The 288,358-nt window shown below is 43.7% G+C and overlaps 9 protein-coding genes across 14 annotated transcripts; 3 read left to right on the top strand and 6 right to left on the bottom strand.

The window, feature by feature from the left end:
- Positions 1-14,084: 14,084 nt before the first annotated feature.
- On the top strand, positions 14,085-15,023 carry LOC121457357 (olfactory receptor 1030-like). Its single transcript, XM_041666031.1, has one exon. It carries the CDS (start codon positions 14,085-14,087, stop codon positions 15,021-15,023), a length of 939 nt encoding a protein of 312 aa, XP_041521965.1.
- A 45,585-nt stretch (positions 15,024-60,608) lies between these two features.
- Positions 60,609-61,559, bottom strand: LOC121458031 (olfactory receptor 10A3-like). Its single transcript, XM_041667148.1, has one exon. It carries the CDS (start codon positions 61,551-61,553, stop codon positions 60,609-60,611), a length of 945 nt encoding a protein of 314 aa, XP_041523082.1. The 5' UTR covers positions 61,554-61,559.
- A 6,612-nt stretch (positions 61,560-68,171) lies between these two features.
- LOC121458074 (olfactory receptor 10A3-like) lies at positions 68,172-69,131 on the bottom strand. Its single transcript, XM_041667199.1, has one exon. It carries the CDS (start codon positions 69,114-69,116, stop codon positions 68,172-68,174), a length of 945 nt encoding a protein of 314 aa, XP_041523133.1. The 5' UTR covers positions 69,117-69,131.
- Positions 69,132-79,753: 10,622 nt separating this feature from the next.
- Positions 79,754-80,755, bottom strand: LOC121458041 (olfactory receptor 10A3). The gene has a single exon (XM_041667159.1). The coding sequence runs from the start codon at positions 80,753-80,755 to the stop codon at positions 79,754-79,756; it is 1,002 nt and encodes a 333-aa protein (XP_041523093.1).
- A 13,922-nt stretch (positions 80,756-94,677) lies between these two features.
- LOC121458053 (olfactory receptor 10A3-like) lies at positions 94,678-95,652 on the bottom strand. Its single transcript, XM_041667170.1, has one exon. The coding sequence runs from the start codon at positions 95,620-95,622 to the stop codon at positions 94,678-94,680; it is 945 nt and encodes a 314-aa protein (XP_041523104.1). The 5' UTR covers positions 95,623-95,652.
- Positions 95,653-118,182: 22,530 nt separating this feature from the next.
- Positions 118,183-126,226, bottom strand: Nlrp10 (NLR family pyrin domain containing 10). The gene is given in 4 exon segments (XM_041666824.1): positions 118,183-118,655; positions 118,658-120,322; positions 122,074-122,374; positions 125,977-126,226. Coding segments are annotated over 3 exon segments (2,025 nt in total). The 5' UTR covers positions 122,351-122,374; positions 125,977-126,226; the 3' UTR covers positions 118,183-118,572.
- Positions 126,227-128,110: 1,884 nt separating this feature from the next.
- Positions 128,111-137,112, top strand: Eif3f (eukaryotic translation initiation factor 3 subunit F). Its single transcript, XM_041666504.1, has 8 exons — positions 128,111-128,515; positions 133,576-133,646; positions 133,865-133,944; positions 134,265-134,402; positions 135,649-135,740; positions 136,120-136,256; positions 136,365-136,478; positions 136,884-137,112. The coding sequence occupies exons 1-8, from the start codon at positions 128,137-128,139 to the stop codon at positions 136,959-136,961; spliced, it is 1,089 nt and encodes a 362-aa protein (XP_041522438.1). The 5' UTR covers positions 128,111-128,136; the 3' UTR covers positions 136,962-137,112.
- A 7,653-nt stretch (positions 137,113-144,765) lies between these two features.
- On the top strand, positions 144,766-227,167 carry Tub (TUB bipartite transcription factor). Of its 5 annotated transcripts, none has more exons than XM_041667258.1 (12): positions 144,766-144,944; positions 213,023-213,074; positions 213,433-213,595; positions 216,114-216,257; positions 217,468-217,635; positions 218,680-218,798; positions 219,600-219,797; positions 220,068-220,180; positions 220,837-220,954; positions 222,356-222,454; positions 222,655-222,826; positions 223,129-227,167. In XM_041667258.1, the coding sequence occupies exons 1-12, from the start codon at positions 144,784-144,786 to the stop codon at positions 223,260-223,262; spliced, it is 1,641 nt and encodes a 546-aa protein (XP_041523192.1). In that variant the 5' UTR covers positions 144,766-144,783; the 3' UTR covers positions 223,263-227,167. The 5 variants fall into 5 exon arrangements, with proteins under 5 accessions (XP_041523192.1, XP_041523194.1, XP_041523195.1 ...); XM_041667259.1 differs by lacking the exon at positions 144,766-144,944 and adding an exon at positions 205,672-206,030; XM_041667260.1 differs by lacking the exon at positions 216,114-216,257.
- On the bottom strand, positions 227,159-279,519 carry Ric3 (RIC3 acetylcholine receptor chaperone). Of its 2 annotated transcripts, none has more exons than XM_041667263.1 (6): positions 279,346-279,519; positions 253,727-253,953; positions 252,684-252,756; positions 250,561-250,654; positions 242,991-243,139; positions 227,159-231,459 (listed from the first exon to the last, which is right to left on the bottom strand). In XM_041667263.1, the coding sequence occupies exons 1-6, from the start codon at positions 279,467-279,469 to the stop codon at positions 231,020-231,022; spliced, it is 1,107 nt and encodes a 368-aa protein (XP_041523197.1). In that variant the 5' UTR covers positions 279,470-279,519; the 3' UTR covers positions 227,159-231,019. The 2 variants fall into 2 exon arrangements, with proteins under 2 accessions (XP_041523197.1, XP_041523198.1); XM_041667264.1 differs by having other exon boundaries at positions 242,991-243,136.
- Positions 279,520-288,358: the final 8,839 nt, after the last annotated feature.

Here is a 288,358-nt window from a genome sequence, read left to right as displayed (position 1 = left end):
TTTATGTTTTGTTTTGTCAAGTTGACAAAGATAGAGGAACTCTTAATTGAGAAAATGCTTCCCTACAGTCATTCTGTAGAAAGTCTATGAGGCATTTTCTTGACTTACGATAGATGTGGGAAAATACAGCTCACTGTGGGTGGTGCTAGCCTTGGGCAGGTAGTTTTGAATGACAGAAGAAAAATGGCTGAGCAAGCATGGGGAGCAAGACAGTAAGCAAAGCTCCTCCACAGTTTTTGCTTCAGTTCCTGTCCTGACTTCCTCCCTTTGCTGATGGAGTATGACCTGAGAGTTCTAAGTGAAATAGACCCTTTCCTTCCCAAGCTGCCCTCAACCATGATGTCCCATCAAAGCAATGGAAACCCTAACTAAGACAATTCATCTCTCAGGAACCTAAGTAAACAGAGATATGAAGAACACAAGTCCATGGTGGCACTGATTTTTTCACTCCTTAAAGAGGCTCCTGCTAAAATGGAAAGTCCAGAGTTGTCAATTAAAAATATCATTGACACTGAAACAGAACTATTTTCCATTTTAAAAACTATTTTATTCTTTGATATTGTCCCTTTTTCCTTTTATTGGAACTGGATTCTTTTTCTTACAGAATATATCCTAATTACAGTTTCCCTTCCCTCTACTCTCCCAAGACCTCCCCACTTCTCCTCCCCCTCCAGACCCACTCCCTTTTCTGTCTCATTAGAGAATAAGCAGGCTTCTTTTGGAGAGTATTGCTAGCCTAATTTTTATTTCTTTTTTTATACTTTAAATTTTTTGAGGTTATAATATAATTACAGCATTTGTGTCTTCCCTTGTCTCCCTCCAAATCTTTCTATGTACCCTTCTCTCTCCTTCAAATCTACGGCCTCTTCTTTCATTAATTGTTATTGCATGCATATATGTTTAAGTACATATATATTTCTAAATATAGCCCACTCTGTCCATGTAATGCTGCTGCTGCGCTGTGTGTGTGTGTGTGTGTGTGTGTGTGTGTGTGTGTGTGTGTGTATTCCTGGACTAACAATTTATGCGTTCTTCCTGGACAGGACCACCTCTCCCACTCCCAGCTTTCCTCAGTAATTTTTGTATAGGTCTGAGACCTTCTGGGCTTTTCTCTACCCATGTTTGCATATCCATTGTGGTATCATTGTTCTTCCCACCTTCTAGGCAGTCATGTTGGTGAGACTTCCTGGGTGTGCCTTCTGATATTACTAGAATATACCATCTTATAGCAAATTTCCTAATCTCCTATAAGCATAGAGAATAAGCAGGCTTCTAAGGGATAATAATAAAATATATAAAATAAGATCAAACAAAAACAACACATCAGAAGAGGGTTGGAATTCATGGCTCTCTTTTTCTATATCTTCTATGTTTCTGGTGCCTTCTCTTGGACTCTTTTCCTTTTTTTGTCCTCTTCTGATGTGTTGTTTTTGTTTGATATGAAACAATAAACCAAAGCAATCATGCATATTGAAAGTACCTAAATGGAGACAGAAAACATATCTATAATAAAATAAAAATAAGATTTAAAAAAAGAAAAGCCCTGACTAGCTTTATGAGACAATAGCCAACAAAGATGCCTTTGAGTTCATTTTCTTTTTTTATTACTTTATAAATAATACCAATCAAAATTTCCACTTCCTCCCCTCCTCCCACTTCCCTCCTGCTCCCCCACACAGCCTCCCCTCTATGCCCCCTCCAGTCCTAAGAGAGAGCAAGGCACCCTGCCCTGTGGGAAGTCCAAGGCCCTCCCCCCTACATCCAGGCTTAAAAAGGTATGCATCCAAATAGAATAGGATCCCAAAAAGAGTTGTTTGGGGGTTTCCATGGGACACCTATGGACAAAAGCTCAATTAGAGGTAACCTAATACTAGAAGATCATTTGGTGACAAATGATGGTCAGCTGGGGCTCTGTATCCCCCATTAATTGATGATTTTATTTCGATTACTGTATTCAGTTTCCATACTACACCTCAAACGGCCCTTAATTTTAGCTGTCTTTCCTTGTATTTCCTTCCTTGTCCCTCTCTTCCCTTCCTCTCCTGATTTGATCCTCCCATCTCAGGTCCCCCTTTCCATATTTATTCTATTTCCCTCTCCTCCTAGGGAGATCTATCTGTCCCTGTGCCCCAGCTAGTCCCTTAAACTACACCTAACCACAGATTGCATCTTGGTTACCATCGACTCAATAGCTAACATCCACATGTAAGTGAGTACATACTGCAGTGGTCTTGTTGAGTCTGAGTTACCTCACTCAGGATTATTTTTTCTAGCTTCATCAATTTACCTGCAAATTTCATAATTTCCCTTTTTAACAGATGAGTAATAGCTGAGTGTATTTGTACCACATTGTCTTTAACCACTAATCTGTTGAAGAACATCTGGATGGTTTTCAGCTTCTGACTATTATTAACAAAGCAGCAATGAGCATGGTTGAGCAAGTGTCTCTAAGGTAGAATGAAGTGTTCATTGCATATAAGCCCAATATAATATATCTTGATCATATTCATCTCCTCACTCCTTCCCCAACTTCTCCTAGATCCACCCTCTATAGCACTATACCCTCTTTTTTTTTCCATGACCTCTTTTTAACACTACTTTTATTCACTATAGCACTACATACAAAAACTTCAGTAAGACATTGAAGTGAGTTGTATTTAGGTACATTAAGTGAAAACTCAAATATTGAAACAGCCATTCTCTGAAAGATGCAACATTGTCATTTCAGAGTAACAGAAATATCATTTTCTCTACATCTTCAAAAGACATAAGTATAAAGCTCATCTTGGAAAATAACTATGAATTTTACTTCTATCCATTTCAAGGAAGCCTATAACCTCTAATGAGTGAAAGAGTCACTAGGGTAGACTTAGAAATGAGCTGACTTCAGAGGTGAGAAACTTCCACAAAGATGCACACAAACAGGAACTAAAATTGGATAATGCTTCTTGGTGATCTTAATGGATAATAAATAATAAAGTGTGCAAGTCAGTCAATAGTTGTTTCATGTATTTCGATGTCCCAGAGCAGATGATGTATGTTTTCATGGATGAGTTAAAAGCCACCATTAAGACCTTCACTGACACTGATGTTCTCTCGTTGTGGTCTAAATATGTTTGTTGTCTGTGTCACAGGTTTCTTTACGTTTCTCTCCTCACTAGACTGATGACTCCAAATAGTGAAGTAGGACCAGACTAGTGAGTCCCACCTTCACTGTCACCAATATCCAGATTTGTCCCAGTTACATATCATGTGTACCAACCAAGTATGGTGAGTTCCCTAAACCCTACATACACATACACATACACACACACACACACACACACACACACACACACACACGATTCCCAGACATAGTTGGATATATGGATATCCTTGGGCTGATTGCTGATTGCAAGCTGTGCTGAGTTATATCTGGGAGTGTGAGGATGGCATGGGTGGCTAGGGTCTTAGGCACTCAATAAGTTAGGCCAGCATACAGGTTGTCCAACCTAGGCTACCCCTAGGTTGTTGGGGATAGCCTGGGCATTGAGGTACTAAGAACTCACAAGGCTGAGCCAACTATGCCTGAGTATTGAGAAGGGCATTGGCCGGCTAGCATCCAAGAAACTCACTAGACTGAACCAGAGCAAAGAATGTATGACTTTCCAGGGATAAACCTGAAGTTTAGGTATAGAAGATGCAGGCTAAAGTCAGGCAGACTCGCTAGACTGGGATGGTGTGTATAATGTGTGAGCAATACTAAGCTCAGAGAGGAGGTATCTTAGTTAGGGTTACTGTTGCTGTGATGAAACACCATAACCAAAGCAACTTGCGAAGAAAGGAGTTGCTCGACTCATGCTTCCACTTCACAGTTCATCATCAAAGGAAGTTCAAACAGGAACTCAAGCAGAGCAGAAACATGGATGTAGTTTTCTATGTTACTTCTTGGGGGTGCTAATAATCTTATGAGGGCCCAAAGAAAATTCAAGATTATGGTCAAGTCCTAACTGGAGTATTCTGTAGACTTGACCATCTCTGCCAGCAGCCTTGAAGCTGTTCTGGATGCAGAACTCAGAAGAAACTGCAACAGAGGAGCTCTGAAACGTTGAATCATCTGGGCCATCCATTCCCATTGGAAATTTTTCAAGGGTCTTTCTCAATCAAACCTTATTTTTCTTAACCCAGAACGAATCTACAGCCTCTCATTTCCTGTGAAAATAAAAGAAAAACCTCTTCTTCAAAGTAATATATCTTTTGACTAAAATTTTGAAGTTAAGGAATTTTCAAATATATAAATTGAAATAATCCAGCAGCATTTATAATCAAATGTCTTTTAGCAACTGTTGCTCCTCCCTCAGCAGTCAAACAATTCAAAGACAACACAATAACCTATAGTATCCAGATTCTCTGTGTATTTTCCATCTCTATGTGGCTTTTATTTTTTTAATTCTATCTCTTTTATTTTTATTTTTATTTTTTGGTTTTTTGAAACAGGGTTCTCTGTATCTTTGGCTGTCCTGGAACTCACTCTGTAGACCAGGCTGGCCTTGACCTCATAGAGATCTGCCTGTCTCTGCCTCCCAAGTGCTGGGATTAAAGAAATGTGCCATCACACCTAACTACTCTATTTCTTTTTTTAAGGATTTTCTCTATCCTTTTTCCTTTCTCTTCCAAGCCTATGTATATTTTAAATACACTGTAAGCCACTTAGAGTTTCTTTTGTCTGAAATTATCTCTATCTTTTTCTGACCACATGAGTCTTTAATCTGCTAAGCAATGTAGCTAGGATTAAAGCAGCAGCTTTGCGGACTGGCTCTGCCTATTCCTTGGCTTCCTGAGAGTATAACTTCAGGGCATAAGTATTGGTGGGAGCCATGTTTACTTCCACAATTCTGCAGAGTTTCTCGGCCCATGCCACCACCAACACGCATGCTGCTGGCTCCTCATAAACACTGTTTAAGTGTTTGTTCGCAGAACCTCTTAGAAGAGTTGCCATATGGTTTTTGCTGCTAACTCTAAGTCAGGAAGCAAACAGAGGCTACTGGAGTAAAGACAGTTACCAAGAAACTGTGTTTGACTCTTTCTCATCTGTCTAGAATCCTTTTTTATAAAGCTTTCTTGGTCTTTATGTGGAAATTCTTACAAGACAGAAGTTTCTGCCCCAACCCCGGCCCACAGCCATTCAGTTCCAAAGAAACACACAGAGGCTTATATTAATTATAAACTGTGCCAGTTGTGGTGGCGCACGCCGGTAGGATTTGCTGAAGGAGGCAGAGGCAGGAGGATCACGAGTTCGAGGGCTGCCTGGGCTACACATTTGGGAGGGAAATGGGAGGCGGTGGTGGGGAAGAGACAGAAATCCTTAATAAATAAATAAATTAAAAAATATATAAACTGCTTGGCCTATTACCTCAGGCTTATTATTAACTAGCTCTTATAACTTAAATTAAGCCATCATTCTTATCTATGTTTAGCCACATTGCTTGGTACTTTTTCCTCACTAAGGCATTCTCATCTTGCTTCCACTGCATCTGGCTTGTGACTGACTCTCTGCCTTTTCTCTTCCCAGAATTCTCTTAGTCTGGTCACCTCATCTATACTTTCTGCCTGGCTACTAGTCAATCAGTGTTTTATTAAACCAATATGAGTGACAAATCTTTAAAAATGTACAAGAATTTTTTTTTTTACAATTCCACAGCAATAGTCTATACTGTAGGTAGAGTTGAGAAAAGTCAGGTTCACTCCTGAGAACAGCACACTGATTTGTGGGAATAAGTGTGTGTGTGTGTGTGTGTGTGTGTGTGTGTGAGAGAGAGAGAGAGAGAGAGAGAGAGAGAGAGAGAGAAACTTACACATCTGAAGCTTCATTAATTTTAGAAAAATAAAATGGAACTATACCAAAGGAAAATAAAAGAATTAGGCCTTAAATTCATAGTGCCTGTATTTAGAACTGAGAACGAAGCATAGAATTGAAGACAAAACTCCAGAGGGCTCATAGGTGAGATGTTATCTCTACCCTTCTCTTCCAGAAGTCAGGCTGCTAAAGATATATATTTGTCACCCCTTGGTATCCATTTGGTTTATTTTATGATCCCCCATGGATACCAAAAACCAGGATGCTTATGTACCTTATATAAAACCATGTAGTATTTGTGTACAATCTATAGATACCCTTCTGTGTACTTTAAATCAGTTCTGTACTACTCATAATACCTAATGCAATATAAATATTATATAAATTATTGTTTAGAGAATAATAAGAAAAAGTCTATATTTGAGCACAACAAGTACAAGTGTTATTTAAATTCATTAAGATGGGAGAATTAGCTCAATGGTGGAGTGCTTTCCTACCATGTACAAGGCCACGGGTTCAATATCCAATACTAACAAAAAATCAGTTTATAGTTGATTAAATCCATGGGTGCAAAATTAAAAATAAAGAAAATGAACTCCAGATGTACACACACACACACACACACACACACACACACACACACACGGGGGGGGGGAAGAGAGGGAAAGAGAGGGAGAGAAGTTATAAGCTTTAAAAAAATAATTTTCTACCTTTGGGTGCCTGAACTACATGACTCTTTTAAATTAAACAAATCTTACATTATTACATTTCTAAACTCTCTGCTGAGTCTTTATGGATATCAACTGAATCTTTAGCTTACCCTACCCCAGAAAGGTACATATAATTAGATTTCATTCGTAAATCAGTGTTAGGCTTGAGATAAGTTCACCCACATTCTGAGCAAATGTGAGAAATCTGGAAGATTCTAGAAGTGATAGAGACCAGATTTCTAGCAAACAGATTCAGATTCACCATAATGAAACCAGAATACTATGAATGAGACAAGAAAGTATGTTTTTATGTTGTATGTGAGTGTTTTATATGCACATATGTATGTATTGCAGCACGACGTTCAGTGTCCAGAAGAGGACACTGGACTCCACTGGAGTAGACTTACACGTTGTTCTGAGACATCATGTAGATGTTGGGAATTGAAACTTGGTCCTCTGAAGAGTAACAGTGTGCTTAAAAGCTGAATCATCTCCCTATTTCAATAAAGAAATTATTGTTAACCTCACCTTTTAAAAATTCTTTGTAGAATTACCTCCTGACTAAAAATACATCAAAATACTTGCTTTCTTATTTTATAGCAAAATACTCATGCCTGAAAACAAGTTGCAACAGCCCTTCTGCTTCTCCAGGGCAAACACAGTAACTAGGAAGCCCAGCAACTCATCCCTTTGCAAGAACCGTCAGATTCGTATGAGTTCATGATGGTAGCATAATACAGCCTGGCACATCAGTGGTCTCCACCACAAGCCTCGGGATGGCTCTGGAGAATGTTCTTTCTCAATGAGGAACCATAGTTACATATGAGAACCATGTATGCATGTTCCTTTAGTACAACGCCTTCCGAAAACTAAAACTAAAATTCACAATCAGTGAATGCTTAAAAACACCTTCCCTTTCTTTAGAATAGCCCAGTGCCTGCTGAGACTGAAAGGTGCTAGCTGCTAACATTGTTAGAATTTTTCTATTAAAATTATTTATGTAAATTTGTTCTTTGATAATTTCATATGTGTATACAACACATTCTGACCACTCTTTTTAATCTCCCCCAATTTTTCCAATTTCCTATAAAGCCCTTTCTCCTGCACTGATTCCTTTTTGTTTTATTTTGTGACCCAATGGGTTTAACCAGAGCTACCTGTGTGATGTGGTTTTTAGTATAATTCTATTCCTTAATAATTACTCCCTAATTTGATTCAGTGAGAAAAGCATAATAATAAAAGAAGAGATTGCTTTTCTCCTATATTATCTCTTATGATAAATATGAAAACCAAGACTGTTTTTCCTTTGTAGCCAAAAGTGTCTAGGGTATGCATCTGTCTTAATTACATAACATTTTCCTAATCTTAACGACCGCTCCACAAAGCATTCGCTGAACCTCATGCAGCTGCAACTCCAAGGACGCCTACTTCGGACGTCCTCGCGAGAGTAAGAAGACTTCATCTTAACATTACACCAAAGGCTCTGGACTTGGGAGTCATCCTGAGAGCAAGCACCCATATATGGCAACCTGAGTCATCATTAGCTACTAGAATGATTCAGGGATTTTCATTCCCAAAGGTGATTTAGTCGTATGCAAAATACATCATAGAAACTTTCCCTTGAGACGTAGGAAGCACCAGAACAACAGGAGACAATGGACTCACTGCACTTTATAAACCTCCCAGCCTCTTGAGTGTGGAATACAGACACCTAGGATCAGAAGCAGACAGACATGAAGAGGTCTGTTTGTCCGGCTGAAAATACACTCAGTGGACACTTCCAGGGCATTGGGAATCCTAACTGTCTACCGGGTGCTTGGTAAGTTGTACTTACTGCTAAAACTGATGTAGTAGAAGCCATGAAGCAGCCAAGGAAAGGGCATTGTTGGTGCTGGGACTGGAGGGAGACCAGTGCTTTGTTCCTGCCGGAAATGGAGTAGGAAGAAAATGGGCTCTTATTCACTACCTCACTTGCTCTTTTGATTAGCGCATTATTTTAGGAGACCATGGCAGGGATCTGACAAACTCAATAAGGTTCCCAAATCACATCCCAAAATTTCACACAAGCAAAAATTTCCTCAGAAGAGAAAATTTAGCTTTCATAGATTTCCAAAGTATTTCACCTGCCCCTCCCTCCCCAGAGGCTAAGAATATCTCCTGAATTAATCAACATAGCTGTCTTATTTGGTCATACATAATGAATTATCATAAGGAATAAAACAACATTCCAAATAACCAGATGTTGTTTATTCGTATAAATACAATAGTTAAATCTGAACAAACTTTTAGAAAGTGTCATTGAGCCATCATTGCACGCTTAAAATATTATCAAAGGAATCTAACTTTACAAGAAAAACTTGCCAGAATAAATAAATACTTGGAAACACTAATAGAGAAACTGTATCCTTTGGGCAAAAGAAGACGGAATCATTAGCCAACCTGGCTTTAAATCCTGGTCCTACCACTTTATAAACGTGGCACACTACTAAAGATTGCTACATCAGTTTATTTGTTGGGAAACTGGAAATGATAACAAGTTTGTACTAAACAGAATGATATAAGTTGCACCTGGGGCAGTAAGATAGCTAAATGGGTAACAGTGCTTGCCAACAAGCCTGCCAACCTAAGTTCAGTCTAATTTATGGGAGTCATAGGGTAGAAATAACCAGCCATAGCCAGTTGTCCTCTGACCTCCACACATGTGCCATAGTAAGCGTGTGTGAATATGCACACACACACATACAACACAGACACATAATTTAAAATATTTAATTAAAAATAAATATGAATCTTAATGGAGCAAACCTTTTCAACTCACCACTAGCTTTTATCAAGTTTGAGATTTAATTAAATCTCATTAACATTTTCTTTTTAAAGGAAACTACAAATATTCTCCTAGATAAAAATTAAAAATCAAATATTTACTATTAGAGATTGGTTTTTTCATTCCTAAAATTTGTAATTTAAACATAAAAACTGATACCATCAGTAATTCTAAAACTTAAAGATTAATTCCAGTAGAAGTTTGTAGGAATGGAGAATGATATTTCAATATGATAGATGATTGATAAATACTTAGCTAATAAGCCATTTTAACACTTCAGCTTAACATTCATTAACCATGCTTGTGAAACTTTACCGGCAAGCAGTATATCATGTCCATAGCAGTTAATAGTAAATATCTTTGATCAAGCAAGAGCTGTTAAATAAAGCTGTGGTCTGCACACTAGCTCTCAGGATCTCCTGGGAGTGCTAAACCCCCCTACGTCTGTTTGGAGTAGGCGCTGCCCTAATTTGGACCCCAGTGGGAAGACTTGATCAACTCCAAAAATAAATCCAAATAGATTTTTGCTACTGCACAGAATTCTCAACAAGCATTTAACCAGCAACAGCAAGATAGTTTAAGTGTGATACCTGAAGATCCCAAGGTTAATTTGATCTTGAATCAAGCTAAAATTGAGAGCATTGTGACCACACATAGACAGCCCACATCTACCATAAGCCAGGGATATCAAGAATGCCTGTGTTTAAGGGCTCTCCACTATTCCCTGATAGGAACCAGCCTGAAGATCTTGAGACAACTTTTTCCTCTGCTGACTCTTCTAGTTAGTTTTTAAAAATAAAACCAACCCTGAAATCCTTGTTTTCACCATTTCTCTCTCCTTGTGTGATTTCGACCATCACATCTCAACCCATCACCCAAAGCTAAGTGACTCCCATACCATCATCATATTGACTATATCTTCCTACATTCCTTCACACTGCATTCAACATTCTTTCCTCTGAATTCACTGCTAGTGCAGACTCTGTGTCTACTAAAATTATCCACAACTACATGATTAAGCAGTACACTGAGATATCTGTTTCCTTCTTTCATCGCTCAATTGCATCTTCTATTTTTGAATTAAATGGTGTTAATGTTGGTGAGTTTGTGTAGACAAGTGTGTGTGCGCACGCGCACGTGTGTGTGTGTGTGTGTGTGTGTGTGTGTGTACATGTGCTTGTGTTTCAATATATTAGATCTCCTCACAAAACACTAGGGCTCCATGTAGTTTTCTGTCAATACCTCAGTTAATTTTAAAAACTGCCTACTACCCACAGGTTATAAACCAAACTCTCTAAAATGGGATATTATGACTAGAATGATGGCTCGGAGATTAAGAGAGCACACTACTCTTGCGGATAGCCAGAATTCAGTCCCAGGACCCATTCAAGTAGCTCACAACCACATGTAACTCCAGTTGCAGGAGGACCCAAAACCTCTGGTCTCTGCAGGCACCTAAACTCGTGTTCACATATCCACACAGTGATAAATTTAAAATAAATAATTGGATATTTTAAAATGGGATCATCAGGCTTTCAATTATCTAGCTAAGGCATGCAATTTTAGCCATATTTCCAATCTCCTACCCCAGACAGTGCTGAGATCCAAATGTAACAGAACACTGCCCTATCCTTGCTTTTAGAGTTATTTTCGTGCACGTTACTCTGCACCGCATCCTATGATATGAAACCCATGCTATTTATTCCTTATAGACTACCCTCTTAGCAACAGGACTCTTGCATGACTCCAAGAATGCTCCTAGGATCTTCCAGATAACTCTTTTTGGTGTGAGCAATGCTACTAGTGTTGTCACGACAGGCCTTATAGAGAGCTAAGGGTTATTGGGTGTGGAAAGAGTCTTATTCGTCAACTGTGCAGCTACATGTGGGAACTGAATGCAAGTTCTATGGAAACTCTACATATAACCCAGTACTCCAATCATCTCAAAAACTCTGTTTTCTAGGGGGGTATAAAGGTATAGTTGCATAAGAGAAATAATAGAACAGATTTTATAATTTGCTTATTGCTTTTTAACTTTCAGATGTTTTCTTACATGAAGCTATATGGGCCTGCATTTGTTATGCTTGCCCTAACCCTGTAAAAGACAAAGGCCAGCTTGCTTTCAAGGTGTCCTCTTAGCCACATGTCTTTGCAGTTGTTTAATGTGTAGTCTCTCTTACCTCAGCAGTTCTGTGTCTGTTATCTCCGCTGTCTACAGTATCGTGGAGTCTTCTCTGTCATTCTGAATCACTCTTGAAGAGGATGGAAATGGCCACAATTGTCACCATAGCTTAGCATCACTGTGGAAGTACAAGCCTTTACAAGTAGACATGGGAAAGAAAGGAGAGACAGTCCACAGAAAGATAGGGGAAAACCACATCTGGTTCATAGTATGTAAATGTGTATTTGAAAAACCCAAAAGAATCAACTAAAATTGGTTTGTAAATGATATGTTAAAGAAGATACCTATAAAATTAATTCACAACATTCAATAGCTTTCCTATATGTAAACAAGACTTTAACATGCCACAGAATGAAAGATAATATTTCATTTACAATCGTGATGAAAAAGACAAAATGCCTAAGAATAGACTTTAAAGAAATGTATACAATATGTATTTGGAAAGTTTGACCTATTATCAAAATCTTTGATGAGTATAATATATAGGCTACTTACAGAAAGAAGATCCTCTTGTAAATATGTCTGTTCTCCCCAAATTAACATGTCCATTCAGTCAAAGGAATCTGAGTGCAAACAAGACTTTGTAACTGATAAAAATCATGCTAACATTGTTTTAGCATGAGCAAGCCAGAAAGCGTGCTACTAGACATGAAAATTAACTCTATTAGATTTTTTATTTGGTCTTAGCTTTAGAAGATATTGGGAAAAAAACATTAGAAACTGATGCAACACTGAAAGGGTGTTTGGTATGCCATAGGCTTGAACTTCAAACCAACAGAATCAGCAGAAAAATGACTTAGCCATTCAGTTGTATTAGAATCCTTGACCAGCCACTTAGAGAAATAAAGAGAGGAGTTAATTTACCAAAATTTAATTCCAAGCATATCAAAGATTGTAAAGTAAAAAATAAAATCTGATAAATACATAGAATAAAACAAGAGATAAATTTTGTGATATTAAATTTAGAAGTGTTTATAAACCATGTCACAAAAATCAGAATTTAAAAAGGAAAAAATTAGCATAAAACTACTGTTTAGCACAAAGAAAAAATAATGTAGCAACTTTAAAGTACAAGCAGAAAACTGAAAACTAGTTATAATATATACGTAAATATCAAAGAGTTTAATTAATTTGTTAGCTACCATCAAAAGATAGATAGAACCTGTAAATTGCACCTTCACCCGAGCACTGAGCATGTACATAACCCTAAGTGGAGCCCAGAAGCATATATTTACTGAATTGAGTGGAAAATGTTTCCAAAAAGAGGGAACTAATAAGCCACAACATAGCTATGAAAAGGAATGGCATAATTGCTGAGTTTATGAAGAGGCAAAGCATAAAACTGGGATCTCATTTATACACAAAGAGATGAATCTGTGTTCGTATTCACACATAAACATCATTAAGCAGTTATATTAACAATAGAGCAGAAATCAGGCTGGTTTTTTGCTTGCTTACTTTTCTGTTTGTTTGTTTCATTTATTTACTCTGCTATGAAGAGTACACCAATGTTTCAATGCTATGTTGTGTTAATATTCAGCCTGATGTCTGGGATAATTCAGAATCCCCTCTTTAAAAGCTGTTGATCCTCCCTCCATATACAACACTCTGCCAGAAGGCAGGATGATGTAAGACATAAGTCTCTTTATGGCACTGTCAGACATTTTCTTGATTGATGATTAATGTGGAGGCCCCAGCCCACTCTGGGTGGTGCCATCCCTAGGCTGGTGATCCTGGACGGTATAAGAAAGCAAACTGAGCAAGCCATGGAGGGCAAGTCCATGACTAATACTATTCCATGACCTCTGCATAAGTTCCTGCCTTGAGTGACTGTCCTTACTTCTCTTGGCAATGAATTGCAGGCTGTAAGATGAGATAAACTCTTTCCTCCCCAAGTTGTTTTGGTCATAGTGTTTTATCATAGCAAGAGAAATCCTAATGAAGGAAATCACTGTCCACACTGAATTGAAACTAATTATTTACATACATGTTTCTCCTACCAGCCTGTGAGCACCCTCTCAGCAGACATACTTTTCTTCATCTTCATGTCCACTTCATTTTCCATAGTGTCTGGCACAACAAAGATGGGCAGTGGTCAGTTGACCCATGGGTAAGAATCAATAAGGAGTGATCCATTTCCACCTTCCACACTCAGTCTCTCCCACAGGTGTCCGAAGTACTCAGTGAACCTCTACCCGTCCGTAGGTCATTCTTCTTTGTGAGCCCTTCCGCAGACCCACAAAAGCAAGAGCGGCGTAGTACTCACTCTCCATCCCAGAATCAGATGCGCTGTCTGGCCCTAGGTGGAGTCCAGAATTAAACTGAAAGCATCCCCACTGTAAACTTGAAAATACAGCCGAGGAAACTCATACTGTGGTTCTTAAAAGAAGCAAACTCCAACCCTTTGGGTATTTATGAAATGGCAGATTTTTAACATCTGGTGCTAGGATGGAGACACAAGGAGATTGTGTTTTTATGTATCTGATCATTTTAAGTCATATTTCTTCTCTTCACACCAGGTAGAAGAACAAAATGGCAAGAGGTAATCGCACCACCGTGACAGAATTTGTCCTCATGGGATTCACAGATCGCCCTGAGCTTCAGCTTCCCCTCTTTGTGGTGTTCCTGGTGATTTATCTCATCACCCTGGTGGGGAATGTTGGTATGATCCTGCTCATCAAGGCAGATTCGCGGCTTCACACGCCCATGTACTATTTCCTCGGTCACCTGGCTTTCATTGATCTCTGTTATTCGTCTTCCATTGGGCCCAAAATGCTGCAAAATTTATTGGTGAAGAAAAAAACCATCTCCTTTTCAGGCTGTTTTGCTCAGCTGTACTTCTCCGGTGCCTTTTCCACTACTGAATGCTTCCTCTTGGCTACCATGGCCTATGACCGCTACATGGCCATCTGCAACCCCCTGATCTACACAGCCATCATGACACAGAGGGTCTGCAAGGAGCTGGTGGTAGGAGTCTACACCTACGGTTTCCTGAACTCTGTTATACAGACAGTACTGACTTTCCAGCTGTCTTTCTGCAACTCCAACGTGATCCACCACTTCTACTGTGCCGACCCCCCTCTCCTCGCACTCTCCTGCTCTAACACCCACAACAAAGAGAAGCAGCTCCTGATCTTCTCGGCAGTGAATCTTACTGGATCCCTCATGACGGTCCTCGTCTCCTACATCTGCATCCTGGTCTCTATCATAAAAATCCAGTCTTCCCAGGGCAGGTGTAAAGCCTTCTCCACCTGTGCCTCCCACCTCACCGTGGTCACCATCTTCTACGGGACGTTGTTCTTCATGTACCTGCAGCAACCAAAAACAGGGAATTCATGGAGGTATAGCAAAGTGATCTCTGTGTTTTATAGCCTTGTAATACCCATGCTTAACCCCCTCATCTACAGCCTGAGAAATGCAGAGGTAAAGAATACCCTGAGAAGAATGATAGAGGGCAAAGCTTCACACTGAGCAGGGTACTACGATGCCGCACTGTGGGCAGCAGTACACACCAAGCTGATGGAAATGGAACATCTCAACTGCTGCCCAGTTAGGAAGGAGCTAATCCAATTGAGGATTTTCATGGCCCAAAGTAAAGAACCACCTCATGGACATGAGTAATATTTAATCCAAGCAATTGTCATGAACTAATTACAATTTATTTGTTTGCTAGAAAAAATATGTAATTATGTGTATCCTTCATGTGTTAATGAAGTGGCTGACTATCGTTTCATAACAATTTGAGCTCCACAGTCATGAAAATCCTCAAAGCCCATATTCTGAGCAGAGTTGTGCATTAGCGATGATGGATATAAACTGCCCTCATGAGCATCTTGTTACTAAGCATTTTCCAGTTTGATGCAGTCTGTATCAGAGCAAGCTAATTGTTACTCAAAAAGTACTCTTTCACAATAAACTTCTATAGGCCGTGGTTAGATTACAAAGAACGTCTCAGAAAAATCTTACTAACCCAAATGTAGTTGTAATCTTCTGGGCTTTAAATAAACAATATAAATATCAGTGTGGTACTAAGGAAAGGAAAAATGGGATTCAGCTTTATATGGAATGTGCTTAAGAAAAGAAATCTAGTTAGAGGAGATAATTTCTTTTCTCTAGTTAGAGGAGATAAGGGTGGGCATCGGGGGACTTTTAAAGATATTAAAAGTAGTCATTATTTAACAAGCAAGGTTTAATTTTTCTTATCTTTGGAAAGTATATCTACAGTGGCTTTCTCTTTCCTTTTGTCACAATTTCTTTCTAGATTTCTTTCTTTCTTTGGGAATTAGTGTATATGAAAAAGGAGAAAAGAAAAGCTTCCTGAGGAAACTGCATTATGACATGCATGTTTCTGAGAAAATAATTTTATTAATTTAGAAAAATATGATAGTTTTATAACATTTTATGTATTCTTTGTTTCCACAGATTTGAAATTCCACTTTCTTACAGCTAAGTTGTGTAAACTTTTGGTGTGTCTAGGGGTAGGTGAAAAAACATATTTTGTCTTTTCTTAGGCAAGAAAATGATTGTTCTAAGTTTAACTCTAATACTTGTTTCTGATAATTCTTAAGACACATGGATCTGTCACAAACCTGTAGATGGTCCCCTAAGCTGTTTTCAACGATGATTATGATTTGAAACAGTTAAAAATAACTCACCAATTAGTTATGAGTAATTTTTTAAATCCATCAAAAAACAAAGGGGCCTAGTTGTGCCCAAATTAACCACCCAGATAATAATGTGTATGTGATCTCTGTTGCACTTGTACTTGTGCTTGAGTAATTTAGAAAATAGAATTAATTATTTTAAATTGCTTTTCTTTAATTCAGAAGTCTATCTGAAGAATTGAATTACACGTTGCATTGCTAAGTGTAGACAAAGTGTTGACTAGTTACAAAAAAAATACTAGCATGATAACAGAAAGCAAGGAAAACGGGCAAGGTATAAATAAACAGACATGAGAGGCAGCACAGAGGCCGACAAGGAGAGAGAAAGGCTCACCTGGTGGTTCTAAAGTGGGATGGGAGCCAGGGTGGAAGGCCAGGAGCTCCTGGAAGAGAGGCGGCAGGCAATCATTACTTTTCACCCTCACACCTACCACACTCGTGGCTAGTAGCTACAGCTGAACTGTTTTGTTCTTATTCCTAACTCTAAAAAGATCCATGATTGAGAACTGAGATGGAAGAGGAGGTTCCTGGAGTTCGGTCAGGAAGACTGGTCTTCAATATCCCCAGTAAGACTAATGTCAAAAAGACATTAAGACACAAGAGTTCACAACACAGCTTGGCCACAGAGCGGCCAGCACTTGAGAAGCTGAAGATGAGATGATGGTCCAGGTGCTGCTTGTAGCAATGGACCATGACACACAAGGGGCCTTTGCTGAACAGAGACCTGACTTGTTGAGATAAAGATGAACAGGTACCAATGCTGGGTGGAAACTTGTATTTTCAATCAAAAGCTGCATTTATTTCCTAACATATTTTTCCTGCTATATTCAAATCAGTTTAACCTACAAAAAAAGAAGTGTTTATCATGTTTTAGTACATGCCTCTCAGAAAATTAATTATACACTACTTTTCAAAGTGATATTCTGTATTAACAAATTCTCATAAAACTGAAGACAGATCATGAAACCTCCCCAGACTGTGCTAAGCCCTAAGAAAATGTCTTCTGAAGATAGAAATGCGACCAAAGTAACGGAAATCACCTGGATTTAAAAGTGTAATATTTCCTTGAAAGTGAAAATAAAAATGTTCTCATATATATAAACAAAACAGAAGTTTATTTTTTCCCATGGGAATTCTCAAATGGTTTTTATTTGTCACGTTTTACCACACAAGCGTCTTTCCCCGACTGCTCTAATCTGTCACCAAGGGGTTACATCTGCTCGCGCAAATATAAATGCTTGCTCCTTTAAGCACAAATCACTAGACTTTTCAGTTAGGATAGATTTTCCTTACTTATCAACACTTATTTCTCCATTGAGTTTCCATGCCTGGAAATATGTAGAAATTATTTCTTTTAAGTCAAGCACCGAAGAGAAACACAAGAATACCAACAACTCCTCTTTTCCGCATCCCATCACATGAGTTGATCCGAGGAAATTCTAACACTCTTACGCCTTCAGGTTCTCTGCTCCTGTTATCAGCTGGACCCTGGATGCACATCTCCTGCAGAGCGAGGAAAGACTAGCTCAGTGCTGACAAGGGCTCTGCCTGCAATTAGCAGTGCATCCACCAGAGATAGGGAGCCAAGGAGCTCAGAACTTAGGGAGTTCAGGCTCCTGGGAAAGGGACAGACTTAGCCTGCTCTTCCATTTAGGTTGCTATAAACATGTGACCATTTTATGAATAATCAGAATTTCTGTCTCACATAAGATAGGTCAAATTGGAGAAAGGATTTATATAATGCGTGAGTATGTTTTATGCCTCGGAAGCAGCTCTAGTCCCCCCCCAAAAAAAAACAAACCTCTATGATCTGAAAAAATAAAATTTTGTTCATACAAGCTTCCATTCCACGGTTGAATGTGTGGCCCACTGGCCCTGGACACCTGTCGGCCTGCAGTTTCCACTCCTCACTGCAGGGATGTACTGGGTGTTGTGACTCAGCCAAGCTCAGGCGGTTTACAGACCTCAGACAAACCTAAGCTCAGGATGTTTTATGACCTCAAGTGTCTCAGCTTTGGAGAGGAACTGGAAGAGCCAGTCCATCTTCTAATCCCCAGGGAAGCCCTTCACTCTGCTCTTAGTGTCTTTTCTCTTGTCTCTATCATTCTGTTTTGAGAGTTATTATGATAAAAAAATAATATTTTATTCATCATTTTCCCTGCCAAAACTAGCAACTAGCTTTCTGTGGGAACCCTTCAGATGTGGAGTTTAAATGGATGGAAATAGAAAACACTATCCTGAGTGAGGTAAGCCAGACCCAAAAAGAGGAACATGGGATGTACTCACTCATATTTGGTTTCTAGCCATAAATAAAGGACATTGAGCCAATAATTCGTGATCCTAGAGAAGCTAAATAAGAAGGTGAACCCAAAGAAAAACATATAGTCATCCTCCTGAATATTAACCTTCATCAGGCGATGAACGGAGACAGAGACAGAGTCCCACATTGGAGCACCAGACAGAAATCTCAAGGTCCAAATCAGGAGCAGAAGGAAAGAGAGCACAGCATGGAACTCAGGACGGCGAGGGGTGCACCCACACACTGAGACAATGGGGATGTTCTATTGGGAACTCACCAAGGCCAGCTGGCCTGAGTCTGAAAAATCATGGGATAAAACCGGACTCGCTGAACATAGCAGACAATGAGGACTACTGAGAACTCAAGAACAATGGCACTGGGTTTTGATCCTACTGCACGTACTGGTTTGGGGGAGCCTAGGCAGTTTGGATGCTCACCTTACTAGACCTGTATGGAGGTGGGTGGTCCTTGGACTTCCCACACGTCAGGGAACCCTGATTGCTCTTTGGGCTGATGAGGGAGGGGGACTTGATTGGGGAAGGGGGAGGGAAATGGGAGGCGGTGGCGGGGAGGAGGCAGAAATCTTTAATAAATAAATTAATTAATTAAAAAAACGAACATCAGTTATAATAATGCATCAATTAGGAAATTGGTTAAAGATATTTGTGTGAAGAAACAGTCGTTTATATGGAGAAAGGTTGAAGTTCGCTTTTTTAAATGTGAGGTTATCTTTCCTTCTTACATTTGATACAAGTCACAAATGGATCCAGAAATGACCACAGGCACAAGCTAGCCACCCTATCAGCTTTAGTCTAGGGGTACAGTTCTTTTCTCTGTTTAAATTAATTGTCCAAAGACTATCTGATAGGTTTTTTTGTTTCCTATGCATCTTTCTCTGTACGTTCAACCATTACATTGATCAACAAGAAGTCTATGTCTATATAACCTGATGTCTCGCTGATTCCTCAGAGTGCTACAATCCACATTTGAGAAGTGTGTGTAAGACTACATTAATAGATACTTGCAGGCCACACAAGCAAAATAAATTATTGTGGGCCTGAAAACCAGGCATGGCTGAGGAGAGTAATAGTTTTCTTAGCAAAGCCGCCTTCTAAAGCGCAGGCCTGTGGGAGGGGTGATGACGCGGTAAGAAGGGCCTGGGGCCAGAGGCTGCCTTAGATTCGCTCTCCACCAAGTCAGTCAAGCTGCTTGACCCCTCTGAGCCTAAGTAAGGTAAATAATAACTCACAGAGTTGTGGTAAGATTAAACTGGTACAGAGCGCTAAACTACATTCCAAGCACTAAACTAGAACAAAAATTTCATTTTAGGTAGTCAGATTGCAGGATTCTGATGCACCCTCAGGCTCTCTGATTCGAGGCTAATGCTCAGAAAAATCCCTTTCTGTAAAAAGTTCATACCTATCTGTATGACAAAGCATGGAAGTTGCATATGTCTTGACTAACGGACTTTATTTATTCTTGTGGGTCTCGGGAAAGAAGTGCAACCCATTATCTCCCCGAAGGAGCTCCTGTCCCAAAGTTCATAAGTCAGTGATTTCCAACACGGACCCTGTGCCCTAGAAACACCACTGTTTTCTGCACTCAATGAATAGATAATACCTTTTTACTGACCTTTCTTTGACCCTGAATCACTAAGACTCAACTTGTTCCCAGGGACAAAATCCTATAGTTCCAGAGTGGGCCGCTAGGCTCTGTGTGCCCTGTAGCTGTGGAGGGTCGTCTTCCCCTCCCCCATCTGTGACTGCTCTGAGCTGCTGGCTCCGCCCAAGCCTGTGAGAGAACAGTGAGAGGTGAGCCAGCGGTGGATCCAGGTATTTTGAAGGTCGGCAAGAGAGGGCATCTCACCTTCTCCTGCTTCTTTTCCACGATCTCCGCTGGGACGGGCAATAAGCTTGGAAGCACTGACAAGAGTCAATAATGCCTCTCCCTCCACCACCGCCTTTCCCTTCCCTCAGCCAGAATGAGCCCACATCTGATGCTCGGAGGTGGGTAACAGGAGCCTGGTGTGGGGCCCCCGAGGCTGGGAAAGAGAATAGGTAAGAAGGCAGGGAGAGGAGCGGGAGGATCTGATAGGCCCTGCTGACTCTGCACCAATGCACTGGCCGCGGCTTCACTCTCGCGTTGATGAGTCATACATGAAAACGCAGTTTTCCCTTTTAAATATAGAAGATGCCTAAGAAAAAAAATAGCTAAACTGCTAAATAGTGTCCCCTCCCCCCTTTCTCTTTTCTCCCTCATACACATCACCATATCAATGTGCTGCTGGAACCATGAACTCAAAGCTGTACTTCTTGATTCATTCATTTTACATGTATTTATTTGTGTGTGTTTGTGTGTGTGTGTGTGTGTGTGTGTGAGAGAGAGAGAGAGAGAGAGAGAGAGAGGAGAGAGAGAGAGAGAAAGGGGGGGACCACACATGTGGAGATCAGAGAGCAATGTGGAAGTCAGTTCTCTGCTTCCCCCATGTAGATTCTGAGGATTGAACTCAGATCAACAAACTTGGAGACAGTTGCTTTTATTGGTTGAACCATCTAGCTCCCCTTTAAAAAAAAAATCAAAAATTTAAAAGCTAAAGTGATGGAAATCGATAATTGATAATCACTTACTTTGCAGTCTGCTTTTTCTTCTCCATTTCCACGGAGCATACCTTCCCCAGTCACCTCTCTTTATATCTCTGGCATTTAAAACAGAGGACAAGATTACTCAGTTATTCACCTATACATTAATGTAGTCTTACATTAATCCTTTTCCCTTCCATTTCTATGGTGTTGTGGTAACTCTGTGCCTGGCCCTCCCTCACATCTCTGCTTTTAATCTCCGACAACAAAGATACATGGTAGAGTTACATCTGCACTAATAAATAATAATATCAGCATTTCAAATCAATTAAAGATGGATTTAACAGTTAACTAAGCAACAAATATTAACATAAATGTATACATATCTTATACTTCACATCCACATAAATCCAAGAGTGGTCATATCTTAATGTAATAACTGAAATCTCAAAGAGTCTGAGAAGAATATATGTGAATATTTTCTGGCCTATTTTAAGGGAAGCATTAAGGCCAGAAACTGCAAAGAAAACATGTGACAAATTTGATAAACTCAAAGTTTTAAGTGTCCGTTATAAACCCAGAAAAATATTCAGTGGAAAAATAACATACACTCAACAGAATTAATAGTCACAAAAGAGCTAACAATAGAAGCATAGAAATAAGATATGAGCATATAAGTGTACAAAAAAAAAGAGCGATGAGTGGCCTAAAATGTGCAAAACATGTGCCACACTATTAGTAATCAAATTGATACAATAATGAGACAAATTTTCATATTTTATTGGCAAAGATAGTAACAGTTATTACTTACCAGAGGGGTGATAGTACCAAAGCAGAAGAGACACCGTGGATAAGCTTTGGGAGTGTTCATTGGCATAAAATTTTCAAAGTTTAATTTGATAATGATCACTAAAGCTCTGCAGTTAAACGTCATTTGATTCAGTAATTTCCTTTGTAAGGGCTTCATTTCATGATAATACTCCAAGAAATTAACAAAATCTATGTGTTTAATAATGCAATAGTTTTTACCGCCTTTTTAAAAAATCATCAAGAATAAATATGAACCAATGAAGGACTGGTTAAATAAAATACTTTTATGACATAGCAGTATATAATGTCACAGATAAAATGATGCTACGGACATCTTATTTTCCTGAAAATGCTCAGAATACATGCGCAAAAATTTTCTACTCTGCTAATGATACCATTTTATTTTAATTACATATGTGAAATATTATAGATTTAATGGTAATATATAATAGTATCCCAGATGTTTTTAGGAATAAAACTAAGAAGTCAACCCCATAACAGTGTCAACAATGTTACCACACACTATCAACTCCAAGTTCTCTTCCCACTACCCAGTACCAGAGCTAGGGATATATAAACAGTGAATACTGTGGGAAGAGAAGGGGAAAAAAGACATCAGAGGACTGATTATAGTCTTGATATACCTCTCCTAGAAACCCAAAAGAAAGAAGGCAAAACAGAAGGATCCTAGACCTTTAAATACCCTCTTACCACGCTGAGAACAGGCATCGCTCGGTAACTTTTAACTGGAGGTGAAGTTCTACAAGATCTGTGAGGTGAGTTGTAGCCATGCCTTACCCAAGATGTGTTTGACATATTCCAAGAAGGCACCAAAGAAGCAATTTGAAGCAGTAAAGAGAAGTCCAGAATCAACGTGGGGTTAGGCTTGCTGTAGGTTCCTGGGCAAGTTCCTCACCTTTCCTCTGCCGGGAAGTCTGCTTATTCTCTGCATAAGGACTTGACTATCACATTCTCAGAAATGTCTTCCATGAGTCCCAGCCTCAAAACAAGAGAGAAGTAGAAGCCCAATGTTCTGACTGCTCTGATTGCAGAGATCCAGCTAGTACCCAGGAGTCCGCAGGTCTCTGCCCTTGTCTGAGACTGCTGCAAATAGATTTTTACTTTTTTGTTGTGCTTTAGACTTGCCTAGCATACAGAATACAGGAAGGAATTGCTCAAAGTATTTCTAGATATAAATGCAAGCAGTCTGGGCTTCTCTAAACAGTCTTAGGCTCTGTAGTTTGCGTGCTTGGGCTCTCCAGACCCTTCTGGGGCTGTGCTAAGCTCTCCTTACCCTCGGGTGTTATCTCCCTTAATCTTTACAGTAGTAAACATCATTATTACTAACTATACAACATGTGAGCAAATCGGAACTTTGACTAAAGTGACATATCCTAAACCAAGCACTGTGCAGCGGTGGAGAGGACAGATTCAGACCTAAGGAGAAGGAGGGATTGCCTCCCTGCCTTTCTTTACAGAGGTGAGAAGGAGGGATTGCCTCCCTGCCTTTCTTTACAGAGGTGAAGTCACTACATTTAAAAGTGCAGGTTCGTTTGAATTCTTCCCTTTCCCTCACTTTACGTATGGTACATACATACTCACATCAACAATACGCACATCTCAGCTACACTAAAATCCTAGTTTCAGTTAAATATTTAATACGACTAAAAGAAAGAACAGGAATTGCATTGGCCTGGGTAGCATGCTGCTAGAATGGAGGCTTGATACTTTGCAAGTCCTCAGTTTCCAGCTCTGTCTATGATGGGGGTGGAGGTCGCAAACCACTTACCTGCGCGGTGTGGTTGACTCCTGTGCGCATGAGGTCAGAACTGATTTCCTGTTGTTTTTATCATGAGAAAGCGTAGCTGACCTAGATGTCAGCTGCTCTTGGAGTTGTCACGGTACAGCCAAACCTGTCAAACACAGCCTGCCTGTGCACCTGGAACCTGTCAAACACAGCCTGCCTGTGCACCTGGAACCTGTCAAACACAGCCTGCCTGTGCACCTGGAAGCCTGGCTTCCTTTTATCCAGCTGTTCTCGGCCATAAAAAGTATACAAAGGAACTAAAGAAAGCTCCTCCATATATTTCTGCAGCCTTCCTAGATTTTTCTCAAAAGAACATACACTAAGGCATTTTAGGATAAATGGTAACTTGCTTCCCCTGTGTGGAATAATTTGCTTCAGAGTGGATGTCTGAACCCTATAGTTCCTTTATTTCCATCTCGATATTCTAAAGCCACAGGATCGAGTTACTGCCATGGTTTAAAAGGCATTAGAGTGGACCCAATTTTTTTGACAATTTAAATCCCATCTGAATCTCTCAGTTTTACAGAGAAAACTAAGTTTTGAGATGTGATATATGAGGTCCTAATAAGTGCTTAAATTATAAAATATAAATAAAAAATAGAGAAGAAAGGCCTCTCAGGCTTCCAAACCTGTGTGTGCTTAGTAGAGGAGCTGTAAATGCCATAAAATCCCCATCACATCGTCAGGATCTAGAAGGAATGTTTTCATCAGAACCCCTTCATAGCATCATGCTAAATTCTCAATTAATATACCTTTAAAAGTTTGGCACACTCAAGCACATTATAGGAAAATATTCATTTAACGGGTCAAGTTCAACTAAACTGCCAGATGTCTTACATATGCTGGTGTATTTGTCTCATTTTGTTAAGTTTTGCTAAAGTTGAATGCAATACCTGAGAGTTACTCTTAACGTTTTTAGAAACCAGAGACGTTCGTGCTGAAAGTCACTTACTCTTGTGTCCTTGCTACCTCGAATGTCTGTTACCAGGTATGCCCCATGCTGCAAATGAGGGGAGTTTGTTGAGTCTGCGTTTTAAATAACTTGAGAAAATGGGTTCTTGCGACCTTCCCCCGGGGTTTAATACTAATCCTGCTATTGAGAAAATTGGAAGGATATTATTAGGAAAGACACAGAACATGCAGCCCCTACAACACAGGAGCATTGCATGCACATGCAGTTCAGCCTTTCCTCTCCTGTGCAAACTCTGCATGATTCGCCCATTCTTTTTATTCTAACCAATAGTTTCATTTGCACATCTTTCTTAGTCCTAAATACAATGTCCTCCTGAAAATACAAACTCAGTAGAAAAAACACAAAAATAAGATGCTAAGTCAAGAGAAAAAGAAGTTACAGTGTCCTTCCCAGGCCTCCCCCGCTGTCCCCACAGCCTGTATTGACGACAGTTGTTTATGTGCTAAGTTTCTTGAGGGCATAAGGGCACCTTCATCCTGTGGATGCTCCACTTTGCCTATTTTTCTTGGTGTTGAGGTCTTTTTCTTCTCACATGCTATATCCCTGGTACACAGAGATGCCATCTTCAGAATCTGAGTATCATTCAGACCAGGTACACGTAAGCAGAGGAAGCAGGAAGATCACCAGAGGTGGCACTCAGTTTCACCTGGAATTTTTCATGGAAAAGGGAGCCTATGGGTCCAACCCAAACATGCAAACCCTCCCCATTGGCATGGTGAAGGGATACACCAAGATGGAAGAACCAGCTGCCGTTCAGCCTTACATCACTCCTGGAGAGCCTGACTGACTGAGTGGGTGGGCGTTTCAAGGTCATTTGAACTTAAACTTCTAATATTTCCTATTGTAACTGACACTTTGGAATGCCTGGACAACAGCTCTGAGATAAAGACTAGAACTGTCTCTGCACGGAAGACTGAAAACCAGATCGCTGGACAATGATGAACTCCCAGACTGGCTCCTTGAGCCACTATGTCCACTTCCCACAGTGTTCTCTTTTGCCCTTTCCATGGCTCCTAGTTAGATAATCAATAAATGTGGTTGAAATAGATTTCTGACTTTAAGAATCACAAAGAAGAATACACAAACCCTAATTTCCATGAGGGACAATGTGCTCACCTGTAGTTCCAGTTTCCCTCTAGCGTTTCTTCAGGTCCCTTGAACGTGACGAAAGCTCCATGCTTATGAATGAGTTCTAGTACATTTTAAAGTGACATTACTATTATGTTATTCTTTATTGACAGTTTGGGGAGAAAATCAGTTATAGATAAAAAAAATTATCTTCCCTCAGAAATGTGAAAGCATTATCCTATGATGTTCCAGAGACCACTGTCCCATTATTTTGGTTTCTTTGATTTTATTATTTTTAGCAGTGTGTGTGTGTGTGTGTGTGTGTGTGTGTGTGTGTGTGTGTGTAGGTCTGTGGCCATGAGTGTGATTCCTGTAGAGACTGTAAGAGGATATGGGATCACCTGAAGCTGGAATTACAAATGGTTGTGAGCCATCCAACTGAGGTCCTCTGCAAGAGTGGAGTGCTACTCCTAACCTTTGACCCATCCCTTCAGCACTGTTTCTTTGCTTTTGAGATGGGAGCTTACTTGTAGACCAGTATGACTTCAATCTCATGGTTATTCTGTGTCAACCTCCAGAGTGCTAGGATCACAGACATGAAGTAGTCCAGGAAATGCATGTTCTTTAAAGGAAGGGTTTTTTTTTTCTGTCTATAAACTCAAGATTTTTTTCTATCGTTTGTGTGCTGAAGTTCTATGATTTTATTGTAAAGTGATATATATATCCTACAAAGATATATTTGGTTTTCTTTTTAATCTGTAAAGACATTTGCCTAGTATTCTCTCGCCATAAGTTCATTTCTAGCATTTGTTTGAAATGACTCCCCTAGTAAACAACTTACAATTTTGCTTTTGGTGAAACTATAGAATATTTAACTTTAATAATGAAAATTATTCACATATGTTTTGATAATTATAGCATTTGGACAACATTATATTTTTCTGGCAGTATGTTTTTATTTCCATAATTTTATACTTTTCCTTTTCTTTTCCATTGTTTTACACTGGTGATCAAATTACAAGCACACACAATAAGTAAATAATAAATATCAGTAGCAAGGTGGCTCAGCTACCTGGTGATGCAAGGCAGATGAACTAAGTTTGACCCCTGACCTATATAAGAGTGGGAGGAGAGAACCAACTCCACAAAGTCGTCCTCTGACCTCCATCCACATACCGTAGCATGCATGCCCCTCCACATACATCATATTCTCTCTCTCTCTCTCTCTCTCTCTCTCTCTCTCTCTCTCTCTCTCACACACACACACACACACACAGTTACACACACAGACATTCCAAGGCTCAGAACATGTCTTAGTTACTATTCTATTGCTGTGAAAAGACACCATAACAAAGCAAATTTAAAAGAAAGCAAAGCATGTAATTTTGGTCTTGTTTACAGTTTCATAGGGTAAGTCCATGACCATCATGGTAGAAAATAAAACAAGCAGGCAGGTATGGCACTGGAACAATACCAAAGAGCTCACATCTAATCTACAAATTACAGACAGAAAGGTTGGGCCTGGCATGGACCTTTGAGACCTCAAAGTCCACCCCAATTGACACACTTCCTCCAACAAGGCCACATCTACTCTAACAAGGCCACACATCCTAATTCTTTCCAAAAAGTTCTACTGACTGGGGACAAAACGTTCAAATACATAAGCCTATGTTATCTGTTTTCCTTCAGTCCGCCAAAGCCACACGTTAGAGAATAAGAAGAGTGAAGCAAGTAAGAGCTGGAGGAAGAAGTGCTTGTGGAGTATGCCCTTCAAGGCTACCACACTCTTTTTTATTTTTAGTCTTTTATTATTTATTTATTAAAAATTTCCACCTCCTCCCATCCTCCCATTTCCCTCCCACTTCCCCAAGTCCCCCTCCCCCCACTCTCCAGTCCTAAGAGATGTCAGAGTGCCCTGCCCTGTGGGAAGTCCAAGCCCCCCCCCCACCTCCATGCAGGTCTAGGAAGGTGTGCAATCCAAACAGACTAGGCTCCCAAAAAAACAGTACATGCAGTAGAATCAAAATCCAGTGTCATTATCATTGGCTTCTCAGTCCGCCTTTATTCTCAGCCACATTCAGAGAGTCTGGTTTGATCAGATGCTCATTCAGTCCCAGTCCAGCTGGCCTTGGTGAGCTCCCAATAGTTCAGCCCCACCGTCTCCGTGGGTGGATGCACCCCTCACGGTCCTGACTTCCTTGCTCATGTTCTCCCTCCTTCTGCTCTTCATCTAGGCCCTGGGAGCTCAGTCCAGTGCTCTAATGTGGGTCTCTGTCTCTATCTCCATCCGTCACCAGATGAAGGTTCTATGGTAATATGCAAGATATTCATCAATGTGGCTATGGGAGAAGGCCGGTTCAGGCACCCTCTCCTCTGCTGCCCACGGAACTAGCTGGGGAAATCACCTTGGACACCTGGGAAGCTACCACACTCTTAACTTTTAGTATCTCTGATTATATGCACAAGACCTCTACAAGGCTGAGACTATCAACATCTTGTCATGGAGCAGGGGAAGACAAATGAGGACCCACACCTTCCGAAGAATTTATAAGCAGTCAGTGGTTAACAGGGAAGGGAGAAACATTTTCTTCATGGTATAACTACTAATAGATGCCTACACTCCTGTAAACAGACTCTTACCCATGTTACCCTAAAGTAACCTTAATAAAATTCATCGGTCATCATAAAATATAAGAAGAAAGAGGAAGGCTATCAACATGTGTAATGGGGGTCAATATGATCAAATGCAGTGTGTGTGTGTGTGTGTGTGTGTGTGTGTTTATGTGTGTTTCTCATTTCAATCCAGTCTTCTCTTAACATACAGCTGTTTCGAGAAGATGACTGATGTATGTAGAATCTCATCCAATGCTTTGTTAAGTCAGAGGACCTCTTGACCAATCAGAAAGACATTTTCAGTGATACTTTGTGTTTTAACAAATAAAGCTTGTCCGAAGATCAGAGTACAGAGCTAAACCACTAAAGACCAGGGAGTGATGGCACATACTTAAATCCCAGGACTCAAAAGACAGAGATAGAGGGATCTTTGTTAGTTCAAGGCCACCCAGGGCTACACAAGATTGAATCTGTCTAAAGGACAAACAGAGCCAGCACTCTGGAGCCAAACGTCTTTAATCCCAGCACCACAGAAGTGGAGACAGGAGTGATATGGCTGGGCAGAGAGAGGAATAGAAGGCAGAAGACAGTTGCTCATTGCAGTCTGAGGCAGGATCATCACTTGGGTCTGAGCAAGGTAGAGGTAAAAGGTCTTCTAGAGTCTGACTGCACTGCTTCTTTTCTCCTTAAGCTTTCAAGTCCTAATATCTGACTCTGGGTTTTTATTATTAAGACCAATTAGAATTCGTGCCACAGACATTCAGGAAGTTTCCCATATTACCTGAAGGGGAACACCAGGCTGTTATTATGTATTGCTAACCTGGAGGCCATGAATCCAATGAGACTTGAGGTGAAGGATTGAGGTAAAGGATTTGTCTTTGGAAGATGTCCTGATGTATCCCTGTAATATTGTGCTTAGGAGGCTGAGACAGGAGACCCCTGAGTTCCGAGACACTCTGGCCTACATCAAAGGTTTGTTTATTGAAGTGATATTTTGTTTGTGTTTTAACATATAAAGATTGCCTGAAGCTTAGAGTGCAGAGATAAACCACTAGAGACCAAGCAGTGGTGGCTCACACCTTTAATCCCAGGACCCTGGAGACAGAGCAAGAGGGATCTCTGTTAGTTCAAGGCCACCCTGGACTACACGAAATTGATCCAATCTAAAAGAGAAACAGAGCTCCACAAAGGTGATCTCAGCACTCAGGAGTTACACGCCTTTAATCCCAGCACTAGGGAGGTGGAGACAGGTGTGATGTGGCTGGGCAGGAGGAGACAGGAGCTCATTGCAGGCTGCGCAGCAGTCAGTCTGAAGATACAGTCTAGGCAGTCAGTCTGAGGAGGCAGTCTACGGGCAGGATCGCTCTTTTGTTCTGAGTACTGGCAAGGAAAAACTCTAGTGCCTGACCATTCTGCTTCTCTGATCCCTCAGCTTTCATCCTCTGATAGCTGACTCCGAGTTTTTATTATTAAGAACAGTTGGAATTTGTGCTACAGTTTGTTTGTTATTCTTTGTTTAGTTCCTTTGTACTTGTGGAAAGTAAAAGTTGTGGAAAAATAGATACATATGGTTTCCAAATCCCATGCACTATAGTGTAATCATGCAGATGTTTACTGCCTAGGTAATCATAGTATGTTTAAATACTATAGCGCGTCAGTCTCATAAATACTATTGGCCATGGGACATCTGGTTAGTTCAATCAGTGCAGCATGGGATTCTTAAATACCAGTATTCAAATCCAGGTTTCCAAACTGATTCCTACATGCTTAAGCAGTTACTATCAGATTCTGTTCTTCATCAAAAGAAATATGCTTTGGATATCTTTTACATTTGCTTATTTACTGGGGAGCCATGCATCCCATAGGAAGCATACGGGTCAGAGGACAACCCTAGAATAGAGTCTCTCCTTCCACCATGTGAATTACAACAATTGAACTTGAGTATGAGGCTTGACAGCAAGCATGTTTTCCCACTGAGCTATCAAGTGGCCCTGTTCTGCGTAATTTTTAATGAAAGTGTATATGAGAGCATATCTCTTCTCTATCATTTGAATCTTTGCTCATGAACACTTCCTAGAAAGTTATCTAAACTTCTTGGAACGACAATTTTTACCTCTTGGGATATTGTATAAGTTCACAGTCTGTCTCCACGTGAGTCTTTTCTCATGAATTTTCTGGAATGCAGGAAACAGTCAATTCTGCACAATTAAATTATTTCAGTGTGTAGATTTTCTTTCTTGTCGTTGTTGTCATTAGCTGTTTGTGGGGTTGTTTGTTATCGTGTTTGTTGTGCTAAGGACTGAACCTACAGCCCCAAGAGCTCTCTGCTGCTGAGCTCTGTACCAGTCCTCAGGATTTTCCTTAATCTCTAAGACAGGGTTGGGATTTCTCAGAAGATGACTGTCTCCTCGGAGCCACTCCTGAGTGTGCTGGGTCATGGGACTCTTGCTCCTCACCTTTCCTCACCTCTGTCTCTCGTTGCTTTTACTTCCTTGTTACTTTGTGCCGTATGGAAGAGTCTCATATGTTTGCATAGCCAGCACTTCTTATCCTTCATTTTCTTAAATACAAAAGAAATGTTTAATTTTTAGATTATTTTACTGACATTTTTCTATTTGTCTTTTACTTAGCAGGTTGTTTTTTCAGTTTTTTAGACTAAATGTCACATTTAGTTGGTGGAATTTTTATTTTCTTATAAAAAAATCAGCATCCATGTTACTTCATCTTTGATGGTGGACACAGAAATACTGTGTGAATCTGTTTCTGTTCTTGCAGCTCTCTTTAGTGGGTCATGCTAAATATTACTGTCCAATCCAGACTTCCTTTGAAAACCCCCGGAAATAGGAGAGCAAGCTATGAGGCAGGTAAGGCTCAATAATACTAATGGCAGCCACCATGTATTCAAAGTGTTCCAGGTAGAAGCATATGAGAAGAGAGGAAAGTTATGTTAGCTCCAAGAATATGTTTAAGAAATACACAAAACTCGAATTCCTCTTTCTCCATGCCTACTGCTGTTTTTCAAAATGAGATGTTACTACACATAGAATAGAATAATTCTACCATGAGTACAAAAGTCAAGCAAGTTGCATTTGAACTTTCCTGCCCTTACTAGTCCCTACTGGAGCAAAGACAGCCATATTAAATAAATAGGAAACAAACAAACACCTCTAACCAGAAGTGTCATCAGGAAAACCTCATGATTGTTAATGCCATTATTATTATACATATTTATTTCAAAACCTATAAAATTAAAAAGCCTTATACATTCCACTAGAAAATTTAGAAAACACAATTAAACATGGGCTGTTATAACCAGGTGTGGTGGATACCTGTAAGCCTGGCACTTGGGAAGCTGAGGCAGAAGAATTGCCATGAGTTCAAGGCTACATATGGAATAGCAGGCCAGCCAGAGACACCCAGAAAGACTCATTCTCAAAGGAGAAAAATACACATAGGAAGTTAAACTACGAGAAAATACCTAGCTAGAAAATAAAAAATGGTGGAACATATAAATAATCATAAAGACTTTGGTGTGTTTTATTATTCAATAAATAGGAAATTTACCAAAAATATTTAATGGCGGAAAACAGCATCTAAAAGCACGATGTTAGATATAGGAAAGTGATACAGGAGACACTGAACTTGAACACAGAGACAAAAGTCTCCAGTTTGTTTTGTGTCATTTGAATTCAGTAATTATTCAACAGCCCAATCCACACCAAATAAGATCAAATATGTATAAGAATGTTCATATAGCTAATTAATTAAGAACATAGAAATCACGATAATTTCAGAATTGAAATAGAATCATTCTCAAAGTGTAAGAAACAGGAAAGGCTACCACAGCTGTCAATCAGCTCAGTTCAGGTGAGGCCGTTTATTGCCTGGCATGAGAACAGTAGCTTTCTCAGTGTTTGGGGAGTTATAACAAGACATACAAAATTATTACTTTAAATATGAAAAGTAAACAAGCGTAAAGAGTCCTAAAATGACATCATTCAAGAAATAACAATCACTGGTATTTCTTGTACTTTCCTCAACTTAGTTATCAAATTGTTTCATTTATATTAATAAATACATTGATATTAAAACTAAAATATCCTAAAGCATTTGGATAAAATTTTAAAACTCTCATCCATATCATTTGCTCTATAGAAAAAGTTCTCCAAGTTTTATATTTCTAAAACTCTTCTATACTTTGTACATATATATGATATACAATTTAATATATTTCTTATATTATAACTAATGTAATCTATATATGTAGATTTATATAGTCATCATATATACATACATGCATACATTTTTCCGCCTTTTTATAAGTACATTTTTTATTAATTAAGAATTTCACATATCGGTACTGCATTTGCTTTATTCTCCCTCTCTCTTTCCTCCCTCCAACTTCTCCTTTACCACCCCTGATAGTTCTCAAATTCATGGCCTCCTATAATAATAATAATTAATATTTGCCACATACATATGAATTTCTAAGTACAACGGCTAAGTTCATTTAGTGTTGCCCATAACTATCTAGGGCTAAACTCCTGGGATTAGAGGACCTATCAATCAGGGAACTCACCCCTGGAGAAGACTTCTCCCTCTCTCAAAACCTTGTAACTCTTTATTGTGGGTGGAGCCTTGTGTAAGTTTCATATGCATATTGGCATGTCAGTTGGAGCTGTCATTTTTCAGGGCTTCTTTAGGCAGCCACACTGTTGCATTTCCTGGGTGCAGTCACCCATCATGTGTAGAAAACATCATCCCAAAGAACACTCTGGCTCTTAGAATCTTCTTGCCCCCTCTTCCAGATGTTCCCTGAGCCTCAGGATTTGGGCTTGTTACTTAGTGTTTTCTTTTTTCTGTGGGGATGCAGTAAACTTTATTGATGTGTTCAATACAGTAGGGCTCCCCAAGCCCCTCCCCTTCTTCTGTTAGTCTGGGATGGGAACTGAGGGGAGATGCTCCGTGTCAGGGGCTGAGTTGGGACAGGGACTCCTCAGCAGCTAAGGGCCTCTCTCTTGCCTTTGAGTTGTTGCTGGGCCTCAGCCTTCTCCGTGGCGGTGAAGACACCAGGAGACTCCACAACATACTCAGCACTACTATCTCATCTCACTCCTGAAAGACGGTGGTAGCCTGCCCATCGCGACAAGCTTCCAGTTCTCAGCCTCGACTGTGCTGTGGAACTTGCTATGGGTGGAGTCATACTGAAACATACTGTAGCTGAGGCCAATGAGGTCACTAATGGCAACAGTAGCCACTTTGCCAGAGTGGAAAGAAACCCTGGTAACCAGCTGCCCAGTACTGCCAATCCGTTCGTTCCAACCTTCACCACTGCCTCTCAGAGACAAGGTCGGCACAGCATGAGATGTGGCTGTCTCCTCTGGAACTGGGAGGAGCAAAGACATGACTTACCTTCTTCAGTTAAGTTGTTTGTATCTAAATTGATGATAAGACTAGGTTAGAGATAATGTTGCTGAGTCAGAAAAGATCCTTGCAAGTCTCTCCATCATTGAAGCTCTTCCTTAGACAAGTGAAAACATAGACCCAGAATACACCTTTGATTAAAGAAAGGAAAAAAGATGAAGCCAGCCTTTTCAGCATTCACCAATCAGGTCAGTCATAGCGTCTGTCCTGTCATATCCAGACATTTCATTGGAAGATAGAGTGAAATATAGAAATCATTTTCCATACTTCTAATTTGCTTGTTTCTGTGATGTCAAGGATCAAACCAAGAGCCTTGTGCATTCTATACAAGAAATCTACTATTAAAGCTGCTTTTGTGGCTTTCTTGTGCCTCTAAAAGAGAGTTTTTGACCCTAGTGCCCAAAAGGAAAATAGAGGGGAGAGAGAGAGAGAGAGAGAGAGAGAGAGAGAGAGAGAGAGGAGAAAGAGAGAGAGATCAGAGCATGAAGGGCCACACTGTTTGAACGTTCCCAGACGGCAGCCCTTCCATTGTAAATGCTGCAGCAGCAAATAGAAAATGATGGGACTGGGTGCTCGGACTGATATTGAGGTCTTTGATCCATTTGGACTTGAGTTTTGTGCATGGTGATAGATATGGGTCAATTTTAATTCTTCTACATGTTGACATCCAGTTGTGCCAGCACCATTTGTTGAAGATGCTTTCTTTCTTCCATTGTATACTTTTAGCTCCTTTATCGAAAATCAGGTGTTCATAGGTTTGTGGGTTAAAATCTGGGTCTTCTATACGATTCCATTGGTCGACTTCTCTGTTTTTATACCAATACCAAGCTGTTTTCAATACTGTAGCTCTGTAATAGAGTTTGAAGTCAGGGATGGTAATGCCTCCAGAAGTTCCTTTATTATATAAGACTGAACCTGATAGAAGAGAAATTGGGAGGTACCCTACAACAGATGGGCACAAGCAATCGCTTCCTAGGTATAACCCCAGCAGCACAGACCTTAAGGGCAACATTGAATAAATGGGACCTACTAAAACTGAGAAGCTTCTGTAAAGCAAAGGACACTGTCACTAAGACAAAAAGGCAACCCACTGACTGGGAGAAGATCTTCACCAACCCCGCAACAGACAAAGGTCTGATCTCCAAAATATATAAAGAACTCAAGAAACTAGACTTTAAAATGCTAATTAACCCAATTAAAAAATGAGGCACTGATCTGAGCAGAGAATTCTCAACAGAAGAAGTTCAAATGGCCAAAAGACACTTAAGGTCATGCTCAACCTCCTTAGCGATCAGGGAAATGCAAATCAAAACAACTTTGAGATATCATCTTACACCTGTCAGATTGGCTAAAATCAAAAACACCAATGATAGCCTCTGCTGGAGAGGTTGTGGAGGAAGAGGTTCCCTCATCCATTGCTGGTGGAAATGCAAATTTGTGCAACCACTTTGGAAAGCAGTGTTTCGGTTTCTCAGGAAATTCTGGATCAACCTACCCCTGGACCCAGCAATACTACTCTTGGGAATATACCCAAGAGATGCCCGACCATATGACAAGGGCATTTGTTCAACTATGTTCATAGCAGCATTATTTGTAATAGCCAGAACCTGGAAACAACCTAGATGTCCTTCAATAGAAGAATGGAAGAAGAAAGTGTGGAATATATACACATTAGAGTACTACACAGCGGTAAAAAAACAATGACTTCTCAAATTTTGCATGCAAATGGATGGAAATAGAAAATACTATCCTGAGTGAGGTAATCCAGACCCAAAAAGATGAACATGGGATGTACTCACTCATAATTGGTTTCTAGCCATAAATAAAGGTCAGTGAGTCTATAATTTGATATCCTAAAGAAGTTAAATAAGAAGGTGAACCCAAAGAAAAACATATAGCTACCCTCCTGGGTAGGGGAAGTAGACAAGATTGCCAGGCAAAAAATCGGGATCTTAAGGGTGGGGTGGGAGGGGGGTAAGGGGAGATGGGGAGAGAAAAGTGAGAAGGGTAGGATGGGGAGAACTTGAGGCAACGGGATGATTGGGATAAAGGAAGGTTGGATAGGGGAGCAGGGAAGCACATATCTTAATTAAGGGAGCCATCTTAGGGTTGGGAAGAGACTTGGACCTAGAGGGGCTTCCAGGTGCCCAAAGCGAGGTCCCCAGTTAGTTCCTGGGGCAGCTGAAGATAGGGAACCTGAAATGATCCTATCCTATAGCCATACTGATGAATATTTTGCAAATCACCATAGAACCTTCATCTGCGATGGATGGAGATAGAGACAGAGACCCACACTGGAGCACTGGACTGAGCTCCCAAAGTCCCAATGAGGAACAGAAGGAGGGAGAAGATGAGCAAGGAAGTCAGGACCACAAGGGGTGCACCCACCCACGGAGACAGTGGAGCTGATCTATTGGGAGCTCACCAAGGCCAGCTGGACTGTGACTGAAAAAGCAGGGGATAAAACCGGACTCTCTGAATATGGCGGACAATGAGGGCTGCTGAGAAGACAAGGACAATGGCACTGGGTTTTGACCCTACTTCATGTTCTGGCTTTGTGGGAGCCTAGCCAGTTTGGATGTTCACCTTCCTAGACATGGATGGAGAGGGGAAGACTTTGGACTTTCCACAGGGCAGGGAACCCTGACTGCTCTTCAGACTTGAGAGGGATGGGGAGAGGAGTGGGGGGAGAGGGAGAGAAGTGAGGGGACGGGGAGAAGAGTGGGGGGAAGGGGGAAGGAGTGGGAGGCTTGGAGGAGGCGGAAATTTTTTTTTCTCAATAAAAAAAAAAGAAAATGATGGGATTGGGATAAAACTGCAACTACTATGTCCAAGAGTGTGCTTAGTTTTGGTTTGTATTTTGTTTGCTTCTTTCTTGCTTTATTGCTTTCTTTCTTACTCTTCATCACCCCTGTTGGGGGGTGGTGCATGCAGTTTTCTGGAAACTGAACTCAGGGCTAGACCTTTCATATGTTAGACAAATACATTGCATTGAGCTATCTCTAACCCTAATTGCATACAATTCCACACTCAAGCATGCACTTGCTTAAAGAAGTTCCAAAAATACAATAGAGAAGAAAATTGTAAGCACCCCCTTGAACATTTCTACTGCCCACCAGAACACCTCTAACATTATCATCCTGATTTATTGATCTAAGGCCCCAACTATTATCTTTCAACTATGAAAAGCTAGAAAGGCAGTACACTTGCTTTATAATCCATTTTTGGCACAGAAAAGCCAAAATCTATCATCAATTTATCTCTCTTAAATATACCCAGGGTGCCATGTCACACTGAAAGGGCAAGGATGTGCTCAATGGTCAAGACCAGAACAGAAGTACATCAAGGTTTAACATGCTGCTTCATCCTATACAAAGGACATGATATAGATATTGTAAAATTCTTAAGAAGTAATGAGAACAGGATTATTAGTAATTATAATTATCTCACACCTCTGAATAACTCCACAGAAAACTAAAAACAAAGAATAATTTAAATCAAAAGCTATTTTCAACCTAAAAATTCATAATTATCCAAACGTCAGGTAAAATGCAGACATTTTCAAGCAATAAATACTTGGAAACTTCTAAACTTCTACTCTTCACACAACCTTTTTCAGAAAGCCATATTAAAATGCCCATTGAAATGAGACAGCAAACCACAATAGACAAAGGCAGAAGATACAGGAAACATGAATCTAATGGAGAGAACATTCCCAAGATGAATACAAAGAAGATTCTAAAATATATGGTGTAGCAAGCTTTCTTGGACCGCCAGTCCCCAAATAATTTCACAGAGACTTATTAACTATGAAAGCACTGCCTTAGTAGTTTAGGAAATTAACCCATTTCTGTTCATTTATGATCTGCCATATGACTTGTGGCTTTTACCTCTCCTCCTGCAAGCCCTGCCTCCTCTCCATCTCCTCTGGCATCTCCCCTGTGCCTAGATTTATTTCCTTTTCTTTTCTCTCTTCCTGGAAGTCCCACCTAACCTCTCCTTTCCTTCCTTTGGGCACTCGGCTCTTTATAAACCAATCAGAAAGCACCTTAGCACATCTTCACAGAGTACAAAGGGTTATTCCACAACAGTCAGGTCCATCTCAGACAACTGAGGATAGAAAGAGAAGAGAAGAAAACCCCTGGAGGAACTTCTCCAAAATGAGGAAGCTCATAGAATAGCTGGTGTGAATAATGTCTGGTGAGAATTTTTAGTCAGCTAGAAGAGAATCTGCAACTAGACTAGTAATGTCATTTCCTACAATTAACTGTGTGTGCATACATGCATATAGATGTCTATGTGCATATAAGTGTATGCATATATAGAAAGTTGCTCTGATAACTTGACTCAAGTGAAAAGCTATACATTTCAGTTATAATTACAAATTTTGCCATAAAGGTAAAATGTTGATTTTTACCTATAATAAAGGGTAGTAGTAGAAGTGTGGATTAATAGAAAATGAGTGTATGCATACAGTGGTAGGTGAGAGAGAAACACCAGTTCAAGCTCAACTTTAAAAGCTATAAAAAAAAAAAAAGCACCAGAATTTCCAACTAAAGAACCTGAACATGATCGTCCCTGGGGAAATAGAAAAGTTAGAAAAGTGAGACCAGACACACTGCTATTCAACTTTTTTTTCTGTATAATGATTTGTCGTTGAGAAAGGAAAGAAGAACAATACGCTCAGCTTTCCCATATTGCCAGTTTTTTTTGTTTTTTTTTATTTTTATTTTTTTTTATTGAGAAAAGGAAAAAAAAAGTATCCGCCTCCTCCCAGCCTCCCATTTCCCTCCCCCTCCTCCCACCTTTCTCCCCCTCCCCCAAACTCCTCTCCCCCTCCCTCTCCAGTCCAAAGAGCAGTCAGGGTTCCCTGCCCTGTGGAAAGTCCAAGGTCCGCCCCCCTCCGTCCATGTCTAGGAAGGTGAACAACCAAACTGGCTAGGCTCCCACAAAGCCAGAACATGAAGTAGGGTCAAAACCCCGTGCCATTGTCCTTGGCTTCTCATCAGTCCTCATTGTTCGCCATGTTCAGAGAGTCCGGTTTTATCCCATGCTTTTTCAGTCACAGCCCAACTGGCCTTGGTGAGCTCCCAATAGATCAGCCCCATTGTCTCAGTGGGTGGGTGCACCCCTCGTGGTCCTGACTTCCTTGCTCATCTTCTCCCTCCTTCCGCTCCTCATTGGGACCTTGGGAGCTCAGTCCAGTGCTCCAGTGTGGGTCTCTGTCTCTATCTCCATCAAATAATTTTTTCCTCTGACTGGTGGTGACAGCACTCAAGAGGTTGAGACAGGAGGATCATTTTGAGTTCCTGTCTCAAAGTACAACAAAAATATCTAAAATGTATAGTTTTAATTTTCTTTAACATACCATAGTTTTTCAGTGCTGGAGAGGTGGCTCAGATGTTAAAAATACTGGCTTCTCTTCCAGAGGACCCCAATTCAATTTTCAGCATACACATGGCAGCTCATAACTATCTGTAACTGCAGTTCCATGGATCTAATGCGCTCTTCTTGTGTGAAGACAAAACAACCATACACATCATCTTAGTTAGGGTTTCTATTGCTGTGATGAAACACCAACACCAAAGCAACTTGGGGAGGAAAGTGTTTATTTGACTTACACTTCTATATCACTGTCCGTCATCAAAAGAACCTGGAAGCATGAGCTGGTGTGGTGGCCATGAATGAGTGCTGATTACCGGTTTGCTCCCTGTGGTTTGCTCAGGCTGCTTTCTTATAGACCTAGGACTACCAGCCCAGAAATGGCACCACCTACAATGGATTGGGCCCTCCTCCACCAATCACCAATTGTGACAGTTTGAATGTAATTGTCTCCCATAAGCTCTTAGGGGGTGACACTATTAAGAGATATGGCTTTGTTGGAGTAGCTATGGCCATCTATGTAATATATGCATAAAGATATAAAAATAGAAAATATATGTTGATAAGGGGCTTATATTTATTCATAACAAAAACAATGCAAACAAAATCATAATGAGGTATTATTTTCACCATTCAAGTTAGCCAATATTTAAATTTTAGACTGGAAATCCATAGGAGCTGTAGATGGCAAAGGTAAGGGTGATATCAGACACAGGGATACAAATTTTCTGAAAGGTTATCTGGCAACCTTTATCAAAGTTAAAATATTATTTCTTTTCACACAAAAAAAATGAACTTCTTTTTCTGAGAAAATGATTCTACAATTGAAAGGATATTCATTTCGCTATTCCTTTAAACAATGGGGGAAAACTAAAAACCACTAATTGTTCATCAAAAGAAAGGTATATAACTAAATGAAGGGATATCATATACAGGAATATTTTCTGTGTTTGCATGAAAAGGTGTCCAAGGTTTTTTTTATTAAAGTATAAAGAAAGGATTGAGAGAAACACACATGAGAAAATTTATAAAAGCAGAAACCATGCATAAAATTTAATAATAGGGATGGTCACTACTTGTCTTGGTTGAGAGAAATATGGGTACTACCAACGTGTTTGCTACTAGTCTTCACATCATAGCTTTTAAAAATAATTTACAAACATTTCTCTGTTAACTTTACAAGATACAATTTTAAGCAGAAAAGGGGAAAATGGAATAATTCCCATTATTGCATTCAGAATACATCCTAATAGCAATGAGGAAATTAAAATAACATAGTGCAATGATACTGCATGAGTAAAAAATATAAATATATGCTTTATAATAAGTACATTTGGTTGTATTAGGGTTCTTTAAAGGAACAGAACTAATAAAATGAATATATGTGTATAAATACACACACATTTATATATGTATATAGAAAAGAGAGTTGTTAGAATGGCTTACAGGCTGTGCTCCAGTTAGTCCAACAATGGCTGTCTACTAATGAAAAGTTCAATAATCCATAGATGTTCAGTCTATGACCCTGGATGTCTCAGCTGGTCCTCAGTATATACCAGAAGCCAAAGAAAGCTCTAATATCAGTGAAGGAATGAATTTGTCATTGAGAGTTAGGCAAGCAGGTAAAAAGCAAAAACTTCCTTCTTCCATGTCCTTTATGTAGGCTGTCACCAGAAGGTGTGGCCCAAACTAATGGTGGATCTTCCCACCTCTGAACATCTGGATAAAAGGTATGTCTTCCCACTTCAAATGATTTAACTAAGAAAATTCCCTCATGGTAATAGGTATACACAGCTGTTTGGGTTTTAGTAGCCAAAATGACAGCAACGAACAGCCATCAAAAGTCCATTCCTTATCCACCCCAACTTTACACAATCAAATCTTCTTATGTCATGCTTAATTTCAAAATGAAAACAATAACCAGGTCATAATTACCTCTAACATGATATAACTATCACATGTACTACTACAAACACTATAAATTTTGAAATAGATGTGAATGTCCCTTGAGGGACATTTTTTTAGTGTCTCAAAACTTAAATGTGGAAATCAATGATATTCTCCAAATTGATGTTTGGTGTGGGAGGTCCTTTTTTCTATGTGTTGCTTTTATTGGTTAATGAATAAAGAAACTGGCTTGGCCTATAGCATAGGAGGAGGAAGGCAGAGTTAGAGAGAAGCCATGTCACCTTGGCGGAGACAGACACCAGAACCTTAGCCAGTAAGCCATAGCCACGTGGCAATACACAGATTAAGAGAAATGGGTTAAATTATAAGAGTTAGTCAATCAGAAGCTAGAGTTAATGGGCCAAGCAATGATTTAATTAATACAGTTTCTGTGTGCTTATTTCGGGGCTAAGTAGCTGGGAACCAACAAGTGGCCCTCCTCCTACAGATTGGCGCCCAACATGTACAGAGAGACATTTCATTGTATGGGCTGCTAAGGTATATTATAAAGGTATCTTGACTTCCAAATTTGAGTCTGAGGATATGTTGCTTTGGGAAAAAAAAGGTTCTTCTTTTGTTTCCACAGAGGATGAGAACCTGTGGATTCATTCCAGGCTGATTTGGTTTGATAGACCACGATCCCCCAAAAAGTTACCATGAACACCCCTCAAAAAACTACTTCACCCAATAAACAGCAGGAAAAAGTCTAAACAAAACTATGTCCATTTACCAAATATTGTTTGTAAATGATTCTTTACATTTAAAGGGGGATATGCTATAGAGATTTGCATTGGTATAGATCTTGGTTTATTGATGCAAATTTAAGATCAATCTGGTTATATGTATATTTCTGCTCTTGATTAAGGTATTGTGATTGTGTAGTTCCTTTAAACATGTAATGTATGATTAAGAAATATAAGTTAATAGATCTATAATAGTTAAGCTTGTAGTCATGTTAGTTTTTCTAGATGTCTGGAGATATATTTCAGTTACATAGGTATTCTTCAAAGCTTTCAGAGACCTTCAGAATATGGCATTTAAAATGTTTCAAAACTTAAGACTTTTCATGACAGTGAGACACATCTGCTCCTGGCAGCACCACGCTACTTCAAGAGGATGATGGGCACTGAAGAGGCTCCTTATGGAGTTGGTTGACCATTGGCAAGAAACTGCTCTTGCCTAGACTGCTTGATAAACTGGACATTAAGGACCCACAGAGAAATGACTGCTAAACTTGCCTAAAAATGAGACAATCCTTTGGGGTTCCTGCTTTATGAAAGAGTCTGCTAGACATTCTGCAGGACACAGAAAAATGTGACAAACTGCCAGTATAGACAGAACTACCTTTGAAATTTCTTGCTTTTGTGGAGAAGTCTGCTGGATACTATGGGCATATGGGCTGAAGATGGATGCTCCAATGATGCACAAGAACTTTGGGTGACTGTCCAGGTAGCAAGCTGTCTCTATGAATTCTAGAATTTTGAAAGTTGCTTGCAATGCACTTCCTGTTTACTTAAGTAATATTATATCCTTCTGGATTTTTGATGGAGTTAAAGAATAGATATAGTTTCTCTTAGTTATGATAAAAGATAAAGTAGATATAAAGATTGTAACTGTAATCCTTGCTTGATAACTTTTTTGTTATATGTAATTTTACGATGTTAAAGTTAAAGTTTTCCTTTTTGCTTAAACAGAAAAGGAGAAATGGTGTGGGAGGTCCTTCTGTCTATGTGTTGCTTTTATTGGTTTATGAATAAAGAAACTAGCTTGGCCTATATCATGGGAGGAGGATGACAGAATTAGATAGAAGTCATGTAGCCTTGCCAGAGACAGATGCCAGAACTTTAGCCAGTAAGCCTCAGCCACATGGCAATACACAGACTAATAGAAATTTGTTAAATTAATATATAAGAGTTAGTCAATAAGAAGCTAGAGCTAATAGGCCAAGCAGTGATTTAATTAATACAGTTTCTGTATGATTATTTCAGGGCTAAGTGGCTAGGAACCAACAAGAGGCCCTCCTCCTACAGATGTTCAACTGCCTGATAAAGAAATCAAGAAAAGAAAACACAAATATCTGCATAAACACATTCTTAAGAAAATAATGACAGAAACACTAATAGCAATTATATCCTAATTTCTGCAACTCATCACATGGCCTTTGCTGATATTCATAACTACCTTCCTCTACTACCTATTCTGTATTTCCTCCAGACTCAGCAAGCACTTCAGCAGGGGAAGTTATCCATCTGAATTAGGTTGTTGTAGTTTCCCATTCACTTTAATCTCAGGCCACAGTAGCACCAAGAGATGCCCTAAAGGATTTTCTCCACTCCAGACATAACCTTTCTTAGCTTCATGGTAGAGAAACAATCCAATCTATCCTTGGTAATCTGGACCAATCACACTTTCTAATGCTTTTTTTTTTCTTACCTTGCTGCCTCAAGGACATCAGAAGGCCAGGGAGACATCTGAGCTTCCATTTCATTGAAATGTTTGTTGTGTACACACAGAGAGAAATATATAGATATTTCAATAAATAGTGCAGTAAATGTTTTCTTAGAAAAGTCATATAGTACCAGATCACTGGTGAAAACTTAAATCATTAAAGCCAAGAAAATATTTTTGGTCATGGCTTCAAGGGAAGAATCAAGAAAGTAAAATTTATAGATTAAATACCAAAGTTAAAAAAAAATTCTGTATGCTAAGGAATGAAAAGTGTAAATGCACTCAAACACAGAAAATCCTCATAAAATATCAGTAAAACTATGATTATACCTTCATTGCCCAGTGTCATTCATACCCACGGTCCCCATCAGACCAGCTTAATGGCCAATTCGACTGCTTTGACTTTAAACCTCATCTTACACCTGGCTTCAGCTGTTTAGAATAGACATTGAGTGTGTGCTGCTTATTCTCCTGAACTCCAATAAAGCTTTCTTTGCCATTTTGGCCTCCAATAATCAACTCTACTCTATATCTCAGTGGTTTATGGGAAACACATGCACGTACATTCATACCACTCACACATGCATACACACAATGTCACCTAGGCTCTAAGTCTCTGCCTGCTGGTTGTATCCATCACACTTATGGTACCTACAGAAAATTAGAGGGAAGCAAAACCTAGGTCAAGGTAGGTGTTCTCTGGCTTCCTGCCTGTCCTTATTATTATTGTTCCATAATAATTGTAAATCATGTATTATCTTTTATTCCTCCCCCCTTCTGAAAGTTCTGTTGCCTACCAAGTACTAAGTTTTAGCAATTTCAATCATGTTTGAATATTTCTATATGACATTTGTTTGTCTGTTTTCAGTAACCAATCACCCAAACTATCCAGGTTCCAGCAACAACCAGACCTCTCTGTGATGGAAGCAGCCAAAGACAGCATCCTGGAATCAGCCAAGAAGAGCAGACAAACTGTATGTCAACAGCCAACAGAAGCTGGTCAAATGATTAAATGTATTGATTGGTGGACACTGTAATAAAACAGAAAGTAGATGAATGGATGAACGCTTCTGTGTGTGCATGTACTCAGCTTAAGGTACCACACTTGTAGAAATCAATCAAACATTAGACTACAGAGGAGAGGATAGTTCATTTCAGATGACAGATTGGTGCTTGCTGAGATGCCAGAGGTTTGTGTGGCCTCTAGAGCACAAAGGCTGACAGAAAACTTTATGAGGCATCCTTTGTTTCTGTGAGATGTTACTACAGGAGGAAACTCCACCCTGGGGTCCTATGCTGAACATTTACCTTCTGCCCAAAAGGATCAATTAAGGATGAAACCTGAGAAACATCCCAGGTAGAGAGCAAGCAAAAGAAAAACACCTCACTTTTTTGGTGGCACTTTCTTGGTGATCAGCCACAACAAGATGAAGCTGAATATCTCCTTCCCAGCTCTCAAAAATTAATTGAAGTAGACAATGAATGCAAGATTCCTACTTTCTATGAGAAACCATGGCCACAGAAGTAGCTGCTGGTGCTCTAGGTGAGGAACGGAAGGGTTGTGTGGTTGGAATCAGTGGTGGGAATGACAAACAAGGTTTTCTCATGAAGCGAGGTGTCTTGAGCCATGGTCTACCATGCTTTCTGTTGAGTAAGACACCAAGGAAAACTGCTGAGAAAGGAGAAAAGCCAGTCTGTTTGAGGATGCCCTGTATCTGCCCATTTGAATGCTATCAATCAACTTGGTTGCTGGGGTGGGAAGGAAAGAATAGTCCTGGACTGACAGAAACTACTGTGTCTCGGCAGTTGGAGCCCAGAAGACCTAGCAGAGTTGAAAGTTTTTCCAATCTCTTAAGTTGACGTCTGCCAATATGCTGTCAGAATGCCCTTAAATAGTAAAGCCAGAACCAAAATACCCAAGTTTCAGCACCATGTTACTCTCTGTGTTCTGCAACACCAATGCCAAGGAGATCCTCGGAAGAAACAATGCATTAAGAAAAACAAGGAGAAAGCTGCACAATATGCTGGATTTTGGTTTAAAAGATTGAAGGAAGCCAAAGAAAAATGACAGGAGAAGACTGCCTAAAGATGTTGCCAGTTCTCACCTCAAACTTCTCATTCTACATCTGGGTTCAATCAAAATGGTTTTAAAGAGCTTCTTAAAAACTCAAGCTGTGTATATACCATGCTTTCTGCTTGTACAGCACAGTTCAACATGGTGGAAGTTCATTCACTACCTCTGCAAGCTGTGCACATTGCCCCAGTTTAAAGCACACAGCAGGTCTATGTTGCCATTAAGCAACTTGCAGTGTGTTACTCACAAATCCCATTTAAATGCTTGAACTCCTGAAAGAGCCAGAGTTCATGCTTGTGCACAGCCCAGAAAGCCGGCATTTCAAAGTGGTGTGGCTTTTTTTTTTTTTTTTTGCTACTGCTGAATCAGGAAAACTTCTCTTTAAAGTGGTGTGGCATGCTGCCAGAAAACAGCAAGAAGTTGTGTTAAACTCTGTATTTTTATGTCTAGAATTTTTTATCAAACCCTCTAAGGTTTTAAGTGATTTTTAGTTGAACATATGGGCACCAATCTGGTGGAGGGAGGCCATTTGTTGGTTCCTGGCTGCTCTCTGCTTGTTTGTCCCACTGCCCAGAACTGTAATAATCACACAGAAACTGTAATAATTAAATCACTGCTTGGCCCATTAGATCTAGCTTCTTATTGGTTACCTCTTACATATTAATTTAAACCATTTCTATTAATCTGTGTATTGCCACATGACTGTAGTTTAACAGCTAGAGTTTTGGTGTTTGTCTCCAGCGAGGCTACATGACTTCTCTCTGACTCTGCCTTCTCTCTCCCAGCATTCAGCTTAGTTCTCCCTACCTAGCTCTGTTCCCCTGTAGCTCTGCTATAGGCCCAAAGCTGTTCACTTAACATTTTAAGAAGCACTCCTAGACAATAAAAATTACAGATACAAAATGATGACATATTCGGATGGAAAAAAACCTTTAAACGGGTCACACAATGTTGGGTAAATGTACACTGGCTTGGCAAAGAAAAGAAAAAGAATACATACAGTTATAAAAAAAGAAAAAGTCTTTAAAGAGATCGAGTATAGTCAATCATAGATTAAAAGGAGTAAAGAAAAATAAGCCACATAAAGATGGAAAATTCACAGAGCATTTCATTGTATGGGCTGCTAATCTAAATCAGCATGTATATTTTAAAGGTATCTTGACTTCAGAATTTTGGTCTAAGGATATGTTGCTTTAGAAAAAAAGGTTCTTTTATTTTCACAGAGAATGAGAACCTGTGGATTGCTTACAGACTGTTATGTTTTGGTGGACCAAGATCCCCTGAAAGGTTGCTGTAAAGACCCACAAAAATTACTTAGCCCAACTGCTGAGTGGAATGAATCTAGCACACAGGATACACCATGAAAGACCTGATTAAAAGCTCCCCCCAGTTATCAGAAAGTAGTCTAGAGAACTATACCTACATTCTCAAATATTGTTCATAAATGTTTGTTTAATTTAAAGGGGGATATGATATAGAGGTTTGTATTGGTATGAGTCTTGTTTAATTAATACAAACTTAAAGTCAATTATGAAAAAAATGGTTTTAAAGAGTAAAGAATAATCAGACCTTGAGAAATTAGAAAGACAACCTATTTTCAAACTTTCAAATGAGGAGGTGGCGGAGTATACACACACTTGCCCAAAAAGTAATATCCAAACTTGAAAAAGTAGAAATCACATAGAGTAGTTTTTTTTTTTACTGAAGTAAATTAAAATAACAGAAAATAGAAAGAAAGTGTCTTATCACTTGAAAATCAATATTTCTAAAAAATAGAAAATCAATTTCTTATGAATATCTTGACTTTATAATATAACCTCCTTTCATGACATAACTGGAAATGAATTAATGTCATCAAATAGGGCATATTGAATTGATCTGACTGAAGAGATAAATTAAAAATTTGTAGCCTTGATATTTATTTTTAAATGAAAATTATATGTGTAATTAAACATTTAATCAAAAGTGCAAAATCACCTGCAGTAACAATAGGGTATAACTAGATTAACACATAAAAATTATGAATTATTTCCAGGACAGGCTCCAGAAAAAAACACAGAGAAACCCTGTCTCGAAAAACCAAAAAAAAATGAATTATAAATTACAGAAAATACAAAAATTTAGTCTTTTTTCAAAAGATTTTGTGTGTGTGTATGTGTGTGTGTACACACACGTGCATGTAAAATATAGGCATTAGATACTGGATCCCCTGAAGCTGGAGTTACAAGTGGTTGTGAGCCATCTGACATGGGTGCTGAGAATTAAACCTCAGTCATCTGCAAGAGCAGTATGTGTTCTTAACCACAGAATCTTCTCTCCAGGTTCTCAGTGGACCCTTTCCTGTAATTCCCTTAGATTATACTAAGATCTGATGCATCTGGTTGTAATGTTTCTCTGGTGCCACACACCTATCAAGTTCTTTTCCTGGAGTTTCTTTCTTTTCATTATGGAGCCATTTGCTTTTTTCCAGGATTCTGATATCTACACTCCATGAATGTTCTACTCAAACTTTAGATGTTTATATAAATATCACTTTCTTATACATACCTTTCTTAACCTATCAATCCTTGGTCAGGATAGATTATACAGTTTAGATAGACGGATAGATAGATAGATAGATAGATAGATAGATAGATAGATAGATAGGAATACACACAGATGGTACTTAGGGTATATATGTACATAGATCCATTGGTTTGTGATATACCTTCCAACACTTATGCTGTCTTGCGTGCATCTTACAGGGTTATTTATGTTTTTGCTCTTTAACATAAAACCCATATAGGTAAGAACCATGTTGATTCTGGGACCCTTCTTTTAGGGTGTAACATGAAGTGACATCTTGGCATATGTTAGTTGACTGAAGATGAGAATGAGCCCTGGTGAGCATTGGCTGTGGAGTATGGTTAGTGCCCAGACTACAACAATTAAACAAGCACTGAGTTGGGGCACAAGGTGCTCAACCAAGTGCTCCCTCATAACAGGCACTCAGATATCCAGCTATTTTATTTCTGTGCTTTTGCATTTTTCTCTTTCTCTTACAGAATTTTCATATGTAAGCATTTCCTGCAACTGCCTGTTTTCTTCTGGATATAAGCTATTTACCCTTCAGATAGAACTGAAGCTGTTTGTCATTTGAAGTATATAGAAGATTGCCACCTGTCTGACAGACTCACCACTTTGCAAGGCTGGGCTTATCCTGCTGTGGATCTGAGGTCCACAGACGACAGCCCTGGGCAGAGAGGCCGCCTGTGGCCTGTGTGGATGTCAACATAGTAGAAACTTCTGACTTGACCACTCACTCATTCCTTACTCTATAAGTCCTCGGCATTTCTATTTAAAAAAAAAATAATATATGATGTGCTTGATTATAGATTTGTTTTGTTTTACTTTAGATTCACATGTTTATATTGGTCAAGTCTTAGAGCAAAATCTATTGCTTTTATTGAATTGAGGCTGATTAAGGTGTTAGACATTTCCACCTGGCTGAGACTATGGTAAATCTGGCCCACTTTTCCAGGCTTGACCAGTCTTTGTAAATATTACTGTGGCCAAAGAAACTCAGTGAAGAAGAACATCTGATTTAACATGGACCTTAATTACACCTCTTGCTCTTATTCTACACCCATGTGAGCCCCAGGGAGAAACTTAAGAGTGTGCCTTTGTTAAAAAGTCAGGCATCATTTTGAGTTAATTGCTCCCTCACCATAACTTAAAGATGATGTCTAAACCTTCAAGAATTAACTACGAGCTCCTAATTCCTGACACTATTTGCTTTTGGTAAGTTTCCCCAGAAGACTTGAACACTATTGCTAATTCTAGTAAGTGCTTTCACTATCTTGGTTGTGGAGTTGATATTTAACAAGTTCCAGAGGAACCAATTTCCTGCCTAAGGAAACTTCCTTACCAACTTCCCTAATTACTCCCAGATGCGCATTGCCCTGAGGAATGGCTGGAGCTAAGGAAAGTTGTTAATAGGCCACAGGTGTCATCTAAGTTTAGTTACCAAGGAAACAGATGTGCAGGAGCAGTACTCAACACCAGGAGACCAGGGGCCTCATACACATGAACTTCTAGTGTACCTATTCTCTTTCCCCTTTTTTCCTTTGGACAAATATGACCAGGGACACAGGCAAATCAAGATATATACCACCTCCCCTTAAACTCATTGAGAAGCTGTCTACAGTGAATTCTCTAAACCACTGTTCTCAAGCATGTTGGCCTTAGGATTCCATTATATTCTTATCATTTCTAAGAAACACAAAGAAGCTTTTCATGCAGATGATAGTAATTAATAATTGTTATGTTAAGAATTTAAATCAGAGTTTTTGTAAGTCATTTATTTAATTCTTGTGAAAATAGCAGCAACATAATTATTTGTTAATAGAAATAACCATTTTAGTGGAAATTAGTTATATTTTTAAAAGTTTAGCATGAGCCTAGGCAGTTTGGATGCTCACCTTACTAGACCTGGATAGAGGTGGGTGGTCCTTGGGCTTCCCACAGGTCAGGGAACCTTGATTGCTCTTAGAGCTGATGAGGGAGGGGGACTTGATCGGGGGAAGGGGAGGGAAATGGGAGGCGGTGGCGGGGAGGAGGCAGAAATCCTTAAATAAATAAATAAATAAATTTTAAAAAAAAAAAATAAAAGCTTAGCCTGGTGTTATTGTCACATTTCCATGAATTTATTTAATGGCTTAGTACATAACTAAATTCTCATCTCTACTTATGAATTCAATCTCTAATGACATAAGGTAGTATGTAGTTTCTGGGAAATTTTACTGTACATTCCTGAAAGAATACAATACATGAATCAGTTAATATTTTTATATATAAAAGTAATGTTGATATTATAGAATCCACAAAGAGACTCAGGGTCTTCAATGGTATCACCAAAACACAACAGTGATGAAGGCTAACCATTAAAAAAAATTAATCTTAATGAAACAAGAAATGGTGCCAATATTAACTAAGAGAAGGTTTGCAAATATTAAGATAAGAGTATCTGTGTTCCCCACAGTCCAGTTGAATAATGGGAGGAGTGAGAATATGAGCAAAAAGGTCAAGACCATGATGGGGATACCCACTGAAACAGTTTACCTGAACTAATGGGATCTCACCAACTCCAGCCAGACAGAAAAGGAACAAGCATGGGTTCAAACTAGTCCTTCTGAATGTGGTTGGCAGTTGTATGGCTGGGACATACTGAAGGTCCACTGGCAGTGGCACCAGTATTTATCCCAACTGCTTGTAATTGCTTTTTGGGAACCCATTCTCTGGGTGGATACCTTGCTCAGCACAGATATAGTAGGGAGGGCCTTGAACCTTCCCCAAAGCAATGTGCCTTACCCTCTCTGAAGAGTGGATGGGGGGGTGTGGTGGGGGAGTAAGTGGAAGGAATAGGAGGAGGGAAGGGAGTGGAAACTTGGACTGGTTTGTATAATGAAAAAATGATAGTTTGTTTTCTTTTAAAAAAAAATAAAAAAGAGTGCTGTGCTCTGAACTTCAAATGCCAACTGCCTTAAGGCTTCCTGGCTGACAAAGAGCTCCAGTCTGCTACAGAAACATATTGTAATGACATCAGGAATGGTCTGCCCTACTACTGACTAAAAATTAGAAAAACAGAAGTCAAATATGGTGGCATACACCTTTAATCCCAGACTTGGGAAGCAGAGCCAGGCAGAACTGTGAGTTCAAAGTCAACATGGTCTTACATACTGAGTTCCAGGCCTACATAGTAAGAACCCGTCTCAAAGAAGAAGAAGAAGATGAAGAAGAAGAAGAAGAAGAAGAAGAAGAAGAAGAAGAAGAAGAAGAGGAAAACAGAAATAACACATCTGGAGGGCTTAGAATCAGATCCGCTACTGCTTTATTTTGAAACAGTGGTTTAAATTAGCAAATATCAAAGTCCACAGAATATATTGGCAAAGAATTTAATATTAGGGAAAAATTAAGTCAAATTTGACACTGGTAATAACAGATTGAATTTTCACTTGTGGTAAGCATCTGTTTTCCCTTCCTTTTATTAGAAGAATTATGTTTGTTGTTTTCCAGAACCTTATGTTCAAACTGCATACATGGGCAGATGATCATGACACCAGAAAAAGTACATCAGGACATGAGATGCTCACAGTAATAAACTATGCCTCTGCCAGATGGTGTGAATATTAGTAGTATCTCATCTATGTAAGGAGATTCGTAAGGTACATAAGTTTGTGTGTGTGTGTGTGTGTGTGTGTGTGTGTGTTGTTAATGTAGATGTTGCAGAATATTTGTTTGTACCTTGAGGATCTGTCTTTATCAAGGCGCCTTCTGATTGGTTTAATAAAGAGCTGAATGGTCAATAGCTAGGCAAGAAGAAGTTAGGAGGGACTTCTGAAGACAGAGAGAATTCTGAAGACAGTGAAAAAAAGGCCAGAGTCATCAGCAAGACATAGAGAGGAGACAGGAGGTGCAATATGAAAGAGAGGTAATGCCACATGGCAGAATGTAGATTTAAAAATATGAAATAAGTTATAAGAGTGAGTAGAACAAGCCTAATCTAAGGCTGAATTTTCATAATTAATAATAAATCTCTGTGTCATTATTTGGGAGCTGGCTTGCAGGACAGAGAAAAATTTGTTACATATGACATTCATTGTAGAGGCCTGAATATCCAAACATAGGTCATGAGAAAGGTAAGAAAAGTTCTGGACAAAGTCAGATGTGAATTTCTAGCTCTACAGTCTCTCAAGCAGTCCAGTACTCAGTGTACAGAGATGCAGCTCCCAGAAGTTGCCTGTGGACTCGAACCAGTCGATTCCACGTGCCAGTGCCATGCACTAAGCAAAGTCCCACAGTAGTTGGTGTTGCTGTTTAAGGTTTGTCTCACAGTCAGAGAATGCTGCAGATGTGCAGAAAGTCAGGTACAGGCAGAGAAAATGTCTGAATAGGTAGAGTATGCTTTAAAATGTACTTAGATGCTAAAGAAAGAAAAGAAAATGGATATAGACAATAAATAGAAAAATAAATGTTTAAAGATAATAATGTCTTTAAAGAGAAAGTAAAGTAATATAAAGAATAAGCCACGTAAAGACAGTAAATACATAGGACATCTGGATCCTGTATAGTGCTTTGTTGACTTTGAATTTTTAAATGCTAATAAACAAAACAGTAGCTGCTAAGAGACATTGAATTATGGAAACTGCTCAATTAAGCCAATCTATCTATTTTTAAGGTATCTTAACTTCAGAATGGAAATCAGAAAATGTGTTGCACTGGGGGAGAAGTTATCCAATTTTTCCACAGGAAACAAAAACTATGAATTTCTTCAAAGTTAATGAAGATCAGTTTGATTAGGAGAAACCTAAAAAATCTTGGCTTCAGACATAAAGGAAAAAAACAAGTCTACAAGACAGGAGACACATATGCTGATCCCTCTACTATGGGAATAGCTTTGAAACTGGATGAAACATGATAAATCTTGTTGGCTACAGAATCCTTATGACATATTATTACATGTCATCCTTTTATATGAAATTGATAAAGATTTATATTACAATTTGGATATGAAGTCTGATGTGAACTTATAAAGTTGGAAGATGCCTTTTACCTGCTCAAACATAGAACAAAAAGTAATCTTTAGCTGGCTTGTGCACACCCCACATTCCGTATTTGTATTAGTTAATACAGATATATATATACATATATATGTATATATATATAATTTAAAAGTTTGTGTTTTCAGGAAAAAATGACCAGATACCGATAAAGACAAGGTGATCCACTCTCTCAGATGCCTCTTCACCATTTTCTCAAAATTCAGCACCCAGAACAACTTCAAAGCTCCTAGATGAGATGGTGTAACCTCACAGACTATCCAGCCAACACTTCAGATAAGCACTATACTTTCCCTTAACAAAGAGATTGAACAAAAAATAATACAGCTAGCTCTCCCAGGACTTAATCATTATCCCAGTGTTCTCATGGTCTCCTAAAGATGCTGTCACCACAAACAACAGGAATCAATCTAGAAAATATGATGTCCACATTCTCAAGAGATGGAGTAGAAGTGGAAGGTTTTTGGTCATTCAGTAGGTTATGGCTGTTTGTCATTGTTAAGGGGGTTGATTACAAGTTGTTAGTAGTCATGGTAAGGAAAGAAACTAAGCAAGAGATGTTAGATTCAAGGATCTCTTTCTAAAAAGAGAGGGGATCTAGAAATAATATGATAAAAGATTATTAAGCCTACTTTTAACTAAAAAGCAAGTATTAGTCTCAAATATTTTATGTTGGTATGGATTTTTGTTTATTGATAAATTTAAGGTTATTTTTGTTAGAACATTCTCTATATATGTTTCTTGCTGCAGTCGATAGGAATTATGCAATGAGATTTCAGATGGTCGAGCAGAAGGCTGACCCACCAGAATGAATGCATTCTGATGGAGATAAACCAAGTTCACAAGGTGCTGGGCCTACCACATTTTGTATAGCAGCTGATTCTTACAGTAGATCTCTTATGAAGCCATAAGCACTCTCTCGGTGCAAGATTCAGCAGACTATGGATTATTAGGCACAATTTTTCCCATGTGCTGGTATATTGGGTCATTCCCCAACTCTGTGGGTCCTCCAGTGGGAAATTTAGTCATGCAGTCAATAACCTTGGTTCCCACAGTCTAATCTCTGCTTTATTCACTGAGATACGTTAGAAGTCACCTACCTGTAGCTATCTTCTGTTTGGCAAGTCATGCAGTCAGAAAAGGAGTCTTTCATATAGATCACATTTGGGATCTTCAAAGATAAAAGAAATGTCCAAGATCAGAGAATGCCTTTGCTTTGCATGTGTGTACAAATTGGAAACTTTGCAGAACAAAGAGAGAGAACAGCAGGAGAAGAGTAAAGAAACTGATGCATACAAGTACGTAGTAGAGAGTTCATTTGCGCATTCAGATCCTTCTACATTTTGTGCTTGCTGTGAGTCCTCTCTGAACCCTGAGGGGACACTGAGGCTGGCACTCGGGGGTCCCCAATAATTCCTACTAATCTTGTTTAATATATTTTGCATATTGATACAAATTTAAGATTATTTTGTTATACTGGATATATGTTTCTGTTTCTGTTATGGTCTTGTACCTATGCAGTTCAGTTAAAACTGTAATGTGATGTTCTAGTCCTTGAAAGCTCTTTAGGATAATGAAGAAATGCAGGTTAGTAGGTAGTCATCTATAATAATCAAACTTATAATCGTGTTAGATATGTTTTCAAGGTAAAACAGAGATGTATTTTATATAGATAAGTGGTCATCAAACACTTCAGAGACATACAGAATATGGCATGTGGCTGTTCTTAGTAGACATTTTACCATCTGGAGTTTCTAAAATGCTGAGGTCTTCATTAAAGGTTAGACTTCATTCTCATAGGCTGGCTTATTTTCCTTTCAGGGATGACAACCTGGTCCTGTCACTTATTACTGGTTTCTCAGTTCTTCCTTTTAAATCTTAAAGAAAACCTGAATGCATGGCATGCACAATAACATTATATGGACAATATCAAGATCTGCCAGCATTTTATGAAGTATCCTAGTTCCCCTAGCTATAGCAGCCTAAGTGCCTAGATAGCCAAACACATTAAAAAATCTTCCTAGATGGTCTTCTATAAACAGGAGGCCCCAAGTCTCTCTTCTCAAAGTAAAATATTTTAAAAGAGTTAAAACCTTTATATTCTTACTCTTGTTATAAATGAAGTCTGCCAGTTTCTATGATTCATTCAAAAACTTTTCCTTATTGTTGAAAATTAATAGGTGCATTTTCCCTGTAATGTCTAGAGGACATGTCAAACCAACAAACATCCTGAACATCTGGCTCTTATAACCTTTCCAGCCATTCTTCCATGACTTTTCCTGAACCTGAGATGCAGAGGTTGCATTGCATCTGTACAGTTGGGGTTGGCCTCCACACAGCCAATTATTTTCTGCATTTTAGCCAATTGTGAATCTCTGTGTTATTAAATAAGGTCAGTAAAAAACAATACCAATTGACACACTAATGCCGGCAGGGGAAATTCTACATGGTTCCACCCCTAGGTGAAGAGCTATAAGTGGCTAGTGGCTGTTGAGAGAGAGAGATAATTGTTCTCTCCGAGGATAAGCACACACATAGGTGTCCAACCCAAAGTGGGCAACCATAGACACGTGCACATATAAGCCAAACTAAATGGGCTCAGTAGATGACATATTAATATGTGTGGGCACGTGTGTATGTGTATAGGTATATACATGTAGCGACAATTAAATAAAAGATGATGAAGTGACATAGGAGTGAGAGGAAGAGAGAGGAGGGTAGCAATAGTGCAATGATGTGGACGTAGTGCTCACATACAAAATTATCCAAAATAAAATAAAACCATCTAAGACATTTTTAAACTTTTGTATTGTCTCAGTACTTCGTTTGTTTTCAGTAATCCTAACCACCTTTATTTTCTATACCTTTTGTTGTATCTTTTCTGTATAAATTACACTTTTCAAGTCTCTTTAAACTGCTTTTTGCTCTTGATTCTCACTACAAACCTGTCTTAAAGTAACTACTAATAGCTATGGTATATGTTGAAAGGTGAGGATTAGGTGCACTGAAATTCCTCTGTCAGATTGTCTGGTCTTGCACCTCTAAAATCAGTCTCAGGTGTAGATAAAATGTAGCCAGGTTCTTTAGGGAGTGTAATATACAGAGAGGGCTTAGTTTCATCTGTAACCTTTCCACTGTCCACATTTCTATACATATGATCTTCTGAGTTTGCACAAGAACATCCTAATGGGAAAGAAGCTATCACAACGATGATTACTTCCGCCATTCTGAATACCTACTAAGATTAACACCTAAAGAGCATAAAATTTCTTCTAATGTAAGCGGAGACTACATGTTTGTTTGACACAGCTGTATTAATTAGGGCTCTCTAGAGTCTCAGAACTTATGAAATTTACTGGGATGACTTACAGGCTGCCATTCAGCCTGGTTGTGAATGGAAGGTCCAAGAATCTAGTAGCTGCTCAGTCCCACAAGACTGGGTGTCTCATCTGGTCTTCTGTATGCTGGAATCCCAAAAAAGTAGGCTTCAGTATCAGTGAACAAATGGATGTACTGACATGGGAAGGGCAAGCAGGCGAAGAATGAACCCTTCCTTCTTCCATTGCCCTTATACAGGCTTACAGAAGAAGGTGTGGTCCAGATTAAAGGCATGTGTCTTCCTGCCTCAAGGTCTGGATTAAAGGCATGTTGTCTTCTCACCTCAATATCCAGATCACAAGTGTGCCCTCATTTCTGAATTATAGTTAATTCCAGATATAGTCAAGTTGACAACCAAAAACAGCCATCACACCTGCCAAAATGTGTTGTGCCTAGAGTTTAATTCTCTGGACTTTCAATGAGTATGTAAAATCGTACAACAATTACATACTCAGACCACTAGGTGGCAGTAAGAATTCAATCCATCTTTTGCCAAACCAGATTGGATTGAAACTTTTTCAGTTTTGTTTGTTGTTGGGGATTGCTTATTCTTTAAACAAAGTCTCTAGTAGGAGTCTTGGCTGGCCTGGAACTCACAAATACCTTCCTGGAGCCAGCATCCCTCCCCAGATTTTGCCCTATAGTTTTGTCCCCCCAGAATTCAGATCACTATTCTGAGCCTGATTTATAAATCTCAGACGTCTTGCTTGACTGGTTTAACACAGGCATCTTAAGTGTTGCTCACTCAGAACTGAATTCCAACTCCCCACAAATAATCTTTTCAGCTAATGTTTCATAATTAGAGCTTCCACCTGTTGACCTGAAATATAATCTCGTCCCCAAAACTGCTTTCTCTCCTATCTGATCCCAACATACGATTCCTAACCAAGTTCAGTCAGTTTGATTTCTTATACATAGAAACGTTCTCATTTCTGTTACCTCCCCTACCCTCTTAGCCTGGGCCAGTATTGTTCTTGCCTGGGTGACAGACATTGCCTCCTCCTTACCTATTACCACCCTCTTCCTTCCTATCAGTTATCCAGCAGCCAGAATGACATTTCAGAAGTGCAAATATAGTCATGTCTCTCCTTGGCATGAAGCCTTCCATTATCCAACTGTAGCTACTAGGGGACAAGCAGAGACTCCTCAGGGTCCCTGAAACCTCATGTGTTCTCTTCTGCTCAGGTCTCCACCCCACTCTTCCCTCCCCGCACCTCCCCCCCCCCCCGTCCCTCACCCTTTTCAGATCTTCCTTCCTTGCAATGATTCACACTGAGACTTTTAAATGCTCCGTCCCTTCCTCCCAGATTGTTCTGCTGTCTATTGTCCCAGCTATCTTCCTAGCTTTTCGATCGGCCTTTAAGGCCCCCTGCAAAGGTTGAAAAGCTCACTTTCTCAATGTATCTTTCATTTTCTTGTTAATCCCTCTTCTGTCATATCCCTCCTACACCATGCCTTCCCAAAACAAGTCAGAGGATCAGAGACTTAGCTGTGAGAGTGTGTCTCTCCCCTAATAAAACCCAAACAGCCTGATAATACAGCTTTTGGGACATTTAGATGCCCTTATTCAAAATATTAATTACATCCAAAATTAGTAGAGTGGTCCGTGACAATTAAAGGGGACAACGATGACTCCAGAATTGGCTTTTCCTTAAATCCCTGTAGCCATGGTCGTAGAATTGAAAAGTATAAAATGAGGTGAACACAGCCCACAGGACTGATTAATCAGAGCCACCAGGGGCTCACAGAGACTGAAGCAGCAACCACGGAGCGTCCCTGGGTCTACTGCAGGTCCTCTGCATGCATGCCTAGCTTGGAAGTTTTGTTGAACTATCAATGGGAGCGGGGGATGTCTCTGACTCTTTTGCCTGCTCATGGGACCTATTTCCCACTGCTGAGTTGCCTCTTCCAGCCTTGATAAGAGCATAGATGCCTAGTCGCTGCATTTCACTATGCCAAGTTCAGTTGATACTACTGGGAAGCCTGCTTCTTTCCAAAGGGAAACAGAGAAGCAGTGGATCTCGGGGAGGAGGGAGGAGGAAGATGGGAGGAAGGGGGTGCTGCAGTTGGGATATAGTGCATAAGAGAAAATAAATAAATCAAATTTAAAAAAGGATGACACCAAATAGTTTACAGATTTAGATGCTTCTGCTGATCTTTTTACAGCGTCCTGGTCATCACTAAAGGTTGGAGGAGGAAAATAGACATACTCAAGTCAGAAGGTCACACTTAGCATCATGGGACTAGAATAGAGCCTTCTAGTCTTTCTGTGATATTCTGAGAAGAAAAAAAAATGACCACGAAAGATTAGAGAGCCAAGCAGACACAGAGACACAGCAAGCTGAAAGTGTATATTATCCATGGTGCAGTTCTGCAAAATATCAACAGACAGCAGACAGAGTTGAATTCTTATACACCATGGTCATGTATCCATGTTCATTGGCTTTGTCTAGTCTAATGCATATACATATTTGGGATGCCAAAATATCTCAAAATAGATTTTAAATACACACACGCTATTGGACCAAATATTCAAACTAGCTTCTAATGAGAAGAAAAAGAAACAATATGAACTCCATTCTAAGCATATGAATGTGATCAGATTGCACATCTATAGGTGTTTCACCTGCATAGCCGTCAGTGCACCACATGTGTGCAGTGGCCACAGAATCCCAGCAGATCCCCTAGAGCTGTATTTACAAACTGTTGTGAGCTACCATGTGGGTGCTAAGAATTGAAGCTAGGTCCTCTGGAAGAACAATCAATTCTTTTAACCGCTAAGACATCTCTCCAGACTCTTATTGCACATTTTTGTTGTTACTGTAGATATATATATGCATATTACATGCATTATATGCCTTTGATTATGAGGTACATGATATTTCTTATCATGTATACATTGTTTAATGACCATAACAATACAATCAGTATTTCTACTACCTTAGACATTTATTATTTTGGGTTAGAGGCTTTCAAAATCTTATCTATAACTAATTTTGAAGAATATAATAAGTTGTCAGCAATGATATTCTACTGTGCTGTTAAAATATACTTTTATGACATTCAAAGTCAGTGGCAAGCAACAGCTGTCGAATTGGACTTAAGACCCAATCAACAAGAAAGAAGTCATGACTGGTACCGGACACCTAGTCAACTCCCTGGGACTAGTGAGGTCATGGACCTTAGAAAAGAATCTACTTCTGAAACTTTGCTAGAGCAGCATAATTTCTTACTACATTCCAAAACTTACACAGACAGAAAAGGATAGTAAGCAACCCTCACCAAAGAAGACTCTCTTTAAGCAAATAAAAACCATCAAAGAAATGACTAGTCTGGCCCTCCCAAATAAATTGTTTTTAACTCATAGACTTTCATTCCAGAAACAACAAATGTAATCAATACATACATTTGTTATTTTCTTGATGTTCTGGGTGTCAGAGAGTCCCAGTGGGCCTTCTAATGCATTTATAATCTTTTTAAAATGTAATTCTGCAATAGTTATTCAAATGGACAAATCCTAGCCAGAATAGTAGCACAGAAATAGAGCAACTCCTTAACCAGAGTATGGCTATGAATTGAATTCCCAGAAATGGACAAACAAACAAGCAAACACAGAGACACATACCAGATCAAACTAGATGGAATGGTAAGTAATAGATGATAGATAGATGATAGGTAGATAGATAGATAGATGTCATACATAGAAAGACATCATCCATTCCATCAGATGCCCAAAAACAAAGAATTAAACATGAATATGTGAAATTAGATTTTATTGAAGCATCATCTCAATGACAACATGGTAAAAAAAACCTGAATATCTAAAATTCACAAACATCTGAAGAGTGTTACATCATGGTATAAAACGTATATATTTTGTAAAAATAAATGACTAAAGAAAGTATTAAGAGAGGGATCCCTTTTCCATGATTTGTTAATCTAAGGTAGAATTCCTTTTGGTGATTTCCAAATACTCAGGGCTTCTCAGCAACTCACATGGTATGTAAAACCACTTTTCTTTCCCATAATTTCACCATGGCCTTTTTCATCTCCTTGTTCCTCAGGCTGTAGATGAGTGGATTCAGCAGAGGGGTGAGCAGAGAGTAAGCCAATGACATCAATTTCTTGGTGTCTGGTGAGTACTTGGATTTGGGCTGCAAATAGGTCATGCAGGCCGTGCCATAGAAGAGGGTGACAGACGTGAGGTGAGAGGCACACGTGGAAAAGGCCTTCTGCCTCCCTGTAGAGGATGGCATCTTCAGGATGGCGAAAAGAATCCAAGTATAAGACAAGAGTATCAACAGGAAAGGGACCATGACAATCAAAATGGTGCCTGTGAAGGCATAGATTTCAAACAAGAATGTATCTGCACATGCAAGCTCCAGAACAGCTGGGGTTTCACATGATATATGATTAATTTTACTAGGACCACAAAAAGGGAAACTAAACACCCATGTGGTCTGCACAGTTGCTACCATGATCCCTGATATCCATGAGCATATCAGTAGTTTCATGAAGACCCTTTTGTTCATAATGACCGGGTAGGACAGAGGATGGCAGATTGCAGCAAACCGGTCATAAGCCATTGCCCCCAGGAGAAAACACTCAGTCCCACCAAAGAGAAGAATGAAATACATCTGTGCAAAACAGCCCCCAAAGGAAATGGTGGCTTTCTCGGAGGTGAGGACCACCAGCATTTCAGGCATAATGGCTGTGCTGAAGCTCGCTTCCACCACTGACAAGTTCTGCAGGAACCGGTACATGGGGATGTGCAAGCTCTGGTCCAGGAAGATGACAGTGACAATAATAGCATTTCCTGTCAGAGTCATCAAATAAATAACCAAGAAAGCTCTAAACAGGTGTGCTTGGAGCTCAGGAAGGTGAGAAAAGCCCAAGAGGATGAACTCAACCACAGAGCTGTCATTCTGCCTCCTCATTGCAGGAGTGGAGTCCTGTATTTTCTCAGGAACATAACATACAACAGATGAAGTCCCAGGCAGATAGCTCCCGCCTGTCTTGTCCTCAGCGTAGAGCATGAAAACCCAGGACCAGCATCACAGTTAGCAACCTGGAGGGTGACTAACCACTTCAGTTAATGAGTCCTTGAAATATAAATGAAGAAATTGATAATTCTTTCTAAGAAATATGGTCTGAAATATAAAATCGTGTATTGCAAGTTGTATATTGTGTGGTTTGAAAATTAAGCACCATTTTAAAGCTAATAGAAATGATTTCTGATGTCTATCCTAACTCTATACCATCATTGTAGGAATCACTTGCTTTATACAATAGTAGGTAAGTATAAAATTTAAGACCATAAAAAACAAAGTCAATAAATAAATATTTATGAACCTAACAAAAATTTCATAATAACCTAATAATTCAGTTATAGAAATGTTACATACCTTTTAATTACTTCATGGCCTCTTTTACTATTGCTATATATTACATTCATGTGTATTTGCATATACATATTATTCTTAAATACAACCTGCTCAGTCTGTATAATGTCGCATACATCTATGTTAGCTACATTTTGAAAATTCATTGCATTCAAGAATAACAGAATTGGATGTCATTGTTAAAAGTAAGAACATTGTATATGAACACATAGAGGAGGTTGTATTTTAAATATGTTTATATTGGGTGATACCTATAACTTGTTTCAAACTTACTAAATGCTGCATAGACTGGAACTAGCCACTTCTATTAGAATTTACACAGATGTGACATGCCTATCCTTGTGGCCATGATGGCTTAGGGAATAAAACCCACTTGCGGGTCATTGCAGAGCTTTGATTTGGGAGCTTACACTCTCCCATCTCTGTCTCTCTCTTCCCTTTCTCCATTCCCCCCAGTCCTAAAGTTCATGAAATCATTAATTACTCAACAATCTCTAACCAGCAACCAATTATTTTCTAGTCTCTGCATGGTCCCGAACACACTGGAGTACAGAAACCAATAAAAACTTCGCATGCTACAAGAGATAAGCATGACTTTTTAACAGGCTACTACTCCAACACGCTTCAGAACTCTGGCTCTCACCCCTTCTTTTCTTATTACAAAATGTTTTCCATATATAAAAATGTAACCCATCATAAGAACATAACTATGAAAGCCAAAAGTTTTGTTTGCTTCTTGGAGACATGCACAATGACTACAACAATCCTTGGCCTGTAAGACGTAGTAAGGCACAATAGGAGGGCTCACTCACAAAAACCTGTTGTTCATTCCAAAACAGAGTTGTAAAAGTTTAGAAAGTCCCTAATACAAAGAAATGAACACCTCAAGTAATAGAAATGCTAATTGTTTTTATCTGAGCATGTATACTTTATAAATAAATTGAGATGTAGCACTATAGTTCATAAAAATATGTAATTATTATGTGTTAACATACATAAAGAAAGAATAAGCATATATTTAAGTTCTAAACAAAAATAAAAATACTACCATGAGTGATAAAGAACAACTGAACAACTGATCTTTCAATACCTTAAAGATGCTAATGTCTTCGATAACTCAGACAGTAGTGCTACAGTGGGCACTTCATTCTGTAGGCTTTGGCCTCCATCTGAAAAGGGTAAGCACTGGACTCAGTAATCAAGTGTTCTAATAAGAAATTCTAAGCTTTGGTTAGTGCACCAAAGTATTGGTTTTTGAAGTTCTGTCTGTTCTTCTCTCTGAAAAAGAAAACAAATGAAATTATCAAATACAAACCTAAAGAGTCAAATGATTTGGCTGTTCCTAATGATCACTGAGCAAGGAGGTGTCTCTTGCAGAAGGTGTCCAGCAGTCAGTGAGGAAAAAGTTGAAGAAAAAACATACAACACAAGCAGAGGCTGCTCTTCCTTGCCTTGTGGCTCCATCTCATTCCCATGCCCCAAAGCCACCTGTTAATAAATATGACTTAGGGCACTGCTTTTGTAAAGTTACATGGCAATTATGTGTCTTCATTATTTCTCTGTAAAGAACTTAAAATCGCAGCATGTGGATATTCTTCTGCTCTGGGATAACTAAACAGCCTTGAACTTGGTCCCTCGGGTGAGCAAGTTCAAGGGAAGAAGCTCAGAGCAACACTCCTCCTTGTGTCCACTGGGGCCAAACCTCTTTTACACAATAGAGTTCACCATAACATCTCCCTATAGAAATCAAAACAGAGGCAGAATGAACATTGTAAGCAGGAAAGTGGGGATGTATGGGATGAAAATGTGATGTAGAGATTTCATTAGGCAGTATACAGTCGATGAAATGACGGGAAACAACTTTAAAGCAAATGTGTCTAAGCCTGTGCAGTAGAAAGCATAGGCATTCCTGACCCAAGAATGGCTACATTTTCCAAAATGCAAATGCAAAATTTGAGGGAAAAAAATCCTTATAGTTGATCTCATGTGTAAAGAGGCTGGAGTCAGAAGCATAGACCAACTGACTCATAGTTGATCTCATGTGTAAAGAGGCTGGAGTCAGAAGCATAGACCAACTGACTTATAGTTGATCTCATGTGTAAAGAGGCTGGAGTCAGAAGCATAGACCAACTGACTTATAGTTGATCTCATGTGTAAAGAGGCTGGAGTCAGAAGCATAGACCAACTGACTTGGCTTTGAGAACCTCACTGAACAATGCTTCTTCTACTTTCTCTATAAAATAAAAGTAAGTCCCATGTTCTATATAATCAGTATTCAACAGGAATTATACCACATAACCTCAAGGAAAATATTTTCCCCCTCAGACCTCAATCCAAGTACCCTCCTGAATCACACTTGAATGGGACGACATGTCTAGGCATGCAGCGGTAGCATGCCTCAGGATGGTATGTGCTGCCACACACGAATTTTCATTTCCTTCACCAACATGCCTCACAAAGGCTTGTCTCATCCCATTATAATCTGTGTCACCATGTCATTGGTGATGTTCGCCACATATAAGCAATTTGTGAGAAGTCATCAAGATGCAGAATGATTTATGCCCTTTCTATGTGTATATAATAAATTTTAATGAAGAGTTGCCTAGGTTGAACGCATGTAATAGTGGATAAAAAGAAAACAGCAACAATATCAAGACCAAAATATTATTTAGCAGTAGTTCTGAAATGTACTATCTAATAATCTAAGTTATTTTGTTAGTTATAATATGTGCCTGTACATTTAGATTCGATTTCAAAGCCTATTTCCTGTCTAACCCCACTGCAGCTCTCTCTGGGAGAGAGTTAAGGAGTAGTCTGTAGTGTGACTTGACAGCTCTTGCTTGTTCCTGGCTTCTCAATGTTCTTTTCATATAAGCTGTGTTTTAACTAAATCACATGGTGAGAAACTTCTCACCACCCGTAAAACTTTATACAGGGCAGACGTTTTCTTTGGTCTGAAGATTGGTCTAGAGCAATGGCTCTCAACCTTCCCAATGCTGTGACCACCAACCGTAAAGTTACTTTTGTTGCTACTTCATAACTGTAATTTTGCTACTGCTGTGAATCGTAATATAAATATCTGATATATAGGATATTGGATATGCAACCCTGTGAAAGGATCATTTGACCCCACCCCCAAAGGGGTCATGACCCACAGGTTGAGAACCACTGGTCTAGAGCCTCCTTGGGGCAGGGGTGAGGGTTGCTTTTGGAAGTGTGCCAAAGGCTTCTTTCTAAAGAGGCCAGATTAGTTTAACTACCTATCTATCTATATCTATCTATATCTTATTTTCACTTTTAATGCAGTTTCTTTCAAGATTCTAAAGGTTAAGCCTCTCTTTCCTTTTAAGAGCCCATCATGTTTATGTCTCCATAGAGTGCACTGCTTCTTTCTGTCTAATACATGACTCCCTCTCCAAACCCCATCCCCCAGTCATGGCCCTGAGGCCTATTTATTCCAATAAACCTCATCCTACAGGGTTATGTGTTAGCTTCCTTTCCAGAGCAACAGCTCTAATGCTTCTTTCTATTTAACAGGTACCAGAGTTTAGAATCAGACTTTGACAAACCAAAAAACAGGCTCATCCATTCACCCTCAACAGGCCACTGTAAATAGTGAAAAGCAGAGAAAGAAAATTAATCCAGCATAGCTACATGGGCAAAAATAAAAATAAGTCAAATGATTTCTCAAGTCCACCACTGGAGTCTTTACTTGAAGTTCAAGAGAGAGCAAGAGGTGTGCAAACTCATCTGGGCTGGCCTGGATGTGACCCTGCCCATCATGATTATCTACATAGTCTATTCTGCAAAATAAATTTCCAAAGTGTAAGAAGTGATAGAAGTCCTATGAGACAAGTCTCCTTTCTGGCTACCACTACCCTTTTTATTCCCCCAGAATTTTGGGAAATTCCAGACTCCTGGAATCCTGTGTTTTGGTAGTCCTGACAACTAGAAAGATGAATGATATGTGTCATTTTAAAACAGTCTTAGCTTTTGCTGGGACAGTTACAAGCTCACGTTATATAAAATAGTGTCTTTCAGGCTGTGCCTTGCCTTGGCTCAAATAGCAGTTGACTCCATTTTGAGTGCAAGCAAGGCCCTCTTAGTCCATCTGTATGCAATGATGGGCTCCAAGTTGGCATTAGAAGAGGAAGCAAAACAGCTCATAGAGAATAACTATAAATAATAAAGTACTGCACAAAGCCATATCCTTCATCCAAGGCTCTGTATCCATGTTGTGCTAACTCTTCTTGGTGAGACATGAAGGAATTTCTACTCACCGTAGACAGGGAACTGACAATTAGCCAAGATAACAATTCTACCAAAGTCCAACTTAGTAAATCAATGAGTTTCTTAAGGTTTCTTACTGGTAAGGGGTTATTACAGGAGCAGGAATGACTCAAAGGCAGATGCAGCAGAATAGGAAACAACAATGGAAACTGAAATCCTAGAGATTCTTTGGACAGTGGTTTACAGGCAGCTAAAAGGTCGGAGAGTCTCCCTCAGCAAGTGCTCCTGTTTATATGAACCTTAGGGAAGGGATTGTGAATCATATAACCTCCTGAGACTGGTGAGTCGTTGACTTTCTGAGCCTTCTAAGTTTCCTTTATTAATGAACCCTTTCCAAGATGGAGTGTTTCAATTCACAGGAAATGTTGCAAACCTGCCCAGCCCATCTCTTCTGAATACAATTGATACAACAAGTGAGATCTCTTCTTGCTATTTAGGATGTTGCAAATTTTCATTTAACATCCCCTTGGCTGCTGAGTTGGAGATCAACTACCATTTGCTTGGAATGAAAAATAGTGAGCATTATAAAAAAATCATTATACAGGGATGAATGTTTTACAGATATGTCTTCTATGAAGACAGGAAAACAAACATAAAGGAACAAAGAATAAAAATGTTCCCACATAGGATGCTTAGGGGCCTAGGAAATGCTGTTATGAGACATTCAGACAAAGAAGGAATTCAACCAGGCACTAGGAGAAACCACGGAACTCTATCAGTGTATGGCAGGTCCCTAGGTAATGCTTAAGGGGTATGGCCAGGACTATATGTATTTCATAGCTTCTGTAGGGTGGGCAGCATTGTAATAATCTTATCTGTACTGATATTTTGTTTGTGATCTAACAAAGGAAGCTTGCCAGAAGATCAGAGTGTTAGCCATAGAGGCCAGGCATTGGCAGCACACACTTTTAATCCCAGCAAGTAGGAGGCAGTTGGATCTCTGTGAGTTCAAGGCCACCCTGCGCTACACAAGATTAAGGCGGTCTAAAAGAGAAACTGAGCCAGGTAGTGATTGCTTACACCTTTAATTCCTATATTTGGGAGTCACATGACTTTAATCCGATCACTAGGAAAGTGGAGACAGAAAGGGATATGGTTGGGCAGAGGAGAGTGGAATGGAAGTGGGGAGGAGACAGGAGGTCAGGCATTCAGTCTGAGTACTAGTAGAGACAGGTTACCCCATTGGGTCTGAGGATTTTGTAGAGGCGAGAACTAGTGACTACCTACCTTCACTTGAACTTGTGAAAGCAAGCTAGCCTTGAGTTCTAGAGCTTTCTGCCATGAATTTTCATGTGCCGGGTGGGCAACCTGACAATGATGGTTAAAATATATAACCACAGCAGGCCTCATCCTGTCTGCTGTCATTTCAAGAATCTGCCATAGAATAAATAGTAAGATCACGAAGCAGATGAACATTCAGAACTACATGTTTATTGAAGGACTGTCTTAATGGCAACAATCTACAATGACCTGTATCTATCAACAGTACAGAAATAAATCAATAAACTGCTTTATTGTGTGTTTTAGAAACATGTGCATCTTAAAACAATAGACTATAGGGTTAAAACAGAATACTTGATTATGTTTTTAAATATGATATGAACAATTTTAAAATAAATTCAAGGAATTTTTAAATGTTAAAAATGTTTTAGAAATAAAGAATTTAAAATTTTATATTAAATTTTCAGAATAGATTATAAAATATTGTATAAAACCAAAATTAAAAGGATTTAAAAGCATAAAAATAAAGAGTTATTTAAGAATGAAAGAATTGAACATAGTCTCACCAAGAAATGTGGTTTTCATTGTTTTAATTTATACACAATTATGGTATATCTGAATGTCACATGACTCCTCAGCAAATCAGGTTGTGTTGAAAACCACTTTTCTTTCCCACAATTTCACCACGGCCTTTTTCATCTCCTTGTTCCTCAGGCTGTAGATGAGTGGATTCAGCAGAGGGGTAAGCAGAGAGTAAGCCAATGACATCAGTTTCTTGGTGTCTGGTGAGTACTTGGATTTGGGCTGCAAATAGGTCATGCAGGCCGTGCCATAGAAGAAGGTGACAGACGTGAGGTGAGAGGCACACGTGGAAAAGGCCTTCTGCCTCCCTGTAGAGGATGGCATCTTCAGGATGGCGAAAAGAATTCGGATGTAAGACAAGAGAATCAACAGGAAGGGAGTCAAAATGATCAAAATGGTGCCTGTGAAGGCATAGATTTCAAAGAAGAAAATGTCTGCGCATGCAAGCTCCAGCACTGCTGGAGTTTCACAGGAGATGTGATTGATCTCATTGGAGCCACAGTAGGGGAAACTAAACACCCATGTGGTCTGCAGACTGGTCATCATGGTTCCTGAGAGCCATGAGCACATCACTAACTTCATAAAAACTCTTTTGTTCATAATGACCGGGTAGGACAGAGGATGGCAGATTGCAGCAAACCGGTCATAAGCCATTGCCCCCAGGAGAAAACACTCAGTCCCACCAAAGAGAAGAATGAAATACATCTGTGCAAAACAGCCCCCAAAGGAAATGGTGGCTTTCGTGGAGGTGAGGACCACCAGCATTTCAGGCATGACGGCAGTGCTGAATCCGGTTTCCACTGCTGACAAGTTCTGCAGGAACAGGTACATGGGAATATGCAGGCTCTGGTCCAGGAAGATGACAGACACAATGATGGCATTTCCCATCAACGTCACCAGATAAATAACCAAGAAAGCCCCAAACATCTGCCGCTGGAGCTCAGGGTAGTTGGAAAATCCCAAGAGGATGAACTCGGTCACAGAGCTGTCATTTCCCCCTCTCATGGCTCGAGTGGAGCCCTGGGCCGGTTCAGAATCACAGTTCCAGCTACAGCTTCCATTTACCTGAGGAATTCCGCCAGAGCGCCACAGAAGACCATCTTCTCTTCACACAATTATCCATTTCAATTCTAGAATGGCTAAACACTTAGATTAATAAACCCTTTCTACATAAAAGGGGAAAATAAAGATTCTGACTTAGAAATTTAGTCTTTAAATAACAAAATGCTGTCAAATTCCTTTGAAGGCTATATGCCCTATACTTTGAATTAAATCATAGCCCTAAAATAAACACAAATAATTTATAACTCTCTTTCTGATTCTCATCCTGTTATTAGAGATATATCTTTTACTTAACTATATTAAATATAAAACTTTAAAACATACAAGATAACATGTAGAAAAGATAGATTAATCATTCAGTTGTAACATTGTTATGCACACTTATTTGAAATACCCACTGCATTTGAAATTAGGGTAGTTTGACAGGTAATAGTCAACATCCCATAAAAACTCATAGAAGATTTGTATATTAAATTTATCTATATTAGGTGGCAATAACATACTTGAACAAGTTTCAAGCTTAGTTGTTCCAGCCTAGAATGGAAGTGGGCACCTCTCTTGGAATTTATCTAAGTGTGATTTTCTTTTAGGACTAAATGCTAGGGTACCTCCTTGTGACCTTGATAATCAAAGGAAAAGTCCATCTGGGGTCATTATGAAGCTTCCGTGTGAAAGCTTCCACTCTCTACTCCCCCTTATCTCTTGCCCCTCTCCCTGACTTCTTCTACATCAGGAAGTTCATGAAATCATTAAGTACTAACTCAGCAAGCCCTGATCAAGTAGCTGCCACTGTACAGTCACTGCTGCTCTGTTAGCTTCTACAGCTGAGAGTTAAAGGCACTGCGTAAAGCAGACTTCTGTCGTTACACGCATGGCACACAAAAGATATCTCTGGCACACACCAGGGCTTTATCTTTTATCTCTACCCCTATGTTTCCTCCAATTGCCAACTGACATAGTATTAGTATTTTCTATATACAAATCCTACCACACACAGGAGTACAACTGGAGAGTGAAGATTTTTGTTGGCTTCTTGCATATATGCCTGCAACAGTCCTGGATCATAAGAAATATTAAGACAGTATTTCTAGAATAAGAGAAATTAGGAAAAATTAAGCTCTAATTTTAAGAAAAAGGGTATCTAAAACAAAGGGGAAGCCAGTCATAACAGAGTGGGGGGAAATTGAGATGTAATAAGATATGGCTTGGGAAATTAAATGAGAGAACCCCTTTGTGTATAGATGGCAAGAAGAGATAACAATAATAGCCACAGGTTGTCATGGTAGAAGGACCATGAGGGTGAGGGGGAAAAAACAGAAGGATGAAGACTGATGTGCTCAACTCAGAAGGTCTTGGAATGGTGCCACAGGGTTGGAATTGAGCCTTCTGCTCTCTCTTGATGTTCTGAAACACACAGGAAGTTGACCAAGGGAGATGAGGTAGCCAGGATCACAGAGAGACACAGCCATCTAAAGATGTATAACATGACCTTCAGTGCAGATCTGTAGGACATTAGTAAAGAGTAGAAGGAACATTTGTTTATTCTTGAGTTGTAATGTGGTCATAAATTCAAGCCAATTGCCTGTATCAAAATCAAATACTTGTGCATATTTTGACTGTCAGAAAAAAAAAACTCCTAAAATTGGTGCTGTGGCTGGGGTGATAGCTCCATTGGCAATGAGCTTGCTCTGCAAGCCTGAAGACCTGAAGTTCAATCACTAGAATCCACACAAAAAGTGTGACTTGTGGCACACACTTCTAATCCCTATTCTGAGCAAGTAAGGACAGGAAGTTCCTTAGGGCTCACTGACAAACCAGAGGATTCTAATCAGCAGGCCCCAAGACTCAGTGTTAGGCCTTGTATCAAAAACCAAGCTCCTGAGAAACACAACTTTGAACTCTGGCTTCCACATTTATGCAAGCACTCACACACACACACACACACACACACACACACACACACATAACCACACCTCCTGCAACAGGTAATATAGCCTCTGAGAAATCAAAAATTCATGTGTACTCAGTTTTAAATATATAAAATGATTGGTTATAAATTTTTAAAAATACTGTTTTATTTTTTAAAACTTTTATTGAACAAACTAACAATTTACAACAGAATAAAACTGTCTTTAGTAGCATGGTAGGACAGCTGGAGTGGACAATTCATTGTGCATTTCAGTATAGCTAATAGAGCTAGTAAAGACTGGGAATGTCCCCGGCTAAAAGGAACAACAAATGTCTGAGATAACATAAACACCAATTGTTCTGATGTGATCATTACACACTGTACGCAAGTACTGACATGAGACTCTGTTCTTCAGATGTGTGTGAAATTACTATGAGAAAATGAAAAATACACTATTTAAAAAGGCAAAAGAAAAAGATCTGTCATGAGGGTTAAGACGAACTGGCCATAAATGCTTTCTCAACTATTAAAACCCTCTTACATTGTTCTAAACAACTCTAACAGGTAGTATTAGGCAGGCTCTCTTTTCTTTACGCTTCATCTTGTACATGCAGAAAGATAAGAGTTGGACTCACTGACCTAGTACATGAGTCCAGAACCTTCTAGGATTTGATAGTTAATGTATGTGAACCACTAATTTCTGAAATCATCCTCTTCTCTCCTCTCAAAAGAGAAACAACAAAAAAATTAGCAGGCATCAAACCAAAATGCCTCTTGATCCACATTACTCGGCCGCACCAATGGCGTCTGAGAGCAGCAGTATCTCTCTTCCACAGCATCTTCAGCCATCCGGGACAAGAATTGTGAAGGAAATCATCTAACAGGCGCACAACACAAGCAGAGGCTGTGTCTCTTACTTCTCGAGGATTTCACACTTCGTTATTAGTAGTTTTAACATGAATCGAAAGTCCCTCAGAATATGATTTAGTGACTCGGTGCTGCTTTGTAACATTACACAGCATGGAGTCATGGGCCTTGGTGAATCACTCCTTGAAGAACTTGGAATCATTGCACACAGATCTTCTCATATTTGATATTGTGTCTCAGGAGACTATAACTTGGCCTCTCGGGTGAGAAAGCTCAAGAGAACATGCTTAGCACTTACTCCTCGAATGTCCACAGGGAATAAGCAACTCTTAGATGAGAGATTTGACTTCACCATGACATCTCCCAATAGGAATTGATAATCAGAGGCTAAAAGAATACTGCAAAACACGGAAGAAGCGAGGAGTGGATGATAGCATGGCCTAGAGAGAGGGGGGATTTGGCTGAACAGAACGCATAGTCTATACAATAGTGGGAAGCAAGGCAGGTGGATTTAAGACTCTGGGTAGGAAGCCTGCAAATCCCCACAACCAGAACTTTCACCCATTCTAGAAGATAATGGAATCACTGAGATGCTTTATGAAAAAATACCATTGCAATTGATCTCAGGCATAAATTCTTGACTGAGTTGACTGGCTTCGAGCTGAACTCCTCTGCTTCTGTCACTTTCTCTATAAAAGGAAAATACCATTATAAACCTCATAGGGCATATATAAACAGGCATTCAGGACTCGGTCCACGCTGCCTAGAACAAAGGAAGACCATTCACTTCTCCCCAGGAGAGCAGAGAGGTGTTGCAAAGCCTGTAATTGGGGCCTTGTCAGAATTCAAGGGACTTATACCAAGGTTCTCCTTCTCTACTTCGCACCTCTGATTTGAGGGAGGAGTTTTATTTCCAAGAAAGCCTTCCCTTTCTACATCAATGAGACTGTGGATAACATTCAGAGATAAGGTCTCTCTGATCTGTGTCAAGTGTGAAATGGACCACTTGTCTTTCAGGATGAGGTTCTCATCCTAAGAATCCACTCCAAGGGCACACACACATTTCTACATCAATAACTGTAGTGGAATGACATGTCCAAGCATACATTAGTTACATAACTTGGGGACAGGAAGTAGAAGTAGCCAAACATAGACTTCCATCATTCCTACCCCTAGAATATCTGTTGAGAACAAGCTAATCTGCTCTAAGTTCCTCCATATTGTAGGAAACAGTGGATTCACAAACTGTGCTTGCTTTTATAGATCTTTATCTCTATGAATTCTGATCAAGAGTCTATTTTACAAGCAGTATTTGACTCCCTTTTGAGGATGGGGCATGACTATTCATCTGGGTTCATATGCAAATGGAACCATCTGTCCAGTACCAGCCACACAGCACAGACTGATAAATGACATTCCTGAGAGGAGAAAAGATGCCAATCTAAAAATTTATCTAGGGAAATTGATATTGCAGAACTATATGAGTATATTAGATCATATAAGGAAACCAGTCCCAATATATAGATATCAGAGATACAAGACCAAGAAATGGGCATAATCTGCTCACCTGAACTCCATAAGGAGAATGACAGTTAAACTGTGATGGGGATGGCCTCTTCTAACCTGTCATCTGATAGGACCCACTGACAGAGAACTCCCAAATGTCCCAGGGGTTTGTTCAGCTCAGCTTGTGCTGTGGCAAGAATCTATTCAGCTCCTGTATGTCCGTCTTCCTGTTTGCTCTTATGACCCATATCCACCCACCCACCCATTCCTCCTCATTCTGCTCTTCCCTTACCCCCTCTGTAGCTGAACTCAACTCCATAACTCCTCTCTTAAGCCTGTGACATTCATGATCTCTGCCACTTTCTGTATGCAGCTGTTCTGGTCCTTACCTTATCAACACAATCTCTACTTAATGTTTCTATCTACCTACTGCTGAAACCTCTTGAACTCTGCTATGGCCTCGTAACCCTTTGATGCCATTCTATAACCTACCTACATACAAATACATAAATATTTACTGTGTGGTATGTGATGTATGACATCTGTACATTCCAAAATCTTAGAAACTGTATGGGAGAACTAGTCCATGAAAACTGTACAAGGTCAAAACTCAGGAAAGAAAAACTAAAGTCATAGGAAACAAAGCACAAAGCTACGAATAGGATGTGAACACTTACTCTAATTTTATTTTTAAAAGACAATTAACACGTACACATAACAGTGTTTTCAGAACCCAGGAAATGTCAGAGGGTAAATTCGTGAATGAGCTTTGAAGGACTGTTCCTAGGAATGGCAGTGGAAATAATAGTGAAGAGACTTTCAAGAACTGGTTTGTATATTTTTAATGATTTCCAGCTATAATTTTTGTGGTAAATAAAAACAAGGTTTGTGAGCCAGAAAATGAAGTGTGTATGTTGTTAATGAAAAGGGCAGGAAGGAACCCAGCTGTAATTCTAGCATTCTAGAGTCAGAAGGATCCCAAGTCCTAAATCAGCCTCAGCTACACAATGAAAACCCATCTGAAAAATATACAACAAATAAAAGGGAAAGGGGGAGAAAGAGGAAAAGAGAGATCTGTCCCCCTGGAAATGTCAAAAACTGAATGAGAAACTAGAACTTAAACTTTATGTTTTAAAACCAGGGCATAATTTACAATATGGGAGAGAGTCCGTGAGATCAAAGAGAGTGGGTGGAGGGAGGTCAGAAGGGATGAATCATGGCCAACTGAGACCAAGACAAGAGCCTTGGTCTCCAATATGGGTTCTCAGAGTGTTGTCCCTCTGTCATCAGCATCAGAAACCAGAGGGCATTTCTAGACCTGTTGTGGGGCACTCACCCTTAATATATTTAGGTACGCAGGCAGATAGATAGATAGATAGATAGATAGATAGATAGATAGATAGATATAAAATTTACTAAAGGGTGCAATAGGGGAACAGACTCATGGATACAGAACAAGACAAAATCAGTTGCAGAACCCTTCCATTTAACCTAGGGAGCTGGGAACTGACAACACTCTGTTTCACATTGCCTGACACGGTCTTCACCACCCAAAAGGGCATGTGACCTTTCTCTTCCCTAATAAACTGTCACCACAGACAATATACCACACGCCAAGGCTGGTAAACTAAGGCTATTGGCGGAATGAGTTCCCACAACAATCTACCACATCCACACCTCCTGGGTGTGACACAGATACAGATGTCTTACTATTTGTCTAGACAACTCAAAAGGGTTAAGATGAGCTGCTCTCACCTTATAATATTGTGATGAAGGCACTGGAAAGACAGCAGGCACAAGGTCACTCTGACCTTTCTGTTGACCCTCAAATCAGGAGATGGAGTTCTCATGGGAAGGAAGAAGCATCCCTGTTCTCAAGCAGGAGATACTGGCACTATGAGGAGTCCACATGCCTCCTCTTAAACATCACTCATTCTGGAAGCTTCCACATAACCCATTGGCTTCTTCAGAACTCACCATCGCCAGTGCAAACCAGCATGTAAGTGACTGGCTGTGTTTCCTATTTCCTTCTTCTTACTCCTGAAATGCATCTTGAGTCAGCTTAACCCTCAGGTCTGGGAAGTCCCTGTGTGTATGCCAGCAGAGGCTTCTATTCCTACATCTCATGCATGCTAAACCACTACAGTGCCATGCCCTGAAGGACAAAAGCCACAGTCCTCTTGTTCCAGAAGGAAGAACTGCATGGGAAGATGGTAATAAAGCTTTCCCTGGGTCTGTTGTGACAGAAGAGAGAAAGTGGGTGTGGATGACCACAGAGCAATCAACTCTACTTAGCTTCAGAAAAGCCTGAATGAGGCTTTTTGTTCCTTGAGCTCCAGTGTTCCTACAGCAGGAGAGTAGAGGAGGGGGAAAACCCCATCTGCAGCCTGAAGATGTAATCTGTACCATAAAGCAGCAAGTTTCAAGCTTCAAAGTGCATTCATGTCACCTGAATGCCTGGTGAAATGCAGACTGGAATTGTGAAACCTGCCTAGCTCAATGCAATGGGAGTTTGTGGGGAGTGTTTCTGTATATCATGAGCTATTCCTGCAGACATGGAATATGTGGGGCCCTTTCTCCAAACAAACGCCACAGAGAAAAGTCAAAAGAAAAGAGTGAAGATGACCCAAGAGAATGCACATTGATGTAATTTGAACACTAGATGACGAAAAGAAAGGAAAAGTAAAGTATGTGTGAAGGGTATTTTTAAAAAGTTACAGGGAGCATATAAACCTATCACCAAAAATAGAGCTAAGTATATGTTTACGTGTGTGTGTGTGTGTGTGTGTACATACAAGCCTAAGCATGCAAGTGTGTCTATATGTGAATGTGTGCATGTGTGTGTGCACATGGTACCACTTTGCACATAATAGAGTCAAGAAACCACTTACCAGAATAAGTTCTTTTTTAGATCCTGGTGATCAAACTTGGTTTTCAAGTTTGGTGGTCAGTGCCGTTTATACCCTGAACACTCTTGCTCGCCCAAGAGCTAAGAATTATGAAAGTAGAATTTATCAAATAAAATCACAAAACCAAAAATTATAAATGTTCAAAGACTATTACAGAACAATAAATTCAGATAAGACAATAACTAATGGGGTTCAAATGAGATTAATTTTTAAAAATCAAAATACAGTGTCCAGAGTACAGAGTAGGAGCGTAGATGTGGAAAGACGGAGCCAGAGAGAGAACAGAACAATCAGGCAAAGTAAAATGAGAATCAAAAGAACTTAGCCAAGAGTGATGGAGACGAAGAAGGAAAGGTCAGAACCAGCGACTGGTCACATCTAAAACCAGCCAGGGCTACAGGACATCCCACAAGAAAAAGAAGAGAAAATATGGACTTCAGGGTAGAACGTTATTGTTCCTCTGTTTATAGCTCTGCCACAGATTTTTCCTTTTTGGTGGTGGATAATGAGTGAAGATACCTTTGGTACTAAAAGTGTAAAATGCCATGTTCAGTTAGCACTACAGCCTCAGAATGACTGTTCTAACTGTGTAAAACTTCACTGAATTCTATAAATGGTAGGTCTTGTGGATTTCACCAAGCAAAGTTTTAATTTGAAAATTCTTTATAATAAAGTTGCAATTATAAACTACAGACTTAAGGAACTAGGAAAAGAATCCAGTATCTACCTAGGAAAGGAAGCTATCAATGGATTGACACATGAGATGTCTGAGCAGTGTCTCTCATAGTATACAGAGGATGAAAGAGAGTGGTCAAGTGCTGAACAGTGCCCGGCACAAAGGGGTTCCTGACAGTTATCCATCTTTTTATTAAGCACACTGGGATGGCTGTACTGTGACTTTTTTTCTTTTTCATTTTCTTTTCCTTTATCAAGAGCAGTGTCTCCTTAGGTCTCTCATCACAATGTCCCCAACTCCTGAACTCCAGGAAACCTCCTTCTTCATCTAGAGGAAGCCTAGACCAACAGTTGACGAGCACTGTGCTAACCCACTAACACTGTCATTTTGTCTGTTCCTTGCAGTGTTGTTAAAGGCAGTAACATCTCCACCACAGTTACCATCATCATCATTCTACTGTTTTATATAGAACAACCTCAGTCTTTCTAAGGACAAGTAAAATTCCAAAAACATGAAGACATCAGAATCAGCATTGAAATTAGGGTTTTCTTATTTATATTTTCTTTTGTCTTGTTTTTACATTTTGTGTATTTGGTTGTATCTGTTTTGGGGTGTTTTGGAATCTGGGCATTTAATTTTGCAAAAGATTTAGTTTTGAAAGAGGAATTTGGTTTTTATGTAGTCCAGGCTAGCCTAAAACATATGGTTCGCCTATTTTGACTTCCACATGATAGGATTATAAACTTTCACAATGACCAGCTAGTCTTATTTTATCCTTTCCTTCAGTTTATTTTAGTGTACTTTTTTACATTTTTTTTTCAAATTAGAGATTTCAATTTAGTTCCTTTCCTAAAATCTACAACTTGTGTTTCTGTATTAGAAATCCAATAGTTATCATCCTCGCCCACTGGGGAAGGAAACTCACACTCACAAACACAAAGATGATCAGACAGTTTTCAGAGAAGGCAGGGATGAACAGATAGCACACTGGGACAAAGGGAAAGGGGGCATAAGGTCTGACTTGGTGGTCCTGATTACTCCCAGGCTGATAAAACAAATAAAATGGCAGATGCTTCAAGAGTTGTTTGTGCTTGCTGTAAGGCATCCTAGGGGACATCCCACAGGATCACCACAACCCAGCCCAGGATACAGCAAACAGAACCAGATTGGAATGAGTCAGTCAAGGAAGATTAATCATGGCAGGCCTCCAGCCTCTTCGGCTCCTTCACAACAGGTAATGTGTCTGAGAGAGCCTTTGTGATCGTGGTGTGTCATGGGAAATGTGGTTTTTAAGAGTGGAAGCCTTTCACCTCACTAGGAGATGACCTCAGGGCAGATACTGCAAAGCAGCCGGCCAGGAGCCCGAATGTAAATATGGCCATAACCTCTGGTGCTCAAGCAGGCTCTAGGGAGTGGAATCTGGATCCTGTGAACTGTCCTGGACATCAGTGCCGTCCTTGCTGCCCATCACTGTCCTTTCCAGTCAGATTCTCCTGCAGACAATCCTCTTCAGAACCAAGAAATGTGCTGCCCTGAACTTTCCCCTCTCTTTGACGCCCGGAACCGCATATCTACTCTTCTCGCATCGGCTGCCATCTCAACTCATTCACCTTTGAGAGACAGGCCACTTCGCAGCACATGTACTTTCCCATCTGCATGGTTAGTAGATTCTGCCTCACCAAACTAGAAACTGAGAGCATCAGAATAAGGGTGTAAAGGGCCCTGGTTGATATTTCTGCCATACAGGTACATACACTTGGCACTAAACTTCTCATTAATGGCACATTAGGCCTAATCTATCAGCTTCTGGGTCAAGCTGAGGCCTTGGTATGAGCATCTCTGTCCATGGAGCTTATCATCAGGGTCCTCCTCCACTTTGGTGAAGATATGACCTACAATACCCCTTTCCTTACCCTCAGGGGTGTGAGAGAGCTAGGACCAGGAAAGATTCTGGCAAGCATTGTATTTTATCTGGTAATTCTCTGGAATGCAGAGGAGGTTATAGCCATGTGTGATCAACAGGTCATCCAGCCTAGCATGGAAAATGTTCATATTGATGATATATAGGAATCCCATCAGGCTGTGGGAAACCGGACAGGATACCATGAAGCACAAACAACACGAACCAACACCAACACCATTTGTTTGAAAACAGCTAGGACCTCCAAATAGAATTCTTGCGAGACAAGCAAGGTCTCCCGCTATGTTCCATTAATGATCAAATGTAAAACCTGCTTCCTAGAAAACAGCCTGTGGCTATCACATCTACCATGGCATGCCCACAAGCCTGCATGTTCACAAATAATAAATAAATGCAACTTTAAAATTTTAACTATATAAGAACAGTATGATTCATTCCATCAGTCACTTTTTGAAGAATCTAGCACACAAAAATGAAATCACCAAGAATATGAACATAAAGAACTATATGTTTATTTGAGAATCTACTTAATAGTAACGCGCTAGCAATGATCTATATGTCAGTAATAGAGAAAGGATCAACAAACTGTTCATCATGTGTTACAGAAGCATATACTTCATAAAACAATCGACGACAGCACTAAAAGAGAAGGTTAATGTGGTATGCTTTCAAGTGTCGAGATATCAAGAAAGAAAATATTCTCTAACCAAAAAGGGTACTCTGTTTTCACCTTCTTCAAAATCCATATAGAGCTCAATAACATAATAGAAAAACACCGAGGTCCTCAACAAGTCAAGCTGTGTGTAAAGCCACTTTTCTTTGCCATAATTTCACCACGGCCCTTTTCATCTCCTTGTTCCTCAAGCTGTAGATGAGTGGATTCAGCAGAGGAGTGAGCAGTGTGTAAGCCAATGACATCAGCTTCTTGGTGTCTGGTGAGTACCTGGATTTGGGCTGTAGGTAAGTTATACTGGCCGTGCCATAGAAGAGGGTGACAGACGTGAGGTGAGAGGCACACGTGGAAAAGGCCTTCTGCCTCCCTGTGGTGGATGGCATCCTCAGGATGGCAAAGAGAATTCGGATGTAAGACAAGAGAATCAACAGGAAGGGGACCATGACAATCAAAATGGTGCCTGTGAAGGCATAGACTTCAAACAGGAACGTGTCTGCACATGCAAGCTCCAGGACTGGAGGAGTCTCGCAAAAGAGATGGTTAATTTCCCTGTGGCCACAGTAGGGAAAACTAAATACCCATGTGGTCTGCACAGTTGCTACCATGATCCCTGATATCCATGAGAATATCACTAGTTTCACGAAGACCCTTTTGTTCATAATGACCGGGTAGGACAGAGGATGGCAGATTGCAGCAAACCGGTCATAAGCCATTGCCCCCAGGAGAAAACACTCAGTCCCACCAAAGAGAAGAATGAAATACATCTGTGCAAAACAGCCCCCAAAGGAAATGGTGGCTTTCTCAGTTGTCAGGACCACCAGCATTTCGGGTGTGATGGCTGCACTGAAACTCATTTCTACCACAGATAAATTCTGCAAGAACAGGTACATGGGAATGTGCAGGCTCTGGTCCAGGAAGATGATGGCAATGATGAGGGCATTTCCTATCAGAGTCACCAGATAAATAACCAAGAAAGCCCCAAACATCTGCCGCTGGAGCTCAGGAAAGGCAGAAAAGCCCAAGAGGATGAACTCAGCCACAGAGCTGTCATTCTGCCCCCTTGTTGCAGGAGTGGAGCCCTGTATTGTTCTTAGGGGCATAAAATATAAGAAAGAAGTCATGATCTAAGCTCCAGCCAGCACTTGCACCAGGAATTTTGCCAGACGATAATAAAAGAGACCATCCCCACAAAAACACCCATTGTCATTTTGGATAGTAGCTACACACTTGCAATAATCAATCGTTCAAATACAAAAGGAGATACGAAGAATTCCAGGTGAAAAATATATTCTTAAATATATTAAAAATACTGTCAGTTTTCTATTGCAAGTGATACAATAGTGCAAAATGAAATATAATTTAAAGTAAACATAAATTACATGATTCTAGCTGTCCCCTCAATAGATATTATTTATTAAATATAGGTAAATATCAATTTAAAGGCCTCTAAAACTATAGCATAAAAAAGAAACTAGGTAGAGGGAAGCTAGCCACAAAAATGTTTATAACCTGATATATATATTTTAACATATATATGCTTATTGACAATATTTATTACATTCAAGTGAAAATTAAAGAGCTATTTTTTGACAGTTAAAAGCTCTTCAAAACATTTTATAGGAACACACAAAGGGAGTGTGTTTCAAATTTACCTTTATTAGGTAACACAAGTAATATTTAATTGGTTTCAGATCGCTACCCAACCTGAAGCTACTGGATCATATTAGAATGAACCCAAATGTGGCATTTTTAGGAAGAGATGCCCAAGTATCTTCCTTATGTCCCTAGTGGCTTTTTCTAAGCCCATTTGAAAGTCACTGTGGATTTGTGGTTTGAGAGGTTCTTCCCTCTCTCCAGTCCCCTACTCAGAAATCCATGAAAACTTTAATTGTTCTGAAAGTTCTGGTTAACTACCATTCCCTAGGTTCTGTATGGGTACAAATACATTAGAGTCCAGAGAGCAATGGAAGCTAAGTGTGCTGCATGAAACTGGCATGTGCCCTGACCAGTAGGCAACATCAAACGGTCCCTCCAAAAGCCCGTAACTCTCCCTTGTGCTTCTACCTCTATTTTACCCTGATAGTACCAGATGACATTCGTTTTTCATACAGAAAAACATAACCCTCTAGAGCAGGATAGAGAACGAGTATTTTGTTTGCTATGTGCACAATGCCTACAACAGCTCCTGGTTCATAAAGACTCCAATACAATATTGAGAATAAAGAACTTAGAAACATCTAGACTTTACCTATAATATACATTAAAGTGATGCCAGAACCTTTTACAATGGGAAAACATTTGAGAAGTTTTAAGGTTTGGAATGGGGGATGGGGGAGAGTAGCAACTCCAACTTCAAGACGCTGCGGTGGAAGATTCCCTAATTCAGAAAAAGGAAGATGCACGAAGACTGAGTTGCCCAGTTTAGAAGAGGTCCTGGATCATGCCGTAGGACTGGTGTATGTGTGATGTTCTGAGATCCAGAGCAAACTCGCCAGGAGAGATAAGGACGTCAGGAGAGCAGATAGACACAACCAGCAGCAGACATGCTGTGTTATCTTCATGACGATTGGAGAGCCTTAGCAAACAGTGAAAGCAAGTTCACTTACGCTTGATTTGGACCGTGTTCACAAATCCAAGCCAAACGCCTGAAGCAACCCCAGTGCTCACACATACTTGGCTTTGACGTCTCCCCAAATGGAAAAAATTGGACTCTGTTGACCTCAAAGTCCTTTCCAACAGCATAAACAGAACAATGTGTACTCAGGTCTAAACTGACGACATTGTAACATTGTACAGATTGAGCAGTTATATTTAGTGTATTTACACACATTTGCAAATGTGTATAACAGCAATTAAAAAAAAGGAGACCATGGGTTTTAAAGGGAAAAAAATATGGAGGGGAAAAGGAAAGAGAGAAATTTTGTGATCATATTATAATTTCAAAAAGTAAAAAAAAAAGTTTTAAATAGGAAACTTTTATAGTACTCAGTAAAAATACTTTATGGAATAAAATTATTTTTAATAACAGTAGGAAACCAATAACTGACAACAACTCACCATACATTCCAAAACAACGAGTAAAGATTTAAAATGTTCCCAGAGAAACGCAAAAATAAGTGCTATAGGGTTGAAGAGATGGCTCAGTGGTTAAGAGTACCAGCTGCTCTTACAGAGGACCTGAGTTTAGTTTCCAGCATCCACATCAAGTGGCTCACAGCCACCTATAACTCCAACTCCAGGGAATCAAATGCCTTCTTGCCCTCATGGGCACCTGCACTCACATGCACATGTACACACATACACATACACACACACACAGTTAAAAATAAATCTTTTTCTAAAAAGAGATAAATATCTGAGGCAACAGAAATGCCAACTGTCCTAAGCTAAGCCTTATAGATTGCATATTCTACAAAAATGGGACTCTGTACCTCATGAATGTGAGATTACTATGACAAATGAAAAACAAACATGCATACTAAAAACCAAATTTTCACAAAAAGAAAAAACCTATTATGACTGGGGGAAAATCATGAATGGTCACTCAATGATTAAAAGACCCTACTGTCTTAAATAACTCTGCAACAGGGAGTCTGAGGCGGGTGGTCCTTTCCTTGAACCTCAGCTTTCCACTGAGAAAAGTAAGGGTTGGCACTGACCAAATGACCCAGTCAGTGCTCACAGAGACTGAACCAACAACCAGGGAGCCCGCATGGGACTGACCTAGACACTCTACATAAATGTTACAGTTGTGTAACTTGGTCTTCTTAGGGCACTCCTGGCAGAAGGAATAGGAGCTGTCTTCAACTCCTACAGTCTTTGGGGACCCTACTCCACATACTGGATCACCCTGTCCAGCCTTAATAGTGAGGAAGTGCTTAGTCTTGCTGTAACTTGGGAAGCTGTGTTTTGTTGATACTCATGGGAGACCTGCCCTTTCCTAAATAGAAATGAAGGAGAAATGGATTGGGGGCGGGGGGGGGGGGAACAGAGGCGTTGGTGAGGGAGGGACTGGGAGGATGGCAGGGAGGGGGATAAATAGGTAGGTAGGTAGGTAGATAGATAGATAGATAGATAGATAGATAGATAATAGATTTTTTAAAAAGAAAAAGAAATGTCTAGGATTTGATAGTTAATGCATACAAAGTCCTTATTCCTGAAATCATTGTCTACTTACCTCTCAGAAAGAAACAAGAAGGCATGTACACTCATCAAAACAAAACTTTGCTGCTGATCTAAGCAACCCTTGAGCGGTGGGGTATCTCTTCCACAGCATCTCCAGTCATCAGTGGTAAGAACTGTGAAGGCACCCTCTTACAGGCACACAGCAGAAGCAGAGGCTGTGCTTACCCCATGACTGTCTCCATGATTTTTATACACTGTCAACAGTTTTAACACTGACCAAAACCCACTTATTCATAGCTTGTCTTAGTGATTCCGTGCTGACTTTACAGCATTAGACGGCACCAGCCATGTGCCTTAGAGAGCTGCTCCCTGAAGAACTTGGAATCAACCTCATATTCGGTATTATAACTCAAGGGGCAAGAACACTCTAGAGAAAAACTTGGAGCATCACTCCTTTGAATGTCCATGAGGAATAACCTCCCTTACACCAGAGATTTGACTTCCGGATAGTGCTCTCAGAAAGAGGCAACAGCTAAGGCTGAAGAACATTGTAAACAGGAAGAAGGGAGGGGTGGGTGAGAGTGCTGCCATCTAGAGGGGAGGGTTTGGGCAACAGTGGGAATCAGGCAGGCAAATTCAACACTCTGGGTAGAAAGCTTCCAGGCTCGCATGCCCAGAACTTTCCTTTTTTCTAGAAGGAAAATAGAATCATTAAAATTAAAAAAGGAACATCATTACAGTGGATCTCAGTCACAGAAATTCTTATCCTGAGACTGCAAAGGCTTGAAGAGTTTGCCTGACTTTGAGCTAACTTCTCTGTTTCACTCACTTTTCTCTGTATAAAGAAAAGAGTGTTATTAATTTCATAGAGCATATATGTAAATCAACAAATCAAGGGTTCAGAGTTTGCCTATACTACCAAAAACAGTGAGGGATCATTCACTCTGCCCAGGAGAGTGCAGGTTCCATAGGTCTACTAGTAAGGTCTTTACAGAATTCTACTGATACCCTCACCAAGGCTTCCTTCACTTTTCTACAGATTTCTAAGAGTAAGTTTCTCCTCCAAAATGTTCTTCCTTCCTGCAGCCATAGGCTGGAGATGACACTTAGGGGTGTATTCTCCCTGATCTATTTATGTCCAGTGTGAAGTGGACCACATGTCCTAAAGGAAAGGGGTTTTCATATTCAAAGTCCAATTCAGACCCCTTCCTAAACCACTCAGTAGGTAGGATGGCATGCCCAGGAATGCAGCATGCCTCCATGATTTTTAGAACTTTCATTATTCATACACCCAATTTTTCTGTAAGAACTTCTCTTCCCCAGTACATTCTGTATCTGAAGGTCATAGATCTATAGAATGGTGGTGTGTGCCCTTTCCACAAGTATGTTTTATCTCAGTGAAAATGAGCTAATTCCAGGAACATGATAAAACACAGACAGTGGGTAATAACATCAGTTGTTAACAAAACAAAAATATCATTGATATGACATAGTCAAGTGTGGAGAATTTATATATCTTCTTCAAGGATAGCAAATAAGCATCATGAAATAGATGCAGAGAGATTTAAATAATGACATTTAAATTAACACAGGGCAATAAAAATAACTGGGAAGTTGATATGGGAAGTCCTTCTGTATATGTGTTGCTTTTGTTGGTTAATGAATAAAGACACTTCCCTGGCCTGTGATAGGTCAGAAGGCAGAGGGAAAATAAACTGAATGCTGGAAGAAAGAAGGCAGAGTCACAAGAATCAAGCAGTCACTGCTGGGGACAGACATTCAGGAACCCTGCCTATAAGTCACAGCCACATGGCAATACACAGATTAATAGAAATGAGCTAACCAAAGATATAAGAGCTAGTTAGCAATACACATAAGTGATTGGCCGAGTACTGATTAAAATAATAAAGTTCTGTGTGATTATTTCAGGAATCTAGGCAACCAGGAAACAAACAAGCAGTCTCCACCAACAGGAAGTGAAAAGAACATATTGTAGATCCCTAACTATATATTGCTGTGGGACAATGGTCTGTATCCTGTCAATTATATTTTAAACAAATGCTGATTGGCCAGTACCCTTGCCAATATAGGCGGGACAACCAGGCAGGAAGTAGAAGCGGGGTGACAAGAACAGGAGAATTCTGGGAAGAAGAAAGCTTATTTGGCAGTCCTGATCCAGCCACAGAGCAAGTGAGATGTGACTGCCTCGCTGATAAAGGTACCAAGCCATGTGGCTAATATAGACAAGAATCATGGGCTAATATAAGTTATAAGAGTTAATAAGAAGCCTGAGCTAATGAGCCAATTAGTTTATAACTAATGTAAACCTGTGTGATTTCTTTGGGACTTAATGACTGTGGGAACTGGGCAGGACAAGGACTGGGTGGGAGGGAAAAACTCGGTCAACAATATATTTTCAGCTCAAAAATGTTTCTACAATATTTATAAAAATTGAAAGGAAATTCCAATAAATTTCAAAATCATAGAGATTATGTGAGAAACATGATTTAACTAAACCTGCACAAAGTCAAAAATCAAAAAGGCAAACTAAAAGTTTGGGAGCAAGGAAAACAAGCCAAATGCAGAGTTTAAAACCAATGGGGATGTTCTATTGGGATCTCACCAAGGCCAGCTGGCCTGGGTCTGAAAAAGCATGGGATAAATCCGGACTAGCTGAACATAGCGGACAATGAGGAATACTGAGAATTCAAGAACAATTGCAGTGGGTTTTTGATCCTACTGCACGTACTGGCTTTGTGGGAGCCTGGGCAGTTTGAATGCTCACCTTACGAGACCTCGATAGAGGTGGGCAGTCCTTGGGCTTCCCACAGGTCAGGGAACCCTGATTGCTCTTCGAGCAGATGGGGGGGGGGGACTTGATCGGGGGAGGGGGAGGGAAATGGGAAGCGGTTGTGGGGACGAGGCAGAAATCCTTAATAAATAAATAAATTTAAAAAATAAAAAAAAACCATCTTTGTTTCATGGAAATACTTTGTTACACACACTGTGTTTTCTGACTGCAGGAAGCATCAGCCAGAATAAACATCCATGAATGAACTTAGAATAACTGCTTTTAGGAATTACACTGGAAATGAGAGTGGGCAGAATTTTGAGACACAGTTGGTATTTATTTGATATATCTCCTGCTTAATTTCTTTTTTTTTAAGAATAAGTACATGAAAGGCTTTTTAAAAGCCAAAAAGTGAATTTCAGACTTATTTAAAGGGAAAGGAACCCTAGCATAAAAAAAAAAACAAATCTATTATCTCAGCACTTCTAGGACTGAGATAGTAGGATACCAAGTTCAAGACCAGCCAGGCCTACATGGTGAAACCTTATCTGAAAAAATGCCACCCTAGTCTATAACCTCATCTAAAAGACATAGACAAACAAAATGTCAAGGAGGAAATAGCATGTACTACTAGATACTGTCCAAAATAGTGAGAAGCAGGAATCTAAACTTCACTTTTAAAAATCCCAGTGCACAACCTACAATATAGGAGAGATCTGGTAAGGGGGAAGAAAGCGGTGAGGAGTAGAAGGGACACACCAAGGGTCGCTGAGACCAAGACAAGAGCCTTGGTCTCCAATATGGGTTCTCAGAGTGTTGTCCCTCTGTCATCAGCATCAGAAACCCAGAAGGCATTTCTAGACCCCACAACAATCTGCCACATCCCATCCTGGGTGTGACGCAAACACAGATGTCTTACTATTTGTCTAGACAACTCAAAAGGGTTAAGATGAGCTGTTCTCACCTTATAATATTGTGATGAAGGCACTGGAAAGACAGCAGGCACAGGGTCACTCTTACCTTTCTGTTGACCCTCAGATCAAAAGACGGAGTTCTCATGGGAAGGAAGCAGCATCCCTGTTCTCAAGCAGGAGACACTGGCACTATGAGGAGTTCACATGCATCCTCTTAAACATCACTCATTCTGGAAGCTTCCACATAACCCATTGGCTTCTTCAGAACTCACCATCGCCAGTCCAAACCAGCATGTAAGTGACTGGCTGTGTTTCCTATTTCCTTCTTCTTACTCCTGAAATCCATCTTGAGTCAGCTTAACCCTCAGGTCTGGGAAGTCCCTGTGTGTATGCCAGCAGAGGCTTCTATTCCTACATCTCATGCATGCTAAACCACTACAGTGCCATGCCCTGGAGGACAAAAGTCATGGTCCTCTTGTCCCAGCAAGAAGAACTGCATGGGAAGGTGGTGATCAAGCTTTCCCTGGGTCTGTTGTGACAGAAGAGAGAAAGTGGGTGTGGATGACCACAGAGCACTCTAATTAGCTTCATAAAAACCTGAATGATACCTTTTGTTCCATGGGTTCCGACAGCAGGAGAGCAAAGGAGGTGGAAAACCTCATCTTCAGCGTGAAGATGTAATCTGTATCATAGAGCAGCAAGTTTCAAGCTTCAAAATACACGAATGTCACCTGAATGCTTAGTGAAATGCAGACTGGAATCATGAAGTCTGCCTGGCTCATCACAGTGGGAGTTTATGTGGAGTGTTTCTGTATATCCTGAATTATTCCTGCTGACAGGGAACATGTGAGTCCCTTTCTTCAAACAAACACCACAGAAAAGCCAAGAGAAAAGATGGGAGGTGACCCAAAGAGATCATACACTTTAGTAACATTCTAGAATCAAACAGCCTAAAAGAGATGAGAACAGAATATCCAAGAAAGAAACATAAACTAATAATAAATTGTCACCAGAAAATAAAGCTACAAAATTTTTAAACTCACATAAACACTAATTTTATTGAAGAAAAGCTCAAAACAAAAACATGAATGCCAAAGGAGGAGTTTGTGGAACAACAGAAATAAGTAAAGCCTGATCTGCAGTGTTCACAGGAGATGGATGCAATAAAATCACAAGTCCATGTTGAACGCATAAAGAGAGTGGACACATGAGAAGAGAGTACTAGAGGGAAGACAAGATGAGCAAGCAAAATAAATGCATACAACTTAAAATAAACACAACTTAAAATGAACACAATTTAAAACGCTGTTAAAAAAAAAAAACTCAGCCAGGTGCAGAAAAGAGGGGAGACTACATAAGAACAAAGAGATCAGCCAGAGCTACATGAGACTCTGGACTGGGGGAGAAAAGAGCAGATAATGAAAAAGGAGTGAGCAAAAGATTCAATATGTGTGCAGCTGATGTACCTGTGAAATGAAAGAAATAAAAGATTCAGTATTGGAGTCTAAGTAGCATCTCTCCTGGAGTTCTTGGGAAGATGAGAGAGAAACAATGTCTAGCATAGAAGGATTTCAATCTGCGATGTTCTCTATCATTACATTGTGTTTTTCTGTTTTCTTTCTCTTCCCCCGTCCCCCACCCAGGCACAGTGGCTCAGAATATCCCCAACTCTGAGGCTCAAAGAAGGCTCCCTTTTTAGCTTCAGGAAGCCTAAACTAAGAGGTTAGAGCATCATGCTGACCCACTCGTACTATTATAGCTAAGTCTCATGGTTTCTCTAAAGACAGGTAAAGTTGCCATCATCAGCTCTCTGTCCTTCGGCAGCCTCTCAAATGCTCAAATAGCTAGGGACATGCTACCAGGGGCTTTTTGTTTTTACTGTCGGTTCTTGAACTTCTCACTAACCTGTGTCACAATGACATTTTACCCATATTTAATTAATACCGTTGAGTAGTGTGGGTATGAATAATGCAAATGAGTTCACAGTTAGAACACATGAAACTTCTATTATTTCCCATGTAAATGATACTGACAATCACACAATGGTAGAAGACGCTGTTTTATTTATGTGTATTTGGAGTCCAAAACCGCACTATGTGGCACTTTGTATCTGGCTGATAGAGCTTCAGCATGTCATTCCAAACGCACCATTCCTCTCTCCCAGCTTAATGAATCTAAACATCTAAACACAAAATATAATAAGCCTATGAATCAGTTCAAATGCAGCACTGAGATTCTTTTCCAGGAGAAAATTCACTACATAATTAGAAAGACATGGCTAGCAGAGGCGAATGAGATGGCTCAGTCGGTCAAGTGCTTACTATACAAGCGTGAGGACCTGAGTTTGGATCGCCAGCACGATTGTGAACAGGGACACATATCTATACTTCCAGTGCTGGGGAGGGAGGGAGGGAAGGAAGGAGGGAGGGAGGAAGGGAGGGAGGGAGGGAGGGAGGGAGGGAGGGGCTACTAGAGATCATTAGACACGTAGTCTAGCCAAATTGGTGAGCTCCAGGCTCCGACCCTGTCTCAAAATTAATCAATAAATAAGGTGGGGCTGAAGAGATGGTTCAACATCTGGAGAGATGCTCTTATCTAAGACTACATCCTTCCTCTTCAACATCTGGAGAGATGCTCTTATTTAAGACCACATGCTTCTTCTCCAGAGGACCTGATTTCTGTTCCTAACTCCTGTCATTGGGTATCTCACAAATCCCTGCAACTACAGTTCCAGGGGATCTGATGCCTCAGACTTCCTTGAGCTCCAGCACTATCTACACAAAGACACCACACACACACACACACACACAGAGAGAGAGAGAGAGAGAGAGAGAGAGAGAGAGAGAGAGAGCGCCATCATCTATCCAATGGAGTATGAGTAGAAGTTAAGTTTAGGGTTCAATGGTCATAGCATTTAACTTGGAAAAAAACAACATTTTACCCTTATTACCATCCATGGAGAAGAACTAAAAAACTAAATAAGCGCTAAAGAGCTCATGTGACTCATATTCAATAACCACAAATCTCATATTCTCTTTATATAACAAGGAAATGAGACCTAGGGCTGTAAACAGAAAATATTACAAATTTCACAACCTGTGGAGGTATTCAGTCTGAAAAGGCCGCGCAATAGGTAACCTGACCCAATGAACACAGAGAAGAGAAAGGACATTTTTTCACAGTAGATTAGAGGAACAATTCATTATTTGTGTGTGGGACATTTTGTCCTTCCAGTGAACATGTAAGTGGAATCCACAACAACAAGGCCAAGTGAGAATTTAGGAACTTCCCACATGGTTTTGACTACTAACATTTTATAAATATATGTAATAGCAAACATGGGAAGTTTACATATTTAATGAAAAGGTAGAAGTATAATCTCTCCAGCAGCTAGATTTTTAGACAGATTTAAAGGACCAGGCAAGAATTTCCTTCTACACCACAGGTCTTAAATCCAATCAGGAAGGGATTGTTTGCATCGATGACATTTGTGGACACTATTGCTGCATGAGCATATGTTGCGAGGTCAAGCATGATTATATCTCACAAGGTTCACAGCTGGGTAAAAATCTTGATTTTTATCCTCAGGCAACTTACGGAGCATCTTCTGGGACTGTAGATGCAAGCTAGAAAAAAGAAAGCTTTCCGATGACTAATGGCTTGATTTTCCCCTGTCTGCTGACCAAAGTATGTGGTGTCTTCAGCAAGAGCAGTTTCAACTCTTACTCTTTATCAGAGAAGCTTCTTTTCCAGTGAACAGTAGTTAATACAGAGACTCACAACTGACCAAAGTGCAGAAAGCATATGTCTGTAGGGTACTCATTCATAAGTGGGATCTTTATATGACATCCCCCAGAGTTTAGGGAACATCATAAAAGAGGAGGCAGAAAGACTGTAAGAGACAAGAGTCAGGAGGGCTAGAAAGATGCACTTAACTTCTGGACAGAGCAGAACCGCCACACTCAGGAGCTCACAGCAGCTGTGATTGTCTGTACGAGGTCAAGCCAGTCAGTATTCCTGCATGGATGAGGGAGGGGCACAAGAACCCCACTCAGACCTTAGCTAAGTAATTATTGACATTGATGGATGCTAAGGAAAGGAAGGGAGAGCCACTTTCTTCAGATGTAGAAATCTTATCAGCACATATGTCACCAGGATCAAGAAAGGATTCCTCCTCTTAGTTTTAAAGAGAAAATGGGGCTGTTAACTTCTTTTTATTAAAATAATATTTTTATTGATTCTTTGGGAATTTCACAGCATGCACCTTGATCACACTCACTTCCCAGTCCTTCCGTGTCTGTCTTCTTGTGACCTCCCACTCCCAAATTTTTAAATACAAAAATAATTTTTAAAAAAAAGAAGTCCAACTTGTGTTAGCACTATACTCACTGAAGTATGGTCAAACTGTCAACAGGCTGCGACTCAAATAGAACTGAGTCATTCCCCTCCTGCACCCCCACCAGAAGTCATCAGTTATGGAGAGCCACATTTCAGCATCCTCCTCATCATCTCTTCAATGTTTCCTGTTTCAGCTGTTACTTTTCTAGAAGGAGGCTGTTGGGTGGGGGTAGGAGGTGTCACAGAGGCTTCTACGTCCGGCTCTCCCAACTGTGCATCTTCATTAATCGGTATCACTGCAAAAACAGGTTGTTTTCTCTTTACAGTCAATTGGAGCACAGATAGTGTGCTTCCACATGGTTTCCAGTAACAGCACAGACCACCAACACGGCCCCAGCCGCAGTAGGATCATGGATCCAGACAATGCCCTCCAAGCCTGGACCACAGACACCAACATGGCCTTAGGTGATAACATAGGCCTCAGGCATCAACATAGACCCTGGCTGCAGTAGAATCATGGACCCAGACATGGCTCTCAGTGACAGAGAGGACCATTACCATTGCCTCAGGTGGAGGCAAGGGCCGCTCAAACCAGTGTGGCCTCCAGCAGCAGCATGGCCCAAGGACAACAACATGGGTTCAATCAGCAGTACAGACCTTGAATGTCCACATGGATCTCGGGATCTATTGCAGCCTAGGGCATCAGCATGGACCACCAAAACTAACATGACCCCCAACAGGGGTCTCAGGCCATGATAGTCCTCCAATGAGGTCCTATTCAGAAAGTGAATTTTTTCTCATCTTGGTCCTCCATCGCTGCCCAGAGCTAGGGCAATCCCACGGCTGGTCTGTGTGTTCAGGGGCTGAGTCCGCATCTGAGTAAATTCTAGGCTGCTGCACACTACCCCGCTGGCCCGACTGGGCAATAACATGTTTCACTGTCAGCCCCAGCCCTCTCTCCCAACTGTCACTACCGTGTCGTGTCCAGTTCCACCTTTATCCACAGTGCATGCACCTACCACTCCATTTTTCCATCTTTTCCAGCTCTCCATCACATAGTTGTTCATCAAAGTGACAGCTGCTGCTGCCCACCTGGAAAGGCAGGCAGCCTGGCTGGTTTCCACAGGGCAGCAGATATATAGAGATAGATAGATAGATAGATAGATAGATAGATAGATAGATAGATGATAGATAGATAGATAGATCCAAAAGTAACGCAATTTGTGATTATAATCTGAAGATGTGTGAATTCAAACAAGTTTGAGGACCCCAAAATAAATGAATTCTTTACTTTTTCTTAGAATAGATTTTCTCTCTAGAAAAACTGTTTCATGTAGTTGGTCTCCTGTTGCTCCAGATAGGAAGTGGTACTCAGTGGGGCTCAACATCAGCCTGAAATAAGCAGACACACATGAACAGCAATTCTGCTATGTTTCAAGCTTGGTTTGTGGTCCTGGGGATTAAACTCAGGGCCTAGTTCATGTTAGGCAAGCATTCTCTTGTTGAGTGACATCCTCTTCCTTTATATTCTCAAGATGAGTCTCACTGTGTTCTGGAACTCATGTACCCCAGGCTGATCTTAAACTCTGAAGTTTCCTAAATTAATTTTCCAAATACTAGAATTAAAAGCATAAGCCACTGGATCACCCTGGGAAGGGAAAATAGATTAGATCTCCTGGGTGGGGGGAGCAGGGGATGGGAACATGAGGGATCGAGATGGTTGAGTTGGGGGAGGAATGGAGAGGGAGAGTAATGAAAGAGATATCTTGATAGAGGGGCCATTACACTATTAGGGAGAAACATGGCGCCAGGAAAACTCCCAGGAATCCACAAAATGACCCCAGCTAAGACCCTCACCTGTAATCGGATTGGAGACTACCCTAACTGTCATCATAGAACCTTCATCCAGAAACTGACGGAGGCAGGTGCAGAGATCCACAGCCAAGCACTGGGCCAAGCTCTGGAAGTCCAGTTGAAGGGAGGGAGGAGGGATTATATGAGCAAAGGGGTCAAGTTCATGATGGGTAAACCCACAGAGACAGCTGACCTGAATGCCTGGGAGCTCATAGACTCTGGACCAACAGCTAGGGAGCCTGCATGGAAGCAACCTAGGTCATTTGCATGTGGGTGACAGTTTGTAGCATGATCTGTTTGTGGAAACCCTAGCAGTGGGAACAGGACCTGTCCCTGGTGCATGAACTGGCTTTTTGGAACCTATTTCCTCTGGTTGGATGCCTCGTTCAGCCTTGATGCAGTGGGGAAGGAGCTTGGTCCTGCCTCAACTTGATAAGCCATGTTTGGCTAACTCCCATGGAGGCCTTACCCTTCTTAACTGAGACAGAGAAGAAGTGGATGTGGATTAAAAGGGAGGTGAGAGGATGGAACAGGAGGAGAAGAGTGGGGGGAAACTGTGGTCGGTGTAAAATAAATTTAAAAAATAATTTTAAAAAAAGCATACACCACTTCAGCTGGCATCTATAACACCTGATAAAGCATGTAAATTCAAAATAATACATTTCCTCGGTCATCCGTGAGGAATCTATCACATAAAAATAAAATCAACAAGCACATGAACATAAGGAATTAGATGTTTACTAAAGCATCATCTTTTAATGGCAACAGTCTAGCAATGACCTGTATTCAACAACAGAAGGTGGATCAATAAATTGTGAGTCATGTGTTATGGATCATATAGCTCCTAAAAAAACAATTGACTACAGTATTAAAAGAGAAGGTTAATGTGATATGCCTTCAAGCATGGAGGAATCAAGAAAGGAAACATTATCTACTCAAAAAATGTACTCTGTTTTCAACACCTTCAAAATCCATATAGAGCTCAATAACATGATAGAAAAACACCGAGGTCCTCGACAAGTCAAGCTATGTGTAAAGCCACTTTTCTCTGCCATAATTTCACCACAGCCCTTTTCATCTCCTTGTTCCTCAGGCTGTAGATGAGTGGATTCAGCAGAGGGGTGAGCAGTGTGTAAACCAATGACATCAGCTTCTTGGTGTCTGGTGAGTACTTGGATTTGGGCTGTAGGTAAGTTATACTGGCCGTGCCATAGAAGAGGGTGACAGACGTGAGGTGAGAGGCACACGTGGAAAAGGCCTTCTGCCTCCCTGTAGAGGATGGCATCTTCAGGATGGCAAAGAGAATTCGGATGTAAGACAAGAGAATCAACAGGAAGGGGACCATGACAATCAAAATGGTGCCTGTGAAGGCATAGACTTCAAACAGGAACGTGTCAGCACATGCAAGCTCCAGCACTGGAGGAGTCTCACAGAAGAGATGGTTAATTTCCCTGTGGCCACAGTAGGGGAAACTAAACACCCATGTGGTCTGCAGAGTAGTCATCATGGTACCTGAGACCCATGAGAACACAGCCAGTTTCACGAAGACCCTTTTGTTCATAATGACCGGGTAGGACAGAGGATGGCAGATTGCAGCAAACCGGTCATAAGCCATTGCCCCCAGGAGAAAACACTCAGTCTCACCAAAGAGAAGAATGAAATACATCTGTGCAAAACAGCCCCCAAAGGAAATGGTGGCTTTCTCAGTTGTCAGGACCACTAGCATTTCAGGTGTGATGACTGTGCTAAAACAGAGGTCCACTAAAGATAAATTCTGTAGGAACAGGTACATGGGGATGTGCAGGCTCTGGTCCAGGAAGATGATGGTAATGATGATGGCATTTCCTATCAGAGTCACCAGATAAATAACCAAGAAAGCCCCAAACATCTGCCGCTGGAGCTCAGGGTAGTTAGAAAATCCTAGGAGGATGAACTCCACTTCAGAGCTGTGATTTTGCTTCCTCATCACAACAGTAAATCCCTGTGTTGATTTTAGGGACACAGGACATAAATGATGAAGTCACAGTGCAGGAGCTGAGTTCAGACTTGGACATCTTGGCAGAAGTTGTAAAGACATGCTCATTTTGACAGAGGTTCAGACTGGCAGTTTTAAAGAATGGTCAATAAGTTGTAACAATGAATCTTTAAAGAGCAAATGAACAAGTTACAAAACTTTGACTCAGAAATCATTTAGCAAATATAAAACAGTTGGTGAAATGATTCTGCTGGTAAGAGCCCTTGCCACACATCCCTGGAACCCTCATTTAAAAAGTTAATATAATAGCACTCATCTGTAATCCCAGTGCTCCTAAGACAAGATGGAAGGCAAAGCCAACTGAATAACTGTAAGCTTGCGGGTCAGTTAGCCTGGAGTGCACAGAGAAATAAAATTAACTCTCCTTAATATAGTGGAAAGAGGAAACCAGTTCCTAAAGGTCCCCTGACCTCCACAAGCTCACCGTGGCATGTGTACATCCATACTTACACACACACACTCACATAAAAATAATAATAAGTTTAATGCTAAAAATTAAATTAATAGAATAGTAAATAGTTCAGGGCAATATTTTGCTATGTAGCAAAAAAATTAATAAAATCCATTCTTAGAGCATGAGATTTGTGTTATTTAGAATCCACTCTCCATTACCTTGGTGCATCATGTCTGTGTTGTGTTTAATTGTATACTTGTATATTTATTGTAAATGAAGAGTTTCAAATTAGACAAATAGTAAGAAAAAAATACAGACAAATTAAAACTATAATAAATTAAAATGTAAATATATTGGCAAATCTTTATTATAAATACCAAAGTACAAAACATACCTTTGTTACTTTGTTAAGCATGAAAAATAAAACCACATATTCCTGAGCAAATATAACATGTTCCCAAAAAGTTGGTTTGTAGATACATTGACCTCAGATGAACATAAGTCAAATGGCTTCTAAAATATTAGTTTGGTTTCTGGTCCAGGTGTTCCTAATTATTGAAATTTTCCCCAATGAGAAACTTTAGAAGCCAATTTTCTACCGTTGATTCTCGCAACCAGAAAGTGACTTTTAGGATTGTAAAAAATACCATATAGGGTCATTCTGATTCTATAACTCACTAGCTCCCTTTGAAAGAAAGCACAGCTGTCCTTGGGGGTTTGGGTCAATCACACAATGGTTGAGCACCCACCTCAGAGTTATGTCTGCACCCTTCCAGATAAACCTGAGCCAGACAGTCCACACAGAAACATCCGGAGCCACGCTGCATTCCTTACCATCTCCAATCACCTGGTTTATCATTTTGCCAGACACTCACTACCAATGGAAATAATTCACATCTATTTGGGCTTTTATTCTTCCCTCTAGAATATAAACTGAAAGATGACAAGAGTTTTTTTCTAGACTTTGTGTTGTTCTCAGAACAGAAGAGGTAACCCCAGACATAATAGATAAAAGTGGCTAAATTGACATTTAATGAATCCATGGAGAAACAAGTATTTAAGAAAACCCAGACTCTACCCTCAATGGCTACTGTGTCTAAAGGGAAAATAATCAAAAAAAATGCAGAGGATGCATTTACAGTCTGACTTTCCTAGAAGCTTGAGGCTGCTGTGGGGTGCGAGCAACACTGGCTTAGGAATGGGTCTGTGCTCCTCCCTGCATGAGAATCCCTATCTGTATGGTCTGAAATGCCCCAGGCAGCCCTTCTGGCTCTCACTTAGGCCGTCATTCCAGTCAGACAGGTCTAAGCTGAGAGCAGTGGAACCACAGCAGTTAGGCAACAAACAAGCATGAAATTACTGATTCTCCACAGCCAGCCAATCTTCTGTACAGAGGTTTTCCTCCTTGCCCAACTCCCCTTGACAAGGCTCTCTAGATAAGGCTTAGCACGCTCCCTGCGCTACCTAGACAAACTCCCCCTGTTCCCAGCCTTCTCCTCAATGTCAGTACTCTTACATCCTTAGAACCAGAAACCCGCAAACCCTTCCCAGATCCCTGCTTCATTCAAGTTCCTCCGCTCCTTCTCATCCGTTTATAAAGCCCTGATGACTTCCCTTGTCTTACACCTTCTTCTACCATGTGTATTTTATACCTGCATCAAAACAACCCCATGCTTCCTCTCAAAGCCTCCAGACCTCCCCTGGTTCACAGAACAAAATGGTCATCTCTCTGGCAGTCATGTAAGGAAATCAGAGTGGTTTAAAAACAACTATTTTAGAGACATAAATGAGGGAATGCTCCTTCCACATGGAGGTAAGGGTGATTAGCCATCACTACATCATCACGGGATGTAAAGGGTGGAAGGGCCAGTGGGTAGAGAAAGAAAGCCTGGTGAGGAAAGCCTGCCACTCTGGTGACATCTGAGTACTAGAATAGAGGACTCTGGCCTTTCTATAAGGCTCTAGAAAAAAATAGAACTGTAGTATGGGATATGAAAAAGAAAAGCCAGAGGCCAGAATTGCACAACAAGCTAAAGACACATGGTAGCTGGGGTTCAAATCTTTGGGACATTAACAGAGAGTAAAACCTAGTTGATTTACTAAATATGACCATGATGGTGTACTAAAACCAAATACCTAGGGGTAGAGAGATGCCTCAGTGGGTAACTGGCTTGCTGTTCAAGCATGAGGACCTGAGTTTGGCCCCCCAGCAACCACTTGAAATAGCTGGGTCTATGTAGGGTACAATCTGTAACCCCCCGCACTGGTGCAGAGATAAGGAGAGACCGGCAGATCCCAAGGCTCACTGCTCAGTCAGTAGAGCTGAAATGACAAATTCAAAATTATGTGACTCTGTCCTAAAAATAAGGTAGCTATCTTGAGACAGTGGTGCATGACTTTAATCCCACCACTAGGAAGCAGAGGCCAGTGAGTCTCTGAATTCAAGCCCGACCTGGTCTGCTTAGTGAGCTCTAGGCCGTCAGGGCTACACAGTTAGTCCTGTCTCTAAGAAGAAAGTGAATAAGGTAGAGACCCATAAAAGAAGCTACCCAATGTCAACCTCCAAATACAACATACACGCACGCAAACAAGCACGAATGCACACCTTACCAACCGTCTGTACTAGCTGTAACAATGTTATTGATGTTAAAATGTTTATAAAATAAGAAAAGTGCTGTGGCCTGCCTGCACCAAGCGGGGTAGGCGCTTTGTCTGCAAGCTGCCCAACCAGCACGGAGGCCTGATCTTTCGGCGCCAGGAGACCCAGCATTGGGGTGAGTTTCTGGCCCACGGCGCCAGCCTGGGACGGGGAGCTCGGGGGTTTCTTGGCCCCCTGTCCTGCTTGGGCTCTCTGCTGCCTCTTTCTTCCTGGCCCACCCAGCTTCCTCCAGACCCTTCCCCACTTCGCCCCCACTGCCCTCTTTTGGCGCGTAGCATCGCCCAGCGCAGCCTATTTGGGCGCTGGGTCCGAGTACCCGGGGCTCCCGGGCGGGCAGCAGTTCCTTTGTTTCTGTGGCCTGCCTGCACCAAGCGGGGTAGGCGCTTTGTCTGCAAGCTGCCCAACCAGCACGGAGGCCTGATCTTTCGGCGCCAGGAGACCCAGCATTGGGGTGAGTTTCTGGCCCACGGCGCCAGCCTGGGACGGGGAGCTCGGGGGTCTCTTGGCCCCCTGTCCTGCTTGGGCTCTCTGCTGCCTCTTTCTTCCTGGCCCACCCAGCTTCCGTCCAGACCCCTCCCCACTTCGCCCCCACTGCCCTCTTTTGGCGCGTAGCATCGCCCAGCGCAGCCTATCTGGGCGCTGGGTCCGAGTACCCGGGGCTCCCGGGCGGGCAGCAGTTCCTTTGTTTCTGTGGCCTGCCTGCACCAAGCGGGGTAGGCGCTTTGTCTGCGGGCTGCCCAACCAGCACGGAGGCCTGATCTTTCGGCGCCAGGAGACCCAGCATTGGGGTGAGTTTCTGGCCCACGGCGCCAGCCTGGGACGGGGAGCTCGGGGGTCTATTGGCCCCCTGTCCTGCTTGGGCTCTCTGCTGCCTCTTTCTTCCTGGCCCACCCAGCTTCCGTCCAGACCCCTCCCCTCTTCGCCCCCACTGCCCTCTTTTGGCGCGTGGCATCGCCCAGCGCAGCCTATCTGGGCGCTGGGTCCGAGTACCCGGGGCTCCCGGGCGGGCAGCAGTTCCTTTGTTTCTGTGGCCTGCCTGCACCAAGCGGAGTAGGCGCTTTGTCTGCGGGCTGCCCAACCAGCACGGAGGCCTGATCTTTCGGCGCCAGGAGACCCAGCATTGGGGTGAGTTTCTGGCCCACGGCGCCAGCCTGGGACGGGGAGCTCGGGGGTTTCTTGGCCCCCTGTCCTGCTTGGGCTCTCTGCAGGGCCTCTACTCCCCGGGTGCTGCCTCTTTCTTCCTGGCCCACCCAGCTTCCGTCCAGAGCCCTCCCCACTTCACCCCCACTACCCTCTTTTGGCGCGTGGCATCGCCCAGCGCAGCCTATCTGGGCGCTGGGTCCGAGTACCCGGGGCTCCCGGGCGGGCAGCAGTTCCTTTGTTTCTGTGGCCTGCCTGCACCAAGCGGGGTAGGCGCTTTGTCTGCGAGCTGCCCAACCAGCACGGAGGCCTGATCTTTCGGCGCCAGGAGACCCAGCATTGGGGTGAGTTTCTGGCCCACGGCGCCAGCCTGGGACGGGGAGCTCGGGGGTTTCTTGGCCCCCTGTCCTGCTTGGGCTCTCTGCAGGGCCTCTACTCCCCGGGTGCTGCCTCTTTCTTCCTGGCCCACCCAGCTTCCGTCCAGAGCCCTCCCCACTTCGCCCCCACTGCCCTCTTTTGGCGCGTGGCATCGCCCAGCCCAGCCTATCTGGGCGCTGAGTCCGAGTACCCGGGGCTCCCGGGGGGGCAGCAGTTCCTTTGTTTCTGTGGCCTGCCTGCACCAAGCGGGGTAGGCGCTTTGTCTGCGAGCTGCCCAACCAGCAAGGAGGCCTGATCTTTCGGCGCCAGGAGACGCAGCATTGGGAGAGCCAACATTGGGGAGAGACAGCGTTTGGTAGGCAAGGAGACCTAATCCGGTAAAAGAAGATCCATAGGGAGCATTTGGAAGAAGAGATGGGCCGACGTCAAGGCAAGAATTCGCCCAACAAGCTGAAAAGCAACATGAAGCTACCAGAAACAAGCGACCCCACAACGGGAGGACAAGAACCCCTTAATCAAGAGGAAGGAGAAAAGATTGACTTCATGAAAGTGATTGACACCCTTAAACAGCATGTAAAAAACGCCCTTATAGAAATGGATGAGAAATATAACAGAAAGTTTGAAGAATTGAATAAATCAGTGAATGATACCCTAGAAAACCAAGGAAAAACAATCAAACAGATAATGGAAACAGTTCAAGACCTGAAAACTGAAATGGAGGCAAAGAAGAAAACACAAACAGAGGGCCTTCTAGACATGGAAAATCTAGGTAAACGAATAGAGACTACAGAAACAAGCATAACCAGCAGAATACAAGAGATAGAAGAAAGACTCTCGGATTCTGAAGATACCATAGAGAAAATAAAATAAGAAAAGTAAAATCTTTAACTGAAAGACAGGTATATTGCATTTCTAATGAATGAAACAAATTAAGTTATAATATAAAGTAATACATTAAAAAAATCTTACTTAAATTGACAAACTTAAGTGGGCTGATAAAGAAAATTTATGAAAATAAATCTAATACTTTCAAGAGTGTGTTTTAAGAACTGGGCCTGACGATGAAAGGAGACAGAGACAGAGACCCACATTGGAGCACCGGACTGAAATCTCAAGGTCCAAATAAGGAGCAGAAGGAGAGGGAGCACGAGCAAGGAACTCAGGACCGCGAGGGGTGCACCCACACACTGAGACAATGGGGATGTTCTATCGGGAACTCACCAAGGCCAGCTGGCCTGGGTCTGAAAAAGCATGGGATAAATCCGGACTAGCTGAACATAGCGGACAATGAGGAATACTGAGAACTCAAGAACAATGGCAGTGGGGTTTTGATCCTACTGCACGTACTGGCTTTGGGGGAGCCTAGGCAGTTTGGATGCTCACCTTACTAGACCTGGATGGAGGTGGGCGGTCCTTGGACTTCCCACAGGTCAGGGAGCATCTTCGAGCAGATGAGGGAGGAGAACTTGATCGGGGGAGGGGGAGGGAAATGGGAGGCGGTGGCGGGGAGGAGGCAGAAATCCTTAATAAATAAATAAATTTAAAAAAAATAAAAATAAAAATAAAAAAAAAGAACTGGGCCTGAATGTCCCATCTCTTCCCTGATGACTGATGCTAATTTGGGCAGCTCACAGCAGGTTTCACTGGCTTAGCATTAACTTTCCTCATCACCTCAAGCAAGTAGCTCTCTCCTTAGGGCTTCATCTTTCTGCAAAATTGACCTTGACCACCCTCACTCTGACCCCTCAACCCCACACCTCTGTGAACTGATGACTTGTGCATGCCTGACCTTAGGGCTCCAACAGTTATCTAGACCCTGTATGAAGTAGAAAGCCGGAGCAACTGGTTTTCATACTTAAAAAGTACCTCCAAATGCCAGTAGCATTGACATGGGATCCCACTGATGGGAGCGAGAAGGTGGAAGTCACAGACAGGAATTCAAACACAACCTTTAGCTCCTAACCTATCAAACAATGTTCACCCTACTGGGTCAGATATTTGACCTCATACTTAAAAAACATTCCCATCCATACAACTTTGTGACTGAGCACATTGTTTTGTTAACATTGTGTGCTCTGGGAGACACCTTCTCTCTGGAGACCCTACACTGCATTTACAGAGTCTTCCCTCTGTGGAGATCAGAAAACACCATGGTACAAACTAGGCGCACCCCTCCAGGTGTCTACAGGGGTTAATAAACATGTCTTCACACTAGAGATCTAATTTCACCATTGTGTCCCCAATTAAGAAAGTGGAGATTGAATTAATGCCAAGAAATAGGACTGAGAAGGGATGAAAGGATGCAGACCTGAATGAGAGCAAGCTGATCCAGGGGAAATTTGGATCAGGGGTGGACATCTTGTGTGGTGGTACAAAATGTATGAAGTTATTTTACAGAAAATCTGGTTATCATCCTCAAATTTTCTAGAAAGACTTTGGTGTTGTGCACTGAGCCTCATTCTCAGTACTCTGATCAATTATTAATCTCTCCATCAGTCACCACCCAATCAATACAGAGCAAGAAGCTTCACTGGCCAAGCTGAGAGCTACCCATGCCCATAAGTGCAAGCATAGAAAATTTAAAGGCAAATTCATAGCATGACCATTTAGCAAAATAACAATAGCAGGTTTTGCTATAGGGTCTACGGCCTTCCCAGTCATGGGCTTTATACCAGGATAATTGCTAAAGGAGAGAGAATCATTCTTTATTGAGGATCTGGCAACTCCTAGGTCTTTCATGATCCAGTGGGTGATCCCAAGTCCATGCATATGTGGGCATCACTAACTGAACGTAGTGAGTGATCAAAAGAGTAGACATGAGGGGCTGGAGAGATGGCTCAGTGGTTAAGAGCATTGCCTGCTCTTCCAAAGGTCCCGAGTTCAATTCCCGGCAACCACATGGTGGCTCACAACCACCTGTAATGAGATCTGGTGCCCCCTTCTGGCCTGCAGACATACACACAGACAGAATATTGTACACATAATAAATAAATATTTGAAAAGGAAAAGAGTAGACATGAAGCTGAATGGGGCATGATGGGGGGATATGAAGAGCATTGAAGGGATAAATGGAGGTAGATATGATTATATTTCATTATATGTGTGTTTGAAATTCTCAAAAACTAAAAACACTTAAAAATAGTTCAGAGTGAGAATGTTGTGGATAAAAAGTGTTTATGATTTATTTCATACCTGGATCTTACTAACTTAAATTTAAGACACCTATACCAGGTGTAGTAGCTTGAGCAAATGATGTAAGCTCTCCATTCCTATTAATTTTTAGTGAAATAAAAATAATCTTATTTATTCTCATGGGCCCTATGTAAGAGTCAGGGGACTTATGAGCTAGTCCAAACTGACTTGACATTGTCTCAGCCTTATCTGATAAAGGGATGAATCAGTCAAGACTTAGCTTTCTCCAGAGCTCAGATGATGTGGCCAGGGCATAAATTCTTTCTCAGTCTCTCATCACTGCTTTCTTAGAGAGCTTTTCCATTGTCAGGACACATGGATTCTTTTCTCTATATCATACCTCTGCTTTTCTAGAGTGGGCTCCATTGTCAAGGAACAATCCTTTAGAAAAATCAGGGCTGCCAATATCTCTCTATTCTGTGTCCAGTGTAAATGTACTAGTTGTCCTGAGGAAAAGGTGATTTTGCTTCTAAAAATTAACCCAAGGACTCCTGATCTCTGTGGAGTGGTTATCTGTCCATCTGAGTCACACTGCATGGCCAACACTGGGATGGAATATGATTCTAGGTGGATAATTTTCATAGAACTGCTCTATAACTTGGCAAGGTGTCAATCCCAACAATACACACCTAAAAATATTTAATTTAAAAAAACTTCCCTAGCAAAAAAAAAAAAAAAAAGGAAGCATTGTGCCTAAAGAAAAGGAGGCTCCGCAATGGCTATGGTTCAATATGCTGACTTCCTCGTGAGAAAATGCTTTGTATAGCTGCAATCATTGTGTGACTACAGAAGGAAAGATAAACAGTGAGAGTCAATAAACTTGCATTAGTTGTTTTTGTTAGACAGGCTGGTAAGGACTGGAAATGTAGCAGAATGAATGAAGCCATACAATGAAACAGACAGTGGATGGACAGGCCTGGAGGGCAGCGATGAAGAGAGACAGAAGGTGGGAAACAGCTAGAAGCAGAGACAGATGACCTCATTGTGTGTCATGTCATCAGCAGTCCACACCTTCATGTCTGCTGCTTAAAATAAGTCGAGAGTTAAAACTCTATTAACTCAGGAGTCTCTATTGAATTGACCTCCTTTTTGAAAAACAGGCTGAAAGCCCAACTGTCAACAGCACTGCTATGACCTCTGTACGGACGCCAAACCTGTTTCTGTCACAGTAAGAAAGTCTGTGTGAGCCTTGCAGTTAGGAAAGGGGAGTGTGCTGTACAGAAGTCATCAGAGAAACAACAGAATGAGTTCAAAAAGAAGCACCAGAAAGTGTGTAATTGCATTACTGCCAGAGAGATAAAAAGGGGGAAAAGTATCTTAATTTGTGTAAAAGAGAATAAACAGTTATATCAAAAAGTGTAGACAATTCCTGATTCAATGTCACATCTGGAGGAATATCCGTCATAAAGTTGGATGCATATGGAGGTAGGAAAGATCAGGGAGGAACTGGCGGGGCGGGGGGGGGAACATGATCAAAATATAATGTGTGAAAAAAATTAATAAAAATAAAGACTCCTGGTGAAATTACAGAGGAGTCTAGATGTACATAAGCCATGATAGTACATCTGTCATGTGTTCATGTTTGACACCCAAGGCTTAAGAGGTGAGAGTAAAGAGAAGGATGCTGAAATTATTTGCTGAAACCTTCATTTCAACAAGATCTGGCTGGTATTTAAATACCCCAAGCTTCCATGGCCAAGATGAAAAGTACTAGGAAGGAAACATGTGCAATTAAAATTGTCTGGGTACCACTTTCCTGTTTTAGATAAAGTGATTTCTCCTGACATTATAACCCAGATAATATGAGTCTTACTGGATTTTATAAAAGCAACTAAAGGCACCAAAAATAAATTCCAAGGAGAGACAGTCTCTTCAATAAATGGAGACAATGAAAAAGAATGCCCATGTGAAGGGGTGAAAATATATCCTTATCTACATGGCGAGTCCCAAGCCTTCCTAAGCAACAGAGTAAGACTCTATCTCCAAAAGCCCAGAAGAAAAATGGGTTGGAGACTTAAATGTAAGACATGAAAACATAAAATTTCTAGAATAAAAACGTAGAAGGAAAGCTGACAAGTGTGTTTCCAGTGTGTGCATGTGTGCTGCTTTTTATATGATATCAAGAGCTCACACTGCAGGAATGAATGACAAGGGGAATGACATCACACTAATAGCATTGTACACATAAAAAAGGAACAATGTGAAAAATCAGTTTATGGTTTCAGATTATTAATAAACCATATATCTAATAAGGGGTTAATACCTACAATATATGAGTAGCACTCATGATGAGGCAGAGGAAAGAAAGAGGAGGGAGAGAGAGGCAGAAGCGAGAAAGGGAAAATAAAAGGAACGAGGAAGAAGGGAAAAGGGAAGGAAAAAGAGAAGGAGGAGGAAGAGAGGGGAGGAGAAGAGAGTATTGGGAGACAGAGACAGATGTGCAAATGTGGCTGTCAGGGATTTGTTATCTCTGACATTTTTCTCCTTTTCTTTTTTAATTTTGATATGGATTTTATATAGCTCAACCTTGTCTAATATTTTATACACCAGTAAAAAAAGTTAACATTCTTAAATCAACTATTCAATTTAATTAAAATAATTAGATCAGTTCTCTAACTTTTGTTAGATTCCCTTCACTGGAAGAATTCACAGCGTCATGAACCATCATTCCAATGGCACATGGAATAGGCTCCTAGCTACCCCCTTCCCCGCCATCTGTGAATCTCTACCAACCAAAATCTATCTTCTCACTGCCCCATGGTTTTGCCTCTTTGGTAAATTTCTAGAAATTGTCAATAAGGCCACTACAAATACATGTGTGCAGACTTCTGTGTGTATGTAAGTTTCCAAATCATTTGGCTAAATATCTAGGGTGTAGTTTCTGGGTCACATGTAAGGTAAGGCTATACCCTGCTTTGTAGGAAACTGTCAAGCTGTCTTCCAGAGCCTTGTACTAGCCTGCATCTCTACCAGAATTAATTTGGGTTCCTGTTGACCCTCACCCTTACTCTGTGTTGTCCGTCTTCTACATCTTAGCCATGCTTATAGGCCCATCAAGATATCTTATTGTGGTTTCAATTCGCCACCCTCCAATGACACATGCAATTGAGCATCTTCAAATGTCTATTCACCATCTCTCATCCTTAATAAAATGTCTATTCAGATATTTTACCCATTTTTTAAATTTCCTTCTTTCTTTCAATGCTGGGGACCCATGGATTTTATGTGCTTTTTTTTAAATTCTAGACTTATTTATTAATTATGTATATAGAGTTCTTCTTCCATGTATGTCTTCAGGCCAGAAGGGGGCACCAGATCTCATTATAGAAGGTTGTGAGCCACCATGTGGTTGCCAGGAATTGAACTCAGGACCTCTGGAAAGCAGTCAGTGCTCTTAACCTCTGAGCCACCTCTCCAGCCCAGTTTTATGTGCTTTTTAATTATGATTTTTTTCCTTAGTATTAAGCCACCTACCCACCTCTTTCTCCCCAAACTCAGGTACCCCATCAACTATCAGGCCCTAGGGACTGAGTCACATGGTACCAAACCCTGAACCCCACTTAGAAATTTCCAAAATTTCCCTGCCCCACCTGCTCACCTCTCAGCCACATCACCCACCACATAAATTTGGGACTACTTAGAGTCTGAAACCCAAATTCAAACCAGAGTTTCAGCTTGGAATCTAAACTCAGAATCCAAACCAGAAACTTAGGGAGGAACTCCCAGAATCAGTCCACCAGCTAGACAGATCTTCACCTACAACCCCATTGCTGGTTTATGGGATGTCCTGGAGCCCAATTCAGAACCCCAGTAGGAGACATCCAAAGCCTGTTGTCTCCTCCCTTATCTGTCTGCTTACCGACAGGCACCCTACTACACACTGACCTTGGGACAGTTGGAATTTTCATGGATCACAGTTTTGGTGCTATATTTAAAAAGTTATCGCCAAACACAAGGTCACCTAGATTTTTCTCTTCCATTGTCTTTACACATTTGCTTTTCACAACTAGGTTCGTTTTAATGATTTCTTTCAATTTTGAGATTATAATATAATCACACAGGTTTATGTCTTCGACATGTGGATGCCTAGTTATTTAAACTTCATCTATTTAAAATATTATTCTTCCTCATATAAATAGCCTTTGATTCGTTCTCTAAGATCAAATGACTTATTTTCTAGGCTTATTTCTGGATCTCCGTTCTTCCCCATTAATTTATTATTTCACTGCTACCACACTGTCTTGGTTACCAAGGTTTTATAGCAAGTCTTGAAGGTTTCTTGCCTATTCTGGACTTTCTGATTTTCTATATAAACTTTAGAATCAGTCTTTCAATGCCTACAAAATCACGTAGCTGTATTTTAATTGAGATTGCAGTAAACTGATAGATCAAATCAGAGAAAGCTGACATCATAATAATATTTACTCTTCCCATTGTGAGTACGAAATAGCGCTGCATTTATTTAGACTTTTCATTTCAACAGCATCTTGTAAACTTTCTCTTGGAGATGGGGACAAAAAGCAGGCCCGTGTCCTCCTACTACATATGTGTATGTATACATATCTATATCTCATTAGATTTATTTTTAGGTAATTCTATTCTTAGTGTTCAGGTAAATGTTGCTGTGGGAGATATCTTGTTTTTTGAGACAAGGGCTTGCTGTGTCAACCATGATGGCCTTTACACTCTGGGAACTGATAATCCTCCCAAGCCAGCCTCCCACACAGCTGACACTACAGGTATGCAACATCTTGCCTGACTTCTCGCCGTGTTTTTAATTTCAAATTCCAATAGACTCTTGCGCATTAAGCTTTCATTCTTTGGCTTTATTTATTAGTCATTTATTATATATCACATATAATTAACATATATAAGTCACTTAGTCACTTTAGGAAAGTATTTCAAAATAAATTCTTCAGAATTTTCTGCAAAGGCAATCATATCATCTGTGAACAAGGATTTCTCACTTCACTTCTTCTCTCTCAATTTGAATAATTTTTCTTTTTCTTGTCCTGTTGCATCACTAGGATGCCAATGAATAGGAGAAGTAGAGAGGGTATTCTTACCTTGTTTCTGGTCTTAGGGCATTTCATGTCTCAGAATTATGAGTACTGTTCATATGAATACTTTAATCCACAGGGCTTTGTCTTAGTCATTGTTCTATTGCTGTGGAAAGACACCATGACCAAAACAACTCATAAAAGAAAGCATTTAATTAGCAGCTAGCTTGCAGTTTCAGAGGGGTAGTCTACGGACATCAAAGCAGGAAGCATGGCAGCAGACCAACAGACATGGTGCTGGAGCAGTAGCTGAGAGCTTACATCTTATTCCCAAGAGGGAGGCAGAGAGAAAAAGACTGGATCTGGTATGTGCTCTTTGAAACCTCAAAGTCCTTCCCCATTGAGACACTTCCTCTAATAATGTCACACCTCCTAATCCTTCCCAAATAGTCAAACCAAGTAGGAACCAAACATTCAAATATACAGACCTACAGAGGCCATTCTCATCCAAACCCGCAGGCTTTCCCAGATGGTCTTATCAAAGAGAGGGCATTTTCCTCAACCCCTAATGTCTTGGGAGTTTTTGTTTTCTGTTTCCCATGGTGCTTTCAATCAAATCCAGGACTTCACACCTGCTATGCAAGTGCTGTTCCTCTGAGCAATAGCCTCAGCTGCTGTGAGTTTTTATTGTGAATGAATGTTAGGTTTTGTATAGTACCCTTTATGCATTTTGTCAATATGATCACATAATTTTTCTTCATTCTATGGATATAATAGATCGTATTCATCAATTTCTGAATATTGAGCCATCCTTGAAAACGCCATACCTTGAAAAAAATCCCACTCAGTTCTGATTTTATACATTGCTGTTTTCTTTCTTATTAACTAATTATTGAATTTATTGAGCTATACATTTTCTGTGCTTCCCTCCCTTCAACTCTCTCCCCATGTTCCCAATTTACTCAGGAGATCTTGTCTACTTCTCATGTAGATTAGATCCATGTATGTCTCTCTTAGAGTCCTCATTGTTGTCTTGGTTCTCTGGGATGGTGAATTGTAGGCTGGTTTTCTTTGCTTTGTGTCTAAAAGACACTTATGAGTGAGTATATATGATATTTGTCTTTCTGGGTCTGGATTACCTCACTCAATATGATGTTTTCTAGATCCATCCATTTGCCTGCAAATTTCACATTGTTGTTTTCTTTTTTTCCTTTTTCTTTTTTCCTTTCTTCTTTTTTTTTATTTTGCTTTTGTTTTTGTGTTTGGTTTTTTTGTTTTGTTTTGTTTTTCAAGACAGGGTTTCCCTGGATTTCCGAGCTGTCCTGGAACTAGCTTTTGTAGGCCAGGCTGGCCTCAAACTCACAGGATTCACCTGCCTCTGCCTCCTGAGTGCTGGGATTAAAGGCATGCATCACCACCAGCCCGGCCACATTGTTGTTTTCAATTTACTTCAAAGAAATATTTTTATTGAAGTTTTTGAATATTTGACCTTGAGGGGTATTGTCAGTGACATTTTTAAATAGACTTTTTTATTTTAATAGTTGAGAATAAATTATATAAAAATTACCAATTGAAATGTGTTTAAAGACTCAGTATTATTATTCATGGGAAAAATTCAAATTAAAACCACAATTAGAATACTGGATACAGCAGCATTCAACTTTTTTGGAAGGCTCAAGTAGAATGATGACTTTACCCAGGCTTAGGCAATACAATGAAATATTGTCTCAACACATACAGGTGTTGAGACAGCACGCACACACACTAGTAAATAAATAAATAACTTTTAAAAAGATATGTAGAACAAGGATTATCCTACCCCCATCAAGTGTCCCTAATATTTTTAGTAAATCCCACTGGTCATCTTACCAATTATATTTTATGAACAGTCAATTACCAATAATAGCATAAGTAGCATTATTTATCATTTCTAGCAAACCAAAAGCATTGTATCATCCCTGGCACGATTTGGACATACTTAACATCAACATAGGTCCCTTTGTCACACTTGCCTCCAACGGGGGTAAAATCCATGCCCAGGATGTATTTGTGTTCAGCAGAGCCTTGCTATGTAACTGTAAATTTATACCTTCACACAGCTGTAATTTCAGCAATTTGAAACTGAGGCAGGAAGATTACAAGTTCCAGGCCAGCGTTGGCTTCCTAATAGGACTCTGTCTCAAAGAGGAAATAAAGAAATAAATAGGCCTTGTAAAATAAACTCAGAGTAATACCCCCATTGACTATGATTTTGCTTTATACAGTTTCTGCACCAACAGTCAATAAATCTCAGAAAATTCCAAGGAAAAATTCATAAGTTTTAAATTGCATGCCATTCTAAGTATTGCGATGAAATCTCATGTAATCTCTGTCTGACCTACCAGAGTTAGAAGGCATCCACTGTCCAGCATAACCATACTACATGCCTTACCCAACCGCCGGATACTTAGCTGCCAGCTCAGTCACCAGCTCCAGGATCCAGTGTTGCACAGTGCTACGTTCAAGTCACACATACTCAGTAGCCTGACACTACATCCCAATGCCTATGCCACACATCCCCTGTATCTCATCTTATAGACGTCATATGATGTCATACCCACCGCAGGAAGAGGAATGAGCACACGGCAGTGCTGTATTTTCAGAAAACAATCATATTTATATAACTCTTACCACAATATTTCAATGGTTCTTTATTAGCAGTAGTTATTCACTACATCTAATTTAACGATTAAACTTGGGTGTGGGCCCTAGCTTGTTTGGTAGGGTACTTGCCTACTTGCCTACCATGCACAAAGTCCTGGGTTCAATCTCCCTCACCAGGTAAAGTGGGCATGGTGACATATGCCTGAAATCTCAGCGCTAGGAGGGAAGACAGAAGCAGAAGGGTTAGGGTTCAAGGCCAGCCTCAGCGTCTCAAAAAGGTAAGAACAAACAAATTAATTAAACTGGTTCATAAATATGTAAATACACATAGGCCTTAAGTACCCTCCAGAGGAGTCAGGCTTTCTCAGGGGTAGGGTCTGGGGAAAGAGAGAGAGAGAGAGAGAGAGAGAGAGAGAGAGAGAGAGAGAGAGAGGAGGCGGGGTTTCGACCTAAATGTGTGTATTCAAGGTTAATAACTTTTTTAAAAAGTCTAATTCCTTATGTTAAAGAAAAACAGAAATTGATCATCACGTTGTATCTAAGTCCTTTTGAGTGCTACTATGAAACACTAGGAGCCAAGAGGCTTGTAAACAAGAAACTTATTTCTCACAGTTTGTGGGGCAGGGTGTGGGGAGGGAAAGAGAGATTAGATAAGGTGTTTTCAACTACAACAGAAAACAACTTGAAGGTGGGGCAATCTCCAGCTAACTGGAATTCCCAGTTGGGTACCCAGGGCTGAACTTCTCTCTTTCCCAAGCAGAGACTTTCATATCGTGAGATAAGCAGTAACAGTTGGAAATAGTTTGCTTCTAGCTATTCTTTTTTTTTGGGGGGGCGGGGAGGGTTTCGAGACAGGGTTTCTCTGTAGCTTTGGAGCCTGTCCCGGAACTCCCTTTGTAGACCAGGCTGGCCTCGAACTCCCAGAGATCCGCCTGCCTCTGCCTCCCGAGTGCTGGGATTACAGGCGTGCGCCACCACCGCCCGTCATGCGCCACCACCGCCCGGCGCTTCTAGCTATTCTTAAGTGTACTGTTTTACACGGGTGTTGTTTTGACTTCCATTGCACAGTTAGGAGACCAGCCTGTCCCTAAACAAGTGGCTTTGGAGTATTCTTTAAAACAAACATGCTTGGGTCTGAAAAGGGGTAGGCACCCCACCCTCAGAGTCAGCTTCTCAGTGAGCTCAAGGAGGATATGACAACTTACCAACACAATGTATACATTATAGGCCACTTAGTGCTTACCAACACAATGTATACATTATAGGCCCACTTACTGCTTCATGGATGTCATCCCTTTGAAGAAGTGAAGAAGAGTTTCTTAGACAAGGCCACTGTCGTGACTGTATTATGCCACAAAAAAAAAAAAAGACATGTTTGTGCCTTTTTACAACATCAAAATTTATTGAATAACAATGTATGTATATGTCACTTAAGTTTGGTTGGCTACAATTTGCCAAGTCACCCAGGTTCCCCTTCACAACTGCCTGTTTATATTTTTTTATTCTGATCTTCGCTGCCATAGAGAAAAGCTGTGATGATAAAGGCTGATGACTGAGCAGACCTTCAGTGATTATGAGACTATGAAATGGTTGGAATGTTGCAGGTCCAGAGCCTAATTAAAAATAATCTGGGACACTCTTGGCTCCTTGCATAGCATTATTCTCTTTGTGTAACCTCATGTTCTTGTGACAATCACAGGAAACCTTCCAAGATACATGAATCTTACAGAGCACTGGTTTCCATCCATCCAAAAACTGAGAAGGCCCTCAGAACGCGCAGATCTCCCCATCCTGCTAGAAACGGCCTCTCTTATGTTTCCACCACTGTAATTGGAAAGTGTCTTGATTTACGAAATTCTTTGTTGTTACCATGGAACTGGCACCATGTTGGAATGATATTTGGGAAAATCTGAACATGTGTTCCTGGGCTACCATATCTCATATTTGGCTTCAGAATAAACTATATGGTTTTTCCCATTGAGATGACATCTGTGTTTTTGCATCAATATACTAACATTTACTCTCAGATCACATACTCCTTCTGTGTGTGTGTGTGTTACAGAATAGCTACAGAATAGTTACAGAATAATCAATTAAAGAGGCCACAGGAGAATTCAAGAAGTTCAAAGAAGCCTTAGTAAATACAGAAAGATGATAAAAGTGCAAAGAGAATCTCTGCATTGGATAGCTAGATACTCAGAAACTCAATTGGAGAAGGCTAGAGGCAAGGCAGAGCTGAGCCACGGGGCCACGGGTTGACCCAGGCCTTAGCGTTGAGTGGAACTGCAGAGGTGAGCTATACAGGACTCCAGAGGCCTAAAGGCACGGCGAGGAACCAAAGAACCAGGATGCGATGTGTAAGACCAGATCCAGAAGGGTGAGCGGATGGGTAGACACCAATTAGAGCTATCAGTATACACAGTAAGGATTGAGCTGAGCTGTGATTCTTGCTTCTGAGGGGTAAGAGGTTTCAACTAGATTCCAGGGAGAGGGCTCCCTTTTTCGTCCCCCCAAACCTCCCTATATTTCTATCCTGTCTCGATGCTTATTTTGCTCTTAAGAACATGTTTGTCAGTCTGTACCTCATGAGATGGGCCAGACAGGTGGTGTTTACACACAGCACCGTGCGATCATCCCGCCTCTGCTCGCATACTAAAATAGAGCCAAATACCCCTCCATAGAATGAAGCCACCTGTGGCAAGGCAAGGCCCAAAAGCCCTACTTTAGAGCACTTACTTACAGTGTGCACAGTCTGATCTCAACAGGCACCAGTCTCTGCCTCCTACCCTTCTCAGGTGGGTGATGAAGACTGATGCAGGCATTGTGGTGGAGAGGAGAGATCGTGAACTGTGATAGAGAAGCCACCAAACTACACAGCGGGTGGTAGAGAGGGATTTTATTCAGGAACCACTGCCATACAGGGAAAAGCACCACAACATAAAAGCGAATTCATCATGGACCACAGGCAGTTTACACACAGAGCAGTCGGCTTCTGTGCACAGAAAAATCACTAAAAGGAAATATCCAGGGTAGTGGGGAGTCTAGCTCAGCCAACCTGACCAGATTCTTCCAGAAGGCAGACCTGGGTGATGAGACATTACCTGAATAATAGAGGGTGAAGAACCTGATTAGATACCCAGGGCAGTCAGATTCAAAGGGTGGGGTTTCTGTAGCACAACTTAATAGGACTCTTGCTGAAACTGGACTGGGCAGGTCTGGTCTGGCAAAAAAACAGAATCTAGTTGAAAGTAGGACTCAGAGGATCTAAAATAAAATATGATTAAGAAGAGAGTCTTGTTTTAAGCAGTTATGATGGCACAGGCAAGTAGTCCCGGTTCTGGGAGCTGGAGGCAGGAGAATCAAAAGTTCAAAGCCAGCCTTGACTGCAGAGTGAGGCAAGATGGAGGCCAACCTGTACTCTATTAGACCCTGCCTCTAAATAAATAAATAAAATGAAAGCTTTTGTCACTTACCAGTTATCTTAGTTTTCCACTGTTATTTTTTAGAAAATATTATCCATAGTTATAAACTGCTAGTACAGTAGAAAGAAAAAATGGATTTTTTCATCAACTCAGGAGGTTCTCAGTTAGAATGAACCCCATATCACAAAAGGTGGGTGATCGACAAACATCTTATTAATGTGTACAGTTCATGAACATAGGAGGCTCCTGAGGAATGAGGTAGGTCAGAATTCCAGTTTATAGACTGCTTTCAACAAAGAAACATAAGGTTTCGAAGAAAGACGTTTCCCCTAGACCTGCTGTGATTGCAGAAGAAAGCAGTGAAAGGGAGACCCCAGTGCTTTCCACAGAGATGCTCAAGACATTTGGCCCCAGGGATTCAAGGGATATCAGCAAGACTTTGAGCAACAAGAACTAGAAGTAGTTCTGAAATGTTTTTTACAACATTCATAAGTAGCCCTAAAATGTTTTCTTGAGAAACAGATGGGCTAAAGAGATGGCTCTGCAGTTACAGGCACTGGCTAATCTTCCAGAGGACCCAGACTCAAGTCCCAGCACCCACACGGTGGCTCACAACAATTTTTAACTCCAGTTTCAGGGGATGCAACTCCCTTTTCTAGCCCCCGCCTGCATATGGTACATAGACAGACAGATATTCAGGCAAAACACCCATAGACATTAAACAGACGCAGGAGAAAGAGGAGGAGGAGGAAACAACGAGGCAATGCAAACCCATTTCAGAGAGGCCAGCACGAATCCAGCCTCTGGTCTGGAACAATGGGAAGTGAGAAAACAAGTACCCTCTGTTCTCTTGTGGAACAAGAAGATGTACTGTGACCTGTGTGTCCCTGCGACAGGATACATACATAGACCTTGTTATCTGTTCTATACTCAGGGTCTTGTGAGTTTCAATCCAGTGTTACCCTCATAGCATGATAGAGAGACAAGAAAGTCATGGGGCCATAAATGGGAGAAGAGGGTAAGTAAGGATGGGTGGACACAGCCTCTCTCTGCCTGAAGCCACTGCTTCCTCTAGCCTAGCCACCAGGACTAGACTAGTCACCATGGACCCATTACTTCTTGTCTCCCCTACATTCCAAGGAACCCTAATTCATTAGATGTGCTTGGATTTGTATGACACACTATTTTTTCTGTCTGAATCCCTCCTTGGCGAAACTATCTTTATTCATGCAGCCACTGTGGTGTAGGCATTTGACCTGGAGGGTGTGGTCATCTTACCTGGGTCATGCAATCCAGGACTGGTCTGACAGAAATGTCTATCTTCTAAAGGCCACAGTGCTGGAAGCTTAGGACATTTCTAAGAACATATCAGAATCTTCCCCAACTTCTTTGCTAGAAGATTGTGGGCTGGGTATAATTATCATTTAAAATTGAGCTTTTTAATGAAATCTTTTCTAACACATAAAAGTGACTCTCTGAAATGAAAGCTAAAGGCAATGATAAAAGTAGCAACAAAGAAAGCCTGTTGTGGTGGCACTTCTGTATAATACCAGCACTCAGGAAGTAGAGGCAGACCGATTTCTGAGTTTGAGGCCAGCCTGGTCTATGTAGTGAGTTCAGGAGAGCCAGGGCTATGTAGAGAAACCCCGTGTCTGAAAAAAAATAAGTAGCAACAGAGGGGGAAATATCCATGATGACATTGGTAGAAAGAGCAGCATACTATAATATCCACCTCTGAGAGGTCCAGGAACAAGGGCCAGAAGTTCAAGGTCATCCTTTACTACATAGTATGTTTGAAGCCAGCTTTGGCTAAGACCAAAGATATTCTTCTGTATATATGTTGTTTTTGTTGGTTGATGAATGAATAATCTGCTTAGGCCCATGATAGGGCAGAATAGAGCTAGGTGGGGAAACTGAACTGAATGTTGGGAGAAAAAAGGCAGAGTCAGAGAGAAGCCATGTAACTGCAGCAGGAGACAGATGCTGAATGTTGGATGGAACCTTACTGGTAGGCCACAATCATGTGTCAATACACAGATTAATGGAAATGGGTTAATTAAAGATATAAGAGCTAGTTAGCAATACACTTAAGCTATTGGTGAAGCAGTGTTTTAACTAATATAGTTTCTATGTAATTATTTCAGGCCTGAGCAGAGGGGAACAAATGAGCAGCCTCCAACTATAAACTGGCGCCCAACATGGGACCAACTAAACCCACTTAAAACCTGAGAGAGCTTGGAAAGAACTTCTAGACACAAAAGAACAGAGTTAAGCATTTTTCTTTTTTGGATGGGCTCTGTTTGCTTGCAGCAGGAGCACCATGGCTCCTTTAAAAGAGGTGCAATAAAAAAAAAGCCTGAAGCTTCTTTTAAAATGGTGACTTCCTGGTTCATGTTGCCAGCACAAACTCTGGCCCTTTCAGGAGGCCCAGCACTTGAATGGGGTTCGTGAGCAGAGTGCTACAACTTTCTTAATGAAAATATTGACCCACTGTGTGCCTGAAAATGGAGCAATGTGCATGGCTCTCAGAAGCAGCAACCAGCCTCCACCATGTTTTGAAACAGACCTTGTTTCAAAACAAAAACATAGAGCAAGTAATGCTCAAAACTAGAATTCAGGAAGTTTCTTTTATTGTTTTCTGGATTTTTGGAAAAGTGTTGGATCATTTAATTTTTCACTCAAGCCAATTTGAATTGACTATGACTCCTAAGTGAAATCTTTGAACATTGTCTACAGTCATAATTGTGTATTAGATTCACATTGCTTAAACAGGCCTCCTTGGCACCAAGAACATGCAAGGATATGGCTGTGCACCTGTTTCATTATTTCCAATTTATCCATGACATTCAAGGGTTGGTCTTCTGAGAGCATCACTTCTTTGGAGAGACCACACAGACTATCTCAATGAGTACCAATAAGTGCAACTGGCTGTCAGTAATCCAGTTATCAATTGCTCTCTACAAAAGCTCACAAGCACACAGATTGCTTCTTAGACATATTCTGTATATACACACAATCTATGGGTTCCCCTTTCATGGGCATGATTGTCAAATGTCAGGCCACCATGTTTCCCATGTGGAAACCAGTTAATAGTCAGGGCTACAGGGTCCTAAGCTCACCATACAAGGACTAGGATCCTGAAGTCAGGCATTTAGGCATCTGGCAGATGGTCATAGTGGGGAAAAATGAGAAAAGCAAAGAGTCCTGTAGATTTTCTGTGAGATGCTAAGGGACCCATACTCAGTCACGCTAGAGCCAGAAAGAGCCGCTGAGAAGATTAAGTCCCATGCTGGCAGGCTCTGCAGGCCTCTGCATGGCTAGCAGCGGTGTGAGGAATCTAAAAATAGGTGGGGCTCCTAACCCTACCTCAAGCTCCACAACTATGAAATGTGTTCAGTCAACTCATTAGACCTGCATCAAGAATCCTTTTCTTCTTTTTCCCTTCTCTATCTAGAGACCCAGAGCAGGAGAAGTACCTGTTCTTGGAACTGCATCATCTTTTCATGGAGGAAAGTCAGTTGATGGCGTAGCTGGTGCTAACAGTGGTCATATTAGTACAGAATTAAGTCAAGTCACAGTAGAACTTCCAAGACCAGTGTTTAGGGCCATAACAATCCATGACCCACTTTTAACAATAGAAAGTATAGATGTTTCTAGAAAGAATCAGATGCTAGTCTTTATTTAAGCAACAGTGAAAGACAAATACAGAGTCAACAGGACTTTCTGCTGTGTCCAGCACAGGTGTGTTCCATATATGCCCACATTTTACAGAATGCATATTATTCCCGCTTTATTAATTTAAACAGTTTATTTTGTTTATAAAGGAAACTAATATCAGATTTAAAAGTCTTAGTCATTGATTAAACATAGAAGAGGCTACTTAAAGCGACCTCGCACCACAAGAGGTACTGAAGAGCTCCTAGCAGGAGAGATGCTAGCTGACTAAACTTTAGACACCCATGGTAAAGGCTGGCTGCTCCCATTGAGCACACGCTATGCAAGTCCCCTGGTCTTTGACTATGTGATTCCCTCTTCTGTTTGTCGCTGTGTCCTTCACTCTCTCTGGTACCTATTCATCGGCTCTCCCAGCTCTCCATCCTTTTTAACTCTCTGTCCTTCCCCATTCTCCCGTCCCCCCCACCCTCCTGACCCTTTATCTCTGTACGCCCCTTTTCTGTACTTGCCAGTCTACTGTTTTTAACCATCTGGGCAGACTCCTCTGCCCCTCTGCTTTTCCCATTAGAAGCCCCCTTTTGTTTCTTCATGCTAGTGTTGGTTTTCAAGAGAGGACTTTGTACCCGCCCCTTCCCAAAGCTGCCTTTCACTGAAAACAGCCTCTCCTTGTAGGGTCTCTTTTCATCTGAACGTTGAATATTGATGGTGACATCTTTCACCTGGATACCTTGTGTGAGGTTCTTTATTTTAGATTCATAGAGAGAGAATTCCAGATCCCACGACCTGTTGTACTTTATGGCTTCTATTTTTTCTTTAAAATACTCCAGATCCTGCCTTACAGAGGGAGCAATTCTGAGGTAGAACTTCAGCCCCAGGCTCAAAGTGCCGTCTGTTTTCAACATGTCAGACAAGAACTGCAGGCTGAGGGTCATCTCCTCAGAGCTCTCCTGCTCCACCAGCTTCGCCACCTCTCTGCGCGTTGCCTTCCCCAGCTGACTCTGGTCCTCCTTCACGAGGAAGGACATGGCATAGAAAAATTCCTGGAAGCTGACGTGGCGAAAGCTGTAGAGCTTCTTGACGCCGAGCCCCTCGCGGTAGTCGATGCTGTTCAGGAAGGCGGTAAGGCTGGCGCCATCTAAGCTGTGCTTCCTTAGGACGTCTTCTTCGAATAGCAGCCTCTGGTGCTGGATCCCCTCAGCTGCCAAGCTGCACAGACTCCTCAGGACCCTGTGCCGGGTGAGCTCAGAGCTGTCCCCATTGCCATCAGTGGGCAGGAAGGCGGACACATAAGCAGTGAAGATGTCTGTACTATTGTTAGGTGTCTCTGAGACTTCCTGACCTCCTGCCATCTTCCTCTTCAGCCAGGAGCAGACCACCCAGCAAATGCCCGGAACCTGGCATGCTTTGTAGAGTACATCATTGTTTTGCACAAACTCAAGGGCATTTCTCGCTTGCTCCTTATCCATAAAATAGGAGTTGAAATAATTCTTCCTCTCCTCCTCAGAGAAGCCTAAGACATGGACATGTCGCCTTTCACCTAGCATGGGTTCCAGACTCTGCAAAGCCGGAGGCCGAGTGGTAACGAGGAGGGAGCATGGTACCTCCCTTCTCCTAATGAGAATGTGTAGTACACACTCCGCACGACTGGACTTCTGTAACTCGTCATAGCCATCCAGGACGAACAGGAGCCGCTCAGGCTGCTTCAGAATCTCCGTGACTGGGGCTTGGTCATCTCCGCAGCACCAGCAGACGAGGCTGGACAGGTCACACTTGGGCAGCAGGACCACTTCTCTGCAGCTCACATAGAAAACATAATCGAAACGGCCTGGATACAGGGTCCCTTTGGCCCAGTCCTGCACCAGTGTTTTGACCAGTGTCGTCTTCCCGGTGCCTGCAGATCCTTGCATCACGACTATGGGAGGGGCTGAGTAGGACTCCGCCTCCGGAGCAAATAAAGCCTCTATCCTGATTGGACCCAACTCCTGTTGCTGGTCCGAACGGGAAGGTGATCCAGAACTCCCTGGACCGGACCTGGATACCAGGAGCAGCTCGTTGCGGCTGCTGTTAACACCCCAATCTGGCCTCTCCTCCAAGCAGCGCACGTGCTCTCTGTAGATTTTCCTGTAATCTGAGTAACACAAATGGGGTTTTGGGTGTTGGAACGGGAACAACAAAAGGCAAACTGGCCCTTCAAACCCTGAGTTTGCTTTTTTGTTGTTGTTGTTTGTTTATTTTTGATTGATTTTTCTCTTTTTTATTTTTAAAAATTTATTTATTTTACATACCAACCGTAGTTTTCCCTCCCTCCTCTCCTCCCTTCCCCTAGCCTCACCTCCCTTCCACATCCCCCCCATCCACTCCTCCTCCTGAGTTTGCTCTTTAGTCTCATCTCCTGCCCTCTCTAACTTGTGTTGCTTTGAAGCTGTGACTTTATGAAGTGAAACTACTGTGTGTGTGGTGTGTGTGGTGTGTGTGGTGCGTGTGTGATGTGTGTGTGGTGTGATGTGTGTGTGATGTGTGTGTGTGGTGTGTGTGTGGTGTGATGTGTGTGTGGTGTGATGTGTGTGATGTGTGTGTGGTGTGATGTGTGTGTGGTGTGATGTGTGTGATGTGTGTGTGGTGTGATGTGTGTGATGTGTGTGGTGTGATGTGTGTGATGTGTGTGGTGTGATGTGTGTGATGTGTGTGTGGTGTGATGTGTGTGTGGTGTGATGTGTGTGATGTGTGTGTGGTGTGATGTGTGTGTGGTGTGATGTGTGTGATGTGTGTGTGGTGTGATGTGTGTGGTGTGATGTGTGTGATGTGTGTGTGGTGTGATGTGTGTGTGGTATGACGTGTGTGATGTGTGTGGTGTGATGTGTGTGATGTGTGTGTGGTGTGATGTGTGTGATGTGTGTGTGGTGTGATGTGTGTGTGGTGTGATGTGTGTGTGGTGTGATGTGTGTTTGTGTAGTGTGATGTGTGTTTGTGTGGTGTGATGTGTGTAGGCATGTTTTGAAAGTGAGTACATTAGTATGTACACATGCTCATGAGACTGTGCTGACAGAGTATGTGTGTTCTGGGGGGAAGGGGTGTGTACACCTCAACATCAGTGTGTGTGCAATGTGCAAGTTCCTGAGAAATCCTGTGAAATTTCCTCCTGGGGCCAGGTGAGGACAGAGAGGGGAACGAAGAGAAGCTGAAGCTGGTGCAGGAGCCGAGTTTGTTCCTGGTAAGGGGTGGGTCAGAGCTTAATTCACAGCTGAACAAAAGCAAACAAGCAAACAAAAGCATGGATTCTGCTACTGAACTACTGTGTCTCTGTTACAAGCTCCTTACTGGCTGATCTATCGTCCCAGCTTGCCCACTCCCATGTCTGCAGCGCAGAAGGGCTCAGGAATGAAAGGAACCTGGGAAAGATCACAGGTGCCAATACAACCCCTGCACCCTTGCCGCCCCACCTCAAAAATAGACCAGGTAGCCATTTAGGCCCCATCACTTTCTAGGTTCACATGAGCCCACTGACTTCTCCATGAACAGCAGTCTAGCTGTTTATGAATTTGGGGAGGTGTGACCTCACACACGCTGAGGCTGTTGTTTCTGGTTAATGGAAGTCACTCCACCAATACTGTTCTCCATCCCCTCCCCTTCTCTAGAAACAGCAACTATAATTAGGAGGTAAGGTACTTTAGCCATAAGACATCATAAAGCCCTGCCTTCAGCTCAGGGACTGCACCCAACATTCTTCAGACCCCTTGTCTGGAGACCCTGGGACTCTGCAGATCCCCAAATAAGGAGAGGACAGGATAGTGAAAGGTATGGATTACAGGCTCTTAGCATCTGTGGGGCCTGGGGGTGTCTTTGGTGCCACCTCACTTCCCTCCCTCGTGCTGCACTCACCATTTAGACAAACCTGGCCGAGGTAGTTCACAAGTTCCATCAAGTTCATGGCCTGCAAGCTCCTGCTCACAACTCTCACGGCTTCCTGGGCTCCATACATCGAAATCAGTTTTGATGCGAGCTCCACCCGACTCAGACCCTCCAGTTCCCCTCGGGCCAGATGAAACTGGGTCATATCCCGTAAGTGGAACTTCAGCGTCTTGAAACTGTTCTCCTCAAGATCATTCAAGGCCCAGAGCAATGCCTCCCGGGGGCTGCTGGCTTGTGCCAAGGCCATGGTGGTCAGAGTTCAGCCAGCTACCTGGAAGTGAGAAGTAGTGAGACAAGGCTGAGTGGGAAGCAGCCTGGAGACTCCTCCTCCACCCTGCCTGCTCCATGCTTGGCAGTCTGTGGACCAGAGGCCTAGCAGAGACCAGGTAGACAAAGCTCTGAGAAAGGCAAGTGGGTGATTGTCTGACTTCACAGGGGAAATTATCTAATCATCCCTGTTCTATCAGATAGTAAGTATGACTGTGTGGGTAATTGTCAAGAAGGTCCTCCTTCCTTCCGCCCTTCCTTCCTCTTCTTCCTCCCTTCCTTTCTTCCTCCCTTTCTTCCTACTTGTAGACATGTTTGTGTGTGACAGGGTCTCATGTTTTCTAGATCAGCCTCAAACTCTTTTTGTACCTGAAAATGACCTTAAACTTCTGATCCTCCTGGCTCTGCCTCCTAAGTACTGTGATTACTGCCATGCAGTACTATGCTTGGCTTTGTGGGATGCCGGGGACTGAGCCTAGGGGTTCATGTGTATTAGGGAAGCATTCTCCCAGCTAAGCAATATCCCCAGGCGCCCATCGGCACTCAGTGCCTCCTTAAATTATCATTAAGAAAAAAATGTTAGAGTATTTTAATTTCACAAGTCTTTGATTGTGACTGTTTCCAGAACATGTGCGTTATCTGCTGAGACCACAGAGACAGAAAACAGGAAGTCTCCATCCTCAGTCCACTGCTTCATACACCAACATCACAAGCACAGCCACACACGGCGTCCAAAATTGGTCTCCCTGTAAGGAGTCAAGTTCAGATAAGGCTAAGGGAATGGACACTATTAGTGCTAGACTTGAACTCAGCATCTGCTAAGGGAAGGAGAGCAACAGTGACTAAGAGGGGACTTCCGAATCCAAGAGACGCCTGTCGTCCAGCGTCATGGGGAAGCCATTGTGGAAGTGTGACGAGGTGCTCAGAAAAGCCTTTTGTAATGGGCTTGCTGCGACTCGAGTATCAGTATTTTGACTGAAAACCAGGGAAAGGAATAGACCTCTCAGAAACACATTAGGACGCAGGAACACTGGGGATTCCCTACAAAGCTCCGATTCTGGAGAAACACATTCCAGAACAAGAAGACAACAACAGAGCCCTGGACCAGTCAAGCTCAGGCTTGAGGAGCTGGAGGTGAGAGAATGACTCAGCTCCCTGGGGCAAAAGGACAAAAAGCTAGCTGTCCAGGAGAGCTACAACAGGTCCATTTTCAGCTTTGCAGGCCAAGCCTGGGTCCTCTTACCCTAAACCCGCCAGTTAATGATTATCTGGTAAGGTCAGAATTCCAAGTAAAGGTGTGAATTCTCCAACATGTACTATCTGTCTATGGGCACAGTAGGGGGGGTGGGGGGAGACTGGAACCCATGAAGGACCTCAGTGAACAGGGAAGCAGAGATCTGATGCCTCCACATCAGATCTGTCAGCTGGCACGAGCAATTGTTCACCAGAAGAGAACTTGACCCCTTAAGAGGCAGAGGCAGGCGGACCTCTGAGTTCGAGGCCAGGCTGGTACGCAGAGTGAGTTCCAGGACAGCCAGGACTGCACAGAAAAACCCTACTGAAAAGAAAGGAAAGAAAGAGAGAGAGGGAGGGGGAGAGAGAGAGAGAGAGAGAGAGAGAAAGAAAATAAAAACTTGACCTCATTTGCAAACATTAAACTTGGGAAACAAGGGAGGGAGCAAAGGCATGACCAAAAGAAAGAACCCAAGATGGTTCACATCCCTCCTTGAAAGCGTTTGTCCTTTCGGCAACTTGACCCCAGTCTAGACTGGGGTGGTTGACAAAGGAAGTGGAGCACTGTCCCCACATTCTCTGCCACTGTACCATTTCTCCAGACTGGTGAAGCACTGCAGGCTGGGCTCTGGAAGAGTGAAAAAGGAAGAAAACAGGAACTGTGAAGCAGAGGTACAAACACATTCCTAAATGTGCCTAAAAGGCAGTTGGCCAATTGGTCTAGAGAGCAGGGACACCATCCTCTCCCTAAATGTGGACCAATCTCTGAAATAATTGCCTTCAAGATGAAAAGAACAACAGATTGGTAGTTTAACTGATGCCTTTGTCTTCCTGAAAAAGCTATGGAGAGACAACCAAAGGTACAGACAACAGTAAAGTTGCCAGAAAGCTAGAAAAGAAAGTAAAATAAATATTTTAGGAGCAACAAAAGAATAAGACATAAAACACAGCAAGCTAAAGCACTCAGGCGAACAATGTTTGCATACAAACAATAGAATAGCCACTGGATGACTACGATCTTTATTATAATCTCAATGAGAGGACAACAGCCGAGAGGCTGGAAAGATGACTCCATAGCCAGGAGCTCTGGCTGCTCCTCCAGAGGACCTAGGTTTGATTCCCGGCACTACATGGCAACTCACAACCATCTACAACTCCAGTCTCGGGGGATCAAATATCCTTTTCTGGGCTCTGAGGGCATTGGGCATGCACCTGGTGCATAGATATGCATGCAGGCAAAACACCCATATGCATAAAGTCATGTTTTTAACATTAGAGAGGATGGTAATGGAATGATTAGGGTAAAAGGCCAATGGGTGACACCTAAAACCTTGAGTCAAAAAGCAGCTGTGTGTGTACTGTTTAGAAGTACAAAGACGCAGCAGGGTTAGAGAGATGGTTCTGTGTATAAGAACACTGTCTATGTAAGCATGGCACCTGAGAAGCAAGCGTGAGGACTTGAATTCATATTCCAGCACCCATGTAAAACCACTGAGGGTGGGTGCATGAGAATGACTGAGGTTTGTTGCCCCCTAACCTAGATCCAAGCTCAATGAAAGTTCCTGTCTCAAAGGAACAAGGTAGAGAGTTATAGTCCAGAATACCTGACGTCCTCTGGCCTGTGATACACAAAGCACCTACACTCACACACATATGCATATGCGACAAACACATAATATATCTGTCTGCCTCTCTCTCTCTCTCTCTCTCTCTCTCTCTCTCTCTTGTGTGTGTGTCTGTCTATGTGTGTGTGTGCATGTGTACAAAGACATAAGACAGTTAAAAATTTAAAGTAGTTGCCTTGGGGAAGAAGGATGGTGATGGTGAGAAAAATGAAAACTGAAGGCACAGACTTTGTAATAAATTGAATTTCTGATACATACACATGTATCACTGAGATGAAACAATAGGTCATAGATCATCTTGGGGAAAAGATAGTAGGCAAAGAAATGGAGGTAACATGTGTAGTCTTTCGGGAAGCTTCTCCATGAAGGGACTCTGCGAAGTGATGGGGAAATGCTAGGCCAAGGAAAGGTCTTTGTTCTCACACGGAAAAGGAATATTTTTAAATGCCAACAAAAAGCATCCAAAAGAGAGATCAGGCTAGACATCTCAAATGGGCAGGAGGGGGAATTGAGACTGGAACTGGATTAGGACCCTAAACAGAGGGAAAGCTGGAGGGTGGCTTCTGTGAGAAAGGCTCTGGAAAGGAGAGACAACTGTGTGGGTCTCATGGTCAGAAGATGGATGTAAGCATGTCTAACAGAAGCTATATTCTATACAATGTACGGCTTATAGGATCTCCAAAGAGCTTGAAGGCAGCGGTGGTAGGGGATGGGAAAGCCAGGGGGTGAACGAAGCCAGCCCTCTCACCTGTGCACCTTGATCCCTTCTCCAAATCCCAACTGCGGTGCTCTGTGAGCACTCCCTGGAGTTCAGAGGAAACGGCAGGAATGGGAACTGACTTGCCCAAAGCCTTAGCCAAGATCAGGCTAGAAACAGAAACCAGAGCACCAGCGATTAAGCAAGAAGCCAAGATGAGAAAACAAAAGAACGAGACATGACGGCATACATAGGGTGCCAGAGAGCAGAGGACTTACTGCACCAACGCCAGCTCTCAAGGTCTAAGTCACTGGGCCAGACTCTCAGCAACACCTCAGTATTTATAGAAACAGGAACTGAGTTTATTGGATGGGCGGAGGCAAGAGATGAAATGGTGTTAACCCTGTCCTGGCTAGAGGCAGAGATGACAACTAGAGAAACTGAGTCCCCAAAAGAGAGAAGATTAAAATGGGGAAGGCAGGACCAAGAGTAGAAACAGAAGAAAAAGTGAGAAAGAAGAGATATAGGAAAGACATACAACACATAATCTGAGCAGGAAAAAACAGAGAGGAGAGAGACAAGAGCAGGGAGCTGGCTGGAGCGCGCGTGCACGTGTGTGTGTGTGTGTGTGTGTGTGTGTGTGTGTGTGTTGTAATGTTTCTTCCATCCCTGAAACAGGCTAGGTAAACAACCTATAGGCCTACCTTCATATGATTCCCTGGTAGAGATAATCCTGCTTGTTTCGCTTTGTTTTGTTTTGTTTTGTTTTGTTTTGTTTTTTCAGGCATGACTTCTCAGACACGTTCCCCCCAGGAACTAGAAAGTGACATGCGGTGGTTAATTTTGTGTGCTCCAACCTTTGGGCAATACATCAGAGAGAGTTTCTATGATGCTGTATTTAGGATGTGACTGACATTTGAATCAGTAACTGACTAAAGCCAGCTGTGCTCCCCATTGTGGGTGTCACTCATCCCATCAAATGAAGCCTGGACAGAAGGAAAGGCTGATCAGCTTATGAATAAGAGGGGTCTCCTCTTACTGTGTGTGTGGACCATGTTTCCCTCACTGTTGGTCCTAGAGTTTTATTTTTATATGTGACATAATTTTATATACATATATAATTACCATGTATCACAGTACTTTCTAACACAATATAGGATTTACTCAGTACTTAGTGCTTCTTTTTCCCTCAGTGAAGTGAAAACCAGGGCTGTTTGGTTCACTGGTATACTCAAGCAGCTAAAGAGTGTCTGGTATATATTAAGCATTTAAATTGTTGAATGAACATACTTCCCTAGTGACACCTTATGAAGCCATCATAAATAAAGCATGTTAGCCAGACATGATGGTTCGTGCCTTTAATCCAGGAAGCTGAGGCAGGGAGGTTGAAGTGAATTTTAGGCCAACCTGACCTATATAGTGAACTCCAGCCAGCATGAACTGCAGAGTAGATCCTGACTTCAAAAATAGCAAAGAAAAAAGGGAGGGAGGGACAGAGGGAGGAACAGAGGGAGGGACAGAGGGAAGGAGGGAATTAAAGAAGAAAGAAACAGAGCGAGAAAGAAAGAAAAAGAGAGAGCCAGAGAGAAAGAAAGAAAAAAGAGAGAGAAAGGAAGAAGGGAGGAAGGGAGAGGAGGAAGGAAAAGGAGGAAGAGAAAAGGGAAACTGTGTGTGTGTGTCTGAGAGAGAGAGAGAGAGAGAGAGAGAGACAGAGACAGAGAGAGACAGAGACAGAGAGAGACAGAGAGACAGAGAGAGCGACAGAGAGAGACAGAGAGACAGAGAGAGAGAGAAGAAGAGAGGAGGGAGAGAGAGCGAGAGACAGAGACACAGAGAAACGCCCCTTTAAAGATCACTTTGACTTTTAATATCCAATTTAAGTCTAAAAGAATTGCGGCCTTTACGCTAATCTGTACCGCCATCTGGTGGCAACTCTGTAGATTGCTAGTTGTTTCTCTCCACTCACCCCACAACACACACGCCTCAGTCGCTCCCAAAGTTACTAGGAACTACTTTAGCCTGCTCCTCACTGAGTGTGCATCGGACGGAAATTAGATGCGCACAGAGCTCACTAACATTTACAACCAGCCGGAAATTTCAGTGCCCAATAGTCAGCCAGAGCGGATTCACGTGGTACAAATTCAGCCAACCAGGTTCCCAATACTGTCCGGCTCACGCCCTTCCGTTCTGGGCTCCTTCTTTCTCCGCAAGATGGCATCCCCGGCCGTACCGGCAAGTGTCCCTGCTGCCACTGCGGCTGCAACCCCTGCGCCGGCTGCCACCGCAGCCCCGGCTGCCGCCCCGACAGCGCCCACGCCGGCTCCGGCGCCGGCTGCGACTCCCGCTGCCGCCCCGGCTCCTGCCTCGTCCTCCGACTCTACGGCCGCTACGCCTACAGCTCCGGGCCAAACCCCGGCCTCCACGCCAGCCCCTGCGCAAACGCCGGCGCCTTCACAGCCCGGGCCCGCCCTCCCGGGGCCTTTCCCGGGCGGCCGCGTGGTCAGACTGCACCCGGTCATTTTGGCCTCCATCGTGGACAGCTACGAGCGACGCAACGAGGGAGCTGCCCGGGTTATCGGCACCCTGCTGGGTGAGTGCTGGAGAAAGGAATATTTTTCTTCCCGTTCATCTCTCTCGTCCCATCGCTATTGAACTCTTAACCTGCTTCTCTTTTGCACCTTCTTGATGGCACTTGCCTTCCCAAGTGACTTGAATCCTGCCGAATCGCTGTTGTGTTGAGCGACCGAAGTGTGCAAGGAGTAGGTATGAGCTATTGAGTAGTGTGTAATTTTATATTCCTATCGGCGAAGGACGCTTGTTGCCAACAAGAAGTTAAAAGCTCTTGACTCTTTTAAGCACAGTACGCACATTTTCCCTCTTATCCGCTGACGAACCAACACACACACACACACACACACACGTACCCACCACCCATGTATGAGAAGAGGATGTGTCAAAAGCTTCCCCCAATTCAACAGGTAAACCAGGTATGTTCAGAAGTGATTCCGGATATATAATATTTTGCTTTCCTGAACTTTTAAGACAGCCACTCAGTCCCAAGGACCTCCCTCATACTAGTTTCCCGTGGATTAAAAGCTGTATCTGCTCAGGCCCAAGTTCCTGCCCCCACCTCACGCTCCTCTGATTTTCCATGTGGGCGCAAACAGTAGTATGACCTGTTTACAAGCAACCTGAAAATGAGTGATCCTGTCTTTGCCTGTGTTACAGATTTGGGGACGTAGATAGTTTATGTTAAAGTGGTTTGTAAATGGAAAAGCACTGAAGATTGCTGAGTACATCTCTCTGTCTCTCTCTCTCTCTCTCGACTTGCTTGCACTCTGCCTTAGTAACAGCTTTTAAACACTGGCCTTCCATTCTAGTTACGTCCATCATTTATTTCTTAGTGATCTCGTAGCAGTTCCTGTACTGTGGAAGACCATTCAGTTGCTTCAAAGTGGACAAATCAGACTCCAGCAATTAGTTTTCTGTCATAGGACAAATCACCAAATATCTGGTTCTTTTGTGGATTCGTGGGGGGGTGGGGGGCTGGTCAAAACGGTTTCTCTGTAGCTTTGGGGCTTGTCCTGGAACTCACTCTGTAGACCAGGTTGGCCTCAAACTCAAAGAGATCCTTCTGCCTCTGCCTCCCAAGTGCTGGGATTAAAGGCATGCGCTATCACCGCCTGGCCTGTCAGGGACTTTTTTAGCAGACTGTTTTCGTGAGAATGAAGTTATTACAGAAGGCAAGTGATGATTGGCACACGTCAGGTACGGCAGCTGTTGGCCGCCCTCTACTACACAGGAGGCCAGACTAGCACACCATATATTTCTTTGACAGTGTAGCCCTTTACAGAAACTTAAGAGTTGATACATTGTCTCTCATCAAAACACACTTGCATTTTCTTCTTCACAAGTATCTTCTGTGCTCTCCATCATTTCAGTTCATTCCTGACTTCCCTCTATTTTTAACCTCTCACAGTGTTAATTTTCTGGAACTGCCATACTGTGAGCGTCTATAACCAATATGTTTGCATCAATGACTTGCCACTTGACAGATAGAATATACAATCTAATTTTCAGTCTGTGGAGCTGTTTACATGGAGGAATCAACGTCTACTAAAGCTTATGTTGCACCCCCTTTGTCTTAGCAAGGCAGCTGTAGTCTCTGAATTCTCAGTCAGATTGAATCCTGCTCGGTGCTTCCACCGCTACAAAACAGTTGAGTTGTTGATGGAAAAACAAATGAAGCGATATGTGCTTGGTAGGAACTGAGACTTTGGGGTTGACATTAATTTGTAAAAGACTTTGTTTGGCTAAGTGAAATCATTGGTGACTCTCATGTACCATAAAACTGCTAGGTACTTAGAATTCAAAGTCAATCAAAGGAACACTGTTGTAGCCTTAAACTCAAGGTGGAAACAGTCCCTGTACCAAAGAAGTGATGACTCTGCTAGTGTGATGTCCTGTGGAAACACTGAGACATAACTGTTTCAAAAGGTTGTGAAGGACAGACAGAGAAGATGTGAAAGTTCCTGGCAAGGCGTGACACATTTTCAGGGTGAAGTCAGTCCTTCAGTGGATGGTGCCCACGTGTGTTTCCTGAGGAAGCAAGACATGACTAAATTATTTTCAGTGAATATACCCATAGGGTATAGTTTTTTGTAAGCACTACTAAGTTCAGTGTTCTTTATCCTTTAAACAAAAAGGTTTTTTTTGTTTTGTTTTTTTTAATTTATTTATTTGTTTGTTTGTTTGTTTATTTATTATGTGTACAATATTCTGTCTGTATGCCTGAAGGCCAGAAGAGGGCGCCAGACCTCCTTACAGATGGTTGTGAGCCACCATGTGGTTGCTGGGAATTGAACTCAGGACCTTTGGAAGAGCAGGCAATGCTCTTAACCACTGAGCCATCTCTCCAGCCCTAAACAAAAAGTTTAACTATTCAAATTATAGAGCATAAATATTATGTTTTAAATACCATAATTTTAAAATTTTGGGGAATACTAACTTTTTGATCCCTGAATCTCAAAAAATAAATAACATGCCTGGAATTTGAAAACTGAGAAACTTATTTTCACCTTATGTAGTAGTTCTAAAATGTATCACTGTTGAGAAACAAACATTTTTTTTAAATATTTCTTTATTTATTATGTATACAATACTCTGTGTGTATGCCTGCAGGCCAGAAGAGGGCAGCAGACCCCATTACAGATGGTTGTGAGCCACCATGTGGTTGCTGGGAATTGAACTCAGGACCTTTGGAAGAGCAGGCAATGCTCTTAAGCTCTGAGCCATCTCTCCAGCCCCGAGAAACAAACATTTTTAATTTCAAAATGAAACAAAATTTTAAAAAGACAGCTCTTGGTAAGTCCGCTGCTTGAAGAGGTCAGCATTCCCCTCTCATGAGAGGGTGGCAGGAGGGGGCACCCTCAGTGGTTCTGGTTCTGGACACCTGCCTCTGTGGCAGGAGGCTCTTGAGCAGCACTCACTCCAAAACTGGAAGATGGGAGAAATGAGAGTGTGGTTGCTTTATGGAGAGGAGTAGACCTGAGCTGGGCCTGACGATAGATTGAGGGCGGTGCAGTAAAGAGACAGCACATGAGAAGTGGGGCTACAGAGGGACGAAGAATTGAGAGCTAGGAAATAGAGATGGCAGGCCGTAGCATGACCAGAAGTGCAGCTTCAGAGGGTGGTTTCTAGGCCTTCAGCTGTGCACAGAAGAAAGGAAATAGAGTTTTACTTGGGCTTGGTGTGTATTCCTTCTGAGATACCATTGAGTGTGGCAGTGGGTTTGTTAAATTGAAAATGAGTGAGAAAGGCTGCCAAGATGGTTCACAAGCCTGACCTTCTTTTAATTCATGGAACCCATGTGGTGGAAGGAGGAAACGAACTCCTGCAGATTGTCCTCTGAGCTCCACAGGCGAGCAGTTGCCCATGCACACCCACAATCGATGTAAAGAAAGGATTTAACAGTAAACGGAGAGAATGTAAAGAGATGTAGGCAAGCATGTGTCGGCCACCAGGAGCCAAGAAGTAACTGAACTTATAAAGGCGGATGGAATCACCTCACAGGGATTGACGGCAGTGTTTAAAAAAAAAATAAGTTGGGAAATACTTTTAGCTTTGTGTGCAGTCTGTCACAGCTACTCAACTCTGCCTTTGTAGGGGGAAAAAGGTCAAAAATAATGCATAAGAGATTGGGCAAGTAAACATTTATCAGCTGAAATGTTTCTGGATCAGGACTTGGCCTAGAAAAGGAACATAGAGCAAAAACTAAGAACACTAAGAATGCGGAGCCAACAGATTAGGAAGAGAGAAAACTAGAAGAGACTGGTGCCATGGAGAACTAAGGGACCTAAGGCCCTGGAATGGAGGAAGCAGTCGTGACGGTCAAATGCTGATGAGTGCTCCGGTGAGAGGATGTGTGCCCATAGGTGTAAGAGCATACATAGTTCAGAAAGCAAAACCATGCCAGACCAAACCACTAGCAGGGACGTGTTGCAGTAGGGGTGGGAAGCTTGCAGGAAGGTGCCAGTACGTTAGGAGAAAGTGAAGTTGGAGTCCATGGCTCAGTGAGACCCAGGAACTGATGTCTGTGGTAGACTCACAGATAGAGAGGTGATAGATGGGCTGGCTGCTCTAAAGGGAGGTCCAGGTAATGCCCTGAAAGCTGTGTTTACAGTGACACTAGACGGCTCTGTTGGCAGTCAGCCTCAGCGAGCTGTGCAGGCCAACATACAGGGAGAAACCCTAGAGCAGTGAGACCCCTTTGGGGGTTGAACATTGCTTTCACAGGGGTCACCAAAGGCCATCAAAAAACATATTTATATTATGTTTCATAACAGTAGCAAAATTACAGTTGTGAAGTAGCAATGAAATAATTTTATGGGTCACCACAGCATGACAGTCACAGCTCTAGGAAGTTTGAGAACCATTGCTCTAGAGAGTGAAGAGTGAGTATTCCGGGGAATGGGAGTGGACAGTAACAGCCAAGGGAGACCTTTCTTGGTGACAGGAGGAAGAGTTTGAGTTCTCTAGAAGATGCTGATTCTGTTTATGCGGAACTTGGCACTAATGTATTAGCTTGATGTTTGTTGACTTTGAGGAGAACTCCAAATGCATTTCAGAATTAGGAGCTGAGGATAGCCCTTAGTTGATAGAGCGACAGAGCACCTGCCAGCTATGCATGAAGCACTGATTTCAGTCCTCACCACATAAACCAGGTGTGGGGGGGCACACTTGGAATCCTAGCACTTGGATGCTGGAGACATGAGGTTCAGGAGTTCTCGATCATTTGTGCTTACAAAGGATCCTGGCTCCAAAAGCAAAACAAAAATAGGGGAAAAGTAGTTGTGCACTGTGGGACCGCAGGATTTTGTTGTTGTTGTTTTTTGGGATTTTGTTTTGTTTTGTTTTTAAATATTTATTTATTTATTTATTTATTATGTATGCATTATTCTGTCTGTGTGTATGCCTGCAGGCCAGAAGAGGGCACCAGACCCCATTACAGATGGCTGTGAGCCACCATGTGGTTCCTGGGAATTGAACTCAGGACGTTTGGAAGAGCAGGCAATGCTCTTAACCTCTGAGCCATCTCTCCAGCCCGGGACCGCAGGATTTTGTAACACCTGGCCATTCTCTCTTTTCCAGGAACTGTTGACAAGCACTCAGTGGAAGTCACCAACTGCTTTTCAGTGCCGCACAACGAGTCAGAAGATGAAGTGAGTTGTAGATTTCAGCAGCCCCTGTGCAGTTTCTAGCATTCATCTTCTGGCTACCCTCAAGGCCCCACTGTGCTGTGTCTGTAACCCGAGCTACAGGCAAAGCACAGCTTCCCCTGTCCACACCCTGGGCTTCTTCATCAGCTGGGTGATCATTCTTTCTATTCAGTTTTGGTGTGTACTAGCTTTTTAATGTCCTCTCCTGCCCTCTCTCTTAGGTGGCTGTTGACATGGAGTTTGCTAAGAATATGTATGAATTGCACAAAAAAGTCTCCCCAAATGAACTCATCCTAGGCTGGTAAGTTGAGGGGGGTAGGTGGATGGAAAAGTCTTTATTGAGGGGCAGTCTTGTTTGTCATCAGATTAGGTCTTGTCTCACCTTTCAGAGATACAGTATTCAAAACATATAACCTTGAGCCTATAAATTCAGTATTTTGATGATAATTCTTATCCTATAAAGTCAAGAATATTTATTTTCAGTTATAGTTTTGCTATTGCAAAGTTTGTTGACACTGTTAATTACTGCTGACATAGTGTCAGGACCCCAGAGACGCCCCCACCACTATTGTATTCTGTATTGGCATCAGGTGCCATGCATCTATAACTGCTGTTTTCCAGGTATGCGACAGGCCATGACATCACAGAACATTCCGTGCTGATCCATGAGTACTACAGCCGGGAGGCCCCAAACCCCATTCACCTCACTGTGGACACAGGTCTGCAGAATGGGCGCATGAGCATCAAGGCTTATGTCAGGTGAGTCCTGGGCAATAGGGGCATTCCCTCTGTGCCTGGATGACCTCCCACTCGGGTCTCACTCTGTAGCTCGTTGTCTCTTCAAGGACTTCAGTTCCTTTGACAGCTGTCATTAGAGAAGGTTCTGAAGCAGAGTATGACCCCATAATTTATACTCGCTGGTCCTACGTAAACTGGAGCACTTGTTGTCTGTGACCACTCCTCATGGTAGTGCCTTTAGTTTTCATTATCTTAGTGCTTTCTGTGGCTGTAATACACACTGACCAAAGCCAACTTGGGAAGGAAGGGGCTTATTTCACCCTACAGGTGACATCTGTCATTGAGGGAAGACAGGGCAGGCACCTGAAGCAGAACCACAGAGTAATACTGCCTGCTCCCTGTTCCCCTGGCTTGTTCAGGCTGCTTTCTCCTACCACCCAGGACCACCACCCCCTACATCAATCCTCCATCCAGAAAATGCCCACAGACTGGCCTAAGGCTGCTTTAGTGAAAAAAAAAAAAAAATGAGGTTCTTTCCAGATAACCTAGTTTATGTCAAATAGATAAAATAATAGTAATAATTTTTAAATTTTATATTAAAAAGCCCTAACCAGCACATTCATTATTCCTAGAATCTAGCATAGTATTTATAAGCTAGAGAATGCTGGCCTTGTGTAAGCACATTTTTTGAGCTGGGATTCAGTATACTTTTAGACGATAACATTGCAGTGTTGACACAGAACTTGCTGGCAGCTACAATGCCATTTGTCAGGGTTTGCTGGGAAGGCTTTAGCAGTGAGGAAGGAAGAGTTATCACTACAGCTTGAGCCCGTTGATAGGCACTGAGCCCTCGCCTTTACCCCCTTTTTAGTCTCTACAAATTCAGCCTTTCAAAATCCATATGAAAATACACAGTTGAAATAGTAAATACAACTTTAGTGAAGTTACTTCTAGCGCCCAGTCCAGTGGTTTGGGGCATAAGTCAGTTTGGTCTTGTAGTGATAATGAGAGGTTCAGCCCCAGAAAAAGATTGTTCCAGTGTGTCTGTTTCCCCTGAAAATGGGTGTCTAGGCAGCCAGGAACACCTGTCCTCTAAGGGGCAAGGCTGAAGAGGATAAGAAAAGTTTATTCTCAAGATGTTTCTGGGACAGTCCTGGCCTTCTCAACTGGACGGTGTTGCCCTTGTGACTGTGATGCTTTCTAGCCTAGTCTGGACACGGAAACTACTCCCAAGGGCATCTGGTTATCCTTTCTTCTCTTTCCCCAGCACATTAATGGGTGTCCCTGGGAGGACCATGGGAGTGATGTTCACACCTCTCACAGTGAAGTATGCATACTATGACACCGAACGCATTGGCGGTGAGTTTCCTTCCCCCACTCTGCACACCTAGAGACCCCAGGCTGATTCAAGGGAGGGAGCTGTTTCTCTGTGGCAGAGATGGAGGGAGGGCTTGGGTAGCTTACAGAACACTGTTCAAGGTTCATGCTGATAGAAGTTGAAGATTGTTCAGGGTAGGACATTGTCAGTACCACAGGCCACATAATCTCCATAAGAGGCCAGCATCAGTAGTTAACAACCCAGGTGGAGGAGCTGAGCTCTCCAAAGAAAGAAAAGTCAGTGCGTGGAAACCCGGGATTTTGGGGAGCTGACTGTGTCCGGAGTGGGTGGAGAGAGTTAGTAGGTGGTTAACGACCTCTTTCCTCTTGCCATGACTAAGTTTTTTCTGCACTCCCACAGTCGATCTCATCATGAAGACATGTTTTAGCCCCAACCGGGTGATTGGACTCTCAAGTGACCTACAGCAAGTGGGAGGGGCCTCAGCTCGCATCCAGGATGCTCTGAGCACTGTGCTGCAGTATGCTGAGGATGTGCTGGTGAGATGGGGGGGGGGGGGGGGGGCAAGGGAGGCTGACAGCCTGTGGGCCTGCCAGTGACATGGCAGTCCCTAACAGTGCCTCACCGAGTCTCTGTTTTGTGCTCAGTCTGGAAAAGTGTCTGCTGACAACACTGTAGGCCGCTTCTTGATGAGCCTGGTTAATCAAGTACCCAAGATCGTTCCTGATGACTTTGAGACCATGCTCAACAGCAACATCAATGTGAGTCATGGCTGGACCATGGAAGTTGGGTAGACGGAAGGCTGCGGTGCAGTCCAGGGTGGAGGCAGTCCAGCATGTCCAGAGGGTCTCCTCCCCTAAGTAACTAGACTCAGGTAGAGGACTTGCTAAAGTCCAAGGTAACAGAGACAATTCTAGTTTCCCCACCTGTGTTCACAGGACACACCCACCCATACTTCAAAAGCCTCTACTCCATCCCCGATTCTATAAGCATCGGTAGAGAGGATGGTGTCCGTGCACATCCCCTCCTGGCTTCCACCTTCAACCCCTGCCCAGTCTGCCCCAGGTGGCATTTGTTCAGGACTCTGCGCAGCCAGTGTCCACAGTGGAGCAGCCAACACCAGACTTCTGTCGCCGTTCCATTCACTGTTTTCATTTGTCTTTCAGGACCTGCTGATGGTGACCTACCTGGCCAACCTCACCCAGTCACAGATTGCCCTCAACGAGAAACTTGTAAACCTGTGAAGGAGCCCCAAGAGGCTCTTGTGCTGGTCTTGGTTTCCACCACAGGACTAGGCTGAAGTGGAGGCAAAGGGTGTCTTTGTGTCTTGAGTCACAATGACTCAGTCAGCTGCTTGGGACTCCTAATAAACATAGCCTACCTTTTGTAAATGAACTTTATCTGATGTGACTTTATTGTTGGCTGGGAGAAAGAAAAGTGTTGTTGAGCTCATACAGAAGACAGGGAGTGGGCATTGGAGGAGACGCTGGTTAAGTGTTGGCATGACTCATCAGCAGTAGTGCACCCACAGCCCAGGCTCTGTTAGCTTCACCCGCGCCACACAGACGGCCTTCTTGGCACAGTGGCTTTATAGTCAAACTGTTTTACTCTCAGGATCATAGCAAATGGAATCTCCAAAATTGGTATGTGTGTGTGTTTCTTCATTTTTTTTGACCTCCTTAGCATCTTACTGGATGGCAGTCCAGGGGTTGTCTTGTGTACAATCTGGAGGAACTTGGAGATACGCTAATGAGCCTGAACAGAAGGAAAAAGGGTGGGCGCATGCCTCAGCCCTAGGACCCATGAGCCCATCTTCACGGTGAGGAATATCTTCTTTAGCGGACTATTTGATCTGGAAAGGTGTGCTCATACAGACACATGTATATGGTATGCATGTGCCTAACCAAACCAAAAGCCAAAGAATGCTGAACTTAAAAGGCAGTAGTGGTTGGTCACCTTAGAGGTGGAGGGAGGTGGGCAAGTAGAAGCAAGCGCAGGTGTCTAGTGTGACAGCGGCAGGTTAATGCGTCTAAGTAGAGCCAGGTATGACTTGATGGTGTGCTTTTCATTATCGCCCAGTTTGTTCTAGACGGCAGACATTGTGTTTAAATGAAAGAAAATACATTGAAAACAATGTGGAAAAGAGGGGTTTTGTTTTTTAATGTTGTCTAGTTGATACAGTGGAAGAAAATGAAAATGCTAATGAGAAGCTCAGGACTGTGGCTTGGTAGAATGCCTAAGGTGCATGAAACTCTGGAACGTGGTGGGGGGAGGGAGGGTCCCAATAAAATTGGGTGTGATGGCACACTTGTAATCCCAGCCAGGGAAGAAGGGAGCAGGAAAATCAAAAATTGAAGCTTACCTTCAGCTGTGTATGAGTGTGACAGCAAATAGAACACAGGCAATTACACAAAGACAGCGTATTCTCGATGAAAATGTAAGTTGCGTATCTGTCACAACAGTAAAATGCAAAGATAATTAGATCTGGACAAGCTGTTTCTAAACGTTTATGTGAAAAAATAAAAATGTCTTCCAAAACCCTGTCTCAGAGCTGTGTGCCCACAAACTGTGTGACTCATCAGACATTCCAGTAGAAGGTTCTTAATGATCCATGAAGAACTTCCTAAGTACTGAGAGTCCACAAGCTAGTCTTTAAAGATTGATATCCGATAACCCCTTAAAACTTTTGACTGGTAAAATACACATACAAATAATGCAACTATAAAGCTGGAGAAATATTTGAGATTCCTGTCAAAGACGTAATATTCTTGCCACAGAATGCTCAGCCACTTTTTGTTTTGATTTCAGGTTTTTTTGTTGTTTCTGGTTTTTTGAGACAAGGTTTTCTGTAGCTTTTGATCCTGTTCTGGAAATAGGTCTTGCAGACCAGGCTGTCCTCAAACTCACAGAGATCTGCTTACCTCTGCCTCCTGAGTGCTGGGATTAAAGCGTGCACCACCATTGCCCAGCCTTGTTTTCAGTTTTTGAGAGGGGAACTCACTATTTGCTCTAGCTATTCTGGAACTCATTGTGTAGACCAGGCTAGCCTCAAACTCAGAGACCCACCTGCCTTCATCTCCCAAGTGCTGGGATCAAAGGTGTGCACCATCACACCTGGTCCCACAACCAGTCTTTCAAAGGCCAGTTATCTGCTGGGTGTCAAGATAGAAACAGTTTACACTCCCACATACGTACGCACACACAACACAAAATAGCAAAGATGCTTGATGTCACTTATAAATAATATACAATGCCATCTTATCATGTTTTCTGCTCTATGAATGGCTAGCAGTGATGGCCAGAGAAAGGGAAGCATGACAGAGATGCATCTCTGGCAGGGATAGCCTGTGTTGCAGCATTTTAAATTTGTATTTATCAAATTAATCTTGGAATTCATGTATGTGCATGTAATATAGTACATAAATAATTATATCTGGCTCTGTTAGCATAAAGATTTCATCAACACAAGTGAGTGATTTTATGAGTCATTACTCAGCAGATGAGTAATTTTATGACATAAAATTCAATATTGTGTAGTTAAGAATGAGACAGTGCCCTATGTGTTGATCATAGCAGGTCTAAAAGAATGAAAAAAGGAAAGTGGTATCTGTAGTGATTGTCATGGCGTGCATTAAAATGATAGTAATGCCTGGACTACCAGTGGACGTCTATGCAGGCGCTGCTCTGAGTGGCTGTCTTGTATTGGATGGGCACGCTCAGTAATGCAAGCTCTGGCCCTTAGTGTTATCTCCCAGGAGAGAAAGCAGTTGGCTATGGTAATGTCTAGGCTATGAATTATTATATCTACTTGTCCATGGTTAATATGGTTCATCTTGGTCCCTCTTCTGTCTTGTTGGCCTCTGCTAACTCTGCACTTAGGTTCTGTCCCCTGGTGGTGGTTGTCAGCTCTATCCTGGGCTCAGTTCACCATCACTAGGTCTGCCTATGACTAGTTCTGCCATTGTCTTACGGGGAAGATACAGAAATCTTAAAAGAAAAAAAAAAAAGAAAAAATGTTCAGTGGACTTTCATGGTCGTGACCACTAGAGGGCACATTTACATAATTCAGAAGCCTATGGCTACAAGTTCTCAGTGCCTAAGCTGTTCACTAAGGTTGCCCAGGAAAAGTGCTTTATGTGGAGATGCTTAAACAGTGAGAAATGAGTGGCCAGGGCTCCAGGAGAAACCCTTTAGCTACCTGGGAGACCCAGAATGATGACTCCAAAGTATGTGCTTCTGTCTTCACCCCCAAAATATTCAGTAATCTACTTCAAAACTTGAAGGGGAAACAAAGTAAATCTAGGGTCCAATCCCCCTCCAACCAGACCACAATGCATATTACAACCTAGGCCCCACTGTATAGAAATCCTAAGACTGATATGCCTCGGAGCAGCTCCAGCGCAGCCTTGACTACTCCGGTGAGAACGTCTGGGCAGGAGTGCAGAGCTAGTATATATGTGGCTTTGGGACCCTTACTAAGGAACCTGGCCCTTGTATATGGCACTAGAGTTTAGGGCAGTAGATAGGAGGCTTTTGCCACATTCTGGAGTTTGGAGGTATCGAGGAGGGCTATGTGTAGAGATCTTGGTAAAATTGCTTTATTGAGAGTCTGAGGGATAGGTTGAGGTTAGAGTTAGCTGAAAACATAAGCCATCACTTAGATATAAAAATTCATCTGGTGGGGAACATACTTTGGGACCACTGAAAGCACATGGCAACATTTGAGCAAAGTCATGTGTCCAAAGAGATCTGCAGGGTTGCCAACAACAAACTTGCGTCTGTTTTTCACATAGATGGCACCGCTCCCATTAGGCCACCCCTATTCACTTTCCCCAGACTTCTGTATCCTAGCCTTGCTGCCCGCAGCCCTCTCCTCACCCAGCCAAATCATTCTCCATTGCCCAGTGGAACACAGGGCTTCTTAGCGCAGATCATCTCCCTACTTGTAAAATTGATAACCAAGTGTACTACCCTCCCCCTGCGGGGGGCGGGGGGTGTCCCTGTCTATTCACCTAAGAACTTATTATAGAACCAATTGCAATTGAGAGTTTGGTTTTGGTTCATTCCACTATATCCAGACAAAACACCATTATACCTGAGTCAGATATGTTTTCTTCCTATAGCAACTTTGGTGGAAAACACCCTCACATATATAAAGTCTGAGGTGAGGAAGCAGGATACATGCCATGGAGCCTCAATTGCCTGTTCATATAGTTTACCTGTGACCATTGTCATGCAGTGAATTAGTGATCTGTGGCTGACGAAACCAGGTTTATGGCTGTTGTATTTGAGAGATACTTGGGTTTTGATAGCCCAGTGTCATGCTGTCCTGGGCCCAGTGACTCACACATGAATTCTGTTACCAAACATGAATACGTCTCTACTACAGAAGGTAAGGCCTGCCCTCCAAAGCTCAGGTCCACACAGCTTTCTAGATACTCCATGCTGTTTTGGAATATCGATCCCTCAGGGACTATTTGCCATGGACCGGCTCAGGGGAGCCACTCAGACCGTAGAGGAGCAGGGTCTTGGTAACAGGAAGGCACAAGTTCGGCGAATGACAGATAGACACAACACACAAGAGAGTGGTTGGAATCTGCTGCGATTTTACTGAATTCATGTTTTCATTATATAGTAAACAAAACAAATCAGAAGGTAATGTATCATTGGTTGGCACAGTATGAAAGCTTCTTTTAGTCACATCAGCAATATTTAAGAAAAGTATATTATCAGGAACAGGTGTTAGACATAAAGCATCCTTAGAAGAGGAAATCTTGACTTGGGAATGTAAACCTCAGACAAGTGGTTTCATCTTATGAATAGAAACTTTCTGTCTCATTATCGCTATCATGGCCCTTCCTCTTCCTAACCATTTATTTCATCTAGTGACAGTTCTCTGCACCTGTTGAACTATACTTTTTAGTACCTTCTTATGCAGCAGACATCATGGGGGTTGGGATCTAGCAAGCCTATCCATAAAGTTCAAAGTATAATATAACAGTCTTTGTCCATCAACATTAACCCATCTATTCCCTTGCTCATCATACACCCTGTGTATGACAAAGGTTCTGCTGTAGTCTTATACATTCCCATACTGTGCTTCCTTATCTCAGAGCTGTTTCTGAAGAGAATGATCCTTGTCTTGTATATATAAAGACTATCATTATTATGAAAGAAATTGTGCAAAGCTCATATCCTGCATAGCCAGCTACTCGAGAATCCCATCTGTGCCCCAAGGGCGGCCAATACCAGGCTATCTGCCATTGACCTCCAGGAATCCTAGTCCCATAGGACGTGTAGTTCCTGTCCGGCATTAATGACATATGTCATGTCACACAGACGACACTGGAGTTGGTGTGGCAACTGTTGGACTGTTAGAGTTGGGGAAGCTGGCACCTTAGCTGGAACTTACTGAAGGTAATTTTCTTGCTTAAGTCTACATTAGAAGTCAAATAGAAGCTGGGGGTGTAGCTCATGTTCCTAACATGCACAAAGCCATGGCCCCACTTCTGCCCAAACAATGAACCCAGACCTCACGTGGGGTAATGAATTCATTTAGATTCTTAACCCACTGTTGTGAGGTCATGGGCTTGTCAAGTATCTCACCATCAAGATGTGGTTCAGAAGAGGGATCCTGTATAGGACTCAGTGTGTGAACTCCACAGGGAAGAGTAACAGTGTCTGCTTGAGACACTAAGTTGCAGCACGTTGCTTAGTGCCTACCTCTTGGAAAACCCTGGTTCTATCAGCTCTGATAGCCAGCTGGGAAACTTAGTGGTTAGAGACATGACTGGATTGGGCAGGGGTGGCAAACTCAAAAGCAACAAGGACCGGGTAAGGTGGTAGTGCGGTAAGCTGGTTGAGTGTGGTCTGAGGTCTGGAGGGGAATGTGTGAGGAGCAAGCACTTCTCGGCTCTTCCTGTGATCCTGAAACAGCCCCAGATTGCTCGCATTCCCTGAGGACTCAAGAGAGGATGGGCAGATAAATCATGGTCGTGTCTCCCAGTTGTGAGAATGTGTTTGTGTTCATGCTTGTGTATGTGTGCATGCAATGTCAAGTGTGCATCCTTGTGAACCATCCCCCTTGGTTTTTGAGACAGGATCTCTCACTGGCCTAGACCTGGCCTAATAGACTAGTTCCAGAGATCTACCTGTCTCTTCCTCCTCAGAACTGGAATTACAAGTGAGTGCCAACAGGCTTGGTTTTTGTTTTGTTTTGTTTTAATGTGGGATCTGCCAAAGAAACTTGGGACAAATGGATAACTGTGGTGCTTATTAGCATACCAAAGCCCACATTGGCCTCTAGGTGCACTCAGTACTTGAGGCTCCTCTCTGCTCTTTCTTACCCCGCCCCCACCCTAAACCTCTCCAGCCAGGGCTTCCCTTCCCTTTGCCCTGCTTCTTGTTCCTACATAATCCTACACTCTTGCTCTTTCCTCTCTCTCTTGCCCTCTTTGCTCTTTGGGTCCTCTGCACGTGGCTCTTGGTTCCCCCCCCCCCACACACACACACACACACTCCCCTCCTCTCTCTGGTTCAGTCTGGACTCTTCTAGATGCCTCTAGCCACACTCTCCCTCATATCTACAATAAAAACCTCCTCAACCATACCTTGCTGTGGCCATGTCCTCCTTTCATTCACGATGGAACTCAAGTCTCTGCCCTTGCACTGTGAGCTCTTGACTGACAGCATTCTCTCCCCACCCCTGGCCAGTGTTGTCAATTTATTCAATGTAAAACCCTGTTCAGGAAAAGCACGAATGCAGGCTGGATGCAACAGGTACACTGCCAGCTGCCACTCCTGTAAGGCACGGGGTTAAGTCTCTAAGCATTAGCAGAGCTCAAACCTTGCCTCTCAGCACTCTGCCTGCAGAGAATAAATATGGGCCACTCCATGACCCTGACCTGGATGGGAAGTTAGCTCAGACTTTCCACAACAGCTGCACTGACAAGTCCTTCTTAGGCCTCTATGATCTCCGCAAGAAGATTATACCTGTAAACCCCAGAAACCTAAGGTGGGGGAAGGGGAAGAGTAGCCTGGAAGATAGGCAGGCCCTAGTCACCTCTGTTCCACCTGCTCTATCTTGGTGGTTCGTCCACTTAGCCTTCTCTAGGTTGCACCAGGTACATTTTGGAAACAACTTTAAAGCCAAGAGTTCTGACCCAGAGCTGAAAACTGGGGAGGCCATACCCTAAGCATCACCACGGAGTCCTCTGTTAGGCCGGTGGGATTGCCTAGCAAGGCCCCGGAGAAAGGGTCCTTGCCTCTTACTAGTGTCGGCATCCAGCAGGAGGAGGAATTGGGCACTTTTGAAGCACAGTTGCAAAATCTCGGGTATTCCTCTTATTGAGAAGGGAAGATCTGTATGAACTCTGCTTGAACCTGTCCCACTGAACAAGACAGCCGGATACTTTCCAAAGGATTTGTGGTAGTAATGAAGAAAGCACAAAGGGACATAAACAGGACAAACTGGCCCAGGAATGGGAGGTTTACAGAGCTTGGTTCTCTGACTCTGAGAACCACAAAAGTCACAATATGCTAATTGTTGGCCCAGGGAATATGGTGAAGAAGGGGAGTAGAAGGAATGGATTTTTGTTCCCTGTAAGCAAAAAAAGAAACATTGTGAATTGGAGAGTAATGTTGCTGCAAGAATGAGTTCTCCCCTGGGAAGGGGAGGATCGAGAGAACTCAGGATATAGGGAAATCAGAGGGGTGGGTATTCCCTTTCCCTGCGGAGGGTGGAAGACATCTCAGCAGAAGGGTCCTGAATAAGAAGAGAGCATCCGGGATTCCCCCATGCAAACGGAAAGCACAACCTCTTAGCCAGCTCGGTCCCAGCAAGGTTTGAAAGCAGCGGTGCTCTACTGACGCCGGAAAAGATGGGGCGGTTGCCACGGCAACGTGGAGCGCACATTGGAAATAAATAAATAAGCAGTAGAGTTGCCGCAGCCGCGCCCCCGCGGGACAGGCACGCAGGGAAGGGGACCCCTCGGGTCCGGGTCCCTGCAGCCCGCACGCCCTCGTCATTGGTGGAGACAGAGGGGGGGGGTCACCCCCGGGGGGCGAATGGTACAGTCCTCCGCCCGCGCCCTAGCCCGGCCCAACGCGAGTGAGCGAGCCCCCGCGCAGCCGCCGCTGACCGTGGAGCCCCAAGCCCAGTCCAGGACGGCGATGGAGGGAGTGAGCAGCCACCGTACCCTGTCCTACAGCCGCTGGAGCTACGATAGGTAGGGCGCGCGCGGGGAAAATGAGCTCCTCCCGGTCCTCCGGGTGGCCACGCGTGGGCGCCGCCGCTGACGCGCGTGCTCAAGGCTAATGCGGGCGTGAGCGCCCGGGGATACGCATAGATTCCGGCACCCGCATCCGCATGCATCCGGGACCCGGGTTACCCATGGCCTGGGATATCCAGAGTCGGAGCTCAGGCGCGGGCATCCTGACACCTGCGGGTCAGAGCAATAGGAGGAGCATGCGCGGGCACCAAGGTCCTCGGGCTGTCATCCTGCGGTGCGGGTGGGCGCTGGAACCCCAGAAAGGCCGAGCTGCCGCGGTGCGCCCAACCGACCCTCAGGGAGGGACCTGATTTATCCCTGAGAAGACTGGCAGACTTGCCTCTGGGAGTTGTTGCCTGATTCACCTGGTTGGCGGGTCGCAGCCCTGGGCTGGGTGTTGGGGCATAGGAACCGCACTAGGCTCCAATGGGGGTGTCAGGCTCCGCGTTCACCCCGCGGTGATGGCAAGCGGCTGCCAGCGTGGGCGGCTTGGAGCTGCGCTCCCCACGCACTGGTCCTGGAGGAAGGAATCATCCTTCCGGACAAAATGAGAAAAATAAGGACAGCAAAATGAGTTAGTGATAAAGCAGAGTAGATTATTCAGAGACTATATCCGTTCTACCATTTTTTACCCTTTTTTACGTGTTAAATGACCTCCATCCCCAATTTAAAAAGGAAAACATGCGAATAATAGTTTCGTTGATGTTGTCTTCGTTTTTTAAGTTCCCAGCCGTGTGTGGATCTCCAGAATCCTGGAGTGAATTTTCTGATCCCTGGCTTTCAACAGTAAAAGCTGGAAGAAACTTCATTAACCGATCTCCCCGCCCCTTTGCTCTTCCCTTGGCCTGCTTTCCTCTGAGAAACCCTGGCTGCATCTCTGACCGTGTTAGTTTTTCTACGATTCAGAGGAACAGGTGTTCCTCCTTCCTGAGACTAATTCCCGCGAGAACCCACCTCTCTCGCCCGGGGTCTCCCCTCTGCAGCAACCCTATTCTGTCTCCTCTTAGCCAGCAAACGTGCAGGTTTGTCCACTCTTCTTCCTCTTGTGGTTGCATCCGATGCATCCCTTTCTTTGCATTTAAGGCCGCTTCTGGGGCCATACTCTTTGAAGCAGCTGATCCCCCCCCCCCCCTTCAGCACAGCCCTAGCAGCAATCTGCTGACCCCCCACCCCGCGGCCAACTCTGAATTCTAATGAAACTGCCCTTCTGAACAGCAGTGTTCTGTCTAGAGAAAACTCAAAAATGGCTGGTATATGCAACTCAGAAGAAAACCTACCAGCTTGTGTTGCGATCCCAAATCACACATTTATATATTTAACGAACAAACATACATGGAGTACAAACTATAGGCTGAGCCCTGGGGATATGGAAATCCGTACTTCAGACAGGCTCCACTGTCTACAGTCGGGTAGAGAAGGGCCGTAGCATATGCCAAATGCCTAATGAAAATAAAGGAGAAAGTTTAAAGTCATGGTAATTTTTAGTAGTAACTAGTGCTGGGTTTTTGCTTGTTTTGTGTTCTGGTTTTTTGCCCCTGTACAAACAAACCAGAGGCTCTGCACTTAGACAACCTACATTCAAATCGTGACTCCAGCTAGCTAACCTCAAAGAACTTCCCCTTTTCTGGGCCTCAGTTTCTCCATTTGTAAAATGGAGTCGTGTTGGCAATATTAAATGAGGTGCTAGATGTCAAGGGCAGAGCAAACGGTTGGGACACAGTGATCATTGCTGTCGCTCTTTCATTAGTCAATACTGTAGCAGTCTTTGGGAACCCTGGTTTTCGGGACCTGGGTACTGGTCTCCTTTTTAGGCCATGGCATGAAAATATTTCTGGGGTCCTGTCTCCAAGAGTCTCTTCTTGTCATCCTGACATCCTCAATATCTTGGGACTTTTATAAAGAAAATGGAATCTGCAGGCCGATGGTGGCACATGCCTTTAATTCCAGCACTTGGGAGGCAGAGGCAGGGGGATTTCTGTGAGTTCTAGGCCAGCCTGGTCTACAAGAGCTAGTTCCAGGACAACCAGGGCTGTTACACAGAGAAACCCTGTCTTGAGCCTCCCCCGAAAAAAAAAAGGAAAGAAAGAGAAAACAGAATCCCTGGATCACGTCCAAATGAACTAAACAAGGATATTAGGGCACTAGACTCCATCAGTGCAGAAGTGCCCAGGTGTGAAAATCCTGTTTGGACTGCTCTCTGGAGCCACAGGTCGGATAGCAACCATCTCTGTTTTGGCTTTCAACACATAAATATTGCAAAAGAATCACACAACCTCAAAAGACTGTTAAAAATACTACATGACACAGGTACAAGGTACAAGGATATTAAAAGTTAAACTCTGGGCTCCGGATGTTGCTCGGTCATTATGCGTTTACCAAGAATGCAGGAGGTCCTGGGTTCAATCCCCAGCTTTGCATAAACCACGGTAGCACACGCCTGTAGTCCCGGCACTCAGGAGGTGGAGGCAGGATAATTAAGAGTTCATGGTCATACAGAAAAAGTTTTAGGCTAGCCTGTGTTGCTACGACCTTCAGGAAAAAAGGCGGGTGGGAATTTTGTCCTTCAGCTGCCTCACCCTGACCTCACAAGTAAGCTATACTTCCTGGACAGTTCTTATGGTCTGGCTCAGCTCAGCTTTCCTGGGCCAGGCTTGTTTCTCAACTGGTACCAGGGCTGAGAAAGCCAGAACAGCTGTGTGTGTCTCTCTCCACATGCTTTTTTGGGCTTGTTCATAGCGTGGCAGAAAGGTTTCAGGTGAGGCCCCTTATGTCTTCTGTCCATCTCTTTCTTCTCCATGGTTAGCTTCACTTCCCTTGGCCGTCATATCTCTCCACACTTCATCACGCGCAGGACCATCTCACGTATTTGTGATGTGGAAAAACCCAGGGCCCACATGTGCCAGGCAAGTGCTGAGCCTAAGCTATGAGACCCCTGAGCCGGAGTCTCGCTTGAATTTACTGTGTAGTCCACTACACTGGCCTCACGTTCTTCAGTTCTCCTGCCTCGGCCTCCTGAATAGCTCCGATTGCTGTCACTTGTCACCAGACCGTACTGGGACCCACTTACTAGGTGACTCTGATCTCTACCCCAAGACTCTAAGCAAATGGCCTTGTCTTTTCCTGTTTCTAAAAAGCTGATCACGCGAGGCATGACCTCCTGTCACTCTCCGATGTGACGCCATTTCCAGCCCATTCCAGGCACTCCATTTTGGGGACTTTTGTTCTTGTTTTTTTGTTTGTTATTTTTATTTTTGCTATTATAAACAATTCTATTAAACATCCATGTTTGTGTAGAACTTTCCCTCATGTCTCATGTCTTATTGTGTGATTAGCACAAACACCTTGAGGAAGGGCTGCTAGTTTTAGACTCTGGCTATTGCCAAGTTGTTCACAGAGAAAAGAATTGTTTTCTGTTTTTGCAGATAGCTTTGAATGCTTTCTTTGACAGTAATGTATTCACCAGTTTGGCCTCTTAGACTGAGTAAAAGTGACATTAACTACATAGAACTTTCTGGTTTTCTGTAGTCAACATGATCTGACTTAAAAGCCCAGTTCTACCAGTTACTGGTCATGTGACAAGTTGTGTAACCCTCATTGACAAAAATAAGATAGTCATATCAGTCTCTTCAAACAGTCCGTTCATTAAATAATTTTAGCACTGATGGTGGCAGTGTCTAGGAAATGGGGCAGTGAACAAATCAGCCCAGTCTCAGTTCAGCCGACTAGTGGGCGTGGGATAGACGTGGACACTCGAGATGGATAATGCCAAGCAACCTGTGGAAGTGCAGAGAAGGAAGGTAAAGAGGACAGAGGTCAACTGCCAGGACAAGTTACTTCATGCAGTGTGGATAAAGTGTTACTTCAGCAGTGTGGCAAAGAGCAAGAGAATGAGGAGTGTGGAAGAGCGCCCCCTAGCGGGAGCAGCACCAAATGCTCAGAATGGGCTAGAGCGCTGCGGAGCAAGGTTGTAACGGTTCTTTCCTGTTCCTCCTCCAACTTCTGTATCTCGTGCGCCGTCCTCAGAGAACCATTTCAGTTTGTATGTCTTAGAACTTTAAACAAATGGCATCACTCAGTATATGCCCTCACGGCTGCCATTTTCCCACAGGGCCATCTGACATTCTTCCTTGTTGCCCAAGTCAGTAGATCACGTCTCTTTACTGCTGAGAAAGTTCACATTATAAGAATATTCTGCAGTATCTAGTCATCCTCTGGCAGACAAGTGGGTTGCCATTAGTATGGGGCTATTACAAATACAAATGTGTTACTATCAAGTACAAGTCTGTGTATAAGTGTGTGTTTATGTTGGTAGGCAGACATTTAGCAGAGGAATGTCTGGGTTATATGGTCATTGTATATTTAACATTTTCAGAAACTTTTCCAAAGTTGGTGAACCATTGGACATTCTCGTGAGCACTGGTTGGGAGTCCCAGCTCCTCCACATGCTGGGGACAAGCCTGGACTGGCAAACTTTTAACTTGAAGCATTCCAATATGTATGCAGTGGTATGTCCCTGTGGTTTTATTTTGCATTTCCCTGGTAACTAATGATGTTAAGCAACTTTTCATGTGCAGCTTTTCAATTGCCATCTACATGTCTTTGGGAGGAAGCAAATGCTTAAGTGTTTTCCCTATCCTCAAACCAGGTGTTACCTTATTGGTAGAATTTATGAGACCTTTTGATATTTTTGGCTCTCTCTCTCTCCCCACCGTGTGTGTTCAGACAGGAGCTCATGTAACCTCAAACTCTGCATAGCTGAGGCTGGCCTCCACCTCCCACAAACATGTAACACCACGCCTGCTGGACTGTTGTGTCCTTCGTTGGTTGTCTAGCTGGCTGTGCTGTCTCTCATCCTCTCGCTGTCTTTCTGTCCCCTTCTGTGTTTTCTAAAGCAGAAATCTTTGCTTGTGATGAGGTTCAGTTTATCAATTTATTTCTGTTATGAGTTATCCCTAAATATTAAGGACTCATTGCATAACAAAAAGTGAGAAAAGCCAGACCCATCCCCCAGTCCTTGACTGTGTCGTCCTTTGCCTGTTTGGACCACAGTGCAGAGACCAGCAGGCCTCCAAGGAGCTAAGGCTACCAAAACTACAGTAAAGTGTTTCCGTGACTTAAATGCATAAGACAAAAGTTTTCCTAGAAATACCTCCCTTTTGTGTTAAATTTAGCTCTGTTTTACTTTTATGTGTGCAGTGCTGTTTTCTGTTGGTTTTGTTTCATTTTGTTTAAAATAGGCCATCTTTGTGTCTAGCTGGTCTAGAACTCCTGGCGTAGACCGGGGTGGCCTTGAATTTGGCAATCTTCCTGCCCTCACCTCCTGTGTGCAGGGATGATGGATGCGTGCCACCATGCTTGGCTGTGTGGCTATGTAGGTTTAAGACAAAGATGCAGCTGGAGAGATTACAGTGGTTGAGAGCACTTGCTACTCTTCTGAAAACCCAAGTATGGTTCCCAGCACCCACCTCAGAGAGGTCAAACCACTTATAACTACAGCTACAGTGGATCAGACACCTTCAGTAGGCCCCTCAGTACCCATGCACATCCTGTCTGCATACAGATGCACACATATGTACCCTTGCACGTACTGTATACATACAGATGCACGCATACATACCCTTGCATGTACTGTATACATACAGATGCACACATACATACCCTTGCATGTACTGTATACACACAGATGCACACATACGCACCTCTGCACATTCTGTATACACACAGATGCACAATACGTGCCCTTGCACATACTGTATACATACAGATGTACACATACGTACCCGTGCACGTACTGTATACATACAGATGTACACATACGTACCCGTGCACATACTGTATACATACAGATGCACACATACGCACCCGTGCACATTCTGTATACACACAGATGCACACATACGCACCCGTGCACATTCTGTATACACACAGATGCACAATACGTGCCCTTGCACGTACTGTATACATACAGATGTACACATACGTACCCGTGCACGTACTGTATGCATACAGATGCATGCATACATACCCGTGCACGTACTGTATACATACAGATGCACACATACGCACCTGTGCACATTCTGTATACACACAGATGCACAATACGTGCCCTTGCACATACTGTATACGTATAGATGTACACATACGTACCCGTGCACATACTGTATACATACAGATGTACACATACGTACCCGTGCACGTACTATATACATACAGATGTACACATACATACATACCCGTGCACGTACTGTATACATACAGATGCACACATACACACCCGTGCACATACTGTATACACACAGATGCACACATATGAACTGTGCACATACTGTATACACACAGATGCACACATACATATATAAGTAAGTAACAAAGTTAAAAAATTTAAAAAGATACTCAGTTGTTCCAGTTCCACATTTTAAATTTTATGTGCATGAGTGTTTTCCCAGCACACATGTTTATGTACCACACAGGTGCCTAGTACCACCAAGACCAGAAGAGCCTATCAGATTCTCTGTGACTGGAATTACAAATGGTTATGAGCCATCATATGGGTGCTGGGAATTGGACTTGGGTCCTCTGAAAAAGCAGGCAGTGCTCTTAACTACTGAACCATCTCTCTAGCCCTCGCATCACTTCTGGAAAAGGCTTTCTCTCTTTCTGCTTTGAGCCTGTATTGAACAACCAAAGTGAGCATGGTGGTGTGCACCAGCAACTCAGAGACCTGGAAAGGAGGTCATTTCAGCCCAGACATTCAAGGACAGCCTAGACCATACAAAGAGAGCTAGTCTCAAAGCGAGAGAGGGAATTGGGAGATCAGGGTCAGCCAGTCTCAAAGTCAGATGTCCTTATTTTAAGTTACGTCTAATCTGGTCCAGTAATCTGACTGTCTTGATGCTGAAAGCATACTCTCTTGATTTCTGTAACCTTATTCGTCTTTAAATCAGGCAGTTCATGGAACTTCAACTTGGTTTTTTATCAAAGTCATTTTGAGTGTAATAGGTACTTTTTAATTTCATGTTAATTTGAGAACTTTTAAAATTCAGCACAAACGACAACAATATGACCAGTTTAGATTTGAGTTGGGGTCATTGAATTTATAGGTCAAGTTGGAGAGGTGACAACCCAGTGCTCGTAGACTGTGTGACCCGGGAAGATGGATCTCTGTTCATTCACAGCATCGTCTTTTCTCGGGCACGTTCTATAGTTTTCAATGCAGAGGCCTTAACTCTTGTAAGATTTTCCTTAAGTGTTGTATATTTCCAGTCAATTTTGTAAATCGTCTTTTTAAAAACTCCCAACTCCCCAGCTTCTGAGATGGCTGCAGTCTTGTGGTGCAAGCTTGATGGCCCGAGTTCCATTGCTGGAACCCATGAGAGGTGGAAGAGAGAGTTGACTGCAAAATTGTCCTTTCCCTCCACAAGTATACATGGCACATGCACACAGTAAAGTTTCCAGTTGGTCGTTGCTTTGTCCACCAACACAGCTGGAGGATTTTAGCGGTGGTGAGAAGCATAGATCATACGGTGAGTGGTTTCTAAATTCAGTTCAGAGCCACCCATCGGTTCCATCCATCAGTAACCATTATCCTTTTTCCTAAAGCACACCATCCTGAACAGACACTCTGTCCATTGACGAATAAGTCGCCTTCCCTTCAGTTCTTGGCACCTCTAATCTACTTTGTATTTCTATGAATTTGCCTATACTAAGCAATTCATAAAACTGGATAGCATGATATTTTTCCTCGTGTCTGACTTTTTTCCTTTAGTTTGTGAGATTCATCCATATTGTGGAAAGTACAAGAACCTCATTCCTATTTTTGGCAGAACAATATGCCACATCTTGTTTATCCATTCCTCTGTTTCTGGAGCTTGGGTTGTTCTGGTCTTTTGATTGCTGTGGATCACAGCTCTGAAAATTGCTCTGCCAATGCCCAAGTCTCTGTTATTTAGAGCAGACTTGCTATTTGTTCATTCTTAGCTTTTTTCTTTCTTTTCTTTTCTCTTTTTATTTTTTTTGAACCAGAACTGTCTCCTACTAAAGCTGTAGCATTTTCTATTTCCATCAGAAATGTATAAGAAGTGTTCCTACTTCACATTTTCTCAAACACCTGTTCACTTCTGCATTATTAGAACCATCTCAGTTGCACAAAATGGTACCCTATTCCGGCTTCAATTTATGTTTTCAAAAGACAAATGAAAGTGGGCATTGATATCATTCAGGCACCCTTTGGCCATTCTTATATCTTGGAAAAGAGTCTATCTTTTGACCATTTTTTTTTTCAAGACAGGGTTTTTATTTATAACAGCTTTGGTTGTTCTTAAACTTGCTTTGTAGACCAGGCTGGTCCTGAACTCACAGAGATGCACCTGCCTGCCTCCCGAGTGCTGGGACTAAAGGCATGCACTACCCCACACAGCTCTTTTGGTTATTTATTTGTTCTGGACATTGAACTCTTTCCGATTCATATTTTACAGATATTTCCCGTTCCGGAGCTTGTCTGCCCACTTCCTTTACAGAGCCATTCAAATCACAAAAGTGTTCAAATGAATAAAGTTTAATTTATCTGGTTTTTGTTTGTTTGTTGTTGTTCCTTATACCTTTAGTGACTAGGTTAATTCCTGAGCTCTCAGTTTGGTTCCTCCTGTCTTCCTGTCCTTATGCAGATACCTCACTGCTTTGGTTATTATAACTTTGTGGCAAATTTTGAATACAGGATCAGAGACCAGGAACATGGCAGGCAGCATTTCAAGGGACAGCGGGGGCTCCCGAAAGGCTCAATGCCTGAGATGCCACAGATGGGCACGAGGCTGCAATCTAGACTTTATATCTGGTTCATGTCTCAGCTACCTCTCACGATGTAAACGCAACCCAGTAAAGGGACTTCCTTTCCACTTTGCTGATTTAACAATCACATGAATGCATAAAAAAAGAAACAAGGAAGCTACAGAGATGGCTCAGTGGTGAGGAGTACTTGATGCTCTTTCAGGATGAGTTCAGTTCCCTGCACCCATGTCAGGAGGCTCACAACCACATGTTATTCTAGTGCCAGAGGACCCAGCTTCCTTTTCTGGCCTCCCCTGGCGCGGCACTTAGACTCATGTGCAGTACACACACACACACACACACACACACACACACACACACACGTACTTTAAAATAAACATTTAAGAAACAAAGGTAAGGCAACTTAGAAATGTATTAAGTGAGTAGATCATCCTCTTCAGCCTCAGTTTCCCCAACTGTAAGCTGGGAGTGGTGACTTTACTGACATGCATAGGCCGCTGTGGAACTCTAGTGAGGTGCTGTTTACCCAGGCAGGTAGGATGTGGATTACCAGACAGATCATGTCTGTCCTCTCTGTAGGATTAGGCCAAATAAAGCTTGTGGCTTAGCTGACCTGAAGCTCATGAGGACAAGAGAACCAGATTGACCTCCTCTACCTTGTGTATTCTAGACAAGTTCTCTACCAACCAAGCCATAAGCCCAGGAAGTAGTTAAATTCTTCTTGTGGGAGTTTTCCGTCTCTACTAAGGCTCGCTTTATCGTTCCAGAAGAACTGGACACTAACAAGATGGGTGCTTCTGTTTTCAGAAATGCGGTGTTTGGGGCTACTGAGATGGCTCTGTAGTTAAGGGCACTTGCTGCTCTTCCGAAGACCCCAGTTCGCTTCTCAGCACCCGTATGATGGCTCACAACCTTCTGTGATATGGCCTCCACTGTAACCTACACTCATGTATATGTAACCACCCCACACACCCATATTTGAAAGTAATATTTAAGTTTTTAATTGAGCTCTTGAGCCTGACTCCACTAGACTGGGGTGGGTGTGAGGAGGGAAGGGAAGCCAGGGTTTAGGGATGCTTCAGCAACAGTTCTGGCTTCTGCTTTCTGAGGTCCCAGAAAATGTCCCTTCATGGTATTCAGAGCTCTGGCACAGAGCAGATGACCTTGGGGGACTATTAAACTGCCTGGAGCTTCCACTGCTCCCCTGTACAAAGGCCATCACTACCTACCCTCAAGGGTGGTTGTGTGCATTAGATGAGTTACCGTGCACACGGCTTGATAAGGAAATCAGAGTGCCGAGGCCAACACCTAGCCTTGACTGCAGTTCGATTGTTTGCTGTTGTGATTGTTCCTGGTACACGGCAAGACCACATTCACGTCTCTGTCCAGCTGAATCTGAAAGGCAGGCAGTTCCCAGATACAGTTATGTTAACTCAAGAAGACCCCACCCCAGGTGTCCAGTGGCTGTTGGAAGGGCAGGCAGGAAAGGAAGGGCCTGAGAAGGCTGAGAACTGTAGAAGGAGGCAGTCCTTGAAGCTTCACCAGCTGGAACCAGTTGGGACCAGCTGGGACCAGCCGGGAAAGGAGGGCACAGCTGTAGGTCCTTGTGGGCAGAGAGGAACAAAGTTGCGTGGAGACTCAGGGTCTCAGGACCTTCCAGTGCCTGAGGTTCAGCTCCTTGAAGGATGGGGCGGGGGAATCACAAGTCCACTAAACAGTGAAGCGGGGTCCCACCCCTAAAACTGAGACATATTCACGGCTCTGAGAGTTCACTACAGGGGACCCATAGGGTGAGCCCAGCTAACCCACGCCATTCATCGTCACTAGTGGGTCAGACTCCTCTGAGAAGCAGGAAGGAACTGAAGCAGCTGTCTGGGGCAGCCAGACCGAGCCCTGAGGCATGTGAGCTCGCTGTTTGTACTTGGGTTTATAAAGTAGGCAGGTGTGTTGAAAGATGGAGAAGAGTCAGCAGTCCCTGGTTTGTTTATGCCCCACCCTTAGAGCTCCCCCTTCTGGCAATGGGCAAGTCACTAGCTCCATGGACCTATTCCTCTGAAGCTGAAGAAACTAGGCTGGTTAAGCAGGCACCATGCCTCTTGTTAAAGGTGGATGTAGGAGCCCAGAGGGTACTCGGCGCGATTGCGGGTTTGTATTTTCTGAACACAGATTTGGACAGGGGCCAACAGAAATAATAACAGAAGAAAAAGTTTATGGAGGAACAAAGGCACTTCTGAGGGTGGAAGTGAGCCAGATCTTGAGAAAGACAAAAGCCATAATGGGCCCTGGCTCCAGTCTTGTAACCTTTCCATGTGTCCTTTATATACCACCTTCTGCACAGAGATATTTTGTTACAGGCAGCCCTTGGTGGGCAGGGGTCCAGTCTTTTCCCTGTCATTGGTCTCTTTCCTATCCTATTTTCTCTTCCTTCCTCCCTCCCTTCCTTCTTTCCTTCCTCCCTCCCTCCCTCCTTTCTTTTTCTTCCTTCCTCTTTTCTTTTCTTTTCTTTCTTTCTTTCTTTCTTTCTTATAATTTTCACATTTTATTATTTTTTTCCAAAAGCACAAGTTCGGTGATTTTGATTCTCTCGGGAGTTAGGGCAGGGACCCAGGTCTTACATGGAAGGCCCTGAGGAGTGAACAAAAAGTTAAAATGACTCTATCAGCATGCTAACCTAGAACAACAGCATTAAGAGGTTTACTTTCTGTACGTGACTAGTGACATCGAGGACAGTGTGGGACATTAGAACCTTCCTGCATTGTTGTAGGGTTGAGAGTAACTGTCTCATCAGTCAGCACAAAGTGTACTCAGATCCCCTTCCGGAACATTCCCCTGCACCCTGCTCTCCTGCTGTGTGTGTTCCGTGATTGGAAAGGCCAGGTAGAGGGATGATGTCAAGGAAGGCAGGACTGAGATCCCACCTGTGACATGTGACAGGAGACTCTGCTGTGTTCCAAAGCTTCTCTTCTCATGGATGTTTAGCGGGACGGGGCCAGATCTGCTGGATCTGATGAGACAAACGGGGTTCATTGCATAGGGAGTCTGTGAGGATGTATCTTAAAAGGCGGGGGGGGGGCTTTCTCTCTGCCCTTGCTGGTCAGGATTCTCTTCAAGTCACAGTACCCAAGTTGGGGTTCAGGGACTTGTTCCCAGTCCTCCTCCTCTGCACCATCAGGTGGGAATCTGGTGCCTGAAATGGAGATGAAAAAAGAAAATTCAAGGTGTGTGTGTGTGTGTATCCATCTGTCTGTCTTGAGGCTGTCAGGGCTTTTGTCACAGAGGCATTTTTCAGAGATGAATCCTGCTAAAAAAAAAAATTATGCTAGCGGACTGGAACCAATGTGCGAATAATGGGCCCAGAGCTCGAGTCAAATGATGAAGTCACAGCGCCTGGGGCATCTTTGTAGTTAGGGAAGTCAGGGTCATGGGGTCCCAGGATTGATTCTTTACAAGGTTCTATTCGGCAGCAAAGACTGGATCCCCCCTGGCTCTGCCTCCATCCACACTCCTCTGACACATCAGTGCAGCACCATGCAGGAAGACCAGTGGGGTTCTGTCCCTATCTCCACAGGCTGACATCCTGAGTAGTGTCCGCATAGCCATCACCAGCCGTTGCAGAACAGAAGCTGTTAGGGTTGGGCTCCTCCGGAATAAAGGTTCTGTGAGTGTGTGTGCATGTGTGTACATATGTGATGTGTGCATGCCCTGAGCCAACACCAATAACACATCTGAGGTTGGGGCACGTGATACAGATGGATACGTTTGTGCATCCTTGGAGACAGGTGTGAGTGTGTGTGTGTGTGTGTGTGTGTGTGTGTGTGTGTGCCACCAAGGTGGTCAGTATCCGAGTGTTGTATATCTGAGTGGAAGTACATGTACCAGAAAATGGAACAGGGAGGGAGAGTGACCAGTCCTTTTTTCCCTCTTCATTGGGTAGGAGAAGGGATAACACTGGGGGGTGGAGCAGTGTGAATACAGTTCCCTTCCCCTGAGCCCATTACTGGGTGTGATGAGGGCCTGCTGAAAAGCTGGCTTTTCCTGGAAGATTCTGTCAACCAGTAATGTCTGAAAAACAGTGGCCTAGTAAGCCAGGGCTTGCACTGCCATGAGCACTCACCAGAGGGGTCTGGTTCAATAAGAGAGCCAGAAAGAATCCCCATGTGACCCTTCCCTGTCCGGCAGCCCATCCCCAAACCCTGAAACCTGGGATACTCACTCCGTCTTCTCAGAGGGGCTCTGGGGCAATCCAGGGCCCGCATCAATGTTGGATGAGCCCGTGCTGCGTCTGCAGGGCCTCGATACCATCTTCCTCTGTCTCACTTTTAGTGTAACTTGAGCGCAAGCGTACCCGCCCCATCCAGGGACTTGTGATCTTATTGCCCAGTGTCACCTACGAGGGAGCAGGGGCTGGGGTGGGGAGGCTGGACAGGCCTCCCGGTAGCTATGTGTGTCCCTGGTGGCCGTGGGAGTCCAGTGGGACCCAGCCTCACCAGGCTAGTAGCGCCAGCCTGGCCTCTTCTTGGCCCCTGGCTCTCGGTGCTGGGTTACACTTCCTCCTCCAGCCTCAGGCCACCTCACCTTCCCCGGGTGTCATCTGTCTGCTGATTTGTCCCTGGGGTGGTTCAGCCCCATTCACCCCATCCCCACCCCCTTGCTCCGGGGGATTCCCTGCTGGAGAAGGGGTTGGAGGAGCATCAGCCAGACCAAGAGAGACCCCCCTAGAGGAAGAAAGGGGAATAACAACAGCATCCGAGCCTTCTCTGCAGGTAAGTGTCCCCTGTCTTGAGTGCTGCGGGCCAAGAGGAGGAGCACAGCTCCTGACTCCGGACCGCTCTGTCCTAACCCTGACCATACCATGCCCTAGGAGATCTCCGTGAGTGTGCTGGTAGTCTGTGAGCACCCTCTGTGCTTTGGCAGTGTGTAAGAAGAGGTTATGTCTTCAGGATGTACTGAATCAGGGCATTATGGCCAGCGGACAAGTGCCTGCTTTTGTAAGGAGTTTACTGGGGGCACTGTTAAACCTATTTGTTTAAATACTATGTAGCACTTTCTGCAATCTGGAGCTAATCTGGCTCACAAGTCTAAAATATTTATTCCCTGGCCCTTTAAGAAAAAGCTTGTAACCCCGTTAGCTATTCCCCAGGCTGCTCTGCTCTGCCCCATAGTGGCCATTCGCTCCCGTCCTCCCACCACTGCCACTCCCTCGCCCCGTCCACACAATGGATATACCCTCTGCTGAGTGCTCACCACCCCTGGGAACATGACCTCAGGGACCAGCCAGCTGTGGTGAAGAAGTGAAATAGGGCGGTGAGCACCCCAGAACTTAGCACGTTCAGGGCTGAGGCCTCAGAAATCAGATAATTTGACAATGCCAAGTATAGCTTCCCTGGACCCCCAAGTCAATGTAGGTACTTGAAAGGCTGGGGAGACCAGCTGAGCATGGGCTCTGGTCACTCCCTGCAGGCCCGACCAGGACCTGGTGACAGCTAGGGTCTTGCTGAAGGAATAGAAGACACTGTGGAATAGAGAAATGTTGAGAAGGCTGCAGAATGTCCTGAAAGGGGACCTGGGGCCCAGCCCCTCCCTACCTGCTGCCCTGCTGTTCCCATACCCTGGACCCCATGCTGGACCCTGCTCTCAAAGCCCCAAGCCTTTGTGAACAAAACAAAAACCCATTTCCTAGGCTTTCTCTTCTCCTTTGAGTTCGGGGCCATATGGGGGACAGGTAGGGAGGAAAACAGCACTTGGCCTGAAGCTGCATTTCTGTGTGACACCACTAGGTGGCACTCGAGGTTCCAGCTCCTCACGGTTTCTGTCGCTTGCCACCATTCACACAGATCCAGTTACAGCCTGAAAGGCTGTGGTCACACTGTGAACCCACTGACCAGCTCTGTCTCTCCTGAGGCTTCTCCCAAACACTTCCAGAGTTGTGTCTCAGAGTGTTTCCTTGAGTAAAAACCATCAAGGCCCACCTGTAGTTTAATTTTCTGCCTACTTATCCATCTTCCCTTAGGAACTCCCAAAGACATTCTGAGTAGGCCTCAGCCAGGCCCAGTGTAGACAGTGGAGGTGTTCAGTGTGTCCGGTGTGTGAACCACCAATCACTTCATCTTAGCATCTAGCCTGTGCTTCCTTAGTGTCCAGCAGCCCTGTGAGAAGCGAGGCAGAGAACACAAGACACAGGACACTAGATGTCCGGTGGTCCTAGGCATCACCTTGGAAGATTGTACTTTCGCTGTGTATGGGGTGGGGGAGGCACCACTTTTGACATGGAGGAATCATGTCAGCAGAGACCCTAGATCAAGCAGCGAGGGAAGGGACACTGGGAGTGAGGCCAGAGGTAGGACTCTGTTCAAACACTGGGAACAACGGTGAGTTCCTCAGGAAGAAAAGTGGGTATCCTCTCCACTGTGTCCTATCTCACTGGCAAAGTCCGGGTCAGCTTGCTCTCTTGAGCACGGCCCTAGGAAAGAACCCGTAGTTGGCATGCAGGTGCCATGTGTCTGTCTAGACCCGGGTTCCAGAAGACTGGCATCACTCCCCGGGGTAATTACTGGTTTGGGTTCGATTTCCATTCAAAACAGTCATCCCAGCCTGAGCTGGTGTCAGATCTGAAGAGTGATTATTAGAACACTTATCAACAGCTTCTCAGCTCCGAGCAATTACAGCCAACCTGCTGTTCCGGGGAAGTCATGCAAGACTGCAGCCTCCCCTGCGCACCCCCTTACTCCCCCTCTTGTTTCCCCTCCCTCCTCTTAGCAGCCAACCTGAGGGAGGGCAGGAAGGGGGAGCCAGGCACCTGTGCTTCCCAGAAGCCCTCTTCTCCCACAGAGTCATGTGATCCCGTATCCAGTCCACTCCGAACTGAGACGAATCTGTGCACTTGGCAGATGGTGGCTCGTGGACTGTCTTGTTGTCACGTGATGTGTTTCCAGCAGTCAGAGTCCCCTGAGGAGACTCGGACTACCCCACTCTTTCAAGGCCAGACAGAGATGACGTAAGAGAGGCATTTATCTCTCGTGCATAATTGAAGGGATCTCTAGAAAGCCCATTAACCAAACCAGATATGGTAGCTCAAATGTCTGTAATCGCAACACCCCGGGGGCTGAGGCAGGAGCACTGCCACAAGTTCAAGGCCAGCTTGGTACTTACAGTGAGTTACAGGCTAGGCCAGACTAGATAGGAAGACTATGTCTAAAAAGAAAAAAAAAACCCTCATAAATCAAAATAAATAATATTTTTATGTAATCTATGAAAAATAATCAAGAGCCAGGGAGATGGCTGCCAAGCTTGATAAATGTCCAGGATGCGCATGCTGGGACTAGAAAGCTGGCTCCCCCAAGTTCTCTTCTGGTTTTCACGGCATGCTGCAACACAAGTGTACCCACATATTACGTAATTGTTTTAAAGTAGCAAAATAAAATGAATGCACGAACATCCCAAGCGAGGGAAGCCTAGATTTGGCCTTGCTTACCCAGCTCCACGATTTTTAGCCAGTGGTTTTGATTTAAGCAAATACACATCTTTAGCATGTGTTTATATTCTGCATGTGTCCTTCAGCCCAGCCGACCCGGGCCTTGCCACTCTCACTTCCCTCTGGGAACTCACCCCTGTCCCTTCAGCACTCCTGCCCCACCCCCATAACTGTGTACCCATCCCCCATCCAGCCATCTGGGTCTGCAGGTTGCCATGGTAACTGGAGGACAGCTCATGCTGGTGGTTGGCCCCTCCGGTAAGCATGTCCAGCCAGGGCATCACAGGCAAGTGTATAGCAAGCATCCCTAACACAGGTATATAAAGTGTCGCTGGGTGTGTGCAGGAGTGGAGAAAATTACACTCGCCTGAATTCTTCCAGGAAGAGGACAGCATGTGGCTGAAGGAAGACAGTGAGGAGCCCATTGTGACTAGGAGGTGAACCACTGAAACAGACATGGATGTGTGCTAAGCAGCCTTCTACAGAGGGTAGGTCTTGTTTGTTAAAGGGCTCCCATTGTGCTAAAGAGTCTGTGTCAGGGGAGAACCCCTGTCGCCGGCTGCCAGAGAACACCCTCGCTCTGGCACCCACAGACTGTACTCACCTTATCAGAGGACTGAGCAGAATTGACTGAAAGATCAATGTCAATGTGTTGCGGAGATGCCCAGACTTGAGGCCTTGTTATGGGGAGACCCGGGCCTGGGTCATTTGACCACTCAATGTCAGATGCCTGTCTTGGTGAGGCAGATGAGCGACAGTCTCAGGTGACATGCAGAGAAACCTCTGTCTTCCCGCAAATCCCATGATCTCCCTTTTGAGCTGGTTCTTGGCGGTAGGAGGTCACCGTGTCCCTCACATGTAGGAACGAGCATTGTGTTCTGCCCGCCCACTCTGCCACTGTAGAATGAGTTTCTGAGCCTTGGCTCAGCTGTGAAATATTACTAGTGCCCTCCTTAGATGGTTGTGCTTCCCACTAAGGAAGGGAACGCAGAATACTGTGGTAGCTCAGACTCAGGTTCTGTGCGGCCCTGGAGGACAGATCTAGAACAAAAGGGAGGTCTTTCTGGGCTTGAAGAAGATCTTGCTGAGTACAGACCTAGATGCTGACGTGTACAGATGAGGTTTCAGAACCACTGTCCATCTCCTCAGGGTCAGGGGGACTGCCTGCTCCTGGGAGGTGTGATCTTGGGGGTGTGCAGTTTACCTAGCTGCTGGGAGGCCTGAACTGGAGGTATGGGCTTATCCAGCCCCAAGCTTCCTTGTGATGTCCTTCCCTAATCCTCCCCAGGGTGTCATGGGAAGAAGCCTCGGTAGCAACTGAACCCGAGGCAGCCCCAAGGTGAAAAGGATGGGTTCACCACCACCACCCCAGAAACTGGCTCTTTTATGTGGTCCACTTCTCCCTGCTTAGCCCTTTGGACTGGGCAGGAAGGGACCAGGGAGGACTTGAGAAAATGCCGGTCTGAGTATCAGTTCTAACTGGAAGTTTCTGTTCTGCTGAAATAGGACAGAAAACATCTGGGATTGGGGGAAGCTTATGAAAGATGAAATCTCTCCTTCCCAGTTCAAGCACACGCACCAGACTGTTCCGTGGAGGAGAGGAAGGTGGGAAAAGCAAGAAGCTAGGAGGGGGTGCCTTGGCAGGCTGTGTCATTCCCACTCCCTCCTGAAAAGGGCCCGTACTCAGGGCAGTATCCGGAGGTTTGGCTCTGACCTTCCCTCCCTTTGGGCCTCACTTTCCCATCTGGAATGCTTGGGGCGGGTGAGGACTCATCTCAGTTACAGTCTATGATGCTCTTGTGTTCTGGAGTGGAGGAGAGCTCGTAGAACGGGCTCGCTGTTTGCGCTCCTCCCCTGGCCACATGTTTCTCTAAAAGACTTTAATCCATCTTCTAGAGACCCAGGACTCAGGAGTCCCATTGGGGTGGGGTCAGCACCATATCTGGGAATCACTTTTCCACTTCAAAATTTGCAGTTACGTCCCAAAGATATGTTTTAGATACTTTCATTGGAAATTCTATTTTTATTAGAATTAGAATTTTTATTAGCAATTCTAATAAAATCTGCAGTTCGTTAGAAACGTTATTGTTGCTAATCCTTGCTGGAATTCAGGATATAATATTTACAGGAGGAAGGGTGGGGAAGAATAATGAGAGAGGAAGTGGGTTGGAAGAAGGCAGGGGACAGTGTCCCTGGGAGGAGGCTGGAGATTGACAGGGACATCTGAGGAGTTAGCACCAAGTCTGTCCTGAGGCAGCGGGTGCTTCTGAGGAGTTCAGGAGGACAAGAAGGGGACATGGACAGATTGACGTCAGACAACTTCCCCTGGTAGCGCTGGAGGATGGAGTGGAGGGGAGGATTATCCTGATGCCCAGCAGCTGGAGAGGAGATCCTAAGCCAGACTTAGTCTGGGGGAGGAGGAGATGGAGTTCAGAGATGCTAACTAGGTGGAGAACATCAGAATGTTCCATGGTAGACGAAGGTGGACAGGGCAAAGTGGGAAACGAAGAGGGTGCCACAGTGGCCTGACTGGGGTCATTGGCAGAGGCATAAGTTGTAGGATGGATGGTTAGGCACCCTACAGTGGGAAGTAGGGTGACATGCAGCATGCTGGGTCTACAGAGCAGGTAGGGAAAGGGTTTAGAGACAGGGAGAGGCTGTGCAGCCTCCAGGTTCATGTGCTCTCAGGGTCGGGGTTGGTGAGAATGGAGCTGTGAGGACATGAGGTCAGCCGGGTCTATCTCCAGTAGAGTCAAGAGACAACAGGCCGAGGACTCAATGAATCTGGCTCCCATTGGCTTCTGAAGGACACGTTGAAGAACGTTGTGTGTTCTCCACCCCAGATCCTGCCCTCTGACACAGAGAGGGCAGCAGTGACGAGGCCCTCTCTCTGTGGACCTTCCAAATGAGATCTTTTACTTCAGTGCACTGTGCGCTGCCCAGTTTACCATAGTAACCTAGAGAGACGTGATACACGGTCTCTGTTGCCATGGAAATCAACAGTTGGCTGTCCCTGTGTGGCATGGCCACTGAGACCTTGAGAATTTAGTCTGGTCTTAAAGAGCTTAGAAGGGATACCAGATCAGAAGGGTAGCCTGGCGGTGGTGGCGCACGCCTTTAATCCCAGCACTCGGGAGGCAGAGGCAGGTGGATCTCTGTGAGTTCGAGGCCAGCCTGGTCTACAGAGCTAGTTCCAGGACAGGCTCCAAAGCCACAGAGAAACCCTGTCTCGAAATCCCCCCCCCAAAAAAAAAGAAAGAAAAGAAAAAGAAAAACAAAACAAACAAACAGATCAGAAGGGTTTCTGTGTCCCAGTTAAACAGTGTTGGTGCTTGTTAGTCTCACTGTCGCCATGATGGTGAAGGAAGACACCACTGTCAACAGTCTCCAGGGCTTTGTGTACAGTCTGATGCAGGACCAGCCCCCAACCTCACTCCAGTCTCTGGCCATCATGGGACCAGGACCTCTTTTCTTTCTCTCTGGGTTTGCCCTCCTTCACCCAGACAAGGATTTTGTTCCCAGGAGGCACTCCCCGACCCATGGGATCTCGGCATTCAAAGCAGAACAGGAAGCCTGGGCCCCTGAAACGGGGCCACCGAAGGTAAGCAAGCACTTGAACTCTCTGCCTTTGGCCCATGGATCCGCCCTTGTATCTACTCCACCCACCACTCACTGGTCTCACCATCTAGGTCTCTGAGTTCTCCGCCTCTCCCCAGACTCACACCACAAAGTCCCCTGGGCTCTAAACATGTGTCCAAGGAGGTCTGCACCCTAGGATCTGAATAGCACCTCAGGAGTCCTCTACCACTCGAATGAGGACCTCCCCCCACCAGGCCTCAACTCTTCTGGTCACCCCATGTTCTACCTTCTGCCTCTTCCGCCTGCCCTCCATCACCCTAGCCCAGCTTCACCCCCACAGCCAGTCACTGCCGTCCTTGATCTGGTCTGCCTACCTTCTAAGTAGACCCAGAGAGTGAACAGCCCTGCAGAAATCCTTCACACTGATCTATTTTCTGATGCTGAGACCGGGATACTAAAGGAGGCTGAGTGACCACGGTGTGGCTGGCAACAAGTGGGGACAAGGCGATGAGCCAGCGAGAGCGTGGACAATCACGTGTTCTTTTCCTCCTCAGGAGAACATCCCGGAGGAAGTACTGGAAGGAAGGAAGGGAAATCGCTGGGTGAGCTGGCCGGGGAGGAGGGAGAGCTGGCCCTGGAGAAGCCCTCTGTGGGAGAGATTGTGTGGGGAGGTGGGACGGTGTAGGTGGTTCTGTGGTCATGCCGTGGTGTGTGTGAGAGGCGGGGTTTAGGGAAGGTGTAAGTCTGTATTACTTTGGCTACTGTGGGCTTGATTTGCTCCTGTCAGATCCTCTGTGGTCCTTTTGTCCCCTCTCCTTCCAGATGGCACTGTTGAAAGTCCCAGAGGCTCAGCTCTGTTTACCGGCCTTCCCTGGGGCTCTCAGCTAGACCTCCCTAGGGATGAGTTATCATCAGCTTGTAGTTAGTCTGTGGCCTAGGGGCACTACTGACTGGATCTTGATGCTAAAGATCCCCATCTTCTTTATCAATGTATGCAGTCTCTGGCCCCAGTCTGGCCTCTCTTCACCTACCTTTTGCAAACAACAGATGAGTCTTACCCAGGACTCCCGATCAGCACGCCATTGTAGCTTACTGGTAGTGGGATCCCCAAGATTCATTTCTTAGCCAGAATGGTGGTCAGAAATCACTACCTGCAAAGGAAGTAGCTGAGCAAAAGGATGGGGTCCCCTCCCCAGCCGAGGAGAGCCTTCCGGGAGTGCCAAGCACCTGGGGAATCTACCTGCTCTCCCAAAGAAAAGGACTAGAGAAATCGGGACATCTGGGGCCCTCTTTCCCACCTCCCAATCTCTGTGGATGTTGCCCGTAGACCATTGATGGGCTGTGTGGTGATGATACCGTAAAGAGACTTTCTGTACAGAATTGGGGGTCTCAGGCATGGCTCTGTGCAGAGGCTCCCATGCTCTCCTCTTCTGCACACAGCTTCAGAACAGGTTAACTCGGTGACCTAGAGAATCTCATGAAGAGAGGTATCCCCTGAGCCTTGCTCACAGGTTCCTGGGAAGGAGAGGAGGACAGGGGTGCAGCAGAGAGCCCCGAAGGGCTGCCTCTGCTGCCATGACCAATGTAGCCTGTAGGACTCCTCCACCCATTGGTTGGCTGCAGCTCCTGTGTTTGCAGTGATGCAAGCTCATGCTCAGTCTTCTGCCTACATCCAACACCATAGATCATCAGGTCTGCCAGTGTCTTTGAGATCCTGCATCCAACCCCTTGTTTAACAGGCAAAACCGGGGCTTTAGAGCCAGGTCACACTGCAAGTTCGTGGGAGAGTCGGAACTGGAGCCCAGGCTATCTCCTCGGGGCTCTTTCTATGCACTGAAGATGAGGGAACAAAACTTACTGTGTAGGAGACGTGGGGCTTTCTGGGAGTGGCATTGGCCTTGTGACTGTGCTCTTGCCTTAGCTAAAAAAAGACCCTAAGTGATATGCGGACTTCTACAGCTGGTGGCTGGGCTCTCAAGAATTCGTAGACATAATATGTTTCTAGACTGACTTGGTTCTGGAATTTTCTACATCTCTATTTTGTTCATGTCCTATAATACCACCCTGGCTCTTTTAATATCTCTTAAGGTCAAGCCAAATTTCATAATTCAAAATGGTTTCCACATTTCACCAAGCAGGGACTGAGCTATAGGAGCACATATAGGCTAGGAACAGTCAGCAAAGGGTGTTCAACCTTTAGACTTTAGACTGGACAAGAATCATCTTAGGCCACACAGGGGTGTTTAACCCATGGACTACAAGATGCAAGAGCAATTTCTATGTGTATCTTGCATGACCTTGTGACAGCACTAGCTATCCTGGGCCTCATGCAGCCTGCAGGCCATAGGCCAGACATCTCTAGAGCCACTTAGGGATATTGGAAAACAATAGAAGTCTGGCTCTTGGCCTGTCATGTTTCATTCTAGGCGTTACCACTGTACAAGAGGTTTCTGAGGCCATGATCATAACTCATTTGGATCATGATCTGTAAGTTTTTATCTTCAACTCCTTGACTATCATGTCCATTGGCATCTCATCATCATTTGATGAAAAGTGCCTAAGATCTACACACAATAATAATAATTAATAATTGCAACAGCAACAGTAATTTTAAAAGAATAGAATGAACAGAGTATTAATAAGAGGGTAGATTGAACTCAATGATATTAAAAACTGTTGTTATTATTAATAACAACAGTAAATGGAAATGGTCTAAAAACTCCCAATTAATGACCAGATTTACCAGATTGACTAAATTATGTGCTGCCTAAAAGAAACCATTTCAGATATATAGTTGAAAGTGAAGGTATGGAAAAAGATGCCGCCTCTGAATATTTTGGGGTCTAGAGAGCTGGCTCAGTGGTTAAGAACATTTACCACTCTCCCCGAGGACTGGCACATGGTGACTTACAGCCAAATGTGACTCCAGTTCCCGACGGTCCCTCTTCTGTCCTTTGCAGGCACACATGTGGTGCATATACACACACGCAGACAAATCACTCACACATGAAATAAATACATCTTTAATTTTCATTTTATTCATGTATTACCTGAGAGTTTCATATGTGTCTGCAATGCAATTTGATCGCATCCCTTCTCACTTCCAACTTCTCATATGCCCCCTTCCCAGCTCCATACCGTCTTCTTATTTGGTATACCTCTGAGCTCTTAATTTCTTTGCACCCCTATGCATGCTTTCTTCCTCACTGAAGCTGTGTTGGTTCATTGAGATCTTCAGCCTTCCTGTGTTGTGGTTGCTGCTGTTGCTGTTGTTTTTATGTGTATGGGTGTTTGGCATACATGTGTATCTGTGGACCACTTCATGCATGGTGCCCATGGAGGCCCAAAGAGGACATCAGATCCTTAGGAACTGGGGTTACAGGTCGGGTCCTCCATAACTAGAGTTACAAGTAGGTGTGAGCAGCCATGTGTGTGTTGGGAATTAAACTCAGGTCCTCGGGAAGAGCAGTCAGTTCGAACCACCTAGCTATCTCCCTAGCTCCCCAAATTCCCAATTTTAGTCCTCACTCTGAGTCAGCTCTTGTTCTTCTTTTATGTGGATGCTCCAGATTAATGTTAGAGCAACTCCCCATCCTTACCAGTCCTCCACAGCTCTTCCGAAGTTCTTACAGAACACCGCTTTCATTGTCTACACTCCCCACTCGTCCTCAGCTCCAGCAGACTAGGACTTTGCAGAGGGAAGGATGCTCATCAGGAGGAAACTTCTCTCCACTCTTCCCTGAGCCCCAACTTCCCCACACCCATGGCCACCTATGCCTAAGCTGCTGACACACTGAGGGATAGATGTCACTCTCCCTTTTAGCCTGGCCACCAGCGACCTGATAACCCTCTCCATGTCCTCTGACACCCCAGCCTGTTCCATTTCCTATCCACACTTTCAGAGTGTGCTCATGCTCTGTTTTCCTGGCACCTTCCTCAGCAACACAGTTAAAAACAGTCCCCAGTACCTCAGTTTTATGAAGTCCCATCTCTCCTCTCTCTATTGACGTCAAAGTCAGGGCCTGTCGGCTCACTTCCTGTCTGCTGAGCCCTCCATCAGCTCCAGCCTGACTTCTGCTCCCTCTCCTCCACCCGTGATTCTGTTGTGGGCAATCGCTGCTTCCTGCTTTGCCTGCTGGCAGTCCTGGACATAACGCAGCACACCCCATCTCTGGGGACCCCTTCCTCTGCTGTCAGTGACCCTGTACTGCCCTTGTTTGCTGCCCACCTCTCTGGTGATCACCTCTTCAGCTCTGATGTGAGAACTTATGCCTTGGTTTCCCTTCTCCCCTCCACTTGTTTCTGGTGATCCTGTAGGGAAAATAAATTCAGCTCTGGTTTTGGGCTGCGCACTGCACCGTGCCTGAGAACCTTTCCCTTCGCTGGCATTGCCAGGTGGATCAGTTCTTGCTTCCTGTGTATTGAAGTTCCCTTCTTAGGTATATAAACATTTGGAGTTGTTGTGAGCATCAAGGAGTTCACCTTGTATCAATATGGACACCCTCTTGATTCCAGAGTGGATTGCTTTGAAGCCTACTTAGCCTGTTATTAATATAATCTTCACTCCAGTTTTGACTTCATTGGTATTGGCCCAGGCATCTTTCTCCACACATTTTACTTTTAACCTCACCAATTTTATACCTGAAGTTTTTTTTTTTCTTTTTGTGGAATTGGTCATTCCTTCCACCTTATCTGGGCTCTAGGATTCAAACCGAGGATTCCAAGTTTGTACAACAAGTGCCTTTACCTGTTGAGCCATCTTGCTAGATCTAGCCTATTTTTGGTTCCTTTGCTTTCTCTGGCATCAGTTTTTCTTTGTTTTTGTTTTTGTTTTTTTTTTTGTTTTGTTCTTTGTTTTGAGACAGAGTCTTGCTATATAGCCTTGGCTGCCATGGAACTTGCTATGAAGACCACACTGGCTTGTAACTCACAGAGTCGCCTGTCTCTAAAGGTGTCTGCTACCACACCTAGCTGGCTTCCAATTTTTAATTTCTTCCACCAAGTTACTTCAGTTATTATTATTGTATATGTTTGAGGGTTGCATTTGTGACACAGAGCAAAGGAAGCAGGTGGTGTCTGCTGAGGGTTACTGCACTGAGTCTGTAGATCAATTTAGGGAGCCTTCTAATATCATTTAGTCACCTGATTCTAAGTACAGGATGACCTTCTATGTATCTAGGACTTAATTTCTCTCCAGAACTTTGGGGTTTTCTTCTGATGTGTGTGCGTGTGTGTGTGTGTGTGTGTGTGTACGCGTGTGCGTGTGTGCGTGTGTGTGTGTGTGCGCGTGTGTGTGTTATGAATGCTCATGTGTGAACAGCTGCACACACCCAGAGGAGAATGTTGGATGTCCTGCTATACTGTTCTCTACTTATTCTCTTTGAGATAGAGTCTCTCTCACTGAACCTGAAGCCAACAAACCACTCCCTCCAGTCTTCACCTTTCACAGCCCCAAAGCTACAGGCATGTGCATGGCCACATGCAGCCGTTTATGTGGTTCTGGGATTAGAACTCAGGTCCCCATGGTTGCACAGCAAACTCTGTTGCTGACTAAGCTGTCTCCCTAGCCCAAGCTTGAAGCTTCCAATGTTTACCCTCAACACTCAAATGTCTAGGGTTTTTGTTTTGTTTTGCTTGTTTATTGGTTAGACTTTTTATTGTTTGTTTTCCTATACCAACAACCCCTTTGACAACTTTCTGGATGTCAGCCAGGTGTCTTACAGTTCAGTTCTGTTGCCACCTGGAGTCAGTGGGTTTCCCATGTTAAGAACTCAGTCCTACACCACCACCCCTGCGTCAGAAGCTAACAAGTCTCCAGTTGCCTCCTGCACTTCTAGCCAGCCAGCTAGAATTTGGGCAGCTCAGTGCTCCTCTGGTAATTTGCCAGAATGGAGGGCGGAACCCAGGAAAGCTGCTTTGTTGACTATTACCAGTTTATTATAAAGGTGAAAACTCAGGAGCAGAAATAGAAAAGATGCATAGGACAGGTGTGGAGGGAGCCTCTGTGGCTTCTCTACAGCACCATACTCCAGATGTTCACCAGCATGGCAGCTCTCCAACCCCTGTTGCTTAGGGCTCTGTGAGGTTCTGTTACACACCGTATCACTTAGGCCTTTAGAGACTGGTAGCTGAACTCTAGCTCCCCTCCTCTCCCCCGATCTGCGTGTGACCAAAAGCTGTAACCCTCCAGTCACATGGTTGGTCCCGTTGGCAACCAGTCTATAATGGAGCCTGAAGTGATCTGAAAGCCCACTGAGCCGCGCTGACATAGCCCAGGCTGGTTAGAACAAGCTTCTGAAAAGGATACTCCTATCACTGGGGAAATTCCAAGGATTTTTAAAGTTCTGCGACAGGAACTGGGGGTGGGGGGAGTCCAAATATACATTTCTTCCCACACTACACAGTGATTGACTTCTTCTGGTTCTGGATCCTGTTTTCTTCCTTTTTTTTTTTCATGTCTAGAACTTTCTGTGAACTTAATGTTGAGGTGATGGACTTTATGATATTCCTTTTAGTGATGTTGTGTTATATTTAATGTTGTGACACACAATGTAATGCTCTGGGCTTAGGCAAACCCGAGGCTTCCCTCTCTGCATTGTGCAGGCAGAACCAAGGCAGCCTACCGGGACTGACTTGGCTCCACTGAGAAAGCAGTGCTCCTCTGAGGACCGGGTCTGTATCCCGGGTGGGAGGAGGCCTTTCTACACCTAGAGGAACAAACTGCTCCCAGCTCTCTGAGCTTCTGAAATGTCTTTGTCTGCTCTCTGGCGAGTCATTTCCTTTTCTCAGTAGTTTTCTCGCGTGCGCACACATTCGCGCTCAGCCAGGCCTGACAGAGCTGTCTATCTGAAGCGCTTGTCTGTCTGTCTTTTGTCTTCTCTCGCCTATATAGCTCCCCTCTTTCAGATATTCTCACTACCAAATTCTAGTTGTCTTGGTCTCCTTGAACGCTGGCCTCCATCTTTTCCACTCGGGAAGACTGCCAGACTCTGTTAAACTTTTCTGCCCCAAAGCTGTGGCCTGGAAACTTCAGCCGTCAGTTTGGGTCACGTGTGCCTACCTCGTGTGTTGTCTTCTTCCATAACCACTGTCCTCCCCTGGTGTTTTTCCTAAGGTCTGGAAACGGCTGTTAAATTTACTCCACCTGGTTTTTCCTTCCTTCTCTCCCCTCCCATCCCCAGGCACCAGATCAGTGCAGAGTGTCTCCATCTCCAGACTAAGTAGATTTTACAGCCTGGGCCGCCTGTTGCCTCCAGTCCTGCCCTATTCCCGTCCATTAGCCGCACTGAAGTCCAGATTTCTTTTCTGTAGGACAGATGTCCCATCTCCCATTTAACGATTTTGGTCGCACCTCTACCACCTCAGTGGCACAGAGATCAGCACTGTGGAGACCAGAGAGAGGCTCTTTAGAACTTGCCCCAGCGTGTCTCACCCTCTCCTGTCTTGCCACCACTGGTCTCCCCAAATCCTGTCCTCATTTCCACTCCAATGGCTCCTTCTATGTAAATCCTGCCTCTGTTTTTACCTACGGACAGTTCTTTGTCCATCAGGATTTGCTGTCTCCTCCCCCAGGAAAACTCCTTGGATACTCTCAATCACAATGGTAAACTCCACTGTGGTTCTCGGTGTGTTTACTTTAACCAGGGATTATACCTGGGTTCTACTAAGCTGTGAACTCTCTGAGACCAGGATATCTTGTTTCACTCTGTACCTATAGTGGAGGGCCATGCACTGAGGAGGCACTCAGCAAAGGGGCATGTCTTTTGGAAAAGGAGAACCAAGACCAGTTGCTCTCAGTGACTTGGGTTTCCCTTTGCTGTCAGATCAAGCTCAGGTGTTTTAGGTAGCTTACCCTACTTAATAGTCACAACACTGAAATAGTTGATAGGCTCCCTGTGGATTCTGACGTGCAGCTGAGGCTCAAGATTTCAACCTTGAAGTCACAGAGCTGAGCACAGAGCCAGATTGAGCCAATCTGCTGACTTCTCTTAAGTTCCTTGCAGCCTGCCATCTCCAGTACTCCAGCTGAACGTGGCCTGTCCTGGGTCTCTCCTACGCTTGCTCTCCTACGCAAACCCCGGAATGTTTCCCATTCCACAGCTCCACCAGGCAGGTTTTCCCATCCCTTGTCCAGAAGGGAAAGCTGGAGCTTTCATAGTTCAGACCCCGTACTGGTGTTCTCAACCTCAAGGGTGTCATATTGGAATCCATCCTAGACCAACTAAATCAGTCACTCGGGGGCGGGGCAAGAACCTGCACTTTATACAACTAGATAGACTCTGGGACCACTGCCTCAAGCCTGGGAAGAGACAATAAATACCTGTTAGGAAAAGAAATGGTGACCTATTGCTGCTTACACCACTCTCACAATTCCTTTTAGAACCATGGTGGCCTCAGATAGTATGTATGAATGTGTGTTTATGTACATTGCATATATGCATATATACATATATAAAACAGTATTTTTTTTCTTTTTTAAATTTATTTATTTATTAAGGATTTCTGCCTCGTCCCCACAACCGCTTCCCATTTCCCTCCCCCTCCCCCGATTAAGTCCCCCTCCCTCATCTGCTCAAAGAGCAATCAGGGTTCCCTGACCTGTGGGAAGCCCAAGGACTGCCCACCTCTATCCAGGTCTCGTAAGGTGAGCATTCAAACTGCCTAGGCTCCCACAAAGCCAGTACGTGCAGTAGGATCAAAAACCCACTGCAATTGTTCTTGAATTCTCAGTGTTCCTCATTGTCCGCTATGTTCAGCTAGTCCGGATTTATCCCATGCTTTTTCAGACCTAGGCCAGCTGGCCTTGGTGAGATCCCAATAGAACATCCCCATTGTCTTAGTGTGTGGGTGCACCCCTTGTGGTCCTGAGTTCCTTGCTCGTGCTCCGTCTCCTTCTGCTCCTGATTTGGACCTTGAGATTTCTGTCCGGTGCTCCCGTGTGGGTCTCTGTCTCTGTCTCCTTTCATCGCCTGATGAAGGTTAATATTCCTGAGGATGCCTATGTGTTTGTCTTTGGATTCACCTTATTTAGCTTCTCTAGGAACATGAATTATAAGCTCAATGTCCTTTATTTATGGCTAGAAACCAAATATGAGTGAGTACATCCCATGTTCCTCTTTTTGGGTCTGGCTTACCTCACTCAGGATAGTGTTTTCTATTTCCATCCATTTGTATGCAAAATTCAAGAAGTCCTTGTTTTTTACTGCTGAGTAATACTCTAATATGTATATATTCCATACTTTCTTCATCCATTCTTCCGTTGAAGGGCATCTAGGTTGTTTCCAGGTTCTGGCTATTACAAACAATGCTGCCATGAACATAGTTGAGCATATACTTTTGTTGTATGATAGGGCCTCTCTTGGGTATATTCCCAAGAGTGGTATTGCTGGATCCAGGGGTAGGTTGATCCCAAATTTCCTGAGAAACCGAAACACTGCTTTCCAGAGTGGTTGCACAAGTTTGCATTCCCACCAGCAATGGGTGAGTGTACCCCTTTCTCCACAACCTCTCCAGCAAAGGCTATCATTGGTGTTTTTTATTTTAGCCATTCTGACAGGTGTAAGGTGGTATCTTAAAGTTGTCTTGATTTGCATTTCCCTGATCGCTAAGGAAGTTGAGCATGACCTTAAGTATCTTTTGGCCATTTGAACTTCTTCTGTTGAGAATTCTCTGTTCAGCTCAGTGCCCCATTTTATAATTGGGTTGATTAGCCTTTTACGGTCTAGTTTCTTGAGTTCTTTATGTATTTTGGAGATCAAACCTTTGTCAGTTGCAGGGTTGGTGAAGATCTTCTCCCAGTCAGTGGGTTGTCTTTTTGTCTTAGTGACAGTGTCCTTTGCTTTACAGAAGCTTCTCAGCCTCAGGAAGTCCCATTTATTCAATGATGCCCTTAGTGTCTGTGCTGCTGGGGTTATACATAGGAAGTCGTCTCCTGTGCCCATGTGCTGTAGAGTACTTCCCACTTTCTCTTCTATCAGGTTCAGTGTGTTCGGACTGATATTGAGGTCTTTAATCCATTTGGATTTGAGTTTTGTGCATGGTGATAGATATGGATCTATTTTCATTCTTCTACAGATTGACATCCAGTTTTGCCAGCACCATTTGTTGAAGATGCTCTCTTTTTTCCATTGTATACTTTTAGCTCCTTTATCGAAGATCAGGTGTTCATAGGTTTGTGGGTTAATGTCAGGGTCTTCTATTCGATTCCATTGGTCGACTTCTCTGTTTTTATGCCAATACCAAGCTGTTTTCAATACTGTAGCTCTGTAATAGAGTTTGAAGTCAGGGATGGTAATGCCTCCAGACAATCCTTTATTGTATAAGATTGTTTTGGCTATCCTGGGTTTTTTGTTTTTCCATATAAAGTTGATTATTGTCTTCTCCAGATCTGTGAAGAATTTTGATGGGATTTTGATGGGGATTGCATTGAATCTATAGATTGCTTTTGGTAGAATTGCCATTTTTACTATGTTGATCCTCCCAATCCAAGAGCAAGGGAGGTCCTTCCATTTTCTGGTGTCTTCTTCAATTTCTTTCTTCAAAGACTTATAGTTCTTGTCAAGTAGATCTTTCACTTCCTTGGTCAGGGTTACCCCAAGGTATTTTATGCTATTTGTGGCTATCGTGAAAGGTGATGCTTCTCTGATTTCCCTCTCTGCTTCCTTATCCTTAGTGTATAGGAAGGCAACTGATTTTTTGGAGTTGATCTTGTATCCTGCCACATTACTAAAGCTGTTTATCAGCTGTAGGAGTTCTTTGGTAGAATTTTTGGGGTCGCTTATGTACACTATCATATCATCTGCAAATAACGAAAGCTTAACTTCTTCCTTTCCAATACGAATCCCCTTGATCTCCTTATGTTGTCTTATTGCTATTGCTAGAATTTCAAGCACTATGTTGAAGAGATATGGAGAGAGTGGACATCCTTGTCGTGTTCCTGATTTTAGTGGGATGGCTTTGAGTTTTTCTCCGTTTAATTTAATGTTAGCTGTTGGCTTGCTGTAAATAGCTTTTATTATATTTAGGTAGGACCCTTGTATCCCTATTCTCTCCAAGACCTTTATCATAAAGGGGTGTTGAATTTTGTCGAATGCTTTTTCAGCATCTAGTGAAATGATCATATGGTTTTTTTCTTTCAGTTTATTTATATGGTGGATTACATTGATAGATTTGCGTATGTTGAACCAGCTCTGCATCTCTGGGATGAAGCCTACTTGATCATAATGGATAATTTTTCTTATGTGTTCTTGGATTCGGTTTGCCAGTATTTTATTGAAAATTTTTGCGTCGATGTTCATGAGTGAGATCGGTCTGTAATTCTCTTTCTTGGTTGGCTCTTTTTGTGGTTTTGGTATCAGGGTAACTGTAGCTTCATAAAAGGAATTTGGCAATGACTCTTCTGATTCTATATTGTGAAATACATTAAGGAGTATAGGTATTAGTTCTTCTTGGAAGTTCTGGTAGAATTCTGCATTGAAACCATCTGGTCCTGGGCTTTTTTTCGAAGGGAGATTTTTGATAACCATTTCTAATTCTTCGCGAGAAACCGGTCTATTTAGATCATTCACCTGGTCTTGGTTTAGCTTTGGTATATGATACTTATTTAAAAAAATGTCCATTTCTTTTGTATTTTCCAGTTTTGTGGCATACAGGCTTTTGTAGTAAGATCTAATGATTCTCTGAATTTCCTCTGTGTCTGTGGTTATGTCCCCCTTTTCATTTCTGATCTTATTTATTTGCGTGTTCTCTCTCTGTCGTTTAATTAGTTTGGATAGGGGTTTGTCGATCTTGTTGATTTTCTCCAAGAACCAGCTTTTTGTTTCATTGATTCTTTGGACTGTTTTCTGTGTTTCTATTTTGTTGATTTCAGCCCTCAGTTTTATTATTTCCAGTCTTCTACTTCTCCTGGGCGCGTCTGCTTCTTTTTTTTCTAGAGCTTTCAGGTGTGTTTTTAAGTCCCCAATGTATGCATTCTCCGTTTTCTTTAAGTGGGCACTTAGTGCTATGAACTTTCCTCTTAGCACTGCTTTCATTGTGTCCCATAGGTTTGAGTAAAAAAAAAAAAAACAGTATTTTAAAAACCACATGTTCATGTTAGTTCAAATATAGATTACCATAAACAATGTAAAGAAAAACAAAACTGCCTATAGATTTCAGTGGTTACGAGTATATAATGTTTTTACAGAAGACCCACGTTCATTTCTCAGCATCCACTTTGGGTTGCTCACAGCTGCCTGTAAGTCCAGCACCAGAGAGGTCTGACACCCCTGAGCTCTGTGTTCTCCTGCACACACACACAATACATGTAATTAAAAATAAAATAAAACACTAAAAACTACCTGTACTCCCAGCCCTCAGAGGTGAAGCCTGTTATGGGTGATTAATTTCTGTTTTCAACTGTTCACTGGCATGTTCACGCTGTACATCAGCATACACAAATTCCAAGCTTCACAGCTTCTACTGAGTGTCTGCACATGTGTAGACTCCGCCTGTGCCGATAGGAAGAGCGCTGACACCCAGGAGCCCCCGAGGAGATCCGTTCTGGAAATGGCATCCAGTAATTATCCTAGCTTCTACCATGACATTAATTTCACCCTCTGTTTGATATTCATGCAAATGGGACGATTTAGTGTCGTCACTTTTTTTTTGTGTGTGTGTGTCGTCACCTTTGAACTGACTCATTGTGCTCAGTAGCGAGGCTCATCTGTGAGGCATGTAGTTCTATACGGTATTCAGGCGGCGACTGGCACAGCGTATTCCTCCATTCTGCTGATGGGCATTTGTCAAGCTTGACGATTATTAGCAGTGCCACTGTGGACATCCTTGTATGTATCTCTTGGTTCTCACACGTGCTCACATATGTCCACGGGATGTGTTCTAGGGGCAGAATTGCAGAGCTTTAGGTTCACCTCTAGTGGCTGCTGCCACAGTTCTCCAGAAGGTTCCTGCCAGTGCTCCCAGGTGTGAGTCTGGGTGGCTGCAAGCCCTGCCAGTGCTTTGTCCTGGTGTCCACTTTGGCTATTTTAGTAAAGTGTGCAAAGCATAGAGTTGTGGTCTCGCTTTGCCTTCCTCTGGTGGTGATGAAATCGAGTATTATTCCAACGATGCATTCCTAACAAATATGTTGCTTACGTGGCCAGTTCTGGTAACCTTAATTCACTGCAAAGACAGGGAAGTAAGTCCAAAGGCTGTTACCATGAAGCCATAACATTTTCGTTTAAAAACAATCATTCTATTTTTTTCCCTTTGGTGAAGTCTGACCTCTTAGAGTAGGTTGTGCAGAATTGGAGAACTTAAGGAGAAGGTATTTTGCTGTTGGGCTTCATGCTTCCCGGTTGTTTCAACAACACTGCTTATGTCTTGTTGGAGTGTAGTTTTATGAGACCCTGCAGGTCTACTTCCGAAGAGGTCATTGTGACAAATGCAAGCTTGAATTTAGAGAGGACAGAAGCCTTTCCTGCCAGATTCTTACCTCTGAGGGCTCGTACTGGTGTGGTCCTGCTGGGAACTGTCTCGGGGAAGCGAGTGAGGGGTGGGCGCTGCAGATCGAATCCTACAGCAATGTCATTTGTTCCGTGTTGTTCTTCATCACTGATGAAAACTTAACTTTTTAATGGGTCTAAATTCCTATTAAGCACTGTTTGAAAAACTATTTTGGATATGATAAGAATGTGCAGTCTGAGTTGCTTGTAACTAGACATTTTCTGTTTGTGTGTGCATGCATTCTGGTGAAGTCACGTAAAAGATTTTGTCATGTAAAGTTATCATGTAATGTATTTTTTAGGAGCTGAATATAGCAAGTATTTTTTATGGTTGTGTGACGGTTTTGTGGATTTACTGAAATATAAGCATCTCCTTATTTTGGTTATTTTCATAATTCCTAAATTCGTGATGAACATATCGCATAAATGTCCAGGCTCTTACAGTTATTTTCTTAGAATGGCTTCAGGGAGAAAAATTAATGGTTCACAAAGAATGAATGTCTTTGAAAGTCTTTGATAATGTTCAGGTTCTCGTGTTGGCTTCCGGAGAGCGATATGTAGGCTCTCCCTGAAGAACAGGAAATGGCTCCCTCATGGCATAGCTACCAAATTTGCATGCCCTCAGTTGGAGTGGCAGTGGCCTAAAAGACAGGATTTTAAATTTTTTAACTTAATAAAAATCTGTAGTTTTTTTTTTAACATGATAAAACATGGCCTCTGGATTTAGGGACAGGGCTCAGTGAGATGAGATGTCCAGTTCCCTGCAGATGACAGAAAGATGTCTGCTAATGCTTTTGCCTTCCTGCTTGTTTCCTTTTGTAAATAAACTTTAACCCACCTGTTACTTGGATCTGTGTGTAATAGGAACTAGGGGTAGACTTTTGTTCTTCTGAATGGGGCAAGTTGATCTCTAAATCATTCGTTCAATACCCAACATCCCTTGGGTGTGTTTGAAAGACCATCTATGTCACACCTCTGCTGCAGTTGGTCATTCTCATGTTTGTGTTCCCATTTGGGGTACAGGTTTGTACTGTGCAAGAAGATGCTGAAAAATGCATAGAGCGTTTTGGTGGCTGGCCTGTCAAGTGCCTTCATGCTGTACCTTCACAGAACTCCTGTGGTTGTCTCGGAAAACTTCTTTACTCTTCCTGAGGAAGTTTGAAGTAAATTCATCTGGTTGTGAGAGAAGCCCCGCTGCAGCTGTGATTAGAACAGGTGGCTCTAACGCCAGGCAAGAACAAAGTGGGCGATTGCGTCAGCTAGGCTGCAGGTGACACGAGGAGGTCATTAGACTTTTTATTGTTTTCACACACAGTGATATCTCTTGTGAAGTTTCATAGGTATTCTTCACGTAAAGATTATTTGAATACAGTGCTTTTGTTTTATTTTAACTAGATGTTTCAGCTATGTGGGAAAAACAATAATTTATGAACAATTCTTCTATGGTTATCAGTTTTGCTGAACTGTTTGTCAGTTCCAATAGTTTTCAGAGACTTACTAGATATATAAATAATAATCAGCTTATATTGGTTCTAGTGATTATATGAAAATATCCCAAAATTGTTGCATTGGCTAGAACTAACATGACGATGTTTAGTTGTATCCAATACACTTTGTGTTGTCAGGTGAATATAATGCTGTGTTTTTTTTTTACAAGGTATTCTCTCTGTTTCTCTCTCCCTCTCTCTGTTCCTTCTCTGTCCCTTCCCTTTCTTTTCCTCTTCCCTCTTCTCTTCCCCCTCTTCTCTTTCTCTCTCTCCTTCACTTTCTCTCTTTCTCTCTCTTTCTCTGTATCTGTCTCTCTGTTTTCTGTCTCTCTCTGTCCCTCCCTTCTCCTCTCTTCTCATCTTCTTCCTATTCTTCTTTCCCCTCCTCCTTCTCCCCTCCCCCTCAGGCCTCAGAGTATAGCCTAGGCTGGCCTACCTCACTATGCAGCATGCTAAGTTTAGAGATTTGCCTATTTTTCTTTGTGAAAAAAAAAAAACAGATCTTATAGTGACCCTATAGTGTATCCTATAGTGATCACTGTGGTGATGACCGTAGCCATCATAAAGACTTGGATTTTTATGGGAAGTTCATTTCATTGAGATGCCAGTCTCAATGCCTAATAGATGTTCAGATATGTTCAGTCTCTTCTGTGTCTCTTCTGAGCTTGCGAAATCCTTTCCAGGGGCTTCAAGTTCTTTAACGGCATTCCACATGCCCCCTCTTGGGTCTGAACAGGGCCAGGGTGTGTATGTGTGTGTTTCCGCATGTGAAGCAGGGAGTAGCTATGAAGATGAGCCCATCTGTAATCCACACACTGGGATGCGTATATTGTTCTGTAGCCATGTGCTTTCCTGTCGTATGCGTGTGTCCCAGCATGTTCATCTGGCATTGCATGTGTATGCATGCATGTACGTCCCTCGGTAGTTGGTAGCTGTGCCAGCATGTGTAGACGGATAATATCTAGAGCTATTTCTGCTTTGTGTGTAGATTGCATACATGTTCTTTGGTGATTGTGCCCATGCTTGGGCACACGTGTGTGTGTGTGTGTGTGTGTGTGTGTGTGTAAACATCACAGGAAAGCACATTTACCTGACTAAGGGAATGGCAGTTTTCAGCAGAGCCTTGCTGCTCGTGTGACTTGGTTTTTGTCATTACAATCAAGCTGCCAAAGGCTCAGAGTATGAAGTGGAAGCCCCACAGGCAAGGTGGAGTGTGGAGAGGGGAAGAAAATCCTCTTGCTAATTGTGGTTCCATTTTAGAAACCCTCTGAAGAGGGGTGACCCTGACCTAGAATCCTCGTATCGGAGCTTCAGGCTCAAGGAGTAGCTTCGTCCTCACTGGGCGTTCACTGAGGCCAAGGAGTTGGAGCTGTTCTCTGTGCCCTAAGGTGTGTCATGACCACTCCGAGCCTGGGGTGCAGGCCCAGATGCTAAGCTTACATCTACTGAAAAGACCCTAGGCTAGATTCAGGGAAGCTGACTGTTGTTGCTATGGCAATCTGAAATAAGTATATTTTGGAAGCAGCAGGATGTAGAGTACATGGATACCAGGCAGGGCTATTGTCTGTCTCTGTCTCTCTGCCCCTCTCTCTGTATCTCTGTCTCTCTCATGTGTGTGCATACATTGTGTGTGTGTGTGCTTGTGTGCATGCATGTGGGATGGTCAAAGAATAGAATAAGAGAAAGAAAACAGACTTTGCAGAGGGAAGTCCATGTCTCAGTGTTTCCATCTAAGCCTCAGCTATAACTCTGGATTATTGCTATCAGCACTGAAGGAAGGGATGGTGTGCCGTGGGGAGGGTGTCCCTGTGTTCACCATGACCTAATTGGAGGCTACTGTTAGAGTAGCTTGGGACCAGCTCAGTAGATATGCTGGCATCTCTCCATCGTGGCTCCAGAACGCAGCCAGTATCTACTGTGAACTGTCTCTTTCTGTGCTAGCTGATGGGTGGCCCAGCAGAGACACGCCTATCCAGACCAGATACTCGGCTATGGGAACAGAGAGACACTTCCCACTACAGAACTCATTTCCCTGGATGGCTTAGGGCACTGGGGCAGGTAAGGACAGGACAAGAGTACAGGATGATGGTCCTAGGGCCCTAATAGGGCCTGACCTTAAGTAGAGCAGAGGATTGGGACCCAGAAGGACAGGATGTGACTTAGTTTGGTGAGCTGAAGGATAAGGCCATCATGAGGTTTGTGAGAACACCAGTGACCTCTCTCTCTCCTCCCTACAGGATTTTCAGCTTCCAGTAAGTAGGAAGGGTTAGCTCAGTATTCACTGCAGCCTGGGCAAGGCCCTCACACCCCACCAAGGCTTTCTTGTGGGAAAAGCTTCAGGATACAGATAGCTTCTTTCCTCAAGGAGAGGGTGCTGGAGAAGGGAAGAAGAGGGCTGCTGGGGCCACCTGTGGTGTCTGGGTTTGGATCTGAAGCAAATGAAGGTGTTTGATTAGCCAGTAGTCCTTATTCCGTCCTTTTCCAAGTTCCCTGAGTCACCTCGTGTCTTAGGCCAAGGCCTGACCTCTGGGGAAGTGGTTCCCACCTTGCCTACCATCTGTTACAAGGATCCCCCCATCTCCCCCCTTTACACTGTTCTTTGATACAGCATGTAGTCTCAGAGGGCTGGCAGATGGAAATCCCATCCTGGAACATGGGGATCATATAGGACGACCTGAAGAATGAACTCAGAGTAAGGGTGACCTACATGGATGCCTGGGACATGTGTGTAGGTGGAGAAACACGGGTAGGTGGTGAGCATCCAATTCCAATGCTGGGAATTGGAAGATTGTGGGCATGTATACAGAATACTTGGGAAGGTTAAATTATTATTTGATGGGGGGGATGTGTATGTTAAGCATGTGAATTCCAGGTACTTGGCATGTATACTTGTGGTATATAATGTTATGTATGGTGATTAGGGAGAATTGGAATGATGGCAGTGGCATGTGGGAGACCGCTGTCAGTTCTCTGTTGGGTAAATGAAGCGTGGCATGGTACTGTGTGTGATGTAGTTTGAGAGCATCAGGGATGTACATGTACCCAAAATACATGCATGGCATATCTCAAGTAATGTGGTAGGTTTGGGGGAAGAGGGCTGAGGCACAGGCAGTAAAACGAGAGAGAGACAGAGACAGAGACACAGAGAGAGACAGAGAGAGAGAGACAGAGAGAGACAGAGACATAGACAGAGAGAGAGGATGTATGAGGGAGGTGCATAGATTTTTCTCTCAAGGGTGAGGAGCCTGAGCCTTGCTTGGATGACAGAGAAGGGTCTGTTTGACTTTTTTTAAATAACACAAATTAACAGAACATATTAGCAGAGTTCCATGTGATAGTCCCTTGCGCGAATACCGTGCACACAGTAGCAGCTTATACCCTGGTGCTGCAGAGTGAGCAGGGAGGGCTGCCCTTATGGGTGGGTAATAAATCACATTCACTTCTACAGGGTTACCGTGCTACAGTTGATGCATGTTGACTGGTGCTATCCATTTGCACAGCAGAGGGAATGTTCTTGTCATTTTGTTTTGTGACAGGTCTCGCTATGCCAGCCTAGCTGGCCTGAGGCTCACTATGCAGACAAGCACCTGCCTCTACCTCTCAGGTGCTGGGATTTATTAAAGGTGTGTGTCACCTCACCTAGCTTTGTTTTTTTTTAATTTTATTTTTAAAAGGTTTTTGTAGACAATGAGGAAAATGCAAAGTAGTCCTTTAAGCCTGGATGTTGCTATGATTTTAAAATTGTATAAAGTTTAAAATAAAATTATAATTAAAAATTAAAACAAATAACACACACATACACTCAGCTTCCTCATTGTTTTAGCTTTTACTACGTCTGCACTCTCAAAGCCATGTCCTCTGTGTTTGTGTGATGACGGTGCCACTGGGATGCCGTGCTCGGTATGGCTTCCTAATGCTGTGTCTCAGGACGCTGCAAAATCAGCCCAGGAGAGAGGGCCTTCAGAGCAGAGACTCAGCAGGCTCTGCACCCAGAATGCACGTGTTCTTTTATTGCAGATCTAGACTTAAGCAAGTGATGGGGACGTGTATCGCAGTGCAAATTAAATTCTAAAATGCTGTCGTGTTTGTAATAGCCGTGTTGCGAACAACATAGATCACAGAGAAATACCTCTCCAAGACTGGGAACTGTCAGCCAGCTCAGCAGATAAGTCACTCAGGTCTCTGGGGAATGGGTGTTCTTTATGGGTTCGCTTTCCTCTTATATGCTAAATTAAGTGAAAATATCAAGCAACATTTGAATTGGAACTAAATCCATTTATCGTTGTAGTACACGTAAAAAATGAGGCACAATCAACAAATGCATTGATTTATGGAATAATTCATTGTCTGGCCATATGGCAAATCAGTAAAGAGTATTGGGATTTTCCCTCTTATATCCATTTATTTATTTACTTGCTTCTTTATTGTGTGTGTGTATTATGTATCTGGAGGTCAGAGAACAGCTGTTCACTCTCCATTTATGTCAATAAAACTTATAATAACTTATGTATTATTCACGTGGACACTTTCTGGAGAGCTGGATATTAAGCGTCACTATTGAAGCTGTTCTGTGGCGCTTTGTAGACCTGGCATTGTCCTCACCTTCAATATGCCTCCTTTATGGTAGAGCGGATAGAGTGATGGGGATTAGGGGACAGCTACCAGTGACAAGCAGCCAGCGGTGGGAACGGATTCAGATTCGCACAAGCTGTGGTCTGTCAGCTGTGACCACCCCTCCCCCCCAGTCACGAGTGGAGGGGCTCACATGGAGATCTCAAGTCATTTAACACTCTTCGCTAAGTCCCTTCTCTGTGCCAGGCACCAGGTGGGAGTTGCATGTAGGAGAAGCCAGGCTCACTGTGTGGAGGGAGCTCACAGCCCAGAGGGAGATACCAAGTCACAGCCTGTTTCTCCCTTCAGAGTGTGCGTGCAGGCAGAAGGCCCAGCTGATGCAATGGGGGTGGCAGGACGAGAGTCTCTGGCCTGATGGAGCCAGTGTGTATTTCACATTAAGAGCAAAGTACCCCAGGGATCTGAACTGAAAATGCATCGATCCTCTTTCCAGGGTCCAGGCAGCGCAGTACCCGGGAACATGAATATAGACTAAGGGATGGAGAAAGAGGGGGGCACTCTTGGAGACACACTGCTGGAGAGAGATGAGAGGGTGTGTGCGAGGCAGGGAGAGAGAGCAGAGATCTGCGTGGGGCATTTGGAAAGCTGGACCACAGCTGGGGTGGGACAATGTGGAGGAGAAAGAGCAGCAGAAGTGGAGATGGGATGGATCCAAGGCCTTGCGGAGGGGTGGGGAGAGGGGCGGGGCTTTGGATCCATGGCCGAGGGAGGAGCCTAGCCAACTAGTGATGTGTTTAGACTGATTTTTTTCAAAGCCCATATTCCTGAGGCAGGGAAGCTGGAAAGAGGCTAAGCATATGAGCGCTATGCCCAATCAGCAACTCTCAGATAGAGGAGTGGGGACACGCAGGAAGAATCTGAGACCAGCATGGAGCTAGCAGGAGAGGGGGTTGGGTTGCCTATCAATATTACTGGAGTGATGAGGGACTGGATAACAGAGAGCAAGAGAAAGAGCAGGCCTGGGGTAACCTAAGTTTAGTTTGGGGCCTTGAGATTCAGAGTGTTTCTGGAGGGGTTGAGAGGTATCTTGGAGTTAAGAGGGCAGCTGGAAAGTAAACCAGACCCTCTGTAGGTAGGTGGGAGAGCCATGGAGTAGACTAGAAGCTCTGTGGGTAAGTGGGACACCCATGGAGTAGACCAGGGCCTCTGTGGGTAGGTGGGATACCCGTGGAGTAGACCAGGGCCTCTGTGGGTAGGTGGAAAAGCCACGAAGTAGAACAGGGCCTCTGTGGGTAGATGGGATACCCATGGAGTAGACCAGGGCCTCTGTGGGTAGGTGGGAGAGCCTTGGAGTTCCAAGATCGCCAGGGAGATCACAGAATGGGAAGAGCTGCAGAAGAAGCTTCAAGACCTAATATTGAGTTCAGGAGCCCCATGGACCTCATTTCTGGGAGTAGGTGCCATAGATGGTAGGCCCCTCCATGCAGTAGAACTAGAGAATGGGTAAGAAGAGAAGGCGATGGGGAGTTCAGAGCCATCAGGGTTGCTTCTGACTGCTTTAGAGCAGGACCTGGAGACCACATGGTTAGACCAGTCCTAGCTCTGCTACCAACTTGCTGTGTGACCTTCGGCCAATCATTCCCTACTCTGAGCCTCAACTTCTTCATATGAAAACAAGGTTGGATTGAACCAGTGATTTTCAAATGACATTTGGAGCCCCCAGTGTCCTCGGGAAGCATCTCTAAAGAAGTGCTGCGTGGGGGAAGGGAAGATAAGGAACACCCACTGCTGCCCCACCTCCAGCTGCATGCAGAGCTGTTTGGTTAAGTTTCCTGTTGTCCTGCCTATGAAAGGGAATACACCAGCTGAAAACTACGGGGCCAGAGAACTCCAGACATTGTGGCACATAGTGGGGATCTGTGAGTCCTTGATGGAGATGGAAAAGGAAACCCAAAAAGCACAAAAAGAAAGCCGGCTAGCCTTGCTGGGCTTCAGATACCATGCAAGTCCCCAGGCCCATTGCCATCATGACAGTCACAGCAATATCCCCTCTGTGTAGTATATAGGAATTTGTCTCCTCCCTTGGCTGGTAGCTCACAGTATGTATATATATATCAGTGAAGTGACCCCTGCCTCAGTGAGGTCCCACTCCCGCGCTCATGACCAACTGCAGCATGATGCCAGGAAGCAGCCCATCTGACCCCCTTGCTTTGACACTTCCATCCTGTCCCTACAGACACAGAGCTGAGATTCCTGGAACAGGAAGCCAGAACTTAGCTCTTAGGCCTGGCCCGTGTGTGGGCGGACTCCACAGAGGGCGTCCTGTTCCCCTTCATCCCATGAAGCTTTCCTTGAGCCTTGCTGATCGCTAGGTACCAGCTGGGGCCTGACACACCGGTGTGTGATGACTGTGTTGTGGGGAGGGAAGTTGATGGAGGAGCCCCCAAGATGAATCAGAGAAGCCAATACCTGACTCTCAGTCCTCGGGTGTGGCCTCAGGATTTGGAATGGACTGAAGACCCGACCCTTGCCCTGGGGTCCTGTGAGGGAGGAGGAGGAGGACAGAGGTCAGCTTGAGGGACAAGGGATCATGTTGCTTGCCTTGTATCCTTCCAGTCCAGGTCATGTCCTGTTTCCTGGAAGGCAATTCCATCTTAGTCCTGCTATCCAGGGGGTCTAAATGTCTGGGCCTGACCACTGCAGGCTTCGAAATCCCAGGCTCCAAGACAGTACTTAGTGTGAGCTCCAGGTCCTCGTAGCTTTCTTGTTCCCTAGGAACAGCCTAGAGGGAGATCACAGAACCAAGTGGCCTTCTTCCTGTTCCCTCAACAGCACCTCACATAGGGCTCAGCAACTCTCTCTAGGAACCCTGGGAAGACCCTGTCCCCTCAGTTCTCTTCTGTCCTCTTCTGTTCTTTATATCCCAGGACCACAAGGAGGCTGCCACTGGCTCTCACTTGGCAGGGAGGTTGGATGGGGACAGGGTGACGACTCATGGTGTTTCCTGACAACAGGCCGGGGGACGCAAGCACCAATGTGAAGCTGAAGAGAGTCCTGGAGACAGGGGTCGGTGAGACCGAGTCTGCCCAGGCCACACCAGTGGGCGGGTTGTGGCCCTGGGCCTGGGGAGGGTCGCTGTTTGAGAGGCGCACACAACTTTATAAAATGACTCCGTAAGTATGGCCGGGGTGAGTGGGGTCACAGAGACCCTGCATTAGGCTCAGGCTCTGGCAGAGGCACAAGCTGGACCCTTTCTGTTCTTTGGGCCTGTGGTGGGGCTCTCTGAGGGCATCTTTCAGGTTACTAGCTGAGACGTCCCTTGAATGGTGTTTGTGTTACCTGTGTGGGTGGGGTCTCACTGTTAAAATTGCCGGCTGCAAGTTAGCTCTCTCCAAAGCTAAGAACCTTAGAAAAGGCTCATACCCTTGTTCAGAAACCAGGCTCTCCCGTGATGGTTTGCACCATGGAAAACCCACTGGGAGAGTTTAAACAATGCTCATGGCCAGCCTCACTCTCGGAGAGTCCAGGGTGGAGCCCATGATTCCCTAGACCCCTCCAGGAGGCCACCTGCCCTGAGGCATGTTTGGGGTATTCCTATCCTGCTTCTGGAAGACATTCTGGTCACTTGGACTTTTGGATAAGAGAGAGATCCAGAGATCCAAATAACCTCTTCCTGTTGCCCAGGAGAAAAAGAAAGGTGTGGTGGTTGAAGGAGGAAGGCTGGAGGGAAGTCTGGACACCACAGACAAGGGGTTGCTGCAGTAGGCATGGGGGCTGGGTCCACAGACATGGCACTCATGGCTTTCCATGACCCTGAGGTCCACACGAATTCCCATGCTGCCCTTGTCATGGGTGAGCCTGGAACCTCTTGCAGAAACACGAAGAAGGAGATTGGAGTGCAAACTCCTGGAGTAGAGTCTACTGGGGGTTACTGGGAAATCTTGGTGGATTCCTTTCCAGCATTTTAAGTAACTTTTTAAAAAAATATATACATAATTAATTTAAAATGACCTTTACAAAAGAAAATAAATGACCTTTAAAACCCTCACAATTGATATGCAGGGTACTGCCTGAGTGAATCAGCCTGAAGGCAGCATGGATTCGCTGTACATTTCCCATGGTGGAAGCCAAAGGCAGAGGCAGGCTGGGTTGGCTTACGTCCCATCTCAGCCCAGGGTCAAGTATTGGTTCCTCCTGAGACCGCACATGCCCACACCTCCTGGCTGGAGAGCATCTGAAATGTTCGCCTGACCCACTTTGCTTAGTCAGTCCCCGAGGGCTGAGCCTTTGGGTTCCTTCCAACCTCTCGCTATTATAAATATCACAGCTATGAATATCTCTGTACAAATTACTTTCTTGGTGTTTTACTGGGAAGCATTCCCCTAAGTGGCTTTGCTAGGTCAAAGGGCATGAACAGTTTTATAGTTCTTGCCACACATTACTAGATAGTTACTCAGATATATTGAAGCCATTTGCCATAGTACCAGTTATACACGAGTATCCCTACGGCGCTCCAATAGATGGAGCTTCATGTTTTTATGTATTGGCAGCTGTTCTGTTTATGGGTTTCCCCTGTTTTGCCATACTTGTTATGAGTGGTGCTGTAAAGTTCTTATGTGTGATGATGACGTAAGGATACATACAGTTGGACATTATTGGGACTCTTGAGAGCTGATGGGGATTATTCGTCCCATAACAATGATGACAGTGACTTGACAGAAATCTGTTCTGAGTCAACGAGCTGAATCAGGACCAACTGGGCATGGTGGTGGATCTCTGGAGTCTCAGCTCCTCAAGATGCTAAGGCTGGGGAATCAGACTTGCTTGGACAATACATGGAGAGACCCCAGTTCAATAAAGCAAAGCTGTCCTTGGCTAGACATACTCCGCTTCAGTCTTCTCATGATAGGCTGGGATGCACTCCAAGATTACCGCTTCAAATGCGTGGAGAACGAGTTATGAGTGTAGTTTCCAAACAGCATCACTTGCTCCTGGTAGAGGACTAATATGGAGGAGAGGATGGAGAGTCCTGTTCTTCTGCCTGTCCTCAGCTTGGTGGGCTGTGCCTGAGTTCTACTGAGACCTGTAGAATCACTCACCCAACTATGGCCTTCTGGGTAGAAGCTGTGTTTACAGCTGTGTCTGTGGAGATTTGGAGTATGCTTGTCTATCCATCTAGTGACCATCGTGTGTCAATACCAAGACTTTACCCAGTGTTTGTCAAGCCAGGGCTCTGATGGTGGGCAGAGAAACCAGCTTGTGTCAGGTTATAGCATTGGTTGGGGGCTGAACACTGGTGCTGTGGCTGAGGTCTAAGATTGAGAATTGTGGACAAGAGGACTAGGACATGCTGATTTAATTAAGAAACCAAGCCTACCCTCAGGCAATGACAGGGAAGGCTGTCAGAACACTTTGGCTCAAAACAGTGAGGCTGAAGGACAGGCAGAGTAAGCGGGAATGGGTGAGTGGCATGATGTTGCAGGCAGTGGGGCCTCCTGGAATCTCAGGACAGACAGACCAGGTGATGGAGGAAGGCGGTCAGGACAGACAAAGTCAGGGCAGCAGGAGGACGTAGCAGAGCTTGAGAGACGAGGATCTTAAATCGTGGCTCCATAGGACTCAGCAGGCTTGAGAACAGACAGATGAGGATCCTCAGGGGTATTTGAGGCAGAGAGGAGCAGCAGGATTACGTACGTAACCAAGGGATAGTATAGGCCCAGTGCCAGGGGCCTAAGCTGAAGCAGGATCCTGGGCAAGAGTCAGCATGTGTGTACAGTGGGGCCCAGCTGCTCAGAGAAGCGGTAGAAGTTGGCCGCCCGCAACATTCCCACCCACCTCCTGGACAGGGGCAGAGTTGTCCGCAGAGGACAGGCCAGGATCATGGCCGTCAGGCTAAGGGGAATAATTGTGCACACTGCTTTGGTGACAGGTGTCTCGGGTGTCCTGTATGTCAGGCCTTGAGCAACGAAAAATCATATTCTCTCTTCTCTCTCTCTCTCTCTCTCTCTCTCTCTCTCTCTCTTTCTCTCTCTCTCTCCTGGCCTGTTGTTCGTAGAACCTGGGCTTGGGTGGGGCTGGGCTAGACAGCTGTGGGCAGAAGTGGCAGGGAGCAGAGAATGGTACCCAGACAGCTGAAAAGTAGTTTGATGCAGGAGTGTAGCTCATGGGTTCTGATCCTGACGCTGCGCTTTGTCATTTGGCTTCTGGTACGTGTTTCTGAGCCTGGCATCCTTGTTTGGAAAGCAGGGACATTCATGGCTGTCTTATGGGGGAGCTGAGAAGAATAAACGAGATGAATGCATGAAAATACTCTTTGTGGATCTTTTGATTTTTTTTTTTTTGAAGCAGGGTCTTGAGGCTCAGCATGGCTTCAAATTTGCTGTCCTCCTGCCTCAGCCTTTTTGAATGCTGAGATTATAGGCATGCATCACCATGTCTGTTTTTCTTGATCAGGTAATACCAGTTTTCTTCCTTTTACCTCTTCCAATACCTAAAGCAGATATGAAAGCCCAGGTCAGTATCCATCTTGGGCAAAAGAAAATAAAAACAAACCCAACCCTGTGAACACAAAGTAGGGAAGTGGAGACCAAGTGCGCCAAGGGGCCAGCACGGTCTGTGGTTGGACCAGAATTAAGCCCAGAACAGAAAACTTCTGGGTTGGTCTAGCCTGGAGTATTGGTGAATTTAGCTGGGCAGATATACAGCATAGGCAAGAGCAAATGCCTGTCAAAACACTGAGTCTTGGTTTCATTCTCTGAAAAGTAGGTGCATTAACATCTCACCCCCAGAGCTGTGTGTGACCCGACAATAGTGATGGAAAACACCTAACACTATGCAGGCACCCAGTAGGTGGTTTCTTTGGCTGTGGATACCTTCACTGCCCTAGAAATCATAGACTTCAGAGTGTCTGAGTTGGAGTCTGACAGACGAGGAAGTCTGATCTAGTGACTTTCATTAATTAAATCCCATGACCCCTTGATATGCCCTTAGAAATAATTCCGGTTATCTGCAGATGAGAAATTATCTAAGGTGACAGACCGAGTTGGTGCTAGAGTCACGGTTAGGAGACCAGGAAGCTTGGCTGCAGCCGCCGCCTCCAAAGGATGTGCCTTTCCTGCCTGGAGTCCTGGGCACCTCCAGTGTTTCTCCTCCCTCACAGCCCACAGCTCAAACGGTTTCCTGTGATCTCCCTTCAAATCACAGCGTTTCTCTCCTCTTTTTGTTTTTTTATCATGTCACATTAATAACCATTCGTTTTGTGTTATGGCAGTTTAATTTATTCTTTGACAGCTCCATGCATGAATATAATAAATTCTGGTCACGCTAATACCTCCTCTCTCATCCACCAGCCTCCATCTCCACCGAGTCTCCACCCCACGTTCATGTCTTTTTGCTTTTGTTGTTTCGCTGTGACCCACTGGTCTAACCAGGGCCATTACAAGAGCGTGGGTGTTGTGCTAGCCACTACCAGGGATGCATCTGCAGACAGTGACTTCTCCACCACGAGCATCCCTCAATTGCATTAGCTCCCCTGGGGTGGGGAACAGGGCTATCTGAGCCCCTCCCCCATCTGTGACTGAGTATTTACTACTTCCGTTTCTGATGTGCGCTCACTAGTGTCTCAGCTCTGTCCTGCCCATCCGACCGCATTTCACAGATCTCATTTTCTGTCATTCAGTTCTTCCTGCTCCCTCTTTCCACAATCTTCCCCGAGCCTTGGAAGAGGGTGGCATGGGTGGGGTCCTGTTTAATGCTGAGCGTTCAACACTTCTTTGTTTTCAACACTTAGACCAGCGTGACGCTCTGCCGTAACCGCCATTTGCTACAAACAGAAGTCTCTTTGTTCGTTCGAGGCTGAGGATAACACTAGTCTAGGTATAAACATGAATATTTAGGAGTCGGGTTGTTCAGTTAACAACACAAAAGTAGTAGTGTTTTCCTCAGCAGCGGGCCTTTGCGTGAGCTCCCACCTACGGAGCACGCCTCAGGTTTAATCAGCAAGCTCCTTCAGTCCTTCACTCATAAAGTCTTTTTTTTTTTTTTTTTGGTTTTTCGAGACAGGGTTTCTCTGTGGTTTTGGAGCCTGTCCTGGAACTAGCTCTGTAGACCAGGCTGGTCTCGAACTCACAGAGATCCGCCTGCCTCTGCCTCCCGAGTGCTGGGATTAAAGGCGTGCGCCACCACCGCCCGGCCCACTCATAAAGTCTTATGTCCCTAAAGCACCTCACATATAACAAGGAGGTGTTGTGGTGTACATGTTCTAAAGCCGGGGAAGGCCATTACTGACTTTTGTCTTCAACCATCTCTGTAGCAACTGCTGGCACCAAAGGCTAGCCCGCAGGGAAGAAGCTCTCAGCTCAGTTATGACACTGTTTTTCCGTGTTCTGTAACCAAACTGTGTCTTTAGCAACAGAGTTCTGTTCATTTCCTTTCTTCTTCTGCTTATTTGAGACATGTCCTGTTATTCAGGCCAGGATGACCTCAGACTCACAACAATCCTACTTCCTCAGGCTCTTGAGTGCTGGGATTTCAGACATGCACCACCATGTCTAGCCTCAGACCATACCATTTCCCAATCACTAGCAAACTCCGCCATTTCCCATTATTAAGAGATTCAAAGGTTGGACAGGTGGCTCAGTGGGTAAAGCACTTGCCATGAAAGTGTAAAGACCTGAGTTCAAATCCCCAAGACCCATGTAAAGCCAGATCCATTTGGCACATCATATAATCCAGGCACATTCATAGCAAGATGGGAGGCAGAGATAAAATTCCCAGAAGCTCATGAGGCAGTTTCCTTGGTGCACACCGCAACAAACAACCAAAGAGAGCCGCTGCGTCGAACAAACAAGGCAGAGAGCAAAGTTGTTCTCTGATTTCCACACACAGGTGTCAGGACGTGAGTCATCCACGTTCATACATTTGCGCCCACACTCACATATACACACATCATGCACGCATACATGTATCCACACACACATACACACACACACTAGTCAGATTTCCCTGGCCCTAAATACTTCTCTAAGTCCTCTTCCTTCTATGAATCTGCTATTCACAAAGGCCAGCCCCACCACCCATCCCAGTGTCCTCCCCTTCCTGGAGCTCCCTTGCCATGTCTACATTCACCGAACACGATAACCTTGGATGCCTAGCCCGTAGATCCCAACCTGGTGCCCCTCTTCCTCCTACCATACCTTCAGGTCTGCTAGGCTGAGCCTGCCATTTGTTATGTCTGCCATCGGTGTCCTTCTCTGACCTTTGTCTTCACAGGCCAGGCCTGTGCCCTGCCCCATTCATCTCTAAATCCCCACGACAACAGGGCTAAGTACACAGTGAGCCTTGCTGCCAAACAGATCTGACCTTTGAGGCCCCTTGATGATTCAGGGGAGGAAACATCCAAACATCATCCTGTGCTACTTTCTAAATCTGCTGTGGAAACTGCGTCCCAGAAGGCTGAGCTAGAAGGGCCACCAGAGGTCACCTGTTTTATTCCTGTATCTTTGAGATGTTGGACTGAGGCCCAGAAAGGGGGAAGGCCTAGCCCAAGATTGCTCAGCAGGGAGAAGTTGTGGCTGGGATTCAGACCCCTGGCTTATAGCCCAGGGTTCTTCCTGCTCTAGCTATTCTATCTTGTCTTCTTTCTCTGCATAAACCTCTTACCACAACAGCAACAGTTATTTGAGCTGAAAAATTAGCCCCTGGCCTCATAACTCTAAATCTCTTTTTGTCCCCCTGCGGATAACAACCATAAATTAATTAAGCTTTTGACATTGCTTTCTTTAGCATTCTTAGTGTTGTATGTGTGTATGTGTGTGGGGGTGCTGATTTAATTCTTATAGAGAATGAATATTAAGAGCATAGCTGTTGTAGGAGAGCCACTTGTTCTTTTCCCGGCCACCCAGACCCCCGAAACAATCACACAGAAACTGTATTATTTAAATCACTGTTTGGCCCATTAGCTCTAGCTTCTTATTGGCTAACTCTTACATCTTAATTTAACCCGTCTCCATTAACCTATGCATCACCACGAGGTCGTGGCCTAGCAGCATGTGCATGTCTGTCTCTGGCAGCGGCTCCATGGCTTCTCCCTGACTCTGCCTCCTTTCTCCCAGCATTCAGTTTAGTTTTTCCCACCTATCTAAGTTCTGCCCCTTCAACAGGCCAAGGCAGTTTCTTTATTCACCAATGGTATTCACAGCATACAGAGGGGAATCCCACATCACATAGCTTTCTAGGGGTTTTGTTATTTATTTATCCTTTGCTTTGTTTTTATGTGTATGGGTGTTCTGCCTGCATGTGTACCTGTGTACCATGTACATGTATACTTGGTACATGGAGGCCAGAAGAGGGCATCAGATCCTCTGGGACTGCAGTTACAGACTATTCGAGTTGCCATGCGGATATACGGAATTAAACCTGGGTCTTCCAGAAGAGCAGCCAGGGCTCTTAACCAGTGTGCCATTGCTCCAGGCCCCAGTTTTCTTGTTTTTATCGGTTTGACGATCCATGTGACACTTACATCCATGATCAAAGCCCTATGCTTTGATAGCTGTTAGGACTGATGTTCCTCTCATTAATCATTATCAAAATTTTCCTTCTTCACCTATGTCCTTTTGTTTGGGCTCACTTTTTTTTTCTTTTTAGATAATCTTATTTTGGATTATCCAGGGGGAAGACTCTATCCCAGACTGCTGTAACTTAGGTCAGTTAAACCTGACTCTCATTATGACAAAAAGCCCCTGTATTGGGTGAAATGGGGCTGGGGGTAGCATGGGGGGATTAAAACACAGACTGACAGGGGATTAGTTAATTTTCTTATTATCCAACAAAAGCAACTTAAGGAATAATTTAACTTGGGTCACAATTTAAAAAGGCATACAGTGCACAGTGACAGGGACAGCATGGTGGCCAGAGCATGAGGTGGCCTGTCTCTAGTCAGGAAGCAGAGAGAGATGACAGCGTGTTAGTTAGTTAGGGGTCAAGCCCATGAAATGCTGCTGCCCCCACTCGGGGTGACTCTTCCCTCTTCAGTTAAATCTCTCTGGAAAGGTACCAGCACTGACCTCTGGCATCCATATGAACCAGCACAAACATGTATACACAGCTGAACATGTATTTGTGTATATAACACACACACACACACACACACACTCATTACCAAAGCGGGGTTCAAGAAATCTGTGAACATTACAGAGCTTCAGAATCCCCCTTGGAACTGTTCTTTGAGTAAACAGTCTCATTAGGAAGAATTATTGTCTTTAAAACAATCTTCTTAGGAAGATGAGTTGTTCACATAAATCTCAGTTACAGCTTACTGTTTTCTTCCTATGGGTCACAAAGAGCCTCATTTATAAATGTTTGCTTCATGGTCCTGCCATTATAAATGAAATCTTTTTTTTCTTTTTCATTTTGTAATATTTCTCTATATCAAAATAATATAGACTTTTTTTTTAAGTCTGATATCTTTGATGAACTTCAATTTTTGTGGTGTTCTTCTTGATTTCTTCAGGTCTTCCTGGGACCCCAATTTACATTTGTGTCTTGTAAATAATCTGCCTTTCTAATGTAGTAGGCTCGTGAGGGCTCATTAGTGCCCTCTCAGGAACTTTAAAGAAATGCAGGTAGTCTGGCCTTGTGGCCTATATGGGTAGTGGGCTATTTCCACTCAACCTCAACTTGGAGCAAAAGCCTGGGTCTGGAAGGGTGGGGTTGGCAGTTGGACTTCAGACTCATCAGAAAACAGTAACAAATGTAGACAGACCTAGAACCTAGCACGTGTGAAGACCAGTGTGGCTGGGGAGCAGAAACCACCAGCTTTGCAGGCATTAAAAAAAAAATTGGCCTTGGAGCAAAGAAGTCGGCAAAGGATTTTAAGCAGCAGGTGCAAGGATAGATTTGCATTCTGCAAAGATCACTCTCTGCCATGTGAGAACAGACTGCAGGGGGGCCAGAGGGAAAGGGGGTGCAGCTCCTTATGTAACAACTCTGTATATTAACTACTCCGCTCCAAGGACACATGGGAGCTCATGGCAGAGTTTGCTTTAAAACCAGCAGAGATTATCGTGGGCAAAGGAAGTGGCGTTGGGCATGGTGAGCCAGAGCAAATATAACAGGACCTGATGAAAGATCCTGTTATTAACCGAAGATGGCAGAGAGGAGGATCTAGGGGGTTTTCCACATATCCACTGATCACTGAACTTTTTGTAACTATGTTGTCCATGGCGTTTATGCCCTCTGTTCTTCCCATGGGGAGGCAGAAAACGGAGGCTGGTTGTCAGGATGGTTTCTGTCCTTTCTGCCTACCTGTTTTCTGGGTATGGCGTGGGAGCATCTTGCTGGGTCTGAGCTTCCTGCTCTGCCCTCCCAGAGCCGTTGAAGGCTGAAAACGTTTGTCCTAAACTTCCAGATGGGAACTCATGCAACTCTGGAGGCTTAGAGATCTGATCCCCTCCTCTCACAGATCTATACACTGAGGCCGAGGAATGAGGGAAAGTCTCTCCCCTATGGGCACAGAGGAAGCCAGGAAATTAGGCCTAGAACTTACGTTTCCTGATAAGTGAGACACTGGTCTCGTTTTTAGAGCATGCGAATGTATCAGACATTGACATTAGCAAATGTCTAGTCACCTACAGGGACCGAAGGAGGATCCTCAAGCCCGCTAGAGCGAAATGGATGGGGTGAAACATTGCCTTTGCCAGGTAAATGAGGGGCAATAGTTCATAGAAGCTGCTAGGCTGAAACACAGGCATGGGAGCTAGGACACAATGCAGAGCCTAGGGAGTCGTCAGAGTGGCAGAGCAAGTGTGACCTGAGCAGGAGGAATTTCATGCCTCTCAGGGCTCTGTCCACAGGGAGGAGTTTGAAACCTCTGTAGTTCTTCCTGAGTGTGTTCTAGCTCATCTGTCTCCACAGGAGGATTGGGCTACAGCCAGCTAGCCTGTCATATCCAGCTCAGAATCAGGGGCTTGGTCCTGCTGAGTGTATAGCCCTCGTGCCTATGTCCCCACACCCTACTGGACTCCGGGCAGTGAGACCGGGAAGGGGAAGGCTCTGTGCTGGAAGGGATTGTAGACTAAACACAGACATGGAGAGAAGAGAGACCATGATGAGGACCAGGACTCGGAAGAGATCGAGGCAGGCAGGCAAGTCTCAGAAGGTGCTTCCCTATCTGGCCCCACCACCCTGGGCGTGATCTCACCCGAGGGAAGTCTGGAAACCGGCTGCACATTGCCTCATCTTAGTGCCACAGCTCAGACAAACTGAAGGGAAAGGAGGCTGCTCCACTCCCTCCTAGCGCCAGGCAGGGCATTACAATCACCTCTGGTCATCCCTACCTCCTTTGTGGGCATTGGCCCCAGGGCCCAGACCTTGGCTGAGGCTGAGTAAATCCCTGCATTCTGCCTACCCACAGCGCATCAGCTTCTTCCTGTTAAGCCCCTCGGGTTGCTGTGAGCCATCAATGAGGTCTACTATGGCTGGTACTTTGCTCCCTTCCCGGAGGGCTCAGCAAATGATGTCACCTCACTCTGGAGCTTGGCTTTTAAGTATTCACAGGTTCCCCTTCGTCCCCTCTCAGTTCATCCTCACTTACTGTACAGGAAACAAGGCCACACTATCTCCATTTAACAGATGAGGGATCCAAGGTGACCCCAAGAGAGTGGTCCTTGGCGCCTCTGAGACAGCAGTACCAAGAGGACTAGAATTAAACTCCCTCACTAAATCTCCTCTGTATTTACTACCAGTGACTCTTCTGCAGAACAGGAGGATTCTATCCTCACTGCAGAGTTGAGTAAACTACAGCCATCTTTCATCTCCCAATTGTTCTACTGTAAAATGTCAAAACATCTGAGAAAGCTGGTTCTAGATAGAACCTTTAGAATCATCTTCCTTTTCGTGAGGCAGAGGAGGCACCTCAAGGCCATAGCATAGTCATGACAGAGCCTAGGACTGTGCTCTCTCCCCTGCACGCTTGGTATCTATAGGCCCTTTATAGAATCTTTAATCCCATTCCATTGATGGGAAGACAGGGCCCAGAAGGGGACACAGCTTAACCCCACTCCCACGGTGCTACCCTGTTAGACTCAGTGACCTAGGGCTTAGAATCTGATATTTATGAATCAGCAGTAGTTATGAAGAAGGGCTATGGACTCCCCCTGCTACCCTGTTAGACTCAGTGACCTAGGGCTTAGAATCTGATATTTATGAATCAGCAGTAGTTATGAAGAAGGGCTATGGACTCCCCCCACCTCAAAAAACCAAAGCATATCAGGGCATTTGGGATAATAAATTTTGCAAATAGTTGACATTATATTTCAGAGACTGATTTCTCTAGTTAGCTTGTGAATTCAGGAGAAGACTGTTTTAAAATGCATTTCAACCTTTAAATAACCTTGGTTTTCTTAGATAAGGGAAAAAAACAGGTCAAAAATACACACTCATGGGCTTTGCAGCAGAAAGGTTACAGAATAAAACGTCCTTTGCTGCAGGATACAATGGAAAGGGCTCTCTGTTGACAAAGGAGAGAGCTCCTCCAGATAAATCCTGCCTTATGAACCAATAAGGGCTCCCTCCCTCCCTTCCTGGCCAGCTTAATTCCCTGTTGCTTATCTGTAAATCCAATAATGCCAGTAAAACAAGCGCTCCTGGAGTCTGGGCATGGGGGCCTGGCCTCTTATCTTCTATTTTGAACCCTAGTCTCAGTTCCTGGGAGAGCTGGGGCCGTCTGCTTGCGGGGAAAGCAAGCAGAAAAACTTGACTAGGTACACAAGCTGCCTCAGGTCAGGGACATGGTGCTTCTGGGTCTGCTTGCCTAGGAGATGCTCAGGCAGTGCCTCAAGATGGAGCAAGTGTGTGCTAGATGAAGGGCAGGTGCAATGATTTAGCATCCTTCCTGCACCTCCTGGCTTCCAGTAAAATAGTCACAGGCTGCACAGGTAAGAAGCCCTGAACTCCATCCCCAGTACCCATGTCAAAAGTGAAATATAGTAGCCTGTACTTGTAATCCCTATGCTTGAGAGATAGAGCTAGTAGGATCCTTGGGGCTTGCTCCAGCCAGTCTAGCCTAAAAACAGAGAACCCCAGATCCCATCAATAGTCTGACTCAAAAAATAAAATATGCGGCGTCTGAGAAACAACTAGAGATTGACCTCTGGCCTCCACATGTGAACGTGTGCACACACCCATGCACACACAATAAATAAAAATCAAACTAAGGGCTGTGGACCCTTCTTGCTCTGCTTACATTAGTAACTAGTCACCTGCGATGCCGTCCAGGTGCTGTGTCACATCTCCCAAGGTGACCCAGGGCACACCAGCCGACGTGGTTTTAGGTTGTTTCGTTTATCGAATGCATTGTGCACAGATGGTGTTTGTCGGTCTCCCTAACTCTGGGAGGTGGGATGTTGTCTCCGCTTAAAAAGCACCAGGAGCATCTGGAAGGAGGAACCGAAGGTAATGGAGGATGTGGCCCCTCATGTGGCCCTAGACTCTGCCTTTCTCACCCTGGGCAGTCTTATTTTTAATGAGACCATTCATATATTGCCAGTATCCTAGCACATTAATCTGTTCCTCTGTCTTTAAAATTTTCCCATAAAAGATGCTTTATGATCTGTCCAGTGAACTCAGAATTATTTATTTAACTGAGTCCCAATCAATAGACATTCCTCCCCACCCCTGCTGATTTCCTCTAATCTGAATAAAATGTTAATGACTACATCTGTGCATCAATAGGCCTGTTTCCTTTAGCTAGAATTCTGGTACAAGAATGAGTCAAAAGCTCAGCCTCCTTTTGGTTTGTCTAGCGCATGACAGTTAGACCTATGGGCTCTGGAACTCTCTGCTACCTAAATTTGAACTTGGACTCTATTGTTTGTTGTGTACATGACCTTGAGCAAATTTTGTACCCTTTTATTTCTTTGTCTGTGAAATGGGGGTCACGGTAGTAGCTATCGCAAGCGGTGATCAGAGCAGCCATGCATAACTAAGTTGAATGGGCATGACTCATGAGACATCATAAAGCAAATTTATTTTTGTCTCCTATGATCTCTTTACATCTATCTATGCAACCTCTTTTTCCCTAGAATTAGATGAAATTTATTCCCAAAACAAAATCTTTGGACTTTTATGGCCATTTTCAGGTAACCCAAAGTTGTCTTATCTGTCATCTGTCCATTACATTAAAAATAACTTGTGTGTGTGTGTGTGTGTGTGTGTGTGTGTGTGTGTGTGTGTTGCAATGCTGATGATCAAACTTAGGATCTTGGGCCTGGTAGTAGAAGTTTCTACCATTGAACTGCATCCCCGGTCCCCAAAAGATCCTTGGAACTTCGGTTGCTTTAACAACTGTTTCCCAGTACAGTGTAACATAGAACAGCTTCCTTCAGGGAGCAGGTGAACTTGCGAAGAACTATCTAAGCCCTTTCCTGGCTTCTTAGAGATGGGAGGAGAGGGGGTCAGGGTTCTTCCATGACTATACTGAGGAGCTGCTGCTATTTTTCTGGCCATCTCTCTTTGGAGTGTTATTGTGGGATCCTGGAGAGCATTCTATCACTGGGGGTCCTTCTATCGGAGTCCTTGATGTCCTTGAGTCCCTCCCTAAAGCTCCTTCTCAAGTTCCATTCTCAGGTCCTAGAAAACTCATGCTTGCTCCTTCCCTGGTATCATCACCTCCCACTCTGGGGGACCATTTGGCCTGCATCTAAGCCAAAGCTATCCTGCTGGTGTCAGGGTCAACCTACAAGAACCACTCCTGTGCCCTTTGTCCTGCAAACTTGGGGCACAAGCCTATACTGAGTTCTCAGCAGCCTCTTTGCTATCAGAGAAGAGGCAAGTCATTACTGTGTATTTGTCAGGCATAGATCCATTGTCTGTCCGCTGTGCCCCAAGACCATTGTGGCCACACACTAAATTCCACTACTGGTCTTGGAAAAGTCTCATCTACTTGATTTGAGATGAAAGCAAAGCTTCCTCTATACTTTCCAATTAATTAGGAGTCACAAGGCCCTAAGGCTTTCTCTAAGATTCCTTCTAAACCTCCCCAGACCTTCTTTGTAGCCTCTCTTCGGATGTGCCAAGATGGGTGTTAGCACAGACCCAGGCTCTTCCTAGTCCCACTTAGTGTGTTGCCCTTCTCTCTTGAATGAGCAATCTATTAATTCATACCTTTGACCGGAACCTAGGGCAGAATTCTATTTCATCACCATTCACCCAGATTTGTTTTTTATGAACTACACAGAGGACTGCCTGGCATAGACACACACTCAGCAAATGACAGCCCTGCATGTTCAAGCCCAGCGGTTTTCTATTTATCATGCATTGACTTCATAACTGTTACATTTGGTCTTTGCTTTATGCCTTCAGAGCTGAGAGCCCTGAACACTATGCTTGCGTCTATGGGATTATCTGCTATTGTGTTCAGCAGCACTTTGGAAAATAGATAGGTTGTTTCTCTAGTAGCTGTTACCCGCGTGTGATCAAGACAGCCGTGCACCTGTTTCCTTCTCTATTGTCAGCCGCGATGGAGCTCTTTAAATAGGACTTACACAGGAAACTGTCTGGCCACTGCCACGCTACCATCTACGCCACAGCTTTGAAAAGCACTGGAATGTTTGAGCATGCTGGGGAGCTCAAAAGGACACCCCGTCTTGTTAGCCAGTTCTTCACATTGTAAGCTCATCAAAGATTCTTAATCTTGTAAGCAGAACTGTGTTCCTATTGATACACATTTTGTCTTCACCCTACTCATTTCGGTCTTTATTCCCTACTAGCCATCTAGCAGTTTTCTATACCATTTATGAGCCTTATCTCCTTTTGGTTATCTTGTCCCCAATTATAATTGTTTAAAGGTTACTCCTGGGCCATTTATCCTCAGCTCAAAGCCCTTTAGTGACTCCCCATTGGTTACAGGATAAAACCCAAACACCCTAGCAAATGATCTAGCTTCATTCAACTGTCTAGGCCCATCTGCTGCCACCAGGAAGCATTCGGCACAGACCAGCACACTGGAGAACATAGTCCTCTGTGTCGGTGACGTTGCTCATGACACCTAGTCTGCAGAGAGCATAGTATCTGGTATCCATAGACTCTTGGTAACTAGAAATTAGTTACCATAAACTATTCATTTCCCCCCTTCCTTCCTTACTGTCTATAAATTTTTTCCTCATTCTTCAAGGCCCAATCAATCATTCCCCTTTTCTGTTCATCACAAGTCTTTCTGTGCTCTTCCTCCTTCCCGTATCATTGGTTGTTCCTTCTCTGGTCTCCCCTCCCTCAGCACTTGGTTACTGATATAGTCATCATCTCTCCCTATTTCCTCTGCAAGAGTGACAATTCCCTGAAAGCAGCCTTGCTCCTTATCCCTGCCAAAGCCACCAAACCCTGCTTCAGCCTTAGACCCGGTAAGGTCTAATAGACGTCTGATTGATTTGGATTGCTTTTGTCAGACTGCAAGGTCTAAATGCCAAGCCACTAGGCAGAGCCCATTCTGCATACATATTCATTTATTATTCATGTCCCTTTGCTTCCAAAATGGAGAGCGGTGGCCTCATTCAATAAACATGTGCTCAGCATTGAAGACGTAAGACTCTCCATGGCAGTAACAAAGGGCCAGAATGCAAACCTTCTTCTCTAGGTGAACTTCTCTGTGGAGAAGAGCTGGCACGAGGTGCTCCAGCTTAGATGGCATGCCCCTCACACACTGTCTCTACTTTAAAAATGCCTAAGGTGTGATGAGGAGAGTTTAAACCTAGCAGATATTCCATGCTTACAGTGTTTAGGCCAGTGGTGAGGAAGGGTGCTGGATTTGCTGTGTAGAGTGTTTCAGTAGAGATGCCCTTCTTCAAAGTCACTTATGTAGCGCAACTGTAAAAAGGTACAATGTTTAGTCGTGGCCTGGTATAAAATTCTGCATGTGCCAGCTTTTTGGTGGAAGTACCAGGGTTAACTTAGTGAGCCAGGGATGCCACTCAGTTGAGAAAATCCGCCATGAGTTGGAAGTTGAGTATGAACACTACAAACCCTGCAGAACCCCCACATCCTCCTCTCCCACCACTTATAAAAACAGACCTGCTCTGTCTGTAGAGGGGCTGACAGGACTCAGGACTGACTCTCTCTCTCTCCCCACACAGACACACACACACTGACACAGTCTCCAATGGCTTCTCACAAACTTACCTATGTAGCAGCACATGGTTCCCTTTCTCTTGAACATCACACACACACAAACACACGCGCACGAACACACGGTCACACAGATCTTTGGCTTCCCCATATATGGTGTGCCACATACTTAGACACATACATGTTCACACACTGTTCACACACATGTACACACACATATCCTCATACATGCACACAAGCTCTTGATCATTTCACATCTCATATACATACACATCCTTAGGTACACATACATGCATACACGCACCGGCACAGTCTTCCTGGTTCTTCCAAATCCCATGTGTACACACGGTTCCTGCCGAAAGAGAAGGCACAGAAATTGTCTTATTTCTGCACCTCACTCTACCTCCAGATTTTGCTCCCTTAGGACAGAGCCTGAAGTCTGTTTAATAGATTCAATTACTCCAGGCTCCTGAGACCTTCTAACTTAATTCTGATTGCATTAAGGTGTCAGATAATTTGGGAAGAAAGGGGAAAACACAGCCTCAAAGTCATGATGGGAGAGTCTCCCAGATGCTTGTCATCCTGAAGAGGTAGACAGCAAATACATATAACTCCGGCAGAGGTGGCTTGGGCAAGAGGGAGTTCAGGGGTCAAAGCTTCTTGCACACGAAGGGCAGATGCCTCGGGGGGGGGGTAGCTTTGCTATGACCTGCTAGGGAAAGGGGGCACCAGCCAGCCCCTCTCTACTGCCCTTCCTGGGAGGCTATGTGGAGACCAGGAACGAGACCTGAAAGCAAGGCAGCACTTTGCACTGCACCCTACTCTCGGGTTGTTTTTGTTTTTCTAGAGGTTCATGGTGACAGTAGTAGCCCCTAAGAGGTTGCAAATATTCAAAGATAACAGTGTTCAGAGAGCTAAGATTCCTACCTAGACAGAGAGGGACTTGGGAGTCTACACGCGTGCACTGCATGTCCTACTAAGAAGCAGAGGGTGAGGAATGTGGGCTGACAGTTGTGAATGACCACCTATGTGACCTTGAGCATGACGCTTGTCTTCTCTGTGCCTCGGTTTCCTCTGCTGAAAAATATGTATAATATTAATACACTTTCTAGAGTGGTGGTAAGGATTAGTGAGGTTATACAGATCTCACCCAACAAAGTCCCAGCAAACAGCCCACTGATCATCATTATTGTGTTTGTAGTTTATAGGGGAGGCAATGCTGAGAAGCTGGAAGAAGCCCCGGGTGGGGATCCTGGCTCCGCCCCAGGGCAGTAAGATGGGACCCCACCCTAAACATGAGCATCATTCCCACACTCTTTCCAGCCCTGCCAGAGCTTCTCCCTATGGATGCTTTTCTGGCTGTCTGGTGCTGCTGAGCCCAATGTCCACTTGAGGACACCCAGGAACTGTGTAGGGTCTGTGCTAATCAGTAACTCCTTCCCTGATCTGTACTACAGGGTTCAGGCTGGCCTTTCAGCCTGCTGTGTCGCTGAGCGCCTGGCCTCTCCCTGCTTCCAGCTAGCCCTGCTATGGATCTTCCATCCTGCCTTCCCCTGGCCTGTTATTAACCATGGGTCCTGGTCACAGCTGGGGCCTCATCAGCATTCAAGGTTAAGAGGATCTTTCTTGAGGTCTTGCTGTCCTCTAAAAGAACTTTGAAGGAGATCCTGGTTCACTTTCAGCGCCAGTCCTTGCTCTTTGCCCTTAGGTCTGTTAGCATTTCTCGGACTTCATTCTTTGGGACATGGGATAACATATTTGCTTCTCAAAGCTATCGCGCCCACTAATACTCTAACTTTCTAAGGAGCTCGAGTGTAAAAGTTAACATAACCTTCCTCTTGGTTGTGGAAGCGATGATGGGAAGTGTCAGTTCCCAAAGAAGGACCCTGGCTGAGAAAACACTTTTACTAAAACTAAAGATCAGAAGGTTCTGGAGGCAGGCACTTGAAGTGTGAAATGGAAAGTTGAGAAGGAAGCAGGCCTCACTACTCATACCAAGGCTCTCAGACATCTCTAACTGGAGTCCCCCTACTCTGTCCTGTGCCCGGTAAATCTGAGACAGCTGAGGTCCTAAAGGGAGAAACTGGGCTGGACGACAGCGTCCTTCCCGAAGGAGGGTGGGCGCTGCGCGATCTGCATCCACGGGCCGGGGTGGGGTCTCCGCTGGGGCGGGACCAGGGGCGGGGCGGCGACTGCCACTAAGAGCTCAGCCCTGGGCGCGAGACCCGGTGCCTGCGGTGCAGACTACCTCTCCCGCCTCGGGCACGCTCCAGCCTGCGCGCTCCCGCGGTCCCGCGCACTCCCGCTGCTTCTTGCTCTGCGCCGCACCGCACAGGCACCCGCTCTGGGAGCTCGCTGCCGGGGCCCTGGCGTGCAGAGAGGGCCTCGGCGGGGCCCAGCGGCGGGGCCCGGGAGGATGCGGTCCGGGGCGGCCCGAGAGCTGAGCAGGGTCCCCGCGCCAGCCCCGAGCGGTCCCGGCCTTGGAAGCCGCAGCCGCCGCCCCGCCCCCGGGAGACATGACTTCCAAGCCGCATTCCGACTGGATTCCCTACAGGTACGAGGGCCCGGCTTCCCTGGCCCCGGGGCGCGTGCGGAACCCCCACTACAACGCTGAGGGTTGGGGGAGGGCGGTAGCTCGCTGCCAGGGCGTACACCTTCCCCCCGGATCGGGATGCAGCGTCGGTCGGGCCATCTGGCCTAGAAGCAGGGCACTAATGCCCTCCGCATCCTTTCCAACACCGAGGGCACAGGTTGGAGATGCCGAGGTTTTTCATCCCAACTTTGAGGTTCTTGAAGCCTCCTGCCCTGCTCCACCTTCCTCGGGGTTCTGAAAGGATCTCTGGCCTTGTTGAGTCTGGTGGCACATGGAGAAAGGAACTGCTGTAAGCCGCCTCCTAGGCCCAGCACCCAGGACATGCGCCTGGATAGCTTGTGCGCACACACCCCTGCATCTTCACGCTTGCACACACAAGGCATCTGCGCGCTGGGCCAAAGATGCTCATGTAGCTTTGTGAGACAGAATCCAGACCACAAGGCAGCTTACATATACATGTACCCATATTTCTCCGTAGACCTTAATCCTTGGGTCACACGGGTGCACACTTACAAATCTGTGCATATTCACATCCGTACAGGACTATGGCATACTACCTATTCACAAGTACTATTCAGTACCTTTCAGAGATTCAGTAGTAGTAACCTGCTTGTTAAAGGGACTACTAGCTCATAATACAGAAAAACGTGCACTCACGAGCCCTGGCCCACCTTCTGTTCCTGAATTCTTGGTTGGTCAGACCTATGTCAGGCCCAAGGTTTTGTGGGGGAGGTGGGGGAGGGGTGGTCTCCAGCTCACACAGGTGCAGGCCTTTCTCCATCCACTCTACTCAATTCTATTACCAGGGAAAAGAGCTCATTGCCATAGCAGCGCCACATCCGTGGCCACTCATTGGCTCTCTAGTTGCCATGGGCTACCGGCCTCTCTAAGCCTCCTGGAGAGGCCTGTGTGTAAAGAGGCTCCTGGACTGCCAAGACCCACTTTTTTTTTCTGACCCAGGTGCTTATAAAGTGAGTTGCAGAATCAGACACTCAGGACCCACGTGCCCTAGGCAAGGATGCTGAGCCCAGTCACTGACAGAAAGTGTTTCTGACAGAGTCCAGAAAGAACCCCAAATAGAAACCAGCTAGAACTGGCTGAAGCTTGTTAAAAGCAGGACTTTCTGCCAACAAGCACCTGTCATAGGCCTGGGAATTCAGGGATTTTTTTTTTTTTTTTGAAAATGGTGACTGCCTCTGAGCTCAGCTTCTGTGGGAGCTTCTTGAGTTATTTTCTGTCTTCACAGGAACACACACACAGATACATGTGCACAGAGAGTCATACTCAAGATCTCCTGCAGACATGTGAGCCCATACCTCAGTGTCACATGGATAAGGGAGAATGCTTACTGGGAACTGGGGACTGGGTTCTACTAACTCAAAAGACCGTCTGCCTTTGACATATATCCAGGCTGGGGATGCAGATAATGCTGGGACCATTCTGCTCTCTCCTTGGCTCACGTGCGCTAAGGACCTCCTTGAAGTTGGTGCAACCCTATAGAGTACCAGTGGCCATTTGTCTACCAGCAGCAGTGGTGCCTGTGGGCAGAACAGACACAGTGCTGTGGAAGCCGCTACAAGGGGTCCAGCCGTAGGGGGGTGGCCAGCCACAGGCTACACTGTGGGATAATGCCATGCTTAGGTATTGACAATTGAAAGGCTAGGCTGGCCGTGGTTCAGGGTTGATTGTGCCGGGAAACCAAGGACTAAAGCAACTTGCAAAGCTTGTAGAGAAAAAAAAAAATCTACCTCAAGTTAGAGAGGATTCAGCCTGCTCCTGAGAAAAGAGACCTCTGAGAGGTAGATTGTCTCTGAGAAATCTGTCGCAAGTGTCCAGGGCATTGGTATCCTGAAATGGGTGATTGGCATTCAACCCAGCCCAAGCCTAACCACCCCCCATTCTCCCTCCCACACTCAGCTGAAAGCACAGCTTGGCACCCTGGAATCCTAGCCCTGAAAGCAGCTTGACACCCTGGCGGTCCACCCTGCTTCTTTTCTCCCTTCCTGTCACCTGCCTTCTTGTTCTGTAGTGTTGGGAGGGTAGGTATTCAGCTGGGGGGGGGGGGGGCTGTCATCAGAAGGCTCGTCCCCTGCCCTGTCCAGTCTTCCTGGGCAGGTACAGAATCTGGAGAAGCACTGGACTTGAGTGGACTTCCCAATGGGGAGACCCATATTGAGAGGAGATCCAAATGGCCCTTTGCATTACTAGGCTGCTGATGGCAGGCAAAGCCACAGGTCTGTCTGGTGGCAGAAAACTGGGACAGAAGACAAGGCATTTCTTGGCAGCTGGGCAGGGGGCAGCGTGTGCACACGTGCTCCGACTAGTGTGAGGTTTCCCTAATGCCGCAGCACAGCAGACTGGAATGTGGCGTATGGGGGAGAGAGACCGAGAGAGTGTGACTAGTTAGCTCTTCTGATAGGGTTCTCTCTCCCGCTGATGGTTCTCTCTCCTGCATTCCCTGGGCTCGGCTCATTTTCTTCAAAGCAGTGATAGTTGGTGCTAATCTTCTTAGGGGCAATTTTGGTTCAGTGTCTAATAATGATCGTGGATTAAGCTCACATTCTGACTTAGAAAGGAGCCATTTCATTTATAAAGATCAACAGCTAGAATCGTGTGCTGCCTTTTGTTTCCCATTACTAGTCGTTTCTAGTTCTGCCCATTTCTCTTAAGCAGGATTTCTGACGAGTATCCGATGCCTGTAGTGTATGGCTCTGTAGCCTTTTGTAAGTTGTAGGTGGTTAGAACCCCGAGGAAGGACTGTGGCTTCAGGCATATTGTCTTCAGTGCTTTTGTATTTGTTTATTTCTATGTGAGTGTTTGTGTGTGCCTGTAGAGTTTATGTGCACCATGGGCATTCAGGAGCTGGTGGAAGCTGGTAGAGGCATCACATTCCAAGGAGATGGAGTTACAGGGAGTTGTAAAATGCCACATGGGTGCTGGGAACTGAACTCAGGTCTTCTGCAAGAGCAGTCATTTTTCTGCCTGCTGAGCTGTCCGTTCAGACGCATCTTCAGTGTTCTTGCCTGCAGTGCTCAGGGCTTCCTTCACCAAAGCATGAACTCTTTGAGATCAAAGAACATCATGTGATGTCTGGCTGAGCCTTCATCACTACCCAGCATAGAGAAAATGCTACCTCTCTAAGTCGATGCGATGTCACACTTCAGACAACATTTAGGGCTTCCCCTAACTTCCTGGTCCCATCCTCAGCACACCTAAGTGCTCTCTCATCACAGCAAAGCTTCCAGAACCCCTGCAAGGTGCAGCTCCAGAGAATGTCAGGCTGCAAGGGTCCACATAGACCCTTCCAGAACCCCTGCAAGGTGCAGCTCCATAGAATACCAGGCTGCAAGGGTCCACATTGACACTTCCAGAACCCCTGCAAGGTGCAGCTCCAGGCCCCAGAGAATACCAGGCTGCAAGGGTCCACATAGACCCTTTCAGAACCCCTGCAAGGTGTAGCTCCAGAGAATACCATACTGCAAGGGTCCACATAGGCCCTTCCAGAACCCCTGCAAGGTACAGCTCCAGGCCCCAGAGGATATCAGGGTGCAGGGGCCCACATAGACCCCTCTCACTGTTTCCTTGCCCCATTATATTGCGTTTCTGTCGGACATCTTCCACCAGCCAGTTGTGACTGGAAAACTCTTCTTTGGGTGGAGTCTAAGCGAGACTCTGGTTTCCTATCCTTTTTGCGCTTGTTAGACACCCTCCCCTTCCCCCCTCACATACACCTCATAGTTCTACTGCCAGGTTAGCCTCAGGTGCCTTGTTTTGACAACCTCAGGCAATTCCTTCTGGAAACTCCAGTGTCTTATTCTTTGAAAATCACTGGCTGTGGTCACAAGAATCATTTGCATGGCCGATTATTAGAGAACCCCATGGTACTTGCTTAAAACAACAAAATTGATTCTGGAGCGTGTTCCCCACTAGTTCTGAGTTACCAAGCCAAAGCCAATGCCGCCAGTTTTAATTCACCTAGTGTTTTTGGGAACCCCTAACCAGAAGGCGATGGCACATCCTCAGAGAGCCCCTTTTACCTACGGAACTGCCCCCATTTCCAACTGTGTGCCAAGCAGCTGCTAGGCAGTGGGAGCCATGGCTATAGACTTCCCTCATTTTGGTGCTTGGCCCAGGGGGTGCAGCCAGTCTGGCTGGCCTGTCCTTATAGCCTATTGCTCTGATTTTTAGGTTCAGAACAGCTTCTGCTATGGCTGAGGGAAGGAATGAAGTAGGAGAAAAGGGGCAGGCTGCAAAATGGGCTTGGATGGAGCATCCAGATGGCTGAGTCTGTCTCTGTGTTGTCGTGGCCTGGGCCTCTGGTACTGATGGTGAATTAGAGTTTACAAAGTGGGATGGAGGAAGAGAAGGATGGAAACAGGTTTCCTAATAATACTGGCCATACTGTACTTTTCCAGCCCACAGCACAAGTCCCTAGAAACCTGTCTGGTCCCTCCAGGGGAGAGGGTGGCTGTAATAGCCTGTCTCTATGGGAGTTGAAGTTGCCACCCTTTTAACCCTGGATAGAGCAGCCAAATTGGGGGATACTGAAGACTGGAGCCAGTGACTAGAACATTCTCTGGCCTTCTAGGTCTGGCTTCCAGTAGGAGGTGACCATAATGAAGGAGCCACCAGGGTCAGCTGGAAGACCCATCCATCAGTGCCCTGTCTCTGTCTGAGCTTCCTGGCGGGGCTGCAGCTGGCAGCCTGAGCTTGGCAGTGATTCCGTATTTGGAACCAAAGTCATTAAAAAGCCATTAATGTCTCCTTGCATGGTTATCATTCAGTGCAGCCTAGAACGGTGCCCGTGGAAGAAGCAGGCCTGGGAGGTGTTGTAAGAAGGACAGACACCCTAGGAATGATGCTGCAAGGGGAGCTCAAGGGGCAGGGCTAGCTGGGTGGGGGCAGGGAGCGAGCTTTGGTTCTGCTCCCCCTCGAGACAGCTGTCATTATTGTCACTGTTCCTCAAGCTGCTGTGCTGGGGATTCTTTTGTTATTCATCGGGGAGCTTGTCTTTGCCCAGATGCATTGTCCTTACCTCCCAGGACAAGCTTGTCACTGCCCCATTGTCATCTCCCAGTATCCTTGCAGCTCTCCTAGAAACCCGGCTTTCTCTCTGTTACAAGGGTGGGCGGGTATTACAGGGCCTCCCGCGGTCAGCTTGCTGGGCCTAGAAGGGGGTCATTTCTAACAGCACCCGTTATGCTGCATGTACCCTTCCCTTTGAGCATACCTGATGCTGAGTGAGTGGGTGGGTGGCTCTCTGGACTCTGCTGAGAGGTCTTTGACGTCAAGAATCGCTGAGACTGTGCTCTTGGTTTGTACTTCTCTGAAAGCCACAGTTAAGCTCCTTCTCCTGTGAATCCCACAGATTTGAGGAGAAAGACCACCGACTCAAATCATGGCCAAATTAGTTAAAGCAGGCTTTATTCATATTCCTCTGCTGTCTCTCCCTAAGGTGGGGCTTGAGAGATCAGCATTGGATGTGGAGAAGACAAGGTTTTTGTAGCTTAGGAGTAGGGGGTTTGCAAATGGGCGTATTTGGCAGGCAACTAAGTGGGGGGAGGGTCACCGAAGCAGAACACCAGCATGACAAGTTGGTCTTAACAACTCCCGAAACAAAGGCATGGTTGCCATTTCCTGGAACAGGCAGCACAGAACCATTTGTAGTTAAGGTTACAGGTGGGGCATAGCCCAATCCTTGAGAAATAGATTGAATTATAAATAGGAATGAACCTAGTCTGTCTTTATTATAAGACGGCCTACAAGCCCAAGATGGAGGCCGGCTGGTTTATCACTACCTGTATCTTATCTGGTAATGAACAGCGCTACAACCTGTGGGTCTTTGTCCGTCTTCTCAAACAGGAAATGTGGGGATGGTGGGAGAGGAAGTACTGCGTTCAAGGAAAATAGCATTCAACCCCAGATACGACTGCATGGAAGGTCCAGGGAGAGTGACAGCTCCTGTGGTAGGAAAGCTCCTGCCTGTGGCACAAGGTGGTGAGGTCACCACTTCCTGAAACATCTTTGTTGCCACACTGCCTTGGAGCCTCTCTGCAGATGACTCTGCTGATGCTCACCTTACCTTTTCTAGATGTCTCTAGAAATTTCACTGGCACTGAGGACATAGTCATTGTTCTGCTTAGCCAAGACCAGTCCCTGGGATGACCCAGGGAGCTGCCTCTGTCCCCAGCACTGTCCTCTGCAGAGGTAAATGGCCTCACCCACTGGTACAGAGAAGCCAATACTTACCTCTGGAGATCACACAGGGACTTCTGAGACCAGGCCACTAGCAGAGAACTGCCAGGATCAGAGGCCACTGGGCCCAACCAGATCCAGTCTGGATGTCAGACCTTTCTGCTCCTGCCAGCAGGTGTCATGGAGAGAGCAGATAAGCAGATAGTAAGGAACTGCAGAGGCAAGTCCTGGCATGAGGCCAGCATTCTTGGGATTGGCTAATGACTGATTTGAGTTCCTCTGGTTTTCTGTCAGTCTTGCCTCTGCTTAGATATCGGAAGGGTCTTCATCCTGTTCTTACCAGGGCCAGGCTAGCTCGGAAGTCCTCAAGGCAATGAAGGAGGAGATGCTACCAACATGGCAGAAATGTGGCTTGGGGGCTTTGTTTTCTAATTTTTAAGATTGGGTCTCCAGGCTGACCATGAGTCTCCAGCTCCTGTCGTCCCGTCTCAATCTCCCTAGAGCTGGGATTACAGGCACGATCCACCACACCCAGTCTTGAAGGCACTCTTTATTTGTACTCGGGATCAGATGCAGGGCCTTAGGCAAGTGCTCTATACCCCCTTCTGGTCTTGAATTAGCTCCTAGACAGCAGCCTCCCTTCTTTCTCCCTCCACCACATGGACTCACTGGGAACCATGAAAGGAGGTTAAAGGATGGGGGTGGGACCTCGTGGAACCTCACTGGGCGGCCCTGAATACCTTTCTCTCCCTCTGCAGTGTCCTAGATGATGAGGGCAGCAACCTGAGGCAGCAGAAGCTTGACCGGCAGGTGAGTAAGGCTGGGGCTGGTGGGCAGGCAGAATCTCAGCAGGGGTCCAGGAGCAATGAGTCCCTCTTCTTTGGATGACCCTGTCAGATGGTTAGAGAAGTAAACTCTCTCTGTTTTATCAGCCCTATATTATTTATTGTATTAACCCTATTCTAGTCCTCACCTCTTCTGCCGAGCTGGCAGTCACCAGATGCCAGCAGCATGCGTCCTTACCCCGAGAAGGCTAGAGACCCCAGTCCAACTTCTGGAACCTAGCCCAGAGATCAGGGTGCTCCTTTCAGCTCCACTGTGGGAACCCCTTCCACCTGGAGGAGGTGGAGGGCCAGTCCACCTCTGTGCCTGCCCTGTGCCTCTGTAGCGGGCCCTGTTGGAGCAGAAGCAGAAGAAGAAGCGCCAGGAGCCCCTGATGGTGCAAGCCAATGCAGACGGGCGACCCCGGAGCAGGCGGGCCCGGCAATCAGAGGAGCAAGCGCCCCTGGTGGAGTCCTACCTCAGCAGCAGTGGCAGCACCAGCTACCAAGGTACACCGTGCCTCTGCCCCGGGATAGCTAGTCTAGGGGATCCCCTGTGCCACAGTACTGCACCCTGGAGATCAGTGATACAGGGGACTTGGGGGAACCGCAGGATTCACCCTGTAGGGTTTTCCTAGGCTGAATCTGTGTTTGGCTCAGCTGGACAGCTGGGTGAAAGAGGCAGAGAGATATCCTTAGCCTTGGGCTCCTGTTTATGTCCAGTTGTGTCAGGCTCTAGCTTGATGGATCTGGGAGTTCCAAGGTCCAGGTTTCTGATCTGTCCCTGAGCTCCTAAGCCCGCCAGCATTCTCTCCTGTGAGGAATCCCTCTCCCGGCTTCCTGTCTTACTCAGGCTAGATGCTCCCTGTCATTTGCCTCTTCCTCTCTGAGCTCTCGCCTCCTCAGTGTGCCTGGCTTCTGACCTAGAGGTCGCTGCTCCTGGCTGAGGCCTGAATCCCTCAGGGCTGCCTTCCTTACACCTGGCATTCAGCAGAGCCCAGTCTGGAATTATCTCAGAGCCCGTTCTGCCCATCTGGGTGTCCAGGATTTTCCCCAGCTTTCTCCAGGGTTCAGTGCCACAGGGTTTGTGAGAGAGAAGGCAGGGGACAGGAGCTAGACAGACTGAGTCTTTACTGCCCTCTGCTGGGAGGTGCCAGCCATGCAGGTGGCTGTTTCCCTGCGCAGACGTAAATTGGGAGTTAGGCCATGGGCGCCTTCCTGGCTTTTGTGGGTAGCTTAGGAAGTGGTTCTTCTGGGGTTCTTTTCTGCCTGGAGCCTCCAGTACCGTTCAGCTGCAGGTATTGTTTGCAGTTCAGGAAGGACTTTCTTCCTCTGACCAGAGACCTTGTCCCCCTACCCTACAGTGTCTCAGGTTCTTCCCGTTCTGCTAGCTCAGCTGTTAGTTCACCCCACAGCATCGTGATGTTTTAAAGGGAAGGAATTAGGTGTCATTCACCTATTGTGTAGGTCTCGGCTGGCACATGCGCACACACATCTTCTGAGGAAACACACTTTATTCCTGATAATGAGAGCTGTGCCTGGGCATTTGTCAGGGCTGAGGATCGCATGAAGTACCTGGTTTGCTATGTTATGATTTCATTCAGGGAAGATAGCCACTGGCTTTGGTCCTGTGCAACCTGGCTTGCTTTGCCACTGCCTCTTACCATGGCAAGACTTGCTCGTGGATGTGGCAAGTTGTTTATCCTCTCTCATACTTTTTGCTTCACTTATGAAAAGGGGGAGCCAGCCTTAGCACTCTGAAAATGGAAGAAACCACAGTGATTACTGGTCCCAAATTCAGGTCCTTGCTGTTCCCCACTGGGGTCAGAATAGGTGAGGCCTTTAGAGGTCTTCCCCATAGGATACACTGGACATGTGTGAAGTTCCTGCTGTTTCTCTGGGGCCTTCTGTCTTTGTCCAGCTTTGAGTGATGGACAAAGCCGAGAGAGGTTGCTGCACACCTGCTGTTTGAGCAAGACCCATGCTTCTGCTTACTACATCCCTAGCTCTAACTACCTCGCGCCCTGCCGCCTGCTGGCTGGTGGTGTTAATGCAGGCACTCTGCCAGAGGTGGCTAAGGGAGTGACTGGAACTGACACTCCCAGTGTTTGACTGTGGCCAAGCTCATTCGTGGTACTCCCACATGAATCCCCTAAGTATTCAGTGAAGGGATACAGACTAGTGGCCGTGGGTATGTAGAGAGCAGACAAGTGTGGTCTCTGGCCATGGAGCTTCCGGTCTAGGTGGGAGAGTTCAGCAGGTGGTTGCAGTGTGTTTTGTGGGAAGAGGCCAGGCTGTGCGAGGAGGTGGCAAGGGACTGGCTCTCACTGGGCAGTGGGGGACAGCTTCTCTGGAGCTCCCAGGAAGTCAGAAGTAGGAATTACTCAGATGGAAAGGACAGTCGGGCAATGACACGCTAACATAAAAGGAACGTGGTTTGTGCACGACACTAAAGCTGCCTGGTGGAGCTGGATGCACGCTGGGTAGCAGAGTGTGTGGTGAGGTTGAGGAAGGAGCGGGGGGGCCTATCAGGCTGGAGGCTGTTGGTGGTCATCTTCTGAGCATTCAGAACTGTCATAGATTTTGAGCAGATTAGGGCCCTCCTATATGGAGATGGTGAAGGACACTGGCTGTGCCTTTCCCAGTAGTTCCCTGTTAGTGTGCCTAGCTCTTCGTTCCATACAGCCCCTCCTCCCTTACACTGGATCCCACGGGCTCTGCAGGCTTTCTGGAGGAGTCCTGTCTGCGGTCTCTTTCAGAAGACACAGCCTTTATGTCCTTCCTGTCCTCCATGGCACATTCTCATGACACCCCTACCCCAGCACCTGCCCAGGCGCAGAACTTTGGTTCCTAGCTGTCGACAACACTGTAGAAGGCTGAGGTCCTGCCCTTGACCCATGGCTGGTTAAGATGAGTGGGTTGATGATGCAGGTGAAGAGCTGCACCGGGGCTGGGTGGGACCTGCGGGTAAGTGGCAGCGCTAATCTCACCCGATGCCCATTTTTGTCTTGGGTTCTCTCCTGAGCAGTTCAAGAGGCCGACTCGCTTGCCAGTGTGCAACTGGGAGCCACCCGTCCACCAGCACCAGCCTCAGCCAAGAAAACTAAGGCAGCAGCTGCATCGGGGGGCCAGGGTGGGGCCCCTAGGAAGGAGAAGAAGGGAAAGCATAAAGGTTAGCCTGACTTCTCCTCAGACCTGCTAGAGGCCTGGCTTCTGTGGGGGTAGAGCTTATCCTCCAGACTTGAGGTGGTGCAGGATGAGCATGCTCAGTGAGCGGGAGCCTGCCCATCAGTAGGCTTTGGCTAGCTCCTGAGTACCTTGGCTAGTTTGCGGTGTGCAAGGCTTTGCCAGACTGCCAGGAAGTGAAGTACTGCTTAGCTGTGGCTCAGGACCACCCCTTTCCTCCCAGTTTACCTCAGCCCAAGCTCCCTCATCCAGTCCCAAGCCAGGATGCTCCCTTCGGTGGAAGCTCTCTGCTCCCACAGCAGTTGCCAGCTCTCCCTTCTCATGTGGATTTCTCCCAACTTCCTGCCCTATCCTTAGAACTCTCTGACCCACGTACCGGTGCGTTCCCTCTGCCCCATCAGTCTAACAGATTCCTAGAGATCAATGACATGATGGTGGCCACTTCCCTGAGTCCTGTTTCCTGGCTACTGTTTCTTCCAGCCTTGTTCAAGGCCATTGATATCCAGCCATTGCGTCATAGTTGAATAGTGGAGTGTCAGAATCCTTGAGTTTTTAGAGCTGACAAGCTCACCCAGGCAGAGAAGCTGCTCCCCGTGGGCCAGATCTTTTTCTGTAACTCAAGCTGCAGCCCCTCGGGCAGGGAATGTAAAGAAGGCAGGCTCTGCAAGCAGATGACAGGGCACGTGGGACAGGAGGCCCTAGTGCTCGGGAAGGCAACTAGGCGAGCCATCATGTTTGAGGAGGGCCCTATTTTTGATGACATACGCGAGTGTATTGTACGTGTGGAGTGTGCGAAGAGAGGACACCAGCATGTCTAGCTTGTAGATGTCTGTGTCCGGGAAGCACTACTGCCCGCAACTGTGCCTTGCATTGATCTTTGTTTCCTGTCTTGTTCTTCCCACTGTGCAGTTGGTTTTGTAGATGGTTATTGTCTGTCTTAAGGATGTGGAGTATTTCAAACCAACCCTTGGCAGGTATCATGGGGGAAAGAAGAGAAGAAATGAAGCCCATGCCCCTTTACAATTTCCCAAGTATTAACAGGCTGACAGTAGTTATTAGTTTGTTTGTTTTTTTAAGCCAATTTTGCAAACAAGGTTTTGCAGAGGGCCCTGTCATCTGCCCCGCTCCCTTCTGGACGCCTGAGAATCCAGGCTTTCCGCTCCTCTGGATGTAACTCAGGAGTATCTGGCCTGCAGGCACCAGCGGGCCAACAACTCTGGCAGAAGACAAGTCTGAGGCCCAAGGCCCAGTGCAGATCCTGACTGTGGGACAGTCAGACCACGCCAAGGATGCAGGGGAGACAGCAGCCGGTGGGGGCACACGGCCCAGCGGGCAGGACCTCCGTGCCACGATGCAGAGGAAGGGTGAGCCCCGTGGGGGCCCAGCTGGGACCAAAGCTCAGTCCCAGGTTCTTAGCTACACTCTCCTCCAAGAAAATAGCCTCCTTATGTTTGGTCCAGTCCATCCCTGGATGTCATAGAGGGAGGGGCATTATTGGAGTCAGATGAGAAGTTTCGGGCCAGGGCTCCTCACAAGGCTGAGTTAAGAAAAAGAAGTATGAACTGGGGTAGCCAGCCAGCAGCCTAACCCTGTCTGTAGCTCCCATGAAGCCCCAGTTCGTGTGCAGAATTTTCCCCCTTTTGTTTGGACAAGTTGTCGATTTGTCTGCTGAGCTGCTGGGAGTCTGCGAAGGTCCTCCTTGGAAACTCACTACCCAGTTTCTCTAGCATGAGACCTAACTCCAGGGAGTTCTGGGTGCAGCCGGCAGATACAGACACACTATGAGGAACCTACTGAAAGACTACTTCACGAGGAAAGAACTTTTAAGGCCACCCAGAGTAGCATTCTGGGTCAGGGAGAACTGAGACTGGCTCAGGCCAAGCTGGGAAAGCAGAGTCAGTGCCACCCACAGACCAAGCGAGGACCTAAGCCAGAGTCCATGTCGGGGTCTGTGGCCTATGCCACCCATATGCCCCCTAGAAGATGCAGTTCCCTGTGCAGGGTCTGCCACCCGTGGCCCTTAGAAGAGGAGGTTCCCTGTGCAGGGTCGGCTCGGCTCAGGCTTTGCTACATAAGCCATAGAGATGATGTACCTGAGAGTGAGCAGGGGTGCAATGTAGGGACTGAGCTAAAATCGGGTGGTGGGAATGCACCCCAAAGAGAATCGTGACAAGCCCAGTTCATGTGTGTGTCCCTGTATGTGTCTGGATGAGTGGGAGGGCATACAGCAATGTGAGGGTGTGTGCAGATGGCTGTATGAGCGCTGTGAGGGTGTGTGCAGATGGCTGTATGAGCGCCTGGGAGTAGGTGAGTCATGTGTCTGAACGCACACTGACATGTGACTGCCTAAATTCTCACTAGAAAATCTGTCTGCTTGCTCATCCCTCCATGGTCTCTGCTCACCATAGGCATCTCCAGCAGCATGAGCTTTGATGAGGAAGAGGAGGAGGATGAAAACAGCTCTAGCTCCTCCCAGCTAAACAGCAACACCCGCCCTAGCTCTGCCACCAGCAGAAAGTCCGTCAAGGTGAGTGAAGAGGAGGAGCCCTTATCCCCTGTAGGAGGCTGGCATCAGTGGTCAGGTCTGCCGGTGGGTGGTGTTCTAATTTGTTCCCTGTTGGAATAGAAACACTGACCAGAAGCATCTTGGTGAGGAAAGGGTTTATCTGGCCTATGCTGTCACATCTGTCATCGAGGGTACTCAAGCAGAACCTTTGGAGGAGCGCAGCTTGCTGGCGCACTCACTTCAGGTTCACGCTCAGTTAGCTTTATACAGCCCGAGCCCACCTGCTCAAGGATGGTGTCACTCACAGTGGGCCAGGCCCTCTCACATCAAGACCACCATAGACATGGCCACAGATGAGTTTGGTCTGGGCAAGCACAAGCCTCTTCACCCCTTGACTATGCTACGTCAAGTTGATAGACTAGAATATGAGGTGGTAGTTTGTGTGTGTCAACATTATGAGCTGCTGGCTTCCCTTGGGTGAGGTGTCCAGATGAAGGCTCTAAAGCTGGGCTCTTCTGCTTCTCCGCTGTGCTCCCTGTCTCTTCAGCAAGATCAAAGGGCCAGGATGCAGGGAGAGCTGGACTTGGACAGGATGCCCTCCTGAGAGACTGCCCTTATCCCTGCCTTCACCTCCAGCAACTGCTGAGGAAAGGAAGAGGCTAGAGGACAGCTCCTCACTCTGGGTCACGGCAGCCACATCTACATTTCGAGATCCTGGTCTCCCTCTCCTTCCCCACACTGAATTAGGAGGCACACTCTTCTAGACCACCAGTCTGGAGTGGAGAGCCTTTTGAGTTCATTTTTTACTCTCCCTCTCCATAGGAGGCAGCCTCAGCCCCCAGCCCAGCAGCCCCAGAGCCACCAGTGGAGATTGAGGTCCAGGATCTAGAGGAGTTTGCTCTGAGGCCAGCCCCACAGGGGATCACTGTCAAATGCCGCATCACTCGGGACAAGAAGGGGATGGACCGGGGCATGTACCCCACCTACTTTCTGCATTTAGACCGTGAGGACGGCAAGAAGGTGAGTTCCTCTGGGCATGTGTTTTCAGTTGAAGGCCGGGAGGCTAGAATATGAGGGAAACTCAGTTCTGACTCCGGCCTCAGTTCTCCAGGGAAAATAGTATTTCGTATGGACTTGGGTTTGTCGGTCCTTGTACTTGTGTGCACGCATAGCTATGTTGGGGGAGAGGAAGCAAGGTGACCATTTGTGTGTGAGCCCAGATGTGTGGGTGACCACCATAATTATGGGCTAGAGGCTAGATCTGGAATGTGAATTGCTTTACTCTTTAAGGTATTCCTCCTGGCGGGAAGGAAGAGAAAGAAGAGCAAAACTTCCAATTACCTCATCTCTGTGGACCCGACAGACTTGTCTCGGGGAGGCGACAGCTATATTGGGAAATTGCGGTACCAGTGCTCTTCCAGGCGAGGGAGGGAGGGGCCAGAAAGTCTTCCGAAATCTCTGAGTATCTTCTCCATCAAGTCCATCAGCAGGCTAGTCTATGCCTTGAGTCAGACAGGACTAAGCTGTCCCAAGGTATTGAGCACAGGCTCAGCATGAGTGATGGGTCAAACCAGGACGCTGATGCTGATGCAGGCATCATGGAAAAGTTGCTTTGGCCCACTGGTCATAGCCAAGGGACAGGGCTGCAAAGAAGCCCTGAAGAAGTGAGGTCTCATTGAGGACGAGTAAGTGGAGACATGAGTGACCAAAGCTGAACATAGCCCTGGAAAGGACAGAGACAGCCTTTCTCTGTGAGGTGCAGAACCTTCTCTGGCCTCCTAGATGCCACTCTGCTTCCTTTCCAGAAAAATCAGTGCCCTTCTCCCCTCGTATGGTTCATAGAAACCTGTGAACACTGACTCCTTGAGTTTCCTTCACTGAAATGAGACGCCCCTTGAGTTTAGTTGACTTAGAGTTGACTGCTTGTGGGGTAACTCCACAGTGTCCCAGGTCTGCCCCTGGTCCATCCCATAATGCTCTATAGGCTTCTTGTAAGAGAACAGGCTGTGCCACGGCATGGGGAGAGGTATACAAGCCTGTTGATTGTGCCTTTCTTCAGGTCCAACCTGATGGGCACCAAGTTCACTGTTTATGACAATGGCATCAACCCTCAGAAGGCATCATCTTCTACGCTGGAAAGTGGAACTTTGCGCCAGGAGCTGGCAGCTGTGTGCTATGTGAGTCCTTGGTTTCTAGGCAGACATGAAACTCAGGCCACGGTGCCTGACTGGGGTGGGGACCACCCATTTATCTTGACGGATAGTCAAGGCTATGTCTAAAAGGGCTGTCCTCTATAGAGTGACCCTGTATGGGACAGGGACCTAGACCCTACCTGTCTTCAGAGCGCTGACAACAGCAGGCTAACTACCTAGGGATCTCGGGGAACCATCCCTGGCTCTGCAGCCTGACCCAGGATGCTCTTCACCAGGAGGAAGTGGATGCCTAAGTTCCTTTCTGGACTTTACTCACAGCTCCGTGCTACAGTTGCAGTGCCAGGCACTGCATGGACCAGGGCCCTTTCAGAGTCAGTTCGGAACAGAGATGCTGTTCCCTCTGGGGTCTGGAAACTGAAGCTTAGAGGTGGGGCATCTGCTAACATTATACCAACCAGGACGGGACTGGAACATAAATATAAGTGCATGCTCTGTTACAAACTTGGTTTCTTCATTTACCAAAGTGAAGGATGGGTGTCCTGGGAATCTGGGCAGGGATACTTAGAGACTATTAGGACTCCATAGCCATTTCAGATGATCCCATAGTGCCACCTGCTGGCCAAATTTAGAGAAGCAGCCTGAGCCCATCTACATTCCAGGTACTGCTGAAAAGACTTAGGACGTTGGAAATAGAAACAAACCCTTATGGCATTTAAATCCTTATTGAGAGACAAGCCATATGACAGATGTAAGTGAAATAAGTACGTTCTTGATAAATACTTAGAGCTAAAAATCAAGTTAGAGATATGGATATATGAAATGCCAAGGTGTGTGTGGACCATTAGGAGGGACAGCAGGGACGGCAAGGTAACTCTTGAGTAAAGATCAGACCTGAAAACCAGCTGTGTGTATGTCTGAGGAGGGCAGGGTGATTTCAGAAGAGACTTAAGCCAGCAAGGAAACTAAGGACAAGGGCCGAATCAGTAAGCCCTGGAGATAGAGCAAGAGTTTCAGCGGGGAAGAAAACATACCCTTTACTAGGACTGTCAACCAGGGTGCTGTGCTGAGACCAGATGGTGGGGAGAAGAGCCTTGGGGGCCCAGGGCAGGAACAAGGAGTCGCGTTAGTGGCTGTCTGGTGACCTTAGATTCTGGTGTTATCTGGAAACCGTGGATAGGTTAGGAATGGGTGTGAGAGTGAAGTATTAAGACTCCAGTTCGCGTGAGCGGATCTAAGTGCTGAGCCGCCACGGACTGAAGCAAGCTGGGCTGTAAATGAGAGTTCAGGCTGTGCTACCTTTAGAGGTGACCACTAGACTATTAAGTATAGATGTTGCAGACATTTTATTCCTCTTGACCTCCTTGGCTGTTTCCCCAGGGATAAGCAATTTGAGGTAGCCAGTACTAAATTCTCTTGTTTTCCCAGGAGACAAATGTCCTAGGCTTCAAGGGACCTCGGAAGATGAGTGTGATTGTCCCAGGCATGAACATGGTTCATGAGAGAGTCTGTATCCGTCCCCGCAACGTGAGTCTCTAACACTTCCCCGGGCCCCTGCCTCTGAATGAGCTTCTAAGGGCAGAATTCCCCCAAGGTTTTTGTGTAGGGGATACAATTTAAGAAACCCTGGATGTTTAGGGAACTGGGTAAGATCTCCCTTTGGGTGGATGTGATGCCAAGGCTGGGGTCTGGCTCAAGTACAGCTGTCCCCACTTCCCTGCCACCAGGAGCATGAGACACTGCTAGCACGCTGGCAGAACAAGAACACAGAGACCATCATTGAGCTGCAAAACAAGACCCCAGTCTGGAATGATGACACACAGTCCTATGTACTCAACTTCCATGGGCGCGTCACACAGGCTTCTGTGAAGAACTTCCAGATCATCCACGGCAATGACCGTGAGTATCACTGTGTTCCCCCCCCCCCCCCCGTATTGGCACTGTACCTCTGATGCCTAGCCCACACTCCTCGGTCCATACCAGCCAGAGTAACGGGATGTGGGTATATGGCTTTTATTAGAAAGAACTTTCTAGCTGTAGTGATCAAAGCCCCAGCCCCAGATTCTGGGGCTTGGAAACACCTTTTAAATGGATGTCCTTTTCCCCTACCCCTTGCTGTCTGTGTGCATCTCCCCCCTTTACCCTCTTGTGTCTTATCTGTTCTTCCTGTCTTCATCATCCATGCTTGTGCATGGCCACAGCGGACTACATCGTCATGCAGTTTGGCCGGGTAGCAGAAGATGTATTCACCATGGATTACAACTACCCACTGTGTGCACTGCAGGCCTTTGCCATTGCATTGTCCAGCTTTGACAGCAAGCTGGCCTGCGAGTAGAGGCCTCCTCTGCCTTTAGGGTGGCCCGGTCTGAAGTGGAGCTTGCCTGCCCGCTGAGACAGCTCTGCCTCCCCTGTTAATAGGCCCTCAGAGGGCTTTCTGGCCTTACCAACCAGAAACTGGCGCTCTGCCTCTGCTGCTGAAGCAGGGGGATAGCAAATGGGTATGAAGGGAAAAGAGTATTTCTGTGCCCCAAGGTCAACACACATAACCAATCTTGGGTCAGTCCCCTGCCACAGTTGTGTTTACCACACGGGGTAGCCTCTTCAGCTGGAGGTACAGTGGAAGGGGAAGCACAGGCAGGGCTGCTGTGGCCCAGCCATCCACTTCAGCCTACAAGTCAGAGGACAACGGGTATCCCAGGAGTGCATGCGTATGTATAGGGCACGTAGCTTTATGTGGCGAAGGGCCTGGTGGTCAGCAGAAAGTACTCCCACCTCAGAAGGGATCATCAGGCCTAAGGGAAGTTGGGAGTGGGGCTAGGTGAGTGGCAGGACCCTGCTAGGCTTTCAGGGGACTGGCTGTGCAAATTAGCTGGCGGCTTAGAGTGGTAGCTCATTGGTTGCTTCCAGAAGCAAGAACCCAGCTCTCAAGGCCAAATATCTGAGTGGATGGGGGTTACAGGAGTCATCCAGTAGGCTCCCCTACAGTAGGGCTCTCCGATGTTGAACAGCCCCAGCACAACTCCTAGGACACACGTGTAGGGTAGAGGTTACCGTGCTTCAGGAAGAATGTCCTCTCCGGAAGACCCAGCTCCCATTGTGGCCAGCATGCCCAGAGCACTGAGGGCAATCTTAGGGGGAATGGAACGTGGTATTTTAGGGCCACCAGCACTCAGAGGTGGTATGGCTCATCAAAAGCAATGCTCATCCCTGAGAACATGGGACTTGTCTCTTGGTTACCTAACTGGTTAACGGCAGAGTTCAGAACCTCAAGTTCCTTTGTTCCTACTGTTACCCAGAAATTAGACCCTGGCCTTCTGTGGTCCATTCTGCATACCCTTTCCCTTCCCATTTCCAGAGACTTAGGACCTCGGAGTCAATATCTAAGATTGAAAACCTTTCAGTAGGGCATCAGGCAGTTCCCTGTTGAAAGCTGTCTGTTTGGATCTGACCTGTGCCTGGCCCTCTCTGAGGGCTTCAAGCTGTGCACAGACCTCAGCAGGGCCACTGCACACTTTCTGTGTAGATGTGGTTGGCAGCCTGGGTTCATTCCCTCCACTGCCACTCTTCCTTGGATGGCACCACTCATCTGGTGGGCTTGGGAAGCAAAGAACTTTTAGACATTGCTTTAAAACAGATATGCTCAGAACGGCTAAGTAGAAACTAAAAAAGTAAAGTTATACTTTGAATATGTAAATGAGGCTCTAAGGCAAGGAAGCTGGATTGAAGTCAATGGAAACATTACTTATGAAAAAACCCCTGGATTTTCCTATTTCCTTCTAAGCAAGGTACAACTGCTATAGCAGGACCTGACACACCTGAGCCATACATTTCCATGAGAGGACCTTCCAGTAAGTTAGCCTTTTGTTTACAGTCTAGTGTCTTGAGCGCACCAGGACTTCTGTGCTGGGGCTGGCCTAGCTCCTGAAAGATTACAGTGCCATCTGTCCCCTCCCTCCCTTTCGTGATAAGGAGAAATCTGATGTTAGAGTGGTAGGAACCAGATCTTCATTCTAGTCAAGCTCTTTCTCTGGGATGACAGTTTTAAGGTTGAACAGGCTGATTCTGGAGTATAGTGTCGAAGAGACCCTGGTGGTAGCGGTGAAACTGGAAGCACAATGGAAAACTCTTTGCCTCCGCTCTCTGCTTTAGCACACAAAAGAGGGTGTTGGCTACCTGAATATAAATTGGTTGCACCAGGAAATAGGCCCACTGTGGAGAAAGGTAGCCTCAGCACAAGACCCGTTGTTGGGCACTGAGTGACAAGAGCAGTTGAGTCACCTGCTTCAGACCAGCCTTGGGACTCGGCTCCTGGTGACATTGCCTTTTCTTGAGCACAGGCCCATGGACCTCAACCACCAGGGCCCTGGGGTCCCCTGGGTTCAGCCTCTCCCATAGTAACGTTTTCTTACCTTTCACACCCTCTCCTCCTAGCTGGTCCTTGGCTAGGCAGCACATTGATGGTGGGATGAGTGAACAGTCTGTAAATGTGGGGCAGCTGGAACCTTAGGCAGCTCCTCTGTATGCTACTGGCTCTCTACCCTAAAACTCTCCACCCTCTGCTCCAAAACACTTCCTCTGCAGAGTGGTGATGTTAGCTTCCCCAAGTCCGAGTCTCGCTTTTTCTGTCCTTCTGGCTCCAAGGTGCTCTGTGTCTGTGTGTGTGTGTGTGTGTATGTATGTGTGTGTGCGTGTGCACATGTGTCTGGAGGAAAGGGCAATCTGCAATCAACCAACAGAAGTTTAAGATTATGTTTGAGTAGGAAAAAAAGGAGGCAGTTGTGACCACTGTGGATTCTGTCCCTTCTTTCCGTGCTTTCTTCCATGGTCCCAAGCAGGAGACTATCAAGGAAATGTAGGGTCGGTCTCACTGGAGGAGGAGCTGAGATGGTGTAGTGATGGTGCCTTAACAATCTTGACACTAAGAGGAAGCAGGTCAGGTTCATGCCTATGGGAAGACAGGTGTTGGGAGCCAAGATGTGTGATGACAGGCTGGAAGAGAACTTCTGGTAAACCTCCCTTCTTCATTGATGAGCAACAACATTGTAGAAGTGGTTTATTTTTTCCTTCTTTTTGGAAATGGCAAGGTATTTGCCTCCAAACTTTATTTAGAAGTAGAGCAGTTCTAAGTGTGAGCATAGGGTCGACTGCTCTGATGGGGTCTGCAGGGAGGAGCTACTTCCACAGCTCTGCTCTGCAAGCACAACACCCATCTCCTTAGTGAACAGCCTGCCTTCCCCTCAGTAACAGCCCTGGCCTTCCCTTCTCTGTACTCCTTGCCCCAGCTGTGATACCCTCATGGGACTGCAGGATGCCAGGTGCCATCAAAACATGCTTTCTGTGGTGCCTGGCACTGTGACTGGGGCCCAACTGCCCTGCAGAGTTGGGACCTTACACTGCCCTAGGCTCTGGCTAGTAGACCCGCTCTAGTCTCCAGAACAGGCCATGGGATGGATTCTTACTTTAGTTTTTGGCCACCTGCCCTTATTCACTTCCAGCTTGCAATTTTCTGTCATTTCAAGATCTTAAGTACTGGGATGCATTTGGGTTTTCAGCACAGAGGTAACTTGGTCCAGGAGTATACAACTGCATTTATAGCAGCTAGCACATTTGAGCAAACTACATATTCCTGTGTCTGTCTCTTTACCTGCAAGATAAAGATGCAGGCCTGTCAAAGCTTGGTTAGCGAAGGTTACCCCTTGATCTCATCACTACCTTTCCTAGCTCATCACTGTGCCTTCTTTCTTCCCAAAGAAAGATACTGCACCCCTCTCCTCTGTTCTCCTCCCCCTCCTCCCCCACTAAGGTCCAGGTAGAGCTGGAGATGAGGCTAAAATTTAGGGTCTTCTATAGAGCACCTCAGAGTAGCATACAAGGGGAAGCCCAGCTCCAGCTTGGTGAGGACAGGCAGCATTTCTCTTGCTGGGAGCACACTTAGCCAGTTTTCACAACGCCTAGAACATGTATGTCGATTTGTCGATTTGCACATGATTGTCTTTTCCTATTTTGGAGTTGTCAGACATTTTATTTTTGTTTAAAATTATCTGGAGTTTTAGACAAACTTGCAAAACTGTGCTTTTATTAAGTGACTTTTTGAATAAACTTTTTGGTATTCTGAAGCAAATGTATTTATTTATTGTATGTGCAATGACAAACTTGGTATTTTCCCATAATGGCATTATGTATGTTGTAGAATGTAGTGTTTGTCTAAATACAGACATGTATCAACACATTAAACTTGAACTGTTTGATTGCTGTGTCCTTGTTTTTCACAGAGGGAGAAAATTTGTCTCTTTTAAAAATGTTCTCCATTCCTTTCATTCCTAGGAGCTTCAAAGGGTCAGGTGGGTGATAGCAACAAAAAGATGCAGTGTGTGTTTAAAACCAGTGACATCCAGATCAACACTGTCTTCTCCCTGGTATCACATCCACAGTGTGCAAAAAATGATACTTCAGTGTCATCTGGGTCACCCTAAAGGAACTGGCCAACAGTTCCTAAGTGTACCTGGTGGGCATGGTCCTTGTGGACAGAACTGGGATATAGGAGTCAAGGGTGGGAAAGGCCCAGCCACGTCACTCTAGGCCATGGTCAGAGCTGGAACCATTTAAACAGGAAAACAAGCATCAGGCATCAAAGCTAATATCTACTCTTGAAGGAAGTCATCCTAAAGCCAACCCCCCCCCCCCCCAATAGAGTGACCTGCACCAATTCTGGCATCCAGAGTGGCCTCAGAGAGAGTGTCAAGTGGGGCAGCCGAGCAGCAAGAGATTCAAGGCAGTGATGGTGCTAAGCACCCACTGCACATCTCACTGTGGGATAGACACTCCACAAACAGTCCTAGGAGGCAGACATGCTGCCCAGTTCATCCACAAGGGAACTGGTGCCCTATGAAGTGAAGGAATGGCCTGTTACCTTGCTACTAGAAGGTATGTTTTAGACATGCTGACGGTTAAGGCTGCAGGATAGTTGGTTCATGGTCTTCCTGATCACTGCTCAACAGGTAGCACACAAAATATTCTTTGTGGATACAAACTGTCTAGATAAAGGGAAAGTGGAGAGCAGATCGATTAGGGTTCACTTATTCACTCATGTAGATTAAAAGCAGTCCCTGCCTGAACCATGATCTGGCTCCTTTAGCACTTTAGCTTCTGCCTTTGTGAGGAAGACCAAATACAAGATGTTCTAAAAGGAGAAAGGGTCTTGTTCACTTATCAGGTTGATAAAAAATCCTAAAGTTGTAGAACACATGTCCAGGAAGATCTTGCCTTAAACCTGTTGCCACGATGGTTAATCTCAATTGCTAATTTGATGGGATTTAGAATACCACGGAAACACACCTGTCTATGACAGTTTACAAGACGGTTCAGTCGGGAGGAAGACCCATCTTCATTGTGGGCAGCAGCATCCCATTGGCTGGGGTCCCAGACTGAATAAAAGGGGAAACAAACCGAGTGCTGGTGTCCATCTCTCTCTGCTCCCTGACTGAACCAGTCCTCACGGCCCCTCTGCCAGAAAGGACTGTTCACACACTATACGCCCTTCCTGCATTAAGTTGCCTTCGCTGAGTATTTGGTCACAGAGATAAGAAAATATTATGCCATGTGTATATAAGTTACTTTTTTCAAAGTGTCTGAGTGTAGACCATGAATGATTTTATCACCTAAGTCTAAGGTACAAAGAACTTTAGAGGTTACATCCATCTCCACTCAGCACACCTCTGGACCTAGTCCCTGAGCACTACATGAGGCACTGTCCTGTTTCCTACCATGACACTGTGAAGAGATCTGGCTGATCATCCACTTTATTTACCAAGCATGGCCCTAGGTGATGCAGTGGCTTTTTAGGCCAGCTGCTGCTATAGTGCCCCAGGGGTCACTACAAACCTAATAGCAAGGCCTTGATGAAGTCTGCAGCCTTTAATACCGAGACATGAATAACACAATAAAAATCAATCCCTTGATGCTGGTCCCCCTAGGTTGGATATACATGTAAAACCATCATATCCAAAGGATACAATTCTGGAAAATTAAAAAAAAAAAAAAACCCTACATTCTAAATTACTGAAAGGTACACTGAAGTTTCTGGTATATACAGACAAATATATTCCTATATGCAAACTAATATCTACAGTGGCAAGAACCTTAATTGGTCCTTTTGGCAGAAACTGTTTCCATAGCTCACCCCAATAATAACAGAGTTGACTCTGTAACACTTTTTAGCTGAATACCCATTTACACACCCCACTGTTCTTGCTAACCCACTCTTTCTGCCAAAATGTCCTTTCTCTTCCTTGCCCATGTTCTTAGTGTGACATAAAGTCTCTTTGGAAATTTATTGCTACTTTGGGAAAAGCATTCCTGTTCTTGCATGGTCCTGTAGTTTTGGGCCCACACTGTAATAAAATAGCTGCCACGTGATATTCTATCATGCCTGAGCCTGTTAGGCTGCCCTGGGCACACCGACTAGCTCATTTACAGCTTAAGACCCTGAGAGACCTGCGTTTTACAACCCTCACTTTACAGATGCCCACACCAGGCTCAGATTGCCTGAGGAGCCAATCCAGAACTCTACAGGCAGAGTCGCAGGGAAGCATCAGGACCCAGTTTTCTGTGCCCAAAGAATCCACAATCTTGAGCCTTCCTATAGTCTTCGGTGCATCTGTCAAACTCCCATAGTAAACTGGAACTCTTTAAGATACAAACTCAACCTTTTTGTACTCGGCATGAGGCAACTGTCAGATGAGTGAATGAGAGAAACAAGTTGTGATAAGGAGATCGTATCCTATGGACAAAAGTGAGAACACGGGGCTATCCTAAATCAACTTCACACAGTGGATGGGGACCCACACAGAAAACAGTTTGCAAAACAAGAGTACCTACATTGCTTTTTACACTTCGTTACACCAAGACTCTTTAGTCCACGCTAACTGCATTCTTCACCATTTCAATCAGTGTTCTATACAGGAATCAGTGCAGTGCAGTCCATTTCCAGACTCAATATCCAGGGCCTTTTCTAGTTCACCAAACACGTAAAGCTTTGTAGTAGTGATTATCTTGGTGTGGCCCCATACCTTCTGATGGCAGCCAGTGTGTTCCTGAGTGGTCCACACTGTTTTCTGGCATCATATTCAGACCAGGCACAGTAGAGCTCTAAAGACTGTATCCAACTTCACAGAATTCCTTAACTTTTGGGCTTCCTATTTCATGGCTGGGCATGTCCTTGCAGACACACCTTCTTTCAACTTGCAGGTCTTGCATGGAACTGAATTGACTCGCCTTTGTCAGGATTCACAGGTTTCATCCTGCCTCACAAAGACATGGAGCCTTGGCCCCCTGAACCCCTCATGGAAGGACCACTATACTTAGGCCATCCTGGAGCTTCAACAGCCTCAAACTTCAGCTTTGTAGGATTCAGACTTAAGCCTCAAATTTCCCCTAGCCGCAGACCGGACATATAAAGGTACTTCTGGATTGGCAATTCTGTTCAACAGAGTAAGGACATGGGAAGCTAGAGATCAAGGTGCAAAATGGTCTCCAAATAGTCGTGTGTACTCCAGAGGAGCCGGGATATCTTAACCTAGAAGGTTCTGAGGGGAGGCTACAGCTCAGTCAGCTGTCTTGCTGTGTGCTCTGGGCCCCTCATCCTCACAATTGAGCATGCTCTTCTTGGGGGACTACTAACAAGTTCAAAAGAATAAGGCATTTGGGAGTCTATAATCTTCATTTTCAAAACCTTAAGTCCCCAACATCTGCTAATCAATGCTCATTCATAGGTAAAGCTTCTGTTACCCCTATGTGAAGGGATCAGATCTTTGCACAGGTGATACCACCTCCAGGCACAATCAAACAAGTATAATTACCTAATGAGTTAGTGTCTCTGATGCAGAAAGGCAAGAAGAGATGATGCTGTCCTGTGTTCACGCTAATGTCTACTTTACAAGGTGACAGGTGAGCAAGCACCAGGAAGGATAAATAATATCCATGGTAGTGGCCCAAAACAATGCTATTGAATACAGATGGCACAGGGCCATGGATGAAATTAAGGAAAGATACCTTGGGAGTAGAGTAATGGATACATCATCAAACAGGCTGCTTTCACTCTAAACTCTGGAGGTTGCGCTTCCTCAACATGCCACCCATGTGTGTGTTATCAGTGCTGATTCCCAACCCCTCAGTTGTGAAGTCTTGGGACCAGTCTTCCTTGGTGGCTTCCTCTTGCTCACTGTAGCCATCTGCACTGAAACCAGCATTCTCTGCCAAGACAGCAGGATCCTCTTCTTCATGAAAACAGCAGGAGCATGATTCTGGTTTAGGATCACACAGGGTAACAGAATTATCTTCCTGGGCTCCAGGGTCAGTGGGCAAATGATTCCAGCTCAAATGCTCTGACCCTTCCTCTTCCATCACCCCTATTCGTTCAGCTATTTCTTCAGCAGAGGGCTCTTTTGGATCAGGGTAATCCACCAGGATTGTTTCTTGCCTACGCTTGATACTATCGGAAAGGTCATACACTGGATAAGTCTCTTCAGGGTAACCTAGAGAGGAAAGTAGAACAAAGTCTTACAAAGAGCATCTTTGAAAATAAATAGTGTCAGGATCAGAGAGGATTCTCTGGCAGCAGCTATCCTATCCTAACAAATCCATCCAATAAATCTCTAAGATGGTTCTAATAGTTCTAAAGTTTCACTTGAACAAATTCCTAGCAGTCTGGCTGACTATCCCTATGCTCTTTGAAATACAAACCAAGGCAGAGGAAAATCCTTCTTAAGTAAGGTGCTTGGGGTAGAGGTAAGTCTCACCCCTCATGTTTCTGCAACACTGATGAAGATTAAGCAAACAGCAGGAGCCTTCAGCATAAAAAAAAAAAATGCACCAATACCAGATGGAGAGGGCTTAGCTTAAGGCTAGTGTTTACACTTTCTATTTGGAACTGTTTCCAAATCTTCTGGTGGGGGTGGGGCTGGGAAAAGCAACGCTAAATCCTTTTTTAAAAAACCATGGTGCTTTCTACTTATCAAAACAATCAAAATACTCTGTATTAGAAGCAGGAGCAAGTTAGCAAGACATGATCAAGACCCCACAGGACAAGAGCTGCATCTCCAGAGACAGAGTCCCCATTGTTGCCATCTTCATTTCACAAAACGGAACAAAAGGAAAACAACAAACAGGTAATGAAGTCAGTAGCACTGGCACTGAACCTCAGCTATGATAATGAGAAAGAGGAACGAAATGAAATAAATCTGTGTCAGCCAAGCCCAGCCCGAGCAGCAGATGGGCCAGGCTGGAGTTCATATGCTAGTTCTGGCAACGGCAGTGTTCACTACACAATGTGGAAAGCTGGAGAATTCAAAATTCACTTGCATGGTGATGATAACCCCTATATTCAGCTCTGACAGACACCACTTTTTGCCCATCAATTATGAAAAATGACAATCTTTTGGTATAATGTGTGGTATCTAGAGACATTTTGACAACATTTCTGATTACAAAAGTTATTCAGACTTGCAGCATTTCCGAGGAAAGTAGCATAGCCTTTATTTAGCTATATTTTCCCTACTAATTTTAGTTACAGACAAGTTTAAAAAGAAAACATAATTCACCTAGAATCTTACCATTTATCTCTGGCTTTTAAAGTCATATATAGATAGTATTTTTCTACCTTTTTAATAAAGATCATGTTTGATATGTACTGTTGTTCTGTATTTTTTCATTTAAAGTGTGTCATGGGAGTTTTTCCATGTCATACTGACATGGTTTACTATTCTTAAAAGACATTCAACCGGGCAGTGTTGGCGCACGCCTTTAATCCCAGCACTCGGGAGGCAGAGGCAGGCGGATCTCTGTGAGTTTGAGGCCAGTTTGAGGCCAGTTTGGTCTACAAAAGCTAGTTCCAGGACAGGCTCTAAAGCTACAGAGAAACCCTATCTCGAAAAACCAAAAAAAAAAAAAAAAAAAAAAGACATTCAAGCAAATTCCTTCCAACTTGTACCCATTGTAAGCTATGTGACAGTGAGAAGCTCTGAATATAAACACAGACCTCCTACCCCAATTCCTCAAGGTAGGCATCTAGAAATATGGAGAGTAGGCCAAAGAGAACAGTCATATAGAAGACTATTTCTGCCAAATTACTTTCCAGAAGAGCCTTATAATGTTTCAATTATCCCAGAGATAATTACCAACCCCCCACTAGCACTGACATCAGTACCAGAATCTTGTCCATGCAATGGTATTTTGAGGGAGATCTTTAGGGGGGATTAAATCAGGTCTGAAGATAAGTTCCACATGATGGCATTCACGGACCTGTAAGAAGAAAAACTGAAGACATCAAGCTTGCTCTGTCTGACCATGTGATGCCCCTGACACACAATGGCATACCAAGAAGGCTCTAACCAGATGCCAAGTGGATGCTGACACGACTCAATAAGCCTCCGAACCTTTTTAAGTTACCTCATCTGATATTCAGTCACAGCAATAGAAAATGAACTGCAATAGCTACCCCAAGGATTTCACAACCTCAGGGCAGGAGTTTGTTACTTCCGTCTCAACCACTGACTTATCACGAGCAGTCCATTTGTGTACCTTCACCAAGAGCAAAGCTTACCTTTGCATTTTGGTAACTACCTACTTTGGTGTAGGAGGGAAGACAATTAGACTAAAACTCTAGGCCCAATCCAGCAGCCTCAGGATCCAGGTCATCCTGGCCTCCATGGCCACAGGGAGCAGTCCTATTCTGGCACAAAGTCCAGGGCAGTCCCGTGACCCCAGTTATCAGGCTTACACCTAGCGATCTATACTCTCACAGAAACAGGGTCCAGGTCCACCCAGCAACAACCAAGCTTTGGGTTCCAGGCCAGCCCTGTCACCACTTCTAGGAATATCCAGAACCAAGTAACCTCTGAAGTCAGAAATCAGGATGTGAAATGCGGACGCTGGCTCTAGACTTATCTACTGAAGTCAGAAATCAGGCTGTGAAATGCGGACGCTGGCTCTAGACTTATCTACGGATGGTGCAGCCCTGAAGCTAATCTCCACAGTCTGGTGCATTCAGGATCCATGCTCATTATCCCAGTAGATGTGAGTAGACCAAGACACAGCATCAAGATTCCAGATCACCTCTGGATCCCATAGTCCCAGGACCCAAAGTTAGACCCACAAGGTTTCCTCATGCAAAATAGGCCCTTAGGCTGCCTCAGCACCACGCCTTGTAGACTCAAGGTTCCAGGCCCATCCCAACACTTCTTTAGCCTCTCCAGACTCCAGGTCATCCATTACAGGTTTTAAGCAAGCCACCTCAAGATACAAACAAGACAACAAAATCTAATCACAAAGGAATACTGACAGGGAGGAAAAGTACAAAGAATCTACAAAAGAACCAGAAAACAACTTATCAAAATAATAGTCAGGGGCTAGTAAGATGGCTCAGTGGGTAAAGGCACTTACTTTACCACCAAGTCCAACAACCTGGGTTCCATTCCCAAGACCAACATAGTAGAAAGACAGAACAAACTTCAACCAGCTGTCCTCTGACCACACGCAAACTGATGCAACATCCACGTGCACACGAATACACACAAATGAACACCAGAGTGAAGGAGAAAGAACAGAAAGAAGATATCCCATATAATGGAAAACTGATGTTAAACCCCAAACTATCATTAATGACCCACCCAATTGCTGATGTAGTTCATGTCAAATGACTTAATACTTTAGAACTTCATTAAAAATATATAAGCAAACAACAAAGATTCACTGCTTCTATGAAAAACACAGTAGTTCAAAACATGAAATCCAAACTAAGCAAATTATATACAGCAGCCACCAATAAAATAGTCAACATAGGGAATGGATTTAACACGTCAACTTATCCCTGTGACATTCAAGAGGATACAGAGCAAACAGAAATAGAATTCCGGTAAACAGAAAGGCATGATCACAAGATGAAAAATTTATACCCAGGAATAAAGGTCACAAGATTAAGATGGACATGGCTGAAAAACAAATCCATGTATTAAAAGTTCACACTAAAGAATTCTCCTATAACAAATACAAATGACAAAGAAATGGCAATTCAGAGAAATTGTAGAGGTTCATCATTGTACCCCATTTTGAATTACTAGACTGTGAAAGCAAAGTAAAATAGATCAAAGCATTAATAAAAAACGATGAGAGAAAACATCTGTTCACTGATGGAAGCCTCACTAACTGCTGGGCAAAAGTAGTATAAAAACACATTCATGTATGCACAGACAGAACCAATGACTGTGACCAAATTCAGATTTTCAAATATAAAATGAAAATGAATTCCCAGACAGAAAACAAACAGCTAACTAAAAACAGACTACCTACTGAGAAGGGATCAGACCAGAACACGACTTCTTGGTTTGAGTCAAGTGAAAGCACAGAATGAACAAGGATTCCAACTTCTAAGGGCAATGGCAGGCCATGAATCTTCTAGCAGCAAGATAAAACTCCATAGAGCTATCTAAGTGTTCTAACCCATGGTGCTTTACAGAGAGAAGGTGTGGTTCATATGTCAGGTCTACACCTGCAATGAAATACCTCAGATAATGAGTTCATAAAGAGAAAGGTTTATTGTGGCTGAAGGTTCTGGAGATTCCAACCCAAGATTGGGAAGCCCATTGCTTTAGGCCTCTGGCAGGGGCAGCACATTATAACAGAAGCAAGAGGCAAACTGCTTAGAGCCAGAAAGGAAGAAGTGACTGGGGTACCACAGTCCCCCTTGAAGGCATCCATACAATGAACTAAGGACTTTCCCCGAGGCCCACACTTCCAAAAGGTCCACATCCCAATAATATCAGTTTAGGGACCAATCCTTTAACATGTAAACATCAAAAATAAGGCAGGACATTGTCTTGGGAAATAAAAAAATTCATCAAAAGTTCAATTCAGTAATTGTGAAGCTGGATATAAGAAAGTAGATATAAGGCAGGCTTGCTGCTCAAGCCTGAGGTCATAGCTACCTATGACACAAGACACAAGGCAACTTCAAGGCCAGACTGGGCAACTCAGCAAGAAGACCCATTACATCTTTTAAATGGTTTGCAGATGGAGCTCAGTGGTAAAGCTCTTGCCTAACACGCAAGTTATGTTCAAAGGCTGTAAGTTCAATTCCTAGTAGAGAGGGGGGAGGTAGCTGAGTCATATACAGCTGTGTATGCCTAAAATCCCAGCACTCAAGAGGCAGAGGCAAGAGGGCTAGGAGTTCAAGGTCAGTCTGGGCTATGTGGTGACAGCCTATCTCAGAAAAAGGATGGAATGACTTGTGTTCAGACTTGGCTTTGCAGAAGATCTGGCACCATCTGTTTCCTGTGCTGCACTGAAGTTGCTGTTGCTGGAGATGATGAATTGAGAACTTTGGCGAGCTGAGAAACAACAACATGCTCCTTGGAGCCCAGCAAGAGGCCCTGCTCCTGTACTGAGGAGATCCATCCGGAGTGGTGAATGAGTGGCCACCCGGCCAGACGGTCCCAGGAAACGGAGTCCAGGCCCCCTTCAATTCCCTAAACATTTCTGGCCATCCAGCAGGCTGTCTCCCCGGCTACTGGCTTTCTTTATTTACCCCATCCCATCTTGCCCCCAAGCACTCCTTCTCATCTGCGGAGTCCTTAGGTCCACTAGCACAGCCGGCTTCAGGGCGGAGGGGATCGAGAGCCAGCTCCAGTGCTAAGGGGACCTAAGAGAGGGCAGACCAAGAAAAATCCCCAAGTACACAGGAAGCCACAGCAAAGATTAGACCAAGACGCCAAGACTCTCCTGGCTGCATTTGAAGGAAGAGATGGGCAAGCGCCAATGCAAGAATTCCTCCAACAACCTGAAAAGCAACATGATAACACCAGAATCCAGCGAACACGCAACAGGAAGACTTGAACACCCTAACCCAGAAGTAGAAGAAATCTACTTTAAACGTAACATTATGAAAATGATGGAGACCCTTAAACAGGAAGTGAAAAAGTCCCTTAAAGAAATGGAAGAGAAGACAAACAAAAAGTTAGAAGAAATAAATAAATCCTTCAAAGATACCCAAGAAAACCAAGATAAAGCCATCAAACAGGTAAAGGAAACAGCTCAAGACTTGAAGACCGAAATGGAGGTAATAAAGAAAACACAAACCAAGTGATGGCTGGATATGGAAAATCTGGGTAAACAAACAGAAACTACAGAGACAAGTAAAACCAACAGAATACAAGAGATAGAAGAAAGAATCTCAGGCACTGAAGATACTATAGAGGAAATAGATGCATTGATCAAAGAAAAAGAAAGGATGGAGGGAGAAGGGTAGGGAAGGAGGGGGTAAGAGAGGAATAGAAAAATGGAAAAGGTAACTATCAATGTAAAATAATCAATCATTGGTAATGTAGCAGGGAATATAATAACATGGTTAAATGATATTTAAAGCCGAAAAGGCACGTGTCTTTAAAAGTTAGTACCACAGCTAAAATTCTATGTGATCTCAACACAACCTACAAGGTTGTGTTCCCCTACAAGAAAATGATAGGGAGAGGAGTAATACTAGGGAACAAAATTGTATAATACAGATTTACAAGCTGAAAGAAAAAAATTTCTTTTATTGCTGACTGGTGAGGTTGACAATTTCACAGGTTTTACAGGTGGTGGCATCGTTTTCTTCTGTGAAAATCTGAATTTTAATGACTTCTGTATTAGCCATATAACTTGTTATATATAAGCCCATCAATTTGTTTTATGCATATTTGCTGTAGATATTTTTCCAGTCCAGCATGAGCTTTTAAACTCTTATACCATTTTAACTACATAGGGAGGAAGTTTTATGTATAGAAATCTTTACTATTAACCTCTGTGTTACAACTTCTTGTGTTACTTTCAGTAATTAACTTCTTTTTTTTAATCTTGAGATAAGTATAAATTGACATAAGCACAGAAATCCCTTGTTATCCCAGTTTATTCCATTGATGGCATGAAGAAAAAATATAGCATAATCATAACCAAGATATCTTAGTTAGGGTTTTTATTTCTGTGAAAAGATACTATGACCACAGCAACTATTATAAGGAAAACATTCAACTGGAGTGGCTGGCTTACTGCTTCAGGGGTTCAGTCCATTATCATCGTGGTGGGGAGCATGGTAGCATGAAGGTAGAAATGATGCTGGAGGAACAGCTGAGAGTCCTACATCTTGCAGGCAACCAGAAGTTGACTGACAGACTGGGCTACCATGAGCATAGGACACCTCAAAGCCCGCCCCTACAGTAACACGCTTCCTCCAAGAAGACCATATGCATTCCAACAAAGCCACACCTCCTAATAGTGCCACCCCTTTGGGAGCTATTTTCTTTCAAACCACCATACAAGATATCTACATTAGCAGAACAGGAGTAGGGAGATAGTTCAACGGAAAGGGCCTTGTCCTGCAAGCACAAGGCCTGGCAGTTAATCCCCAACACCACATACACAGCAGGTGTGCATGAACAACCTGCTTGTAATCTTAGTGCTTAGAGGCTGAGACAGGACCCTCAAGACAAGCTTGAAATTGGAAAGCTCTGGATTTAAACAAGAGTTCCTGCCTAAATATATAAGGTGGAAAGAAATTAAGAAAGACACCTGAAAATAAAAATAAAAAAGATATCTGACCTCAACCTTTTGTCTGAAAACACGCGTGAATATGCATATATGCATACACACTCCATACAAATGCATGCATTCAACATACACAAAAAGAAAAACATTATAGTAGAGAATATATTCATCCACAAGGCTGCCTTATGTTGTTGCCCTTCATGGCCACAACCTCTCCTTCCTACCAGCATGTTGCTACTCAACTCCTAACAATTACTAGTATGTTATCTATTCCCAAACTTTGCCATTTGAAAAGTATTATACATATAGAATCATAGCTTTTTGAATAAGCTTCTACCCTTCACCCTGCATAATTCTCTACATGTATCAATAATTCATTCCTTCTTATTGCTTTGTGGTATACTATGTAATACGTGTACCACCATTTAACTATTCACCTGCTAAAGGATATTCAAATTGATTCTTGTTTTACCTATTAGATAAAGCTGCTATGAATATTCATGTACAAGTCCTGCATGTCCCTGTCCTCATTTCTTGGGTATAAATATCAAGGCTGCAACTGCTATATTACATAGTATTTACATGCTTAGATTTTTTTTTTTTAAACAAACTACTACTTTGTTTTCCAAAACATCCTGTTGTGGACTGAACACAAAATGTCCCTTACAGACTCATATTCTTAATGCCTGGCTCCCAGCTGGGGGTTCTAGTTTTGGAGTTCTAGTTATCGCTGGAAGATATAGATTGCTGAGGATAGATCCCTGGCCATCTCTCTACTTTCTGAACCCTACCTGTTGTGAAATGGGATGTTCCATTAAGTCTTCCTGCCACTGGCAAGGGAAGTCATTTGGTCACTGAGACAGAAAAATAACTAATAATAACACATGCATTCCCTTCCATATCTCACTACCAATGCAAACATAATACTTTCTTTGTAGTCCAATCTGGTGCAATTTCTTATTTCAGTCATTCTGAAAGGTATGGAGAAGCATCCTTTTTTGAGACAGTGTCTCACTATATAGCCCTTTTGCCCGAATTTACTATATAGACCAGGCTGGCCCCAAACTCACAGAGATTCAACTGCCTCTGCTTCTACTTCTGCTGGGGATAAAGTTGTGCACTACTTGTATACTACTATCTTTTTCTAATTTTAATTTGCATTTTGTAAGAGGAAAATTATGTTGAATATGCTTTATTGTGTGTATTTGCGATCTGTATCCTCGCTGCTGAAACGTCTGTTTATACCTTTTGCACATCTTCAAATACTACAAAACAAGTGGGCCACAATAATCCCGAGAAGGGAAAAGGGGGCCCATGGAATTCCCTGAGTTCAGAAAAACAGACACGAGAGTTCAGAGAAGGAAGGGAAGTCAGAATTTGCTGAGAACTACAGAGCTTCTTAATTAAATACTTCAGAGACATGCAGAGGGAACCTCACGTTTGTAGCAGAATACTGACATGGGAAGGAACAAGATGCCGCCAGGTGTCAGCAGTAAGGACATCCTAAACTTACACGTAGGTAAGATGAGCTTGTTCTACTATCCAGAGGAGAAGACTTGTCAGAAACTGGGTTCAAACAAGGCTCACTAAGGCTAAACCAGCCCTCAAGTATATTCCAGAGCCAACCTCACAATGAGAACAAAACACAGGCCTTTGAGAAGATCAAAAGTTATAAGTCTGTGCAGTTGATCAGGAAAAGAAGTGAGAGGAAGAAAAGATTATTAGTATCAGTACAGTGAAGTACACATTCCCGCCGGGTGGTGGTGGTGCATGCCTTTAATCCCAGCACTTGGGAGGCAGAGACAGGCAGATCTCTGTGAGTTTAAGGCCAGTCTACAAGAGCTAGTTCCAGGACAGGCTCTAAAGCTACAGAGAAACCCTATCTCGAAAAACCAAAAAAAAAAAAAAAAAAAAAAAAAAGTATACATTCCCTTGGTGTCACAGATAGTAAGTAGGTAGGAAAGATTATGAACAATATTTTTTTAACAAGACATTTGTATGAAGTATGCAAAACTTATAAAACTACTTTCAAAGCTTACTTAAAGTATTAAAGAAATTCAATTTATTCTTGCAAGTCTACACATGCACCTGCACACACATTCCAAAACACAAAAATCCCCCAGGCAGGCCCAGATAAACTCCACTAATGATTATGGATTAACAGCACTTCAACACAAACTTCCAAAAAAGACTGCAACCCCAGTGCATGGCATTACTCTGAAATCAAGTCCAAAGACAGTATAGGATAAAAGAAAATCACTAGTAAGTAGTAGCCTTTATAAACACCAGCATTAAAAAATAATCTTTGCAAACAAATACAGAGACACACGGCCAGACATTATACGGAGAGGGAGTCCTTGGAACACACAGCTCTAAATGGGATGTCTCCATTCAATTCGTCCCCTTAGAGTTCAGGGAACCCCAAGGAGTTTGTGAACTAGTGGATCTTATGCCTTCCTTAGGGCTCTTTTCCTTCTGCTGCTTTGCCTGTGCAACTCTGATGGGATGGTTTTTGTTTTATCTTATTATATTTTATTTTGTTATTTTTATTGTTATCTCTTAGAAGCCTGTTGTTTTTAATGGGAGACGAAAAGGTAGTGGATCAGGAGGAGCAAGGAGGTGGGGGAAGGAAATGGAAGGAGTAGAGGGAGGGGAAACTGTAATCAGGATATATTGTATGAGAAAAGAATCTATTTTTAATAAAAGGAGGGAAAGACTTTGAAAACTGAGTCTAGCCATATATTATCATGACAAAAATAGATTTTAACACACATCATAATTATTCTAGAACTAAAAAACCAATGCAGGGCTCTTTTTCTTTAATTGTTGTGACATGTGTATGTATGTATGTGATGTGCATTCCTAAACATATAAATACAACCTTCTCAATCTGTATGTTACCTGTATGTATGTATGTTTTCAGGGCTGACATTTGGTATTGGACTAGCAATGAAGCACAGTGGCAGAGCATGTGCCCACACGTGCAAAGCTCTAGGTTTCACACTTAGGAAAACACACACACAGAGTCAAATGATTTTCAACCAGTGTGTTAAATCAAATTAAAGGAGAGTGATATAATACTGAGATATGAAAAAGCAAATTTAAGTTCTGATGCCTACCATCTATAAAGATAATCTCAAGGGAGGGGTTGGAGGGAGGAAAGGAAAGGGAGAAAATGATGTAATTATACTTTAATTTCAAAAATATTAATTAAAAAATGATTCTCAAATAAGCCTAAATGCAAACATTAAAGTCATATAATTTCTAGAGGAAAACATTTTGAATAAGGTAAAGATGTCTTAAACAGAACATATAAAAATATGAGTTAAAAGAAAAATGAAAAATATAACTTCATAAAAATTTAAGGCTTCTATTTGAAAGATGCTATTAAGGAAATAAAAAGGTGAGTTACAGTTTATGAGAAAATACATGTAAAATACCTAACTAGTAAAGTACTTGCATCCAAGATACATAAAAGCTCTTAGAGCTGGGAATGGTGATGCACATATATAATCCCAGTACTAGGGATGCTGAGGCACAAGGATAATGCATTCATGAATAACTAGCCTGGGTGCTATACAGTGACTATAGCCCAGCCAGGGCTACTGTATCACAAAACTTTGTCTCAAAAAAGACAGTAAATAAATTATGTTGCAACTTAATAAAAACACATTCAAACCAATAATCAAAAATAATAATTAGAACAAGCTCTTCAACAAAGATATGCAGTTTGGAAATAAGCACATGAAAAAATGTTCAACATCATAAGTCACTGGGAAAATGTAAATTTGACTTATGACTGCAATACCACTGTAATCTCACAGAATGGCTAACATTTACAGAGACATTGTATTAGCAAGGATATGGGATAACTGACTCACAAGCTACTGGTGAAAATGTACAGCCACTTTAAAGCTAGCTTACAGTGTCTGTAAATTTAAACATATACGGACTATAAACCCTGAAATCCCAGTCCTATATTGAAAGAGAAGCACAGTATGTCCAAAAGAAGCCATGAGCAGCCTTGCATGCAAACCTCACAGCAGCTAGGACCCCACAGTCCAAAGCCAGAAGAGCCTGGTGTTAATCAGCTAGTGAGTGGATGAACAAGCTGTGGTATATTTATACAACACTCCAGTAACTTCAGAAAGAATGTGTGACTCAACAACACACATGACTCTCAAAAGCATTACTCTAAACAGAAGACGTCCACCACAGCGCATCTGCACTACAATCCATTGATACAGGAAAAGCCCAATTATTGGGGCTGCCAGAGGCAGGAGGGCAGGACTTTCTAGCACCATGAAACTGTTCTGAGTGTGATTACAACTGTAGATGTTTGCCAAACTTTCCAACTGCACATTTATAAAAGGTAAACATTATAAAGTGAGAACAGAGATTTGTCATGCCTCAGTACCAGCTGATTTTTAAGGAAACTGGTAAGAAGTCTTTTCTGGGTGACAGCTAAAAAAGAAGTAAGGTGGCCTTTTACCTTCCCAGTCCTCCATGTAAGGGGCTTCCTCAGCTTCCTTCTCTGGAGTAGATGTGTCGATGAACTTGCCTTCTTTCATGGCCCTCGTGATTTCTCGGAGCTGATGCAGTAATCGTTTCTCTTGGTCAGATGTCACAGTCTGTGCTCTGCTGAGAAACAGACAATCCAGCCATTTGGTGGTCAGCACTTCTAAGCAATGGGGGAAACTTCGCCATGATCTGTTTGGATCCTCACAGAGGAGGTCTAACAGCAGCTGATTTTCTAGGATTGACTCTGGAATGTCATGGTTGGTGCCAGAGATGTTAGTTCCATGTTGTGATCTTACACACGGGAGTCTACTCTCCAGAGTACTTCAGTGACTGCTTGAGTCCATGATTACTGAGATGGAAACAAAACCCCAGTGGTCTCAGCCGTACATCTCACAAGGCTGAGCCCCCAGACTCTCAATTTCCCTCAAACTCATACCTTATTCCCTTTACTATGAGACACTTCTCTGAAGCAAGGATGTCAAAGAAAAATATTCTAGACCATTAGTCTCAACCACAGAAAAACACTGGACTGGAATCCGAAAGGCTTTCTTAGAGAGAGAAACTGACAACCTGAGATCCACAAACTGAAATTTACACATGGTGATTACAGTTCGTGCCTTTTCTTTTTCCATCTCTCCTTTCCCACTCCCTCTCCTCCCCTTTCTTTTAGAACTCCGATAAGCAAACACTCTACCAATGAGCCAATACCCCACCACGGTACTCAATTTCTACAGTTTGGAAAACTGCACCTGACTGCCAACTTAGCTGTGGTTCTGGGCAAATACCTGCAAGAACAGCACCAGACCTGAGGGAAACAAGGCCCCGGAGAGGAAAACGCTGCATCATACAGAAAGGCAGGGTCTTGGACAGCAAACAGAAATCTGTTTTGAGGCCAGTTCATCTAGTGGAGGAATTGAGAGAACTGCTCATTCTCTCCTTAAAGCCCCAAGCACCCAAGTCAGAGCCGCAGGAGAAAACCACGCACCAGTTATGGAGGCGCCCATTCCTCTCTTCTGCTCAGTGAGATCTGCACTGGGCTCTTCTCCTAGCTCACCTGACAGGAAAAACAGGCTTTTCCTTCAAACTCTGAGCATGTAACTGAGGAAAAGGGTGTGTCACTTCCACCCCCCTCACTGGGAAGAAAACAAAATCAGTTCTGTTCTCCAATTTCCTCTAATGAAAATGACCCATTTTGTGGGAGAGTTCAGGGGTAGAATAGGACAACCTGCCTGCGTTCACAAAGCTCTGGCTAGCAGGTTTACAGACCGTTTCTCTAACTGTACATGGAATAGTCTGCCACTAAATGAAACAAAACTGAGCCTCTGTTCCTAACTTATGGAAAATGGAAACCTTTAAAGTACAACAGATAAAATGGCAAACTAAAACATCCTTTTAACTTTGAAAACATATGTCTGCCTGCCTATTAAACAGAGTCCAGGATACACATGTCACCTCTTCAGGATTTACCACAGAGAACGTTTTTATGGAATTCTTGCTATCTCAGCTTGCCTTGAAGCCCCCGCAGGGCAGTCAGACTGCTTGTGGCAGCACACACAGCACGCCTACATATGCGTCTGGCTGGTCTCACATTTGTTTTCCTCTACCTCTGAAATGTGGTCTTCACTCTGTCATTTACCAAATCTTACAGAAATCATCAGTGACTGTTTTACTCCTGAGTCCAGGGGTCTTTATCTTCCAGTTTGTTCTTTCCGATTCTTACCAAAGAGCATCCTTCCGAAACTTCCTGCTTTACAGGAGCACACCTGCATCCCTCCCACTTCTCTAGGCATTTTAGTTCTGACCTTGGCCTACTCTCTCCATTTACTAAAGCCAGTCATGATCCAGCATCACAGATTAAGTCATTACCTAAAGAGAAGATATCCGAACCCTTTCTTTAGTCTTTACTTTTTACCCAGATGTCCCTGTTGTCTAGTTATTTCCTCAGCATCTCTATTGGGGACTTGTCATCACACTAAATTTCAAATTAACCCTAAATTCAGTCCCTCAAAACCAAGGCCCACAAGAAGCTACATGAACAAGCAGAACAGAATAACAGGTTATCTATGGCAGATTCCAAAATGTTAGAAAAATATAAGGTCACAGGTGGTTAAATAATGTCACTTGACTTTTAATCAAAGAAATCATCAAGTCCAAATCTAAGAGTTAAATATGGATAGAACAAAGCAGAAAGGAAAGACCAAGGCTAACACCAGAATATGATGGTCTCAAAGATTTGGTGATCTCATCTTTCACCATGACCTTGATCGTATCCCCAATAGCACATAGTCCTATAGGTATTATATATTATATGTGGCTATTGTGACAGCATCTCAACCATATTCAAAGTTCAGTTCATGTTCATTATCTCACAATCCTCATCTTCTTTCGTGTTTAATCTTAGTTAATGCCAGAATCTCCCAAGAAGTACTATAAATCTTCAGGGATCTTTGTATCTTTCCATTCCTTCCACGTTATTACCTAGTTGGTTTCCTATGGGGGCACAGTCTCTCTTTTGCTCACACTATAGGTTAGGGTACAGCCATTCATCCCTTTACTTTCCTTTGACAGTGGTCAAGTGGCAGTCTTCCTATTCCATCTTCCTGTCTGTCGTGACTGGTTCATTAAATGTTGCTTGACCTAGATTGAACCAACTGAGTGGAGGTCAATGCCTCAGCAAAGGAAAATAGATTTGCAAGGTCCTAGATGCAAAGATGTTTTGGGGGGTGGGGGAAGGAGTAGTTACGTGTGTTGGGGGGAGGGTGGGGCATGTACAAGAGAGCATGTGAGGGAGGTTGACAAGGCCAGGGCACTCAGGAGTAGGCTCTTTCTAACCAGCGCTTTCTCAGGCTACACCATGTTTCTAGAATATAAGTCATTTCTGACCAGACACTTTACTCTTGGAAGGAAACCTTGCTAATTCTAAAGGCGAAATAAGAACATCTCACCTTGCTTCCTTAACTGTGTCTCTGAGTTGATACTATGTTTAAAATCAGACAAAACATAGAAGTCACTGCACATGTACAGACCTATATCCCTGAGGTGAAAGGTGCCTCAAAAATTTATGAGCCACATCAGGAACCCTTTTCATGCTTCTAGTCATACATAGATATATGAGGGTACTATTTCTCAGTTTCAGGACAACATCTTGCAGTCAGGAGCACTATGGAAAGTATGCAGTATATGGATACCATACAAAAGGTTAGAGCTGTAAGCAAGCTTGTGCTCCTTGTCTTAAATCCTTTCCTTGCCCCAGAAGTCAAGATGTCATCAAAATCATCTAACAGAAAACACTGGAGCATCCACAGTTCTTCTGAGAATCACGACTGCTAGAACTACAGGCACAGAAGGAAACCTGGTGCACATCTCACCCTGCACAGGAACCTATTCAAATGAATCAAAGGAGAGGATGAAAACAGAGTCCCTCCCAGGACTAGGTAGGTCATGCTAAGTTCTGCAACTCTTAGCTTGCTAGAGGAAAGCAGGTGAAACACTTCAAGATCTAGGCACAGGATTTTTATTTCAGGGATCCAAATAGCACAGGAAACTCCATAAGAACTGAAATAGGACTATGTAAAATTAAAAAGCTACTGCACTGCAAAGGAAACGATCACCAGAGTGAAGGATGCCTGCAGAAACGGTACAGGATCCTACTGGCTACACATCAGACAGGGGACTAAGATCATAGAATAGATAAAGAACAGAAAATTAAAAAATCTAATCATACAAACAATAAAAAGCCTACTGAACTGAATGTACAGTTCTCAAAAGAAGAAACACAGATGTCAATAAGTGCATAAGAGCCTATAAAAGTCAGGGTAGTTCTCCACCCAGACAGGAAAGTCACATACATTTGTACATTAGATAATGTCTACAAAAGCAGTTAGCTCAGAACAGTCTTTAGCAAGTTTAGTGAACCTTTATATACACACACAAGTACAGTCATGTATATATGTGACTTCAGAAAACATTTTAGGTTTTAAGCCTACTTTCTGAACTGCGAAGAGGTCAAAGTTCCTGATATAGACAGGCAATGTTCCAGTGTTCATCCTCATGAATAGCATTTCAATAGCACAGGAGATAATATAAGGAAATGTCAGGCCATGAAGCTGCAGTGTGAGGATGCCTACTCCTCTTTCTTCTCTCTCTCTCTCTCTCTCTCTCTCTCTCTCTCTCATTCTCTCTTTCTTTTTTGAGACAGAATTTCACTGTTAGCCCTGGAACTTGTAGACCTAGCTGGCCTTGAACTCAGAGACCCACCTGCCTCCATCTCCCAAGTGCTAGGATTAAAGGCACGCCACCGTTCAGTTGTTTACTCTTCTAATATGCAACCAGGGATGGGCAAACTAGATGTCAGGGAACAGAGGAGGAGACACAGAGAAGAAGTACTTGAAAGATGGCAAATATAAGAGGTCAATGCCTGTTCCTTGCATCAAAGACTCCATAACTGTGGACCACTGTGGGAGAGACTGTTCACTATCCCGCATGAGATTGTTATGGCCCACCGTGAAGTTCTCCCTTCTTCCTGTTAGAAAGTTCAGCTGAGACTCTCTGTCTTGGTACATAGTATCCACAGTATCACATTCTGGCTTTTCCTTCCTGGTTTTGTTTTTTAAGTTGTTCCCTGTTGCGGGAGGTCCTCCCACTCCTCCAGCCTATCACCGCTGAGGTACCAGCCCATTGGGGCATGGTTTCTCTCCCTTTAAAAAAGCGGCCACTTCCCTCTCCTCTCTCTCTTCACTTCCTGCTCTGCCGGGGACTAGACTCCTTTCCTGGTTGCATAGAGGGCTGTTGCCTGGGACAGTGATCTGTAAGTTTTTTCCCCTTTAAATAAATACCACCCTAATAATCATAACCCCAAATTGGTGTGGCATTGTTTGTGACTTACGCCTTCATTTTGGCACCCAACGTTTGGTTTTAGAACCTCTCCTTTCCCCACTCGCAGCCGCGAGTTCGGCTTGGCGGTTGGGTTTAGGGACATCATTTAGGGGTTGATTATAATTAGTATGTGATTGGGGGTTGGGGGAGGAATTTTATACGCTCAGGGATCATTTTGAAAAAAAAAAAGAGGGATGATGGGATAATAGATTTGTAATTGTGAGTTACTGTCTTTAGACAAATACATTGGTATAGATTCTTGTATATTGATACAAAGTTAAATTATATTGACTATTGTACGCATGCATGTTTCTACCTCTGTTTAAAACATTTTTTATGTATTGACATATATTGTATTGATATATATATATATTGTATATATTTACCATATTGCAGTGTACATTTCTACCTCTGATTAAGATACTTATATAATGATTGTGTATTGATATATATTTACCTACTGCAATGTATATTTGTACATTGTTTATTTTTGGAGGTCATTGTCCTCATTTGTTTCACAGTAGTTTATTTTCTTAGTCTTTAAGTTAGATAGATATTGAGAATTATATAGATTAATAGTCATCTAAGTTTGTCATTTATAATTAGACTAATCAGGTTCTTTAGATATATAGAGATTATACTCAGTATAGATAGATAATCTTCAACTTCTTCAAGGAGCTGTAGAAAATGGCCTTTAATCTAACTCAGAGTTTTGTGGTAGTGAGACACAATTGCTCCTGGCATCACTGCTCTATTCCCGAGAGAATGTTGAGCACCAAAGACACTCCACCTGGAGCTTTTCTTTTTGGCAGAACTGGCCTTTGGGCAAAGAAATGCCCATACCTCAACCACTGACAGAGATACAGAGCATGCATCAATGGATAAAACAGGGCTGTCATATCCTGCCAAGACAGGGTAAGATAGTTTTGAAAAGTTGCTTGCCTTTGAAAATGGTATGTCAGTTATGTTAGGCCTTAGCCAAAGTTGGTTGCTTCAACGCTGCTAACGTGATTTTGGGTGATTGCCCAGGTAGCCAGTTGTCTCTGTGATTTGTTGCATGTTTTGGAAGTTGTTTTACTGAACTTCCTAATTACCCAGGTAACATTATTTCCCTTCTCAGATCTTTGATGGGGTTGAAGACTATATAAATGTAGTTACTTTCTCTCATGACTTGGCCAAGTTATTTATTATATAAGACCTAAGCTAGTTAGAATAGGATATTTGTACTTATTGTATATAATTTCATAGTAGGTTTAGAACTCTCTTATTTAAACAAAAGGGGAAGGTGTTGCGGGAGGTCCTCCCACTCCTCCAGCCTATCACCGCTGAGGTACCAGCCCATTGGGGCATGGTTTCTCTCCCTTTAAAAAAGCGGCCACTTTCCTCTCCTCTCTCTCTTCACTTCCTGCTCTGCCGGGGACTAGACTCCTTTCCTGGTTGCGTAGAGGGCTGTTGCCTGGGACAGTGATCTGTAAGTTTTTTCCCCTTTAAATAAATACCACCCTAATAATCATAACCCCAAATTGGTATGGCATTGTTTGTGACTTACGCCTTCAGTTCCCATTTTCATAAACCTCTTGCCCCTTCTTTTTCAGATCCTTGGCCAGTGTGGCAGAGCAGAATGTTCCTTCCTAAGTGTTTGCCTGAATATATGTCTGTGCACTACATGTGTGCAGTGTCCAGGGAGGCAAGAGGAGAGCAATGGATCCCCTCCCCTGGAACTGGAGCTACAGACAGTGTGAGCCGCCATGTGGGTGCTGGGAACTGAACCCAGGTCTCTGGAAGAGCAGCTGTGCTCTTAACTACTGCATCATCTCTCCAGCCCCTTGTTTGTTGGTTTTTCGTTTTTCAATTTGGTCTCAGAAAATATAACATACAATAACCAGATTTTACTTAATATTTTACATTAGACAACTAGGGAAAGATACTTCTTAAAACTAGGTTATTTGATCCTACATGATTTACAAATTTCAAACTCTCACAATAATTCATACCACATTTAATGCTTGAAAATAGGTTTCTCAATAATATGAAACTGGATTTCAACTGAGAAAGAATACATATATTATACCTAACCTGACAATTACATAAGACAAAACCATGTAAGACTTACATGTCTATACATCAAAAGCAAAAAGATACTCATGAAATTATCTGAGTCCTATTTGATGAAAACTTACCTCTTGAGCCAGGTATGGTGGGGCATGCCTTTAATCCCAGCACTCGGAAGGCAGAAGCAGACAGATTTCTGTGAGTTTGAGGCCAGCCTGGTATACAGAGCGGGTTCCAGGACAGTCAAAAGTACATAGTGAGACCCTGTCTCATAAAGAATAAAAAAAGTTTTGGATGTGTAATCACATGTCTTTAATTACAGAACCTGGGAGGCAGAAGTAGGAGGATCTCTGAGTTTGAGGCCAGCGTGGTCTGCTGAGTGAGTTTCAGGACAGCCAGGGCTACACAGAGAAACACAGTCTCAAAAACCAAAAACAAACAAAGAAAAAGAGAACCTTTACCTGATGAGCCATCACACTGCCCCATTTATTTCGCCCAGGAGGTAAAGGCAGTGAATTTGAGGCCAGCCTAGTCTAGTCCTAGGACAGCCAAGGCAACACAAAGAAATCCTGTCTCAAAAGTGAGCAAGTAAACAAACAAAAAAGAAAACTTACCTCTCACCATTAGGTCCCACTCTATTGATTAATTTTTCCATGGCTTCTTCTGTCTCTTTTAGTTTTTCTTGCAGTTGAACAAGCTCATAATTGGCTGAAAAACAAGCATCAATCTAAGAACCATCATATTCCATTCCCTAAACCCTTTCAAGAAACGGCTAGCTGGGATGATCTGTGATAAATCCAGGCTTCTTCAGAGACTCAGAGAATAGACACGAGCTTCTCTAACTAAAACAACCAGCACAGAAAAGGCTTGGAGGTCTGGCCACGAGGATCAACAGGATACTCACTTAGGGAATGATAAATAAATCACTCCTTCTTCCACACAGAATTCAACACAGCCAACTAAAGAAAACATCTAACACTGAAAACACACCCTGCAAAGTCGCCCCGGCGTAAATGCAGAAGGTGGATGACAGCTTGTGATCCACACAGTGCCCCTGGGTAAGGTGCCAAGCCTAGAGAGTACTAGAAAAAAGGATCAGGACTCTGAGGTGAGCCCTGTTTGCCTGTATTTATGGTTTGGAATTAATAGTTTCATTGCTATATTTCTTCAGTAGGAAATCCTGAATTATGGTTGAGACCTCCTTGCTCAAAGTTTTCTGACCCTAATTATCTAGAATAAAAAATAGACCATGCTAGGGTATCCAGAATTGCAGTTTTCTCAGACAGGGTCAGTAGAATGTAGACAATACAGACATACACACACACACACACACAGAGAGAGAGAGAGAGAGAGCAACAGCACAACAGCAAAAAAAAAAATACTCAAAACCATGAAGTACACTTTCAGGCAGTAAGAAAACTAAATGTACCTCAGCATATGAACACCTAGACTTCTATTTCACACCTTTCCTGTGTAGACCTGCTGGCTTCAAACTTACTCTATAGAGCACCCTGGCTTCAAACTCAGATCCAGCTGCCTCTGTCTCTTGAGTGCTAGGATTAAAGGTGTGCACCACCACTGCCTGAATCTAAAAGGCCTTTTCTTTCTTTCCTTTCCTATTTTTTTTTTTTTTTTGAGACAGGGTCTCTGTGTAGCCCTGGCTGTCCTGGAACTAGCTCTTGTAGACCAGGCTGGCCTCAAACTTACAGTGATCCACCTGCTTCTGCCTCTACCTCCTAAGTGCATGCCCGACTCTAAAAAGTCTTTTATGGCAGTTAATTCCTGTGAAGTGGGTGCAAACTGCACTATGTGACGCTGAAGTTATTGTTAATAATTTTATTCTGAATTAAAAGATAAAGCTGACTCACCGCGATTGCCATTGTTATGAAAAGCAGTCTTGGGAGTCCATTTTACCATTTGATGTACTTCTTTCTGTCTCTGACAAAAGACGGTCTCAGCAGTCTGTTTTTTATTTTATTCATTATTAGAGTGTGTATTTTGTTTTGGTTTTTTTTTTTTACTAATTTTGTGCTTTGTGTATGCATTCAGTGTGTGAAGCATCTGTGTGAGTGAGACCCATGCAAGTTAGTGTACAGGTGTACAAGAAGATGGCACACAGTGTCCTCCTCTGTCACTCTCTCCCTTATTCCTTTGCAATAGGGTGTCACAATAAAGCAGGAGCTCATTGTGCTGGCTAGGCTGGCTGGCCAGGGAAACCTAAGGCTCCTGTGTTGGAGTCACAGGCATGCACAGCCGCGCCTGGCTTTGTACACAGGTGCTGGAGATTCCGTTCCTGCCTGTGCAGCAAGTGCTTTAGCCCACAGATCCTATTTCCTGGAATCATTCTAACCTATAAATTCTTAGAGAGAAGGACAGACTACTCAGTTGGGAACTATCTGATAGCACATTTCAAGATTCCAAAGTGTCAAGAGCTAACTATGGACTTTAACAGTAATGCAGTTTCTCCCTCTGCTTTCCTCTGAGAAACAAACACATTTGCTACAAACATCCTGAAGACTGTAGGTGAAAAGTAACTAAGTCAAATGTTGACTGTTAATTTGCTAATGTATACCAAAGATCTAGCAGCCTGTGCCCTTTGCATTAGCCCTTTGCATTAGCCCAAAGCAGCATTAGCCCTTTAAGACCCAATATCCATACACTTTTGAGAAATGTCTGTCCGCCTGGCTGTACTCCACTCCAACTCAGTAAAACTGAATATGTGGGAAGGAGCACTTACTGATCTTCCTATGGGCGTTCCCAGGTGGGGCAGTGGAGCAGTTCCGGTCTTCCGCAGTTTTCCCCTTCGAAAGCTGAGGATGAAGGAGGTACAGCACATCAGCAGCAGCTCAGAGCCTCAAAGGCACGGAACACCGCATGTTAAATGGAAAGAAAAAAAAAAGCTGGGAGACAAAAATTAAGTCAGAAATCAAACCGAATATCAGCATTAGAGAAATGTCTTTTTAAAAGCCACTGAAAGAGACAAGAAGGCAAAAATTGTCAAAGCAAAAATCAAAGCACAAAGCATACAAAATCTTATCGTTGTCTGCGTACCCATGCTTATCGAAGGACAGGTGATGTAAAGTACCACCCTGGGGACATTCTCATGCTCAGCTCAGGCTGCCTGCAGAATTCCTGGGTGAGAAGAAACTAAAATCTCCTCACTTTACTCTAAGCATGAGCGTAAGACAAAGATTCTACACCTCTTCACAGAGCATAAGTCTGTAGCCTATAAAAACCTACTTGAAGGTAGAACTAAATTGGGGGTCTGCCTTAAAAGACCCAGTAGGACACCCAGAACCAGGAACTATTGGGCTGCGTATGTGGATACAACAGTTTGTTGGGAGAATTACAGAGATGACACTAGACAGTATTTTATACCCTGGCACCATTAAATGGACCTTACAGTGGCTATTGGAAGCCTGGCTTTCATCCTATGAACAAGCCTTTTCCTAGAGCATCTTTATGGTCTATCAGCTTGCAAAAATGCCTAGTTTTTTGTTCTTTTCCTTTGAATTATAGTGCTGATTGGATTATCAACTAGAAGATCCAGGTTTAAACCCTGGCCTTACATTTTAGTTGTAAATATATGCTAAGATTTCTCAGCTGTAAAACTGAGATGATAGCTATCCTAACTGTTCAAAGAGATGAAGTTTTTTTTTTTTAAAAAGAGATGATGAATTTGAAAGAGCTGTGTGACCTTTATAGGGTTTTACTGGAGATTATTTTTATTATAACGACATTAAATTTTCACTGGCAAATGTCTAAGATAATTCCACTTACCTTAAACAGAATGTACAGTATGTACAAAAAAATTCCAAAGCCGTAGATTGGAATGATCTGGCCCATCAGTCCTCTTCCACCGCCCCCTCCTCCAGCACCTCCGCCTGCTCCCTTGGCCTTTGCGAAGGCCTCTGCAAGGTGGGACCTCTGGAAACGAGCTCCAGGCATCTGCCCGTCTGAGGGCACTGAGTGGTGATGCATCATAGGTGGAAATCGGCCCAGTTTTCCTGAGGAAAGTAATTACTCAGCTTTATCTCTTCTATTTTAAATATGGATGTGGCAAAAATATCTTATGCATTGAAGTTAAAATAACAGAAGCATCTCAAACATGTTTAAGAAAAATTGAAATTTGATTAGAAAGATAGAAGTATCATACAGATACAAACATGTTGTAGTAATCTCAACTTATTCACTAAACACATTTCCTCGTCCTTCTTGGTCCGCAGCTAAACTACATTTCCTCCTCCTGTAGAGTTAAATGTGACAGAGTTCTAGTTGAAGGAACTTGGTCAATAAAGCTTCCCATAGGTTCAATTATATGACCATTTCTTTCTGTAGGATGGATGCTAAAGGCCAGGGAGACTTGACAGTCATATGTAGGAAATGGCAGAGCCTCCATCAACCTTGGTTCCTAAATAATTGTCACCCTGCTAACTTGGAGTCACCTGGTCCTGTTTGTGTAAGTGAGAAGCGAGCATTTACTGTGTGAGGGCCATTATATACTTTGGAGTCTGTCTGTTACAGTGGCTAGCCACCTCTATCTAATGCAAAAGGAAATGTAATGTATTCTCAGGAGAGAACAGAACCAGAATCTGGAAAGCCATCAGGAGGATCCAGGCCGGCTACTTTCACATTCCAGCTCCAACTCTCTCCTCTCCATGGGACTACAGCTTTTCCCTTTGTTTCTTTGCTCATAACTTCAATCTTTCTTCAGATAACTCCTCTAGTTCTTGGTGCCCACAGTAGAAGACAGTCATTCCAAACCTCTTAATTTGCAACTCCTTCAAGAAACTAGCTAAGACGGGCCCTAATTCCAAATTCCTTGGAGGAAGGCTGAGTGAGTGCTCAGCTTAGGGAGGCAAGCACCGCTTTGGATCAGCTATAGCTGAGCAGACAGGATTCAAACAGGAAAAACAGGGTCAAAGGCCCAATCCTGGAAGAGCTTAGAGAAGGGGAGGTTTATAATCCATTTTCTTTCATTTTTTAAAAACTCCATTAAGAGCAGCCAAAAGATAACACCACCAACCCAATTGGAGACAAAGAAAGGAAAAAGTAAGTCTTCAAAAAGCCACAAGTACAAGTGTTTGAAAACCAGTGTTGGGATAACATTCTAAAGTATAGGACACTAGAGAACAGAAGAACCTCCAAGAAACTCTTAAACACACAAATTTTTTGACTTCAACAAAATTAAGGATTTCTGTACATATAGAAGACCATGAACAGAATTAGGAGGAATGAAATCATGAAAAAGTCTAACATTTCAAATGGAAAAGGATTAGATATCTATAATACAGAAGAGCATGTCACTTAATGACATCACAAGAAATTCACAGCAAAAGGGACCAAAGATATGAATAAGGAACTTACAAAAAGGGACACCTAAGTGGCTGCTAACAGACAAATGAAACTTAAAGTATGACAGTGGCTGGTCAGTGCTGAGTTATCAATACTAACAGGGTATGTGACCAACGTGCATAGTTACTGAGAAAGGACTTTCTACCAAGCAGGATGGTGGAAATTAGCAAAAGGTGGCCAAGATATGGGAAGGCAAGAATTGTGCACTGAGGTAAGAGGACACACACACAGTCACCCTGCTAACTGTACCTGTTCTTTGTGATACTATACATAGGCTGGATGACCTAGTGGTCCCTCCCTGGTGGGTAAATCTGGGAGAAGTGCTCAAATACAGTTATGGATAGGCAGGCTGAATTACTCACTACAGATCTGTGATGGAAAGCTCACTATGACAATGTATCAACGAGCTTCAAGTAACTAACCTTCATAATTGGAAATAAAAAACTGAAATGGAATTGACACAAATAACAGAATTTTATGTTTTTTGAAACTATATTATAAGTGTCTATAGACAGACATAGTGACACACACCTATAAACCCAGAACTTGGAATATGAGGCAGGAGGATTGTGGGTAAAACTGGCCTGGGCAACATAGCAAAATCCTGCCTCAAAAGTAGAAAAGGGAACTGAGGATGTATAATACCTCGTAGGTAAACAGCTGGCCTGCCATACCCAAAGCTCTAAATTGAATCCCCAGCACTGAAACAAGCAAAGGCAGGATAGAAAGAGCAAAGAAAAAAGACAAAAAGGCAAAGGATGCCTCACCACCTCCCAGTCTGCTTTGCCTTTCTTGCTGTCAAGAATTTTGACTGCACTAGCAAAACCACTATGAAGATGGCCTCTCCTGAGATTTCTTAAATAAGAGTGTTAAATCAGCTAATGAGTTAGACATGGTCACACATCCCTGTAATTCCAGGAGAAGTGGAGGCAAGGGATCAGGAAATCAAAACCATCCTTGGGTAAATATTCAGGTGGCTACAAGAGACACTGTCTCAAAAACATATTGTGGTCAGGGGAGGGACACAAAGAGAGATGGATGATAGATAAACTAATGACCATGCTTAGGCCCCAAATTAAGTTTAATTTTTATCACCAGTCATTTCTCATCTTTGAACTGTATTTTTCTGAGAAAATCTTACAAGTGTGGTTTGTGAACCACATTTATAATCAAAATCCATGCCTGGACCTACTTCTTACTATACAGTAAGAGCTACATTGACTTTTTTGACTTCTGTTTTTATCCGAAGTCCTTTCTTATCTTTAAATACGTACCACTTACCTCAGAAGACACCTTTGGATAAAAATCCTTTAAACAAAAAGTCAGGGCTAGGGATGTGGCTCATTTGGCAAAGCAGCCGCCTAGCATGTGCAAGGCTCCAAGGTAAATCCCCAGCACTTTCCCCCAAAAGTATACCAAAATATTTGCACTTAACCTTTTAAACTTAGATAGCAATGATATCATTGTGACTTCAAAAGTCACAAAATCACACCAGAGACAGAGAAAGAGAGAAAGAGAGAGAGAGAGAGAGAGAGAGAGAGAGAGAGAGAGCGAAGGTACTGAAATATGGCTCTCTTAAGCCTACACCTACACATTGGTTTTATAGTATCTTTTTCTTAGTAAACTCAATTTTGCCTTATAACAACTCCTGAACTCCTGAATTCTTTCCTATGACATAAGTAGGATTCCTGGCTGCACCCAATGTGACAGTATCTCTGAGGAACACGTCAGGCTAAACAACAACACAGTAATGCTGCATTGCATTTCTTGCTGTGAATGATACCATGTAAGTTGAACACATAATTTCTTCGCATTCCTTTTTAAGCAAACACAAACACGAAGGTATAAAGGTTTAAAATAAAGACATTAGAGAAGACACATATGACCTGGCTTGGGACCCGGCAGGTAAAGTGCCTGCTTTGCGAACAATGAGGACTGGAGTTTGAGTCCCAGAACCTATATTTAAAAGCCAAGCATGGTGCTGGGCATTTGTAATCCTAGTGATGGGGAAGTGGAGACAGGAGGATCCCTGTGACAACATGGCCAGCCAGCTAAGCCCACTTGGCATGTTCTAGGCCAGTAAAGTACTCAGATAGACAGAGATAGACAGACAGACAGACAACCCAAGAAAAAATACCTGAGTTTTCCAATGGCCTCCAAATATATCTACATACATGTGCATTCACACTCAAACACATAAATGGGCCTAAAGAGAAAAGAACTTCTGTACTTGTAAAACAGATTTCGAAGTTCTGTGAAGAGAGCTATCTACGTTTAAGTGAACTCTGCCCTTAGGTAGGTAGAAGGGAGGCAAGGAGGTTAACTCATTAGCTACAGGGCATGGAAGCTGCCTTCTGCTTTATATCCTTCCTTACCCATGCTCCCCTCCAGTAATTTTCCTTTCCCTCTCAGTACTGGCTTTGGATGCCATGGAAGCTATGGAGGAAACCCTTTGTTTCAGAGTGGGCCAACCCAAGAATGGTGCCTCAACCTATAATCCTAACAATGGGGAGGCCAAGGCAGAAAAACTGCCATATGTTTGAAGGTAGCCTGGATACCAGAGTGAGCTCCAGGCCAATCTGAGCTATAAAGTGAGACTGTCTCAAAACAATGAGAAAAAAAAAAACACAATGATAAAAATAAGAGTGGGTCGATGTAGTAGTTTGAGTAGGAATGCCCCACCACTCCCATGAGCTCATATAAATGAATCTTAGTCAAGAGGGAATGGAACTCTCTGATAGGATTAGAGGAATTAGGAGGTGTGACCAGGCTGAAGGAAGTGGGTCACCCAGGATGGGCTTGAAAAGCCCCTGCCAGACTCAGTCTCACTTTCTGCTATCTGCAGGTCTGGCTGAAGAACCTCAGCTACTCTCCAGCACCGTGTTTGCTAGCATGCCACCTTGCTTTCTCTCTGTCGAGATGACAACGGACTAAACATCTGAAACTGTAAGGAGCCCCAGTTAAACAAGCATTGCATTGCCACGGTCACAGTGTCAAGTGATTAAGACAGTAAACAAGAGAAGCACCAGCTGGGACAAAGAGACCACCAAGTCACCACCAGCTCTTGTTCTGGGTGCCAGTGACTATGTCTCTTTTAAATTGTCAAGAATCACATTCAGTGATGAATGTTGGCTTTAAGATTATTATGCAACTTTTTTTCCCCCAAGACAGGGTGTAATCCTGGATGTTCTGGAACTCACTGTAGACCACGGTGGCCTTAAACTCAGAGATCTGCCTGCCTCTGCCTCCAGAGTGCTGGGATTAAAGGTGTGCACCACCACCACCCAACTATACAATTTTTTAAAAAGTCTAACCACTGAGATTAACCCCTAGAACCCACATATAGATGTAATGGAGATTACTGACCCCATACACTTTTCCTCTGGCCTTTCACACACACTATGGCATGGGAACCACACCCACAGCTCACTCACTTGTGTGTGCGCGCTCTCTCTCTCTCTCTCTCTCTCTCTCTCTCTCTCTCTCTCCACAGCTCACTCACTTGTGTGTGCGCGCTCTCTCTCTCTCTCTCTCTCTCTCTCTCTCTCTCTCTCACACACACACACACACACATACACACACCTCTAAATTTAAAATGATACCAAATACAGAAATGATCTTAAATGCTTCCATTTATTTGTTATTTCAATAATTTTATGAACTATGTCTGGTCCTTAAAGATTTGAAAAATATTTTGTTTCTTTAGGTCCTAACACTTTTAATTAAATTATGGACTTTGGCTAATTATAATTTTTTTATAATTTAATAATATAAAAATACATTAGTTTTATAAATATATTCTTCCTTAGAACATTATATACATCTCATCAAAACGTATAAAGTAGCGCAAAGGCATACGCAATTTTTCTCTATATTTTCAAATTCTTTTTTTTTTTCTTTTGGTTTTTCGAGACAGGGTTTCTCTGTGTAGCTTTGGAGCCTTTCCTGGCACTCGCTCTGTAGACCAGGCTGACCTCAAACTCACTGAGATCCACATGTCTTGTCCTCTCGAATACTGGAATTAAAGATGTGTGCCACCACTGGCTAGCAATCAAATTATTTCATTACTAATTTTGGATATTTACATTGTTTCTAGCTTCCCCAGGGCTCTTGCATAAATCTGCTAAATCATTAACTTTTATTTTTAATTTCCAGTATTTTTTGCCTTACTTAGAACTAGTGTGTATATAATTTCTACCAATAAGTATTTTATTTGCTTATTTTCATTCATTCTAGTACAGCATAACAGTCAAGGATTTGAACTGTTGTGTTAATAGATCTTTCGCTATTTACCAAAATGAAATTTTGTTTCTTAGATACTCTAAATTTGAATATATTATTTTATTGCTTTTTATTCATTATAAAATTTCAAGCAATATAGGCATATGTAATCTCTTATCAACCATATTTCTAGCCAATTCTACAATGTTGCCATTAGTAACAGCCTATTCTTTCAAATATTTTTACATATATCAATACACATTACATTTTTCTGAAGGCTGAAAACGTCCTTCTTTTATGCTCACATCGTTGTTTATATGGATCTACGAGAGATTCCAGGGAGTGGTTTTTCTGGGCTAAGGGGTACACATATGTTTAAGGAGTATTTTCAAATTGTACTCCATGAAAAACTATATGGTTCACACACAGCAGTATGTATCCATATATATTTTCCTACATCCTGGTTGACCTTGATAAATAATCAATATTTTAACTTATAGTTCGATCTCTGTAATATTTAAGCAGACCAGCTTTCATTTCTAAAGAACTTTTTTTTCTGTTGCTGTTTTAGTTAGGGTTTCTATTGCTGTAAAGAGACACTATGACCACAGCTACTCTTATAAAGGAAAACATTTAACTGAGGTGGTGGCTTACAGTTCAGAGGTCCAGTACATTTTCAGCATGGCAGGGAGCATGGTAGTGTGCAGGCGGACAAGGCGCTGGCTACGTCTTGATCAGAAAGTAACAGAAAACAGTCTGTGACACTGGGCAGGAACTTGAGCACAGGAAACTTCAAAGTGCACCTCCCACACAACAAGGCCACACCCACTCCAACAAAACCACACCTCCTAATAATGTCACGCCCTATGATCTTATGGGGCCAATTGCATTCAAACTACCACATTTGCCTTAGGGGTTGTTAACCTTTTTATTGTTGTTTCAAATTTTTCTTGTGCTAATTCAATACAAAATAGGATTTGTAAACATTTACTTTTCAAAATGGATTGAGATTTTCTCTCAAATTTATAGAAGTAAACCATGCCATGGAAAAGCACCTTAAAACATTTTTTTCTATTGACTACAAATGGTAATATTGTTATATATACTGTTTATTATTATATTATAGTATATTGATATATATGGTCTATCTAGTTATTTAAAGTTAAGAAAATTACTATGATGATTTTAATTCCCTACATTATCTATAATGGTTTTTATTTAGTTATAAAATCTCTCTTCTCAAAATTATACAATAGAAAAAGCCTAGCCAGTATATAAAAGAACAGTCTTTCTCTCGACACAATCTGATATATCAGATGGCTACAGTTCAATAATCTAATTTAATGTATGTAGCAACCATGTTCCAAATTCTTTTACTGTTCTAATAGGCCTTTAAAAGTGACATAAAAATTAAAATCAGATAATGAGACAAAAAATGTTTTACATCATTTTAAACTGTATACTGATGCTATGGGCTAATACATCTGCACATTTTGAAGATGTGTTGCTCCCATTGTTAATAAAAAACTGATTGGTCGATGGCTAAGCAGGATTTTCAGGACAGAGAATGCTGGGGAGAAGAAGGGTGGAGTTAGAGGTGACGCCAGGAGACACAGACAGAGCAGGATGGGAAGGACGAATGAGGTAAACGAGCCTGGGGCAGCTCACAGACTAATAGAAATGGGTTAGTTTAAGTTATAAGAACTGGCTAAAACAAGCCTAAGCTGTCAGCTGAGCATTTATAATTCATAATAAGTCTCAGGGTTGTTCTTTGGGGAGCAGCTGGCAGGACAGACCGAATGGTGGGTGGTCCATACAGAAAACTACACTGACTGACAGACTGATGATGCTGTTACGATCTCCTGACCGTGAAAATTTATTAGACATGTACCTTGTTCAAGATTCTGCCAAGGTAAAAGGAAAAGAATTATAAATAAGATAGAAATGAAGTTCTTTCATGGAACAATGTTGATAAAGGGAGCATGTCCACAACAAAGAGACAGCAAGCAAGGTTATCACCAAGGTTTTCATTTCTACAGACTCCACTTTTACACACTAAAAGAATGCAAACATTTTAAAAAGAAAAGAGGGCAATCAAATGGGGTCAACTGCTGAAGGAAATGAGAGACTGAGAACAAGGAAACCCTGCCAGGTGAGGCTGGCACCATTAAGGAAGTAAGAGGAGTTCGCACACTACTGTGCAGTACATGAATCCGATACCTGGATCTTGGATCAGGAAACCAACTTAATGAGAAAGGTGCTTGAGGGGGATTGATCTAGCAGTTGAGTACAGGGCCTGATAAGAAAGAGAGTAGAGTCGGGAAAAATAGCAGAAAGCTATTACAATAAGTTAGCTGTGAGGTTCAAGTGCCCGAGGTGATGGCTAGAGCCGTTAAAAAAAGAAAAAAATAATAATAAAAAAAAAAGAAGAAGAAAGGATAGGTCCAAGGCTATCACCATGAAGTTAACAGAAGCATTTAATGTCAAACTAGCAGAGGGCTAGGAGACAGTCAAATTACTCCAAGATTTAGTTTACTAGGAGATAATAAAGGGACTGAGAGGCCTGTGGTTCAGGTAAAGCTGAACACACTTAAATCCAAGGCATCGGTGGAACACTGCAAGAAATGTTATTTGACTGCAGTCAGCTTGAGCAGCAACCCTGTTCAACCTACACGGCAAAGCTGGAAAGCTGGATCAACTCTTCCCCACACCAAAAGCCTGGAGACTCATGCACAAGAGGGGAGGGGAATGAATGATCAAAGACAAAAGCAAACTAATTTTTTAAATATTTATTTATTATATATACAATATTCTGTTTGTGTGTATGCCTGAAGGCCAGAAGAGGACACCAGACCTCATTACAGATGGTTTTGAGCCACCATGTGGTTGCTGGGAACTGAACTCAGGACCTTTGGAAGAGCAGACAATGCTCTTAACCTCTGAGCCATCTCTCCAGCCCACAAACTAATATCTTAAAAGTCAGAGGAAAGAAAAACCCACTGAAAAGACTAGAAAGGTGAACTGAATGAAAGCTGGGTGTGGATATACCTATAATCTCAGCATCCATGACACAGAGGCAGGAGGAGCAAGCGTCTCTGGCTGTCCTGCTACCTTGGGCTGTGCAGTGAGACTGTCTCAAAAAATCACCTGATTAAAGACTAATAGCAGGTTTGTTTTCAGAAACAACTTTTTTTTTTTTTTAAGTTTTTCGAGACAGGGTTTCTCTGTGTAGCCCTGACTGTCTTGGAACTCACTCTGTAGACCAAGCTGGCCTCAAACTCAAGAGATCCACCGATTCACCTGCCTCTGCCTCCTAAGTAATGGGATTAAAGGTGGGCACCACCACTGCCTGGTGATTCAAGATATTCTTAGTGACAGATGGAACATCACATGATGGTCTGACAGCTTGCCGTTTTAGATAGTGACAGAAACCAAAGTATAGTAGTCTACTTTCTTTATATATGGTCGTACCTTCTGTAAATCCAGTTACTCATAGGAAGCCATGATCTAAAAATGTTAAGTAGAAAATTCCAGAAATAAAGTTATAAAATACACACCATTCTGAGTAGTATGATAAAGTCATACCACCTCACTCCATCCTGCCTAGAACATAAATTTCCCTAAATCCATAGGCTATCTGCTAGCTAATCACTTAGTACTCCTTCAGTTATCAGGGCTGACTACGGCAGCACTGCTCAAGTGACCCTTATTTTACTTAGTAATGGCCACAAAACTGACGAGTAACGATGCTACCATTGTAGCATATTGTTTCAACGGTTCTATTTTATTATTAGTGGTATGTATTACTATACCTAATCTATAAATTAAATTTCCTCACAGCTATATATGTGCAGGGAAAATATACACACATATATGCATAAACATATGGGCGAGAGAGTAGGATCTAGCCTTTCAACAAATGTATAAGGACAGCCACACCATATTCCATAATCATGTGTAAAAATAAGAAAATGGATTTATATTCACACTATACTAAAAATTAACATGAAATAGACGGAAGACTGAAGTATAACAGGTAAAAATTTTAAAAAAACAATAGATGTAAGTCTTCTTGATCCTAGGTTAGTTAGTGGTTTCTCAAATATAACACCAAAGTAACAAACAAGAAGGAAACAAGCCAGGTGGTGGTGGCACACGCCTTTGCCTTTAATCCCAGCACTCGGGAGGCAGAGGCAGGTGGACCTCTGTGAGTTCAAGCCCAGCCTGGTCTACAAGGGCTAGTTCCAGGACTGGCTCCAAAGCAACACAGAGAAACTCTGTCTCAGAAAAAAGAAAAACAAATTTGACATAATTAAAATTTAAAACTTCTGTCCTGTAAAAGACAGCATCAAGGAAATGAATACAACCCACTAAATGGGAGAAAGACTCAAAAATCATTTTTCTGATGAGGGCTGGTATCCAAATTATTATTGAATTTTTAACATTCAATAGTAATACTCCATTGTATAACTGTATCACATTTTTTTTATCCATTCTTTGGTTGAGGGACATCTAGGTTGTTTCTAGGTTCTGGCTATTACAAATAATGCTGCTATGAATATAGTTGAGCAAATGTCCTTGTAGTATGATTGAGCATCTTTTGGGTATATGCCCAAGAGTAGTATTGCTGGGTCTTGAGGTAGATTGATTCCCAATTTTCTACAAAACCACTATACTGACTTCCACAGTTGCTGTACAAGTTTGCACTCCTATCAGCAATGGAGGAGTGTTTCCCTTACTCCACATCTTCTCCAGCACTAACTGTCATTAGTATTTTTGATCTTAGCCATTCTGACAGGTATAAAATGGTATCTCAGAGTTGTTTTGATTTGCATTTCCCTGATGACTAAGGATGTTGAGCAATTATTTAAGTGCCCTTCAGTCATTTGAGATTCCTCTGTTGAGAATTCTCTGTTTAGATATCTACCCCCATTTTTTAATTGGATTATTAGACTTTTTGATGTGATAAAAAAAACAATGACATCTTGAAATTAACAGGCAAATAGATGGAACTAGAAAAAAAAATCCTGAGTGAGGTAATCCATGGTATGTACTCACCCATAAGTGGATATTAGACATAAAGCAAAGGATAACCAGCCTATAGGCCATGACCACAGAGAAACCAGGAAACAAGAAGGACCCTTGGAGAGACATACATGGATTCCCCTGAGAAGGGGAAACAGACAAGATCTCCTGAGTAAATTGGAAGCATAGAGGTAGGGTGGAGGGTGGGAGGGAGTTGGGGAGGGGAAAAGGGAAGCAGGGAGAACTGAGGGGTCAGGAAGGTAGAGTTGGGGGAAGGTCAGAGAGGGAGAGCAAGGAAAGAGATAACTTGATAGAGAGAGCCATTATAGAGTTAGCAAGAAACCTGGCACTAAGGAAATTCCCAGGAATCCACAAGAATGACCCCAGCTAAGAATCTAAGCAATAGTGGAGAGGGCCTTAACTGCCCTTCCCCTGTAATCAGATTGACAACTACCTCAATTGTCATCATAGAACCTTCATCCAGCAACTGATGGAAGCAGATGCAGAGCCATAGCTAAGCTCTGGGCCGAGCTCCTAGAGTCCAGTCATAGAGTAGGAGGAGAGATTATATGAGCAAAGGGGTCAAGACCCTGATGGATAAATCCACAGAGACAGCTGGCCTGAGCTAGTGGGAGCTCACTGACTCTGGACTGATGCTGGAAGCAAAGACCTGTATTTTGAGATCTGCATTTTGTTTACAGTCATCTTAAATCCACAGGTTAAATAAATTATTAACCTCTATCCCCTCTGCAGGGCCTAGGAAATCAACCTGGTATCTTATCTCCTAGTGAAAACTGCAGGCACCAGGCTTCAGAAACAATTAGCATTTCCTTTGTTAGTCAACAATCACAGACCCTCAGTATTTACTTATCAGCTAGGGATGTCTCTGGACCTGAATTCCAGCAGACCTGAACCCTCCCCTCCCCCTTGACAGCTTCTGAGAATTAAGAAGTGCGGCTTGATCAGAAATCCCGTCTTGCCATCGTTTTCTCCTGTCTCTTGTACCCTCCATTCCTCTCCTCCTCTAGCTTCATCAAGGACGCCCCGTTCGTATCCCACTGGCCGGGATAGACTGACAGCTGGAGAACATGCACAGGACTAAACTAGGCCCTCTGAATGTGGGCGACAGTTGTGTGGCTTGGGCAGTTTGTGGGGCTACTGGCAGTGGAACCAGTATTTATCCCTAGTGCATGAACTGGCTTTTTGGAACCTATGGAAGGATATCTTGCTCAGCCTAGATACAGGAGGGAAGGACTTGGTCCTGCCTCAAGTGACATGACAGATTTTATTGATTCTACATGAGAGGCCCTACCCTCTCTGAGGAGTGAATGGAGGGAGGGGTGACAGAAAGGAGGGGAGAGCATGAGGAGGGGAGGGAACAAACTGGGATTGGTATGCAAAATAAAAAAGATTGTTTTAAAAAATAAAATTAAAAAATTCAATAGTAAAAGACAACCCAATTCAAAATGGGCCAAAGGTCTGAATGGAGATGTCTCTATAAAAATGTACAAGTGTCTTAACCACTGAGACATCGCCCCAGTCCCCCAGAACTTCTGTACAAGTAGTTAAGGAGTGAGTGACTCATGGGAATAAGAAAAGAATAAGAGTTTCAAAACCAACACTGAATAAATCCTGATGAGGCAGGAAGTGAATACACATCCATTTGAACTTAGCCGAGAGGTTAGCGACAAAACCTACTTTATAATGAAAAAGGTTACTCATGGTATCACAGAGCTGTTGCCAAGTCGGAAAATAATTTGGAGAGAAATGGAACATACAGGCTAGACAGTAAAAATAACTTTTATAACCTAGAGGAATTCCTCACTCTAACAGTCCAAATATCCACCACCAGCCACTTTCCAACATGTCTGGTCTGTGTCAGTCAGTCACTAAAATGGCATGAGCCTGAGCCTAAGCCCCAGCCTGGGGGGGGGGGGGTGCAGATGAGAGGGTATTGCAGCACCTGTTCCCGCAGCCTCAACCAAGTCAGTGGCTATCAACTGTCACACATTAGTCACAGTAAAGAGTAACCTGTCAAAGTTTCCTACCTTGATCTGTATGGGATACCACTCTCTCAAGTGGCCTTTCTCAGTCTCTTGAGTGGTTCTTTAATTGCCCCAAGGTTCTGACTCTCTCTTTTCCTTTGGCAAATGTGTTCATTCTTAAGGAATTCATTGTAATTTCCAAAATGTATAGTCATAATTCTGACTTTTCCCCTGAGTTCCTTGTATCGCCAACACCAGTTAGCTTACATCTTTTTTGTATGTTTATCACCTCAAACCTGAAAATGAAACTCATTTTCACCTCTAAACCCTGCTTTTGCAGATTCATTCTCTCAAACTTTGGCTTTGACCTAAAACCTCTATAACCAAGGATGTACTTGAACCACTAGGCTGCAGTCAGAACATCAAAGATGAAGGGCTTCTTCTCTTTATAAAGAAAAACAGCCTCCATAGGGGAAGCCTTGCCTCTCAGAACTTGGTGAGCCAAGTTTCTAACAACAGAGTAACCTCAAATGTTTTCAAAGTCGACAACAATAAGACATGTGGAAAACACACTGCCCACTTTCACACTAGTCCCAGGGCTCCTGCTGTCACTCTCCAAGTTCGGCATGCATTACAATCATTTCACTCAATGATGGGCACACACTCTGACACTGCAGTCTCAGCAGCTCTGCAGAGTGGACACCAACGTATACTCACAAAAACTAAGATGACAACGCCTCATCACACAGTGGATCTCAACTGTGGGCCACTATCCCCAAACAACCATCTGAAAGCACAAATGTTTACATTATGATCATGACAGTAGAAAATTACAGTTATGAAGTAGCAACGAAAACAATTCCATGGTTAGGGTTCACCACATGAGAAACAGTATTATTAAAGAGTCACAGCATTAGGAAGGGCAAGAGCCACTGTCTCGACATACTGGAAACAGACTGTCTATATGGGCTTTATGCAGCGTCCACTGACCTAATTTCTCACATTCCCTTCCATCCAACTCATTTGCTGTCCATTATTTTAATGTTTTCTGCTATTCAGCCATGTCTTTTCCTCCATCTTTTATTAACATCTGCATAACCAATTCACTTAACAAATTATCATGTGTCCAAGCTGCTTGGCACAGGGCCTGTCTCAGGTACTCAGTGTACAATATCAACATACAGAACTGCATTAGAGTGTGTGCTTTCACATTTCACTGAAGTAATAGTGATCTGTAATGATTAAGTAATCATAAAACATGTAATACTGGGGCTAGAGAGATGGCTCAGCAGTTAAAAGCCACGGCTGCTCTTGCAGAGGACCTGAGATTGGTTCCCAGCACGGACATGGCAGCTTACAAATCTATAACTCCAATCCTAAGGGACCACAAGCACTGCCTACACTCGTATAAACAAAATAAGTCATAATATATACATAATATTATTGGAATGTTTTGAAACTTTATGAGTGAAGGGAGGTGACAGTTGTACAACATGTACTTAAGGACACTGAACTGCTACCTAAATTTAAATTTTAAGTTTTGTTATACACATATAGTTTATCACATTATTTTTCAGCCAAAAGATTTATGTCTTTCATTTTAATGTTTTATTATTTTGCCATAAATATATGTATAACCTTAACTGGTTGCCATGAATTTCACGTCTTCCTGCCTTAAATACTTTACATGTTTCAAAGTACGAACATTACTGTCAGACTATAGCAGCAAATGCTCTATTTCAGTCTGGCACTACTGGCTGTCACTGGGATGGCTTCTTCCCCTCTTACTGTCAGACTACAGCAGCAAATGCTCTGTTTCAGGCTGGCACTCACTGGCTGTCACTGGGATGCTTCTTCCCCTCTTCTGAGTTCTTCTTGCTTTGGTTTCAGTCTTCAGTTTGCCTGAAATATTTTAGCATTTAGTACTTGATCAAGTGCTTGCTGCTGGAAAGGAAACTGTCTGGCCTTGAGACCTCTGGCCTCTCCCTGTATTAAGCTACCAAGGCTTCTGGAAAGCAGCAGAGTTGGTATATTTACTGAGGGCTAGAAATCAAAGCCTGGAGGCTTGGTCACTGAAGATCACTACTGTATTCTGGGTCCTAAATGTCTCCCAAAGGCCAGTGTGTTAAAACTTTGGTGTCCATGGTTGTACTATTGGGAAATTATGGGATCTTTAAGAGGTGGGGGCCTGGTAGCAGGTCTTCAGGTCACTGGAGGTGTGCCCTTGAGGGAGATTGTGGGAATCCAGAAACCCTCCTTACTCTTTAGCTTTATTGATCCTAATGTAAGAGGTTTTGCCCTTAATATGTTTGTGCCATGATGTACTGCCTCACCATAGCCCCAAATAACAGGCCAAACCCATACAGAATCTCCAAAACTAGGAGCTAAAAATAAATCTTTCTCTTTATAAGTTGACTGTCTCAGACATTTTGTATCACATTTAAAAAAAAAAAACCTGACATCATGATATATGATATTCATACTACCCAACTCCCCAATTCCTTTTTTGCCTTTTTATTTGGGAATGGTTAATACAATATTTTGGCCCAGAAATGTAGCCATGCTATGTACAGCTCAGTTCACCAGTACTACTGACCAGCATTTTAAATAAACCTCCAGTTTATTTATCCATTTTCCACAAAAAGAACATCTAGATTATTTCCAATCTTTCAGTATTAAAAAGTTTTATGTTATGAATAGGATTTGTAAAATTTTTAAAGATTTGTTTTAATGGAGCCTGGGGATGGCTCAGCAGTATAAGTACTTACCATAAAAGAGTAAGGACCTAAGTTTGGATCCCTAGAACCCACCTATACTCAATAGCCTGAGATTGTAATATCAGTACCCCCTTGATGAGATGGGAAGTGGAGACAAAACTCTCCAGAAGCTAGCAGACTAGCTAACCTGGTGTACCCAGCTGCAAACAAGGAGCTCATGTCTCAAGCAAGGTAGAAAAAAAGGTCTGACATCTGAGGTCCTCTGACCTCCACACATGGCACACACGATGGATGAGGGCCAGCAGTGGCTCAGTGGGCAAAGGGCCTTGCTGCCAGGCCTAATGACTTGAGTTTGAGCCACAGGATCCACATAATAAAAGGAGAGAACTGACTCCTGGCTTGTAGCTCACACCTTCTTACCCACCCCACTAAATAAGAAATAAATAAATAGATGTAATAGAACATTTTTAAAAAGCAGATGGAAAGATCGGAATAAAAATACTAAAGCTGTTAAAATTTACAGTTTTTCTGACATTGAAAGTAGCTGTGTGACAACCTCTAAGAGTACTCAAATATTCAATAAAATGTAACTTGACTCAGTCTAAACAGTATATTGAAAGCTTTCTCATTTTTAGGTTTATTTGATCATTAAGTTTTCCTTTAGCATATCATTTAGATTTGGCTAAAAGCTTAATGGCGTTCCAGAGCTGAGTTTACTGTTGCTTGTTAAAAACACCCTATTGCTCATGAGACAAACACCAACACTCTCACACGATTAACAAAAGAGCTTTCTGAAAGTAGCATTAACCATCTGTAGCATTTCATTCTTGAGCAAATAAATCAATAAAGAACTGGATGTGTTTATATTTCTCATTAAAGCAGTTCATGAAAGGTCTTAATGGGGCAAATAAATCAATAAAGAACTGGATGTGTTTGTATCTCTGCTAACCACAATTCAAGAACAGTCTTACTGTCCAGGTCCTTAAGATGCTGAAGCTTCTCCCTGAAACACTGACCTTGTAGCAGTAATCCTGGGAAGTGGCCAGTAAGGAACCACCCTTTTTAAGTATGAGAGTGAAGAGCTAATAGACAGTATGGCAGGCATGTTCAGATAAGAAGAATGAACGCCCTCTTAGTGGCTGCAGCAACAGAAGAAGCAGCTATGCAGTTCAAGCTTGGGGTGACAGGGTTAAGAAGTTCTTAGAACAGAGAGACTCAATTCCATGGCATGAGATCTTAAGAGGAAAGCTCTTCATGTACATTTGTGCCTGGGCATTTCAAAAAAGCTCAACAAGGAGGAAAAAAAGATGGAAAAGTAAATACAAATATAAAACGAAATCAAGAGATAAGTCCTTGTAAAAGGTCAGAAAGATGAACAAACACAGAAGCAATCAGTATGAATGACTCAGACTTCCAAAAGCCAGGCAAGGAGGCTATGGTCCAAAACAAGTTAAGATCTATAAAAATGCCAGCAAAAAAAATGGTGTTCTTAGTGGGGTTAGAGCAAAAAGGGAACGTGCCTGGTAATAAAAGTGATGCAGAGAAAGCAGAAGCTCTTGGCTTTTAGTTTCTATGCATTCTATCAACAGAGGCAACCTTCAGATTAAATGGATAATTAGCAATACTAAGGGGGAAAAGCTTCGAGGAAGGTACGATCAAGTCTATTCATCAAATAATTTCTACCAATAGAGCTGAGAAATAAAGTCATTGAATTAAAGAAAATTTTATGAATTATACAAGTGGTGCAGGACAATTGTCTATATTCTGTCAATTATGTTTTAAATAAATGCTGATTGGCCAGTAGTCAGGCAGAAAGTATAGGCAGGACAACCAGACAGGAAGTAGAGGTGGGCCAATAAGAACAGGAGAATTCTGGGAAGAGGGAAACTCCCTCTGCAGTCCTGTCCACACAGAAGCAAGATGTGACTATATCGCTGAAAAGGGTACTGAGCCATGTGGCTAGCACAGATAAGAATAATGGGCTAATGAAAGTTATAAGAGTTAATAAGAAGCCTGAGCTAATGGGCCAATCAGTTTATGATTAATGTAGACCTCTGTGTAATTTCTTTGAGACTTAACGACTGTGGGAACCAGGCAGGACAGAAACCTCAGACCACATACAAGTAAAGATAAAGTTGAAAAAAGTCAGGATAATTCGTGCTGCATTTTGCAGAACACAGAGTAGCTAGTGAACTCTACCACTATAGAGAAGCAGGCACGCTGTAGCTCTTCAATAGATTCTGAAAAAAATTCTTCCAAATTGGGGGGCTAGGGATATGGGAGAAAGAGCCATTATATATTCTTTTCTGTTCATATAAGAAAAGCACAGAAACATGTAAAGAATAAAAGTCACCCATAATCCTACAGTCCAGATATCATAACTGTTAAAATGTGGACATATCTCTAATGAACATATACTTTTATTGTTTGTATCATACAACATTCTCATCTCACTTAAAGCTCTTTATGAATATAATTTACAAAATCCATAGTAGTTTAACACATGGAAGCAAGATCAATTATGTAATCATAAAGAATGACACAATAATGGCAATGATTATAGCTCACAAACTCCAACCATGGAACATCTTGATACCTAGGAAGCAGCATGTACTAATTCACTCATTCATCCATGTGTACAGTGAATACTATCTATATTATGTACCCTTGATCTACAGCTGGACATGCAGCCATGAGGACACGAACATAAGTCCCTGTCCTGATGGGGCCTCCTTTCTAAGTGGGAAGAGAGACAATAAGGATAATGGTAAATACTAAGAGGAAAAATAAAGCAGAAAGAGTATAAACAGTGATTTGGGAAGCTGAGACTTGAACTGAAATAGCCAGAGGTCTACAGCCACACTTTGCTCAGAATACCTCCAGAGAAGATATCAAATGTCATTTCAGTGAAATCATGAAGAGGAGGGGAAAAATATGGATGGACCAAAGAAGAGCCCTTCAGGCAGAGGGAAACACACATAAAAAAGCCTTGAGGTGAAACCATGTCCTGAATGTTCAAGAAACAGCCAGGAGATGGCCAATGTGACCAAAACAATATGGGAGAGAGGGGAGAAGCAGAAGGGACTAGGGACAAGGCATATAAAAGGCTTTAGGCCATAAAAAGATTTTGCCCCTTTATCCCAGTGAGTGTGGAAGCTACTGTAGGGTTCTGAGGAGAAGAGAGCTGTGTGTCGACTTAGGCTAAGTGCTGCTTAATGGGTCACACGAGTAGGAGCATGGAAGACAGTGGTGCTGAGTCGGATTTGATGAACTGTCGGGGGCTTGCTCAAGAGGTCAGAGGAGAATTTTGGTATGTTGCCTAGAGATCATTCTTGTGATATTTTATTGCAGAAAATGGCTGCTCTTGTCCAAAAAGTCTGCCTGAGGCTAAAGTGAAATGTTTAACATTAATTCTGTTGGCAAAGGAAATCACAAAACAACCTAGTATAGACTCTGTCATGTAGAATTAGTGGTTATTAGTGATAACTCTAATCAAGATTTATAATGAAAGGGAGAAAAGGAATAGAGTTAAGTGGAATGAAGCTAAGTCATATGTTCAAGAAGATAAATAGATTAAGAAATGGAGTAAAGGGAATGGTGACCTCAGGGCAAGATTTGACCCAGTTAAGTTCAACCCCGGAAAAGTAACTAAAGGAAACTTAGAGCCGGGTATGGTGGGGCATACCTTTAATCCAAGCACTCAGAAGGCGGAAGCTGATGGATCTTAGAGTTTGAGGCCAACCTGGTGTATAGAGCAAGTTCAAGGACAGGCAAGCTTAAGCAGTGAGAGACAGAAAGCTGGTGGAGATGAAATTGAATGAGGGAGCCATGTTCCAGCCCCAGCAAGTAGCAAAACTTGGCAGCTTCAGCCATGTGGTTCTGGCTTTAGAGTTAAGGACAGAAGAAAGTAGATATGGAATTCGCCCTCTCGCCTAAGGAAAGATGCTGAGGCCAGGCATTTGTCAGGCGTTTCAATGAATGAAGGCCCAGACAGGCCAATGTGTGAAACTATTGAAGTTGGAACCTAGATTGCCTTGGAGACCCCCAAGATGCTAGAGATGCCAAAATTGTGGGATACCTGACAAGGAGAGCTGCTAACAGGGATTGGAACCAGCCCAAGAGAAAGAAGTGTGTTGCAGTCAACAAAGCTGAACAGAGCTGGAGATCTGAAGAGCATGTTGACATCAGATATGGAGATGCAGAGTTTGGAGCTTGCCCAGATGGATTTCAGTCTTGCTTTGTTCTGGTATTTCCTTACCATGCTCCTTTCCCCATGTTTTGGAATGGTAATATATATCTTGTGCCATTATATGTTGGAAGTATGTGATCTGCTTTTTTATTTTGATTTTACAGGGATTACAGTTAAGAGATTGCATGAATCTCAAAAGAGACTTTGAAACATTGTTGAGATTGTGATAGACGACAGGGACTTTTGAAGCCGGACTCAATGCATTTTTGCATTATAATATTATTAAAAGCCTATAAAGCCTATGGGGACCAGGGTATGGAATATGATAGTTTGAATGTAATTGGTCCCCATAAGCTCATAGGGAGTGGAGGTGTGGCTTTGTTGGAGTGGGTATAACCTTGTATGTCACTGTGGGGTTTTGAGGTTTTTCTATGCTCAGGATACTGCCCAGAGTCTCAGTTGAATTCCTGTTGACTGTAAAATGTAGGACTCTCAGCTACTTCTCCAGCACCATGACTGTCTGCTCATGGCCATGCTCCCTGCCATGATAATAGACTGAACTTCTGAAACTGTAAGCGAGCCACCTCAATTAAATATTTTCCTTTATAAGATTTGCCGTGGTCATGGTGTCTCTTCTCAGCATTAGAAACACTAAGACTGGCTTGAACAAGATCATTATAGTTTCTGCATAGAGAACAAACTGAAAGGAGAGGGAGCAAGCAGGCAGAGGAGGATGAACCAAAGCAATCCAAAGACTAACAAATACACGAAATCCTTTACACAAAAATGTTTCTGTTATCTTAAGAATGATTGCTAAAAAGTGATACATTTTAAAAATAAAGGCTCCAGCACAAAGGCACACTGACCACAGCCAAGGCTGAAGCAGGGGTGGTGGGAGGGGAACAGACACTGCATATTCTGCCTTTGCTTGTTGTGCTTGAAACATTTTTAACCAAGTTTTTTATTTATCAATATAATGAGATTAATGATAAAGACAAGAATTCCACAATTAATTCCCTGTAAAGAATTCCAAGAAACTGAAGTGCCAGGACAAATTTAGACAGGAAAAATGCAACAGAGAAAACAAAAGAGCCCATATTTGGTTCCAAAATGCCACATGAACAGTACAAAATGGACAAATCTAGATAACTGTTAAAGGAAGTAAAACAGCCTGGAGTTTCATACACTGCAGCAAAGTCAGCAGAGAGACTGCCAAAAACCAACAGCAAACTCAGTTCATAATTTTAAAAAAGGAATAAAAGGATATGATTGTCTCAGGAGCAGACTGCTTTATACCTGCTGCTATTTGCAATTCTAGAAGCCTCTTCTAATGTAGCCTGTGTTCAGTCATTTCCAACTACATTATATGGAGAGTGGGTGAGGGAGCTAAGGGCCTTGGGACAGACAACCATAGCCCCTTGGGGAGACAAGCTGGGTTCTCAGGATCCCAAACCACAGCTCACCCAAGGCCCTGCCCCATGTTATTATGGGTTTTACCAAGCATATTCCTGGTTTAGAGAAGGAGCTATAGTTCTCTCCATACATCAGGGCCTCAGGGGAACCTCAAGTCAGGTCCTAGTCCTCAACAGTTTTTCTTAAAGGAAACACCACACACACACACACACACACACACACACACACACACTTTAGAGTTGCCTCTTCATTTCAGCCAAAGAATGCCAGGTTGGTTTAATATCTAAAAGCCAATTAATGTAAATACCATATCAATGGAATTAAAAGCAAACCACATAGTCATCTTGACAGAAAAAAAGCACTTGGTAAAATCTAATATCCAACCCATGATCAAAAACATTTAACAAGCTATGAACAGAAGGAAATTTCCTCAGTCTGAAACTACATCACCCCTACCACACTATATTTAATGGTACAGAAATCTCTTCTTGAGATCAGAAACAAGACAGAATATTGGCTTTTTTTTTTTTTTTGGTTTTTCGAGACTTTTATCACATCTATTCTACACAGTACTAGGGACTCCAGCTAGTCTAGTTAAGCAAGAAAAAGAAACAAAGGGGATATAAGATTAGAATGAAAAGTAAAACCCTCTCATTTGAAAACAACATGATTATGTTCAAAAAGCTAAGAAACAAGTTCAGCAAGTGGCAAGACACAGGCTTGATACATCAGCATCATGTATGTACCGTCTAACAAGGAACAATCTCAAAATATTCACAATATAGCATTTAAAAGAAAATAGGGGTACATTAAACAAAATAAAGGTTTAATACTGAAAAAAAAGTTCTTTGAAAGAAAAAGATCTGGATAGACAGAAATCCTGTGTTCACAGATGGAAAGCTTTGCATTGGAGAGAGAGCAATATTCTGAAAACTGACTCAACACAACCTAGCAAAGTCCCGGCTACTTTTTGGCTCTTTGTTGTTGTTGTTTTCTTTCAGGAATTAATGAAATGGTCATAAAATAACACTGAAATGCTGGTCACAAGACCCAGAAAATCTTATACCTTAATCTTGCAAAAGAAAAACCTAGGGGGCTGTAACTTCATAGTTTCAAAAGGGCAATGTATAGCCTACTGAATTAAAATGTAGGTATAAACCTGTGTTTATAGCTGACTGAGTTTTACAGGGTGCCAAAAACAATTCAATGAGAAAGCGCAGTCTTTTCAATAAACGGTACTGAAACAACTATACACCCCATATGGAGTCGAATTCTTTCCTCCTAACATACACCAAAAAAGAATTTCAAAGGCGCAAAGATGTAAATTCAGGGGCATAAATAATAGAACTTGCAAACATCGGAATATATTGTCAGATAAGAAAATGATTTATCTGTCTTAGATATATCTGACACTAAAAGCAACAAAAAAACCTGAAATTCATCAAAATTTAAAGCTTTCCTTTTTTGAATAAAGTGAGCACAACACACTGGCTGGGAGAAGATAATGGAATAGTGAATGGAGTACAGAGAAACACATACAACTCAACACAGAATGATGGGCTCCCCGGCTCTTAAAAGATAAAAGACTTGGTAGCTATCTATTTACAGAAGATATGCAAAAAGCAAACACACACACATACACACACAAAGTTCCTCAATGTCATCAACCACCAGAGAGACAGAGAGATACAAATACAACCACAAGGAGATGCCACTTCCGACTCATTAGGGCAGCTGTAATCAGAAGGGCATGCAATGAATGCGACACCAGCTGCAAAGTGCCATGAGACTGAAAAAGGTAGATAGACCCAGTACCACAGTGTCCTCTATCTGGGACTTACTGACGGAAGTATAATGGTCAAGACAGCAAAAAGACTGGTGACTTTCCATTATCTGGATCAGAAGAAGGATGCTTTTGTCACCAGCAGTACACATGGTTTCTCCAAACCCAAGAACACACCATGTTTGTCTTAAGCTAAAGTCAAAAATGGCAGGCACATCACAGTGCACTAGGCTCTGCTCATACAGTCTGACACACCACTCTAAAGGAAGTTCACAGGATTACTCAAGAGCAATTATGGTGGTCACAACCCAAGATGGCTACGGTCATTTCAACTTTGTCCCTACGGTTTGCAAGATGCAGTGGAATCAGAACCATCGAATGCTGCTAGTAGGCCTGTAAAGTGGTAGAGCTGCTTTGTTAACTAACTGACAGAATCTCGAAAAGTAGAATATAACTGTAAGACTAGGAAGTCACACTCTTAATTCCAATCACCATCAGTCCACACAGAAATCTTTAAACAAATGGTAGCATTATTCCTAAGAGCTGAATGGCAACAAACAAACAAACAAACAAACAAACAAAAAGCCAAAAACCTCAAATGCCCTTAACTAACAAAGAGATCAGTAAAATGTGACCCATCAACACAACAGACTAGCATTCAGCCTTTAAAAGAAACGAAGCACATACTAGAAGATAAATGAACCTTGAAACATTATGCTAGTTTTAAAAAGCCAGTCAGGCCAAATGACGGTGGTGCACACCTTTAATCCCAGCACTCAGAGGCAGAGGCAGGCAGATCTCTGTGAGTGAGGCCAGCCTGGTCTACAGAGCATGTTCCAGGACACCCAAGGATACACAGTGAAACCCTGTCCCGAAAAACCAAACCAAACCAAACCAAACCAGAAAGCCATTTAGGAAGAGTACAGGTAATTCTTGAGAGGCAGAAAAAGATGACTGGTTGCACTTGACTACAGATGGGGAAATGAGGAGAGAATGATAGCTAAAACAGATTACCTTGGTGGGGGCAAAGAAATGTTCTAAAACTTATTGGGGTGATGGCTACACAACTGTGAATATGCAAAAAAAATTGACTCATGTGCTTAAAAAGACAAATTGCATGGTACATGTATTGGAGCTTGGGGCGGGGAGAAAGAAACACCTCCATAAAACCTTTGTTAAGTTCTAATAAGAGACTGTTGTCTATGCACATCTCCACTGTCCCCAGTGTAGACCAGATGAATACCAGCAACTGACACTCATCTGTCTTCGTCTACTAGACCTACTAAACCAGGAGTTCCCTGAGCAGGGATTTAACTCGTGTTCCTTGGAATGAGGTGAACATCCGCACATTGTGTGCACGACATATGATAGGATGTATCAAAACTGTTGGTCAAGATTGCCTTTAAAGTGGTCCTCAGGGAAGCTTTTCTTTACCTGGGGTCATCAGGCAAAGTCTACAGAGGATACATCTCAGCAGACACTTAAATGATGAGAAGGAAGCAAGAGAAGAGCATTTTAGGAATGAAGAAAATAGAAAGGGCAAAAATGTCAAGATGGGAACACTGATCTCAGTACCTGGGTTTTTAAGGAAGGCAGTCATATCTACAATGAACTCTATACCCCACACACTGATAAGTAGAAGTATCTTCCACTCACATTCCATAGTACTTCTTTAAGCTAGTTCAGCTGGGGAAAGGGGGTTTTACAACTCTCCACGGTTCAGGATTATCACAGAGTTTAAAGATGATCTTGAAGATCGTCACTCTTCAAGACAAAAAACGTCAATAGGAAAAAAAAATGAGCAAAACGTTTTGAATTTTGTAATGACAGAAAAGGAGGGGGAACGGCAGCTTTACAAGCACAGCTCATCAAACACATTCTGCAGGCAGAATAATGTGCTCAACCTGCCTTCAGCCCCTGGAGCATGGTGCTTTGCATTCGTAGTATTTTTAATCTCTAATGCTCCGGAGGATGGAAGGACGGCCAATATGCACATTTTCAAAGAGGATTACGGTTCAAAGGGAGCTGTCCAGCATTCAACAAGCTGAAATCAGAGGGACCGTTCACAGACAGTTCCCAAGGCTCAAGGATGGCAGTACAGGATTATTCACAAGACAAAGTTACCAGCAGAACTTGGCCAACAATAGCGAATTGTTCCAGTCCCTTCTCCCAGCATTCAGGACCATGCATTTACAGATTCTGTAAAACTTCCAGAATGTAGTAGTCAAGGGGGCTGATTTTGAAGCATCACACTCATGCCAAACAAAACAAAACAAAACAAAACCAAAAACCCACGAGAATTAACAGGCATGAGGAGTAGAGTAACTTGCTTATCTCTACCTTAGGAACAAAACATGGTTTAAATTATTGAACAAAATTTTTGATGTTTTTGTTGTTTTGAGACGAGGTCTTACTATGTAGCCCTGCTGGCCTGGAATTCATTAAGCAGGCTAGGCTGGCCTTGAACTTACAGTGGCCCTCTGGAAAGGCAGCATCACAGGTGCGGACCACCAACACCAGATCAGGTCGTACTATGAGAGGCAGCAAACGGCTGAACCAGTGAGCACCCAAAACAAAGGTGAAACTCCACTACCAACTAAGATTCCTACTGACTCTGTTCAGGCACGGGAGACGAGACGACAGCCAGCCACTGAGGGGAATGGTGTGGGCCTGGGAGGCCGAGACCGCCCGCGAGCATCCCCGGCGCTCACCTTCGGGATCCGCCGGCGGCTCCGGGCGCTTCCCGCGGGACAAGAAAGCCTTGGGCAGCAGCAGCGATACGGCTAGGACGAGACCCGAGGCCAGCGCCACTCTCTGCACCGTGGAGTACGCCATGGCTGCGTACCGCTGGGCCCAGAAGTTGAAACCGGAACCGGAACCGCAGCGCGCAAGCCGGTTCACGACTGACCCGCGGGCTGCGCAGACGGCGGCGCGCGAGGGACAAGACCCTCCGCTACGCCTACGCCGTGTACCCTAGGGCGGTGTGGTGCGTGGCAACCGTAAGCTACCCTAATGTCCTTCAGTTCGCTCTGCGTCCAGCTGTCACCAAGGCACGGCCATCCCAGAGTCTAGACCTCTAGCGATTTTGCGTTCCTTTCTATCCCTGTTCACCTCTAAACCCTTGCCTCATTTGCAGGAGGAACTCTCTTTCCCAGCTTCCATTCATGCATATCCACAACTCATCTACAACCAAAGGCAATAAAACCAAAACGGACTACTGAGCTCTCACCATAGCTCAAAGCCTTACAGAACCTACCATGACCTTAAGAACGACATCATATTTCTTTATCTGACCTTAAGGGCCTGTATGATCTAGTCTTACCAACACTTTGGAAACTAAAGGACACATTTGCTACCAATTTTCTTGTTTAGAGGGGACTTTTGTTCATCCTGTTTCCTATTCCTGGAAGATACCTGATGTCATCCTCACCTGTCAAAAACTCATCAGAAGAAACAGCTTAGAACAACTGTCCTTATGAAACTTAGCCAGCCTCTTCATGTCACAAAACCTTGGCTCTATGCCAACTGTCTCTATTCCTTTAGCCAATGTTCTTTTAGTTTTAAGATACACATTAAACTCTGAAGTTAGCATCACTTCAGAAGCAAATGGGTTCCACTGGGAAACAGGTAGGCATCTAAGCAAATTATGGACTCCATAGTCAGCTCAGCTGCAAAGAGGAGCCAGGAAAGGCTCTGCTGGGGTAAAATTTGAACTCTTTATTAAATAGGCAGACAGTTGAGAGGGATTAGGGGTGCATTCCAGGAAAAGCAAGCAAAGAAAATTTCGGCAGGAAGCTCCTGCCTCAAGCTTCCGGCCGTGTTCAGAGAACTATCAGTAGCTTATTTTAGCTGGATGTGCAGTCATAAAGTGTTGAGACTCTAGATCTCAGAAATAGGTCCTGGAAAGTACAGGGAGAGCTTCCAGTTAAACATGGAGGATGTAACACGTGCATTTATCTTTGTTTTCCCCTAGATGTGTCCCAAAATGAAAAGGGGGATAAGCCTTCAAGACTAAAGAGAATGCTAGAAAACAGGATGAGAAGGGTCAAAACTGTGTAAGGTACACAACACCATCCAGTTGAAACACAATTCAGAATTCCTATTAGCCATATTAAATGACTTAAAATAAATATGTGAAATTAATTTAAGTAAGTCTTATTTAAACTGATATATACAAAATATTGTTTCAGATTGAGTAGCACTAGCCAGTCACATTTTAAGGACCCACTAGCCACCTACCATCTGGATAGTGAAGGTGTACAGCACAAAAAGTTAATTGCTACAAAAGGAAAGCCTATATGAAGCAAACTAATTTGCTCCCAAGAACCTATAAATTCTAGTAATTAGAAGCACGGGTTATCTTCGAAGGCCAGGGTGTGGTGTGCAGCTGAATAAAAAAGGACTGGTTGAGGGTCTAGTTAAGAAGTGGATGTCCAAGCCAGGCATGGTAGCACACACCTTTAATCCCAGCACTTGGGAGGTAGAGCCCAGTGGAGCTCTGTGAGCCACGGCCAACCTGGTCTATACAGTGATTCTAGGAGAGCCAGCGCTATATAATAGAGAGACCCTGTCTCAAAACAAAACCAAAGTAACTATTCTTCATATTTCTTTCCTACAGATGTTTGTCCCTGCTGGCACATGTATTTACATCATCCACACCGCTAAAAGCTGTGAAGTATTTACAATGTTCTCAGGGTCACACATATTGCCCAGTTACTTTCCTGTTGCTGTGGTAAACTCCATGACTAGAATCAATCAGGGCTAGGATTCAGCTTATTTGGGTTACAGTTTAGTCCATCATCAAGGGAAGTCAAGGCGGGAACTGAAGCAGAGACCATAGGAGTGCTGGCTTGTTCCTATGACTCACTCAGCTACTGTTCTGAAATAATTGCCCAGGGATGGCACTACCCACAGTAGGCTGGGCCCTCTTACATCAGCCAGCAATCAAGAAAATGCTCTCACAGACCTACACCCACAAGAGAATTTGATGGAGGCAATTCCTTAACGGAGGTTCCTTTCTCCCAGGTGACTCTGCTTGGTATCAAGTTGACAAAAATCTAACCAGCAAACATAACTCAATTGATTGTCCTAGTGGCTATAGAAGTAAGCAATATTATATGACATCTGAGAGATGAGAAAGACAAGGCACAACAAACTTAAGAAACTTACAGATAACTACCTGCTATGGATTGGAATCTGTGATTTAACCCGGGAATTTTTTCCCTAGTACTACTGGCTTTACTCTCTACAGAGGCAGGACCAGAGAAGCTCTGAACTCATGGACAACAGGTATAGGGTAGGAAGCTATTACTGAGGGAATGTGACCACCAAGAGATAATCTGGAATAATCTCCCAAACTTTGGTTTGTATGTCTGGGTCGGCTTTGATTCTATATGACAAAAAATTCATAACAGGAATACAATAAAGTTGGTAAGAAGATCATGAATTCATGTTTTGATGTTGATGTTCCATGAAATACCCACATAGCAATATCTAGAATTCACCTTTGAAGACATGTATAGGTTGACGTCAATTGGTAATATAATCAGTAGTAAATTAAGTCTGGGAGAAGACATTAGAAAAAGTGTTCATGGAAAGTAAAGAGGTAACAACGGAAATCTAATTAACAATGCTATGTTGACGTTCCCATGTGTGGACTGAAATGGGAAGATGAAGATAATGACCCAGATGTTAAACTCTTGAGTGAGAGTTAGAAGATTGGAAGGTAATATGTATAGAGATAAAACAAACAACTATGAAAAACAAAGAACTTCATAAGTTCTTTTAAGGAGAGGTGTGTGTGTGTGTGTGTGTGTGTGTGTGTGTGTATGTGTATACAGGTGTGCATGCATGTATGTGTATATAATCAAATTCATGTAGAGATCAAGAAGACAACCTCAGGATATTTCAAGTATCACAGGAACACCATCCATTTTATTTTAAGGTAGAGTCTCCCACTGGCCTTGGAGGTCACTAAGTAAATCAGTCCAGGTAGGCGAACTAGCCAGCAAGCCTTAGAGAAGCACCTACTTCCACCCACCAGCACTGGGCCGAAAAGCATATGCCACTGTGCCTGTTTGTTTGTTTGTTTTCGTTTTTATCTGGTTCTAGAAATGAGCATAGTTTTTTCACATTTGAAAGATAAAGCCCTTTGCTCTCTTAATAGGCTCTCCAGCCCCTGGCACTATATTTTTGTTATTGTTAGTGGCAGTGGCAATGGTTTGTTTGTTTGTTTATAAAGAAGCAGGTATATGAAAGCATCGAGAAGGGCTGAGTTGTATACCTACTACATTCCTAGGCTTTGAGCCATGGGAAGACAAATATATATTGTTTAGGAAAAAAGTGCAAAGGATCCCCTAGAACAAGATAGTTAAGCAATGTACAGAAAGAAGGAGAGGGGGCACAAAGGTGGGGGTTATGGAATATTTGTACACTGTGTGAAAATGTATGACTGTGATTGGTGTAATAAAAAGCTGAATGGCTAATAGCTAGGCAGGAGGTATAGGTGGGGCTTCCGGGTAGAGAGAGAACTCTGGGAAGAAGGTGGAGCTGACAGACTCAGAGGAAGCAGAATCAGCAGTACAGAGGGATGAGGTAATGACCATGCAGCGGAATGTAAATTAAAATAAAAGGATCAATTTACCTTACAAGAGCTAGTTAGGAATAAGTCTAAGCTATAGGCTGAACTTTCATAATTAATAAGTTTCCATGTTATTATTTGGGAGCTGGTGGGACAAAGGAAGACTCGTTCCAGGGGAGGATGAGAGATGAAATGCTATAGTAGTTAGGGGATGGAGGACCACGTGAAGACAAATGAACAGCAGTCATTGTCACTGTGAATGGACAGAGACCATGGTCACATTAGACCAGGGAAGTCGCCTAGTGAAAAGTGAAGACACCACGTTAGAGTCCACAACACCTAACTGGGTCCACATTCAGTATTGCAGCCGGATGAAGTGAGGCCCTGGAAGTGACAGGGGCCTGCGCAGGGGCCATCTTGGATCCAGAAGAATACTATATTAAAATCCTCTAGAAAAAATGCAGGTCTTATCTCAAAGCAAGTGCTTAGGTTTTTAAATACAGTATTGGAAACCAAAGATCACAAGTCTGAAGGCTATGAGTGAAATACAAAGTAAATGACAGGGAAATAGGGCTGGCGAGCCAAGTCTGTTCTGTGCACCATGTGCATGGAAAGAGGTGAAGTGCGTATAGTGGTGATTTGGGGTGTCCGAAGGCTGAGGAAGCCCTGTATTCATTCTTTATTTTTCAAAGACAGGGTCTTACGTAGCCCAGGCTAGCCTAGAACTTGCCACATAGTTGAGGCTGTACTTGAACTTTAAATCTTCCTGTTTCGAAGAGGTTCAAATGGCCAAAAGACACTTAAGGTCATGCTCAACTTCCTTAGCGATCAGGGAAATGCAAATCAAGACAACTTTAAGATACCATCTTACACCTGTCAGAATGGCTAAAATAAAAAACACCAATGATAGACTTTGCTGGAGAGGTTGTGGAGAAAGGGGTACACTCATCCATTGCTGGTGGGAATGCAAACTTGTGCAACCACTTTGGAAAGCAGTGTGGCGGTTTCTCAGGAAATTCGGGATCAACTTACCCCTGGACCCAGCAATACCACTCTTGGGAATATACCCAAGAGAGGCCTTATCATACAACAAAAGTATATGCTCTACGATGTTCATAGCAGCATTGTTTGTAATAGCCAGAACCTGGAAACAACCTAGATGCCCTTCAATGGAAGAATGGATGAGGAAAGTATGGAATATATACATATTAGAGTACTACTCAGCAGTAAAAAACAAGGGCTTCTTGAATTTTCCATATTAGGATGGAAATAGAAAACACTATCCTGAGTGAGGTAAGCCAGACCCAAAAAGAGGAGCATGGGATGTACTCACTCATATTTGGTTTCTAGCCATAAACAAAGAACATTGAGACTATAATTAGTGATCCTAGAGAAGCTAAATAAGGAGAACCCAAAGAAAAACATATAGGCATCCTCCTGAATATTAACCTTCATCAGGCGATGAAAGGAGACTGAGACAGAGACCCACATTGGAGCACCGGACAGAAATCTCAAGGTCCAAATCAGGAGCAGAAGGAGAGAGAGCACGAACAAGGACCTCAGGACCTCAAGGGGTGCACCCACACACGGAGACAATGGGGATGTTCTATTGGGAACTCACCAAGGCCAGCTGGCCTGGGTCTGGAAAAGCCTGGGATAAAACCGGACTCTCTGAACATAGCGGACAATGAGGACTACTGAGAACTCAAGAACAATGGCAATGGGTTTCTGATCCTACTGCACGCACTGGCTTTGTGGGAGCCTAGGCAGTTTGGATGCTCAACTTACTAAACCTGGATGGAGGTGGGGGTTCCTTGGACTTCCCACAGGGCAGGGAACCCTGATTGCTCTTCGGGCTGGGGGGGGGGACTTAACTGGGGGAGGGGCAGGGAAATGGGAGGCGGTGGCGGGGAAGAGACAGAAATCTTTAATAAATAAATAAATTAAAAAAAATCCTCCTGTTTCTATCTCCTAAGCACTGGATTACAGATATGTGCTACCAAATCTGGCTAGGCACGTTCTTTTTTTAAGGGAAGAAACAAACATTTGTGTGTTTATTGGGAAATGTCAGAAAAAAGATGGTGGAAAATCTAGAAACAAGAGGGATCAATATTAGAGCAAAGGCCAGGCCTGGAGCAGACACGAGGACCACACACCAAGTACTCGGCGGTGGAGTCAATGTAGAAGAACGAAGCAGGAGTGAATTCTGGCACACATTAAAGGCATGGTGTAGGGACAGCAGATCAAGGGAGTGTGTTCCCAGTGCAGCAGAACTCCCGGCAAAAAGGATATATTCAGGCCGTTAACAGAGGAAAAGCTTCTGGAAAGGATTTTAGAGGGGAGGGAATCGTTTCAGCTTGGCAAAGAAGGCATACGGACAACCCGGGATCACAGATAATTATGGATTGCTTGTTCTAGCCCTGAAAACAAACAGCATCTTTCTACCGGCACATTCTAGGCTGGCTTTGGCTTCCCCACAGCATCCCTCGAGCCTGGAAGCCTCCAAGAGACCCATTCTAAAAGAGTAGAAGTGGGCAGGAGAGAGGAGGGGAAGCTCAGAGATCTTCCGTTATTAGACCAAAGGAACAACTGAAGTCCTCAGTGGAAGATGGGCATTTCTTGTTGGTGACCCTGATCATGAGGACCTCAAAAAGGGGTGACCTTGGTGATCAGCGCTGCTCTAGGTCCTTGAAATCAATGCTGAAGTTAAAACGTTATGTTAAACGTAAGGCTGCTTGTGGAGTTTTTACAGGCAGAAAGGCAGTGGGAAATCTAATTCTAGGGTATTTACTCATAAGTAACTGTGAAGTGACTGGATTAAAGTAACAGCTATTTCTTTGTTTCCTAAATGTGAGGCCTCCCTGGAAAGCAGGTGCACATAGGACAGAAGAGGCCAGAGAACTCTCGTGGGAAGTCTGGAGGAGGAGGAGGGGTTTCAGTTGCGATGTGAGAATAAGATATGCGAGAACTCAGCAAGAAGAAAACCTGGGAAGAGTCGAGAAAGAAGAAAACAGATATCCTTAAATAGGCTCTCTGTTCACAGACTCCAGTCTAGTCTGCCTCACCGGGCTTCAGGGAGCGCTTCCTGACCAGCGGTTCAGGGTTCAGCGGTTCATAGGAGACCAGTTCTGTAGTGGAGCACTAGGAGGCCATCCAACCTCTAGAGAACCGGTGAGTTTCTCATCTGTACATTGGAAACTGTGGGTTTCCCTCCCATGAGGGTTGAGGAACCCGCGCATGCGTAGCAGAACAGGCAAATGTAGCCGCGGCTGAAAGGCAGGCCTAAAGGAAGAAAGTAGGAAGGAGAAGAAAAGCTTTGAGAAGAAAGCCGCTAGAAGACTCAGATTCCTCCCAAATGGGGCAGGGTAGGCAAAGGTAAGGAATATAAAGACAGACGCTTTCTGGTGGCCAGTGGGCAAGGGGACAATGACCACTCTGCTTCCAAAGAGAAGTCGGTTCTACCCCGAATAAGGAGAAATAGTCTTTGGCGCCAATTAATTAAGCAAACTAATAGGAATTCCCTGCTTAAGTCACATTTTGCATATCCATAATCTCCGAAGTACATTTTCTGTATACTTTACCCCTGGGTAAAAATGGGTGAGCATTTAAATGCTACCTCACATAATCTCACTGAAGCACACTCTTGCCTATAAATATTCATGCCACTGCCAAAACATTTGCAAGCCTTCCCCAAAGGTGAAATGTGTAGAATGTACTTTGTCTTCTGGGTATAAATATTACCCAATACATTTTGGTTAATATGAATACGCTAATTATTCCTGTAACCCTTTTAAAAAGGGTCGTCTTCCTGATGTGAATTTTTAAAAAATGTAATTACAGTAATTGGATACTTAATCTAATTAAAATTTGCTTTATCTTTAATGGAAATTTTTCTAAGGAGGCGTAACGACAATTGGCTTTTTGATAATGACTATTTTCTTTCTGCAAGGGGATCAAGTTGCTGAAAGCGGGAGATGCAGGCAAGTTGGCATCTGCCAGAGCCCTGGCTGCTGGGCAGAGCAAAGCCAGCGCTTCTCATAACTCAGCACCTGAGGGGCGAATGTAGGTACAAAAAAGCATGAGGAAAAAGAGTGAGGGGAAGAGGCTTTTCTATTCCAACAGATGAGCTGCCCCCTTCCTAAAGGTGCAGCCCCCTGCTCCTCTAGACCTATGATTGGTCCATGGTGGTCATATGACCTTAGCTCGCTCCTTGCAAGTGGCTTGCTGTCTAAGCTGGAGAAACAAACAGCGCCACGCCCCTTTGAAAACTAGTGTTGGAAGGAGTTGTAGTCATTGTGGGTGTGGTCTATCCTTGAAGCCATCTACACACAGTTTTGGTTTATGGGGTGGAAGACTCTTGGGCCTTTCAACATAAGCCCTTTCTCTGGCCTGGAAAGCAAGCTAGTTACCTTTAGACTAACTCTCAATGAAGAAGAGAGCATACTCCGTAGGAGAATGAGTTTGAGGGCTGTTCCACACAGTCTTTCTGGAGCATCCCGGTAAGACTTGAGATCTAACTGCTCCTGCTATAGCTACTTCCCTAACACACCCTCCCGCTACCCCTTCCTGACACCCCTCCATCCACACCCACTTTGACTCATTGTCCTACTACCTCATTACCCTTTTTGAGGGCACCCTCCAAAAAGAGCAGCTCACTTGTATTCTTGCCTTGGAGAAGGCTTTGTGGAACCCACACAAGGAGACATATAATGAGCTTTCTGGGCAACTTTTGTCCCCACCAGGTGGAGTAGCCCTGCCTGGAGGAGGGAGCCTGAAGGCATTTGTACAGAGTGGCAGGAACAGGAACCGAGCACCCAGGTGCTGAAGTCCCAGCACCTCTCATAGGACTGCCGCCTCCTTCCTCCGCTTAGCCAACACAGTCCTCCCCTTTTGGGGCCATTGTTAAACTTGGTTCAGTTTCATCTTCATCTCAAGCAGCTCAAAGTTTTGTGCAGAGATAAGTGAGTTTTCGCACAACGCGATGTTGAACGTGAATGGAGCCTGCCTCCGTTCAATGCTGCTGCTCTTCTCACAAGCTTCTCATCTTTGCTTAATGTCTGACTTGTTTCCAGAAGGGTCTATGAACCAAGGACTTAAATAAAGCCTGGAAAGAATCACAAAACGTCAGTTTAGGGGCTGGGGAG

Source organism: Microtus oregoni, unplaced genomic scaffold (genome assembly GCF_018167655.1).
Source record: "Microtus oregoni isolate MIOR12 unplaced genomic scaffold, Mior012 000016F_ref0000370, whole genome shotgun sequence".
Taxonomy (NCBI): Eukaryota; Metazoa; Chordata; class Mammalia; order Rodentia; family Cricetidae; genus Microtus; species Microtus oregoni.
This window is presented reverse-complemented; position numbering and strand designations above follow the sequence as displayed.

Bases quoted from the DNA above. Each gene is read 5' to 3' on its own strand.
- LOC121458041 (XM_041667159.1), bottom strand. From the start codon at position 80,755: ATGACTTCTTTCTTATATTTTATGCCCCTAAGAACAATACAGGGCTCC.
- LOC121458031 (XM_041667148.1), bottom strand. From the start codon at position 61,553: ATGAGGAGGCAGAATGACAGCTCTGTGGTTGAGTTCATCCTCTTGGGC.
- Eif3f (XM_041666504.1), top strand. From the start codon at position 128,137: ATGGCATCCCCGGCCGTACCGGCAAGTGTCCCTGCTGCCACTGCGGCT. The intron at 133,647-133,864 runs GTGAGTTGTAGA...CCTCTCTCTTAG, and splicing joins ACAACGAGTCAGAAGATGAA to GTGGCTGTTGACATGGAGTT. The intron at 136,479-136,883 runs GTGAGTCATGGC...TTTGTCTTTCAG, and splicing joins TGCTCAACAGCAACATCAAT to GACCTGCTGATGGTGACCTA.
- LOC121458074 (XM_041667199.1), bottom strand. From the start codon at position 69,116: ATGAGAGGGGGAAATGACAGCTCTGTGACCGAGTTCATCCTCTTGGGA.
- Tub (XM_041667258.1), top strand. From the start codon at position 144,784: ATGGTACAGTCCTCCGCCCGCGCCCTAGCCCGGCCCAACGCGAGTGAG. The intron at 144,945-213,022 runs GTAGGGCGCGCG...CTCCCTCTGCAG, and splicing joins AGCCGCTGGAGCTACGATAG to TGTCCTAGATGATGAGGGCA. The intron at 213,075-213,432 runs GTGAGTAAGGCT...GTGCCTCTGTAG, and splicing joins AGCAGAAGCTTGACCGGCAG to CGGGCCCTGTTGGAGCAGAA.
- LOC121457357 (XM_041666031.1), top strand. From the start codon at position 14,085: ATGGCAAGAGGTAATCGCACCACCGTGACAGAATTTGTCCTCATGGGA.
- Ric3 (XM_041667263.1), bottom strand. From the start codon at position 279,469: ATGGCGTACTCCACGGTGCAGAGAGTGGCGCTGGCCTCGGGTCTCGTC. The intron at 252,757-253,726 runs GTAAGTGGAATT...CTTCATCCTCAG, and splicing joins TACTGTACATTCTGTTTAAG to CTTTCGAAGGGGAAAACTGC. The intron at 231,460-242,990 runs GTAAAAGGCCAC...TTTCCTCTCTAG, and splicing joins TTACATGGAGGACTGGGAAG to GTTACCCTGAAGAGACTTAT.
- LOC121458053 (XM_041667170.1), bottom strand. From the start codon at position 95,622: ATGAGGAAGCAAAATCACAGCTCTGAAGTGGAGTTCATCCTCCTAGGA.